Source organism: Pelecanus crispus, chromosome 18 (genome assembly GCF_030463565.1).
Source record: "Pelecanus crispus isolate bPelCri1 chromosome 18, bPelCri1.pri, whole genome shotgun sequence".
In the NCBI taxonomy this organism is placed as follows: domain Eukaryota; kingdom Metazoa; phylum Chordata; class Aves; order Pelecaniformes; family Pelecanidae; genus Pelecanus; species Pelecanus crispus.
Window position 1 is genome coordinate 1,214,282 of NC_134660.1, and position 279,372 is coordinate 1,493,653.

At 52.1% G+C, this 279,372-nt stretch overlaps 7 protein-coding genes across 14 annotated transcripts; 5 read left to right on the forward strand and 2 right to left on the reverse strand.

The window, feature by feature from the left end:
- The first annotated feature begins 1,108 nt into the window (after positions 1-1,108).
- Positions 1,109-3,406, forward strand: HOXB3 (homeobox B3). Of its 2 annotated transcripts, none has more exons than XM_075722838.1 (2): positions 1,109-1,544; positions 2,640-3,406. In XM_075722838.1, exons 1-2 carry the CDS (start codon positions 1,109-1,111, stop codon positions 3,404-3,406), a joined length of 1,203 nt encoding a protein of 400 aa, XP_075578953.1. The 2 variants fall into 2 exon arrangements, with proteins under 2 accessions (XP_075578953.1, XP_009484368.2); XM_009486093.2 differs by having other exon boundaries at positions 2,643-3,406.
- Positions 3,407-9,162: 5,756 nt separating this feature from the next.
- On the forward strand, positions 9,163-11,335 carry HOXB2 (homeobox B2). The gene is given in 3 exon segments (XM_075722884.1): positions 9,163-9,556; positions 10,724-11,048; positions 11,050-11,335. Coding segments are annotated over 3 exon segments (1,005 nt in total).
- Positions 11,336-22,645: 11,310 nt separating this feature from the next.
- HOXB1 (homeobox B1) lies at positions 22,646-24,323 on the forward strand. The gene is made up of 2 exons (XM_075722977.1): positions 22,646-23,258; positions 23,998-24,323. The coding sequence occupies exons 1-2, from the start codon at positions 22,646-22,648 to the stop codon at positions 24,321-24,323; spliced, it is 939 nt and encodes a 312-aa protein (XP_075579092.1).
- Positions 24,324-79,278: 54,955 nt separating this feature from the next.
- SKAP1 (src kinase associated phosphoprotein 1) lies at positions 79,279-238,863 on the forward strand. Its single transcript, XM_075722878.1, has 12 exons — positions 79,279-79,312; positions 85,435-85,540; positions 95,871-95,896; positions 109,878-109,994; positions 206,903-206,983; positions 207,894-207,977; positions 209,480-209,604; positions 210,344-210,407; positions 211,200-211,364; positions 216,975-217,037; positions 222,918-223,030; positions 238,762-238,863. The coding sequence occupies exons 1-12, from the start codon at positions 79,279-79,281 to the stop codon at positions 238,861-238,863; spliced, it is 1,080 nt and encodes a 359-aa protein (XP_075578993.1).
- A 3,517-nt stretch (positions 238,864-242,380) lies between these two features.
- On the reverse strand, positions 242,381-250,546 carry SNX11 (sorting nexin 11). Of its 2 annotated transcripts, none has more exons than XM_075722725.1 (7): positions 250,509-250,546; positions 246,458-246,506; positions 246,050-246,136; positions 245,567-245,667; positions 245,209-245,307; positions 244,812-245,024; positions 242,381-243,379 (listed from the first exon to the last, which is right to left on the reverse strand). In XM_075722725.1, exons 2-7 carry the CDS (start codon positions 246,476-246,478, stop codon positions 243,238-243,240), a joined length of 663 nt encoding a protein of 220 aa, XP_075578840.1. In that variant the 5' UTR covers positions 246,479-246,506; positions 250,509-250,546; the 3' UTR covers positions 242,381-243,237. The 2 variants fall into 2 exon arrangements, with proteins under 2 accessions (XP_075578840.1, XP_075578839.1); XM_075722724.1 differs by lacking the exon at positions 250,509-250,546 and adding an exon at positions 249,761-250,002.
- A 489-nt stretch (positions 250,547-251,035) lies between these two features.
- Positions 251,036-263,908, forward strand: CBX1 (chromobox 1). 5 transcript variants are annotated; one of them, XR_012831728.1, is made up of 7 exons: positions 251,036-251,077; positions 259,579-259,754; positions 260,295-260,472; positions 261,212-261,306; positions 262,432-262,597; positions 263,108-263,334; positions 263,631-263,908. XR_012831728.1 is itself a non-coding variant. In XM_075722728.1 (5 exons), the coding sequence occupies exons 2-5, from the start codon at positions 259,615-259,617 to the stop codon at positions 262,496-262,498; spliced, it is 480 nt and encodes a 159-aa protein (XP_075578843.1). In that variant the 5' UTR covers positions 251,036-251,077; positions 259,579-259,614; the 3' UTR covers positions 262,499-262,636. The 5 variants fall into 5 exon arrangements, 2 of the variants coding, with proteins under 2 accessions (XP_075578843.1, XP_075578842.1); XR_012831730.1 differs by lacking the exon at positions 263,108-263,334 and adding an exon at positions 263,360-263,436; XR_012831729.1 differs by lacking the exons at positions 263,108-263,334; positions 263,631-263,908 and adding an exon at positions 263,360-263,584.
- Positions 263,909-268,766: 4,858 nt separating this feature from the next.
- On the reverse strand, positions 268,767-278,250 carry NFE2L1 (NFE2 like bZIP transcription factor 1). Of its 2 annotated transcripts, XM_075722699.1 has the most exons (6): positions 277,680-278,250; positions 276,747-277,258; positions 272,318-272,533; positions 271,626-271,715; positions 271,081-271,242; positions 268,767-270,773 (listed from the first exon to the last, which is right to left on the reverse strand). In XM_075722699.1, exons 2-6 carry the CDS (start codon positions 277,254-277,256, stop codon positions 269,442-269,444), a joined length of 2,310 nt encoding a protein of 769 aa, XP_075578814.1. In that variant the 5' UTR covers positions 277,257-277,258; positions 277,680-278,250; the 3' UTR covers positions 268,767-269,441. The 2 variants fall into 2 exon arrangements, with proteins under 2 accessions (XP_075578814.1, XP_075578815.1); XM_075722700.1 differs by lacking the exon at positions 272,318-272,533.
- Positions 278,251-279,372: the final 1,122 nt, after the last annotated feature.

The window sequence follows — 279,372 nt, forward strand, 5'->3', positions numbered from 1 at the left end:
ATGGCCTGGTGACGGGTTTGTTTTCCAAGGAAAAAAACCAACAGCAATTAAACTGGGTTTAGAATCACATCTTGCCAATGGTAGTTCCAGATTCAAGACCGATGAGTACAAAGCAGTGCAGGCAACGAAGGGGGACGTTTTCTAAACACAACCTGTGCTACCAGAGCGAGAGCCTAGCAAACAGGCCAAAGGAAGCACATTCTTGAATTCGTGCCCCTGTTTAAATCTGCTTAAAATATTTGCACTGAATTCCAAAGACATTGTGTAAACAGCAAATCAAGCCAACTGTGTCAGGACACCGTTACCTGCATAAAACATATTGACTATTTGCTGTTTCCAGTTTAAAAACAAATATACAGGACAGAGGCCCTACAATAAACTTAGCGGGCTTTTAATTTCGGGTGATAGAACGCCTTGCTGTTTTTCATGTGTGTGAACGGCTGATTTGAATAGGTCAGGGGTAAGAAAGCAAGACTTTCATTCCTTTCATGCTTGTAGCTAGCAATTATCCATTCTGTATTCCTACATTTACGTTAATGTGCGTGCTATCTGGACACGGGTGTGTATACGTGCACGCGACGCACACAGCTACATGCGTATACACGCACACATTTGTACGGGAGCATATGTGTATGCTTGGGGGTGTGTATATATGCATATAGATAAATATAGAAGTAAATAGACGTACACAGATGAAACCACGTGCACTTATAGAGCATGTGTGTAGTTACACATCTCGGGCGCTATCCTCTGAGGGAAAACCAGGGGCAACCAACCGACCAACCAGGAAAACTACCCCCCAAAATCAGCTCAACGCTCTCGCACTGTAACATTTGTTGAGCTTCCTTAGGCTGCACACAGGACAAAATCTGCTCAAAGCATCTGTTCGCCCTGTTCTGCGGGACCCTATTCATGTCATGGGCCTTTCAGGCCCCAAGATGGATTCATAGGCCGGGTACTATTATTGTGTGTTTTCTCCTAACCTTTCAGGTCAGCTTCCAATAGACAGCTGGAAACGGCCTGTCACGTGGCCTTGGGGTGCCAATGTTCTGCCATAGGGGTGTCAAGACCCTGGTAGCCGCAAAAATCGTTTTGGGGAGTCCCAGAGATGCAGAAGACAACGTACTACGACAGCTCCACGCTCTTTGGGGGTTACTCCTATGGGAGTGCCAATGGGTTCGGCTACGAGGGTCCCCAGCAGCCCTTCCAGCCAGCCTCTCACGTGGAGACCGACTACCAGAGGTCCGCCTGCTCCCTCCAGTCTCTTGGCAACACAACCCCGCACGCAAAAAGTAAAGACCTGAATGGGAGCTGCATGCGTCCAAGTTTGCCCCAGGAGCACCATCCGCCTCCCCCCGTCTCGCCGCCCCCAAACCCTGCCACCAACAGCACCAGTAGCAACAGCAATAACCAGTCGGGGAGCAGTAAAACTGCCCCCAGCAAAGCCAACCTCAGTGCGAACGCCAGTCTCACCAAGCAGATTTTCCCCTGGATGAAAGAATCGAGGCAAAACTCCAAACAGAAAAACAGCTCCCCTAGCACAGGTACACTGTTCTGCTTTTGTAACCCTCTGCTTTCCTAAACAGTGAGGTGACGAAGCCACTGGCTGGAGCGGTCTTGTTTGGAGGGAGGGGAGAGGGGGAGAGGGTGCAGTGAGGATGCAGTGAGGATGCAGTGAGGATCCAGTGAGGATCCTGGTGCTGGACATGATCCCAAGGCTGCCAGCAGCATGCCCCAGCCAGGCTGAGTGAGCCTTGGCCCATCCTGCAGCACTGACTGCGCACACTTGGTTTATTTTAAACATATCCAGAGCACCACAGGGAAATACAACCAGGCAGTTGTACACAGCCAATGTCTGACTGTGTAGGTACAGATACAGGAAAATGTACACCCACTGCTCAACCTAGCGATGCTAAAGCAGAGCGCTTGTTCTCTTCCCACCTCCCTGCCTCCAGACACAGCAGCAAACACGGTGGTCTCTGCGTGTACGTGCGCATGTATAAAGCATATGCATAAACACATGGATATTCTTGCATGCATACACGCCCACCTCTAACTCGATTGAGAAAAAAAATCAGTATGGAAATATCACTGTTGTGACAAATATATTCGTATAAACTTTGCAGTGCACACTTCACTGTACGTTAGTGTAATTTATCAGTTGCATACACTTTTATCTCACAACAAGGTAGGTACAAATGCAATTCGGTGTTTAACAATGTACACGCAAGTATTTGTGTTACACAAATACACAACACACACAAGATGTGTGCGTGTGTGTTCGTACCTCGGCAAACAGAGCATCTCCCAACGCTGACCCGTGTTAGTGTTAATTGGCTCTGCGGCGACTGCCCCCCTGCCAAATATTATTTTCTCAAAATTATCTGTTGGAAGTAATCGACTCCTAAACAAATGGCCCTGGAATCCTTTTCTACATGACATGATCAAATTTTCATAAACCAGGGGCAGCTTTGGAGAACAGAACTCTTAATAAATGACATGATTATGGAGTGCAGGCTAATGCAAAGGGGTGAGGGAAAGGGGGGTCGAACTCTCGTGCCTGTTCCAGGATTTATTAAGAAACGATGCATTCAATTTCTGCATGTAAGTAATTATCTTTTATTTCATTTCGCGGCCAGCAGAAACCTGCAGCGGCGAGAAAAGCCCCCCAGGCTCCTCGGCCTCCAAGAGAGCCCGCACAGCCTACACCAGCGCTCAGCTGGTGGAGCTGGAGAAGGAATTCCACTTCAACCGCTACCTGTGCAGGCCCCGCCGCGTGGAGATGGCCAACCTGCTGAACCTCAGCGAGAGGCAGATCAAGATCTGGTTCCAGAACAGGAGGATGAAGTATAAGAAAGACCAGAAGTCGAAAGGCATGGGGTCTTCCTCTGGAGGGCCTTCCCCCACCGGCAGCCCGCCCCAGCCCATGCAATCCTCCGCCGGATTTATGAACGCCTTGCACACCATGAGCAGTAACTATGATGCCCCCTCGCCGCCTTCCTTCAATAAACCCCACCAAAATGCCTATGCCATGTCAACTAACTACCAAAACCCCATCAAAGGCTGCCCCTCCCAACAGAAATACGCCAACACGGCCCCCGAGTACGACCCCCACGTCTTACAAGGGAACGGGGTGGCCTACGGGACTCCCAGCATGCAGGGAAGCCCCGTCTATGTTGGAGGTAACTATGTGGATTCTATGCCCGCCTCTGGCCCGTCCCTTTACGGCCTCAATCACCTGCCGCATCACCAGGCTGCCAACATGGACTACAGCGGGCCTCCGCAGATGCCCCCGAGCCAGCACCACGGACCATGCGAGACCCACCCCACCTACACAGACCTTTCCACGCACCACGCTTCTTCTCAGGGCAGAATCCAAGAGGCGCCCAAGCTGACCCACCTGTGATAGGGAGCGGGGACAGGCTCAGGCGAAGCGGATGGGACCTCGCCACGGGGCATGGGAGAGGGGAAGAGGGCAGGATCGGCTTCAGGAACATTTGTGTTGAGCTCTTTTCTTTCTTTCTTTCTTTCTTTGGCAGGGCAATTTCTACCAGGTTGTTGTGCTTGCTATTCTTATTTCTGAGTTTTATTAGGCACAATTTCCAACCCTTTCGGTATTTACTGCCAAGAGCAGCTCTCTCTCTGAAGAGATATACCTCCTGTGTTTCAACACAAATGCTTCTGAAATGGGTTTGGGGTAGTTTTGTGGGAATCTAGCAGATTTTTAGCAGCAGCAGCATCCTGCATTTCCAAAGCAGCTTCAGATTGTCACTGATAGTTCTCGGACACTGGAAAGGAGAATAGTCAGCCAGCCAAGCCTTTACAGTTGGTGTCTCTGCATCTACGGAAACATGCACACGTGTACACGTATGCAATCAGAAGAGATTCGCAAGAAAACTACCCTCCTCTCCGATTCCTCCTCAAGAGGAGCCTCGCGCTCTCCTTTCCAGCCATCAGAGGAAGGCCATCCATCTTTTTTCGCTGAGTAACTTCCCACCAGTCCCCACCTCAACTGCAAATATACACACCTGCCAACGCGTGGGATTCACGCTCTTCCCCTCCGGCCCCTGCCTCCCCTCTCAAAAATAATAATGATTAAAAAAAAAAAGAATTAGAATAAGAGAGGTCTAAGAATTGCAAAAGGTTTGGGAAACAAGTTTTTGAAAAGCCTAAAAGACCCCACCAACAATAACAGCAGTCCAAAGAGAGGAAGAAAGGGTTGACAGGTCTGAATATTTTCCCACCTTTGCCTCTGATGACGTGAAGGCTCCATTTGACGCCGCTGGGTTTTTTTGTTTTGGGGGTATTTTTCTTAGGGTTCGTTAACAGAAAAGCAATCTTAAGACTTAGAAGTCCTACGCTTCTTTCCTCCTCTTCTCTTGACCTTACGTGAAAACAGGGTATATTTGAACAAACGGAATGTCCTCCAATCGAAGCAGAAGTGAATGGATCTCTAGTATTTGCTAATGCTTTCTTGTCTGGACATCTTTGTTGCACTTAGAGTTTACATATAATGGGTATAAAAACAACTTTGAAGGGCGTTCGTCCGGCTCAGTCGAGACGTCCTTCAATAGGTGTGTGTTCTGGTGAACATTCATATATATTTATTGGTTATAGCCAGTTTAAAATATTTTCCTTTTTTTGTATTATTTATCCCCAATATTATGTATTTATATGAGGAAAAAAGAATCAAATTGTACTTTTTTAGTATTTACTTGTTATAAAGGACATTGTGTTTCCTTGTCATTGTACAACAAGCTTATTTTAGTTATTGTAATTTAGAAAGACCGGTAGTTTTATGTTACCTTCGTACTTATGAATAATGTAATTAGTTCTACTGGAGGCATGAGAGCAGAACCAGACTGTAATTGTATAGTCCTGAATTAGAAGAACTATAGCTAATCCCTCCCTCCCACCTCGCCCCTCCTCTTTGGAGATCTTTCTTTGTTCTTATCGTAGTTATTTTATTTCCTTGCTTAAGGGTTGTCTGTCGAGCAATTCTGGAATAAACTTTCTGTTATCAATTTTATCTTGTCCTATCGCTCGGATTTAAAGGCGAAAATAAATAACGTGCGAAGGAAAAAAACGGCAAAGGGTGCGCAGGTAAAGGGACCGCCCGGCAGGCTCTGGGCAGTGGGGGCCCTGCCCACCACCCCTTCTTGGGTGAAGGCCGGGGGGTTCGGGCCGAGAGCGGCCACCCCATGCGCGGCCACAAAGGGCGTCACGTGGCACCGGGGCCGCGCTGCCATTGGGCCGCGAATGAAAACAAAGGGAAAGGAATAATCAAAAAGGAAAAAAAAAAAGGAAAAAAAAAAAGGAAAAAAAAAAAGGGAAAGAAAAAAGGGAAAAAAAAGAAAAAAAAGGGGGAAAACAAAAAAAAAGAGAAGGGCCCAGAGTTTCCACGCGGGGACCTGAAAAGTGAAGAGACGTGAAACGACTTCTTGCAATTAATTATTATTAAAAGACACGCGCATGTGCACACACGCGTGCACACACATGCACAGCCCCCCCCCTAGACCAACACCCAGACCTAAAATCCTTATTAAGAGGGGAAAAAGCCACCGCCAAAGGTTACATTATCGGTGCAAGCAAAAGGGAGACTCGCCCTGCGCCAGCAGCAAAAGCAGATGGGGCAATACCGTGAATAATTTGCTTTTTATGCTCTAAAGCCCTAAGAAAACTTATATGAAAGCAGCGAGGGGCAATAAAAGTTTTATGGTGCTGGAAGGGGGGGAGCTGCTCGTCAGGCTCGAAATGCTCCGCTGCCGTGGCTGCTGAAGAGGGGAAGGGCCCCTGCAGGGGGAAGGAGAGGGGGAATTTGATTGCTGCCGGGAGAAAAGGGTGAAAAGGCTGGAAAAGGTACGGAAAAAAACAAAAAAAAAAAGGGCTGGGCTGTAGAAGCAGAGTGTGCGTGTGTGGCTGTGGGTCCCGCACACCTGCGTGCTCAGCCGGGCAGCGGAGCAGCCGGTAACCCCACGCGTACGAAAAGGTCGAGTGGAGAAAGCTTCACATGAGAAATGATCTGGTGCTTCTCTCTGCCTCTGATCTCTCTTAATAAATGAAGTTCCAGGTTAATAATTATAACCTTCGCGCAATAATAAATAACGGTATAACAGAGAGACAGGGCTTGTTTTTCTCCCCAGGTCCGGGGCTGGGTTATGCCCGTCCATGCAGAGAGCAATTTACCATTCGGGGATGCTGTAATTTAAAAGCACAAAAGCGTGCAGGCTCTGATTGGGATCGGCTCAAGGAACCAGAGCTTGGGTCGGGCTTGGGTCTCTCGTTGGCTTCCCCCCTCTCCTTGAATACAATTTTCTGTCTCGCATCCCGGTCGCCATGTTGCTGGTTTTGTCTCAGGGATTCCCAGGAACTAGCTAAAATCGGGAACAGGCAGCCAGTTCCGAGGCTCCGAGTGTGACACCTCTCAGCTTCTCGATGGGCTCCCCTCTCCCACAGCCCCTCACTCCCACGGTGTAATCTGCATTAAAGAAGCAGGCCCGGGGTTGTCTGGCAATTCCTGCATTTCTCCATCGTTCACTAACCCTGCGAATTTACTCGCACAAGGTGATGCCTTTCCCCTCGAGGAGGGAGATTTTTGTCCCCTTGTGCCTCCGCGTGGTGCATGGGAAAAATCCTGCTTTCCCCGAGAGGTTCATTTTTCTTTTCTTTTTCCTTTCTTTTTTTTTCCCCTCCACCTCCTCCCCCCCGCCCTTGCAAATTCAGTGTTAGCAAAGGCAGCGAGAACAGTTGGGAGCGGCTGGAAAGAGTTTCCTTGTGCATCCCAAACTCTTTCTCTGTATCCCAGCTCCCCAGCCAACCCCACCGTCCCTCAAAAAGGAAGAACTGGCGGCCTCACGACGAAGCCCGAGACCCCCAAAATGCCACTTCAAACAAGCAAGAAATGATCGGAAACCGAACTGTTCATTTTTCCATCAGCCCTGCTTTGCCGATTCAGTAGATTTGTGCCGATTTCAATAAGCGCATTCACAGATATGGAATATTTAGGGAAATTCTCCCTTCCATCGAGCTGCGTTTTGCAAACGCTTTTTTATTTTGCTCGCCCCTTTGCTAAACCGCGCTTCGGCCTGGGCTTTAGATTTATCCTGTGTTTCTCAGAAACCTTTGCCACCCACGCAGATGCTTGAACTGACAAAAGTTTCTAGGCTTCTCCCTGCGTGAATGCCGCCTGCCAGTCCCTCGCTGCTGCAAAATGGGAGAAATGGAGCTTGAACAAACAAACTACAAACCCGCCACATTTCCATCCTGCAGCAGGCAGCTTATTCCACCCCCCCCCGCCCCCGAAATTTTTACTTTCTAGACTTCCTGAATGCAGGCCCTTGGATTGAACTTTTAAAATCTTTCTTGGTTTGAGTAACTCTTCTGCAAAAGCCGAATTTCTTTGCTGAATGAGTTAGACCGAGATGTCAAAAGTCTTTCGAGAAAAAGATTGATCGTTTCTCTCTTCTTTTCGGTTTGTGTGGACCCGGGCACTTTAAAAGGGGGGGAAAAAAATCTTCCTGGGAAATGACTTTTCATTTTATTTATTTATTTTGTAAACTCTGGAAGTGGAGCTGTTTATTGCGAGGGGCGGGGGCAGAATAGGAAGGAAGAAATGTGATTTCGAAGATTTCCGTGACCGTAAAGCATGTTCGGCCTTTACAGAAAGCGTAAAGGGCCCGTTAAGGCTGCCTTTAGAGGCAGGAGTGTTATGCTGGTTCTTTAAGAGTAATTTAAGGAGGTGAATCAGGGCGGTCTGACTCTACCTGACTGGAGGGCTGCCTTGCTTTCCTACGGGCTCGTACCCAGCCTCAGACACAAAGCTCCGCACCAAACCCTCCCGCCGGCTCGGGCTTTCCCAGCTCGGCGATCTGCGCTGCGCGATGCAAACACACCGGGCACGCCGGCCGCGGCTGCCAGCGCCGAGCCCGCAGCTGCCTTTCGGGGGGGCACAGCCCCTTTCCCACGCCTGGGACCCCGGCCCCCCGGGGCTACGAGCCCTCGGGAGCTCAGCGAGCGCGGCTGGACCCGCCCGGCACGGCCAGCGCAGGCAGCTCCGGGCAGCGCAGGCAGCGCAGGCAGCGCAGGCAGCTCCGGGCAGCGCAGGCAGCGCAGGCAGCGCAGGCAGCTCCGGGCAGCACAGGCAGCGCAGGCAGCGCAGGCAGCTCCGGGCAGCGCCGGCAGCTCCGGGCAGCACAGGCAGCGCAGGCAGCGCAGGCAGCTCCGGGCAGCGCCGGCAGCTCCGGGCAGCTCCGGGCAGCACAGGCAGCGCAGGCAGCGCAGGCAGCTCCGGGCAGCGCAGGCAGCTCCGGGCAGCTCCGGGCAGCACAGGCAGCGCAGGCAGCGCAGGCAGCGCAGGCAGCTGCGGGCAGCGCAGGCAGCGCAGGCAGCTGCGGGCAGCACAGGCAGCTCCGGGCAGCACAGGCAGCGCAGGCAGCGCAGGCAGCTCCGGCCAGCGCAGGCAGCTCCGGGCAGCACAGGCAGCGCAGGCAGCGCAGGCAGCTCCGGGCAGCTCCGGGCAGCACAGGCAGCGCAGGCAGTGCAGGCAGCGCAGGCAGCTCCGGGCAGCTGCGGGCAGCTCCGGGCAGCGCAGGCAGCTCCGGGCAGCTGCGGGCAGCTCCGGGCAGCGCAGGCAGCGCAGGCAGCTCCGGGCAGCTCCGGGCAGCTCCGGGCAGCGCAGGCAGCTCGGGGCAGCGCAGGCAGCGCAGGCAGCTCCGGGCAGCTCCGGGCAGCTCCGGGCAGCGCAGGCAGCAGCAGGCAGCGGCTCCCTGCCCGCAGCCCGCGGCCGGCCGAGGAGGGATGGCGGCGGGGCGCGGGAGGGGTGGGGTGGGGGGGAAAGGCTTTTCTGGGGATCTTCTCTCGCCTTTTTTTTTTTTTAATCAATTAAAGAAAATAATGCTTTCTGTTTGCCACCAGGCCCCGCCTGCCATTGGCCAGGGCTGGCCACGTGACCAGGAATTGGCTGCAATTTCGCCCCAGTCTCGAGTTTAATAGAGCAAGGTCCCCATACGCCTGTATTATCAGCAATATAACAATTATAAAAAGCCCGAGAACCATCATCATCACTGCCATAAAAACTGAGGCCCTCAGATTTCTTTCCCTCTCCCCCTCCTCCTCCCTCTCCCCCCCCCTCCCGCTTTTTAAACCCTGGGCCCTGGAAAAGCCATGAATTTTGAATTTGAGAGGGAGATCGGGTTTATAAATAGCCAGCCTTCGCTCGCAGAGTGCCTGACGTCTCTTCCCGCTGTCCTGGAGACATTTCAAACTTCATCAATCAAGGACTCGACATTAATTCCTCCTCCTTTTGAGCAAACCGTCCTCAGCCTGAATCCTTGTTCCAGCAGCCAGGCAAGACCGAGGAGCCAAAAAAGAGCATCCCATGGCCTGCTCCAGCTCCAGCCCCAGCCTCCGGCACAGGCCGGCCCCTTGGCAGCGGAATTCCCCTGGATGAAGGAGAAGAAATCGTCCAAGAAAGCTACCCAGGCTCCAACCTCTGCTTCCTCCTCTTCCCCCCCATCATCTTCCTCGGTGCCGGTCCCTGCCGCGGGATCTCCTGCAGGTTCGTATAATGAGGGGGTGAGGGGGTGTTTGCTGAAATCGGAGAGGATCCGAATAATAAACAACCCCCGCCCGGCCGGAGCAGCCCTACCCCAGCCCCCCTCCCCGCCAGACTTTGCCCCGCACCTCCCCCGAAACTCTGTCACGCAATGGAATACCCCGCGGCGATGTGCACGGCCGGGGGGGGGGTCCTCCTGCCTCCCCCCCCCCGCAAATAAACCAGCAAATTCCTGTAACTTCTGCGCAAGCACCGAGGGAGCGGGGCCGGGGAGCCGGGCTCTTGAGCAGCTCCGGCGGGGGGACCCGGCAGCTGAGCCGCAGCCCCACTCGCTCGGCTTTCTTTGCCAGCCTGCATTTTTTTACAGCCTACGGGGAAGAAAAAAAGAAAAAAAAAAAAAAAAGAAAACAACCCAAACCAACAAAAACCCGAAAGAAGAGCGGAGGGGGGAAAGGAAGGCGGGCGGGTGGCGCGGGGGCTGCTGCCGGCAGGATGGGGAGGTGGGAAGGGGAGAGCAGGGCTCGGCGCCCAGCGCGGTGGGGAGAGCCAGCTCCCCAAGGAGAAATAACATAACTGCACCCCCAGATCCTCCGCCGGCCCCCCAATAAAGCCACAGCCTCTCTCCGAGGCGCCCCTTGGCCGGGGGGCTCAGCAGCCCTGGCCGGGGACCCTCCTTCCCCCGGGACAAAATGTTTGAGGCACAATTCGCTGGTTCAGGATTTCGGCAGCACCGTCCAGGTAAATGCTGGGGCAGGAGAAGGGCGGACACCGGAGCTCATTGGCCAGATAACACAGGAATCACGAAACCAAAGCCCCGCAGCGTCCGTCCCCAAACTACTGGCAAAAGGAAGGAAGAAAAAAAAAAAAAAAAAAAAAAAAGGAAGGAATGGGTCGCAATTCCCCTTATCCGCGAGGGTGGCAGAGAGGGAAGGTCCCTCCAGGGCGAGGCCAGGGAGCAAAATCCTTTCTCCTCCTTGGGGCACGGGGACCGGAGAGCGATTTCCAACCTTCTTCCACAGTGGGAAGACTTTAATCGAACATTTCTTTTGCCCCGTAGCGGCTCCCCCCGCCCCGTTCGTGCTCTGCCCTGCCCGCGCAGGGAGGGCGCGGATCCCGAGCTCCGTTGCCCCCGCTCCCTCTCCCTGCATCGCGGTTTTCTGTCTGTTTAAGACCCCCAGGGGCTGGCAGACACCAGCGGCTCCAGGAGGCTCCGGACCGCGTACACCAACACGCAGCTGCTGGAGCTGGAGAAGGAATTTCACTTCAACAAATACCTCTGCAGGCCCCGGCGGGTGGAGATCGCGGCTCTGCTCGACCTCACCGAGCGGCAAGTCAAGGTCTGGTTCCAGAACCGCCGGATGAAGCACAAGAGGCAGACCCAGTACAAGGAACCCCCCGACGGGGACCTCGCCTACCCCAACCCGGACGAGGGCAGCGACCCCGCGGAGGAGCCCGCCGAGAGCCCGGCTTTCGGGCTTGCGGAGCCCGGCGGCGGCGGGGGGCGGCAGCGAGGGCCCCCCCGGGAGCCCGCCGTTCGCCGCGGCCGCGGGGGAGCCCACCGCCGGCGGCCCCCCGGAGCCGGCCTTCCCCGGGAGCCGGGACTCGCCCTTGCTGCCGGAGCTGAGCATCTTCTCGGCGGAGCCCTGCCCGCAGCTCCCGCAGGGGCTCTCCCCCAGCCTCCGGGGCTCCCTGGAGAGCCCCGTCCCCTTCTCCGAGGAAGACCTGGACTTTTTTACGAGCGCACTTTGTGCTATAGATTTACAGCATTTAAATTTCCAATAGCGGCCCCCGCTCCCCCCCGCCCCGCCGTTTCTGCGCCAGCCCCAGCCGCCGCCAGCTCCCCCCGAGCTCCTGCAACGGGGGGGGGGGGGGCACCCCCCAAAATAAACCCAAGCCATTTCTCATCCAATCACCCCGCCCGCCAAACACTTTTTTTTAAAGCTCCTCACACTGTGGGACCCGAATCACCCTCCCAGTATTTATTCTAGAAGGCTCACATGAAAGAACAGCCCGAGTTTTGCTAAAGGCAGGTATTTAATTATAGTTTTATTTTCTTTCCTTATTTATTTTAAAGAAAGCACCCGATAGTTCTCATGCACATCAGATATGTCAGCCCCCAAGAGAAAACATTTGTAAATCCTTCAAGAGACCTTCTCAGGAATCAGAATGAGACTTTTAGATTTCTTAATAAAATAAAATTAAAAAAAAAAAAACCAGAGGAATTTTCGTTCCTCTTTTTAAGTTTTAGATGTAGACTATTTATTCAAATCCTTTAATAGTAAATGGAAAATTATTTATTGTATATTATTTTCATAGAGTAAATAAATGTCTTTATAAAACCAAGAAACGTGTGTTGCCACATATTTCCTTCGAAAATGTGCTGATTTATTTGCTAAATCATTCGCCTTCCCCTTTCCTGCTCTGCAGTAACGCCGTCCTAGTAATCTCCTCGTGTGCAGTGAGAGAGGAGACAAAAGAAATTGCTCCCAACTAAGGTTTCAAGAGGCTTCGGGACTCGGACACATTTGCTGCATTCAGTTCCGTCTGCATTTTCCCTGAGCTCGGTTTCTATTCGCTTTTTTTTTTTTTTTTTTCTTTTTGCTAAGCCAAAGCAGGACATTTGTTTCCAATTTTAACAGTGGCGGCTATATTTTTGTGAGTGGGAGCCCCTCCCGCGAGGGAACGGCCGGACAAAGGCGGCACAAAGGCAGCGGCGGGGCCGCGGCCGCTCCGCGCAGCCCCCGCACATTCCGCGGGGCGATCCCCCCCTCCCGCGGCCCGCAGCGCTGCTTCTTGCCTGCAGCCCACTCCTCCTTCTCTCATCTCTTGCAGCAGAAAATGCAGGCGTGCCGTATCGCAATTGTCGGCGTTTTGAACGACCCGGACCACAAAAAAAAAAAAAAAAAAAAAAAAAAAAAAAGCGGAACGGGAAGATTTTGAGTAAGCGCAAAAAATCCACGCTGGGAGGGTGGTGCGTGCCGGCATTTTAGTCAGCAAATAAATGCTGCAGGGGAAAGAGGGCCGAGAGATCAGCCCGAAAGAGGCCTTCCTTTTTTCCTCTCCTCTTTTTCAGCCGTACGAACCAGCGCCCGGCCTCGGCAATCTGTGACCTCCTTCCACGGCAGCCTGTGCTGCTCTGTCCCGGCTCGCGGAGCCCTTTACCAAAGCTTTCTCGCAACGTGTAATTTTAAATACAAAACTCATATATCAAGGAGGGAGGGTGAGGCAGAGGGGGTGGGGAGGCTTATGAATGAAAAGGGGTCAGCGCAGGAATCAATCGCGGCGACACCCAAAATAAATCATATTACGTCTTTGCTAAGTCATCGGTGCTTCCTCCGACACGGCAGAAATTTGGGAGGCGTTCAAGCGGGGTTTGCGCGAAAGTAGCGCGGAAAGGCGAGCTCGGGGGGGGGGTCCGCCGGGGCGGGAGGGGGGGACACCCGCGGAGGCGGCCTTAAAATGGCGCGGGGAGCGGCGGAGGGGAGCGGAGCAGCCGCGCCGGCGGCCTTGCCCCTCTCTTTGGGGGCAGGGAGGGAAGGCGCAGCCCGGGCCGCCCGCCCGGCTCCTCCGGCCCGCGGGGGCTGTGCCCGGGGGCTGTGCCCGGGGGCCGCCCCCGCACAGGGCTGGGCTCGTCTCGGTGCCCGGAGCTTGCCCGGGTGCCCCGGCCCCCCCCGAGTCCCCGGGGAAGGCGTGGAGTCCGGAAACTCCCGCGTGCTCGCCCGGTATTTTATTTTGGTTTAGGAGCATCAGAGCCGCGCTGGCTTTCTACTTCGGGCTGTAAAAAGAAATAAAACGAAATAAAGCAAGCCTTCGACAGATGTTTTCGAAATTGCCGTGCGCAGATCTGGATTATCTCTTCCCGCGGTAACAAAGGGGGGTTGATTTTACGGCTACCTTTTTATTCCTAATAATGTCGCCAGCCTCTTTCCCTACCAAACGAGCAGACGTTTCGAACCTGCTAGCATCTCGCTCCGGGAAGGAGGAGGTTTATATGGAAAATCGAAGTAGGTTGCAACTAAAATAGGCAAGTGAACGTTACTTAACGCCTTCCCATAAACACGAGGAAGCGCCTAGCGCCCGGCTCGCACCGCCTGCGGGCCAGCCGCCTTGGCAGCCCAGCCTGGGGGTCACCGCAGCCCTCCCCCGGCGCGCTGCCCTCGCCCATTCCCCCCGGCCCTGCGGTCCCAGCGCCGCGCGGGGGGAGAGCGATCCAGGCACGGCCCGAGCACCACAGAAGGCTATTCATTATCTTTAAGTTTATTTAATATCTCCAGCTTCTGGAACATACTCAGCGGCAGCGTTGGCACTGCCAGACGTTGTCTATCAAAGCGCCATTTGTTCCAGTGCTTTACATATTTCCCCTCTCGCCTCCTCCCCCTCGCAATCCTGAATACAGGCTTGTTGGGGGACGGCAGGAGTAGGGAATCAGATGGTCGGGGCTGGCCCGCGCCAAGAGCCCCGAGCGCCGCCGGGCAGCCCCGGGCCGGGGCGGCAGAGCCGGGGGCCGCTTCGCCGAGCAGGGTCCGCGGGGCCGCTCCGCCCTGCCCGGTCCCCGGGGCTTCTCAGTCCCGCCCGGTCCCCGGGGCCTCTCAGCCCTGCCCGGTCCCCGGGGCCTCTGAGCCCTGCCTGGTCCCCGGGGCCTCTCCACCCTGCCCGGTCCCGGAGCCTCTGAGCCCTGCCCGGTCCCCGGGGCCTCTGAGCCCTGCCCGGTCCCGGAGCCTCTGAGCCCTGCCCGGTCCCCGGGGCCGCTCCACCCTGCCCGGTCCCCGGGGCCTCTCCACCCTGCCCGGTCCCCGGGGCCGCTCCACCCTGCCCGGTCCCCGGGGCCTCTGAGCCCTGCCCGGTCCCGGAGCCTCTGAGCCCTGCCCGGTCCCCGGGGCCTCTGAGCCCTGCCCGGTCCCGGAGCCTCTGAGCCCTGCCCGGTCCCCGGGGCCTCTGAGCCCTGCCCGGTCCCCGGGGCCTCTCCACCCTGCCCGGTCCCCAGGGCCTCTGAGCCCTGCCCCGTCCCGGGGCCGCTCCACCCTGCCCGGTCCCCAGGGCTTCTCAGTCCTGCCCGGTCCCCGGGGCCTCTCAACCTTGCCGGGTCCCCGGGGCCGCTCAGCCCTGCCCGGTCCCGGGGCCTCTCCGCCCTGCCCGGTCCCGGGGCCTCTCAGCCCTGCCCGGTCCCGGGGCCTCTCAGCCCTGCCCAGCCCCGGGGCCGCCCCGCGCCGTTCGGGTTCCTCTTTGCCTCCCAAGAGAAGGGAGCTTCTTATTCAACTTAAAGATATGTGCACCTAGATAGAGCTCCCTGCAAGTCGCCCGTGCAGCGGATTTCCACAGACACACACGCCCTTCCCGTGGGGAAGGGAGGAGGGGAAGGGAGAGGCGGAGGGGAGGGGACAGGAGGGACCCCGGCCTCTGCGGGCCCCCCTGCACGGGGTGGGGCGGGGCGGGGAGGGGGTTTCCAGGAACCCCCCAACGCAAACCCTGACACCTTATCAATACAGATCTCTAACAAGGGCCCTTCTGCAGATCATAATGACTTCTCAAAGTTGCTGCGGGTCTGGAAAGCATGCCAGTCACAGCCACAGATCAATTCTACACCCACAGAAAGTGACTTAATAAATGGAACCTCGCCAGTTATTATCCTTGCTAACAGCAGGCCCCTTCTTATTTGTCCTAATTAGCAAGACTGAAATGTCGGAGGAAAGAAGGGGAATATTCAATAAAATCTAAATTATTGAATGACTGTAAGATTTCGCCATTAGTTCAGCCATTCTTTACCTTCTTCAAAATGTCAAACAAACGGGGAATGCATATTTGCAACCCTGCCCTTCTGTTCTGTGCAACTGGAGGGCATATATTAAGCATATTAAGCGTATTCAGCTCTTGATCGTTGTCAAAACACTGCAATTGCCTCACGATTATTAACCTAGAAATATGCAAACGAGACACGCTCGCACGTGTTGTGGGGATGCTAAAGTAATATTTATCTTGTGCTGATCTAGTCTGGGGATGTGTTTGCTAAAGAGCTACTCGAAGCCCTGAAGATGTTGAACCAACCCGTTCGAGCCAGGGAAAGGCTCCGGGAGGAAAACCTTCTGCGAAGGGAAGGCGGGCGGGACAGCGAGGCAGGAGCTGAGCCTTTGATGTGTGCGATGGGAAGAGCTAACTTCTCCCGGGAATCACCCCGACCTTCCTCCTGAGCCGCCGGTGCCAGGCTCCGGCCCTCCGGGAACACCTTGTCTCAGCTGAGCTGTAGCATCCTTTGCCAGCGCTTAACCGCACCCCAGTCCCGCACGCCCGGCGCTCGAGGAACGCTCCCGATGCTCCAGCACCACCAAAGGAAGGAGCTGGGAGAGGGGACCTCCTTCTGCTCGCCATCCCGGCACCTCCCGCATCTCTCCCAGCTTCGCCTCTTTTTTCTTTTTTTTTCCCTCTCTGTCTTCAGTAAAGGGGAAAATACAGAGCGTAGGGTTCGGAGAAACTTAAGAATCGCTCCGTTCGGCCAGGCGGATGTCGCCCTCAGCCCCAGCGGGATACTGTTTAACGCCGGTTGATACCAGTAGAGCCGACCTACTAATATTAGCAACCTTGATGAAGGTGTTAATAAGTGCGTGCACTTATTAAAGGGCGGGTTCAGGTGGAGCTGGCCGGCGCCGGGCCTGCCAGGTGCTGGATCTGGTGCTTTGGGACCCCTGGGGCTCAGTCCCGGCCCCGCACCCCCCCGGGGCTGCCCGGAGCCAGGCCCAGCCGGGCCCGGCAAGGCTCCCTCGGGCTCGCCGAGCTGTCCCGGGGGCCGGCAAGGGCCGCCCGGAGCGGGGCTCCGCCGGGCTGGGGAGCCCGTGGCTCTGCCCGCTGCGGAGGGGCTCGGCTGCCCCCGGGAGCGGCGGGCACCGCCGGCTCCTCGGCCCCCTCCCCGGGGAGCGGGGCTGCAGCGAACCTCGCCGGTGCGGCCCCGGCTTGGAGCCGCCGCAGCTCTGCCCTGGGCACCGCACGGAGACCGCCGCAGCGATGCACCAGGGAGCGGGACAGGTTCCCCAGGGCCGTCGCGGGAGGAATTTGATCTTTTGGCGCAGGAGGAGGCGGGATTTGAGAGGTTTGCGCCACCCCGAGAAGGAAAAAATACCGAAAGAGGCATTTCTCACCCAAATCTTCCACTCAAAAGTGTTGGTCAGGAGACCGAGAACACAAACCATGTCCCTCTCCCTGGCTAAGAAGGCTCCCGTCCCCTCCGGGGGATGCTGAGCACCTGCGGCCGTCCCCGCCCAGGGAGCCCCACGACGTCGCGCCGGAGCCGGTCCCGGAGCCGGTCCCGGAGCCGGTCCCCAGGCCGAGCCGGCCCCCGCGGGGAGGCCACGGACCGGCCGGCCCCGCCGCTGCGCCCGCCCCGCTCCCGGGGGCGGCAGACAAGAGTTATTATATCTTATCTTAATTGTCTCCTATTTATTCTGCGGCTCGGAGACAGCCCGGTGCTTGTAACTCATTAAAAGGATTCCTTCTGCGTTTCTTTGGACTCCCAAACCCTGAAGCATTTTTCCATATACTATTTTATGTTCCATCTTCAGTTTTCAGCCCCAAATATAGCTTTAGCAGGCTATGATCTAACCAAGACACATGCCGGGGCTATAAATTTCCCTGACGATTTCTAGGGACAAGTTCTTTTTGGTGATACCGAAGCCCGCAGCCAAACACGCACCCCCAGCGTCAGCAGCGCTTCTTATAAATCACCCCGCCAGGAGCCAGAGCTGACACTTCTTATGCGCGACACAAACTTTCTCCGCAGAGAGTTATATTTAACTCCAAAACGAAGCATCTGAAGACTCTGAGCTCTCCGGAGCCTTTGGAAATGCCTCATTCCTTCTGTGTCGCCTGGAAGGAAAACTCCCCGGTCTGTCTCGGGTAAAGGGCGAAATCTCCCCTCGATCCCCCCCCGCCCCGGCTGCTGTAGCCCCGAGTTTCGTGGAGCCGCTTCACCCCGCTAAAAGGGAGAAACTGCTCCCAAGAAAAGGTTTATTTTAGTAAGATGTCTTCATCGGTTTGAGACAAAAGGCGCGGTCTTCCCTGGGCGGGCAAAAGCCGCCCCCTGCCAATGTAATAGTGGGGGGTGTGGGTGTGCTTCCACGCGGGACAGCGAGCCCCGGGCTTTGCCACACCGAGACCCCCTGCCCCGGGGTGGATGGAGGGGCCCAGGGCACGGCACGCCTTCGGGGGGCATGGGAGGCCCCCCGATTCTGCTGATGGCCTCCTCATGCCTTATCTGCTCGTCCAGCAGAGCCCGGGGCTGGGCTCCCGAAGCGCTTGAGGCCGCAGCAGCTCTCGGGGAGCAGGGAGCAGCTCTTGGGGGTCGGGGCAGGACAGCGGCTCCCGGGGAGCGGGGAGCAGCTCTTGGGGGTCGGGGAGCAGCTCTTGGGGGTCGGGGCAGGACAGCAGCTCTCGGGGAGCAGGGCAGCAGCTCTTGGGGGTCGGGGCAGGACAGCGGCTCCCGGGGAGCGGGGAGCAGCTCTTGGGGGTCGGGGAGCAGCTCTTGGGGGTCGGGGCAGGACAGCAGCTCTCGGGGAGCAGGGAGCAGCTCTTGGGGGTCGGGGCAGGACAGCGGCTCCCGGGGAGCAGGGCAGCAGCTCTTGGGGGTCGGGGAGCAGCTCTTGGGGGTCGGGGCAGGACAGCAGCTCTCAGGGAGCAGGGCAGCAGCTCTTGGGGGTCGGGGAGCAGCTCTTGGGGGTCGGGGAGCAGCTCTTGGGGGTCGGGGCAGGACAGCAGCTCTCAGGGAGCAGGGCAGCAGCTCTTGGGGGTCGGGGCAGGACAGCAGCTCTCGGGGAGCAGGGCAGCAGCTCTTGGGGGTCGGGGAGCAGCTCTTGGGGGTCGGGGCAGGACAGCAGCTCTTGGGGGTCGGGGAGCAGCTCTTGGGGGTCGGGGCAGGACAGCAGCTCCCGGGGAGCGGGGAGCAGCTCTTGGGGGTCGGGGCAGGACAGCAGCTCTCAGGGAGCAGGGCAGCAGCTCTTGGGGGTCGGGGAGCAGCTCTTGGGGGTCGGGGCAGGACAGCAGCTCTCAGGGAGCAGGGCAGCAGCTCTTGGGGGTCGGGGAGCAGCTCTTGGGGGTCGGGGCAGGACAGCAGCTCTCAGGGAGCAGGGCAGCAGCTCTTGGGGGTCGGGGCAGGACAGCAGCTCTCGGGGAGCAGGGCAGCAGCTCTTGGGGGTCGGGGAGCAGCTCTTGGGGGTCGGGGAGCAGCTCTTGGGGGTCGGGGCAGGACAGCGGCTCCCGGGGAGCGGGGAGCAGCTCTTGGGGGTCGGGGCAGGACAGCAGCTCTCAGGGAGCAGGGCAGCAGCTCTTGGGGGTCGGGGAGCAGCTCTTGGGGGTCGGGGCAGGACAGCAGCTCTCAGGGAGCAGGGCAGCAGCTCTTGGGGGTCGGGGCAGGACAGCAGCTCTCGGGGAGCAGGGCAGCAGCTCTTGGGGGTCGGGGAGCAGCTCTTGGGGGTCGGGGAGCAGCTCTTGGGGGTCGGGGCAGGACAGCAGCTCCCGGGGAGCGGGGAGCAGCTCTTGGGGGTCGGGGCAGGACAGCAGCTCTCAGGGAGCAGGGCAGCAGCTCTTGGGGGTCGGGGAGCAGCTCTTGGGGGTCGGGGCAGGACAGCAGCTCTCGGGGAGCGGGGAGCAGCTCTTGGGGGTCGGGGCAGGACAGCAGCTCTCGGGGAGCAGGGCAGCAGCTCTTGGGGGTCGGGGAGCAGCCCTGCTGAGTCCCGCCCGGTGCCGTGCGAGAAACCTGGACCATCAGGCAAGGAGGAGATTCCCTTTGACTCCCCGGACCAGCGGGCTGGACAGCACAGTTCCTTTTTCCAGGAATCAAAGAGCTAAAAATCCCCCGCTCAGCCTCTCTCCTCATCCATCTCCAGATATTTTATTTTAATCCTGTTGAGTGAAAGACGGCAGCATCCCCAAAACGGTGCCTTCTGTGATTCAGGGGGTAGGAATAATTACTGCCTTCCTCAATACTTAAGTGAAAAACAAGTAATAAATATAATGAAAGGCTAAGTAACTATTCGGGGAGGGGGTAGGACAGAGCTCTGATAATTTGAGAATCTCCGCCTACACCTTTTCTTCGATCGCTCTCCCGCTCTCAAGCCCCCATAAGGGAGGTTTTGGAGCAGTAAATGTGTAAGTGGTAGAAGGAGGCTCACCCGGCGACTGGTTGCTAACAATAATCTGACATTTCTTTCTCCTGCAGGTTACGAAGGTCTGTATCGACACCGGGTCTCACACCTTCCCCAGAAGGGGAATTAAACGCAGTAACAGTAACTGCGGTAACTTGATATCGGATCCAGGGCGAGGGGCTAAGAAGGAAATTTGGAAAAGCCATTCCTAAGCGATTCCCAGTGTGCCGGCGTGCACGGTGACGCTGCGGCTTTCGAAAATCCCGCGCAGCCGCCACAAGCCATGCGTTTTGGGAAGACCGTGTCCCTTTGGGGAAGCAAGCGGGAGCCGGAGGGCAGCGGGGGCTGGCGCGGAGCTGCCCCGCTCCCCTGCCCCGGGCCGTCGGCCGGGCAGCGCCGGGAAGGGGTGCGGAGCGGAGCCCCGGGGGCGCCGGCCCCAGGCGGGGGGGAGCCCAGCACCCTCCGTGCCGCCGCCCCCCGAAATCTGCCCGGCGCTTTGCCGGCAGGTGAGGGTGGGGGCCTGGGCAGGCGGCGGGGAGGAGCAGATGGCGAGCGGCCCCCCGGTGCCCGGGGCGGGGAGGAGCGGGAGGGCAGCGGCCCCTTTTTGGGAGGAGATCGGCTCCGACACCCCATCCTTCGCCGTCTGACAGTTGCCTCAAGAGAGGGACAAAAAAAGCCTTTGCCAAAGTGACTCCGGCTCCGCACGCCGCCTCCCCGGCTCCATCTTCCCTCTCCCACACCAGCACCGTCCCTGGCCCCCGCAAGCCGGGGCTGGAGGGGCTCCCGGCAGCCCGAGGACCTCATCTCACCCCCTGCTCGGCTCGGGATGTTTGCTGCCTTTCGCGGCCAAAACTTTGATCCCGTCCTATCCGATTTTTTCCATCAACCAGAGCAACTCTGTGCCTTCACCGCAGAGCCGCCTCGGGTCCAGGCTTCGGTTTGGCCCTCGCTGCGCTGAGCTGCACAGCAAAGCTCCCCCCGCCGCCCCGCAGCAGGGAGCTCTCTCGGAGCTAATTCCCAAACTCCAGAAGACAGCTGCATTTTAATGACATAAAGCATCCCCTTAATGTAACAGTGGAGTTGAGATCACGGTGGAAAATTATCAGACAATACGAAACAATTGATTCAAGGACGAAATAAACATCTATCCTTTTCTTTTTTCATTTTACACCCATAAATCATCCATTGTAAGCATCGTTTAAATATAATGCATTCAATTTAAACGCGAGTGCAACATAATATAAAAAGCACTCCTGGAATCAAATTAGAAACCGGTTTCTCTTGCGAGGGGAATGACATGAGAGTTGCTTTGAATCTTTATAATCACTTTCGGTTGTTTTATGCAAAAAAAAAAAAAAAAAAAAAAAAAAAAAAAAAAAAGGAGGTAGCGAGTTTCAGAGAACATTGTAACCGAAAAGGTTTTCTTCTTGAATATCTCAGCATCAGCAAAGTCGGCAGAATAAATGAATAAATAGGCACGCGGCTCTGGAAGTAGTTTTCTCCTTATTCTTTTTATTGAAGGACGAGAGTTGGAACTGGCTAAGCCTCGCGTTTTCTCTCGGGGGGGTTTAAAGAAGGGAGGAAGGTTGATGCCACGGCTGCCGGCGTTGCAGCTTCTTACCCCAACGGGTTGCATCAGCCAAACCTACCAACTAAGGACGTGTTTCTGCCTTTCAAAGTGAACTTTTGGCCTGGGGGGGAAAAAAAAAAAAGAGCCCTCCTGGTTCTCCTTAGAGGCTGAATAACCAGTAAATATCCTGACAAGTAACAAATGACTGTGGGCGTCATATTGTTGGGTGCTCTTGTCTCCTTTCTGCTAACGAGTAAATAAACGTTGCCTACCTATGTTTCCATTCTGTGAGCAGTGGAGTGGCCGCCCTGATTCAGTGTCTTTCCACCTACTCATCAGCTGGACTCTGCCAGGGGAAAGCTCCAGCCTGACCACAGATTCGGGGAAAGACCAAACCAGCTTTGCCATGGAAAAGCAGAGCTTAAAGTCCCAGCAGCGGTTAAAGCCCTCAGAACATCTCCTGCTTTCAGTAGTAAACGTGCAGATGGGTAGGTGCACGGGTGGGTGGGTGGACAGAAAGATAGGCAGGCGGACACACGGATCATTTCTAGTTCCGTTCCTCCAACTGCTAAGCTGGGCATGGTATTTCTCCGACAAAAGACATTCTGTCTTCCTAACTTTATTTCATCGCCTCATTAGAATATTGATTTAATTACATTGCTTTTACCCACACTGGCCCTAGACACAAAGCCCGTGTGGCAGAATTAAAACGCACGGAGCCTGTTTTTCTTAGGCGCTTTTATTGGACTCCTCAGCCCAGAAAACGCCAAACGTGTTCAAGCCACTTTCGAGGGAAAAGTTTCGAAACGAAGCAAAGAGCATCCCTTTGTGCGTGGGGGAAGAGCAGGCACACCGCCCTACCTCTTCTCCCTCTGTCTTTTTCTCCCATGGAGCTGGGCTTGGGGAAAACCTTCTTTTTAAGTCGGGCCAAGGGGAAGTTCTGCCGAAATGGGCTAATCGCGTAACTCGGGGGCCTTTTTAGCACTTAAAACAGTGGTGGGTAATTCTAATTCTTCCCCCAGCCCCTCTGCCCCTCCACCTCCCCGCACCCCACCTCCCTCCTCTCTTTTAAAGTCTTTGAGGAAAGATTTTGACGTATTCGTGTTGTTATCAGATTGATGGGCAGGGTTTGATTGAAACCCCTTTGTCATGCAAATGTCAGGGCCCTGATGGATGAGCTCGGAGATGGGACAAACTTCAGGAGCCCCTCGCTCATTGGGCTGGGGCGGACCACGTGGCCGCCTCCCCCTGCCCCCACCCCGGCCCCGCCGAAGGCTGCGGGGTTCGAGGGCCAGCGAGGCATGGAAGGAAGTTTTACAGCTTTGACATACTATCTAAAGGTTGTAGGGCAGGCGGAATCCCCCCCAAAACAGGCTGACCCTCCTCCATCAGTGGCAGATGGACAATACTAGGATGAACTCCTTCTTAGAGTATGCAATTTGTAACCGTGGGACGGGCGCCTACCACCATTTAGAGCAAAGCTCCCCTTCCTTCCCCTCCTGCTCAGGTAGCCCCGCCAGTGACACTTTGAACGGGGACGGGCGCTTTGGCGCGGGAGGGAGCGCGGCCGCGGCCGCCCACCTCCCCCCGCAGAGCCCCGGCTACCACCCTCCCTCCTCCGGGCGCCCCAGCCCCTTCGCGGGGGCTGCCCCCGCCGCCGGGTACCCAGCCCAAACCTGCAGCCCCGGCTACGGGCACCACCAGCTCTACCTCGGCCAGCAGGACGCGGACGGTGTGTACTTCCAGGCGGCCGGCTACCCGGCCAGCGCGGCTTCCAGCCTCGGCTCCTTAGCCGAGGGCTACTGCGGGGCGGGGGCGGCGGCGGGGCAGTACCAGCAGCAACACCTTTACGGGCAGGAGCAGCCCAGCTACTTGCCCGGCGGTTACGGCAACCCCTCGCCTGCCTTAAACGAGGACAAAGACCCTGCGTGCCCCTCCGGGCCGTGCCCCAAGGCCGGCGCCACGCAGACCTTCGACTGGATGAAAGTGAAGAGGAACCCGCCCAAGACAGGTGAGTCGGGGGGCGCAGGGCCGGGCGAGGCTGCTCCCCGCCCGGGGAGGAGGGAGGCGGGGGGCAGCTGCCCACCCCGCAGGGGAAGGCTGCCTTCCCCGGGGCTGGTACCCGAGCTCACCGGGCTGGCCTTCCAGGGCAACGCGGGTTTGGTTTGCTCGGGGGCTTTGCTGGGTGTTTTTAACCACCAGCTCGGCGCTGAGGCAAAGCCAGCTAGAGGTTTTCCAGACGCATCTGACGGAGGGTCCCCGAGCTCCGTTTCCCGCAGGCCCGATGCGATCCGAGTCCAGCTCGGAATAGGAAACGCTGCGGGCTTCCTGCTTCTGCCACAGCCGTGGCTTCCATCTCCCCCATTGTTCAACTTCCTTCTCCACAATCTTCCTTAAATCACGATCTTCCCTCCTCCCCCCATCATCACCCTCGCCCTCCCCTTCCTCGCCTTCCCACGCACGTTCACGTTTCACGGCAGTCTGCAGGGACCCGGGGGCGATGGTTGCAGGGGAGGGGGGGCAGCGCTGCAGGGGTGGCCTGGCCCCCCAGCTTGCACCCCGGGGCTGGGCAGCCGGGGGTCGCCGAGGGTCCGGGCGGGAGCAGGAAGCCCCGGGCGGTGGCGGGACCGCTCGCCCGGAGAGCGGGGGAGCGGAGCGGGGGAGAGCCCGCACCCACAGCCCCCCCCCCACGCCCCAGCGAGGGGATTGCTCTGGCTGCTCCTGCCCTGTTGGTGTTTGCTCGTTAACAGCCAAAGTGTCGGAGTACGGGCTGCTGGGCCAGCCCAACGCCATCCGCACCAACTTCACCACCAAGCAGCTGACGGAGCTGGAGAAGGAGTTTCACTTTAACAAGTACCTCACCCGGGCCCGGAGGGTGGAGATCGCCGCTACCCTGGAGCTCAACGAAACCCAGGTCAAGATCTGGTTCCAGAACAGGCGGATGAAGCAGAAGAAGAGGGAAAAGGAAGGTCTCGCCCCGGCCGCTGCCTCCAGGTCTGCGAAGGAAGCGAGCGAAGCCTCGGACCAGTCCAACTGCACCTCACCTGAGGCCTCCCCCAGCTCCGTGTCTTCCTGAAACGCGTCCCCGCAGGGGCACAGGGACCAGCCCGGGGCTGCCCTCGGCGGGCAGCTGCTCCCTGCAGACCCCGACAGACACACAGGCACGAACACGCACCCCACGCACAGCCCCGTCCGCACACAGGCGCGGGAGCACAAGGCCACGCTTCCCTCCGAGCAGCCCCGCCGGCTCCGGCCGCCTCCACGCCTGTGGTACCGATCCTCCCGCTCGCGTTTCTCTCTCTTAATTTATAGACCCTCTGTAAAACACGGGACTGCAAAGGAGCGGCCGTGGCCTCGTACACCCCTCGCGATAGGCGTTTGTCTCAGGGACGTTTCTCCCTCTCCCGTCTCCCTCCCCTATAGGAACTGCACTTTCACCCACAGAAACTGTAAAACGAATTTAGTTCTCCCCCGCTTTAAAAATGTGCACAACGACTTTTGCCTGCAAGAATCCTACGTTTGATGTATTATTCCTCCCCGCGATATTGTAAAAAAAAAAGTTTGGGGTATTTTTTTTTTCTTTCCCTTTGATTTCCTGCGTGTATATCTCGGGCCGAGACCTGAGGTGCCCAGGATGCTGGAGGCCTCTGCAAAGACCCGAACTAACACCGAGCGAAACCGCAGCTCCTCCGCCACCATTTTGCACTATGAGCTCTTTACAGGGTTTTTTCTACACGCTCCGCGACTACGACCGCTGCTGGTCCTGGGGGAGGGCGGGTTGTGCTGTCGGGGACAAGGGGACGAGGCGAAGGCTGACCTCGGGGGACTTCGGGCAACGGTCAGTGTCGTAGGAGGTGTGAAGGTGGAGGGGAACAAGGCTGCGGGGGGGCCGCGGGGCTTGGCTCCCCCGGCGCTGCTGCACTGGCTGCTATTTATTGTACGGCTCCGTAGCCTGAAGTCTTGGAGCCACTGCACGGTTCCTTGTGCCCCCGCCCTCTTAGGCTTATCGGAGTCCGAGAAAAACACGATTTAACCATGGCTAAATTGTTTCCCTTCCCCACGAGAAACTTTAGGGTAGGCCGAACTGGAAACCACGGCAACTTTTGTTAAAAGATTGTTTTAAAGAGAAAAAAAAACGTTATCGAGAAAAAAACCTAGCGGTTTCTTAAATCGGAGTCTCCCATTTCCCCTCCACCCCCTTCCCCGTACTCTGTATGTCGAAATGAAACTACCTCAGCCTAATAAAGTTTACTTTTTTCCACACGCAAGTCCTCTCCACTCTAGGCGAAATGGAAATCTCTCCCGTCCAGGGAAAGGCGCGACACGGGGCGGCGGAGGGAGGAGGAGGAAGGAAAAGGTCTGCGGCTGCTGCCCAGGCTCCCGAACAGCCCGCCCGCCCCCGCCTCCTGCGGGTACCCTGCGCCCCCCCTCTGGGCACCGGCAGCGGCAGGAGCGGGCCCGGCGCTCGCCGCCGCCCCGGGGCCGTTCCAAGCAAATCTCCCGGACGGGAGCGGAGCTCCCCACGCGGGGGTATTTTACAGCTCAACGAGGCCTGATGAGAGCAGAAAATCATCCTCATCCTCCTCCCCCTCCGTGCGAGCGTCCCGGCACGGCAGCAGACCCGCGTTACCGAGGCAGAGACGTGGACTGGAACGGACCCGGGGTCCGGGCGGGGGGCAAAGCGAGTTTCTCGTTTATACGGAACATTCCGTGAGGCCGATCCACCTCAAAACCAATACGAAGCGTCGCTTTAGTTTCCTCCCTTCAGCTTCCCGAGGCGGCACCTGGAAGTGTCTTTTCCACAGTATAAGTGACACAGAGACCCGTTCGCAGGGGGATGGAGCCCGCGGCCCGGGGGGGCCGGGCGGGGAGGGGGGAGGCGGCGAGCCCGGGGATAGCTCTGACCTTTTTACCTCGAAACGCCTCTGGGATTTCTAAACAAGTAAACAGAGGGGCTGCCAGGAGAAACTATTGTTCTGGCTTCGGCAAATTTGCAAACCTTTTCGGTGGGGGCGTGAGCGGGGCGAGGAACGAGCGAAGTACCTGCTGCGGCGGCAGCCGGGCCCCGCACCCTGCCCGCAGCCCGGCTCCTCCGGGGTCCCCGGGCGGCAGAGCATCGCTCTTCCCCGGCGGTACAATCTTCCCCCCTCTCATACACCTCTCTGGCTCGAAAGAAAAGATTTCTGAGTGTCCAATTAGCTCAGAGATAAGGAAAAAAAAAAAAAAGAGGGGGAAAAGGTGAAAAGAGGCTTTTGTTACACTAGCAGTTTGCAAAACATGAGGAGGGGGCGGGGGGAAAGAAGCGCAGGCGGCCAGAGTGACTTTATAACCTGTTGGGTGTGAGCCAGCCTGGCCGGGCCTGGCGCTGGAGCGGCGCGACCGAAGGCTTGCTGGGAGCGGGCCGGGTCGCGCCGTCCCGACGGAGCAGGGCGTTGTGGGGTCCCGCCGAGCCCATTTTCGCCCCCGCTGTTGTCCCCGGGCCCCGCTCCGGCCCTGCTCAGCCCCTCGCTGCCAGGTGAGGCGGGCAGCGCCCGGCCGGCGGCCCCGTAGGAGCGGAAAGGCCGGCACAAAAAGGAGGGCACGGCCGTGTCAGGGTGTCGGGCACAACAAAGGCTCCCGGCTCCCATTTGAAACTCAAAGGCAGGCTCCGGAAGAGTCCGCAGGGCCGGTGCCGATGCGCCCTTACATATGGGACCCCCTCCGGGCTCCCCCGCAGCCCATTCCCTCTGCCCCCTCGCTGCCCAGCCGTGTTTCTCTAACAACGATCGCCGCAAGCAGCTAATCTCTTCCCCCCCCGGCTCTCCCTCCAAGTTTCTCACGCTCCCTTTTGTCTCAAGAGCCCGAAACCCACTGCTGTGAAGCAGGAGCCCGCTGGAAAGGCCACGCCAGGACACCGCGGCTGGGGGTCCCTCGGCCGGTGACAGATGCTCCTGCGAAGCGGTGAGGGACACCCGTGTCCGCCCCACACCCCGAGCAGCAGATAAAGAGCGGGCACCGGTACTTCAGTACCCACGCAGGTACCTACGTATCCATACGGGACACGAGCGCGTGCTCCTCGCCACAGTCTGTCGGCGCAGACTACGCGGGGAGAGGCACATGCGAGTCCCCGCAGGCCCGCGTGCAGAAGTCCCTATCGACACCTGGCCCTGGCGCCATAGTCGGACCTCGTCACAAATATGAGGTCTACACACGCTCCTTTGTTTTATATAAATGATACAGGACGATGTGGCTATTTCTAATCCGATACATTCCCATATCTCCGTGTGTGTCTCTCTGTGCGTCCCTGGTACTGCATTTTTCATGAGGAAGAAAATTAGCCAAGTCCCCCTGTACACTCACACACAAAGCCACGTCTTAATGGAGATTTATTCTTTTAATATCCCAAAGGAAGGGGAAATTCCCAGTTAAAGACACATAACCGTGTAAATTATTAATGGCAGTCGCCGTGTTGGAGCTGTTGTCCCCCTGTGGGAGGAGGGGACGGGGCAGGGACACCCGGAGCCCCTCTCCTCTGGCTCTGCTCCCAGCGCAGAGCCCCGAGGAGCGCGCCGGCGCTCTGGCCTGGCGTGGCGGCTACTCCAGGGCCATCTGTTCCTTACCCCTTGGTGTGAAATGTTTCTCCTCTCCCTAAAGCATTTGTTCGCACAATGTGAGGCCCTTTTGATCTCAGAAGAGGACATTCTATCAAAAAATAATAATAATAATAATACCCTGAAGACTTCCTTACTTTCAACTCCACTTTGCTGGCTGCTATTAACTCTGCTCCCGGAGCCTCTTTGCACTGAAGGTGTGAAGCCTTCCCGGGGGTCTCTGTCTGGGGACAAAACCTCCTCTCAGTGACTCTGCTGTGGCGGGGTTGGGCCATTGCCGGCCCCTAAAAGCCTTTGATGCCTTGAAGTGGAGGAGAAGAGGGGAGGAAGCCTTCTGGGTTTCTCCAAACTCATTTCACACAAAGAAATTAGTCGGGGCCACCTCTTGCCCAGCTCTCAGCAAAACCAGAGCAGGACAAGGGTGAGATATTTTCATCACCCAGCGAGCGAGTCAGAACTGAAACAGAGTTTGATCTGTCTTCCACGAGTGCCCCCAAGGCAGCAAGGTGCCCGTGCACCTGCTTACGCACTAATGCTGCCGAGGGAGTTGATACACCCTAAGTCGGGTAAACCAGGAGGGATTTTCATGCCTGCTAAGTTTTCTCAACGTTTTGACATGAATGCATTTTTAGGTGTCACTAAAATCCCTGGAGAACCAGGCAAAAGCCCTGCAGCCGTGGGAAGCGCTGGGTGAGTGCAGCGGCCCCCAGATCCCCACGGGGCAGGAGAGCTCGCACACCCGACGGCCCTTCCCCGGCTCCGGGGACTTCCCCGGCCCCACAGCCCCGGCAGCACGGTCGGGCTAGGTTCTGGGAGCCAGGCGTATGTGTGTTTATTTGGATTATATATATTTACAGACAATGTATTGCACTTGTATTTGTATCAAATATAGAGTATATTTATTTTTCAGGATTGATGCTGCATAGGCCACCTGGATTTAAGGTGGGGGACCTCCGATCTGCTGTCCCATGTGCGACCCCAGCTGTAAAATGCTCCCGGCTCGTTACGCTGAAAGGGCCACCCCACGGTGCTGTCCCCTTGCTCGCCCCTCTGCCCCCCAGCCATTCGCTTCCACCAACACAGATATTTCAGTGCCAGTCAGCTTCAGGGTTGCTTCAGCCTCTTAGGCAGGTGAAATGAGGTCTGGGGCAAAGGGCTTGGGTGGAAGGAACAATTGCAGAAGTGAGTGTACAAAATGTTTCCTTGCTCTTCAGAGGCCTCACCTATCCTTTCAGTTTACACTGGTCTGACAGCTCCATTTCAACCCCAGCCTTCACATGGACTTGTTCAATATTTACTCAGGCTGATGGGTTTGCTCAGAACTTGCCTCCGTCAGCCTTGCTCTGCCGGGTTCCCTTCCCCTCGGGCCCAGGTTCACACAAAGTTCAGCCTGAAATGAATTCACCCAAAGATGGGCCCAGCTTGGCCTGAGGACCAGAGATGGGGTCAAGCCTGGGTCTCTGCATCCCAGCCAGCCCTCACGAAGGCCAGCACTCAGCACTCCCGGCCAGGAGGCTGCTTTGAAAAATTATTTGGGGTTAAAAAAGAAAAAGCACTGGGCCAGGGAGGACACAGCAAGAAAGGCAGGAGCTGCTTTTCAGTGCAGAGAGCACAGGTCAGCCCTTCCGGGAGGGTGGATAGTTCATGGACGTTTACTCTGCCCGGGGGGCCGGTGTGACAAGGTACAATCCTGCAAACGCAGTACAACCATAACAACTGCAGCAGGGGGGAAAAAGGGAGATATATATATGTATATGTGTGTATATATATATAAAACCCCATGTATTTATATAAAGTATAAAACGCACACATATATATTGCATGTGATATACTTCAGGAATCAATATTTTTATACGTAAAAGTATATTCGACGGCAAGGGACTGAAACCTAAAATGAGTGAAATTAAGGCTGATTTGTTTCTGCCTGATGCCATGACAGGGTAGATGGCTTTAGGTAACAGCAAGCTGAAATCTGCCTCAGCAAGAATAACAAAACACTTTCCTGAAAGCCTCTCATCAGGAGAGCAAATCAAAATTTGATGCAAACCAGAAATATTGCACAGGGGCTTATTGCAAAACCCATACGTGTTCCCATTAAAAAGAAGAAAGACAGAACCACAAGGCAAATCTGAAGCGGCTCCAAAGGACGTAACAACTGGGTCGATAGCCAGGGCAGCTCCGTGGCCGACCCTGTGGGGTGACTGAGGGAACAGGGGTCAGCTGGGGATGCTCCCAGAGACCTGAGATGTCTCAGGGACACGGTGGGAGCCGAACCTGCCCCTGTCCGGGGCGCTGGGTCTCTGGTAGAGCCGGGGAGACTTTTGTCTTGGGCACCTGCTGCCTGTCTGGGGGCTTGGCAAAGAGCTTGTGCGAGTTTCCAGAGCGTTTGGGCTCAGACCCTGGGGCAGGAGCTCCCACCTGAGAGCTGAAGGGTCTCAGGGAGGGCAGGGTTTGTCCCCAGAGCCTGCGGCAAGAACTTCTGTTTGAGGACCTACAGCCTTGCAGGGTATTTGCACCCTTGTAATACGTTGGCAGAGCATCTGAGAACAAGGGGAATTTGAGGTCTATATTGCGAGTCCGCACCCCTTTCACACAGGACTGCCAAACAACCGTGTGTGAGGTACCTCTTAAACTCAGACATGAGGAAGGTGAGCTACCTTTTAGTGGCCATAAAGCTAATCCGATGAGATTTAATGGATTTGTTAATGGCTATAAAATTCTGGAGGTTATCACAGTCCCTGTTGATTAAACAACCTGGTGAGGTGGCAAAACACAAGCGCTTTGGTCGCAGGAAAAAAAAAAAACCAAAACCCAAATGGGGACGGTGGGGAATCTCACACGATGCTCCTGCTCCTCCCTCCGAGAGTTAGTTCAGTGGAAATATTACCTTGTGGAAATCTTACCTCGGTCTGCCTTTATTTAATTTCTGCCTTCATTCATAAACTCCGCCCGAATTACTTTCTTCGTATTTCCCTCTCCCAGCTCAGCAGCGGGTGCTTGGAGTCCCCAGCGGGTTTTTGTCCTCGTCTTCACAATCTTTTTGCTTGAGACAGCAAGGCACGGAGCTGCATGTGGGAAGACAGCAAGAAGACAGCGTTACCAGAAAGAAAACAACATGCCGCTTATTTCAAATAGGGAAGCTGGCACTGCAAAAAAGACGGTAAAACAACCTGTTTCTCGTCCAAAAACAGTGTCTCTCTAACTTTTGCTAAGAGTTCAGAGAGTCCCTTGTTTTTGCCAAGCTAAAAGATCAAAACCACCAGAAAAAAGCCTTTTCCAAAGAATTTCCATAATTTAGGTGAGAACATTTTCCCTCAAACAAAAAAGTGGCTCTTAAACTCGGTTATATCATTAATATGTCTCGGGGAAAGGAAGGAATTTTTAAATTGTTTTAGTTACTATACAGAACGTTTCTCTGTGTGAGTTACTCTGAACGTGACACACCTGAAGATATTGGCATTGCTGGCATGAAAAGGAGCTTGAAATCCAGTTCCCGATTTGAACCCCTTTTGCCCCAACGCGTGCGTCAAACGCCCGCGGGTTTACCGTGTGTCGGCACACCGCGCAGCCCGGAGACACCGAGCCTAGCGGGGTTACTATAGAAAATGATACGAGAAAAATGCTTCCTTAATGACACTTTAATTGTGTTTCCTACGGAAGGATTCGAGGTAGTTCACATTTAAATGCCGACTGACAGAGTGAGGAAAATACAGCTCCTTCTAGCAGCCGGGGATTTTTTCAGGCTCTCGCATTTCAAAGGCGACGCCGAAGCCTTCCTGATAAAGCACTCCGGCGCGGGCAAACAAAATCTTTTTTGGAGCAATGCTGCTAAACGCCGCGCTGCTCGGAAGGACGGCTTGGAGCTGCCGGCAGCTGGGCTGCAGTTGGCAGGAAACCGGGCAGCGGAGCCCGCCGGAGCCGGGCTTCCCCCGGCGCCGGGACACGGCCCCGCTCCGCCGGCCCCGCTCCGCCGCCCCCGCTGTCCCCGCCCCCGCCGGCCCCGCTGTCCCTGCTGTCCCCGCCGCCCCCGCTGCCCCCGCTGTCCCCGCCGTCCCCGCCGCCCGGTGCGGGGCACCTCTCCGGTGAGCCGCAACCGCCTACCGCGGCCCAGCCGAAGGGGTGAGGAACGGGGGGGGCGGGGGGAGCGGAAGCCCTTCCCGTTGCCTGGCCCGAACCCGTTTCTTCAGCAGTTTCCGAAGGATAAATCTTCTCCTCGCCAGACTTCCCCCAGCGAAGCGGGCGGGTTTGCTGCCTTCCAAAATGTTTTTCCCAGCCACCCTCCCCTTTAATGTATTACCCTCTCTGAGCTGAATGGCAAAAAAATTGTTATTTTCGTGCGTTAAAACTTGTCCTAAACTATTCTTCAATAAAAGATCAAAAGTCGTGGCAGCGCTTGTCTCCCATAATTATTTTTGGAGCGGATCTTGTAAAGAAAAATAAGTTTATGAGAATTATTCTCCGTTTTCTCTTTGTCCGTTTGCTCTGTGAAGGCTCTCTTCTCTTTATTATTAATGGATTTGGCGAAGCTTTTCCCGCAGTTTGGAGGAATATGCTAGCAAATGAAAGCATCTCGTTGATGGATGAGGAGCTGCGCTTTAAATCAGTCCCTACTGATACAAATTATTTTAATATGCCCCTTTTATGATTTATTTCAAATTTATGAAGTAGCGAGCTATGTTGTAAGACTTGATTATGGAGGCTGGTTGCCTACAAAGTTCTAAAGTCTTCTAGGGGAGCTTTTTTTGAATGGCTCATTACAAATTCAGTACATTCACAACTGTGTTGCCAAGGCTGTGCATATCAAGGAAAAGTAAATCTTTTTTTCCCTTGACCCATACCCTGCCTCTCCTCCACGCTGGAGAGGAAATTGATAGTGCCATGAAAATCAGCAGGCATTCTTTGTGCCTTTAATATTGTTTTTGCTGCTCCATCAAAAAAAAACCCCACAAATAGTACAATCCAAACACAAAATCTTTGTTTTCTCTCAAGATAATAAGGGGAAGAAGGCAGGGAGAGACTGAGATAACATTTTGTACTGTGCGCGCTGTTTCCCAGGAGGGCGAGGCCCTCGCTTTGCTGGGTGCTGTGAAGGGGACACACGTTCTGCTTCGTGCACCTTACAGTGGCAGGCACCAGAGCTACCATGGCTGGCTGGGCTGGCCCAATGGCTTCTGCCCTTTGCTGTAGCTCCTGCAGCTGGGAGGGAAGTGACATCCCTCAGGTATGCTGGACCAAGCCCGTCTGACTGTTCCTGAGGACACGACAGTCGAGTTGACCAATTCCCAGCTGCCGAGGAGCGTGCTGGTGCTGGAAGCCAGCGCACAGCAAGTGTTGCCTGCAGGAGGGGTGGTCTGAGCACCCCCTGAGGCCAGTTTGAGCGAGGTCTGTCTGAAGTCTGAACATCTGGTGAAGGTGGTCTGAGGTCGGCTGGCTGGTGCTGTACAGCATGGACCGAGCCCGAGGGCAGGAAGCTGCAGCTTGCGGGCAGTGCCAAGCTGGTGAGGGTGAAGCCCTCTGTAGCCTTCGAGTGAGAGGCAGAAGCGGGTATTTATTAAGGACCTGAATTTTTGCAATGTCTTTGACCTGCTGTGTTAAACTTTGTCCAGTCATACATGAAATACACCAAGAGCCCTCTTTTAACTAGCCTGCACTTTTCTGTCATCATCAGCACTGGACATAAATCAATTGCACGGTCTTGGCTACGAAAGGTATGACTGGAACCTCATCTGGCTTGCTTAACTGTCTCTGTGCCAAGGCCTCAGTACCCTGCTGTGCCAGACTGTATTCCAGATGAAGCACATTATATTAACTGTCTTTGGTGGTCATCATCTCTCAGTGAGGAGAAACATTCATGGAAGCACAAGAAGACGATACATGTTGCTAAACTAATGCATTTGATGCGTGTAAAGTATCTGCTCAGCATCTGAGTGTCTTTTGGGCTCTGTCTCTGCAAGATCAGAGTATTTCAGGTCAGTGTCAGCATCATTTCAACAGCTTAACAGTCTAAATTTTGTTCCTTCTGAAGACCTTTGTACAAGTTTAAAACTCAATTCATAAAATTGGCCTTGTACCAGCTACTTGAACATAAAAACTTAACACAGTGATCAGAGGTCAACAGCATCAAGCTGAAACTGCTGGTGTTTCTGCCAGTAAATTCAGAGCTGCGTATCCCCCCATAGTTTCCTTGTTCTTGTCCACTAAATGGAGAGCTTGTGAAAGGTGCCAGTGAGAGGGCCTGGGAGAATGAGCCCTTGTGTTTGTTCATAAGGTGGGGAATGGCAGGGGAAGTTTCACCCTGCCAAGGTTCCTTCCCTTCCTGATCTCGAGGAATGGGAATCCAGTGTCAGTAATTCACTTATCTCTGTGCCAGACAGTATCACTTGCAATGCGTTTTGCTTATTTATTTGTTTATTCTTTTTTACAGCAAAACCACGCTTCTGCTTGGCTTTAGACCTGCTGAACTAATTTTATATAACATCAGAGAAAGTTTATTCTCAATATCTACCAGCTGGGTGAAAGTCAAGCAGTAGCATCAGCTTGCTGCTTTCCTGTTCTCAGGTATGTCCAACATTGCTAAATTTCTACTTTTTGGCTAAAGCGTCTTCTATGGTGTGGTCACATTACTGCGTAAGAGGGGGGAAGCATTCCAAGGACATTTACTCACTAGCTTATTTAAAACATCAAAAACATGGAGGTTTTTTTTTTTGTCTGTTCAGTTCTTACAAGACAAAAGAGACAGAGATGGTTGCAAAACTTCTCCTGATATTACTGCAAAAGGTTTTTAATAAAAAAATAACAGCAGAGGCTCCCAGCAAGATAAAAAAATTCTCCTTGATCTGCTGATAGGAAGGAATCTACGAGAGTGGCAGATCAAAGGGAGAACAAAGGCCAAACCTTGGAATAAGAAAAGCAGTTATGTCTCCTCTTCTCCATCAGTCCTCAAAGTTATATCTCCTTCCTATGTTCTTTGGGGCAAAAGATTTCCTACAGTAAATAATTTCCAGAAATTCAGTGTTTCAAGTAGCACAATAACCCAAGGAACTTGGGGAAAAGGAGGAGGATTGTTTTTCATAATGCTTCTTGGAGGCTCCACATCTTTCAATTTCTTATCAGTTTTGAAATACAAGGCACAAAGTCTCTAGCACCATTGGGACCAAAAGGTTATCAGCATGTAAATACCTGAGCTGGAAAGACATGTTTGAGAAAGAACAGATAACATTTTAAACATACTTATAGCCCGCATCCTTTCCAGCTTTTATCCCAATTTCACCTGAACTTTCACAAGTAAAGGTGTGCTTCTAATAACCCAGCAGATAAAAAAGGGTTTATCTCAGATCAAGAGCAATAGAACCAGCATCGTGATCAGCTCTATTATTTACTTTCTGTTAGAAAGCGACAGCCAGCTCTTTCTTTTAATAAAGAGTTTTTAAACCTGCGCCTGAGAATGTGAAACTACTGGCCAATGGTAACGGGGCAACCTGTGTAACCGGGGTTTTACTGTTATCTGTGACAAACGAGGAAACTGAAGCAAAAGAAACGAATGTGGCTTTCTCTTTCCCACACAGGGGCAAAATCAGAAAGGAAAGCCAGGATTTCTGGTTCTCAGAAGTAACCACTAGACAATGTCAGTTCTTAGAAGAGCATAGTTCTTTCTACCTGGAAAGGAAACACATCAGCCCAGAGGCCAAGACTTTTTGTCAGAATAGGTAAATGAAAGCTGAAAGGGCCAAAGGATATTTTCAAATGAGGTAGAGAAAGAAACCAGCTCACATACTATTTTCTCCTTATGTGTGGTAAATGCCTTTATGTTAAAAACTGGAGGGGAGGGGCTTGGTTTGTAAGGGAACACGCACGAGAAAGCTGTACTTCCCATTTAAATGCTGGGTAGGCCTTGTAGGATTTTGGAGTACTTTAGGAGACTGGAGGCCTTGCTATTCAAACTGGTCTTAGAGCTGGCAGGGTGAAAGAGTCTCCAGGAACTGGGCCATAAGGGCCTCTTGAATTAAGAACTAATCAACTTACAAACCCAGTGGCAAATGTATCATTTGCACTGTTGTCTCTAGCAGCCTCGGACAGCAAGGGCAGGACTCACTTTATTAAATGTGGGTGTTTGTAACAACATCACCTCTGTCTGGGCCGGCTTCCCTTTCTAGTCACTGGAACTGCAGTGACTACGGAGAGCGGAGCCAGGGCACCATCCATCTCCTTCTAGAGAAGGTCATGTCCAGTCCCATGAATCACTCCCTAGATTTCACTGACTGTATTGACTAGCTCTCTGCTGACTGTAAAGAGCTTCTGGACAACCAGCTTAGATGAAGATGGCTACAACCTAGGCAGTGTTCCCTCCTTGGAAACTGCGGTGCCCTGATTCTTGCTGTAAGTTGGCATCATCCGGTCAGCTACAGACTCACACAAGGAGAGAGCACAGTCTGCAGTGGGCGACCCATAAACCATGACTGTATCGTAACTTTTTTAACCTACAGCGGAGTGATGAGAGTGTATAGAACCATCTCAGATACAGGGAAATGAGACTGACTTAAATTCACCTTTTCCCCCTCCCCTTCCATCCATGCAGAAATGGAGAAACCGATACCCAGACGAGGCTGATCAAAATCCTGGTACTAAATCGTGCGTCAACTGAGTGTGTCATGATTTGCACAAGTTTCTTACAAAGGGAAGATCTGGGAGATCACATGCTGCTGATGGCATCTAGACCAATGCAAAACTGGTCCCTATAGTAAATTCCCTACTTTTTTGCCCAGTCAGCTTCATAGTATGTCTCATAAATCTCTGTTTAAAAGAGATCACATGTTAGTGTTTTATCTCTGGTATGTGCTACCCCATGTTTTCCCCACTCACAGCCTATTAGCCGCACACAGGTGGGGAGAAAGCAAAATAAACATTATCAAACAAGGGCATCAAATATTTAGTGTAGAGGTTTCTGAGTGCTTCACGATGAGTGGGACTGTTTAGATATCAGATGTTCTGCTGCCAGGTCAGATGAACCACTGCTGAGTAATGGCTGAGTTCCCCCAGCCACCTTTGGCCATCAGTGCATTATCACCCCTGCCCTTTAACTTTCTGTCCAGGGCAAGAATCACTTTCTTAATCCGGCATCTCAGCCTGAAGCTGTTTCAGCTGAGACAGGGGATTGTTTACAGAAGGTGCTGGCTCCCTCCCCTCCACCTGGTTTCTGTCTGGGCCACACTGTTAGGGATGAGGGCAATACATCATTTATCTTGGCCTCATTTCACAGGCAGGTCCTGCTGTCATTGTGCTGTTGGTGTCTGGAGGTGCAGCATCCTGATAAGCACGCTCTGCTCTCCGGTGGGTGAGTAGCCGCCCAGCAGTCAGCAGATGATCTGTGCTTTGCTTGATACCCCCCGGTGTACAGAGTGCTGCAGGACATGGGATCCAGCTGGCAGGGGCTAACAGGAGTTTATGCAAAAGGGTCAAGTGGTTCTTGTGTTCAAGGGACCAATAGATACGAAATAGGGGGGATTTCTTCCTCCCCCCCCCCATCCTAGCAGAAAGGTTAGAGAGAATGATGGGAAATTGTTCATGTCTTGAAGCTGGTTTAAACTCTGGTGTAACCCCAATAGAAAGTGTCTTTTGCTTTTCCAGGGACTTAGGGTTTCAGAAGCAAATGGGTAAGCTTTTTAATAATGGGCCAACTTTTTAATATGGACATTTAAAGTGATTGCTCTTAGAAGCAGTCCAAGTAAGAAACACTGTCTGCATCTGATAATACAGAAAAGGAGAGAGAGAGAAAGGAAATGTTCAGACACAGAGTTTTGTAGTTTATAAACCTTCACACTGAAGGGTATAAACTACCCTCTAACTAATGGGTGCCAGGGAGAAAGTTTCCTTGTGGGCAGGTGATTTGATAATTGCATTTACAGAGGTTTCTTGCACCTTCCAGTACAGCAGCTGGTGCTGTGTCTCCTGGAGGGAGTCTCAAACCAGAAGATACAATGGTCTGATCCAGTTCCAGATTCATGACGCTGTAAATCCTGTGCATCACTTCAGACAAGATGTTTGCTCTTTTCTATGCTCTGTCATAAGAAAGCCAGTGAATGGATGGTGATCCAAAAGCTCAGTTTAAACTGAACGTTTGCTCAGTGGGATATTGTCCAGGGTATTGCATGATTTTGCAGCCACACAGTTGGTTGCTGGCCTCAGATACATCTGTATTAAATTACTGGGAGTTCACTGTTTGTTATGGGGCAGGGGCGGCGGCACTGTGTACAAGGGACGATTATCCAAAGCCAATACATGGGTTGGAATGGGGTGGAGAGGGTGTGATATCTCTTTAGCAATAAAATCCACTCACATACACTTTAGTAGTCAGCGCTCTGCTGTCTTTTCCTCTCTGACAGTGTTTTTACCTGTGCAACCCTCATTCACCACTGTGAAAACATAGAACATGCAGGTCACATAGAAAGGACAAGGCAGAAGAGAACCAGGCTCAATGACTTTAAAATGGTCTATTTTAAATCATGCATGCCTGCTTCTCTCATCATATTGATTTCCCTTTTCTCAACAAGTGCTCTTGGCTGCTGAGAAGCTGGCCGAGGCTTTGAAATCTCTGAGTAACTAATATATTGTGTCAGTTTGCAGCATTTCATAGAGAGAAAAATGGCAAAGCAGGAAAGCAAGCCCAGACTGTTTGCTTAGGTTGAAAAAAAGAAGCTGTGTCAGTAGGATGACAAACATGGTCATCTTTCTAGCCCAAAAATGCAGGCTCATCTTGTTCATAAAGATGAATGTTATGGTTTCGACCAGCTGTTGGGTCACTTCACAAAGCATTGAACAGCTGGGCACGGTCTACCAGGCTTCAGTTGTATGAAGGGGCAGAGCAGGATTTACTAGGGTTAAGAGAGCTGGAAAGAAGAAGGGCTGGATCAGAGAAGAGTTACTGGTGTGAGGAAGGACTGCTGATAGCTGGCAGACTTGGCTGTAGACATAGGTGGGGGGGGATAGCAGAGAGTTCTGCAGAACAGGTCATTGCCAGTGCCAGATCCAGGGTTGTGAGATGACTGGAGTGGTCAGGATTGCTCAGGTTCAATTGCAGCCACCCTGGCAGCTGCAGAGAAAACCTGAGAGCCACCGGAGCAGCAGTCACAACTGAAGGGCTGCATGGTGCTCTTGCATGTCTACAGGCAAAGGACAAAGTATTCTGACAGCTAGAGAGGTGGACTCTTGTGGAGGTTAAATCTTCTCATTTCTAATTTTAGTGTGAGCTCATTTCTCCAAGTCAAAAACACAATTTAAAAGATTTAAAAAAATCATTTAGCTATGGGGCTGTTTGGTCCACCTGCTAGTCTATCTTTAGTGCCTGCTTATTCTTTCCGTGGCATACCTAAAGAGGGAAAAGCAACAGGGCGATCATGTATTGGTTTAGGATTTTAAATTGCTGCCTATCATAGTAATAGCTGAATGCCTTTTACATAAGAACAAGCAGCAATAGCAAATTGACCAGCAGACTTCACCAGAGGGACTCATCTCTGCTAACTTTAGATGCTTACAGTGTGTATGTTTTCATCCAATCCAGCCATCCAGACTCCTTTTATAGCTGGTGGAGAGCAGCAGGCACTTTGCCTGCACAGTTCAGCTAAACTCTGGCTCTGGAGGAGACAAGCTGCACCTTAAAAGTGCCTGCTGCCCTGGAGTTGTTATAAAGCAAGCATAAACCACCAGCTCAGAGGCAGGCATCTGCCACATCCATGATGACTCACCTGTAGTATTATTCATATTGCTCCCTGTATGGATGTACCAGTCTGCCTAAGGCAATATTTTTAGAAGTTGCTATAAGGCTTTAAATATTTTCTGATTTGTCCTTGATGGAGTTCTGAGTGAAAAAGGAGATTTTCTTTCAGAGTTGGGATGGTTTCCTTTATACGACCAAAGCTTTTGCAAGGAGAGAGCAGCATCTCCCAGAAATGGCCAGCTTCAGAGTTTGGGTGAGTGCCTCTGAAAACCTACCCCTTTCCACACTAACACTACAGCATGCTGACAACATTGAGAATTTGTTTTCTGAACACCTGATTTTGCAGACAAGACACAGATAAACAGCAACAGCCTCTCTTAATGAACACAGCAACATCTCCAGATAAACTGTCACCACTTATGTTGTGCCCAGCTTCAGTTTCACCAGAGGAGGAAATGCCTCAAAGCTTGTAAAAACACATTCCCCTCTTACCGTCCTCTTCCCGAAGTTAGAAACCACAGAAGTAGTTCTCTATGATGTTTTTTTGAATGAAGTAGAGATGAAGAGGTTGCTTCCACCTAATCTACCCATTAGGATGCACAAGGTTTTAAATTATTCCAGTTTCTGAAGTGTAGGTTAGCTCTAAGATCAGCCAAGTAGTTTGCAGTTCCTGGTTTACCACTCCGTGGGACTCCTGGACATCAGACTGTATGTAAGGGTATTATGTTTGGAAGTTTACTAGTATAAGCATCTGAAGAAGAACTGTTATGCCTCAAGTGAGTTGGACATTTTTAAGTCAATCCACAGAACTCTGAGAGCAGTATATGTAAAACATGTTCTTGAATCGCTGCCTCCACATAAGAAAAGACAAGATGGGACCGAAAATACCGTGCATCCTACACCACCTCCTGCTTCATGAGTCTCGGAGCTTGAAGCTGCAACTGTCACAGCTGCTGTTTCACCATAGATCAAGGGGGAAGAAGAAAATCCCAAACCTGGTCTTTGGGTGACAAGGTTGTACTGCCCTGCAAAATAGGAAACATTCTGGACTAAACATCTTTTTGCTCTTCTGTGCTTGAACATAAGGTCCTGGCTCCAGAAAACAGCTTCTAGATGCTATCGCAGCACACATTAACAATCAGGATAATCAGGAATCTGGAGACAGAATCTGTGGCTGTCACAAGGGCTACTGGTGAAAAAACCTGACATTTATAACAGACTTATACAGATAAGTTAATATCAGGGGGTTTTGGACTACAATCAAGAAAGCTAAGCTAACTATATTTATAATCCTCGTCTGCCTGGGGAGACTGGCAGTCTGACTTTCATTCCTGCTAAGGTCCCTTTACATAAATTCCTTTCACACACACTTTAGAGGCACTTTTTTTTCCAAGCCAGAGAATTGTAAAGGCAGTTTCATGTAAATGAGAATCAGGCCATCAGTATGAACATTATCCATATCTGCAAATGTTTGCCAAGCTTCAGTCCCCCTATAACATCTGCTGAGGAGAAAAAATTCATGGGCCTCAGCAGTTAAGGGTTTAGGCTTTTTTAAAAGCCACATCAAGGTCCTGTTAAGCTTTGTGGTAACTGTTAAGCTTATTGCCAATGAGTGCATTTCTTTGGACAACATCACAAGGAAATGTGAAATGGAGCAGAGATTAAAGCACGGGTGGATTTTGAAAAATGTAGAGACTGGTTTAATGCAACCAGGTGGAGACTGTCCAGTGCTTAGAGCTTTTCTAGGCCCCTTTGTTAAACTTCTTCTTTGAAAAGGAACTTTCCCCCATTATTCTCTGTGGTTTACAAGAGGTCAATGGAGCTGGGCCAATTTGCACGAGCTCAGAATCTAGTTAATTTAAGTGCAGTTTTCTCAGCAATGTTGTGACACGCACCTGATATTCACGCAGTTTTATAGCCTCTGAAGAGGCTCTGTCTAAAAGCTATATGTACCCTTGTTAGTCCTTTGTCTCCTCTTTACATGATTTCCTACTCATTCTGTTTCTTCCTTTTGTCCCTGCTGCATTCATGTTGGTCTGTAGCCAGAGCTCCTGGCTCCTCCATTCGTGGCTAAGTTTAGATGCCCAGCAAAACACGCTTGAAAGAGAAGAAACATGCCCCACAGCCGTAGTAGGCCTACCACCTATCTAGAAAGAAATCTAGGGCCTATTTTAGCTGGACCTTTCACAGGCAGAGTGCTCATTCCCTTTCCTTGCCTCCATCCAAATGTCCATCAGACTAATCTAGGCCCCTATCCACAGTTCTTTGACACTGCCCCCTCAGTGAGTGTTTGGAGCAGTGGGGCAGGGTTATACTGCTAACACTGCTGCCAAGAGAGTGTCATTCCCTGGTCATGCAGCATATTCCCATACGTGCTTTTCCACCCCAACTCCCCAGGCCATCCTGGAGACCCTGGTTTAACTGGACAGCTGGCAAGTCTTGACTGCTGCATCATTTTTGGTATTTACTTCCATGTGCCCATGTGCCATCACTGTGTGGAGACATGGTGACCATGGGAAGGGACTCTTGGAAGGAGGGATCTAAGGCAGGACTCCATTCAGGCTGTTTTCTTGTGGCTACTGTAGGCAAAATTGCCCTCTTCCCTGTTCCAACAGCTAGGGCCAGTGCCCCTCCTGTTGTCTGTGTACCTGTATCACCCACTGGGGTAGAATCCATGTTTCAGTTAATTGTGCTCACATGCCCATGTAAAGCAGGATTAGACTGACAATGTTGTCTTCCTTTGCTGTAAGAATAGTGTTTAGTCTGTAATTCAGTTCCAAAATGAAAGAACTCTCTTTCTTCAGATTGCACAGACCTATAATCTGGGATCCTAAAATTCAACCGCCACAGATTTTGTCAGTACTTTTCCAAGAATCCAAGGCCTCAGTCACGTTTGGCACTGTACTCCACCCTTGTACATAGACAAAATGTGAGGTTGGAGGCCAGTCCAGAGCTTTTCTAAGTGTGCATGGTGTTCGAGTTCAAATGTTGTTCACTTCTGCCCACAGAGACTGCATGGCTGTCAACAACCTCTCGGCAGGAATCTTGCCTCACTCTGGAGAAAGGGGATGCTGGGTCCTTGGCACAAACAATCCCATGAGCTGTGCAGGAATCAAAGCAACTCAGCTAATGAAAAAGAACACCAGTAAATCTCTGGATGTGTTGAGTGAGACAGCGAAAAGAGGCATTAAATGAAATCAGAAAAATGTCTGTCATGGCAGCTGAGGATGTGTCAGTCAGTCTGCTGGGTGTCTCTGCCCTTTGCAAATTCGCAGTGAAGATGCCTTCTAACGGCTCTAAATTCAGAAATTGCAATGAGGCAATGGGCTAGGATTTCGAACACGAGTCTTTCAAGGATGACGTCATTTTCCCTCCCCCTTCCCCAAATGCACATATTCCTCATCGCAGTTGTTTCTCTGGAAGATTTTTTTCCTTTTGGATATACCATCTTTCCAAAGTCGGGAGAAAAAAAAAAAAACAGGAAAGAAAAAAAGCAGGAGACATTTCAGAGGTGAAACTGGCCAGCTGGCAGTTGATTTATGAAGTGCTGAAAAGCATCTTTGGAGCTGTCATTTATCTTAAAGCTCTCAGCCTAAATAAACAAAGAGCCCCCCTTCCTAATTATAGTTACAGTAGAAACAACCCCAAAGCCTAATAGCTGGCATCTGAAAACAGCACCCTTCAGACATCCAGCCCACAGATGCACCCTAGTGGATCAGCGCTTCCAGCCCTTCCTGGATCCAGCTAACCTGGCCCTTCTCTCCCGCGCCTTCTGAAAGGGAAATCAGATCAAAAGCAACGGGGAAACCAAATCAAAAGCAACAGAGCCATCTCAGTCTTACTGAGGAATTGCAGATCCACAGCATACTGGCAAAGAAAACTTGCCCCGTCACTAGCACTAGATCCTACTCACACAGCAAAACTGCTCCCCATGACTTTGTTTTTAATATTGACTGATGCTGCATTTTTCCTCGGTTTTGCTGCATTCACCAGCCTAAGGGATCTTATCCTCCTGTTTCAGCTAAGAAAGGATAATAAGTCTTCTATAATTGCTGGTTGTCCTGTAGGGTTTGGGCTTTGTTTTAGTTTTCCATCACACCAAAGTCTTCACAGATGGAGTAAAAATCCACACTAGAAGGAGCTCTGCCTACCTTCTAGGAATAAATAGGATATGGAAGCATCTTGGCAGCTGACGACTCAGTGGCAGAAAAACTCCAGATGTATGGGCCTCAGCACCGATCTATGGAGACACATAGAGCAGAAATTCCTCTTTCAGAATTCCTTTTAGGACCTGATTTTCCTCTGGCTCTTGTTGTAGCAAGACTTCACTGTAGGAACAGGACTCTCTTCTCAGCTATTGCAAATAATCAGAATTCCACTGAAGGAAACGAAATTGCCCCAGCTGTACCAGCTGAAGACATGCCAGGATAGAAATATGCCATTATAAAAATAGTGTGATAAAAAAACTCTACCGTGTCCGTACTCTTCATCTCTCTACCTTCCCTACTGCCATTTTGCTTATATTCCCTGCCACACCGCTAGCATTGGAAAGCCCTGGTCATAAATAATGTTTACTTAACTACCTTTGGCAGCACATACCACATTATACAAAGATAAAATGCAATCAGAAGATAAGTGACAGACCAGTCCTAGTTTTCTCTGGTAGATTTCAGAAATGATATCAGCATTTTTATGATTTTATAATTGGGAATGTAGGGCTGGGCAAAGTGAGTTGCTCATAACCATCCAGCAAGCGGACCTGGGAGCAAAATTCAGATCTGCTGAGTCCCAGCCCAGTGCTCTATCCACTAGGCTGCAGTGTCAATGCAGCTTGCTGCTAAAGCATTAATACAGCAAATACTAAAGCACTTGAAAATACAAAATTAGGTAATTTTGTAAGAAACCACCTCTCCCTGAAAAGCTCCAGCAAACCCTTTCAATTTGGATAGCTAAGAACTTGAGCACCAGTTGAATGCAGCTGACTACGCTTAGAGAATCAGCATGAACGGAATGAGGCCAGAAACCATAGGTGATCAGAAAAATTCTGCATCACCAGAGCAAGTGCCCAGAAGAGCAAAAATGTATAGGCATATGAACCGGCTCACGAATTATTCTCATCAAGAGCAGTCTAATTCAACTCAGAGCCAGGCTGGTTCTAATTCCTAACTGTCTGAATCACCTCTGTGCCAATACCCCTAACCCCCTCCTGCCAGGAATGGTCCCCAAAGCACGCTGGCAAAAGCCAACATTGGAGATCTTCACAGCGGAGAGGCCAAGAATAGAAGGGGTCATAGATATTATATTTTCTTCCTGGATAAGGAGAAACTGTTTCAGGGGCTTAACCACAACCACAAGGATGCTTAGAGAGAGGTCCGACTGCCAGGAGCAAGTGCTGGAAGAAAGGCTTCCTCTCATCTCTTTTATTAGGGTCACTGTCAACCAGTAGCTCTTGCGGCACTACCAGGAGGGAGTCTAGACTGTCAGCTCTTCTTTCAAGGGAACTAAATGCACTACTAAATTAGATCTTTTTTGAGGCAGAAAGGTTGTTCTCACTGGTGGAGGGGATCAGCTGCAGTGCCACTTTCATAGCACTGGATGATGGATAAATACCCCAAATTGCTAGACTGTCATGGTTATAGTACTACTACTGTCTGTATAATACAAACAGACCTGGGATTCCCTCTGACACACTGGATAATTAGTTACCTTCCATCCTCCTCAAGGGCAGAAAACAATGCATTAGCAAACCTACGTTCTGAGTACAAATATTTGACAGCATCACTTTAACCTCTCAAAGCAGCTGCATATTTCTGTGTTCCTGCTCAGTTTGAACACATTCTTATCCATGTCTCTCAGATCTGCTTTCAGGGAGAGCAAGAGCAGTCCTTTCTCCCCCATATCTTTCTCTACACCCAACATCCCACCCTGTAATCTCAGTTTCTCCAAACTGCATGAGATTAAACACTTTGGTCTATCAGCATTGCTAAGACCCTCCATACCTTTGATCAATTTATAGCTCTTCTTTGTACCTTCTCCAGAATTTGTAAATCAGATAACTCCTCATATCTAACAGATAAGTGAGTGAGTCCAGATGCACCAGACTCACCAAGAAACCATAGGAGATAGCGTTAGGGATTCCACATGCATGAAATCTGGATCCTTGTCTAGTGGAAGATACCAGTGTTTTGGGACTTGTTAATTGTTGTTTTTTAAACACAGCATCCTGTATCAGATTATTTTTGACCAGAAGCCACAATTGCATATCTGATGGAAAAATAACGGGAAGGGGAGAAGAGACACAGACATGAGAATGAGGAATGGGAGGTATTTCATGGAGATAGGATAAATTGAAGTTGTCACTCTTCTGAGGGGGATTTATTGCACAACTTCCTTCAGAACACACGGAGCTCTGTAAGTACTGAATTGCACCTGCTCATTGTGGGTGCAAAAATGTGAAAGAAAGAGAGAAAAGGAAGGGAAGGGGAAAGAAAGGCAAAAGAGTTATTCTATTCTGCAAAGTCATTCTGGACTTTTTTGATTGCTTCAGTCTGTTACTGTTCTTGCACCAATTCAGCCTACCTATTACTGCTCACAGGAAGAGAAAGAACTGCATCTCTTCACCCAGAAGAAACAGAAGGAGGGAATTACCCTGGGCTCAATTGAAACTGCAGCCAGCAGAAATTTGTGCCTGATTTTCCCTCCAGCTGCGAGCCATCTGTAGTTATCCCTATTTTTTTTTTATCTGTAATAAATTGATAGCTCCAAGGGGTAAGCACACTGCAAGGCAGAGAAACAGATTTCCAGGTTGCCACCAAGAAGTAGTTCAAATGGATCAAATGAGAAAGGAGGAAGCTGGCTACTCCTGACAGCAATTGTAACAAGTCATATGGCAATGAGGCAGTGACATGTCATCTCCTGGTAGCAATATGAGCTATGGGGAGGGGGGCAGGAAAAATACATTTGAAAGCAGTTTCTGCAAGTCTGGAGCAAACAGACTCCAGTGAGTGTGTGTACACGCAGGGTGTGAAGACGAGGGTGCAGGAGAAACATCTGCCTACTGGAAGGTTTCACATACTCCTCTAGGCATCTACTTCTGGCTCCTGAAAGAAATGGGATTGAATTCAGCCTGGCCACCTTGGCATGCCAGTGTTCTCACGTGGCCCTGCTGGCCCATTTCTTGGCTGTTGACGCAAGCAAGCAGAGCTGGTGGAAATGAAGAATTTGTACCAGTGTAAACATAAGAATTAATAACCGAGCAACGGATTTGAAAGTGATCGGGTGAAATGGTATCTCAGCTTCTAACTACAGAGTAGATTCCGTGTTCCACTGTTGTACTGCCTGTTGTACTGCCTGTTGTACTGCCAGTCCAGCACAGCTCTGGGCATTTCTCAAAGCTGGCCATGTCTGCTAGCTGTAGTGTAAGTCCTCAAGGTCATACTGGGAGGCTGCCTGAAACTGGGCTCTGAAGCTCATGGGAAGGGGAAAGCCCCAGCTAAGCATCCTTCCAGGTTCTCATTTATGCAGCGCAAAGGGATTGGATACATCAGATGAAGCCAACTGTCCCACAGCCCAGTCCATCAGCAGATATTCTAAGGTCAGCTCTTTCTAAGCACACTGCAGATCTCTGAGTCTGAGTGAAAGCTGGCCTAACAGATGGCTGTGTGGACAGAAAGCATGCGAGTCACATCTGCTCTCGAGCTCATCCTTCATTCCCCAGAAGAGACGAAGCCACTTCTGCCTCACCTTATCACCAGATACCTTGTAAAGATGGAGAATGCTGAGGCTGCAAGTCCTCTTTGGCATCATACCTCACATTGCCACAGTCCTTTGTGCAGCATGCTGATCCGGCAGCATTCTGCATCTGCATCACGCAGGTGTAAACTGGGCTACTAGAAATCAGGTCCTGCAGCTTTGCTTTGGTACCTGGAAGCAATGACGCACAGAGGAATGCAACACTCCTCCAAGGTATGGCCACCCTTGAAAATGGGCACTTTTTTTCAAGGGAATGCCAAGCATTTCTGAACCTGAAACCCCAGCAGCTTCCCTTTAGATCAAATGATTGCTGAGCATTTCCAGGAGGCTGACTCAGTAACTTTGTGAAATCACTAATGCCAAGCGCTCCTGTGCTGACAGGCAGAGGAATAGCAGTTTATGGTCTTCCTTGTTCACCAAAAGAAACCTTATCTCTGATCCTATAGTCACCCTGAACAAATGCAAGGCCTTTCTGGGGGAGATGTGTGTGTTGTGTTAATTGCATATTTTGCTGAGATGAAAGGTCTCAGCATCTCTCAGTAACTTCCTCTGCTTCCTTTTGTTCTCTGGAAGCCTCATTTTTTCCCTCCTAATATTTATTCATGAGGATTTTTGCTTTCAGAAGCTTTAGAGCAGCTGCTCCTGGTCTGATGGAATTCACTCAGCAGCAGAGATGTCTTTTCATCTGTTCAGCACAGCCAGCTTCACCATCGACAAGCATCTGCTTCTCTGGACAGGACTCCAGCTTCAGCACCATTAATATGCATTTTATGGAGTGCAATGGAACACATGTGCAATCTGCAGGCTAAAGCCTCCGCGTAGTTTTGCACATATGCACACCTGCATGCAAAGGGCATCTTGTCAAGCCAAGATCTTGGTCTTCACAAGATGGACACGGTTTCATGAACTGCAGTGACGCACGAATACTGTATACATATGAATATATCCTAATATCCGTATTCAGACCCTTGACTTCTTTTTTTGGTAAACTGGCCAAGTTTAACTTTGGTGTAACTCCAAAGTTCAGATTTTTAAAGTCATTAGTCTGGTTGTGAGCTGAATTTCGATGACTCAATCCCAGAAAGTGGAAACAGGCTTCAGTTTTATTATGGCAAAGCAAGAAGTGCTTTACCTGTAATTTCCTGGCAGAAACTTTTCTCACAAGAAGGGACAGACTAGAAGTTCTATTGTCATTACAGTATTAGTAATGCGATAGGAGAAGATTTCACCCTCTATACTCTTGTGCTCATTTCAGCACACACCACCGAATTCATCTATACATTGTGGACGTGCAGCTGATTTTGAACACACAAAACATCTGGTCTGACGGGTACATCTGGCAGCTGGAGAGCCAACCACCTGCTGTGCAAAGTGGCAGCTGCATGTGGGGAACGGGGATGTACAACTCAAAGAGGAGTGAGTGCACATGTAAACCAGAGCATGGATTCAGGGTCAGTGCGTGCCATCTAATATCCCACCATTTTCTGGAGATTTTAAGCACATGCCCTTAGCTCAAGTACGCATTGCTGTGGTCATTTCCCGACACATTAGACCTCCTAATTGAAAGCAGCCCGAGTTAGGAAATTCAGAGTTAGCGCACAAAAACCTTTTCTGAATCCTCTCCACCCTCAGCCTGTTATCTTGGCTCACACAGGGAACGTAACAGTATTTCCCATAGAAAAGTGAATTTTGCAATTTCCAGGCACAAAAGAAGGCAGGTGATGAGGTTGGAGTTGCATTAGTACCAGTAGCCATGAATGCTTGATCCAGTGTAATACATGACCTATGTGAAACACATCTTTATTTTGGTATGTCTCCAAATATCCTGAGGCTTCTTTGACTTTATTTTAAGAGTCTCAGCTCTCAAAATGTAAAGGAAAGAGAAAAGAAAAAGAAAGAAGGAAAAAGAAAAAAAAGAGAAAGAAAAAGAGAAAGAAAAAGAGAAAGAAAAAGAGAAAGAAAAAGAGAAAGAAAAAGAGAAAGAAAAAGAGAAAGAAAAAGAGAAAGAAAAAGGAAAAGGAAAAGAGAAAAGGAAAAGAGAAAAGAAGGGTAAGACTGAAACATATGGAACAGGTTCTGCTCTGGGGCAGTGTTAATCTCACAGAGATGAGTGAAACTGGTGTAATTGTTCTGTTCTCCTCCCACTTCCCCCAATAACTTCAGGAGAGGGACCTCTAGGTAATAATTAGAGTGGGATGACTATATCAGTTGCACCTTTCAGAAACGGCAACCCCCTAACGCCTCTGTGATTCAGTTTCCTCACTGGTACTAAAAGGAAATAAAAGCTGTCTTCCCCCTCCCGGAAATATTGGAGATCCTCGGGTGAGTCACACTGTGGAAGTCTGAATCACTGCTATTTAATTACTTCATTACTTCATTTGAGAACTTCAGTGGAGTCCGGAGAACCAGGCTGGGGGGTGCCCAGATCCCTGCCAGCATGGAGATGTCCCCTAGGGGAATCTAGAGCTCTGCATCAACTACTTTCAGGAGGAAATCTGCGGAGCTGCAGGGCTTGCACTGGGGCAATGGCCAGAGTCTCTGTCTCGCCTGCCAGGCCTTCCATCTGGACGTGTCAGAGAGCACTGGGGAGCCACCGAGCCAGAGACAGATGCAGTGAAGAGGGAGCAATGTTTCACCGGTCTGTCAACATGTCATTAGGCTCTCATGAGGGAACATAGAGCAGAGGGGTGTGGGGAGGAGGGGGGAGATGGCGAGGGGAGAGAGGAAGAAAGAGAAAGAGGGGCAGAGAAAATGACAGAGTATTGGAGAGATGGAGAGGTTGGTGCCAATGCCGTGTAAATCACTGCCAAGGGGAGAGCTCCATCAAACACAAGGCCAGTACTATAAATCAGCCCATAATTAGGTGCAAAGAGAAAGCTTTAACATCCTCATCAAATTGATTAATACATCTCATGGCTCAGGACAGATGTAGATGGTGTTTATGAACAACTGCAAAGCAGCCAAGGCTGTGTCTGGGGCAGGAGGAAAAGGGGATGGAGGGAGGAGTGATGGATCTGAAAACAGAAGCTCCCCTTCTCTTCGTCACCACATTCTCCTGGGCAATGGCTGAGGGTCTCCCCTGCCTCTCAGCTCATCTGTCTGCAAGCTTTGTGGAAATGAAGTAGTTAATGTTAGCACAGCAAGAGGGAAATGGAAAGCCTTTATTTTAGGGGCTGATCCAAAACTATCAGTGCTAATGAGCATCTTCCCATTGATTTTGGTGCAATTTGGTTTAGATCGTTAATAAGCACGATTACAGGTAGTCTTGGGTGAAGACAATAAACAGCAAGCTGCTGGCTCTAAGAAAGCAGAGACATGAAAGAACATAAGATGAGAGGTCTGAATTCTGCTTGCATTCAATGGCGCAAATCTACCACTGATTTGAATGGGTCAAGGGTTCAGTCCAGACCGCATGTCCCAGAGGGGAGGTCAACAACAGAAAGTGCAGAAAAGGAAGGGAAGAGTGTTCCCAGCACGGAGATCCCAATGTCAGTGGTGGCTGTGAGGTAAAGCAAAGCTAGAAATGAAGAGCTCCAAGCCACCCTCATGGCTGCTCATCCAAGGCTTTCTAAAACCACCTCCAATTTTTCAGTTCCTAGGAGTAAGACCCCCCACTGAAGGAATATCATTTTGGTACTTGCCATGTGGTCAGCTTCAAAGTACTCAAAAGTTTGAGGCAATGAATGTTATAGGAATTCTGTGCCATTATTCTCACTGTTGATGTATTTCAAATCCAGTCTGTGGATTGTTAGGAGTTGCTATGCTCATGTTCATTCCTGATTACAAACAAACGCAGACAGTCCCTACCCCAAAGTGCTTACAATCAAAGGATAAGAAAGACAGCAGGTGGATACAGATAGATGGGAGAACCTAAGAAAATGATGAGACAATGTTGGTCAGCGGGGTAAGGCCACAGTGTCAGCGCACTTGCTGCCCAGACATTGTCAAATGGGCGTGCACGGTGCACAGGTGAGGTGGTCAAAAGTGCACGATACAAACAATTTATCACGCAGCTCTGCAACTTAGCTGTTATTCATCACTTCTAGGTGTGTGTGCAGCACACGTGCATAGCCAGGGCAACTGAACACGGGGTGGGAGGAATAGCTCTGTGGAGGGAAAGTTGCAGGAGAATCTCAAATCTGCAGCTTTTCTACCCATTTTGCTGCAATAAATACTGGAATGCCCAGCTCTTACAGACTGATTTTGGTCACTTTGGCCATAAAACCCTTCATAACAGAGGACAGCATCACTCCCACCTTTTCAACAAATGAAGAAACTGAGGCACAGGGAAAGAAAGCGACTTACTTGCCCACTATCATCCAGCAGGTCAGGGACAGAAGCTGGAGTAGACCCTGACTCTTTGGACCCCCTGCTCAGTGCTCTCCCACTCCCCTTTCCCTCTAGACCACACGGCCTGGCATTCAGAGACTATTCTGGGGTGCTGAGAGAGAGCCCTCAGCTTTCACTCTGGCTTGACAGCAGGGATCCCCTACTCCTGCTGGGGAAGGCTGGTAAAAAGTCTGGGAGTTGCAAGTGAGGTGTCTGTACTGGAGTGACAAGATACTTAACCCCTCAGCCCTTAGGAGTTACAGACGTGATGTGGCGTGCATGTGTCAGCAAATAATTCAGAGGTGAAGGGTTTACAAGAAACACAGCTCCTCTGGACCCCTCCTTTGAGAAGACACAGGTTGGCTTGATTCTTTTTCCAAAACGCTGCTTGCCTTAAGCCCCACATAGAGCTGCAGCGACTGTTTCATAGGGTATATTAAAAAATGAAAAAAACTCCCAAACTTCCATAGAAACAGCACAAGCCTTATTTACTGGCAAGAAGCACCCAAGAAAAGAACTCTTTATAGACAGGTTTTAAACACCACTGGTTCCGAGGACCTTTAACCTCTCTGTATTAATCCTGGCAGACAAAGACCTTGCCCATGCGTCATTATGGCAGGATAAGGCCCCAGTAGACATGACTTACAGGCTCCAAAAGCCACTCCCTGTGCTCACTAACAGACCACAGGCTCCAGAGATTCCAACAACAGACATCCAGTCCCAAGGGATGAGCCACCAAGGGGATTTTGTCACCCTCTGCCTGCCTTGGAGAAGAGTTTGAAAGGGAAATAAAGTCTTAGCAATTATTCCACCTCGTATCGCCACCCACAAAATATTATGAGCAAGCCTGTGAAGAGAAATACTGAAAACTCTTGGCTTTTAAACTTAAGAAGTCTTCAGATTAAGAGGATGGCGCTCCATTTGGAGCTCACTTGCTTGTTCTCTGCTTTTCTGCTGGGATTATATATTCTCAAAACACAGGAAACACTAAAAAAGCAGAATATCCTTTTCAGCTGCGAAATCTCTCCCATCCACTTAGGCTCCCTGCCCACACTAAAGGATAAACATCTAATCCTTAGCTAGAGCAGTCATCCTTGCTGCAGAAAAGAAATATAAAGGAAAAATAAATCAATGGAAATTAGCAAAGCTCAGGGTAAAAAATCCATGCCCTGCCAGTGCGATATTTGAGACAACATTTTTCTGCATGATTTAATGTCATATAATTACAAATATCAGTTCCCATTTTTTAATTGATTCTTTCCCTCCATTTATTAAAGTTTCTTAAGGCTGAACCTGCTCTTCTTGTAGGCAGTGGCAAAAGGCTTTTAATGGAACAAGGACAGAATCTGTCCACACTGTAAACTCCATGAACAGAGATGATTTTTCCTCCTGTATTTCCCAGTGCTTGTTGTAACAGCACTGTAACACTTTCTAAAGAGAGCTCTTAGGTACTACTGTGATACATTCAAATGGCTATACTTTTTTCTTTTAACATGTACATGTGCACTTAATGAAAAACAGCCTGTAAACATTATAGCCTGATTCCTCTCATGCTTGGAGAAATATTGAACAACTCTTTACAGTCTGTAGAGCTGCATTAGTAAAATAAGAGAATCAAACCTTAGGGTGTGAGGTACACTGTTGGCTGACTGCAGGATCCACTATTGATTGCCATGGGAGTTTTGCTTGGAATAAGGTCTGAATGTGAATTTTAGGATTTAACTCCATGTACATTCACACAGGAAGATATAAAATTTACTTTTCAGGAATGCCCGGTTTTCTCACCTTTATCCTGATTTTACTTGAGTTACTTTTGATTTCCAGTGTTTAAAGTTATAAAAGATCTGGGATTTAGAAACATTAACTACCTCCTCGAAGCGTAGCTTTGAAGTTGCTGCTGAATAAACTCTCCCACAGAGCAGATGCTGAAGTTTCCTTTCTGTCCCAGTCATTGTATCGAATTGGACGTTGAAGCTTATGACATTTCCCAAGTTAACTGACTTTTCCAGTAACAGTTTTCAAACTTCATAATAAACAACAAAATCATGTGTCTATTCCTCCCTCCCCCAACTCTGACTTCACTACAGAGTTTTTGGTCAAATTACTCCTCATTTCCACCACATGAAGTCGGGCAGGAGAAAAGAAGATTTGCTTGAAAGAAGAAAGGGAGTGTTTGGATGTGAACCGCAGGAGGGAATTTGCCATCTCCCATCTACCCATCCTACAGAGCACTGGATGCAACCGGTGGTCAGGATCCCTGGTGGCCAGCTCTTCAGCTGGTGTAAATCAGCATCGCTTCACTGACTTAAACAGAACTTCAGTCCATCATCTGAAGGCTGTACCTGCTCTGAGTCTGTAGCATAACTGAGCCTGACAATGTCCCCATGTTCCAGTGGTACCAATCATCCTAATAAAACCCAAAAGGTGACTGGCAATGTCCTGTTCCCCAAGACACAACCCCTGAGAAACACAGGAGTTTAAACATTCAGAAGGCGAGTGAAAAGATTTCTCTGGTGTTTTGGACAGCAAAGTCCAGTGAGCAAGGGCCCCACTGTGGACTGTGCCCCAGCTGGAGTGACAGCACAACAGACAAGCCACTTTGTGCATCCTTCAGCCCTGTCAGGGAGCAGTTATTGATGAGTAAGGGCTATTCTTAAGGTCTCTGCTCCAGCCCCTTCCTCTGGCTCAGGCCCCTTTGTGGGTCCAGCCCAGGGAACAGTTCACGAACTCTGATAAGCGAAAAAGAAAAAAAAAAAGCCTGTTTATAGTGCAGGGAGAAGCCATTCCCAGTGGCTTTGCTGGAGGAAGGTAAATGTGCATCATGCACAACAAGCCAGAGACGTGACCTCTGAGAGCAAAGTACATGTTCAGTGATGCAACAGCTCTGGTATCTGTAAATATTTATGCGATCAAAACAGAAGACTTGATCCTGCAAAGTGCTACTAGTCCTCAGTTTTCATCTGAACACCCCCTTCTGAATTCAGCTTTATTCAATATTTTTATTAATAACTCAGGCAAGGGAACAGAGCATAGGTGCAGATGATTTCAAGATGGGGAAGAGGGACAGAGCTGCAAGCCCTTCAGAGAGCAGGGTTTGAATTCATAAAGAGCAATAATCTGAAAGCGGGAAGATAATAAAGATGAGTGCTAAATTCCAAACTTGTGAAGGAATAATCATCCACAAAAATGCGAGCTGGGAAATAAGCGCCAAGAAAGCAGTTTTGTAGGAAAAGATCTGGGAGAATCATTGAGCCAAAACTGAAAAGGCATGAACAGAATTATGCTGGCTTGCATAAAAGAGATGTTAGATACAAAAATAAACCTCCTCACTCTCCTCAGCCCTAACAAGGGCCTCAGCTGGCCCAGTTTTGGACACCACAAGAGAATAGTCTAGAGGGAGAGTAACAAAACAATTTCAGATCTAGAAAATATGACCTACATGAAGAGACCAAAAGTAGTGGCTGAGTGTAGGGAGGAGACTGAGGGGAGATTTATCAATCTTCAAGCATGTTAAAAGCTGCCACAAAAAGGAAGGTAATAAACCATGCTCCATGTTCACTGAGGATTTGACAAGGGGTAATGAGTTTAAACTGCACCAAGGGAGGTTTAGATTAGGCATTAGGGAAAACTTTCTGACAGTAAGGATGGTTACTGCCTGAGGGAGCTGTGGGATCCCCGTCACCGGACATTTTTAAATCTAAGAAAAGTTAAATGTCTGACTGAAGGAACTGTTCCCACTTGTGAATGACAGACCAGCTGATACAGCTCTATCTTCTGTGTTTCTACAACTGTGGCTTCCAACTGCCCTTGAAATACATAAATGAAAATGTACACAAGCACAAACAACATAAACTCTACCTGTTGTAAAAGCAGACAATATCGAGGCACTGAATTTGCCGGTGAAACTTTCAACAGTCATTTGCTTAATGTTTCTCTCACACCCAGGTAATAAAAGCAGAGCAATACCTTCAGCAGCTCAGAACCAGGCACACTCACCCATGTGTTGCTCTCTTCAGTTTTTCCCCTACTACCAAATCTTGTTGACTTAAATAATAAATCAAAGGGAACGGCTGCAGCTCATACAACACAGGCAAAATCACAAGCCTCTAACCTTCACCTTCAAGATTTCCCTACAAGGGTTTCAACATCTGGAGCCCATTCAGCTTGAAGTGATGACAATTTCCAATAAGCGTTAATGGGGGATCCTGCCCAGTCTATACTCTATGACTATAATTCAGCCTGTCTGTCCATCTGTCAGGGTTTATGACAGCCAGAGCTCACACACACAGGAACAAACTACAGCTACAGATTTCTTAATGAGCACATAATGAAGTCAACCTGCTTCATTTTTTTCAGCTCGGCTGATCATTTCCACCGGGCAGACTTCTCTTCGCTCTACCAGCTCTCGGTGCCAGGAGCTTGTTGGGCTGTGGATGAGTTGATGGGGGCAAAAAGCCACAAACGGGAATCTTGGGAACACAAGGCGCTCGCACTTTTCCACAGGCAGCTCCCACGCCTGTGTAAACCACCAGGATGACTTTTGCTGCTTTTGGGTCAGTCCCATAAGAAAGGGAACCATGGTGTGGCCACATGCATTACCCTCGGGCTGATAAAACACCCCAGAAAGTGCAGGCAGAGCCGGCAATAGCACTTACCAAGCAGCGTTGCTCCCTGTTCCTCCACCTTGTGCTGTCTGAACCGCAAAGTCCCTCATCGCCTCCTCCATGCATACGTCCAGAGCAAAATCTCAGCATGGGGAGGGAGGTTCCTGCTGAGCTGGCTGCGGCTCCTCTCCCCTCAGGCTGCGGCCATGTCATCCCTGTGCTGCAGAGCCTAAGAGGCCTGGCCAGGGCAGGTGCCACAAGATGGTGGCCTAGGCCTCGCTCTCCAGAGCCAGCATCGTGCCACAGCCTGAGTCACCTCACAGACTGAGGCAGCCTCACAGTCAGAGTCACCACACTGCTGGTGTTGCCTCGCAGGCGGCGTTGTCTCACAGCCGGCGTCACCTCGCTGCTGGCATCGCCTCGGAGCCTTCATCGCCTCAGAGCCTCAGTCACCTCACAGCCTGAATCGCCTCACAGCCTGAATTGCCTCAGTCTGCGTCGCCTCAGTCTGCGTCGCCTCACAGCCCAAGTTGCCTCACGGCCTGCACCGCCTCACAGCCCAGGTTGCCTCAGAGCCCAGGTTGCCTCACAGCCTGAATCGCCTCAGAGTCTGTGTCACCTCAGTCTGCATCACCTCAGTCTGCGTTAACTCACAGCCCAAGTTGCCTCACGGCCTGCATCGCCTCACAGCCCAAGTTGTCTCAGAGCCCAAATCACCTGAGAGCCCCAGCCGCCTCACAGCCTGAATCGCCTCAGAGTCTGTGTCGCCTCAGTCTGCGTCGCCTCACAGCCCAAGTTGCCTCACGGCCTGCATCACCTCACAGCCCAAGTTGCCTCGCGGCCTGCATCACCTCACAGCCCAAGTTGCCTCAGAGCCCAAATCACCTCAGAGCCCCAGCCGCCTCACAGCTTGAATTGCCTCAGAGTCTGTGCCGCCTCAGTCTGCGTCGCCTCAGTCTGCGTCACCTCACAGCCCAGGTTGCCTCACAGCCTGCATCGCCTCACAGCCCAAGTTGTCTCAGAGCCCAGGTTGCCTCACGGCCTGCATCACCTCACAGCCCAAGTTGCCTGGCGGCCTGCATCGCCTCACAGCCCAAGTTGCCTGGCGGCCTGCGTTGCCTCACAGCCCAAGTTGCCTCGCGGCCTGTGTTGCCTCACAGCCCAAGTTGCCTCGCGGCCTGCATCGCCTCACAGCCCAAGTTGCCTCGTGGCCTGCATCGCCTCACAGCCCAAGTTGCCTCGCGGCCTGCATCGCCTCACAGCCCAAGTTGTCTCAGAGCCCAGGTTGCCTCAGAGCCTGCGTTGCCTCACAGCCTCGCTGCTTCACAGCCTCATCACCTCACAGCCCATGTCACCTCTCAGCCTCATCACCTCACGGCCCATGTCACCTCCCAGACTGCGCCTTCCAGCTTGCCCTCAGCTCCAGCCCAGCCCCGCTGCCCTCCGCCGCAGCACTCCTCCCTGCGCTCCGTCTCCTACTGCGGACCTGAGCACCGCAGCACCAGGGACACGACAGCTTGCTTTCTTCCTAGTAATTACACTTGGAAATAGCCCCACAGATCGTTTTAATAAACAGCCTCCCCACAGGTGATGGTGTTTTCAGTCAGCTTGTAGGAATAACCTTGCTCAGTCCTCCAGCGGCCGCCATTTGGGGCCCTGAGGCCTCAGGGCGGGAAGGCCCCTCTCGCAGCACCAGGCCTCCCGCTGTCCTGAGGCTCAGGAAAGCTTGGCAGTGGAGGTCAGAGTTTCCACCACGCGAGGAGCCTTCACCCTTCTTCTTTTCGGAAGTTTTCACCCAGGTTTTGCTTGGAGTTTGAATTTGATCCCGTTTATTCAACATGTCACCTGCTCAGACGGCCTGACCCACGCCTGTCCGAGTCAATGGAAAAGTTCACTCTGATCTTGGTGGTCTAGGACTAAAATGGTGGGCGCTAAATCTGTTCTGATTGGGCTTAAAACTATTTAAAAGTGCCTTGGCAGATTGAGAAGCTGTCAAATTATTTGCTTCAAGCAAAAAAAAAAAAAACCACCAAAAAACATATGTTCAAACTGCAACTTTATACTTCATTTTGGTGTGGATAATTTTTACCCTTTTATTATGGAAAATTGAAATAAACATGAAAATGAGAAGAAATAACTCCCCCTGGATGAGAGTCCTGGGAAGCTGAGCTGTCTTCTGCCGCTGCCCTGAGAGCAGGAGTGGTAAACGCTGCCGGCGGCTGCCCCCGCACCCTCAGCAGCCACAGTGGCAGAAGGGGCTGTAACCTGGTGGGCAAAACCCAGAGAGATCCCCTATTCTTGCAGCACACGTAGCCAGTACTTGTCTTCTCCACCATAGGCAAAGCAGTCGGCAAGGGCGTGGGCATCCCTTACTGGGCCCATTTTCCTGCTGCTCAAAGTCCCTGCCTGTTTTGTGTGGGTCCCACTGCCAGACTTTGCTCCTACAACTTCTGACACCAGCAACAGGCAGAACAGGTATCTGACCAAGTCTGACTGCTCCTGTGCTCCTGGAAGGTGCTGCTTTCCAACTCAGAGCCTTCTGCAGTGGCGAGGACTCGTGCCCATTTCAGATATCTCTTGATGTCACATCTATAGCACAGGCAGGGCTGAGATACCAAGGTACCTTCAGACTACCCCAAGCTCAGAAACCCACAGGCCACCTTGCTCTGCTCTTTGGTCCCACTGCTGTGCACCTGGCTGCTATAGGCATTTGCAAACCCATTGTACAAAGCTCCAGATTTGGTCTGTGGAAGGGCCATTTAAAAGACTAGTTCTGCCTTGGGAAAGATGGGGTCCCAATTCTACTCACATAACAATGAACACCCATTGAAGATCTCCACTTACGTGAACACTAAACTAAACGAGATGTGAATTAGACCCTGTCTCCCTATGTTTTTTCTCTATCTCCCTTTGAAAACGCTGTTGCTGTTCCTAAGTTTTCACTTGGTCTGGGATCTCTATATAAGCCTTCTGTCATTCCTGTTGAATAATCTCTTTTTATTCTGATTGCAGAGAGAAAAGGTCCAGAGCATCCTACTGGAATCCCTCTACCCACCTAAACAGATATCAAAGGCTGTTCGTCAGCCCTGAGCCTGTCTGGCAGATGTAACAGAGCAAGGCTTTCTGCTTCTGAATTTAACTTACAGCACCTGAGCTAAGGAGTTCAACGGGAGTTTCTTTCCTGCCCAGTTAAAATGACAAATTGGTACATGAGTGTTTAATGAAAGATGCTGGAAACGTCCGTGAAGATCAGAAAAATCACCTCTTGGAATTGACAGGCAGGCCATCTGCATTCCTGCGTTCCTATTAATTCCCTAACAATAAACGACAGGAGAGCCTAGAGGGTTAAAAGCTTAATTCAATCTCCTAGATTCCTTCCAGGGGCCTGTCTGCATATAGAATGAGAAAGGCATTTATAAAACTGTTATTTGCACACTAGATTTTTCATACGGCTCCATGCACCAAATATCAATCACGCCCCTCTCAGCCATGGTGTCACCATGCATCACACAGCCCTGCAAAGACTAATGATGCGCCTGCCTGTGACATCTGCCACACAGATTGATGACATCACACCACTGCACACCATGTGACTGCTGCCACAGCTCACATGGCTACATTTGACCTGATTCAAGGTTTAATAATATTCCTCCCAAATTCTGATACTGAATTTGGGCCGTTTTGTTTACTAAATTACAAATGAACTCACGCTCACATTTTGGGGAAGTTCAAAGCCAGGTTAGGATTTTATTTCACTACTGTCTTCACACTGATCATTGTTTCAGGGTAATTTCCATCAGTAAAATAGCAGTCCTCTTAGTCACGTGTTCTATAATCTCTGTATGGATCAGGCCTTGATGGGAGCTTAATTAAAACAACAGTCAAGTTCATTCTGTTACACACTAAGCTTTGAGGAAGCCTCAGACACAGATTTTCTTCGCGCTTCAGTGAAGGATGACAGTCTCTCTGTTCTCTTTGCTGTGTGTTTATCTGTTCTACTGAAATTGTAAATTCGCAGGAAGCTGAAATGCCCAAAATGCCTTGTTTTACTCTCCGTTCAGCTCTCCTTTCCCTTGCTGTATTACACACAGACACATGCACACATCCTTACCTGTGGGAACATTTAGACCTGGTACTATTTACAGTCTAAAGTTCACAACATGGTTCGAGCTCTAATTTTAATATGAGAAATGACTTTTCTACTTTCTTCTGTCCTTGCTTATCAATTCTACTTTCCCATAGCTTGGACCAATGGCTATTAAAGTCAGTGTAATCCTTCTGTAGACTCCAGCGGGCCGTAGAACACGGTCAGAAAATACCCGTGAGCTTTTAAAGTTTAGGTAATTGTTCCCCTAATGACATGATGATCTTATGAAAGGAGCTTTTGTCTATATGTGAAACTTATTCTGCAATAAAGTAAGGTGCAAATGTAAAGCAGAATGCCTCACTGGGATAACTCATATGTAGACAAGCCCTTACACAGTGGCATTAATTTCTGTGAAGGAGTGTTGCAAGCATTGATCCTGCAGGCTCTTCTTGGATAGAAGAGAGAAGATTCATATTAAAGCACCTTGCCTCCCAGGGCTGGCCTTTAAAAAAGCACTCTCTGGTAGCATTAGGGATAAATACTTAAACCATGGAAAAACCTTTTATCCGTTGCTGTATTAGTCAAACTGTCCCTCATGAGCAGGGAGCTTCAGCAGAAACCCAAGGACTTGGTTACTTGAGCAAAGATGGATGGAAGGAGTCTGCATATTTTAAATATTCAGCCAGCTGCAATGTGGTAGAGCTGCTGCTCAGAAGGCTGGTTTGTGCTCTGACTCAGTTTATTGACTGCAGTTTTATTACTGCTGCAATACAAGAAACAGGGATGTGGCTATTCCTCCGAATGGAGGGCCCCATATGCTTCTGCCCTTCTGAAACTATCAATTATATTTTGCTCTGTGTGTGCATGCACGTGTGTGTGTGTGTGTGTGTTCAGACTCCTTTCACTGTAGGAATCAGAAAAAGTACTGAAAAGCTGGAGGAGCAAGCTCTTATCTCTAATGAAGGCTGCATGAGGGCAAGGATGGCCAGTCTGTAGCTCTTAAGCTACGCACAGTTTTTCAGCACTTTAAGTGCTGCTCCTGAGTAAGATGACTTGCGGTGTGACCTGGGAATTGATGCATAATGTTCCCACAGTTCACAGGGAACTGTTAAGGCTGACACTACTGCATTGTCTGCTTTCCAGTGGGCGCTGGAACAGCTTTTATATCAACCCTTCCACCTTGGCCCTGTATAATGGACAGGTTTACATGTATTGTCAGATTCTGCAACAAAGGAAAAGCTTTTGACGAAGTCAGAGTGCTGTGTAATAGGTTTTTGTCAAGTCTTAGATTCTGAGTACTGGTGGAAAGTTCTCTGTCTCTGCTGGTATAAACAAATCTCTGACTCCTGTTGGAAGGAAGGATTTCTGACAGAAGTTTTTCCTTTCTAATAACACGAGACTTGCACAACTAGATATCGCTGCCAGGTGGTCACCATCGTCAGTTCTGTCCAAGCCCAGTCACACAGTCTAAAGTGGACCAGCTTCTGCAGCCAACATTCCCCTGAGGGAGCATCATGACTACCTTCCTAATCAGCAAACTTCAACCCCCCGGCCCAAATGATCAGCTACATGTGCTCAGCTGCCATAGCTTTAAGTCTCCTGCAAAGCTCAGACTCACTGCAGCGAGTTTTCTCAGCTGCTCTGCCACTGCAGCTCATTCACTGAAGATTTAGAGAATATTGTGCTGCTATTTCTCAAGCTAGTTGAGGTAATGCGCAGCTGTGCATCTTAAAGAAAGCCTGGGAGGTAGCCATTAGCCTGAGGGCTGCCTCCCCAGATTCACAGTCCCTTTTCCTGAAGTGCAAACTCAGACAGTTTCTAAGCTGTGATTGGCATAAGGGAATATAGAAATCAGCTTCATAAAGGCCCATGCTAGCTAACACTTCCCACTGGTGAGGAAGATGGATGATATCCTGTAGTGTTAACATGTGGAAGGTGCTAATATTTCATTTGATTGTTCAGTCTGTAGGAAGGTGAGACACAGGCCCAGAGCTTCCCACTCATGGACATCTTGAATAAAGCTTTTCTTAAATTATTTCCATTGGAACTAATTCTCCTGCCCCTTTTGTCAGTGGCCCATCCATCTCTCGTTGCAACTCTGCACACTTACCAAAATGCCTGGGACACAGAATGCGAAGTATTCAGAGGAAAAATAGTGAGTGTTTCTAGGGCTGGAACCAGGCTGAGAACAGCTTAGGAAGTCTTTGATGAAATGCTGTGTTAGGGTTGTTTGTGCAGGCAGGAACATGGCAGTGGATGATGCTTGACAAAACAGATTTTTCTCCGGATACCAACAGAATTACAGCAGACATTAATTTAATCAAAGTGTGTTGTACCTGACCACCAGCTGGGCTACTTAGTGTGGAGTGATCCTGATTCACATGAGCAAAAGACCTACACTATGGAATGCTATGTGTGCCCACCTCTCATGAAAACACAAAGGAGGAGAGTAATTCTTGTCCCCCAAAATCTTGCCCTGAAAGGGCTGATTCCTCAGGGCTTCCTCCATCCTAAACCAAGTTTCAGCTGTGTACTAACTATTATGAACCTCAGGACTTTGCCCTGTGTTAATAATAAGACATGACTGGATAGCGGCAAAAATACACAGACACACAATTGATGAGGACCAACCTTTGAGGTCAAATAGGAAAAATAGACTTCAAGAGGGAGGCTGACAACAGAGGCAATGTTGGCTCACAGGCTCTGTACAGCAAAAACATTGGCTTGGAAGCAGATGCATAATTATAGAATCATAGAATCATAGAATTGTTTAGGTTGGAAAAGACCTTTAAGATCATCCAGTCCAACCATTAACCTAACACTACCAAGTCCACCCCCCAAGCAATTAAGGGTAGAGTAATAATTTCATGTTTCCTGGCTTGGTGGCTGCATTATTTTTTAATGAAAGGAAAAACTAGGAATCATTAAGGTTAGAAAGGATCTCTAAGATCATCAGTCCAACCATCAACCCAACACCACCATGCCCACTAAACCATGTCCCAAAGTGCCACGTCTGCCCGTTTTTTGAACACAATATGAATATTGTTGAACACAACAATAGAGGGAAGAAGGAGAAAGATCTGAAAGGAAAGAAGTGATATCAGAAAATAAGGATGATGTGAAAGCAAAGGAAGGGCAGGTTTATGTAAATTCTGGGTGAGAAGAAAGGCCAAGCAACTAAGGCTGATTCCTGGGGGAATGAAGAGACAGAAAATGCAACGCCAGAGACAGGAACTGGTATCCGCGGGACTAGAATGAACATCCCAGGCTGGCAAGAGGCTGAGGATACTCTTTGGATCAAACAGGTGGGACACACGCACCTTTCTCTGCATAGCTCTGGGAAAGTGGTCTTGGCTCACAGTATCTTTGGTATTTTAGCACTGTTGGTCTCATGCAGCTCCGCGAAGGATCTGTTTCTGACCCTGAACATCCGCTGCCTTTCCATCACCAGCCTTCTCCCACAGCCATTCCAATTCATCTCAATCCTGATTTCTAGCACAGCTGTCATTGCAGGACTTGGGTTCCCCCCGACTCCTCGGAGGCTGCCAAGCACACTGAATTGTGCTGAACTGTGCAGCAAGGTCTGCTTTGTTTTTTATGATGTGGACAAATGTCTGCTAGAGATTGGCGACCGGAACAGCTGTCTGTTGGAGCCAGCACAGTTTAGGAACCGCACCTCTGTTAAGCTTTCTCTAGGCCACATGGATCTCATCTGATGCTTTGTGAGATTTATTCACTGACCTTTCCAGGTACAAAACTAGGAAGGTGGCAGCAGGAGAGGAAGAAAAGGGGAAATCAGCTCTGAAGCAGTTAATTTTACTGGCTCCAAAATTGATAAGCAATGGTACGTCAGCCTGAAATGAACTTGCCTTGTTCAGTGGGGTTCTAAGACAGCGGAACTCAATCAGCAACGGGCCACATGGTTCAAAGCTGCAATTCATCCCACCGCGCCTCTGAAAAATGGGAGGTGACAGTTCATTTTGCCAGTGACAGTCTGTCGGTCTCGCTCACTGCTTCTCCCGTCGATTGCACTGCTGAGGTGAAGTGTGAGCTCTGAGACACCCTTGCTTTGTATTCCACTCAGCTGAACAGGACAATCCGAGGATCAAAGGTGGAAAAAATCTCCCCTAGCCCAACCCTATCCACTTCTATTTCTCCCTTCTTACTTTCAAAAGGCTTTTGCAAGCCAGACACCAATAGCCCAGGAAAGCCCTATTCCTCCCTTTGGTTTCACCCCACTCTTTTGGGTTAACGTTTGTCCCAAGCATGTATGCCTTTTACCATCAATGCCTAGGTGTGCGCAGAGCAATCCACATGACAGACTGGCAACTCAGGCCTGCTGCTCTGAAATGCTAAATCTGCTGCACACAACTAGACAGGATAATATTTCAGGTGACAGGGTTCTCTGAGATGCACAGGATCCTGGCAGAGTTTCCATTCTCTGTCCATGCACAGTGTGGAGGCAGACGAAGCAAAAAAGATAATAGAGATGACAGGCAGAGAGATTTCTGCTCCTGAGCTTTGTCTTTAGCAATCGATTAGTTCCTCTCAAAGAGCACTTGCGTGAATGTACTCAGCAAATTCCCTCCTGAGCACAGTGATGGCACTTTGAAAAGACTGGCACAGCACGGTGTAGTGAAAGCAAAGGACCAAAGAATCTGCTGGTACCTGCTGCCAGAGTGAGGGAAGCATGAACCAGTGGTTCGGACTCTTGCTCACATGCTGAAAATCTTGAATGCTTTCGAAGCATTCTCTCAGCCAAAGATTCAAGGCATAGTTTCAAGGAATCTATGCACGCCACATTAGCTGCCCAGTCAAACACAGGCTTGACTACATGCGAAAGTTAAGCTGAAATTAAAGGCTATAAAGCTACAGAAGAATGGCAATTTTGGATGAACTCTGAATGAACAAATCCTTTAACTCCTTTTTCCCAGTATCTGTCAGACTTGCTACTGTTGTGCTGCTGCGCAGATCTGATGGCAGTCAGGGACTGCCCCTGAATGCATGTGGCTCCTACTAGAGAGAAGCTTTTAACTTCTCCTCACTGCAAATGCACAAATACACAGGAGAGAAAGCAGTAATTGCTATTTGACTTCCAAAGTCATCTGTGCAAACTGTTGACTCAGAAAATGGAGATCTCCAATACTATTACAAGCTAGGCTTAAAATATTCTTGGCTTAACTTAATAAGAGAGGAGAAGCCGGTAATTAAAGCTTATTAAACACTGTGCATCACTAAAACAGTTTGGCACATGCTGCTGCTTTTATCTTCAAAGATGGGAACTATTCAGTTCTTATGCACCTTAGAAGCAGATAAACTGAGGCTTTCAATGCAAGACAGATATATAGCCAGAAAAAGAAAGGTAAGGAAAAGCATAAAGCTGGGAACTATTGGAAATACTCAACATATGGTACAGTCGGTAAATATTCAGCTTCTGTATACGTCACAAATAGCCAGAAATTCTGTGTCTTGTAGAGTATAACCTCAGCCCAGACCCTATAAACACTCAATGTATGCCCTTCTTGTAAATCTTCAGTGTACTCAGTAAAAGCCCCTGGGTACAGTCCCACCAAGCTCCTCTGCAGCACGTCTCATAAGAAACGCTCCTGCCCTACTGAAGAGCTGTCTGACTCTCAGACAGCGTCGAGGTACACTGTTCTGCTGTATTGCACTTGGCATGTAGGCACTGTGGAGACAGGCACATTACAATGCAATACCTGTGTATCCAGAAGGAGGAGGAGTGAGAGACCTGATAGATGTGGAGTGGAGAGGACGAAGCTATGCCTCCAACCTTCCACCTGCACAGGCAGCCAGCATGGGATAGCGAGCAGAAACGAGAAAAGGCAGTGGGCAGCTGAAATGATATGAACAGGCTTTTGCAAAGCCCAGAGCAGCGAAGGTTGGGCCATGCTGGATCCCAGGTGGAATTGCTCTGTCAGTGCTTAAAAATTAAGGTGAGATGCCAGGTGCACGAGAGGACTGGCAATAGGCAGCGCCGTCCCGAAGATAACAGGTTGTCTGTCAATGTGAGGAGCTTATGTACATGTTGGACCACAGAGCTCCCACTAACGGAGAAATTAAACCTGTCTCCACACAGCAGTCCCAGTGCTCTGATTACATTTACAGAGGTTGTGACCTGCATCCTGTCGCCATGGAAACCTCTCCTGCTGCCGATGTACAGTCAGGTTGTTTCTGTGGGTGGCTGATATTTAAAGGTAGAGGCTATGGTGCTGTAATATCGAAAGCCAGGGCACCAAGTTTACGAGCAGCCGAGTGGTAAAATTCATTTCACTCCCTTTGACACCTTGTAATCTTGACCGGCAATTCCAGGAGATGCTGAGAAGGTGGTTGGAAAAGAAGAGGGGAAAAGAAGAGGAGAAAAGAAGAAGAGAAGAAGAAGAAAAGAAGAAGAAAAGAGGAAAGGCAGGGGGAGAGAATTCACTCATCTTTATCAAGCAATTCTCCAGCATAGGGAAGGGAATTTGTGTATTAAACTCATTATGAAACACAGCATTTTTCTGGATCCATCAAAATAGCCTTCCCCTTCCACTCCCCCTTTCCAAAACAGGCTTTGCATCCAGCCCATGTCTCTCCCATGCCAAACATACTCTTACTCCTAGTCTGCCTTGATGCGAAATTATCTTTTAATTTTCTTCTATGTCTCTCTCCTGTATATTTGGAGCTGAACGTACCCTTGGTATAATTCCCTGACATCCTATGAAATCAGGGATGTTGCTCTGGAGCTGAGCGGGGTCCCTGGTCCCTGACAGTTTGAGAAACCAGGCTTCCTCCAGCGCTGGGCTCTGTATCCCAGCAGTTTCATCTTCTCGTTAGCTAACTTGCCGCGTGTGCAGTGCACATGGATGTAAGTGGAGACTGCAGCATGCTGCTGTACAAGGGGAGTCCCCAGTGGCACTGTTACAAACACCAGCACAGAGAAAGAGCACGAGCGGGGGGACTCTGGAGCCAGGACTGGTGCTCAGCACAGAGATGGCTGACAGTGTAGCTGACTACGATGTCAGCTTCTCACACAGCCGACAGACACTACCTGACAGGCAACTACTTAGCTTCCAATTTTCTCTGCTATAAAACTATTCTGTTAAGCAATGGAAGGCAGCGCAATGAAGGTAAATAAAACTGACACAGGACCCAGGCACTGCTCTCTCCCTGCTCCTCTCGCAGACGTGATTCTCTGATCGTTTGGTGGAAGACAGAGGAGAGCTGGGAGCTGGGGACCAGCTGATGGAGACTGGATGAAAGGAGATAAACTACAGGAGAAAAGCAGTTGTGGTGATAAGGGCAGGTGGCTGGGAACCAGAGCAGTGCCCCACAGAATGGGAAGTTTGTAGTTAAAGCTTTTGTTGGGATCGGAGATGAGCTTGCTTCCGTTCCAGATTCTTCCATGATTCTCTGTGTGATCTCAAGTGGGTCAGGTAAAATGAGCTTCCTCTCCCTGAACACTAGTTTCTGCAAGTTCAGTTTGCAGGTAGTTATCCAGGCTCCCTCCACAGACAGCGGGGAGCAAGAGCTGGAGATGTACATTTTAAAGTATGTGGTACAAAGAAAAGAACCATGATGATTACGATTGAACCAGCACGAGGGAGCATCACAGATTTACCTAACCAGAAGGGTGTGACAAAATGTGAACTGTGGCAAGGAGAGTTGAAACAAGGGGGATGGACTCAAGAGCTAGAAGCAAGAAACAGAGTCATAAATAAAGCATACTTTGTGGTGTGAGGAGTCAGGGATGCTTCCAGGGAGCTGGACAGGCTGGGGACCAGTGCATCTAGCTGAATTTTCCACTAGACTCTCATCCCTGCACCCCTTAATGTCCTACCTCTTTGTTTCCCTCTCTTGTCTCCTGCCTTATGCATCAACTGTAAGCTCTCTGGGGCATCTCTCAGCCCCGCTTGCCTATCCCAGCAGAAATCTGCACTATGAAAGGATTCAACAAAGCTATCGTGGTACAAAGAATAAGAGTTTGCATACCAGCTCAGGAGCCCCTGGAGCCCAGCTCAGTGTAAGAGATCCATTGTTTAGGCACCACAAGAGTGATTACTGTGAGTGCTGTAGACAGAGGATGCAGAGCCATGACTAAGAGATCAGTTGGTTCAGGAGGAGGTGAGAAAGAAAAGGCATCAGCTGGAATCCCAGATCAGCTTGCTCTGGGTTGGATATCTGACCTTTGTAAGGCTTTGATTTGAAATCGTAAACCCTTGTAATCCTGGTGGATTACATCTCCATACCCTTTAATATGTGCATCCCCCAAAGCCATGCAAATGCAGAGTGAGAGAGAATGGGGCAGCACAGCAGCACCACAGACATCCCTACCGATGAAGGGTACTTCTCCACTGCCCTCTCTTTCACCTTGAATAATCTCCATTTGCTCTGGGGTAGAAGCGGAGAAACAGGGAGCGGAGGTTAAAAGTAGGGGGTTGCAGAAGTTTAGAGAAGTGCAATACAAAGTAGCAGATAATTACATCAGAGGAGATAAGAGAAAAGTAGAGAAGGAAAAGAGATTTTCAGACTTAGTGGGATAATCAGGCACTTAGCTGGCTAAAGATCTGCAGTGGGAATGACCACTCCCAAAGGCACACACCATCGTTTATACTAATCAGTGACTCAAAAGAAAGGCCAAACTTTTCACACAAGTTACCACCGTCCCTTTGCAAGCTGAAACAGAGGCAGCAGCGAGGCAGTGTTACTGCCTGCCTGGATCTGTTTGGAAGTGATAAGGGGATGAAAGAGAGGAAGCCCGGCTGTGAGAGTGATGAAGCCGTATTTAGGACCCCCAGGTTTGATTCCAAGCTACTCTACAGACTTCGACCAAATCACTGGTGTAGGCTGGATCCAGACAATGAGTTGTAACATTTACCGAGGTTGTCCCACTGCAGTAGAGGCTGATGCTTCTCTGGTCTGGTTGCTATACTCTGCCCTGGGGAACTTGGTTAACGTTCCTGAGATCTGCTGTGTAATTTCACCCATGAACATTCAGCAGGAAGCAGGTCAGGTCTGCAGGACTGCCAGGTGCTTCCTCATGGCTGGAACCATAGCTCGGCATGGGTGTTTATCAGAGTAGGGAATGGTAAGAGCCGTGGGGAGGAATGTCAGAAATGTGCTCCTTCCCTGGCAACGCAGGAGACCATCCACATTTGAGGTGGCAGCAAGCTCTGAGCAGTTTGCTGGTGATCCAGTTCAAGATCTGGGCTGTTGTCTGAGAAGCCCCGTTCAATGCTCACCCACAGAGTGCTTGTGCTGTGCTTGCAGAGCATCCAGGGAGCCTGTCCTTGCAGTTTCCATATGCAGTCAGGCATGGACGGCCTCTACAGCCAGTGGAAGAAATGAGCAGCTCCGGAGGATAGTTCAGAGTACAGGTGGAGTGAGGCTGTGGAAGTGCCACCCTCTGTTTCTCCATAGCCTACAGACGGGGCCCGGTGTGACACAGCTCCTAGTGCAGATGCCGTCTGCCTTTTCCTGAAGTGGGAAGCACTAATTAGGGAAACCGGGCTGTTTTCTTTTTAAAGTACCATTTCCGCTGTTTTCAATTAGACAATTCATAAGCTTGGAGTTAACCACGTAGTTAAGTGCTTCACTGGAAGAAGGCCAGAGCGCCCAGCACTTTGCAGAGTTGCACCCTTGGAGGATACGCGTTGCAGTAGGAGTTGCTAGAAGAGGACTCTGGTTGTAAACTTTAAAATGAATTGAGCTAGTGGGAAGGGCACTGGGTTGAAACTCAGAGGACATGGGCTCTGCTCCTCATTGTTTCACTGGCTTGAAGTGTCGTACAGGCAAGACACTTCCTTCAGCCTCAGTTTCCTCCTTCATGGGAATTGGGATAGGGATTGCATATTTGCCCTCAAAATGTTCTGAAATCTGCTCATGAAGAGTGTAAGAGCTAGGCATTAGTGCTGTTAGTTAAAACGTGTCTCTAGGGTTTCACCTTGAGGGCAGCTCTGCGATGTTTTAATTTGTCCCTTACATAAGAGTGTTTAAAGCATCTGGCAGAAGGGGGCAACATAACAACAGCTGCACAAATGTTTGGGGTATTTTTCAAGGCGAATTATTTTGCATCTGCAAGTTTTATCCTTTAGTTTCATAATGAATGAACTGTAGTAACACTTTGCATTTATAAACGGCAGCATCATTCATTGGAAGATCTCAAAGCAGTTTACAAACATTCATTGATTGCTTGACAAGCATGAAACGTAAGGGTAACTGTTTTACAAAATGACAGGAATGAAACAATAAGCTCTTGAATTTAGGGAATAGTTCTGCCTTCCAGTTCTTTTAGCAGATAAGATCGCCGACTAACGGTAGTCATTTTTGTGTTTAATTAATAATGTAATGCATCCAATATCCAAGCTCGCAGATAATGGGCTTGTAATACAGCCTAACATGCCTCCCATATCATTAAGTTTAACTGTCACACTAAATACCAGATTGTCATGCAGCCTTGTCAGTTTTTCTTTCTTTCTTTCTCATGAGTATGGAACAAGAGCAGCTGTGGGGAAGGAGAAGCTGAAGAGCTGAGATGATGCAGTGTGGCAGTAAAAAACCCTTGAGGGACAAAAATCATGGCTTATTCACCATCACAGCTTTGAAGGAACGGCGAGGCAGCGAACACTTGCAGCCAGCCCCTGGTGTTGCGTCCATCACATTGCAGGGCTGCTTCCAGGACTGCCTGGATTTCTTTTTGCTATTTTTTAAATGCAAAAAAAAATGAGGTTGTTTTGGGTTTTGTTTTTTTTTTTTTTCCCCCCCCAAGAAAAGTGTTTGTTTTCTAAAGACTTTTTTTTCTTCTTCAACAATGAAATACCCTCAATCACCTGGAATGGAATGTGTTTCAGCTTGCAAATATTATTACATAACGTATTACATTGGCCATAATCCCAGTACTCCATGCAATCATTCACATGGGCCCTGCGCTCCCCTTTCCACCCCTCGGCTGTTTCTCCCGGGACGTGCCGTGGCTCCTGAGGACATACTCTCTTTGCCAAGACAGGTTGAGCACCACAGGGAAGGCAGCCTGACTAAGGATCCTGTTCATAGAGCCTGAAACACCCAAATTCCTGCTTCCATGCAGCAGAGCAACCATAGTCCCCAGGCAAAATACCTCAGATGAATATTTTGGTCTTAAGTCAAACTAGTTTGATTTTTAAATTTCTATCAAAATAATCAGTTTCTTCAGGAAATTATTTTTTACCAAATCTATTGCTGTGCTGCTTGCAGTGCTGCGCTTCCATTCCCCAGGCCTCTGGCTCTCATTTTTCTTCATGAAGATTTATAGTAATTTCTCCCATATCACTGATTTCTTCATAAGAGAAAAGATCACTTCAGGGACCTACCTCTGTCTCCAGCTACCCTGTTTAACACCTCCAAATATTCCTATTTATGAACTAACATCTGGGTCAGTCTACATAGCATAGTTTGAAAGCCATTAAGACAGATGCCTGCATTTCATTAAGCAAGATTTGATAAGGTGGGTAGGGTTACAGGGCAAGATTACTATGGGAATTCAGTGAGTTTAAACCTTCACTCCAGTTAATAAAATCAAACAATACATCATAAAAGTGTCTGGAAATTGGCTCAATAATTGAAATAGAACTGTGTGATGGATGGAGATTTATGGATGTTAATGCAGAAGCAGGGCTACATTAGAACATCATATCTGAGTCTCTTCTGAATCCAGACCCTCGAGCCCAAATCTGTCTTTTGTGCTGTATTTAGATTCTTTTCCAGAATGAAGAAAACCTCACAGATTGGCTGGTCCAGTTTTCATCTGAAATGTCACTGAACTGTCCATGAAATCTCAGGACCATCAAGTGTAATGATGTGATTGATGTTTACACAGATCTCTCTGAACTGGCTTTAAACTCAGCTGTGGCAGCCTGGATCTCAGTGCAGGTGAGCCAGCCATGTAACGCTAGTTTGGCAGACTGTACCAAAGCCAAGACTATGTTGCTGTCTGTGTTCCTGTTCACAGGTGTCTGACACACGCTGCCATCACCACCTTCCACAACAGTGTAGACATACTGTGTTATAATTATACCAAATAATAAAATCAAGGTTAAATTTAGCCATTAGCCACCCAACGTTTTTTCATGTCTCACCTTCATCCTGAACTGAAATATTCAAGGAGCTCTTGTGTCACGTCCGTTGTGTCCACCAAGGCTCTTCTCCAGGACTGATCTCTCTTTTCCTCAATCCACTGCTTCTCAGATCACGCGGACTTTTGTCCTAAACCTTTGTTCTCTCTCAGGAGCAGAGAGGGATCTCTCCTTCCTCTAGAGAACTATGGATCCTCCCTCAACTCCGTCCTTCTCCCTCAGCCTTGATGGCAGCCCTTGGTCCGAGCTGTTTATAGGAAGTGTCCCCTCTGCAGCCTTAATGAAGTGTGTGGCAGTCCTCCTCATTAAGACTCAGTGTTGTCAATAAAAGAGTCATTAAAGTAGTTTGATGAGGATTGGGAGAAAGAGAAGAGGTGCTACAACACATCTACAGGGCAGAGGGCAGCTCCATCACACATTGTAACCAAACAGCAAGGGATCAATATCACCTTTGCATTAAACTGAAGCCCATCCGTCAGCCTGAGGAACAGCAGCCTCCACAGGAGCTCAGCTCACTGCTCGTTTCTGGCTCCCTATCTTTCTAATCCTTCCCTTTACAGAGTGTCCTTCCCTTCCTGATGCTGGCCAGCTTTTGCCAAAGGCCATAGAAATGCTGTCTCAGAGCTGTGTCCTGCTTAAAATTCCAGTGGTGTTATCCATTCCCCACACCTAGCTTCAGGATCACAAGTTTTCTGAGAACATGCTCTTGGGAGGTGCCTCCTCCATGCCATCACCTCGCAGCCCACCTCCACCCCCTGATCACTGTGGGTACTCCCAGAGACCCCCTTGCCACATGCCACCTCCGCAGGGAGATGTAGGAGTGGATGGACCAGTGGAGTCCATTCACCCTGACGGTGAGAGCATGTTTGCGCTGTATGAAAAAGAAACGAGTGCCCAGCCTTCACTGGTTCATGTCCATAGGATTACAGCGAGGGACCATGAGGTGAGCATAGATGAATCTGGACACTGCACTTGAACCTGAGCCTGACATATGGTCGTGTTGCACAGGAAGAAGGAAGCAGGGGAGGAAAGCTGAGCCTCTCCGCTCCTGGGTTAAGACTTGGAGCTTCCTTCCCCCCTCTCAGCTAACAACTGCTCCGGCTCTGCCCTTCCATTTCTGGGGTGCTGTGCACAAAGCGCTGCTGCTGACAGTGGCAGGGTGGACCTTGATAACCTGGACGCCAGCCCAGGCACCAATGCTCTTGTTTATTTTCCGAGGGTCTTCTCTTGAGATACTTCATCTATACTTCTATACTTCATCTTGACCGGTCAGACTATAAACGCTTTCAGGGGTTTATGTGTGCTAGTGGAACATTTCAGTGGGGTCCTGCTGTAACTAATGCGTTGGTGTGATGAAAAACAGTTACTATACATTCACAGATCCTCTAATAAATACATCTCAACGCACCTGCTTGCTTCCGAGAAGCCTTCACAGCAGAGAAAATGCAGCATGTCTAGAAGGTAAATGAATCCAGAGTCTGGCAGTCTGAGCCAGGAGCAAGGTCCAGTCATTTAGTTTTGCTTTGGGACCAGATCTGTTTACCATAACTCAGAGCTGCTGACATATTTTTGTTTCTCTTTGGCTTCAGAAACTGATGAACAGTAACCTTCAAGCCCTTGTGAAGCAGAGGTGCAGAATCGAATTATGAAGACAACCGAAGACCACTTAGCTTTAAAAAATGAAAGAGGCTTTATGAAGATTGTAACCAACCTTTAACTGACTGACTTAGTCACACGAAAAGATACACGAGCTGTTGGACAATGAAAATGACATAAGCATGTAAACTCTGGGATTACAGCAGAGCATTAGCATGGCATAGCTGATTAGTAAACCAGGAGACATTATTCAAGCAGTCAGGTGCATTACCAGATTGGAAAGTTGCCTTTTTTCTGAGTTGTTGGTCACTGTCAGAGGGAGCAAATGACACCCAGCGGCCCAACAATTTGCCCTGGAATGGCAGGAGCTGTGATACAGAAATGGATGGACTAGCATCTGCTCTGAAAAAGCGAGAATTAGAGTCTGCTCTGAATTGGCAGGAGCTACAGTACCGGGAAGAGAGGACAAAAGGGCAAGTCGGTGCACTATCCAGGGATATTGAGCAAGATGAATAAAAGGGCTGGAAATGCACTTTCAGTGCTGCAGCACCAGACTAGGTGAACAAATAACCTGATCCAGTTTAATGAAGCCTGTGATCCTCCACCTCCTTTGTGGAATGGGTGTCCCAGGGTCAGCGTGTGCCTGCACGAGCATGCACACATCCTTATCTTATCTAATTACTAGAAGTTTCAGATTAATTTCAGTGCAGCTGCTTGAAAGGGCTGTTATCAGCCAGGGCTTTGTGGTTTAACCTTGTTACCCTTTTGTTGTTAACCTTTCCGAATGGCAGCGAGGGGAAGGCTGAGATCCTGATGCGCTGGAGGAGCAGGGAGGGGGCAGACGGGAACCGGCGAGTCTGCACCCCCCCGGTTTTGTGCCTTCAGCTCCACTTCAGGCGGCGTGACAGGACAGCCGGCTGCTTACCTCCGCTGACAGGCACTGGTACCCAGCCACACAGAACAGCCCGTAACAGGGACACGTCTCCTGCCAACCTCTCTAGATCCTTTGATATTTCCGACAGCGCAGTAAAGGACCCTGGCTCTCACATTTTACCTTGCATCGCTCAGCTCCTCTAAGGCTGCCCTGCTTTGTTTCCATAGCTACACCCAATCGCATCTGGCTTCCTGTGAAATTGGATTTCAAAGCAAGACAAGCCTTCAAAGGAATTTGTCCATTTAACAGAATATCATTAGGAGAGAGCCTGTCTGCTGAACTTGGGACCTAAAATGATTAAGGTGGGGCTTTTATCATGTAGGGAGGCAGCTTTACATCTAGAGCCCATAAAGCTTGATGCTACATAACAACGATGCAGTGGAAGTTGCCAGTCACTGCCAGACTCCCCCATCTCCTTCCCAGCTGACCACTAAACGGAATTTGTAACCTATTCACACATTCAAAAATGAAAGTGGCAAGGAAAAAGGCAAGAAAAAAAAAGTCATTTGCCTGAGAATCAGTCTGCCTCATTCTATCTGCAGCTGCGTAAGGTTGAGTGGAAGGCTTGGCTTGGTGCTAAGGCTTTGGGTAATAGCACCTATATCTCCATGGCAGCTGAGGCTCTCTGCCTCAGTATTCCTCAGTAAAACGGATTTAATAATAACAACAGCTGCTGCACGGTCAACCTGGTCTTTACAAAATCTTCCTGCAGGGCCTGAGGGGAACATTCTGGGTGCTGGGTCCTGTCTCCAGCTGCCAGGACCGTGGGATGGATGTGTGGTCCAAGAGCAGCCAGGGTGCAACGGTGCCAGCCTCCACACATGATGTTATTTTCAGTCCTCTATGATAACCTTAAGATCTGCAGCAAAGACCAAAAGTCACAACGACAATACATCTCAGAGGTTGAGCAGAAAAGGTCTAGAGCTTGACTGGTGCTATAAACACTGCAACAGCAGGAAACCTGATGGGTGAAATCCCCATGTGCTCTTAAGCAGTGATCACACCCAAGGCAGCAAAGGAAGGGAAAACCACACAAAACACCTGCAAAACAAGTCACTGCTAGTTTGACACAAGGAAAAATATCTTCCAGACCCTAAATATGATAAATCGGTTTAACTCGTGGGCACGACTCACTGACCAGGTATCTTCTAGTTCACCCTTTACAACACTGTGCTTTCAGACTATTATGTGAGCTGCAGAAATGCAGAGAACGTGTGAGGTGACCCTTTTCTTTGCAGTTGCATGAACATTTCTTCCTCTGAGATTTGCATTGATCAGGTTTCATTGATCTTGCTGGCATATCTGAAGGCAGTTTCTTCCATCTAAGGAACCTTGTTCGTTCCTTTATAAACTCATTTTTAAAGTTAGTCAGTCTCAGCAAGCAGCTGCTTTTTATTTGTAGTCTGTAATGAACTGACTAGGATTTCTACACAGAAGTGTTTAAATATTTATCCCTAAACACCTCTAGGTGAGAACACATATACAGATCCATCTACCGTTCGCATCCACCTACACGCGCTCCCGTTTCTTGCATACAATCAAAACCACTCAAATGTGTCAGGAGCCGTAGGCAGCTAACAGAGATGCACGTTTTGCTCCCATAGGAGACTCTCAATTTTCTAAATCCTGACTCATGAAACCATACCTGACTAGGAGATGTAATGAGGAAGACTACTGTGATGTATATCCTTTCTAGCAAGGCAATCTCCTGTGTGAGGCCCTCTGAACTGCGGCGACATTTCCTGTGCTTTAAGACCTCTGCACCCGCTGAAGAGCAATTTCTTGTACATGTTGTGCTAAAATCAAGAATATGCTGCAGCAGTGTTGTCAGTGTGGGCGAGCCCGCGCAGCGGCGCACAAGGTAAAGGGGGAAAGACAGAAACTGAGTGAACTTGCTCGGAGTAGGAAACCTGTAAGGTCTGGATTGGTAATGCCAGACGTGAAGTCTGTCTCCAGGTTGTTCTGAAATTACGTGTACGTGCAGAGCACAGCCAAGTGACAAATCAGAGGTGGTGGTGTGTTTCTTTTCCCGGATCCGGAGAGCAATTGAACCTCCCTAAGCAGGAGAGAAAACACACTGTCTTCTCTTCTTTGTGACTAAACTCCAAATGGCAGCTGCCATTTCAGCATTACCACCCAGAGAGACTACACAGAAACCAGTGCAATGCTACTTCTCTGGTAAATCAGCTGCATACGCTGAACATGTTCATGGTCACGGTGTCTTCACTTCTCCTTTAAAGCCATCCCTTCTTGACAAGTGTTATTTATATGCGAGTTATTGAGGTGTTGTCCCCATGCATAAAAGTGCATGTTTCAACCAAAAAGTCCCAGAAGAACTTTGCAGCTGCTTGGGGAGGGTTTCCCCTTTCACTCCACTGTCTACAGCAGAGACGATGCACTAGAATTGCAGGCACACACCCAAAACCAAAAAACACAAAGCACTGTCCTTCATCTTATACCTGTTCTTTATCTGATTTGTACCAATCAGGTAAAACCATCACAGAGTCTTTTCCCTTGTTTCACCCACGCGTCTCAGAAAGTGGGTCACAAAGCATGTTAGCAGCTGATAGCACATGGAGGAGCACCTCTCATGTATTTCCACCATTCTCCCCTCTGAGCCTTTGCCAGTGTCGCTCTTATATCACATATGTGAGATAAGCCTGAAACACACAGATTGCCTTGACTGAACCAAGCAAGAAGCTTGGGGCAAATCTGGAATCTGCTCCAGGTTTCCTGTATCCAAGGCCCGCTGCCAAACAACTAAACCTTTATTCTGACCAGGTGATGCATCCAGAGAGCCGTAAGAATGTGAATCTGCAATTATTTGGAACTATGCTCAGCCTCACGACATGGCATTGTCCCACTGCAGCCAGTGGGACTGTAGTGAAGTGTTTGTGTATCTCAGCCTTTGCAGGCTGGGATCCCAATGCATACTTCTTTTTTTTCTTTTCCCCTACAGATTTTGTTTTGCCAGCTTGTGGTAGTTGCTGCGGCAGGCTGGCTGGCCCGGAGCAGGAGGACAGCCAAGCAGCAAGAGAAGCAGTTTTAGGGGGTCTCCTTGGAGAGTTGGGAGTGGCCCTGCCTCATCGCGTTATGGTACAGCTCAGCACGCAGCCCCGGCTCTCCCCTGTCAGGAGCTGTGTTGTGCCCCTGCTGAAAGCAGCAAGCACTAACTTTTGTGAAGCTCTGTTGTTTTGTATTTTGCGGCCAGCGCAGCTGGATTACATCCTTTTTTGCCATCTCCGACATTTGCTATGTTGGGAAAATATAATTAAAGATCACGTGCCAGGTCTAAAATACCAGAAAAGTTAAAGTGGCAAGCATGTTCAGAATAGCCTTTTCTATGTGCTGTAATAATAAATATTTGTTTGATACCAGGATATTGCAAAGTAAGGACTGGATCCTGTACACTTAACCTATGGGTAAATCTTAAACTGGTCTTTGGAATCATTGATGAGCTTAAGATAAAGAAGACTGTCTTTGGATTTGTCAATATTGAGCCTAAAATTTGGGAATGCAAGAATGAAAAATAATAGCGGTATCCTCATAGTCAGCTTGTGCTAATTCATTTATATAGGAGAGGAGCACATGCAGGGCTGTGGGTTAATCTAATGCAATGCCATTTTTGTTTTGTAGAGTGCAGTTTGCATTTATTGCCTGTCATAAAGCAAGTTAAAGTGCGCAACCCTGTTATTTCTCTGGGCAAGACATAGAAATATGAATGGCTATTACAACCTAGCCCCCTTCCTACGCAGGATGCAGGAAGAGGGGAAGTTTTATGGCAGAACAGCCGAGTACCATTCTCTTCCCCTGTGCATTAGAGCAGGGAGCCTGCCTTTGCCTGGCACAGCTCCAATCCCCAACTCCTGTTGTGCTAGCAGCAGGCTCGGGAGGTTTCAATTGATGGCCACACATCGCAGAGCTCATGGCTGGGCTCTCCCCAGAGGTGCACTGAGTTGGGGGGTAACAAAGGGGACGGCTCCTAACCCCACCCCATTAAAATGCCCATGCAGGAGCCCAGGTTCAGCTGTGCTCTTGCTGGGGTGGGGTCAGGTGCTTTTGCAGCTTGCTGGCTGGAGCTCTGGCTCTCGGGAGCGTGGAGGTGCTCAGCACCCCGGGGAGCCGGGTACCCCGGCTGCCTGCAAGGAGCTAGGCTGAGCTGGCGGGGGCTGTAAGAGGAGGAGGCATCTGAGTGGAGCCCAGCCGTTCCTCCTACCTTTTTTGGGGTGTCCCCGCCCTCCCTGTTTCCTTCGTTCCTGCCCCTGAGGGACAGGAGCAGTAGTAGCAGGTTTGACTCTTGTGGAAAGGAGGTGGCAGGTATCATGATCCCAGAGGAGATTCAGAGGCTTCTGGAAGGTAACCATGAATTCCTCCTTGCTGCTCTTCTGCTTTGTGGGGGAAATCTGCTGTGGTTGCAGAAAAAGAAGCTGAAAAGCTTTTTGTGCCTTGCTGTGCTGAGCCGGAGAGAGGAGTGGAAGGACTGCGGGAGCTACTTCTTCTCTAAGGCTGATGGTTTCAGGGTCCTCTGGTTACGTACGCCTTCCCTGGCTCTAAACCCAGCGAGAGCGTAGGGGATGTGGCTGCCTGCCCTGGTGGTTTTGGGGCTGTCCTCATGTTGCTTAGGAGCTGGCAGGTGGGTCCCTGCCTGTGTTAGGGGTGGGGAAGCTCTGGTGGCCCCAGACTCCGTGTAAGGGGGAGAGAGTGTATGCAAGATTAAGGGCTGTCCTGTGGCATGGCCAAAAGATGTCCCCGCTGGGTGCTTTTGGTTAAGGTACTGAGTGGCTCCACTGGTGAGCATCGCTAGGGTGAGACAGGGGAGCGGGTACAAAGGGTAAAAGAAGCTTGTGGGCTGCAGTGAGCCCTCTCAGCAGGCTTTTGTTGTGGCTGCCATAGCGGCATCTCTTGGCTTTAGATGTTGTGCAAGTGTTGTGTGGTGTGCTGGGGATGCAGCGAGCAAGCCCGCTCGGTGGGGGTGCATCCTCAGGAAAGCTTCAACCCTACTGAAAATGGGGATACAGCTGAGAGCAGTGCTGGCATCAAGCCCCACTTCAGCTGGATAATTTGAATGTGACCTCCCGAGGTCTCAGCATCTGTATGGATGAGCTGTGCTGAGAGCTGGCAGCGTTTACATCTGTGCATGTAAGATGGCAGGTGGGAGGCTTTTGAAGCTGTTTTTCCTGGATTTTGTCACAAACTTGAACTGCTACACCTCTACTCGTGGAGGTGGTGGGTCAGCCAAGCAGAAACCATGCTAAACTCTTCTTTCAAAATATGCTTCACGGACATAGGCAAGTTCTGTATGGACCTTTGCAACCATTGCTGACCCCACGGTGTGACAAGCAAAGGCTTGGTGGGAGAAGTGCTGTGTAGAGGTGACCATGTTACAACCGCCCCGTAAATAAAAGCTCGGCAGCAGCGTTGCGGGCTGGAGCCACGGTGTTAGCCCATTGCTGAACGCCACGTGCGTGTGCTACCGACACATCCTGCCATCGCTGCCGCGGGTGGGTGGTGGGGAAGGAGTCGTTAGCATCTTGCTGCTCGCAGCTCGGAGCGGTTGCGTTTGGGGCTGGCCCCGGCTGCTGCAAGGCTTTGACCTTTTGTTTCCTGTTGTGATGGCTCCTGGCAGCACGGAGCACTCGCCCCTTCCCCTCGGAGATGCGGGATAACTTCCAGTCCTGGGATCTGTCTGAGAGAGAGAGTGTGTGCAGCCTCCAAGCCCGTCAAAGCTCTCTTCCAAATGCTTTGTGTCTTCCCCCAGATGTAGGTGTAAATTTTCTTCTCTGTTTTTTAATCATGGGGGCCTCAGTGAAGTTCACCCTTTCACGTTTTTGATGTGCAGCACTTTATTGTTCAGTGCTGACACTTTTGTAAACAACTCATTTCTGCACCTGCCACCTTCCTTTAACTTAGATTATTTTCTTGTTAGCTGACTGTTTTTAATTGAAGGCTTCAGATCTCCTTCTAAAGCACAGCCTTTGTTTGCTGACAGGTATAGCAGGCTATGAATGGAGATTAATTGCATGTCACATACCTCTGTATCAAACTTGCTGTGTCTTAACAATCTATACGGTCTTGAGGCCTTCCAGTGGCTTAGGAGGTTTCCAGCTACGCAGGCTGGAAAGGAAGGTGCTTAAGCTATTACAGTGTTTGCAAAATGTGTTACCATAGGAATCCTTGGTTTTAAAATAAAAATTACGAATAGAGGAGGAAACATGTACTGATGTACAGGCAATAACATCTGCTTCCTTACATTAAAGTTTGGCCCATAGTGTGGAGTGTTTATGTGATGCACAAAAGCAGGTAGTCACGGCTTGCTGCTAACAGTTGTGTTCTTATCGTGTAAAACATCTCTGAGGTTGCAGTGGTTGAAAGCCAAGACAATATGGCTATTCTCTCTGCGCTGCAATCCTGCAATGCATGCGAATGCTTGTTATTTTCTGTTTATGAGTAGATGTGGTTGCAGCAATTGTATTAAGTTCCACCTTGCAAATAAGCAATCCAAGTTCTCATTAACACTGTTGTCAGTTAATTGCACAGGGCTTCACTTTTGGCTCAGTCAGGTCCCTTTTAAAACTACTTTTGCTTAAGGGTATTTCATGTTTGTTTAGCACAAATTTCTTCTGAAGGCTGAAACAGTGGTTCTAAAAAATGTGATACATCTCTGACAAAACCAGGGCTTCTGTTTGTTTGCAGAGGCAAAGACAGTCTGATTATCTTCCCTTTGCCTGCCTTGCTTGATCCTCTTCACTTCCGACGGTAGGGCTGGAAAGCCATTTTCTCGCTGGAGTTTGGGCAAGAGGAGAGGGGCAGAGCAGGTGCTGTGCTGGGAGGCTGCGACTGCACCTGCACAGCCTAACAAAGCTGGAGGCTGCTAATTGCAAGGCAAGCAGGCTCAACGCTGTTTTAAAAATAAACAGTAAAATGCTCTGTTTTGTGAGGGCTAATAAGCCACAGTCAGCATTGATGTAGCATCATGAGTAGCTCTGGAATTTAAATATCGGGGAATTTGGGGTTGAGACTTGGAAGCTGTTCTCAGTTCCCCTCTTGTCCCCTGCATAGGGGACAGTGTCCCATTCAGTCCACGCCAGGAGGACGGATGAAGATTGCTTCAGGTCTCAAGTTTGGTTTTTTTCTGACTCAGCCCCACAAGAGCAGGAAGGCTCCTCTGAAAAATGTGGTTTCACAATTAAACCATCCTTTCTTGAGCTTGCAGAAAAGTCAAGAAACACTGTGTGTGATAGTTCAGTTTTTATTTTGACAAGTGGGATGGGATGAAACCACTAGCCTTCCAAAGCCCTTGCTGTCTTGGGATGCATCTTGGAAATATTAATGCAGTCTCACGGAAGCTCAAGGTGTCTGCACTCTCTGTGCTCTCTGTGTTGATGGGTGTTCTAAGCTTTTTTAAACTAATTTTTCCCAGCCAGCTGGGGTGATAAACTGCAGGAGGGATTGTGTTGGAGCAGACTGGTTGGCTCAGCATTATCTCGCATGGCTAAAACATTGTGATTCTGTGGGACTAGTCCCTCTGTGCATGGAGTGCAGGATTTCTGTCAGCAGCCTTCTGATGGCAGAGGAGTAGAAAAGAGGAAAAAAAAAAAAGTAAATGCGTGTATGTGCATGGAGAGAATACACATGGCATCTTAATACCTTTCAGCTCTGGTCATTGAGTGCTGATTAACTCCTAGAATTTAGTGCTGCCATTAAAAGGTTATTTACTACCTGGACTTCAGTGGTTGTGACATAATTCTTATGATGCTGTGCATCTCCTGCAGGATTAAAGTGGATAACTGCAATTGCCTCCAGAAACTCCCCTGAAACACTTGATGAAATCTCAACTATTTTTTTTCCACTCTTACCTTTTTAGCTGCAGGAAATGAAAAGGAGAGTCCTGTAAACTTTCAGAGTGGATCACAGAGAGCAATCTATAAACATCAAGAATATAATGTTACCGACAAGCAGTAAAACTAACATTAGGGTGATTTACTCTAGAGCTGCTTACATATTGCTCTTCCTGATCCACTTTGAGAGTTTATGGTTAGGCTTTCTTTTTCATTTCCTGGTGCTATAAACATAGTGGCTGGCTCTGAAAGGGGCTCTGCCTGTTTTGCAGAAGTGACCCTAGTTCTACTATAACTTATCCAGCAGCTGATCTGTGCTGACATCCCAGTAAGTAAATACCGTATTAGAGCTAATCGCATACTCATGGAGCTAATCTGCGCTTAAAAATGACAGAGGGATGCAGCTGATATTTGCCCAAGTTCTGGGAGCAGTTTGTTTTTCTTGCTTGTTCTCCTTCGCTGTGGAAATGCAGCCTGTATGTAGTTTCTCTTGCTGACCCATTTCTACTGTGCTGGTTTTATGCTGGTTTGTGTATAATAAATTGTCCCTTTAGCCTCATCTGTTCTTAAGCAGTAAGCTCCTAAGAGCAAGATACGTCCTTCGTGCTTAGATATATGTACTTGGGTACTTTCTATGTAATTTGTAAGTGGTGTAAGCCTCAGCATTGTTAGGCTTGTCGTAAGCTGGTACTGTATTTTAGATGTACAGCTAAAACTGCATAGAGATATACTGAAAATGAAACTGAGCCTAAGGATTACAGGATTGGCCTGGGATTTAAAAAGCTTCACTCAGCTGCTCTGGCAAAGCCTTTGTGTTCCCAGGCAGGCCATCTCGGGCTAAATTACCAGCAGTGAACTTGATATCAATAGGCATTCTGGCCTGACACCTCTGTGTTCCTGGAGCCCCCAAAACCGCGGCTGAATGTAGGTGTGGGTTTGAGAGCGATGCGGTGAATTAGCATTGGTGCCCATCTGCTGAGACGTGGGAACGGAGCATCCCCGCATCCCAGGGGCTGGGCTAGGATGCTTTGATATCTCGGCGCTCTATTCAGGCTTTAAGCTCTGGTTCTCGGCTCTGAAGTGGTGGCTGCAGGTATGAGGCAGACCTGGTTCTGGTGGGCTGGGAGTCCTCCTGGTAGGAGGGAAGGCAGGGAGACAGGGGAGGGAGCTAGCGAGGACCTGGAGGAGCCTGCATTTGGCTGAAATGTGCTGATTAGCGAGTGCTCCCATGGAAACTGGTGCTTTCAGCTGAATAAATCCAGAAAGGAGACCTGGACTGTTATGGAGGCATGTTTTGGTCCGGATTCACTCCTCCCTTCGAGGCTGCGGTGGTCAGAGTTGGGTCTCCCTGGTCCTGCCCCTCTGTCACTCTGAAGAGGAGGTGGGAAGAGGGCCCTGTTCCTGGGGGATGCCCAAGCATCAGCCCTGTTCCCCTCCATGTCCTTACGCTGTTCGCTTTAAAGAGCTCCCCCCAAGCTCTAAGCCTTTCTTGAGTATGTCATGAGCAGGCAACAAAGAGATGAGGGCTCATGATTTTAACAGAAGAAGGTATTAATTTCTCTTGTGGCGTTTTGATCTTGAGATGTGCTTGCAGGTGGAGGAGCTGTTTTTAAGGAGCTGTGCAGCTGGGGTGTGCTAAACAGTGCTGGCTGTTGTACCAGCAGCTGAAGCATAAGGAGCTGAAAGTCTTGTGACCAGGATATTAAACTGACATTAGTGGCACAGTATGGGGCGTGAGTTGAAGGTTGGAGAGGCCTGTGGATGTACACCACCATCGCTTTGAAGCCAATCTTTTCTCTGCTAGGGGAAACTAGCAGTAATGCTGCTGAAGTACAAAATGATATTCTCCTATACAGGGCAGGTGTGATTGGAACTGTTTTGTTTTCCATGAGATTTTTTTGAGGTTTCTGGAAGGAACATAAATATTTATGCAAATAGAAGACACTTAATTCTTTTATCTTCCAGTTCAGGTTAAATTTCTGCATATAGATGTGATTTCCAGGTGAGAGAATACTGTATTTACTTTTGTCCAGCTGTTCTGTTGAGCAAGCACAGGGTGTAGGATTTTGGCGATAACCTTGCGGGAGAACCCGTGTTGTGACAAGTGCAGGTAGTGCACAACCAGCCTGTTGTTCGGTGCTTGTCCTTTACAGAGATCATCCTTGTGGAAACCACAGGGTAGGGTTTCCATGAACTGCCCATGGATATCTTGCACTGGTGCTTTAACAGCGCTCCTCTGAATGGGATAACCACTTCTGTGTCCTTGCATAATGCCAGAAGCCTTTCACAGCAGCAGATTTTTAGGGTTTGGGGCAGCAAAGAGGCAGGTGGAGTTGCACTTTAGTCCAATAGAATTATCCATGTTTCACCTTCATCTTCCTTTTTTCTGCATGGTGGCTTCTTTGCAGTTGCTTATTTGCCATTGCAACTAGAGAGCAGCTCTGTAATTGCATGCAATATTTAGATCCTCTTCTATCCGCAATCAGTTCAATGTCTTAATTCTCCAAATGAAGTCTTCAGACTGACTGTTTCTAGATCAGACTGCTTGGTACGGTGCTTCAAGGGCTTCCCAGTGCACAGCCAAGTCTGGGTTTCTTACAAGAACAGGTTGGTTTTAACCTGTAATTCTCTCTTTCCCAGATGCTGAAAGTTATCTGGCGGATGGACTGCAGAATGAAAACTTGAGTGCTAAAGCAAGGGAGCAGAGGGATGCAATTCTCTTTGGCTTCCAACAAGTCAAAACCAGGTTTGTTATCTGCATTGCTTTCTAATGAAAGTGCTTCAGAACAGCGTCACGCCATGGGGTACCACACGCTGAATTCAACGAGCTGGACCATGCTTTGAAAGTTAATGGACATTCAGGGCGTGGCATAATGTGAGGGTGCACTGCACACTTGTCTGTACACTCTCCTGTTTAATCAGTTATGTGGTTGTCTGCAGGGTTGTCATTATTTTCGTTTGGAATTTGTTTTGCATTTCAAAGTAAAAAAAAAATCATGCCTTGGGCTGTGTCTGTACAGCGCTTTGCATATGGGTTACTTGATGCTGTCCTGTTCTTCCTTCTCCCTTGTGCTGGAGAGTATTTTATGGAAAAAAAAAATCCATCACTTGATACTTAGGCTTGTGGGTAAATCAATACAGTGAGCAAAGATTTGTGCTGCTGGCTTGCTGCTGAAAGTACCTATTTCACAAGTGGCTCCTGAACTCAAATATGTATTGCCTGGACTTTGATACAGCAAAAAGGAATGAAGAGGACTTCTTGAATTCAAACTCAGGTCTGATCTGGGTTCCAAAAATCTCGTGTCCTCAGGACTGTTCATGTCCTGTGTGAGAACACGAGCTGCATCATTTGGAGTGAAGCAAACAAAGGTTGTTCTGTTGTGCTAGGGGAAAATCAAGAAACATAAACAGAAAACAGGTTGCTGGAGGCTTAAATAAAACTTTCAGCCTCAGCTGCATTATATTTTTGGCTAGAAATGTGATCCAGAGCTTGCTGTTAATGCTCTAGTTATAAGATATGAGTTGTGTCACTTGAAGTTAAGACCTGACAATAAAACTCAGGGTGGCTGACTGATCTAAGCATCCAGTTTAAATAAAACTGCTGTCGAGTCCCTGAGAAGCGGAGAATTTTATCCTTCGGAAGGGCACAGCCAGACTCTATTCCCTGCAGTCCCACTGAAGAACTTTGCAAGATGCCCTGCTGTATCTTAATCGATCTTTCCTGCTGGCTAATTAAGCATCAGTTTTACTCAGCAACACGGGACTGTGTAATTATCAGCCTGGGTTGCCCTGAATAATTGAAACAAGCTGAACGCAGAAGATGGAAGCCTTTGGAAAACGGGGCCGTAGCATATCTAACGGAGGAACAATGTGTGTGTGTAGCAGTGTCCTGTACTATTGCAGAAGAAAGGGCTTGATTGCATGTTTATAACAGATTGGTGTGGTTTCTCTGAAAAATACCCACTCATTGGCAGGTACTGCTCTTGGATGGAAAGAGTTAAGTAAGCAGAATTCTGAACCTGAAGTTTGGGTCAAGCTTTTTGTCCTGAGAGCATGCAACTTTAAAAGTGCCAACTGTTTATCTTCATATAATGCAACTCTAGGTCTGTTTTTAATGAATTAAAACCAAATAGCGTGGAACTTGATAAACGTGTGAGGCACCTGGCAAAAATACTGGGTTGTTCTTGCTTCCCAAAGCAGGCGGTCTGTCTTTGTGTGCTGTTAGATTTGTGAACAGTGCTTGAGCAGCGGGGAAAGGTGCTGCTATGGCCATCATCCCGTGGACCTCTGGCTTCCCAGCAGTTGTGTGTGGCTTTGGGGACTTGCTCGAGAACGAGTAGCCTTGGGGCAAACACCGATGCCGTAACACAGAACTCAACCTTGACTCTTAGCTCTTTCTCAGCCTAAGAATACAATTTGGGATAAAGCTTTTGGAACAAAGTCATCTTAAAAAAGCAGATTTGGTGAAGCGGCCTTTGCATGAGGAGGAGAGGCAATATGCAAATTCCTTCTGGATGGTTGGGTTCAGATGTGGGCCTCAGTCCTGTTGCTTACTGAAATAAATTGCAGGTACTTCTGGAGGGGAAAGTGAGACCCTTGAGCAAAGACTACAGGGCACCGCTGATTTCCTACTTGTGTTTTATTGCTCGGTGGCATTTGGAAAGGGTGAAAAGAACAGAGTATACAGATGTCCTTGCTCTGACCCGAGCCATTAGTGCAATGATTTGTGGTGGGAGATTACTGTAACGATGACTGTATCTTTTTATTTGAAAGGATCTAAGCAGGTCTTGCTCTTGGGGATGAGGCGCGGGTTTGTCTCTTTGGGGAGCTTCCTGTGGCTTTTGCGGCGGGTGTTCAGGAAATCTTCAGCCGTCGTCTTCAGGAAGCGCCTGCCTCCCCCGAGCAGCCCCGCTCTCCGCATTTCACCTCTGCAGGGCGAAACACAACACGGCGTGTAGGGTTTCATTATTTGGGTTCATAATGGACATAAGTAAACTGCTCAACTACTGGGGAGAGACACATGCGTCTCTGAAAGGGAAGAGCTTCATCTAGTATGATTATCCTGAGCCAGTCTCAATAACTGTTCCTGTAACTTGGCCGTCAGGTCTTTATATCGCTGCTCTCCCCATGGCCTCGTAACGTTCCCCCACCAGGAGGTTTGCTGATGACTGTAATGTGAACAAGTGGTTGGGCTTTACGTCTCCATGTGCTACCTGTGAGGATATATTGTTCCCGTCTCGCCGCAAGAAGTGCGGTAGGTAGGGAGTGGATTGTGTTTGCAGGTTATAATTTTTTCCAAGGCAGTCTGGGGTATTTTTGCTCGAGGAGCTGTGTCGGAGGCGTTGCAGGCAGTGGCTGTGGGGAGGCTGTCACCATAGGGCTGAGTTATGAGTCCCTGTACCGTTTTACTTTCAGAATTCATTTGGTTATTTAGAGTGCACTGTTGTGTTGAAACACTTCTCTCTTCTTTCTCTCTTTTTTTTTTTTTCCCCCCTCCCTACTAACTCAGATCCTATTCCACTTTCACATATATGTAAATCCTGTCCTGGCAATTTTTTTCCTAATCATCTCTTTGGCTTTGTTGATAATATCTTTTTGTAATTGCTTTCTGTGATTGCTTTGCATGGCATCCAGGCAAACAAGCCACAGAACACAACTGGAGGCTTGGTCCCCAGGAATTACCTGTGCGAGGGATGAGGATCTCGCAGCACAGTAGCACATACAGTTACCCGTGTCCTGCCCGCAGGCTGAGGACCCTGCTCTAGTCCTGAACAGAAAAACAAAGTGTTTGTAATGGATACAAACTGCTTAAAAAGCAGCTTTGGTTTGGGGGAGGGTAGGCAGAGGATGTGGTGCTGTGGCAGGGTTTTGCTTGTCTTCCAGAAGCCCCAAAGGTTGTCAGTTGCTTCTGTTTTAGGTCTGTTGGTGCTGAGGGTTTGTTTCAAGTTGTTCCTTGGGAACGTTGCTGCTGTTTCTTGTGTCTTAACAAAGCCGGCTGCAGAGCTAGCAGCAGATGTCCGACACCTGGGATGAATCGGATACATGACTCCGCTCAGGAACACAAGCCCATTCTTGTCCTTTGGCAAGAGCAGTAACAAAAAAACCCCGTCTTCTTGCTGTTAAATGACCTCACCTCAGCATTTTGACACTTCTAGAGCAGTTACAATGGCAGGGGGTGAGATGGGGAGAATGGGATTTATTTAAAAATATGGAGATAAATAGTTCCTCCATCTCCTTGGAGTCAGCTAGTCATTTAAACTCCCTGTAGGAAGGCAAGTTTGCATTGATGGAAACAAATTCTTAGTATTTTTTTTTCCCCCTGAGGCGAAATGTAATAGTGCTAAAAGGAGGGCAAGGTAGACCTGTTGCATATCAAAGCAGAAATGAAGAGAAAGGGACTTAATTGATGTTGAGTTTCTTGCATACACCCACTAGGAAATCCAAAATAGACACTGAAACTGAAAACTCTAATTTGCTCTGCTGTGACTAAAACACTGACATGAACCTGAGGCCCAATCCTGTTACTCATAACTAATACACAGGACTATTTTTTGACATTCCTACCAGCAGCAGGAGCTCCAGCGTAGACCAGGCTCTTCACCTCTGGATAGCAAGCCCCCAAAATCTTGTTTTACTGCCTCGTTGTCTAATCCTCCTTAAAGTTTATGGCAATATTCTCAACTCTGCTACTGTGCTACCAGTGAGGAAAAGGCTAGACGTGGTCCTTTAACTCTGCAATGAAACTTCTCACTCATCGGGCATCTCCAGGTGATGTCCTGGCCCGCAGAAGAGAGCGAGCCTGCAGAAGCCAAGGTCTTCCCTGGACCTCCACGGTTGCTGTAGTGCCACGCTGGCATCTGTGTGCAGGGTGACAAACGCAGGAGTGCTGTGGCTGGCAGCGTGTTTGGCTTCCCAGCCTGGACAGCAGACACGTGCTCCCTGCCTGGTCGAGTGATTTAGGTCTCTAATGTAAGTCTGGGATGAGGTTTAAATGTCTAATTGCGTAGTGAAAAGTCCATAGCTGTCCTGCATCTTCAGCCGGAGCCTGGGCTCTGCCACCATGAGCCTTGTTCGTAACACTGAGGTTCAGAAAAATAAACACAGGCTCTGAGCTTAGAAATTGCTCACCCTTGGTGCAGAGGCGCAGAATGCAGCGGGGGTCTGAGATGCTCCCAGTGCCCGGGCGTATGTTTCCATACTCCATTTCAGTCTGAGCTGCATAAATACTTGTTTTTGGACTTAGTACCATCACCTAGTTCCTGCTGGGTGCTTGGCCACATCTGGCCCTGACGGTGTTACTGTCAGTAAGAAATCCCGCGCTTGCTGCTGGAGCTGAAACACCGTGGTTTGACCCCAAATGGACGTACAAGGGTAAAGACGACACAGTGTGACTGCCTCTGGTTTGGTGTGCTCGGGGTTGCGCTATGAATCTCAGCAAGGTGTTGTAGCATGAGGTTCCTGCACGCTGTCACAAACCAAAAAGCTTCTGGTTTCACTGGTTTACAGGTGTAGCTGAACCGTAGATACTCCAGCACCAGGGGAACTTTGCCTAATTATCGGGCTGAACTTAGTACTTTCTGTGGCAAAGTATTACAGTAGAATTGTAAGAGATTCACTAATGGAAATACATCCAAAATTTTGTCTAAAGCAGTGTGTTTGGCCTGTTTTAATAAACTTCTAACCATATTAACTACATCTATTGCTTCAATTTTCAACCTTGTTTTAAAGTTTTAAGATTGAAATTAAAGAAAATGCAATTTCAGGGTAATTTTGCTTCATTAGTGTAAATGCACTGCCTGTAATTCCTACCAATATTAAACTCATTATGCTGAATAACGTGTGATACCAAGATAAAAAGGAATTTAAGAATGTGACCTGATGGGCAGATAATTGAGCTCAGCACATTAATGCTAGGGCTAGACTATAGCCCCACCACATTGTCCTTAATTAGGCAAAGTGCTGTTCTCCTCCTTCATGTTCTTCAGAGAGCTGAAATTTATTTGCTCAGCAAGGAAACGATCTTGCTGAGCAGGATTTCATTCACGCTTACTTTGGCCATTAAATACAGATTTGTTCTGCAAAAAATAAAAGCAAGTCCCTGTCACTTCAGAAGCACTTAGCAGGTTTTGGATTTGCATTTTTCCATTCTAAAAACGAGCTTCCTCGAGTTGTGGGGGTTTTTTTTTTCCTTTGTGCAGGGGAGACGTGGTTCTGCTCAGGGCGGGGAGAGCACTGGCCTGAGGATGTGTAAGTGCACGCTGCACCAGCTGCTGTTAATGGAGATCTAAAGCCTCTCGCCACCCTGCACCGGTACCTCTGCGCCTGGGGGTGTGGGAGCACAGGCATTCCTTTAGTTTTCAACAGTCAAGTTTAATGCTAGCCGGTGTGATTTCTTTTTAAAGTCTGGTAAAGTTTCTGTTAGGATGTTCCCAATTTATTCTGTAATCTTGGTAGGGGATTTTCTTTTTTCCCTCCTTTTGGAGAGTGCTGAGGAAGGAATTCTTCTGTGTTAATATATGGCATGGCAGGGGCACAAATTCAATTCAGCTGTTATCATATTCTACCTGCTTTTATACCTGGGGTGAATGTGGCCATTCACTCTGCCAGTAATGCAGTTTGGTGCCTTCTGGGTTAGACTCGTTTCAGTAATTTGCATCATTTTCCATTCCAGCTGATAAAATTACCCCTGTTTCCCCATCCATTTCCTTGTGAATGCATTGTTAATCTGAAACCTGAGGACTGTAAATGATTGAAATTGTGTAACCAGAGTCTTTGCATAGCTGCTGCTGCTTCTGTAACGTTTAACGGAGAAATGCATTTGAAGTGGTTTGTAACTGACTTTGCTAATGGTGAGCTCCCCAATCCCATTTTCATCTTTTTTTCCTGCTTGAAATCTTGTACAGCATTGATTTTTAAAAATTTTTTTTGCAAACATTAAAAACCAACAAATACTGTGCACCAAACAAATTAGGCTGTCTTGAAATATCTAATTTAATAACATCTGTGGTGATATTAGTGTTCTTAATTGGACAGGAAAATAGAGGAAATTTGATTGAAACCTGACTTTATTTTATGGTTCCTGCTGAAAATGAGTCTGAGAGGAAAGTGGGGTTTAGACTTTTATAGACTTTAGAGCTGCAAAGAGACCATTATAACCATCAAGTTTGACCCCCTGCGTAACACAGACCGTAAGATTTCAGACAGCAATTTTTGCTTCTAGCCCCAAATGGGTCTGGTTTGACTCCTCCAGCTCTGGGATTTGCTGCAAGCAGTGGATGCTGGTGAGCAAAGTCAAGCTGTGGATGGGAGGAGGGAGTGAGTTAATCGTGTATCTTACTGGATTTCTGTGTGTTGATGGGATGTGGACCCCAGAGGACTAGAGGCCTGGGGTAGATCTGCTGCTTGAGTTTTGTGTAAAGGTTGGAAATGGAAGCATAAAACCAGATTATCTTGGTGGTCCAAGAAAACACAAGTCTTGCGCTCATACCAAAGGGCAAATCTAGACCTAATGTGGCAGGAATAATACTGACCTGGGGGGAAATTTCATCCTTGCATATGCCAGAGCTTAATCTGTGGGTTCCTGTTGGAGATGAGGCTTTCTGGCAAACCTGCCTGCTCTGTGACTCAATTTACCTTTCTGATGTGACAACAGCATTTTCTTCTACTGTTTCTCATGACAATTCACCCTCTGAGGTCTGCTTACACAGTTGAGTTGCAATTTTGATTTGGTCCGGTTGGAGACACTGCTACTAGGAGGCTGATGAATTAGAACTGGGATCTATGAGTTTTTCAGGAGCAAAGAACATAAACATTTCCAGAAAAGCGAGCCCCTCTGATGTTTGCCTGTTGAGTTTGTAACCTCAAAGGCTGCATGATCATGAGAAACAGTTTGTGTTTTCAACAGAACAAATCTGTGACTTCTTCCTGTCTGGCGCCAAATATGCACCGATGAGGTGAGAGAGGTGGGTGGTTCGTTGCGAACCATGGTGGGGGAAATACCTATAGGATGTCTTTTGTTAAAGTATTGGCAGTGCAACACTCGCTCTTTGGCTTTGTAATGGAAATCGGATATTTTTGGGTTAGTTCCTTGCTTTACGTATCACATCAAAATTCTCCATAGATTCCTTTGTAAGCTCCTTTGGCTGAAGCCAGTTAATCATCCTACAAGAGTTTTTCCCCCATCTCCCTCCACTTTCTTAAGGTCTAATGTAAATTGGACCTTCCTATTTGGCTGAAAACTCTTTGCTATGCTTTGCTGTAACTGGTTTTCTTCTTGGGGGATTCCACCCACAGCTGGTGGCTAGGAGCTTTTTTAGTAAAGTGCTTAAAAGGAACAGTTAAGACATGACCAAATATATCGCCTATTCCCAGACTTTCTGGTTAAAAGCTTCTCATTCATTTTCTTAGTCTTGGTGTTTGTGAGATCTAAAAATTGCTGATTAAGGATGAAAATGGCAAACCTGATCCCAAGGCACATAATCTCCAAAATAAAGATGCTGCTGAGGAAGGATTAGGCTTCTGGTTTCTAACTTCTACTGTCTGGCTCAAGGGGGGAGGCATATAGAACAACTATAATTTTTTTTTTTAAATTATAGTCCCATAATTTCTCACAGCAAATAACTTTCAGGGTAAACCTCCTGCAGAGCTCAAGAACAAAACGTTGTGTAACTGCCTGTTACCCCCAGACAGGGCGTGTTAAAGGCGTAACACGCTTGTCAGTACTGTCTTAATCGGGAACAAAAATCAGAATTGGCCTCAAGCTCTGGGCTCTGCAGAATGGCCTAAGATGACTTAGCCTCCTCCTGCTAGCAGAGTGCCTCCTCCTCCTCCTCTGCACAGAAACGTGCTTTATCCTCAATCTATAAGCACGCACGTGACTTACGGCTATAGATGTATTTGAACTTAGCCCTATTTGCTACCTGGGCTGTTGCAGCAAAATGGGCACTTTGCCCAAATAATTGTACTTCTTGGGTAATGCAGGAACGAGAGAGAATATTCTGGTCACCTCGGAAAATTGGGGAAAATATAACTCGCTGAGTAGCTAAGGCTGAAGTTACCTGTGGGAAGGGGTGGGGGAAGCACAGATGCTGAAATCCATCCTTCTCACCGCCCTCTTAGGCATGTACAAAACATCGGGGGAAAGAAAGAAATCCTATAAGTGAACATACTGAAAACACTGGCATCGTATGCGGGTGCCTTCTAACCTCTCAAGATAGGTAATTTATTCAAGATTTTCATGCAGTCAGTGGCAGTTGAAAGAATTAGATCATTACTCTTTCATCTTCCATAAGAACAAGACCATCTTCCCCCCACTCCAGATTAAATTTTAAACTAACTTTCGTTCTCTGCTTAATCCTTTCCAGAGTGAAAATGATCAAAGCATGAGATTAAAGACACATCCTGGTCTGATGAGATTAGAATTTTTGACTGTTTCCTTATGCTAAAAAAAAAAAAGGAAAAAGCAAAGCATCTTTTTGGTATTCCCCCCCTGCCTTAAATTTGATCAGAGTGAAGCTAACATGGGCTTGCTGGTCCAGTAGGAAATGGAACTCAATTTTACATTTTTTTTAAACCATTTTACTGTATTAAAAATGACAGAGGTTAGAAACAAAGCTCTTATACTTTTATTGAACTGGAATTAGAAGTGACAGAAAATCATTTTGGTCCTAGTGCAGTAAATGTTATCACTAAAACATGTTCAGGGGAGATTAGGACAGTCTCTCAAGCACAAGAGACAAAAGTTCACAAAACAAGAAGTGATTTTGCTGTCCTTGTCTCGCAGTCGTTGTCTGTTCAGGAGACAAAAGTATTTTGGCTCGCGGGGATGCTGGACTTGGGGGGGTCAGGGGAATGCAGGTGCCTCCTCTTGCAGAGCAGGGGTTGAGCCCAGGGAGGCGAGGCTTCTCAAATCAGATGTTGAATAATGTTTGAATTATCAAAGCAAATATCGAGTAACAGTTAATGCTGATTGGAAACAAAAGGCTGGAGCTGCTCTGATGGTTCCCCTGCCCTTGGACAGGTGGTGCTGCTCCTCCAGCCCTCAGAGATAAGGTGTAGCTGCCATAGGGTGGATAGGAAAGAGCTGCCGGGGGGGGGACCGCTGCCAAGAGCATCCAGGGGCCCAGTGAAACTCGCAGCCCTCGTGCCTACAAGGCACGGTGGTGTGGCTCTTTCCAATACAATACAGCTGTTATTTATCACTAAGCCTGTTCTCCCAGGGAAGTTTCTTCTATCTGTGCACATTTTTTATTTTTTTGTCCAAAGCAAACAAGTCAAATAAATATTATGCCCTTAATCAGAATTCTGTTGTTGTTTTCTAATTAATCTGTGTCAGTAGCTTGAATGTTTGTATTAAATCATTTTCTTCATGAAAGCTTTTAATGAGGAAACAAATTGATTGGATTTTTACATACTGGATTCTTGCCACTAATGCCTATAGACCAACCCTTTGTTACACATCTTGCCTGTGAATGGGTCACGTTGTGGTTTATCCCCAATGCTTGATCTGTTTCCAAAACTCACCAGTGCTGTTCCCTTATTGAAATGACTCAGATGCCAACCCGAGGTGCGCTCAAAGTGTGAGAGATGAAGAAATCATGGAGGATTTTTTTTTTGGCATGGCCAGAAGTGGGCAGCATGCGTACTGCCCTTTGCGATGCTGCAGCTGTAAGGGAAGGTGTGAGATGAGGTGAGGAGGAGTCATAGAACAGAATCGTGGCACAGTTTGGGTTGGAAGGGTCCTTTAAGGCTGTAAAGCAAAAGGTCATATAAACCTTTGCTTTTGGGGAAAGAGCTGTTCTAATGGAAGGAAGCTGGGAGCCTTTGAAACTTGTCAAGAGGAGAAGTGAAGGAGGTTCCTGGGGTAGCAGAGGATGTCGCAGGGCCAGCTAGCATCTGCAGGGCTCGTGGTTCCTCTCGGAGCTTCTTGCAGAAAATGCGTGGTGGCCATTCGCTGGGTTCCTGGCAGCACATCTGGCATAATTTCCCCATCTGTTACTTATTCATCAGGCTGGAAAAAAATCATTAAGAAAATAATGTATGCTTATGTCTGTCTTTTTTTTTTTTGGGTCTTTTAGGTACCACTTGGAATTTCTGCCCCGAGGTGAGTACAAGCCAGGGGAAGGAGGGGTGAGTTCTCACTGTTCTGAGCTTGGGGAGCAGGGGAGGGCTGGACATGCGTGGTGTTTTCTATGCAAGGTCAACAAGGAGAAGGGCTTAAACTGAATCTGTAGCTGTGTGTGGCAGTTCCTAGGGGTGGAAAGGGGCAAAGCTGTAGTGAGGGCTATAGCAGGAGCTGGGGTTGGTATTCTTTCTGGGCAGCAGAAGTCCATTTCTCCTTACCCTTGAAAGCAAATAATACAAAGCTGTGCGGTGCTGACATAAATGTACTGTCTTGGACAAGCGCAGGAAACTTCTGCAAAACTTCTGTCTCCAGAGGAGGCTTAAAGTTCAGAAAGGGCGGTATATTCCCGTGGGCCACTGACTTGAGAGGAAAGGCTGTTGGGTAACCTTCAGCAAGTTTCCTCCAGTCTCACTGCTTCATGTTAACCTGAACTTGAAACTGAATCAACCTCCAGGTGTAGACAAATGGTCAGGCTGTAAATTTTTCAGGACTGTGACCATCTCTTGTTCTGTCTGTTAACAAGCTGGGAGACTCTGATTGTGACTTTGATCTTCATTTCCGCAATAATGCGGGTGATGATTTAAACTTTCCAGGGTGCCTGCAGGTCATAAGCTGTGTCAGTGGGTACTTCTGCATACTTGGGGCAATTGATGGATATGCATTTGCCCAGAGCTGACCTGGAGCTCCTTTGACTCTGTCAGATCGGTGGAGCTTAGCTCCCATTCCTGATTTGGAGCACTGGGTACAGCCGAGGCGTGTGGTTCAGTGGGTTTGTCCTTTTTCCTTAAATAACGGTTGTGATACGTGAGCGCAGACAGAAGGATTTGCCAGTGTTCAAACAAGATGGGAGCTGAGGCCATAATAAAAATCGTTGCGAGTGTTCCAATTCAGCTAATCCTTCATTTACTCCAGGAATAAATTCCAGTATGTTACCTCCTCGATCAGGGCCCACTTCTAGCACATCCTGTCTGTCTGGCAGCACAGAAATGTCAGAAATGCAGCAGCGCTGCAATTCCCACTAGAACAGTGTTATCACATTTTAATATGAGCCTCGGTGCAGCCTCGGTGCTTCTAATTGCTTTCAAACCATTGTTTTCATGCGTTTGGTTGATGAACCCAGCATCTGGCATCATTTGAGAAAGTACAACAGACAGCTGTGTTCAAAATTAAAAAAAAAAAAAGAGGGAGAGAGGATTAGAACACATAAAAGGGCTCAAAATTAGATTTTTCTTTTTAATTTTGAAAGTTCATACAATTGAAAGGGTGGAGGAGGGATGCTTTTGTTCTTTTGAAATATTCTTTACTCTTTTGTAGAGTTGGAAGCCTAAGTAATATTACAAAGATTGGTTTGTAGAACTGTGTATAGATTTGTAAATGAACTGCCTGGCTTGCTTAAATGCCTTGTAGGAATCACCGTACAAGTGTTTGGGTCTTCAGGTATGTAGACATCTCCAAATGTGTCCTTATGTCGTCTTGAACTATACTACTCTGAAAAAAATGTACTAAGGAGATGGGACAGCTTGGGAGTTAAAACATGGGCTCGGGCACCATCTTGAGAGCATCAACTCCAGTTTGTGGTACCTTGCTGGGGGAAGGAAAGGTGGTGATGGGAAGTTGGTGCATACTGAATGGAAAAGAGCCAGAGAGCTACAATGTGGGGCTTGGATTTAAAGACATAATAAATCCCATGTGCCTGGACATATTGGTAAGAGGATGCAAAAAACCAGGCATAAATTAGCTGCCTAGCTGCACTGCCAGTGCATTTAAATGACAGGCTGATGTGGCAAAGGAAAAGGCTTCTTCCAAGAATGTTTGGGATTTTCTTTGTAGTATCTAGTAAACAGCTTTTCTAAAGGGGTTTAAGCACAACTTGTGACCACATTTGGTAAAGGCTGTTGAGCTCCTTGAACTTGGAGCCATGCTGAAATCCCTCTGAAGACCAAAATCTCAGTGATTCCAGCTATCCCAGCCTGTTGGTTTCTAGTATTGGCTGAAATGAATACAATCAGTCTTGGTACCTCCCAGCAAGCGGAAATGTATATGAAACAGGAGCGCAGGTCTTGTCTTGGGGATGAGTTGGGTAGACCAGTGCAGTTTCAGAAAGATGTCACTGAACAGAGCATAAGACGCAGGATGAGTTGCCATGCCCAATTCATATACACCAAGTGATGTTGTTGATTGTAGTGTGTAGCTACAAATTATTTTTGCCTTGTTCCTTAGGTGCTCTTTGAACAGAGCCCTAGGGTGACTCATATTTCCTTTTCGAGCAGGGCTGACTGCCTATGTGAAGCATTTTATACACTTAATATATTTTATGTATGCATGCCCTTGCTGTCTTGCAGCAACCTCCCCTTTGTGGAAAGAGAGCTAAGGAAAGTTGGCAAAGAAAATCTGGAGAGGACCTGGGTCAGTTGTAGCCCTCCCCCCAGTTCCCTTCTGCTGTTTCCGTCTCTTCTCACAATTCAGTGCAGGGGAAGCGTTCTGCAACAGCTTCGGTTTAGAAGAAACGAATGGTCTGAGGGAGCAGCGACAGGCCGTTCTGGGGTACTGCAAGGGAATCCAGCATTAAATAGGAGGAGAGGGAAACTGGAGGAAAGAGATGAGTATTTGGGAAGAGAGCAGAGGGACAGGGAGGAATGCAAAAGGAGGGATTAAAGAAGGAAAAGGTGCACATGTGGCTGAATGAGAGCTGTGCGTCAGGCTGCAAATTGGGCTTTGCTGGAGTGGGACTTTGCAGTAATTTGTCACTGGGGTGTTTCAGCTTCTCCATTCCCAAACCCAAAAGACGTGCAAAGATGGGCAAGTGTAAAAAGACAATATGGCCACTGGTGGAAGTGAATTAGATTAAATCATTGATGCCTGTATGGTATTTTGAGATACTCGGGAGCACAAGTCGCTCTAACACTCTGCTTGGAGACACAGACCTTTGGAAATGGAGAAAATGTGGCTCTGCCCTCCCAGCCGAGGGCTCCAGCCTGGGGCTGACAAAGAATTGTGCCCCCAAATCCTCCCGTGGGGTGCCTGCGCCTTCCTGCTGGGTGGGTGTCCCCTTAGCACGGCAGTGCACAGGGAACTCAGCCTCCACGTACTCATTCACACTGAAAAACTCACAGCAGATGCGGTTGTAGGCAACAACTCTTTACTTTATTTTGAAGAAAACAGCCCCAATAGATGAATAAACCCAGATTTATTTTCACTGAGCTTATGATAACATTTTTGCTTTCCCATAAAAAATTCATCCCAAACGGTTTTGTCTGAAGTGCTGCATGAGTATTTTCTGAACAGTAGGGTTCCTCAAAATATTCATAAGTAGTCAAAACATGCAAGACAGCAAGGGTTGTTGTTCCCATTTATTAAATCTAGGAAAACCGAGGCTCAAGAAATGTGCTTAATGTACCAGAGCATCTACAGGTGTGTCCAGGAATTGGGTCCAGATTTACTGCTTCTCCCAGCTCTGTGCCTTAACCCCAGAAAACGTTGCCTCTCTGAAGCAGGGAGGAATGAATATGAATGTATGGCAGGGAGGTGGGGTAAGGGACAAGCCGGGATAAAACATGACTTAAAAATTGGGAGCCTTCATGTTCCATAAAAGGATTAAGTAACAGTGTGGAAAGTCTTAGTAGGCCACTTATCTCATAGTATATACTATTTAGATGAAGTGCGTATCATTTTACCTCCGTTGGCCCTACTTACTTTGGCTCGGATGCCGAGTACTTCATGGGTCGCCGGTTGTTCCCGGCGTTGGATGTCGTAGCAGTGCACAAGGTGTGTATACACCCAAGGCACGCGTGTAGTTTTCTTTCGCTAACTGGCATTATACAAAGGCCTCGTGTTAGATTTATGAAGTAGCTTTTCTATATAAAGCCCCAAATCTATTGAATTGAACTGAAGCGGAGCTGGATGGGAGACGGAACTGTGCATTTCCCTAAACCGCTGCTCCCTGGTATTGCATATTTGGTTCATGTAGTTATGACAAGTACAAGTAGCAAATCATTAAAGCAGCAAAAACACCATCTTTACAGTAAAGATCCCCTTTGAAGCTGAGGCAGAGTGTTCCTGAATTAATGGAGTGCATAGTGATTTTACTAAGTTTTATTTATAAAAACCCCTCTTTGCATTCATGCCAAGAGTCTCCAGCTCAGTGGTAAGCAGGGTTCATACACAGAAACCCAGTCTAGATTTATGATGTGTTTGAAAACGCAAGGGAAAAAATATCAAATTGACAATATTTGTAACATATTGTTAAAATATCTATTCTATCGCCATGCGTGGAATTCCCCTGCTTTATAAACATGAGTGCCAGCTACAACCCTTGAAATGTCATAACACGTAGAGACAAAAAGAAAACAAAAAAACTTTTGTTGGAATGCCTTCTAAAGTCCCAGAAGTGTTTGGGTGGTGTGTGGAATGGAGAGTTAATTAATGAAAAATAAAATATACACAAAGGCATATGTTCTTTAACTTAAAAATGAAAAGCTTTAATATCAACACTTTTGACAGCTCCCTTTATCATTGCTGAAGCTTTGCTTCCTGCAGATCTGAGCGCGCAGTTCTTTGCCTCTGTGCGTGTATTATATTCTGGGCAAAGTAATCTGTGTAGAGACAGTATTTTTTGCATTGAAATCCCTCCTGTTTCATAGTTTTGCAAACTATGAGCAGCTGCACAGCTTTGCTTTTACATGGACTTATAAATTATTCTGCTACCTAAGGTATCGTGCACAAATTTTGGAGGCAAGTAACGATTATAGGAGAAAACAGAACGCTCTGCTTGGAAAAATGTCGTAGGTAGGAGGCAAGCGTCTGTGCTCTGGCAAGGGCTGTATGGAGGTGTATTTGCATTTTTATTTGCAGATACACATAGAAAAATCAAGAGGTATGTGTAACTTTGAAACTGTTGCTATTGCATTTTGAGTTTTCAAACCAGAAACCAAACCCCTTCCCTCCCCATCATGAAGCTTTAAAATCTTTTTAAAACCTGGGAGTCCAGGCCAAGGGCTGCAACAGGCGGTGTGGCACTTTTCAGCTGGAGAGGGCAAGAAAACTTGGCAGAGCACCCGGGTGTGCTGACATCCAGCCTTGTCCCAAGACAGGGCTGGGACGAAGTCTCTCGACCAACACTGCTCCCGTGAGCACCCTTGAATGTGGTTCTGCAGCGGTCAGAAATAGGTTTAGCTGGTGGGGAGCACACAGTAATTACGGGGGAGATGTTCACCCTTGACTGAAATCCATATTGCTGCAGCACAAGGAAATCCGAAAGGCCTTTTCCGTGTTTCTTGAAAACGCTGGGCACTTCTTTCCTTTTGGGCGTGTCCATTGCATGAAATGAGGGGAGGAGAAGGGAAAAGCCCCCAAGAATAAACATGTCGTTCGATTTAAAAATTGCGTTTACTGTTATCAGTCTTTACTTGGAGCCAGCAAATGAAGAACTTGCAGAATTTATAATAGGATTGAAAGACCAGGTAACAGCAACTAGCAGGGTTGGGTTATTCTGCAGTTAATGTCAAAACTTTCATGACCCTTATTGAGAAGAATTAGGTTAATGAGGAGGGCTTTTTGAACTCTTTTTAAACCAGCCCATTGATTTAAAACTTCTTACGAACTTGAGGAAAGTTTCCTGGTTTGGATTACTAGGTGCTTCTTGGAGATCTCAACTTCATTAATCAAAGTGTTCGAGTTACTGAGTCGCCCGTAGTCCTTTGAAACCCATCCCAATTGTAACACCTTGGGGCAGAGCTCGCCCTCTTTGTTCACATTCGCAGTGTCCCGTGCTTCCCTCCCTGGGGAAGTTCAGAGCATACCAGACTCTTAAGAATAAAGCAATGCACCATAAAGAAGGTATAAAAATGTCAGTAAAGATGCTAAATATACAGCAGTTTGGGGAGCCTCAGTAAGTTAAATATTAACAAGTTCTATTGCTCTCACTTTGGTCAGTTAATAAAATACTCTAATTATTAGATTGTCTAAATTGCCTGATGTGCAGCTTTGGAGATAGAGAGCCTTCTCAAATGAACCCTCTGTGTTTTCCGAACTTGTTTGAGTAATAGGAATGTGCTGCAGCTTTCTTTTTATAAAGAAATCTCAGGGGTTATTGTAATGTGCTTAGATGAACACGCAGCCCAAGCGTTGCTCTGTGCTCGTGCAGAACAGAAGAACGTTCAAGAAATTGCCCCAGCGGGGATAGAGCACAAGAGCGTTCACACACAGTGTCACCTGAACTTTCTCACAGTGGGTAACAGACCCTCCTGCTCCACAAAAATGGGCAAAAGGGATGTAAATTCTCTGTTTTGGCCATTAAGGTGTTTTGGACCCCTTAGGAAAAGGAGTGCCCTGTTGTGCACTCCTGAGCCTCACTGGGGAGCGGGGAAATGGGTGCCCTCTGCATCCGGAGCCCTCGCTGCCGAGGTGGGGCCGGGGGTGCGGCACTGGGTCCCGACTCCTGGGTCTTCCAAGGCTTCAGCTGGCTCAAATCCGGAGTTTTGAGTCTCTCTTCCCCCTTCTCCCCACAATGACTTCTGTGTTGCTTTGGTTTGTAGAGCAGTAACCCCATCCAAATCATCTACAACGCAGTAATTCTGCCCTTCAGTCGGGCTCCATCCTGAAACACAACTGCCACATCATCCTTTGCGTTATCATAAATGCCTGAGGGGCATCATCTCCAGTCCCTGGAGCGCCTATCGCTCTGCTGTACGTGCCTGTCTTTGCATTCACCGTCCGCAGTTATCTTTTCTTAACAGTGAAAATTGCTGCAGATACGGGCAAGACAGCCTCCTTGTGTCTTGTCATTGGAATATGCTCGCTAAACTCCAGCTCCCTCGTGGGTTAGTTCTGTTTATTCCTTGTTCGCTTGGAAGGGTTTTGGCTAAGAAAATATGCTGAACCTTCTGACACTGCAACGGACATTACTCAAAACTATTTGGTCTGTAGTCTCCTCTTTGGTACCAATGATGTTGACGTCTTTTTTTAGATCCCAGACTGTATCTGCAGAACTGTTTGTAATTATTGCACTGCGCAAGCGTGGGCTCTGGCTTCACAGGCGCTGTTTTGCTGTGTTCCTAGCAGAGCTGGTACCTCTGAAGATGAACCTAAGCGCAGATTTGTGATCTTCCTCTGCCTCGGTATCCCCATCCTTTAAATGAAAACCTTCTCTCTTCAAAAAGGCTCACAAGGAATAATTTATTAGTGGACAGAAATACAAAGTGTTGGTAGCTTTAGGCTGGTTTTGCTCACATTGGATGGGCTTTGTATTTCACTGATGTGTTACCGAGTCAGAAAAGAAAGAATAAATCTTGTTTACTTGTTTACGTCCCGTGGGAATCTTCTGCTGCGCTGGGTTTCAGGCTTGTTCCTAGCAAGGCTGAAATGTGCTGTGCTTCCCCTGTCAGGCAGCTGTTCTGTGTAGCTGCTGCCCACTTGAGAGGCAGAATGTGCAGTGCCTTTACTGAAAGGGTGCCAAGGATTGCGAGAGAGGAGCCGGGGGGAGGGAGGGAGGGAGAGAGCAAGCACGCAGCGTGAAGAGGAAGAGAAAACCGGAGAGGAGAGCTCAGCCGGGAATGACACAAGGGGCTGGCAGGGGATTAGAAATACAGAGCAATGGGAGAGATGCAGCGTGAGCTCAGCCGTTTCTTCGTGTCTCCCTGGGTCTGGGGGGTATCTGGGCCCCCCCAGCCTCGTCAGCTCTCTGGATTCAGGAGAAGCTTTGCTGCCTTACGGAGCAGCCCTGCCAAAGCCTTTTGGGCAAGGCTTGCGAGCTGCAAGCTTCCTGACTGTCACTTGTGGGGTGGCCTTTTTGGTGTGCGAGTTGGACTTGGGTTTTCTGTTGTTGTTGCTTTTTTTTTTCCCTTTTTAGGAATAAACCCATAATCTGTTGTGGGAAGACTTTGGTTTGAATATCTGCATATCGGATCAAGGGCCTACAAATTAGTAACTTCCAGGTTATTTTCTGTTTTCTATAATTGTGAAGGGGTTGTTTTTGCCATGTGACAGGGAGAGAAAATACTTTAACCCCAGCTGGCTCTGAGCTTCTCGGCCTCCTTTGGGTTTACTCTTGCAAAGCCAAGAGTTGCAAAACTCGATATTCCTTTTGGTGTAATAAAATGCTTGGAGCCGTTGCAGGGCTTTGATTCCCCTCCCTGACAACAGGAGTAGGTTTTGCATCCCAGAAAGCTGCGATTTCCCCCTCTCCGTGCTTTAGGGGAGTCTGCTCTTGCCCTGCCCGGCTCCTGCCTGATGGGCTGCATTAAGCCGGGGGGGGCTCGGTCGCCTTTCTCCGCCCGTCGGGGGCCGGGGCTGGTGCGGGGCTGGGGGCGGCCGCGCATCCCCGGCTGCTGCCGCGCGCTGCAGCCCGACCTGCTGGGCACCGGCGCTCACTGCACCCGCGCCCCGGACACCTTTGAACACCAGTGGGGTTTTTTTTTTTTGGTTTTTTTAGCGGCCCGTTAACTCGCTGTGCTGCGTCTCGTTAGCAAAAACCAGACGGCGAGCGCAGAAAATTAGGCTTGGAGTGGCTTGGCTCGTCAGCCAGCCGAAGCCCTGCTTGGGTGGACGCTTCTAAAGCAATGATAAATCGGCCGCTCCTGCGTGCCAGCGGGTCCCTCGCGTGGCTTCTGACCCTGCTGCCGTGAGGTGGACCTGTCCCGCTGATAAAACATAGCATAAGCAGAGCCGGGGCCCGCGCTCGCCGTGGCCTTGCTTGCCTCCTGAGCCAGGGACAAAGTTATTTTCCTTCTGTGCATGATCTCCGCATCCAAGAAAATATTTATTTAGCGGGATAAACACTTAGAGATCTGCAGATAAGGACATTTTTCCTTGTAGTTTGTAAATAATACCACTGTTACTGGTACAGCCTGGGGAGGGGAGGACAGACACACATGCGTATCACAGTGGCGTGCAATAGAACACACGGGATTTTCAGGCACACACAACGTTACCCGCGCCCCGGCGCTGTGAGGAAGTCAGCAGCCTGTATGAAGAAGGTGCAGAAAATCTGCATCCACCAGACCTCAGCCATTCACATATTAATCACAGGAGCCAACCACACAGACCCAAATGGGCGCTTAGGAGCCGATGAAGCCTTTAAGGCATTCAAAAAAGAAACATCATACATTTTCTAGCACATAAATGTGTTTAAAAAGGTATGTAATTTATAATAGCGATGTTGACAGACCTTTAACTACATTCCAAAAGCTAAGCTATAATATATTTACATGTGAGCAGTACTTACTGTGTGGGTGCGTCTCTGTTGATGTGTTTCCATGTGATTCTCCATAATTTCAGCAAGTGATTGTAGTAAGGGATATTAAACCATAGTATTGATAATACTTTTACAGCTCTGCTTTGGGAAATGCATTACTGCTAAATTAGTCCCTGAAAATCTAGAGATATTAACACTGTCGAGCATGAAGGCAGATGGGATTTGGATCAGAGACCTTTATTTGTAGTACGATACTAAGGAGTCATTACTTTAAAGCAGGAACTTCGTTTCCTTGAATATTAACTGGAGTTGGGGATTTTACTTCCGCTTTGGCATGAACGAGCTTATCATAAAAGAGTAAATGGAACTCGCTTGGTATTGATTTTTCTTATGGTCTAAAAAGATGCTTAATGAAACTCTAGGTACCTAGATAAAGACCTTCCTGAATGCAAAGTAAGCTTAATTGCAGTTCCCTTAACAAGCTACTGGAGATGATTTTTTTTTTTCTAATACAAAGCCCTTTCACCTATTTAGATTGTTTCTCTTCCTGTGTGTGCCAGGATGCATTAATTCAGCTCTTTTTTTTTCCCCCCTATGAGAGGCAAACTGCAGCTTAAAGAAAGGATAACTTCTTTGCCAGTTCATGTGTGGAAAAAATTTCAGTCTTGGGGTACTTCATTTTTGAGGCCTCTGTAAGAGGTTTTAGTCTTAAAAGAGTCTGTCTGAAAAAAACTGTCCCTCCCTTCTGCAGAAGGGGAGATGGGCATGGAGGCACGTTCTGACACCGCACAACAGAACCGTAGCAAAACCAGAGCCTGAGCTGAGTTTTTTCTAGCATTTGTCCTAAGACCTGGCATCTGCCAGATCCTGCAACTACGCCAGAGCAGAGGTGGGGCTTTTATTTTTGCCGTCCAGCGTTGCAAGCCCCAAAGCAAATAGGAAGGGATGTTCAGAGCGCTCCGTTCCTCGCAGAGAGCGGTGTTTGAGCTCCAGGTTGCGGAGGAGGAAGCAACAGTGTGTTCCCTGATTGTGGCGACCCTTTCTCCTGTAGGTCCTGCTTGTGCTGCTTGCTGGTAGCGCTTAATTAGGTTCTTTTTATTCTCCTCGTGGTAATTTTTTTTTATTCCCCCCTCCAATGCAGGGGGTCTGCCAGAGGCTGCGTCTCTGCCTGATGCCAGCTCTGTGCGACGCCCGCGGGTCCTGCAGGGACCTGGTGCGACCTGCCTGGCGCTGCTGTCCAAAGTCGCCGGGCTCCGAATTGCCACCCCCTGCTCTGCTGGGGACACCCCCATCACCAGAGACACAATCTGTCCCCTCTGCCATTTGCTCAGAGTCGCTACATCTAAAGCACGATACCCGTGTTAATTGCACAGAATGCCTCCAAGCCCCTCTTTCTGCTGCTGTGCGAGAAACTGTTTCTGCAGAAAATGTCAGACGGCTAAAAGATGGCATAATTTTTTTTTTTTTTTTTTTTCTGTGCCACAACTATCACACAGCAAGAAAGCCAGGTATTTAGCACGCTTGGGGGTAGCCAAACAGTGCCAGGGGAGCCTCTGGATGAGGTGTAAGCCCAAGAAACCTCTTGCTCTTTCCCTTAGAGTCAATCTTGCTTTTGTTCGTGCTCCAAAGAGTGGTAAGTTGGGGAATTTTGCTGAGGATTTGAGTAGGAAGATAGAGCAGCTTTGCGTCAGGTGCAGAGTAATTATTTGCTGGGGTTCTGTGCTATTTGGTTTTTATTCCCTGTGTTTTCATTAAAAGCTAATGAGTTTTTTCTTCATTGAGAACAATAGCTTGGCCCCTGACAAGTTGTTGGTTATTTTTTCTGCTTGGACTCAACTAGCTGTTGCTGCTCCATAAACTTTATGGAGAAGTGGATTAAAGCACAAGAAGTTCTCATAATGCAAATCCAAATAGAAAGGCAATAGGATTTGTTTTAAGTAGCTAAGTGTGCGGAGTTTTTGTCGATCTTTTTTTTGTTACTGAAACTGCAAGCGATGTTTGAAAATACTCCTAATACTAAACCAAACAAAATGCCTTTGTTTGCGTTGATTTGTGTTGCAGCAGTTCACACAATTTGGAGTCCTGCTGTGCTTGGCGTGGTACATATATGTGCGTACTGCAGCCTGCGTGTGAGCGGGGTATGGTAGCTCGCATGAGCACGTGAAACCCCACTTTCCACTCCTGCATGGGGACAGCAAGAAAGAGCGCATTTGTGGCGACAGCCCCCCTATATGATATTTCATGCCTGGGAATTATTCTGCCAAAACAGAGACCCGTGGCTTGATTCTTCCCCGTGGTTGACGTGCGCGCCGGCTTCTCCTGCCGTTAAAGCCCGTGACTTATTCTTGCGAGTAACTTTCCTGATTGGGCCCTTGTTCTTGTTCCAAATGGTTTCCCGCAGCCGCGCGCCGATGCGTGCGCCGTGCCTCCCCAGCGCGGCGGCTGCGCCGTGCCTCGCTGCCTCCTGCTAGTCGGGAACCAGGAGCAGTTTGCTCGTTACCGCAATAATCCTGCACCTGTAGCTCGTTATAGGGGACCACCTGTTACCTTGGTGTTTGCTTGAAGAGCCGGCTTTAATACGGCGCAGTTTGGTTGAAAGAAAATGTGCTTTTGAAGGGGCTGAACGGGCTTATGGAAACTGTCTTCTAATGCTGGCATCTTCGCATCACTGCAGATAGTTGAGCCCGCAACGCTGCAGCACGGCACGGAGAAAGGCTCCTCATTAGAATGAGTGCTGTGTTCTCCTACGCCACTGAGCTGGTGCTGTTTGGTAGCAGCTTTTTATATAGGCTTTTTAGAGCCTTTTTATTTGAGGATCTCAAAGTGCTACGGTAAAACAGGGAAGAAACATCCCCTTGTCACGCACAACTGAGCAAAGCGCCGAAATGACTTCTCCAAGGTCAGGCGGTCAGTGGCGCGCTCATGGATGCGCTCCGCTTCCCCGAGCCTGGCCAGCGGAGCGGGGGGTTTCGGTCTCTGCTTTTTAACCCCTAATCGCTTATTTTTCTCATGAAGGTGCACGCATGAGTTTCACTTTGTTGTAGCATAAGCGTAAGCATTGCTTACTCTTCGTGACTTAGAAGTAGCCCGTGGATGGAGGAAGACTGCGGTACCACCTCTGCTGCTGTCTGATCCTGCAGGAGGGATCAGAGCCTGCCCTTCTGGGCCAGGGACCTGCAGCTTGCTTCTTGGCATGAGATTAGGAATGCAGATGCTGAATGATGCGCCTCCCCAAAGGAGAAAAGTTATTTTCTGAATTTCCTTTTTCTCCAGAATCTGATATTCTGCGCTGTGTGCTGGGATGGCTGCTGGCAGCCAGTGAGCGTAGAGCTGGGAAGAGATTTGATTGCTGCTTGGGCTCTTCCCCTGTTAGGAAAGTTGTAATGGCTTAAAGGGCTGACTGCCAGGGACCCCTCTGTTCTGTCACTGACCCCCATAGGCCCTTGCTAAATCTCAAAGTCAAATCTTCAATCAGTTTTTCAAGGCCTTTGAGCTTATAATATCAGCAAGACTATCATGGTGTCTGGCACCCAGTGTGATTTGCTTTTTTAAGGAACTGATCTGTGGGAAGACAATCTTGTGTATGTTATGTTCTTCACAGCCAGATTGTTCCTTTTGGTGAAGAATTGAAGTTTTCTTGAAAATGTGCCCTTGAATGCAGGAGCCTGGGGTCTCCGAGAGCTTCATGCTCGGAGCAAGCAAGGGAAGGTTGCAACCTGGGATGTTGGAAATAAAATATCAAAAATATTGTCATGTCTTTCTGCTCCTGGAGACTTAATGGTGTCTCCACTCTGTTTCTTGGTGGGAGGAAGAGCGTTGTAACCCTCCGTTCCAGCCCTTGGTACCCTTTCATCAGTGCTTGATTTAAATTGTGGGGCACGGTTCCTCTGTTTGCTGAGATAAAACTTGGTTTTAGTGTTTGAACACAATTAACATCAACTGAAAACTCACCTTTTGTGCTGTTTGTTGTGTGTTGAATGAGTAAGCAGCTGTCTTTACCTCTGTTATCAGCAGTCTGGGCTGTGTGTATTCAGGAAATGTAAGGCAAAAGCTTGAAAGACCACTTTTTCGCTTTGTTTAGGGTGAGTAGTATTTTCTTCTACAGGTAGGCTAGCTGCACTCCATTTATATTAAAATTTGATATTAACGTCTGTCACTGCAGTATCAAAGTGCCTTCTGCATAGTAGGAAATTCCCTAGCAAAATGTCTGCTTACAGAAAAATTCAATGCAACATCAAGTACGAGGAGGTAATAGCTCCTGCCTCCGCACAGACACATTGCTTTGTTAATTTGTATGTGGCTGCCTGTCATAGGGAGACAACCTTTTTTCCCCTACCACTCTTCACTTAAGGCTCTCAAAGCTTTTTCTTACAATATAGGAAGATTCTTCATTCTAGGGAAGCAGGTAGCGTAGTCCTCCATTTTACAGATGGATGATTTATGCGGAGGTCATGTACTGAGGGCAAGAACCAGGAATTGGACGTAGCTCTGGTAGTTTGGCCTCAAGACTGGTATTTCCAGCCTCCTCCTTGTGTGCCCTCCAGGTGTGAAGTCTGTACATATCCGGCATGAGTGTTCGTGCAGCAGGAATATGCTGCCTTGGCCCTAAACAATGAATCTGCCCTTAAACCCACAAAAGCGTTTTGGGGTTTTGTAGAGAACTTCAGTGGAAGGTGGGAACCAGGAGGAAGCATGTCTCATGGTATAGGCAATAAGATTTGGATTTAGAAATGAGTCCTTTCCACTAAAATCAGTCTCTCCTCTTTCTAGGAGAGGATCAGCGCGATGCTGGCTTTGGACAGGACAGTTCTGATGAAAATCAGAGCTGGAGTTTGGCTCCTTCCATGATATCTGATGCTTCACTTCCCTCAGACTTCCAGGATGATGGTAAGTCTCTGATGCTTTTTGAAGCTGTTGAGTGAAGAAGATGGAAAGGTAAGTGGAATCTAGTATGACTTCCTTGTTGTCATTCATCTATCTCATAACATTGAAGGTATTTTGGTTTGGGGTTTTTTTTTGTGGTTTTTTTGTTGTTGTTTGTTAACTGGTACCTGTTTTATCAATGACCATAAAATGTTACGGCGATCCTGAATTAGTATTGCTAAGTTAAATGTATTTCTTGATTATCTTGGTGCAAACTGGAGTTGGTTGTTCTATTTTGGAATGACAGCAGTGCTGGAAAAGAGCAGAATTTGACCTGGTGGCTAGCATTTCCCACAGTTAACGTGACTTTTGGGTGTGTTTCTTCTTGGGTGCTCAGCCTCACAGTTTAAAGGGTCTGTGTCTTCTCAAATCTTGTCTTCCTTGGCCCTTTGAAAATTAGGCCTCTTTAAAGTGCTTTGCTTTGGAGAGCCTTTTGTGGGACCTTCTAGTGCTTGGGAATTTGGGGCTCCTTTCTGCGAGCGTACAAGGGCTCCCAGCCGAGCGGTGGGTGGGAGCTGGCATCCGAGGCTGAGGGCGCTTTCCAAAGCATTGAATGCCAGACGGGGGTTTTCTGGGCAAAGAGTTGCTGCAATGCTCACGTCCGCTTGTGAGCAGCGGTTTAGGAGTGATGGATTTGAGACATGCTATTGAAATTGAAGCCTGCAGAGCTGAGACTGTTCTGATCTTCTCAGGGGCTATCTTTGGGCCCTAGTGAAGGCTTGACTGCTTTGGTCTCAGATTCTCAGTCTCCCACTTTCCACAGATCTTGTTTCCTCCTCCTCTTTCACTTCCCTTGCACTTTTCCCCCATGCTTTTTACCCCCACCACCTCCCTGCCTTGTCCTTACTCTTTCATTTTCTCTGCTTCGGACGCTCCTCTTCCCCACCTCTCTCCGCTCAATGCACTCTTTCATGTCTACTCCCACTCTTGTTAGGAATCAGTAGTCATCAGTCAAGAATACAAAGAAATGAGGATTTATTTGGGACGAGGCCATAAGAGCTGATGGGCACCAAAGTTAGCTCCTTTGCACAGTGCAAAACGCTAGGCATATCTGCGTTTTGATTTATACCACAAAATAAATGTCTTCATTTAGACTGATTAGAGACAAGGTTGGTCTGATAGTTAGCTAGTAATTGCAGCAAGAAAAGAGGTGTGGAGTTTGGGGCTGGTTGTTTTAAATAATCTGTGTGCTCAGATATGATGCACTTATGTAGAGTGCGGATGGAGGACGTGTGACAGGGATAATGGATGTTGGCCTAAATGGGACATGAAAGGGTGCTGAAGACCTCAAACTTGGCCTCGTCAGGCGAGCAATGTCTCTATGAAGTCTAGGGTTTCTCCTGGCATGTTTATTAAGCTTGTCTAAAGAGGTATTTGCTTTGCTAACTTTGAGTGGTGGTTTTTGGCAGCTCTAAGGGGCAGAGTTTGACATTACACTTGCAAGGTATGCAAACACTTGGCACCACTGGAAGTTTTCACACACAGATGAAATGCCAGGCTCGATGGAAGGATGCCCAAATGGGTGAATGGCGAGGAGATTGATAACACAGAAAAATTGCATACTACAAAAAGGAGGGGAAAAAGCTGGCATCAGGAGCAGTTACATTGAAATGAGGTGTTAGTTCTTGGAAACTGGTAAGAGTGCTGAATAACAGCAAATCATGGGCTGGACTTTGTGTGTGTTCGTTCTGGATGAAAGTTGAGCAATTCTGGCTGATTGGATGCAGGCTGTTGGTAGTCTGAAACAGTAATATTAAAGGGGAAAAAGGCTGAACACAGGATTTTGGAACCTTTTCTTTGCCCTGCCATGGTTCCACAAACCATGCCTACAGGGCATCATCAGAATGAATTTTTCTAGGTGGCTGCCAGTGGGATGGATATGGGTCAGGGTTGTGATTTCCTCTGGGTTTTTGAATTTGTGATGACTTGCTATCAGATTTTTTTGCTTAGTTGGGGGATTTGGGGGTTGGCTTGCTTGTTTTCTTTGCTTACTTTTTTCACTATAGAAGGTGAAGGCACAATGATTTTTTTTTTTTAAATGAATACGATGTCAGTCACCTGAGAGTTTAAATAGTTACTTCAGAGAAGTAAGTTAAGCTAAAGGGTGTGTCAAACAGTTCTGGTTTCTGAATTTGAACATCCTTGTGGGAAAAGTAGAAAGTTTTATTGCATGAACTGATTTTCATCATGATCGAAGTTTGTCTTGGCTTCTCCGAGTGTGCGAACCTTCACTTTTACCGTGCCCCTTTTTGCTTCCGCACTCTCTTCTCCGGTTAGCCGGCGAGGTCCCTGGAGCAGGCGCCCTGCTCCCGTGTGCTAGTACGGAGCCTGCGCCACGATGGAGCCTCGGGGTGCTGCTGTCGTACCCGTAAGTGACCGAGGGCTGCTCCTTTTGGGCAGCGCAGGTGCCTGATGCAGGGGGGTAATCCATCTAGCTGTGGCCAGAAGAATGAATTAGCCGGATGTAGGAACATACTTACCATTCCTGTGGCTTTTTTCCGTCCCTTCTTAGCCCTGTTTTGCAACAGCAAGAGGTTGTGTCCTTAGGTGCAAGCCCACAGCGCTGTTAAAGGCTGCTATCTCCCGCCCTCCTGAATTTCCCGACTTTATTAATTCAAGGTTTTAACGGAAGCAGGTCTCTGGCTGGGCTGATGCTCGCTTCTGCTCTCCTTGCTATAAAAAATGGGGGAGTTTGGAGACAAGGGAATGCCACCGCCGTTCATTTTGAACACTCTTTTTCCTTGCGTGCTCTGAACTTCTCGTGGGAATCGGGAAGAACCTTCGAAGTTGTCTCTGGAGGGAGCAGGAGGGACTGAGCGAGTTGGGGATGACTTTACTCAATGAGGCATGGCCCAGCTCTATAGGATCGTCCCTAATGAGTGATTAAGAAGCTAATGTTTGTACAGTGCTGGGAGGCTGGGAAGCACTCTGGAAGTACTGAGTACTGTTACAATGATAAGTATTTCTTAGGAGACACTTCCCATGTAATGTACTCTGCTCAGACCGCTTGAAGACTTTTCAGAAATGTTTTGTCTCTTCAACTGGTAGATCACTTAATTTGGCGGTGTCCGTTCATTTAGTTTTCCTGAAGCATTAGGTAGATACCCCAGCGTCCTGAGGGGCAGGAGTCGCGCATCTTAACAGTTAGCACTTCCAGGTATTGCTTTATCAGCTGGGGTTTCCCGGTGGCTCCTTAGCGGTGCTTCTGAGACCATTACAGAGCATCAGATCTCTTGCTGGAGGGATGCTGAGCCAGGAGCCGAGCGATTCACTCCGTGTCACGAGGAGATCACACGGAGCTGAGGGGGCGAGGGCCACTGCGGCTTCTGTCCCCGCGCCTGGCTATCGGCTGTACTGCCGTGTCACAACAACATAAGCAACAATATATTGCCTTTTATATTACGCAGGTATCCGTTAGCATGTGGAAGGGAGCATAACTCACAGTGACAGGAATGTACTTTACGGGTTCTGTTAGGCATGGTCTCCAGGGTAAGAAATCTTGCCTCTGACTTCCAAGATTTTTCCATCATGTCAGCAGAGAACTTGGGCCAAACATACTTACAGCTCATTCAGTTCTGTGTGGTGGGTTTTTTTTTAAATATGTAAGTTCCGAGTGTCTTAAAATAAAATCCTTCAGCAAACATTCCCTTTGATTTATAAAAATGTGCTAAAAATGGCTTTTCTCTTAAAAGGTGTGGAGGGTGGTAGATGAGATGGTACTTCACTGTGCCCCAGAGGCTTGGGGGGCAACGGGGGGCACAGATATAAATGCAGCGTGCTGCGAGAGGTTTTGAGGGGGTCAGAACCGTAAAGAGGTGGCACATCCTTAATCCGTCTCCAGGTAATTCTTGAATCCATTTGCATCCCAGAGAAGGCCCCATTTGCTCATGTTTGGCCTTCTAGAAATGGGTAGGGAAACAATAAAATACCGGTGAGTTTTGTACATAACTGTTCAGAAACAAGATGCCGGTGAGCCAGCTTGCAAATCCAGGGGGAAGTCTGTGAACTTCTTTTAGAAGTTTCTTGCCTGGTCCGTGGCAGCCTCCAGCGCAGCCCCTGCACGAGACTGAACGCGCTCCGCTCTGCCGGGGCGTGCGTACCGCGTTCCCTCTCAGCGGTGTTTTGGAGCACCCAGCCCTTTCTCCCCGCAGCGTGCGGTGTTCGCAACAACACGTGCTTCCCTGCTTCTAGGTAGTCCTCGCACCTACAACCACAGCCTCCGCTTTTGTTTTCCCGGGGCTTCCTGCAGGCTTCTGAACTCTGAGGAATCACTTCCTAAAGACGGAATTAATTGCTTTTAAAAATCCAGCCTGCAGGAATGTTTTCAGTGGCACCTGAAGGCGCTGGGGGTGTGGGTGGGCACGCAGCCTTGCTCAGGCAAGGGTGGGGGTGCAGTGTGGGGTGCAGGGTGCATTAGGGGGTGCATTGGTGGGTGTTCAGGGGGGTACATTGGGGGGTGCAGGGTGCATGGGGGGGCATGGGAGGCGGGCTGGTGTGCAGGGTGCATTGGGGGGTGCGGGGGGTGCATTGGGGGTGCAGGTTGGGGTGCAGGGTGCATGAGGGGCGGGCTGGTGTGCAGGGGGGTGCATTGGGGGGTGCAGATGGGGGTGCAGGGTGCATTGAGGGGTGCATGAGGGGCGGGCTGGTATGCAGGGTGCATTGGGGGGTGCATGGGGGGCGGGCTGGTGTACAGGGTGCGGGGGGGTGCATTGGGGGTGTGGGGGGTGCATTGGGGGTGCAGGTGGTGGTGCAGTGTGCATTGAGGGGTGCATGAGGGGTGGGCTGGTGTGCAGGTTGCATTGGGGGTGCAGGTTGGGGTGCAGGGTGCATTGAGGGGTGCATGAGGGGCGGGCTGGTTTGGGGGGTGCAGGTTGCATTGGGGGTGCATTGGGGGTGCAGGGTGCATTGAGGGGTGCATGGGGGGCGGGCTGGTGTGCAGGGTGCATTGGGGGGTGCATTGGGGTGCAGGTTGGGGTGCAGGGTGCATTGAGGGGTGCATGAGGGGCGGGCTGGTTTGGGGGTGCATTGGGGGTGCAGGGTGCATTGGGGGGTGCATCGGGGGTGCAGGTTGGGGTGCAGGGTGCATTGAGGGGTGCATGAGGGGCGGGCTGGTTTGGGGGTGCATTGGGGGTGCAGGGTGCATTGGGGGGTGCATTGGGGGTGCAGGTTGGGGTGCAGGGTGCATTGAGGGGTGCATGAGGGGCGGGCTGGTTTGGGGGTGCAGGTTGGGGGTGCAGGTTGCATTGGGGGTGCATTGGGGGTGCAGGGTGCATTGAGGGGTGCATGAGGGGCGGGCTGGTTTGGGGGTGCAGGTTGCTTTGGGGGTGCAGGGTGCATTGAGGGGTGCATGGGAGGCGGGCTGGTGTGGGGGTGCATTGGGGGCGGGCTGGTGTGGGGGGTGCATTGGGGGGTGCATTGGGGGGTGCATTGGGGGGTGCATGGGGGGTGCATGGGGGGGTGCGGGCGCGGTGGCAGCGGCGGAGTTCTGCAGCGCCCCCGTGTGGCGCAGGCCGGCGCCGCTGCGCAGCTGGGAACCCGCGTGGGCGCCTTTTGCTTTCTTGTTACTTTTAATAAAAGAGAAAAAACCCCAAAACAAACCAACACCACACCCCCCCCTCCCCCCGAAAAACCCACCTCCAACCCAGGTGTTTCTGCGGATTTCTTCTTCCCGCTGCGGGAGCTTGGGCGGCTCGGTGTGGGCTGAATCCAAGCCCTTGTGTGGATGGAGTAAGGGCAGATCTCTGCTTTTTCCAAACCAAAAGTGGAAATTGTGGTTTCCTTCCCCAGTGACAGCCTGATGTCCGCTGCGCCGGGATAAGCAGCGGTGGCGAGGCACTGGTGACCGATGCAGGGGAGGGTGGCGTGGCCTGGGGCGCTCAGCCGGCGCTGCGGCCCCAGGGAGCCGCTCACCCAAACGCAGCTGAATTTCAGGTGTAATAAGAAAGTGTGTGAAATAAAACGCAGACTCAGAACCCGTTTCAGAAATGCTGAGTATCTGCAAGTTCGATGGGCTGTATAGATCAAACCCTGACTGCCTGCAGATGAGTGGAAATGCCTCTTATGCTGGAGTTGAAAGCTTTACATTTTTCTTTTCAAATACCATTAGAAGCAATTATCTCTGCCTCCCTGATGTCCAGAAATGTCTTTTGTTGCTTTTGACCGGGTTATTATAAACTTGCTGTTGAGGTACTTTTAAGCCTTATGAAACAGCGTAAGAACCGTTCGGGGAAGGGGTTTGCGAGGAGCGCGGTTGCTGTTGAAGGCTTCTCCTGGCTTGTCTCCTTTCTGACCTCGGGCATCGTCCGGATGAGCCCAGGCAGCGAGAGGTTAAAACACGGAGCAGTTATGTCTCCTGATTCCTTACCATGACTGGGAGCAGGTTGGACCAGCTCAATATGAGTTTTGCCAAGGGGAGGAGAACAGGCACGAATCCACGTGTAAGAAAACAACGTGTTTTCTAAAAAATATCTACTAATAGCGCGTGAGAGTTTGTAAAGAAATCAGACTCCCTTTAAGCTACAGAGCTCATGTTCCTTGATTTATCGTTTTCTGAATGGAAATGCACCATAACATTAGTGCTTTCAAGCCCAGTGTGATAATGTCTCTGGCATTGTGCAAATAAGTTCCTGGAACGGTACTCTGGCTGGTCAAAAGGTTTGGCTATATTTTATACAGAGCAACTCGGTTCACCTCTATATTAAGGATTATTTGTTCGGGGTGGAGAGGAGGAGGGTGGGTTGCTTGCAGGCTGCCAGAAATAGATGCATAAATTATATAGGAAAGCTCAGACCTTTGTAGAGATCAAGCAGCGGTGAGAGTAATGCTACCAAGATTTTCAGCTTTCATTTAAAACAAACAAATGGGAAAAAAAAACCCAACCCCAAATCCCAACCCAACCCAAAGTGGCTTCATGTTCTCATCTGGGATTTTACAGCTGCAGCGAATTGTAGTGCAAGTAATTGCTCCAGAAATCCTGACTTGCGGCTGCAGCTCCCATCAGCCGGGCACGTCGAGCTGCAGGTGCTGGTCCTGAGGGCAGCCGGCGGAGCCCGCAGTTTTGCGGGTGCCCGTTTTGAGCCCAGAGTCGTTTTTCCTCAAGCGGAGGCATGTGGAAGTTGGTCCGAGCGGCTGTTCTTGTGCTAAGGGTGTCTGTGGAAGGCTGGGCAGTTGCAGGTGCCTTCTGTCTCGTCTAATCTCCCCCCTTGTCTTCCCCTGCACCCCATAAAAGCCGTTCTTCTGTATAAAGTGTTGAAACATAACACATCGGCACTGACTGATGGGAGGACCAGAGGGCGAGATCTCTTAGGATTGTCCTGTCGGCTGGTTCCTTAGGGCTTTTTTTGGGACATAATCCTGACACACACCGGATCAGGCCCCGAAATGTTTTGGTCCAGCCTGTCCCTTAAGCTCACACATCTAAATGGGATGCAATTTCATGGTGGTTATTTGCAAGTGAGGACTGTCAACCTCAGGATTCAAGCCCTGGCTTTAAAAGCATGAGTTGCTTTTACACAAAATAATGTGTTTGTGATTCGGTCTTTGGGTGTTGCATGCCTTAGTTTGTGGTTTGGAAGGAGGTTTCTGCCCAACCGCTGGGATGTTTGCTTGTTTTCTAAGCTGAGATTCTCAAGTAATTCCTTGACCTCACCAGCGCTTAAGAAAAATAAAAATGTTATGAAACATGTGGTGTAAAATCTCAGCAGTTTGGTGGGTCTGTGGGCCCCAGACAGGAGTTTTAATTCAAATTGCTTAGAAGTCAGTGAAATGCCAATAACTTATTAATGAGGCTTTTCTAAAGCAAAAATCCTGCCTTCTTCGCTGTTTGCCGACAGGGAAAAAGCATAATTGAAGTTTCTTTATATTGCTTTGTAAGTGCAGGATCAGATGAATAGATTTATTTTTCCGTACCTAGAGGGACAGTCTTTAATGACAAGGTGTTACTTGGATTTTTTTTTTTAGTAAGCGGCTTAGCAACAGTGAGCTTGCATGAAAATGGGGAGCGTTGGCTTATGATCGCAGCTTAAAATTAATTGTAGCAGAGGATGCCCTCAGCCCGTAGATTATTTCAGCGGGAGCAGGGGGCTGGGTGCACGGGCACCTTTGAGCCGACGCTGTCGGGCGCGTGGTCGCGGGTGGTGTGGCAGCTGTCAGGAGCCGGGATGGAGCTTCCTCTCGTGGCGAGCTGCGTGTTCCTCATGTCAAAGGCACGTGAATTATCAATGCGCAAGTTGCTGTTGCGTTGGGGGCTGGGATAACTTACGCGCCCGCCTCCTAAAGGCCTTTTTATTCATCAGTATGTAAATCCGAGGCATAAACGCTTTGTGTCTCTGTGTTCTCCCCAGCAGAGGGATCAATATGCAGGAAATGTAAGTTAACAAAGTGTCGGGGTGGAACTTCATTACAGCGTCTCTTCTGCCCTTTTTTAAAAAGAAGCGATTCTGGTTTCCTAAATCAACAGGCAACACAGTCTCTTGTTACCGACCTGCACGAGGTTTTCGCTGTGGGAGGGGGGCTCAGAGCGCGGGATGCTGAGGTGCGGTGGTCGGGCAGGTGCCGGTTTTGGATCAGCCGGTCGGTGGCCTGTGGCCGTGCAGAAGCAGCTGCGGGATGCCCAGAGCCCCCGGCTGGCACCAGGGACCTCGCCGTGACTCGGGAAATGGTATTTCGCCTTTGCAGAAGTGCCAGGGGTTGAGCGTGCTTGGTACCGGTATCCATGGAGTTACAGCAAATCTAGACTTGACATTCTTGCACCAAATATACGAATAGTAAGGTAAGATATTTGGTGGCTTCTGCGTGCATACGTCAACAGGAACGAGGGTAAGAGATGCTCTAGGTTATGCGCTTGAAACATACTGAGGTTATAGCAAAGATTTGGGTTTTGCTTTTTTCATAGTAGGGTTTTGAGCGTAATGAGGTCGTTAGCAGAGGAGGTGAAGCTCTTCCTCTGCTCGAATGACAAGATGACTTGTCTGAAACCAGGGTAAGCTTCTCTTCATTCCTCTGTGGGACGCATTTGCGTGACAACTCGAGGACAAAAAGGCAAACAAAACATGTGCTTGCCCCATGTTCCGGGTCCATGTGCACGCAGAGCCGCGGGGGCCCTTCTCTCTTGGGGGGAAAAGCAAGAGACGTTCCGAATAAAGACAGCCTCATCCCACAGACGCGCTCAGAGTATTGTCCGCTCACCTGGGTGGAACTGCTCTTGGGAATAATGATGACTGTACCCATATCTTGCAGGATCAATCTTGAAACACTAATAAGTCCCAAAATACAACATTCCCAGCTGAGAGAAATGGTCTGGACAGCAATAAAAGCCCCTGCTATATATACGTTAACACGTGCTAAACTACTACTGACTTCATTCCAACTTAAGCATGTGCTTAAATGTGTGGTGCGGTGTGAGCCACAGGGAATACATTAAATTATTACTCAGGTTATGTAGTGCTGAAAATCACTACATGCAAAAATAAAGCCACTGTCCTGAAGAATTTAATTTAAAGACCGGTTATAATAAATTCTAAAGTGAAACGCGTTAAAGGACAACTGGAGGGAAGAAAAGGCCGCCTCTTTTTTTTTTTTTCTTTTAATTTATTTCATTTCTCCTTTAAACGTAAGGACTCCAGGTAACTTTATTCAGCAAGCTTCTCCCTAGAGCTGTTGTACCTGCTGGTGGGGTTACTCAAGCAAAGAGGCAACGTTGGATGTTCTGTCATTCTCATTTTGCACGAAGGCATTTTGCGTGTGCGTGTGCACATGTGTATTTTAAAGAGTAGCTTTGTTTAAGGCTTACGGTGATGAACTACTTCTTAAAACAAGTTAAACTTTTATTGTTTAACCCTCGGAGAGATGTGGCAGTTGGAAGAGATTGGGTGTCCAGATTGATTTTTGGTCTGTGTTGAAGGGTGGCTGTGAGTGTGCGGACACGTACCTGTGCGCGGTGGGGGCAGAGCCGGTGGGGCGCTGAGCAAACACGGGGACTTCTTCTAATCCAGTGTCACGGGAAGAGCAGCCGAGACAATCGGCATCATCCTTCACCCTGATAATGCTTTCTCGCCAACTAATAGCTCCTTGTTCATCAAGGAAACGAATGTGTGTGGAGGTGACACGCTCTTCACCCGCTGCTCTTTGTTCTAGGGTCCTCCAGACTGATTGTATCAGCTCCAGCACTGACAAATAGCCCCCCCAAACTTTAACACTATGTAAAATTGAGTTATGGGGTTTTAAGGTTAGACTCCTCTGGCTGAAGGTTGATTGTCTCCGAGAGATAAAGGAATCAGTACTCAACAATAACAAAATCTTTGCCATAGGATAATGCCTGTTATTGAGCTCAAAGCTCTCTTTATTTGGTTACAAAGCTTCACCCCTATTTTTTTTCCCTGCACTCATAGGTTAAAGTGGGAGCTGCTGTTTGAAATTGGTGAATTGCTGCCGTTCCTCTATCCACCCTCACCCTGTGCTTGAACAAACGTTCTGGCAGATAGATCAATTCCTTGAAGCATCCCATCACCCAGGGCTGTGTCTCTGCAGCTGCAGTTTTTAACCAAGTTGCCCTCGCAATGACACCTTCCCAGCAGCAAAGCAATGCAAAGATGCTGCTGGCACTTGGGTAGCCTTTGGAGAAAGAAGCCTTGACTTCCTTGCCTGGACAAACCCAAGGAGCTTACTAGGCATGTCAAAGAGTAGTAGGAGAGCATTAGCCTGGTTTTAGAGTAAGATTCATCCACTGGACTGGAGGAGATAATTCTCATTGAGCTGGGGCCGATGTGGAGTGCAAGTGGCACCTTGTTCAGATTCTCTGGCCAAAGAACTATTTTGCATTTAGTAGTGAGACTGGCCATCTGCTGTAAATGAAAATGGTCTCGCATCACTCTGCTGAGGATCAAAGCATTAACAAAAATGATGGCATTTGAAGGAAGAAATCAGGAGTTTATTTTAACTTTAAACTGATGGTATCTGGGGCAAAGGCATTCAGTGCTGAGACAGTCTTATGTTGAGGGCAACAGGAGCCTGCCAAAAGAGATGCCTAGGAGGGGCTGTGCTAGCTGTGGGCGAAGAAGTCACAAAAACCAAGGGAGGACAAAATTTAGTGGAGCAAAGCTCCCTGAACTCTCTGAACTCCTTCCAAATCCTGGAAGCACTCTGCCTTTCCTGATAAACACCTGATGCATGAGGTGTGTGGAGAGGACATGCATGATAGAGATGAACTTTCCTTGAAGATTTGGAGCAGGCAGGCAGTTGGTGTCAATCTTTGAAAATATATATAGGGTGGTGCTGTCCACCCCCCATAACTTGTATCTCTGCTTTACCCAATTTTAGTTACCTAAAAAGACAGAACTCTGCTGTCCCCCAAAGGCCGTGGACGTCTGCAGGAGAGGTCTTTGGCTCAGTGGAGCTTTCAAGTCTACCCTGATTTCTGCTTCCTTAAACTTCATTCATATCCTCGTGCTTCAAAGCAGACCTGGTTATTCCAGGGAGCTGTGGGCTACAGGATGAGTTCAGAGATCCCCTGACCTTGGAGGCAAATGGTTTCCATCCTGTTCCTGTGCACGCCCTTCGTGTGGTCAGGGTATTAGGTGTGAGTTGCCAAGATTTCGGGCCAGATCCAGTGTTGGGGTTTAGCCTGTGTTGGTGTTGCATCATCGCTGGAAGAAGCCTACTGTTATCCTGGCTCCCCTGCTCTCAGTGGCAGAGGTCCCTCACCTCTGTGCACCAAGCAACCAGTTTATTTTTGAGATCCTCAATTATGTGGCATATTCTTTTCTCCCTTTTTACACCATAACGTTCCCTGGTGCTGGATGTGCTCTGGATTACTTTTTTTTGTTACCCTAGTTTATTCTTTAGCAGGATGAATCTCATTTTATTATTCTATCCATATTCCTAACCTCTCTGTGTCCCCTACTATTATTTCCTCTGCTTTCACTTGATATTTGCATTACCACCTAATTTAGTATCTTCCTGCTCATTGAATTAATGGACTGTTTACTTGCCTTAGATAAAACGGGGACTAATACCCTGCAGTACCCCAACACAGACGCTTCTTCCCCACGTGACAGAAAGCCATTTATCACCAGCTTTTGTCTGTGGCCCTTGGGCCAATTTTCAGTCTGTGACGATTGCTTCTATCCAAGCTGAGGTAAATTAATTTTTTCAGTGAGATTTGCTGTGGCACCACATCAAACGCTCAGTAAAGTCTCTAGATATATTACATCTTCCACATTACCCTTCGTCTGCTAATTTTGTAGCTTGATCAGAAAGGCTGACCGTATGTGCCTAAGGTCATTCGCTCTTTAAAAACCCAAAGGTTGCTTGTTGCTAAGAAGGCAATTATAGCCTAGGTGCTCATAAAGTAATTTAGTCCCTTTTTGATTTTTTTTTTAAATCTGTTCCATTATTTTATGAGAGTGACATTACATTTGCCAGAGCATTTTTCAGCTTCACCTTGGTATTGTGTTTTTAAACTTTGATGCTACCTTTGATTATTGCCTTCTCTGTGTCTTTAGCCCTCTGCTATGATTAGAAGGAAAGGCCAGTGGTTTCGTTAAGTTTGGGAGGTTTTGTTATCGCAATTCCTGTAAGATTGCATGCAAATGGAGATTGGTGGGAAGGAAAGCACAGCCTTAGAAGTATAAAACAATAAATAGGTTCAAGCGTGTACCCCTTCCCATGCTCACACTCCTGTCCTAGCTCTAGTCTAGGAAGCCCATGGCTACCTGAGTAATCTCTATAGCCATCAAGGAGCAGAACACGACTTTGGCTCCCTCGAGTTGTAATGGCATCTCCCAAGTAGGTGAGAAATCTTTGCTGCCAACTTTTAGCTATGTTTGTCATCTAGCGGATGTCAGGGTGGTGATGCTGCTCTTAAGATGGGTTTCCAGTTTGCTTTCTGCCAAGGCTGATTTGAAGCTGGTTTATTTTCATCTGTAGGTGGAAATTCCATGTCTGCTTTGAGTGTCTCCATGGATCTGCTAGCCCTGCTGGACCAGATCCATCAGCTTCAGTTATTTTGTTGGGGGAAAAAAACCCGCATCTTATTTTGAATCAAGGAAAAATTCTGTATGCCTCCTCTCCCCCGAGTCTAGCAGAAATCTCATTGGGAAAAAAAACCCCAAACATAAGCTTTTCTTTTCAAATGTGATTGGAATAAGTTGATCAGAAATACTTCAATTTTATATTTAAGGTCTTGCAAAGACACTCTTAATTTGTTCAAGAAAAAAAGCCCTAACCAACAGAAAAGCAAAGCAAGAAGATTGAAAACCACACAAACTTTTACGATGGAAAACTAACTAGCCCTACCAAGGGAAAGTAAGGCCAGACAATATCGGTATTTGAATATTCTCTTTTCCTTCTTTTCTTTGATATGCAAACTTGCTGCTGATCAAAGAACTCTGGGAGGAGGAGGACAATAGTGCGGATCGTGGTGACTTTGGGTTTTGGTTCCTTGGTTTGATCCCATGATGGCTGGGGTAGGCTTGGGGACGGGGACAAGCACCGCTTTCCTCCCCTCCCCCTTGGTCTTCCCGTTCAACCCCTGAATTCACGGATCAGCAGGGGAGCTGAGCTGTCTGAGCCAGGGGCACCGGCACAAGCCCTGAGGTTGCAGAAACTGCCATAAAATGGCTATAGCTCCGCCGTCTACAAAGCCTCCATCCCTCTTGGGTACCCCAGTATGCTAAATCTGTGGGTTCAGGCTTGGGGCAGGTGGTAGGATTTGCTCCTTTAATCTTCAGTGTCTATTTATTACAGTGGAGCTCCAGGGCATCTGAGCATGGCCTTTCTCGCCAAGAGACCATAACAAATGGATGCACTACCTCTTTGACACAGAACCGAGGTTTGCGCACCACCTATCTGCGCGATTCGGTGCTGGCTCTTTCTGTCTCCGCTTCTTCTTTTGTTGTGGTGCTTATAAAACTAAGGAGCAGGAAGGGATTTGAATGCAAAGAGCAGCTCCGGTTGCCCGTCCACACCTGCCCTCCCCTTTGCTTCCTGGCCAGTCCTCGGCTAATTTTTCATGGGGGTGATGCTCACCTTTTGGATGAGAAAAAGCTCTGCCCCAGGCCATGGGACCATGACTTAGAGTAACCCTTTTCCCTTTGTTTACTCTTAGGTATTGAACGCTTTCGCAATTGCTAATTATTTTTCAATTGCCCAAGACAAATGAGAAGGTTAGGGAGGTGCCATTTCTCAGTGACCTTGCCTGTCAATTGCTGTGACTCTTTATTAATGTTGGAGCTGGTTTTGTTAGATTTTTCTTGTTGGTTTTAAAGAATAAGAAGGAAATGTCTTGAATTGCAGAGGTAATTTAAGCCTTTCTCTGTCTCTGAATGCCATCAGAAATCAGAAGGCTAATGACGTTGGTGGGGAGTTCCATCTTCTCATTGCAACTTAATTTTATTTTTAAGGGAAAAAGCGTCCTCAGAGAAGGTGAGGACCCACAGTAAACTTCAACCTTATACAAGAAGGTGCAACAGCCTTGTCCTAGTCTTTTGGAAGATGATTTCATTCCTGTTGCAGTGATATTTTGTGGTACTACCCAGCATCAAAGCTGTTTTGCACCAAGTTACAGCTCTGAAGGGTCTGCAGTTTGAACAGGCTAACAGACAAGGTAAAGGATGACAAGGCGGGTGATGCTAGAGGAGTGTGAAGTGATTTGACTCCAACACACCAGCTGTTAGAGGTAGCATCAGACTAGGATCAACCCAGCACCCTCCAGCTTCCCATTGTAGTTTGGGAGCGTGAATTAGGGGATGAAAAACCAACAGTGCGATATGCACGCGAGTCCGAGTCCTGGGTTTGCCACACTGACTCTATTGAAGCTGAAAATATTTAGCTGAAAACGTTGATTCTGGGCAGTTGAATGACCTTGGCTCACAGGCGAGGCGTTTCTCGCTTGGATTTGGAGGAACGGGGGACTGCAGGGCCATCCAAACCCCAATTCTTTGTGCTTACGTTCTCAGTGTAATCAACTTGCTCTGGAGTTACCGGAAACATTGGCTTCAATCTCCATGTCGGAATTCCTGTTCCCTGGTAGCATAAAGCTTTTAATCCACATGTGCAAACAGCCCAGGCTTCCCTGGAGGGGGACTGTGATGTGGGGTGTCACTTTGGGGGGGTCCGAGGCTGCTCCCCGAGCCCATGTGCTCGTCGTGGGTGAAGGGGGCACGCTGTGCGCGCTTCCATGGGAGACGGTTCTTGGCAGCCTTTTGCTGGAGCTGAATCTCCTGGTTCCCTATTGAATGGGGGAGCTTGAAAAAAAACCTATGCTTTTCAACATGAGATGTATTTTGCAGGCTGTCTCCAGGCAGCTCGCAACCCAAAGGGCATCACCGAACGCGCCAGCAACAAAATAGCAACTGGGGGGAGGGAATAGGAGGACAGAGGAAGATGGAAAACCTCCTATACAATAATTAGAATAAAATTGGGGTATCAAGAATACAGGGGTCAGCTTCTGTTCACACCAATATGGCTTTCACCTTGTAGAGAAAGGCCTGCACCAGGTAATTAGGTCAAGTCAATGATTATATATCTTTAAGCGAAGTGGAAGGGACTGTAATTGTGATGAAATTTGTTTGAAGAGGGAAAGCATGGGGAATTTTGTTTAAAGGTAACGAGTTCAAAGGGTAAATGAAGTTCAAGGTTCAGTTCCTGTTCACTCCTAACAAAAAAAAAAAAAAAAAAGAGAAAACAACACCCACACACACCAAGCAGCCAATATTTCTATCAGACGAGTTGCTTTATCTTTTGGGGAAGGGAATGGGATCATATCCCTGTAGGAAAACTGGAATTAAAACAGTGACAGCTCTTTAATAGGGCTTTCTTTCTTTTGGAGCCAACAGAAGGGTAAACCTTGTGTAATGGGTTTTTTTCCTAGTTGGTTTATTCTTCCCTTCGGAGCGCGCTGCCACATGCAGCCACCTTGCATGCAAATCGGTGACATCCCGAGAAGGGCCTTGCCTGTGATATGCAAATACCCACTTTGTTCACGGGAACTTTTCAAGAGAGGGGAAGGCAGCTGGGCCATGAACGGTGCGGAAAACTGCCCATCTTGGGGGCTTTAATAGGATTTCAACTTCTCATAAATGTTTTTGGTGGAACAAAAATGCGTTCCTATTCACGCTTCTGAAATAGTCTGTTTTTCTCCCAGTAAATATGTGACTTCTGTCGATACTCATAGGTGTTCTGGTTTGGTGGAGGGCAGGAGTGGACTTCCCTGTAGCCTGGCTGGGAAGTGCCTGGGTGCTCTTGGACCTGGGAGAAAGGGCATAAGAAAAAATAGTCACGGCTGCCCTTGCAAGGTTGTTTTTAAATTGCACATGTAGGTGTAGAAAGGTGGGCTAATAGTTATGACACAAGTCAGGACCTCTGGCCTCTTCCTCGTAGCATCGTTATGTGATCTTGGAAACGGTTTTGGCTGTGGCACCAGGCGTGATCTGCAAACCAGCAGCGCGTCGGTGCTGGGGGGCTGGAGCCCCGTTCCTTGCTCTAGCCGTGCTGGGCTCTGAACGTGCAGTGCTGGTGTTCGGGCCCAAAGAGTTCGCAGCAGATGCTTGGAGGTGGCGATGAGGAGGATTTGGCTGTGCTCGCTGTCCCCTTTTCTCTGTGGAAGCAAGGAGGGGTTCGTGGTGGTGGTGATCGTGCTGGTTTTCTTGCACGAGTGTTGAGCCTCGCTGCTTTTTTTCCTAAATGGCTTAATTGTGGGACAGGAGGCTCATTCCGAGCACAAAATAATGTCGTTTGACCTCATCTTGAAAGTAAACCGCTGAAGTTTAGTGCTTCCCACACTTGAAGGGGAGAAGTACCAAAGCAGCTCCCCGGGAAACCTCTAAACTGGATAGAGATGGGGGCAGCCCCCGAAGCGTCTTGCGCGGTCGGCAGAGCTCCCTGTGAACTGGGGCTGGGATCCTGCTGGCCTTGGCACTCGCGCCAAGCCAGCGCCTGGCTCCGGAGGAGGACGCGGTGGCATGGGTGACGAGGGTCCTGAGCCGTCCCCGCTCGCTGCGGGCGGCACCGATGGGCTGGTGACTGCAGCGGGGGTTTGGGAGGGGTGGCGGGGGGCACGAGGAAGGTAGCGCCTCACCCCTGCTGAACCCGAGCTGCAAATATTTCCACCCTGGCAAAATTTAGTAGAAGTTCAAGGAACAGCATTGCGCCAATATTAATGACCTCAAAGGGCATGCAAAGTTCAGAGTTCGCCGTCTGTTTACACCACTGATCCTTTTCTCCCTTTTCCTATTGCGCCCGTCCTATCTGCTGTATAAATTTGATGTCACCGGTCGCAGTTAAGATCTGTTTTGTGACATTTCAATCTGGTTTAGGTTTCTGGGTTGGTTTTTTGTTTTTTTTTTTGTGCTCGGAAAAAATATACAGCGGTTTTGTGCGGATAATAGAGGGTGAAGGGTGGGAGCGCGAGGGTGTCGGGGTGGAGGGTGTGTGGGGGAGCAGGGTGCTCTCGCGATCAGTTCAAGGTTCACTCTTTGTTCGCATGTAATAAAAAGTCTTCAGTTATCAGGTATTTAAACCCAAATCAGCAGTTCCATATCCGTAACCTGAGCTAAGTGTTCCTCCATCTAATGGCCGTGCGGCTGTCGTTTGCAGCGAGTTGGGTGACACTCGATTTGTACTCGGTGACGGGAACAGATGGGTCTTCATTGTGAGAGCCCGCCTGTATGCAAATGTGAACGGAGTTTCACCCGCGCCCGCGCCTGACCTGACCACGCACAGGCATTTACCCAGCGCGCTCAGCCGGGGGGGCGGCCAAGGGCGATAAAAAATGGCACTCGGATAGTACCAGCGGCAGGTCAAGTTTACCATCCGTCTTTCAGCGGGACCGAGATGGCAACACAGTTATTTAGTTTCAGTGTTGATGTTGGTTGCAATAAACTCCATCATTTCACCTGTTTATGAACCCAACCTCGTACCGGTTTCGCTGCAAAAAAGCAAACTCGCGCGGGCGATCGGCTGCTTGTTTCTGCCGGGATGAGGAAGGGTCCTGCTCTCTGAAGGGGTTTCTTTCTCTCTTTATTTGATCCCGCGGCCCGCGTTGTTGCATTTTCCTTCCCCCCGCTTTGTATTTTGAGGTTTTGTTTATTTCTTCGGAAGAAACAGAAACCCGTCTGTGCCGAAATGGGCTTTTTTATTATTTAAAAATTGAGAAAAATGATAATTGATGCCAGAATAAACAAGCAGCATTTTAGGCGTCGGTTAACAGTTTTGCATGTGCATAGGCGGTATACAATATATAATAAATCTTACCATTTAAATGTGCAACCCTTCATTAGAGTGAAAATATGAACAGCTGTAATAGCACATTTACGCTGGCGACAGAGAAAAATCTGGTTACAGTTGTAATTTTTCATGCTGATGAAGAACTGGGAGCAGGTTCGAACACTGATTCTGTAACTGGGTGGAATTTTATTCCTCCATCCCCTCTTTCCCCCCCACCTCCCTCTTCCCCCCTGCCGCCTCTCCCCAGCCACATCCAGTAGTGTAGCAAATTAGCGTCTTTTGCTCACAGCAATGCTCCGTTTTTATATTATTCTCCGGCTCATCAGAAAAGTAGATTTCTCATGCCAATTGTAGAGCCCTCTTGGCTGCCGGCTCCTACAGGACTGACCCCCCAAACTGTGGTTAGGATGAATGGTTACACGTCCCCAGGACATCTGTTCTTCAAGGGATGCTGTGAGCTGGAGCCTGGAACTGATATAAAAGAAACACTCACTACAAATATAGTAAAAGCTTCTTGCTGCAGTAAATCTTATTTCTTGCAACTTGGCTTCCAGCAAGCAACCGGCACGTCTTGGGAGAGGAGGGGGGCTGAGAGGGCAAATGCTTTTTTTAATTTTTTTTTATATTTATTTTTTAATGGTGGCAATGTCTATTTTGCAGAACCGGAGCCTGAAATGCAGCAGCTGTAACCGTTGCAAAGCATCTTGAAATCTTCCTGTCTTGTTTTTATAGTTTATTGTTCCTTCCATGGGGGGAAAAAAAAAAACATCAAAAAACCCAAACCCAAAAACGGAACTGATAGATATTTTTAGGCAGTTGAGCCCCTGCTCAAATCATCATGAATAGAAATGAATGGCCAGAATTCAAGCTGGTATTTGTCCAGTCGGCACTTGTCATAACTGACAGGGATGATGAAAATAAGGCACTTTGTACATATCGAGAAATTGAGGGCTTCTGAAATGGTTTTATTCCCTCGTTTTTAGTCATTGAAAAGTGGGTAGATCATTAATTTCCTGTCCTGGAATAAGGAACTGCTTCGAACATGTGGAAGGTTTCGTACATACATTTGTAACGCAAACATACACTCGTGCTCTCGGACGGATGATTGCCATTTGACCTAATATTCTTACCTTAATACGCCAAGGTCTTTATTAAACCATTACTTAGGCATTACTTGTATGGACTGCGGGTCACGGGCAAAACTCTCAGGGAAGTCAGAATAATTACTAAATAAAACGGAATAAAGACTTGAGGATTTGGCCCATTCTTTGTGACCTTGAAATTGCTCTCCGAGGAAATTCTGGCAGGTAAAGAGAATTGGATTTATATTCTGATGTATGAAATTCTGGTTGTCTTACTTCAACAGAAAACTGACTGTAGGCTTGTTCAAATTTATGGGACTAACTAAAGAATTTGTAAATTATTTTTTTCATTATTTTCTGGAGGAAGAACAGCTAAGCTATTAGAAAATTATTGGCCACCTGAAAACATAATTTTTACCATTGAAAGCAGCTTAAGAGAGACTGGTTTAAAAGGGAAAAAAAAAGAAAAAAACCCTTTATTTCAAGCAAGTTGATTTTATTAATTGCTGCCTTACCAAAATGCGCTTAACAGTTTGCTGCTTATTTGCTAGGCTAAAGGAGCTTTTTATAAGTCAGGCTATTTTATTTAAAAAAATATAAAATCTTGGGAAGCTGGAAGATGCTGCTAGATGCAAGAGTGCATATGTACTTATTACAGACGAGTGCCCTTTGGAAAATCACTGCAGTGTTCGTCCGAAGTGCAGCAGCTTCTCATTACTGCGATGACTCAAGCACCCCTTAAAGTGTGACTGTTTCTCATTAAACGAGTTATAGAAACAATCTGGCTAATTTTCCCTAAAAGGCCGCAGTGTGTTTCCAGAACACTCAAATTTTATTATTTCAGCCTCATCCTGCCGGCCCTGGCTCGGGCGAGGCTCTGGCACCTCGCTGGAGATGCTCGGTGGGACCCAGCCCCGCGGGTGCCTGGGCGGGCACCAGCTTCCAGTGTTTGCCTGGCGGGGGTCTAACCCAGCCCCCCCGGGGGAAAGGGGGGCATCCTCCGGCGCTCTCCCACCTTTTTTCCCCCCACCCATCTCTCCTCTTTTCCCTGCCTGCCCGCCTCCCCCCAAAAAACCCACCCAGGTGAGCTAATAATCAGGGAAAACCAAATTATTTGACTTTTTTCTGTCGTGCAGCCACGGGAACCCTTTTCTCTCCCGCATTTCGGGTGCCCTGCTATTTTTTAATTCTTAAATAATATTCCATCCTTTCCTTTTTTCCCCCTCCTATTATTTCTTAAAAGCGGCAAAAGGCAGTTATTGGGGAGTTTTGTGTGTAGATTTGGGCAGCGCTGGCGCTCGGATGAAGCGGGGGCTCGCCCTCCTGTCCGGTCCCGTACCGCGGCTCACAGCAGCGCTGGCCCCTTGGGGTCCCGGTGCTTTTCGGGACCCTGTGCAGACCCCGGCGGTGGCCGGAGAAGGGGTCCAGGAGCCAGAGAAGGGGTCCAGGAGTTGGAGAAGGGGTCCAGGAGCCATCTCGTGGCCACGGCGCCGAGCCGCAGCCGCCCTGCTTCGCTCCGAAGGTGGGACCTCAAGGAGAGGCGAGAAAGGGGGGAACCGCGTTCAAATATAAATCAAACCCATCAGTCACCGGGAATCCGGAGAAAGTGGCACGGGATATAAATAGAGGCTATAACTGCAGTGACAAGCAGGGCTGCAGTTGTAAATACTCATTATCTTTCTTAATATGACACCGCGTGGATTGGGAGAGCTCGGGAAATTACAAAGAGGGGGAAAAAAATTAAAACCGGGAGAAGGGAATTCAGCGTTTTAAAACCTAAAATCTCCGTCCTGCTTTTCTGTAAAATAATAAAAGGACCCCCCCCAACATTTATATATATTATTAATATATATTAACTTAGCACCCTGTCTCCTCCCCAAAGCTGAGTGCAAGCCCCAAAGACATCTGTTTGCATACATTGTGTGTCAGGCAACATCAGATCTGAATAGAATTTATCTAAATTTTATATGCATGGCTTGATGTAAATTGAAATAAATTGTACAGCATACTCTGCGTGGACATATTGGTTTTTCCTTCGCTGCTTGAACTTTTAACCTCGGGGTTTGAGCCGGTCACACGCTGACCCGTCTGAACTCTGCTGGTAGAGCCAAGTCTGGAAGGATGACCTTGCAGCCATGGCAACCCCCAAAGATAGTCCAGGCCTCCTCCATCCTCCCCTTCCCCCAGCCCTTAAAAACCGCCAACAAATTGGTTATATTTCGGGCAGTTCATCTCGGGCGCCTTCTCGCCAAGATGCAAAAAGTTGGTTTTGTTCCCCCTCCTCTCAGCCCGCTGCCGAAAAGCTTTTCCGTGTCAGCGGCTTGTGCGAGGACCGCGAGAAGGAGGATGGGTGCTGGGTACCGTGGTGCGGGTGGGCAGGATGGGGCCCCGCTCTCGCCTCTGCCGCTGGCTTTGGCGAGGGCTGCTGCAGAGTCGCTTCCCTCCTCTCCATTGCGCCTCAGTTTCCCCACGAGTCTCATCGCGATAATCTTTTGGGGCATATCTGTTAGTTTTTAAAAGCTTTGAGCTTCCCAGGCAATGAATGTTGGGGACGTACTTGTTACGCATCTGCATATAAAGTGGTGGTGGTTATTAGCTGGCCCACGTGAAAGTACAAATTCCTTAAAAGTTCGATGGGGACGCAGCCGAGCCCTGATTTCTGGGCTCACCCTGGCTGCTGCCATCGGCGGGGCTGAAGGGCGGATGAGCTGCAGGTTTGATGGCTGGTAGCTCAGGATTGTTGTGGATTTTGGAGACCGGCATCCAACTGCAGTTTTTTGTGCTGAGGAAGGGATGCGTTTCCCTTCCCGTGCCTACGTACGGGAGGCTGAAGGAATGCCACGCTGCGCTGGGGAAGGCGTTGGTGCTTGCCGTTCCTGACGGTGGCTGCTTCTGCTTTCAGCCCAGCAAGCACAGCACAAAGTCCCTTCGGAAGGGGCAACTGCGGCAGCTCGCGCAACCCAGTAGAGCGTCTGTGTGCGTGCACGCGTGTTCTGCCTGCAGGAATAATTTCCACCCCAATCATATACTCAAGCTGGAGTTGTGCGCTTGCACCCTACGTAGTTTGTTATTGTAGATGTATTTATTGTATTACGTGCGCGCGTAATGGCCGCTATTTTGTTTTGTGGCTCATCCTCCCCAGGTGACCGTTTGGTCAATTCAGTTCTGCGCCATGTCTTTTCCTTGCACTCTGTAGGAAAGGAGAAAACTTTCTGTAATTCTGAGTGATGCCCGGTGCTACGAGGCCAAATTTGGGTGAAGAACACATGCCTCAGTAGCATCCCTAAGTCTCCAAACAGTAAAGAGGCCTTGTGCTGCAGGTAAGGATGGTTTGGGAAGGTCGGTTTGCTGGAGTCGGGCAGCAAAAATGGGCTTCCTGTCATCCCTGCTCCATAGCTGCCTCAGCTGGAGCTGCTGCTGGTTTTGGTATGAAAATCCAAGCAGCATCGCTGGTTTTCGTGTGGCTGACAAAATGAATGTTACCAGGAAGAAGAGGCTCTCCACATTCAGGCGTTTCCCTTTACATTTCTGGTGACCCCCCAGTCTCTGTGTGTCCCAGAAAAGGTCTCGATTCAGTTTTTTTTGAACTTGAGAAATGCTGGCATTTGCTGTTGAAGTTATTTTGAAAAATAATTATGCGGTCTCTCCCTCTCTAAGCTCCAGAACAGAAAATGATTTGTCATCAGTACCACACGTAAGCATATGCTTAATTGCTTTCCTGAGTTTAGGTGTCTAAAGGGCCTGACTGCAACTTCCAAAGACCTCGGAACAGCTGTGAAAATACTCACTTGCTCGGAACAATGCAAATACAAATGCTATCGGCACTATCTGCTCGGCCAAAGGCCTTGAGGGGAATGCTGATCCTCATCCCCGCAGCACAGTCGCCTCGGGAGAACTGGGCTCGCGAGAGCCGTGCTTTTGTGGTTGCGGCGACGCCTTCGACGACGTGGACCGATCCGGCACCCCGCCGCAATCCCAGGGAATGGGACCTGTGTCCCCGCACATCTCGTGGGGTGGAGGAAATCGGACCAAGAAGTTCTGGAGGTACCAGAATGGGAATTAACGAGCGGAATGTCTGTTTTTACCTTTTACATGATTCTGCTTGACCTGCAAGAGAACCTCTTTGCATCTTCCCTCCCATCTTGCTCCTCTGTGGACACGCTGCCGTAAAGTTTTAAAGCTTCGCAGTATCTGAAATACTCTGGGAACCTAGGCTGGAACGTGCCCATACTGGTGCAGGGCTTTATTTATTTCTGTTCCCCACCTGGGTCGTATTGTGAGGTTCCAGCCATGTGTGGTGTCTTCCAGACAACAGAACTTACCGATAGTTTATTTAATAGATGTGGTATTAAAAAAAAAAATTCCTGCTTCTAGCTAACTGAGAGTAAGTCGTATTTCATCATTACAAAGCAATAAGCAGGCTATAGATCCCTGTTTATGGCCTATTTTATCAGTATGACTTCATTGTCTTATTTTTAAAAATTGTTGTTATAACCCTATTATTATAAGTTAATAGATATAGGGCTGTAACTGTAATATAAAACAACTTTTGCAAATCACCTGCAATCTGTGTGACTGAGACCTTTTTTATGCGAGGAGGACAGTAAGGGACCGCTGGTCCTTTGCTGATGTCTGTCGCCACATGGGGCTGGTAGAGTCAGTGCTTGTATCTCTGCAAAAGTAGAATATATGAGAAACTTTGAATAAAATTAACCCAAAACCCTAACAGCTCCGCAATATTGTTTCCTCTTACATCTGCTATAAACCAAATCTTTCCCATTGGCTTGCAGGAAGGTGCAAACGCGCTCGGTAAGGCACAGGCTGTTTGTATTTGAAGGACTTGAAAGGTTCTGTACGAAAAGTGGGATGCAAAGAAAACCGGTAGCATCGTTTTCTGTGTGCGTGGTGCTCTCGGCTGCATGCGCGGTCGCCAGGAGGAAGCCAGAACCCCTGGCTGTTTGGTTTGTCCTCTACATTTATGGCTGGAGATGTGCTAGCGATAGCTGGGAGGAAAGCAGCAGCCGTAGAACCAGCCCAGCAATTAATGTTATAGCTCCACATTGGTAAAATTTGGTTTTTGAAGTTATTTGCTTTGCCCAATGTATTTTTAATGCACTGCAATGTCATAGTAAGGACGTATCTATGCCACGAAGCTATTGTAAAGCAGGCTGGGATGTGGATTGTAAAGTGCCAGGACTGCGTTTTGTGAAAACTTCCTTTGTAAATACTTCATACAAAGAAAAGCCTTTTCTGCTTTCATCTCGGCTGGATCCGGGTCTGAAATGTGCGCTTAGCAATGGAGCGGAGCTGCTGGGAATGGGCAGGACTTATGGGATGCTCTGCTGATAAGCATCAGACTACTTTGTACTCTTTCTCCTGTGCCGAAGTGTTGTATCTCTACCTCTGGTCTATTAAAAGAGAAACTGAGAGGGGAAAATAAGTTGCCTAAGATGAAAGAGATTTAACAGCAAAATTTAGAGGAACACCTGGAGTCCTGACTCCATCTCTCTGTTCAGCTCCTGGAGTTCATTCTCTGTAGTTTCCTCTATTCCCACAGCTATCATTCATTTCATTAAAGCCCTATGAAAACCTGATGTGATTTTGCCATCCTTTTAGTCTTTTTGTTCTTTAGTGGCTGTTTTTCTACATCTTAACCTTATTCTGAGTGGGAGGGTTAGTTGTTTTGATAATGCTGGAGCACGAGGCTTTTCTGAAGATGCTCCGGACACGGCCGAACACGTGGCACAAAATCTCCAACTTTCAGGCTTTTGTCAAGGTTCGTGGCAATGTAACGGTGCTGGGGCAGGCTCCGTACCCACACAGAGCGAGCAGCGCCTCGTGAGCCAGGCGGGCATTCATGTTGCTGACGTCTCCACTTGACAGCTGGTACAAGTAGGGAATTGCACATTTTTGCTCATGTAGACTAATTTTTGGAATTCTGTCATCTGTGCCCGAGATGGATGGGTTGTTTTGGCTATGACCATGCAGGAGCCAACACTATGTATGCCAAACGTCGCTGCTTTGATTCTTGTGGTGTTGCTGGTAGACTAGGTAGGAATTACCTCTACTCTGCAGAGTGTGTGGAGGTGGCGGACTGGGAATTGAATCAGAGAAACTTAAGTTATTGTTGTATTAAATACTTAAGCACCTTGTAGTCCCTAACACGTTGCATGCCCAGGCCAGCGAGCTATGTCACCTGCCCTTGAATTTGTGTGTGTATTTTTCCTGCGCGTACCAGGTAGGCCTAATTAGAGCATAGTCCTGCACATCATTTCTTGCATACTTGGTTTTCTGACATTTAATTTTCAACACTTGCTGAAAACATGTGCTGTTGTGCTGTGAATCTTTGCTTCCATCCCTTTGCTCTGTAGCTCCCATTTGAGCAAGTGAAAGGCAAGTAGCTTATGGCTAATGGTTTCTGCTTTTGTAAAACAGAGCATGAAACCGCAGGTGGTCACTAGGAATGTCAAAATCCGGGCAAGAGAGAAGTCTCACCCTGTGCCCTTATTTCATTACGCTCCTTCGTTGCATTGGTTAAAAAGCCCTTCTTTTCCAGTTGCTCCTAATGTCGAATTTTGACCTGATTAGTTTCCATAATTTTCCCCGGTTGTAGCCCAGTGAAATGCTGATACAGGCCTCTCTTGTTCAGTTGGCACTTAGCAGAGCACCTCTAAGTTTTTGCTCATTAGTACCAACATGCAACCAAGTGGGTTTTGTGGGTTACAGCTGAGCATCCTCCCAGGTCCTGCTTTCTCGTGGGACTTTCTAGGAAGGAAGAGTGCTTGCTCAGAATACCCACCTCAGCATCGTTTCCTCTATCAAATTCCTGACATTACTGCTTGTCTTTGGGCCAACTCCTTCCCTTCCCCCTTTCCTTTCAGATACCATTAAAACTCTGAATTGTTTATAAAACTTGCCAATTCCCAATCCTTGGGATTCAAAGCTATGGACTCCTGTATGTTCTTAGGTGGGATGGGGGGTAGGAAGGAAGAGAGAAACAAGAAGAAAAAGAAGGGACTATGATCTTTTTGACCTATTGAGATCCAGGTTCAAACGTGTTCTGGGTTTTTTAATCGAGTATGGTGGCTTTGCCTCTGATAGGGAGCTGGTGCTGTTAAAAACCCAGCCAAGTGGAGCTGGGTTGGGAGGGTCGGGTTTAGAAGGCCCCTCAAGGTGACTTGAGGAAAACCCAGTGATTCTTCTCGACTCCTTTTGAAGAGCGTGGTCCTTGTGAGCTGAAGACCGTGGTCACTGTGAGCTGCGCATGAGGATCATTTTGGGGCAGCCTGAGTGAGGTTGGGAGGAGGAGGCTGGAGGTGGGCTCCATCTCTAGAGCACGATAGTCTTTGATTCAGGCTCATGGCAGGCAGATCTCTCATGGCTCCCTGGGCATTTCTTTCAATACCTTGCCTATTTTCAGCCAGATACTCCATCGTCAAAGGACTGGAGGTTTGGGGTTTACTCAGCAAGCTCAAACACAGCAGTTGTACTCTGGAGTACAGCCCCAATGCTCGGTCAGCTCTTTCTTCCCAGCAGGGTCCGAGTAAAGCCCCTCGCTCTTTAACTGGATAGTTCAGAGGCCATAGAGTGAGAAATTTGGGTGGTGGGGCTTTTGAGTCTTGCAAAGAGAGGTTTGCAGGCCAGTGGTTGTGCAGGAGTCTCGGTCAAAACGTGCTCCTTCTGGCACGGGGCGGGTAGGACGTGAATTAGGTTTCTGTCCGCATTGTTGGTGTGGGAATGGGGGGAGCTGGGTGGGGGTAGGGAATCGGAGCTCTGCATCATTTTCTGTGCTGTTTGCAAACCCCTCTGAATAGTGAAAAACAATGCGATTAATTTTCTCTAGCGCAATCATGCATAGATTTAATAAGCATCCAAAGGTAGGATCCATCTGTAAAGTACGCGCTGCATGCTAAATTACTTCTCTTCTGCAATTTTTTTTCTTTCCAAACCTTAATTAATTGAAGAAAAAAAAAAATTGTTTATTAAAGTGGGAACAGGCTAGGCTCTGTCTCTGCATCTCTGGTTCAAAAGTTCATACAATTCCCTGAAGGCTCATCTGTGTGTGTGTGTGTGTGTTTGCAATTGGGTGTGTGTGCGCACATCTCTCTCTCACTCCCAGACTTGCTCTCTGCTAAGAGACAGATGCCCAGAAAGGTGCTGTACTTTAAACAAAGGTTACTTTTTTTTTCCCCTTGGAAGATTCCTAACTTGGTAGCGCCCTTCCTCCTCTCCCACCCCTGCTTGTCCTTTATCCCTTTTGGCTCGGAAAGGTAAAGACACTTCCAGGACGTAGCTCATAAGGGCGTAAGTGAATAAACAGCGGTAAGGGATGGAGGACGGGAAGTTGATTCCACAGGTGGATCCATGGTAGGAAGCGCCTGTGTATGCGTGAGAGCAAGAAGCAAACAAACAAGGTCCTGTGAGAGGAGAGGGGTTTGGGCATGCAAGGCACGCATGGGAAAAATATCCATCAGTACGTAGAGCCGTGCCAGGTAAGGACAGCGGGGAGAGCAACATGCATATTGCCAAAACCGCAATCCCCTCCTGCCTTCTTTCAATGTTGCCCTCTCCTTGAATCCCTGTCTCCATCAGGCTCCCTGTGTTCAGCTTTCACCCCTGGCACGCCGCATCCTCCATCGACACCGTCTCTGGTTGCAGTCTGGGGTTCTGCTGGCTCGGCTCACCTCGTCTTCCCCTCTTGGGCTGGCTGCGTCCCTTCCCACTGCCATCGCCCATCCTGCAGCCGCCATTCTGCAAGGTCGCTCTGTGCCGGCCGACGCGGCCGACCTGCTGCCATCTCGCTTCTCCCCACCGCCAGTTGCCATTTTTTAGTCCAGCGCATTTTTCATCTTGTCCCCTTGCAGTGCTGTAGCGTCATGGGCTGGGAGACTTGGTCTGAGCTGGTTGGCTTGAACCTGCTACGAGCAGGAGGGCGGTGGGCTGTCTGAGGTGAAGTGCCAGGTCCCATCACGAGATGAGCTCACCCGACTGCACCCATCCGAACGGCCACGTGTGCTGCCGTGCGGCTCTGGGCAGTTGGTGCTAGGAGGTGGATGCTTCCATGGTACCACCCATCCCCGTTTTCTCAGGACAAGGAGTCTGTCCCTCTCCGCTGACTGCACGCAGAGCTCGGTTAGGTTACCGGGCTCGAGGTGGGTGGAGCTGGGGAGGTGAGTCTCAGGGCTGGAGGAGGTGATGGCTGCAAAGACCTCAGAGAACAGGAGGGCTGGGAGGGGAAGAAGCCAAAAGATTACGCAGGGGGTCAGCAGCCGATATCAGAAGGAGGAGATGGGCCCTCAGCACCTCTGCGTCACGGTGGTGGGACTGGTGTGAGGGTGAGGTGGGACCTGTCACCTGCCTGTGGCAGAGCCCCGTGCATGCACCCTTCAGCTCCCGAGAGCAGAGGAGGAGGTCGGGCGGCCGTGGACCTCCTCCCAGCATGGCGATGGCTGCCTCGGCTTCTCCATCCGCAACAAGGGAATAAATGCCCTTCCCAGAAGAGCGGAGGCTTGATCAGCTTACCGTAAAGACCTGTGACAGTTTCAGATGAAGGCACTAAAGTGCACCGTATATTTAGATTGTAAACAGAAAGCAAATACACTTTTTTTTTTTTTTAAATAGCTATATCCACTGATGTGGGTGAAGTGGCACAAACACTTTATCCGATGCAGTTAAATTTATGCTCAGTCAGATGAGATTTTTCAGGTTTTGATTTCCATATCTGATCTGTTTCAAGTTCTCTTTATTGCAGGAGTCCTTTAATTTGAAATAATGGCATGATTTTGATTTTATTATTTTCATGTTGACAGTTGGCCAAGGACTCCAAACCACACGCCACAGATGGCAAGTGTAGCGTTGTCTTGGATTATGCAAGTCCTCCAAAATAAAAATTGCAGCTGGATTTTATAAGCCACCTGGATGAGTGATTTGAGAGCGGAGGAATGGACTATTTCACTTTTCCAATAAATTTAAAAGAATTTGTAAAATAATTGCCACTTGGGTAGCAGAATTCAGCTGTACATATGTCTGCGCTCAGTAGCATCTTTGTAACCGTTCACTGGAAATCCCATTCAAACTGGTGCTGAGTTCCTCTGAAAATCACACACTGACTGCAATCCCAAGCATTCAGAAAACCGTGAGATTTTTTTTTTTTTAATGGTCTTTCCTCCCTTGGATTCAAGTTTCCTGCTCTTTCCCACAAACAAGGGGATGAGGAATTTGGGAGGAGTGTGAACTGAAAGTTGAGAATCTCCTGCGATTGTATTACTCCAGTTGTTGGGATTCCTGGAATGTTCCAAATACAACATCTTCAAAAAATTAGCAAGAGCTGCTCGTCCTGTCTGCAAAGGTCACGCATCCAGCAGTGGAAGCAGCGCAGCGGTTTTCCCTTGGAAACCTCTAGCAAAAGCTTTAAGGGTCTGAAGAATGCGAAGTTGAGGAGTGGACTGGCATGGGGAAAAGAAGTAAATTTGGGGTTTTATTTTTAAATTAGAGGTAGGAATGATGACACAGCGTGGTTTGAATATGGCGGGCACCAGCCAGAAGGACGCGCAGTGCACCTCCAGAATGTACTCGGGACCGGAGCCGGCATCGCCGGCCGGCCGCCCGCTCTTGCCCTGCTCTGCCGCTCTCGCCCCGAATAACTTTTTTAAAAGAGGTCCCCGTTTGGCGCCTGCTGTCGCGTCCGCCTGGGAGGGAGGTGTCCAGAGCCCCCCACCCCGCTTATTGCCCCCTCCCCTCCCACGCCAGCTTGCGGGGACCAACCTCCCTCCGCTGCTGTGCAGCTTCAGAGCTGAGCCCGTGGTGCTGGGAATTGCTGGTGAGGAAAGGGGGTGGCGGGAGAAGGGGGGGAAAAAAAAAATGTTGAGGCCGGTGGCTGTAATCATCCTAGTTGCTGTCTATTTCCTCAGACTAATAGCAGAGCGATCAGAGTCGGGGAGTTCAACCAGAGGTTATCTTTCCCAGGTACCATCTCGCCCAACGAGAATTTGATTTTTTTCTATAGGACTTTACTCCATTAGATTAATGAAATTTCAATGAGAGCCTGGCGCCCCCTGAAGCTTTGTTAACAAAACAAATGGGGATTCTGTAGGTGTGACAGCTTGTGAGGAGAGTTACGAGAAGGTGAATACATCCTCGCAATCCACTCAGCCTGCAACACATTGATCTCTATTTAAAGCACCAATCGGATTTTTGTTAATTATAAATGATTGATCTGCAGTTTTCCCCACTCCCATCGCCACCCGCCCTTCTCGTCTTACATGTGCTTTCCCCCCTCCCCAAGCCCCCAACACACTTGTAACTTCTTTGCATGCTGCATGTGGAGCTTTTTTGTTTCAAAGACAGCCCTGGAAGGCAAATTGCAGCAACACCCAATGGCAGTGCTCTGTCTTTACTGTTGCTGTCAGCACTTTCATTGCAAACCCCATGTTTTTCATGGTTTATCAGCTGAACGGTAAAATTAACTCCACACCGGGCGTATTTTACAGGTTTAACAAAAAAAGAAAAAAAAAAAAAAATGAAAGCCCTTTGAAACAAACTAAGGTGCAGTAATTAAAGCGGGGAAAATACATTTGGCTGCTTCTAGGTTCTGAGTTTAAATCTGTAGGAGCTGGGAAATTGAACTGCCATTCTTAAATCACCATTTTAAACCTGGGGTTTTATAGGGGTCACAGTGGTGCGTGATCCTACATCCAGTGTGAGTGCGATCCAAAGCCGGGTTAGAGATGAGGGTCCCAGCCGCCTCCGATTTCACCTGGAGGCGATGGGCAAAGTCTCCTTTGGCTCCAGTTTTATTCCGGTAAAGTTGTTCTGGATTTGAGCAAAGCCCAGGAGAGCAGACCGAACTCCGACTATTCATCTGACTGCTAAGGCTTTTGAAAAGCTGTGGGGTTCTCGGTTTGCCTCGGGGCTGCCCAGTCCGACGCTCCCGAGTGCGGGAGGTGGTCACCAGTGGCCCAAGAGGACCAGGTGCTGCGTGGTCCTACGGAGCCGCTCGGGTGCCTCCCTGTAGACCATAAGAAACTTCTGTAGCTTCGTAAATCCAGCTTATCCTTTGGGGGGGTGGTTCCACTTCCAGGGCACTACAAGTGAAGGATATTTTTCATATCCAAATCATCCATGCTTATTATTTTTATTTTTGCTGTGGCTTTCTGAAGCTGGCTTGGTTTGATTGCTGGGAGTGAGGAGGAGGGTGGTTGTGGTTCATGTTCTCTTTTCTTTGATGGTTTCTTCGAAGGGTGAGGCTAGATGTGCACAAGAGCCCTTGGAGGTACCACCATGTGAGTCAGGACCTACTCTGTGCCCAAGTCCTTGTGCTCCCGACCCCCATCAGGGTCAACTGGGCGAGTTGTGGGGTTGGTTTGACTCTTCGCAACTGCTTTAAAGTCAAACCAAGGAAAAAAATGGGGACGTGGTTATTCTGTGGCCTTTATTTTGGAGAATCCATCCAAAATCCTGTTGTCTTTCCTCATACGCTCCCAAAACATCGCGATGCTCAGCGTGTGCGGAGCTCAACCAAACCTGCCACCCCAAACAGCGAGTGGCACAACCCTGCTTTACAGAACATGGACGAAAAATGAGTAACTTGAATTAATGCGGCAACATTTACCGTAATAGTGATATGAATGGTGGAAGGTGTTATTAAAGATGTCCCCCATGAGATACTTAGTGAGGGAGAGTCTAAATTAAATGTGCTGGTTTTATTACTTAATGCTCAGATAACAACTCGAAGCAAGTGTACTTAATTTTGCTTCCTCCCCTTCCTCCTCTCTGCCCCGTGCAGAGCCTGGTTGGGTTTCCAGCACAGGGGTCTTCTCCAGGAGGAGCAGGTATGGCCCACCCTCAGCTCAGGGCTGAGCTCCAGGATCTCGGATTTCCATGGCTGGATCACGTGTTCCGGCTTCAAGGAAAGACAGACAAAGTGTTTGACATTTATTTCTGTAATTAGGAACTAAATTCTGCCTCTACTGATGATGATAAAAAGGTGTTTAATAGCCTGCTCTACTTCGGAAGGCAGCAGAGGAGCTTTTCAAAGGACTCCAGAAATCGGAGGGGAAAAAAAAAAAAAATGTATATTCTGCAAAAATGTTATACAGCTGCCTCAGATGTTTCGGTATCGAGCTCTAATCAGCACTGATGTGGGAAAACAGATGATTGCACTGAATTATCAAATACATTGGGTTTCAAATATAAAAAAAGAGTTGATTTTAAAAGATATTTAATTCTTTTCCTGTTGTCTTTTTGAATAGCCTAACTAATGATTTTCATTAGTGGGGCTGTAATTTATGTGGTCCCAGTGGGCTCTACCAAGGTTAAATAATTTAAAGAAATAAACCCCTTATCTGATGTAATATAGCTAATGAAGTATATTAGATACTTTGCGCCAGTGCCGTGTGAAATAGATCTCCGAAGCAAAACAGCAGCCTCGTGTGAGGACACAAATCTCAACATAAATATCCAAATGCAGCAAGATGCTGCAAATTTTTAAAGATATGCCATAAAATGAGATTAACGCAGGGATGCAGCCCCCGTTCTCCTGCATTACAGAGGGATATCATGGGATTGCAAGCGACATTCACATAAATAAAAAATCAATTCTTAATGATGAGGCAGGCTTGTTTTAGCGCATTACCCAGGTTAAATGGGAGCACACAGAAACAGCAAGTCCTATAAGACTAGTGGAATCATTGTATATTAATATGATTTAGAGAGCTGCATACCTCGATGGAATAATTGTTATTATATCTATACAGCCAGATGGCACTTGGTGTAAACAGCCATCGAGCACCTCCGACACGAGTGCTGTCAGCGGATCTTTCAGGTGTTCTCTCTGCATCCCCTTACTCATCTCACCGCTGCAATCTGCATTTCTGTTCGGAAAAAATGCTTGAAGTCTGCTAAGTGGATGCATTTTTCAGATTTATCCTCAACTTAGTCCCTCTCTCTCTCTCTCTTTTTTTTTGTTTTTAATTGAAACAATTTTTTAAATTAAAAAAAAAAAATCTCTGCTACAAATGCTTCCTAGGAAAACTTACAGAGTATGAATTTTGCCTCTGCCGGGTAGCACAGTGAATAAAGACAGAGCATTCACTGCTGCCTGGTTTTGTTTTACACGTTTACGATGACAGATGTTTTAAAAGTCCTTTTCAGCTGAAGAGCTTTGGACTTTTTTCCTTCCTTCCTTCCTTTACAAAAATACAAGTGGTGAACATTCAAAAACTTAGATTAGCTTAAAAAATTGAATGCTAAGGAATGAAGACGTAAAATTGTCAGGAAATGCAGTAACGCTGAATTAAAGCTAGCCAGGTTAGATTTTGCATCGCATGGCTTTTATTTTAACGTATTTTAAAATTGCTGGGTTTCTTCTGGGCTTTTAAAACGTGCAGTGCTTTGCAGACAGGGAATGTGAAGGAGTTATTTTATTTCTCTTTCTCCTTTGCCTCCTATCACCTTCTTTCCGGCTTTTTCCTGTGCCCCAAAAGATTTTGTTCTGGTGTGTGAAAACACCAGCTCAGATCTCCTGCTCTTTCCCATCTTGGGTGGCTGAAATACTGCCCATCCATTACTCTCCAAGTATTCCATACCTTGCGCATAGTCTACTACAGGCGTAATTCATTTAAATTCAGTGCTGAGTTCTTCTGGTTTGTCTGAGTTGGTCTGAACACGCAGCTCTCTGCTCTTCCTTGTACAGCTGAAATCCTTGTATTTATTACAGCCGTCCTCGGGACACCTGTGGCAGGGAATGGGGTCTCCCATGTGGAAAGGACATATGTGCTCCATACACGGAGACGGTGTGTTTTATTTTTATAGGGGGTGGGCTGTAAGGAAGGAGGCACTTCCCTGAGAGTTTACCTATAGATCAGTACAGGATCGCGACCGTAACACGGCAAACTCGCGCTGCCCAGACCGTCGCCGGATGAAAGCGTTTACATCTGCGCTCTTTGTTGGGATCCCTTTTTGCCTGGATTTTGTAGATACTCTGTGAAATAGGCAGGGCTTGGAAAGAGGGCTCTGTCGAGAGAATCGCAGGAAGAGAATCGGAGCTAGAGACTGATGTTTTCTGTCGATACGGCGGCGTTGGGAAAGCGCCGGCGTGGTTGTGACCCTGGTCAGCCGCGCAGGGCTATTGTTCCAGTGATGGAAGGGACTGTCAGGAGTGAAATATGGGCAGCGTGGCTGGCTTTCCTGTTTGAGGGAAACAGGAAAAAAAACAACCCACAGCCCAGAAGAAAAGTGAAGCCCCCTTTTTAATACTATTTACATCTTTGCTTACTTGTAGATCATTTTTTCCCTGCGTGTCCGAGAAGCTTTTATTGAATCCCATCCTTCAGCTGAAGGGGAGAAGAAAAATCCCGTTGCTCAGGAAGGGACGTCGCTGTTCTTTCTTTAGATAAGGGAATGCTTCTTAGGGATCTCTTAAAGGTGGTTGCGTGTGCTCTGCAACGAGCTCTTAACTTAGAACTAATTCATTCCCTCCTCCCAGTATTTCTCTTCATTAGATGAACAGATCCTCAGCTGTTGTAAATTGTCATAACTTCATTACGGGGTTTGGGCAATTTACACCAGCTGAAAATCTGCCTGGGAGAGTTTAGCCCGGAGGGAGAAGGCAGAGCGCTGTGCATGGCACTTTGACCCTGGCATTACAAATGTGCTGGGTGCCTGGGATACGTTACCCTATTTGCCTCGTCTGTTACCGAACTTCAGCAGGAGGACATGACCAAAGGCTTTCGGTCTTCATTTTGAATTTCCGACTGTTTTTCCCTTTTGTTTCATTATCACTAGAGGATGTTTGTCTCTTATCCTCGTGCTTAGAGAAGAGGAGTTTGTAGCAAAGCGGTTTTTAGGGTGACGGTTAGAGGAAGACAACAGGGATGCGATCCCCACCGCCTTGGGGTGGGAGTAACCTGAGGCGTGGAGCAGCCAGCCCCCAGCCAGGCCAAGGACACAGAGCCAAAGCAAACTGCTCCCCGACTTAGTTGCCCTTAAAGTTCTGTATTTCATCCTCAGTAACTTTCCCCTTCTGAAAAAGATTGTCTGGGTTGCTTTTTTTAATTGCACGTTGTAATTGTCTAATAAGGCACCGCTCCTCCAGCACGGCGCCCGATCCGCGCTGCTCTTGCGCACGTGGTCCTTGCTAACGCGGCTGGTCCTCCTCGGCAGAGCAACTCCCCGTTCTGTGGCCTCAATTGCAGCAAAATATTTAAGCATATGCTTAAAACAGCCTTTACTTAACAAATTAAGTCAGCAGGGCTTAACCATGTGTGTAAGTACTTTTTGAATGGGGATTGTCTTTTTAAAGACGCGGAGCCTCCATCTATTAAAGGCACGTCTGCACGCTCCCGTACTGTTTTAACGATGCGTTAAGACATACGACCTGCTCACGTGGAGGCACTGGTACCAGAATACTTCCAGAGGAAGTAAACAAGTTGTACCAACATAAACCAGATCCGTTCTGGTCTAACTACGCTCACTTTAGAAGTATGTACTAATATAATTGTTGTAATCCAGTTCAGATAAATCACAGCAGGGGTTACAGCATGCAAAAATCCATTTCTGGACCAAAGTTTTTTCCGGGACAGGGTTCACTGATAGATTAGATGCATGTGAAATCCTGTGTCTGTCAGAAATACTGCAAAGACGCTGCTGTCTCCTTACTGAAGGGAAAACTGAGCGGCTCCATCAGCAGAAGGCAGCCCTACTGTCACATTTGGGCTCGACAGAGGAAAATGTAGTTAAAGAAGAAGCAGTGTTTCTTTTTAAAAGCTTCCAAAGGCGAGATAGAGCAATCATTTAAACAGCGCTCTCTTTTTTTTTTTTTTTTTTTTTTAACAACCCATCAGTCCAAAATCCTAAAATAGTTTTGTCTGGTTTTAAGTCTCTCCAAAGCATTTGTGCGATTCAGCCACTCCAACCGCTTGACTCTTTACACATGCCTCCCCCCTTTTCGCTCTGATTATACCTCTCCGTGTGCTCAAGGGGAGGAAACTACTGTTAATTTCAATGATATTAACTTACATTGTTGTTTTGCTGCTCAGTAATAATTTTTACGGGGTGCCCCAGGGGCACCTCTGTTCCCTGTTATAAGATGTCACAATCTCTGGGATACAGTATTGCTGTTCAGCTTGACTTCTCATTTCTGTTGCCTGGAGCTGTACTGCTCTCAGGAAACCGTATCATATAAATCGAGGCATCTCTGGGCATTGTGTACACATATATAATTTATCTATTTTTTTTTAAATATTTTATGTATACTTTTAAAAGCCGCGTGTTGCTATTGTGTTTTTCTCACCTCCAATTATTTTTGGAGGTGCCCGAGGGCCAAATTTAGCCTGGTTTTCCTCTGCAGCCAGACTGAAGTGAGCAGGGTTGCACCAGTACCGCCGAGCAGAGAATTTGCCCCAGAATAGCAGTTTAGCTACATAACAGCATGGGTTATTTTCCGGAGGAACTTGGCAACGTTACCCGACAGTATTGAGCGAGGGAGGAAAAGGATGCTTTGGTGGCTGTGGCAGTGGACCGGACCTATAAGAGGATCTGAGCGCAGCGTCTGGCTTAGCAACGGATTCTGTGTGTGCAAATTATCTTTATGTCTCTGTCCCCACCTGCAAAATGAGGTTCATTATCTTCTGTTTAAAATATAATCTCCTCTGAATATAGACAGCCTTTTTCAACGTGTACATAAAACATCCTGCGTGATAGGGCCCTGATCTCTGCAGGGACCTCTACTTCCATACTGATGTTATTTATATATGGGGAGTTTTTATAAGACATTTGAAGGACTCTAGAGATTAACCATCCTTTTGTGCGGTACCCGATATTGCATTTTCTGTCATGCAGCGCGTTGACAGTCCCTTAGTTCTCGGCAAGCAAGGGCCATGTCAGCAGCAAGGCACACCTACCAAAGTCTACTCTTTGGCTCCAAAGGGAGCAGTCCTGTAAGGGGAAATGGAATAAATTCTCCACGACAACTGCAGCCAAGAGGGTGCGCGTGAAAGGCTGCATTGCACAACCCTGAACTAGCACTTGCTAACTGAGCGAGCACCCAGCCGCAGAGCCAGGGTGTTTGAATCCAATTTCTAAACCCCTTCATCTCGGTGGGTGCTCTTAAGTGATGTGCTTTTGCATGCAAAAGGTACAGAAAGCCAAAACTCTGTGGGGGGGAGGCTTGGTTGGTTTTAAACCGGTTTGGTATCAGATGGCAGAGTTTCCATGCGAGGTTAACCGTCCCTGTTAACTACATCTGATATTGTGCCCACGCCTGGTTGGAGTCTGTGGTGCCTCATGTAATGCTCACGGTTAATAATTTGTATTTGAAAGCTTTTTGGTATTTGTATTGCACTTTACTGTGCCTCTCGGAAATCTTTTAGTCACGAAAAAAAACAACTTAGATGAATCTTTGGCAATGTTTTTGAAAAAGCAGTCATTGCCTTTCCTTCATCGATAAAATTATGCAGGGGGGATAATTACTGTGTTTTTAACGTGGTTCTAGGACTCTGTAGGTGACTGGCTTATAGCGAGGGCTGGGGAGCTAGTGCTTGTTCAGCTCGCTCTATAAAAGGTCATGCAGCTCGCTCTGTATAAACATATTGCAAATATTTAGTTAAAGTGGGAATGCTTGTAAAGAAGCAACTGGATGCTTTTCGTTTCTCCTGTCCCACAGCGTGCGTGCGTGCGTATCTGTTCTCTACATATGAGGCCGTAAAAATTTGACAGGGTTGTCTTCTTGTGGGAAACAGTTGATGTAATGGCTGAGAGTCAGTCACCTACCCCAACCAGGCTCAGAAATTGTTAATTCAGGAGCCAGACAGATGTGTCTGGTCCAGGGAGATGTGTTTATCGAGCGTATGTTTAGCTTCATGCACTTATTCTGCAAAGGATGCTGAAATACTTTTTTTTTTCCCTCTTCCAGTCAGAAAAAGTTACAGACTGCAGCTTTGCGCTGAAGTATTTTGTGCTTTGGCCTCGGTGCAGCATTGCCGGTTCTGGGTCCCAGGAGATAACTTGGTGCTTGACCTGTCTGAGGGTGGGTACTGTGGCATGCTTGTGAGACCCGGACTCTCAAAATCAACCCACAGCCCCAATTCCCCAAGCCAGCGCGATCCCCGCAGAGGAAATGTGTGCCGGGCTGTTTCAAAAGCTGCGGTGTTGAAGCGGTGACCGGACCTTGCTTTGCACGAGGGCTGGTACAGGCGCCCGGCTGAGAGCTAGGGCAGCTCTTTCCTTAAGCTGGGGCCCGGTCCATCCCTGGTTTTGCCAAAGATGTTTTGTGAGAGTGTGCCAGCTCCACACAATTAAAGAGATTTAACTGGTAGGTGATGGGATCGACAGGCGAGTCAACCAGAGTTGGGGCCCTCTTCCCCATCAACCCGCCATGCAACGTTCTTCCAGCTCTCCTCTTTTTCCCAATACACGGCACAGTTACAGGGACCTTACGAGCCCCTCTCTTTTTATTTTAATGTCTTCTTCATCGTAGTAGCCATACCCCGTGTGACGGTCGGGGAGCAGAGGCATGGTGGAGGCTCAGTGATGTGCCCAGGGCTGTTGGGGACTCGGTAGCAGAGCAGATGTTGGAGCCCAGTCACACCAGTTCCAGTCTGGTGCTGGCCCCAGCAGACCGTGCTTCCTATCCATCAGGTTCGAGCTGCTCATGCGAGGCCACGCTGAATTCCAGCTCCTGATGGATCGCTTTCTTCCCAGCAGCACAAAACGCACACTTAGGCAGAGCACGGGTGACTGGTTTTGTGGAAACTTTCTAGAGCTGGAGTAACTCTAAAGCAAGCTGTAAATATATTCTGTGTAATGTTTAAAGATGCCCGGGTGGCACTGTTAAATATTAATCCAGCTGTATTTCTTTGTTTCGGTAGTTTATGCCAACTGCGCGGGCTGCGAGCCGCAGGTGTGCTGCGCGGAGGCAGGTGAAAGCGGAGGCACTGAGCTGTGGTGACATCCCTGTCCCCGTCCGGGGGTGGCTCCACGGCCCGGGTCCTGGTTTGCTGGTGCTCGTTGCCCTGCAGGTGTTTAGACCTGGGGAGATCAACCCAGGAGAAATGCTTACCGCACCCTTTGCTTCCTGCCAGCAAGTTGCTGCTTTGATTTTTGCTTTTATCCAGGTGTCCTGAGGGAGGTGAAGTTTATACCCTCGCCCCACCTGCCTGGGCGTTCCTGCTTTCACTCCTACTTTTTTAACCTGCCGGCCAGTTTTAGCCAAATTTAACAGAAGTCGTTTTAAAGGATTTAATCTCTTTCCATGAAATGCTGTGTCTGGCAGAGCAGAGGGAATGAGTGAGTGCCCTGCCTTGGCACAGGGACCGTGGCCATCGGGCTCGGCTCTCGCAGGACCCCCGGGGACGCCCAGGGCGGCCAGACCCCGCGTGCCCCAGCCCTGGGGACAGCGTTGGGCTGCGGTCCCCCCGGCGAGCGTCCGGCCGCTCTCCACCCCGGGGCTGCTCAACCAACCTGCGTTTCCTTGCAAGCACTCGGGGCTTGCGCGCTGTGCGTGCTCAAGCTGCTGGGAAGGTCTCTGCAGGAAACGCCTCTCGCCGTAAAAATAGTCTCTCTAGGAAAAATGTTCAGGTTTTGTTTTCCAATGGAAGACAAAAAAAAAGTTTTGGTTGGGGAATTGGTAGGACGGAGAGAGATTATGTCAGGTTGTAGTCATTGATCCAGGCTTGCTTGTTGCATGAGTTTTGGGGTTTTCTTTTAAGCTCCAGCACTTTTTAATTAAAATAAAACTTTACAAACATGAAAAGCTGCCACTTCCCTTTGCAATAAAACTCGCTGCTACTTTTTTAAAAAAGAAAATGGATCTTTCTGGCAAATAGTTCCTAGCGTGGATTAATCTTTGTATTAAAAGCAGGAGAGGTAAATGGCCAGATGTTTCATTTCCAAACAGGTCACAGTGCAAGAGCAGTAAACTTCTTCATGTGAAATGTCCTGCGGTTTGCGAGCGCGCGGCCTCGCTGCCAGCCTGCGACAGCTGCATCGATCCAATTCGGAGCTGTTACTGTCTGCTGGATCAATGATCAGCAAAGTAAAAAGTCACTTAGTGCCCATGACACAGGCCGTATCGTTAGGACCTATCGTGTCAAGGAGCCTGGTTTTATTAACTCTGTAATTACCTGTTAAGCCAAATCGGCCAATTTTATTGCACATTTTCTCCTACCTGGGCGGGGACCTTTGCCTCCCTATTAGAGCCCTGGGCATCCCCTCATTTTTCTCCGCTTCCTCTGGGGTCCTGTGCGTTATTCACCATTGCTCAGGCTGGGAGCGTGATAAGTTGAGCGTTTACCTACTTGCCCAAGAGCTGAGCTCCCCGCCGTGCCCAGCCAAGCTCCGCGGCCCCTTCTGGAAGCAGGATTCCCAGCGAGCCTGGGATGCAGCCCAGCGTGGCGGATGCCTTTCCCTCGGACCGATGCCTGAGGATGGCGTTCGAGCAAAATTGGGTGATGGGAGAAGAGCGACTTCTGTAGGAGGCTGCTTACAGGGTCTTCTCCGTGCTTGTCACCTTGGGAGACCAGAGAATAGGACAGGAACATCTTCCTTGGAACAATATTGGCACATTTTGGTGTCTCTCTGGCTTCCGAGTCTGGTTATAATTATTAACTTATTTACAGATTCCTTTTAACATCTTCTTTTCCTCCATTCCTGAGGAAGCGGAGGCTGGGGGAGTCCGAGGGTGACGGGCTGCTCTGCCCGGCAGGCAGGTCTCTCCCTTGAATTTTTTCGCAGGTTCTTGGGAAATCAAGCCACGGCGCGGCTGTGCACAGGATGGGGATAACGGCCCCTCGCGCTCTGGGGGACGTTAATGACTGCAAAGTGCTCAGACGGCTCCGGCAGTGCTCTGGGCAGTAATGGAGACCAGGGAAATACACGGGAGAGAGTCATGATATTGGTTAGCTCACTAATCCTTGCTATTAACTGTCCCAGAGGAGCCGTACCTTGGGGTCTAGGGGGCACAGACGGGGGGGTTGCCCACTGGTGTAGCTTTGGAAACTACAGTTCTCGGGGAGGGCAGGTTGTTGAGTAAAAGGGACTGTTTAAGAAATCCGTCCAGGGGAATTCGCTAGCTTATTATCAAGTATAGCATCTAGAAAATCAGATATTTTTATCGCTAATCTGTGCTTTGGGCATTTGAGAGGACAGAGGAGCTGCAGGCCTGCTGTCATTTATGGATGAGCTAATTCTTGCTGTGCTGAAATTAGATGTTAAAGTAGTCCCGGCTTATACCCAGCATGCATGCAGAATTCCTGTTATGGAGCCAGCTGTGCAGATAGAAAATCTGGGAGCCCAGAATTAAATTTCTCGTTCAGACCCAAGAGATTGGAGCAAGATCCTGTAAACAGCTTTCTCCATGAAGGGCAGCCTGAATGCCAATATTAAGTGTTTGATCTTTCCCTGGGTGTTCTGGCCTGGCAAAAAAAAAAAAAAAAAAAGGGTCAGATCTGGCAATGCTGAGAAAACCTTGTTAGGGAGCTGGGGGTTCAGTCCAGTTGCTGAGCCAGGAGCTTCATGGTCTGGGACTGTGCTAGTGCAAGGGGGAGGAGGAGGATGGAGGCACCAGGAGATGGTGAATTGAAGGTCCTGGAGCCATGTGAACTCCTATGGGCACGCAGCCCCGGTCATTGTGGGAGCGGAGAAGGCTGGATGTGCCCCTCTGCTCCCCAGTCTCCTCTTTCAATAGCGTCATGGATACCTTTTTTCTTGTGCTGCCCATATCCTCTCATGATAGCTCTTCCTTTGACAATGGGAGGTTGGATGATGCTTGTGGAAATACCTGAGGCTGCTTGACTCGAGAGTATCCATGACATTACGTGGAAGTATTTATAGAATCATAGAATAGTTGGGGTTGGAAGGGACCTCTAAAGGTTACCCAGTCCAACTCCCCTGCCATGGGCAGGGACATCTCCAACCAGAGCAGGGTGCTCAGAGCCCCATCCACCCTGACCTGGAATGTGTCGAGGGATGGGGTTCCACCACCTCTCTGGGCAACCCCTTCCAGTGCCTCACTACCCTCACTGTAAAACGTTTCTTCCTTATATCCAGGCTTGATCCCAGCTTTGTTGCTGGTGTCACTGGCTGATTGTACAGGAACCGGGGGCTTTGGTAGAGACCGCTCTTAACTCGCAATGCGTGATCCATTTGCCTGGGTGCATAGCTGAGGTGTAAAAACAAGCAGGTGAGAAATCATGGGGACGAAGTTGTCCCTTGGAGAGCTGGGGAAGAACGGCGCGTGTAAACCTCCGCTGCTGGGGAGGTGGCTTCTCATCACCGATGCCAAGTCCACCAAGTAGAGCTCAATGCTCTTAAAACTCCAAAAAGTTACTCGGGGAGTCCCCTCGCTGACCATGGCCCGACTGAAGTGCCAGAGGGTCTGGGTCTCGGGGGCTGGCCCCGTTCGCCCGCAGACCCTGCCGAGCGAGGGGGAGGCTGCAGCCAGCGCTGAGCAAACGCGCTGTAGAATAACCCCCTCGCTGCCCACCCTTGAGTGTTTACTCTGTGCATGTTTTAGTGCTGCTGGGGTCATTGCCGCTGACCCAGGGACTAGTCTATCTAGCACTAATGTCAAGAGACTGACATCCATAAAAAATTAGCAAACTCCCGTGTACCTACAGACTATTCCTTGTCTCGGAGACAGGACGGGAAGAAGACAAGAGCAACAGAGGCAAAATGCCAGAATGATGTCCAGGGCCAAAACCAGGGCATGCACTCCCTAGGAAAGATGAAAACTTTCAAAGATTGTTTAAAGAGCTCCTGCCTTAACGATGGGATAGGTTTTTTTAGTTTTGTGGTTTGTTTTTTTTTTAATTGAACATGTCTGTGCTTTGCTGGAGAGCAATCTGGAAATTAGGGAGAAATGCAATAAAGACCTGAGCAAGGGCACCTTGGCGCGGTGAGGCCCCTGGCCTCGCGGTGCTGCCGTCTGCTCGGGCAGGGGGGCTCCGTCCCGTGCCGCACCGATTTGCAGGATCTGGCCCCGACGCTGCTTTCCCTGGGACTTCGTTCCTGCCTCCAAGAGTTTAGCCTTGGCAGGGAGCCCCGCCTCGGGGACAGCCCAGGCTCGCCCGTGTCCCTGCTCTGATTTTACGCTTTGGGGTGTCTCATCCCCTCTCTCCACCCGCCCAGCGCTGCTGCAAGTCACTGCCATTTTGCACGCCGGCTCTCCTTTAGGATTTATAACCCGATAAGCTCATCCGAGTGCTGAGCAACCCCGCTTCCCTGCCCCCAGGGGTGCACCCCACGCAACGCGGCTCCCCCGTAAGAGCCATGCTCCGTGCGCAGCCCCTCGGGCTGGGACCCTGGCCGCTGCCAGGCACAGCAGCATCTTCTGTGGGAGCAAGGAACAAGCCCTTAATTTCTAGCCTCCTGCTACGGTCTGCGGTGACCGTTACCCTGTGCCGAGCTCCCACGCTGTGTGTTCCCAGCCCTCCCTCCCCTTCCCTGCTTCCCCTGGTTTTAATGGGTCTCCTCCTGTACGCTGGAGGCTGGGGGGAGGAAGGTTGCAGCAGGGCTGGGTTTGTAGAGTGCTCTCAATGGTCTGTAACGTGCAAGCAAATCTCAGCTATAATGTAAAGCGTAATAAGCAGTTTGCAGGCTATGAATCTGCAATTAAAACAGTTATAGTTAATTTAAATAGTAGAAAATGAGGTTGATTTAATGCTTATTGATTTGGTAATGGGCACCGGCTGCATGTGACCAACTGACTCTGGGTCACAGCGGCTCTCATAAAACCGCGGCGCTCGTCTTTGCAGTTTATTTACCCCCTCCGCCCGCCTCGCCGGCCCCTTCTCGCCCGCGTATCCCCCCTCCCCAAAATGAAACACACCCAGCCGCCAGGCGCTGCGACCCTAGCGTCATTTAGAGGCGGCGGATAGCCATGAGGGGGTTCCCTGGACCCCCAGGGCTTTACATCCAGCCCCCCCATTAATAACAAGGGTTGTTCCTGGTGGAAAGTCCTTCCGTGCATATCAACGGTGGCCAGACCGCGCAGATCGTCTAGCCAACAGCAATGCTAAAAATGACCATGTTCAACATTAAAGCGGTGTGTTTTTAATTAAAATTGATTTTGGACTAAGTCCCTAACTAGTGTTTCTAATGGCTGCCATTTTTTTCCCTGATTGCAAAAACTTGAAGTTTGAAAATAAAGAACGAGGAGGGAGCGATGGGCTGTTGGGAAAGGGGGGAAGGATTGAGGTCGAGCTAAGCAGAGCAGCTGCCTTGGATTTCAAGTGTCAGAGCCTAATCGGGATAGAAAAGCTCTGCTTTTGTAACTCGGCCACACTGACTGCCCTTCCTAAAGTTTTTACATCCCTTAAGTGCCAGGTTTGGGGCGAGCGGAAGAGATTTGTTTAACTCTGCAAGCCGGAATATCAAACCCACAGATCTAATGTTACACTGTTATTTCTCTTTTTATTAATTAATTTTTGGCAGAGTCTTTATCGGGATTCTTTTAATTACCAGCCCTTGGTACAACGTTAATCCTGTGAATACATTGAAGTTAATTCCTGGGTTATTATGTGTTTTAGCCTGCGGGAACCAAAGCTCGGTTGTAATTTGTTAATGAAAGTTGGGATTTCTCTGAGGTGCCTGTGGGTGTCGGATCCTCACTCCCAGGTAATTTGGAGTTGGATTCTGCACCTTCATCGCGAAGTGCAATTCTAGTCCTGTTAAAATAAATAAATGGGGGGGTTTCTGACCCTCTCAGGTGTACTCAGCCTGCGGAGGAGCGAACGCCATCGCCCCGCGTTGCAAGGACAGCTTTGTGGGTACCGGCAATCGGTGCCGGCGTTTGTTTTTAAATGTTACTCATCTAAATGAAGCAGAAAACCAGGAATTTCACAAGTGTGGCCAAACGTATCTGAATGTCAATCCTTGTTCCTTGGGCTATCCAGGGTTTCCTGGGGAGGTGGAGGGAAATCCCCTCCAGGATGGGGTGGCAAAGAGCCGTTGAAGCAAACGCGGCTTCATTTTGCCGTTTTCCTCCTTTATTTTAAGCCAGTTTTAAGTGGCAGGCCGGTCATTGAATGCCACCGTTTTGTGCCCATTGACTCTCAACTTGAGGTGGAGGATTTCTCTGCAGTTCACTGCTGCTGCAAATATTTGGCTAATTGCTAGAACGTGTATAAACCCAAACAGAGCTGATGCTGAAAATCTGCACGCTCCCGGGCTTGAGCATCCCTCTGGTCGTGCTCTGGAGATCTTCAGCCACTAATTCACTGTTACGAAGATTCCCCAAAGAATCAAGGCACGCTGCTGTTTTCATCAAAGTGGAAATGCACTCTTCCACGGTACAGCCCCCACCCAGCTGATCATTTGCCTAAAATCCCTCACGGCTGTAGTTTACCAGTAATCGCTGCAGTCGGGCAACTCTCCGCTCTTCGCTTGTCCCTTAAGCAATACCAGCAGCATCTTATTGTCCCCACAGCAGTGCCGGCTCTGCCAACTGCTGAACAGGGACTGGGGACGAGATGAGATAGATAAACCCTTCTGGCGGAAGGGAGGAAATAAAGGGCCGGATTATTTTCTTAACCACTACAGAGTAAATACAGAGTATAATTTAGTTTAAGTCGCTGCGGATTTGTGCAGGTTCAAGTCAGTCTGAACTTGCTCCGAGTGCCCAGTTGGTTTTGCTCAGACTAAAATCCTCTGCCTGGGCAGAAGGAGTTAATTTTTGAGCTTGTACAGAGGGAGAAGGGGGAAATATGCCATACTGCAAACTCGGATAAAGCAGAAAAGATGCAGATGGGTCGGTCTTGCAGGAGGCATTCTGGAGACAGGCCAGCTGCATTTTCCACATGCCGTAGGAGTTAGTCTTCGGACAGATGGGACTCTGGGGTCACCCAAGAAAACTCCAGTGAAAAGGTTACCTTGTAGGAGCATTAGACACACTTCTCGCCGGAGCGCAGGGGTCAGGCACACTCTACTGTACAGCCACCGTGCTAGAGAAAACAAACAGCCAGCAGCCTGCAAAATGTCAGGGACTGTGGGAAGCAACTTTAAAAAAATAATTAAAGGCCCCTGTAAGGTTTTCCTGGACATAGAGCAGGCTGGAGACATCCGAAGTTTCTCTCTGCCTCCTGTTAAGAGGAGTTATAACGCTCCCTGTGTTCTGGGTCTTCCAGCACGAGGGCAGCCGCAGCGGGGAAAGTCGCGTGGGGAAATGGGGTCCAGCTTGCCCTGTGCAATTCGGTTTCTCCCCTAGCACGGGGAAAAGGGGCTGGGCGCTTGCGCTTCAGATGCAGCCTGCTTTCTGAGCTTAGATCTCGAGAAAGTCCGGAGGCTTCGGCCCCGAGCCGCTGCCTCTGCCCCGGCTGGGTTGCTTCCAGCCGGAGAGGCTGGGGTTTGTGAAAGTGGCATTCAGGATTCAGGCTTCGGCACCCAGTGCCAGCTTTCGGAAAGTCAAACAGATGTTTCCTCATTTAGCTCAGCATAGCTTGTCAGTCATCCCAAGAGGGAAATTAAAATGGGCTCGGGACAGGCAAGGCTCTGTCTGCTGCAGCCACTGAAAAGGGAGATGAAAAGCTTTTTTTTTTTTTTTTCTTCCCCCCCCCCACCCCCGTGTTGTGGGCTTGGCATCTGTATTTATTTACTCATTTTATTTTTAGATGGAATGAATCATCTCTTTGGGGCAGGAGGCAGAAGATCCCTCTCCCTCTCCACACTGGCTCTTCCACCTCAAAGCGCACTTTGTTGTTTTGTATTAATTTTGCCAGCAGAATTCAGCGTCTTTGTAAGCTACTGGTTCGGGCAAAGAAAATGTGTGTGTAATAGCAGTGTATTTGTAGTAATTTGTGGGTTTTAGGCTTTTCCATCTGGTAGTCTTGGAGCACTTAATAGATGTTCTTTGTGACAAACCTGATGGAGGAGGATTAATTATAATCCTCATTTTCAGTTGGGGAAACTGAGGCAGCTGCGGGCACTAGCAGTTTGCTCTCAGTCTTGCAGCAAGGTGACAGAAAAATGGAGATATTGCTGGAATTCTGGTTCTATTTTGGCAAAACACCTCCAGATATCTCTGGACACTTGATTGCACCTAAATCTCCTGGCCCAAATCTCATTAAAGTCAGTAGGAAAAGCTCTCGTCATCTGTAGGCTGTAGGCACAGGCCTCGGTTATGAGGTTAAAAAACAGCAAGAGTCTCGTTTCCCTAACCTTTGTGCTGCTTAATTTTGCTCTGGATTAATAGGTTGTTCTGGTCTATTAGCAGCAGGGCTCGTTCACTCTTGCCTCATTTTGCTTGGAATAATAAGACCAAAAAATTACGCCTCGGTAGAAGAGAGGGGGGCAAATAAAAGGAATCGGGATTTCACATCCTCTGATAAAAGAGCACGGAGCAGCACGGCCGTTCCCAAACGGTACCGTGAGGGATGTTTAGCGTTTATTTGGGTTAGGGGGAAAAAAAAAAAAAACCAAACAACCCAGCATTGGGAAACACAAAGAGAGGAGAGATTTGCCTCTTCCCTTTTGTTGCGGGGCGCGGGGCCGGGAACGCGGAGCTCCGCACCCTCCTTTCCCGGGGCTGCCGTGGCGCGTCATGGTTTTCTCAGGCTTGGGGAGAATGCTCGGGGTTTCGGGGGCTCTTTGTGAAAGGCGAGCTGTCGCCTTCCTTCCCCGAATGAATTCCCCCTCGCCTTAGGGCCCATAACCCAGCGGGCAGGGTCATGGCTGGTTTAGATGGTGCGCTCTCTCTCTCTGCGAACCAGCGGAGTGATGTCTGCGTTTCGGGAAAAGAATGTGTGTTAAAAGGACTAATGGTCCGACTGTCCATCAGGCCGGGCAGCCCTCGAGGTCATCTGGCGGTCAAAACCAAATCATTCCAGCCTGTTCCCGACGCTGATGGCTGGCCGCGTGGAGTTCACTGCCTCGCATCGCTGTGGTACCCTGCGAGAGCGCGCGGGGTTGGTTTTAATTAGTATTTTTAGGAGGACGTGGGGGGAGCGATGTTTTCTCCTTAGCAACTGTATTTGCATAGAGTCTTGCCTTTGAGGACTGGGCTGCGAGGGTCTGAAGCGCATGCAGTGTTCGTCTTTGCTTTAGAAAGAAAGAAAGAAAATGAAATCTCCCCGGACTCCGCACTGATGAATAGACAGTGGGACGGATTCTGACCTCAGGGCCAGCGCGGACGCAGGGGGAGTTTGGGAAGGCTTGCACTTGTGCGCGTGAAGGGAGCGTTTGCTGCAAAGAAAGTATTTATGTGGGAAGAGAGACTTTGGGAAGAGAGACTTTGCTCTGCCCTGTGTAAACACAAGCGAAAATGCCGTTGTCAGATGGGGAGGAAATCCGATCCTAGATTTGGGAAAGGAGATGGATTTGGGGGCTGCTCGCTTTGTAATTGGGATGGAAAAAATTCTGCTTTCTGTCTTCTGGGTGGTGCTGGCGTGGGGATTTCTGCATGGCCTTCATTGCCCTCTGCTGACAGCGGCGGAGGGGCCGGCTGGGTCGCAGCCTCCGACGGATGCAGGTGGTGGAGCTGGAGCCGGGTCCGCAGCCAGGATGCAGGGCTCATCCTGGGGGGTGGAGATGCTTTGAAATCGTCCCAGTGCCTGCGTCCAAATTTTGCAAATGGCAGCAATTTCTGCAGCAGTCCAAACTCCTGCAGCCAGACTGTTTAGGACATTTAAAATCCTGGCTCTGGTTAAAAATGTTTATATTTTAAAATCATCCCTAATAAAGTCCAGTCTAAATTAACAAAACTGCAGAGAGAGGCATCTCATCTTCTCCCAACTCCAATTTCAAGTTCTCAGGCTAAATTATTTTCCCCTGGACAGGGAAGAGAGTTGGACCTGAGGGGCTCGTTATGCTTCTTGTGCTACTTCATCAAAATCAGACAAAGCACATCGCTGTCCAGACCCTGCCGATACCTCCCACCACGGGCCGGCCTGGACAGTCCCAGCGCTTTACAGAGGCTGGCGGAAAGGACTGTTCCCACCGGCGTGTGAGGATCGGGTCCATCCAGACTCTGGCCAGTGGAAGAGGCGTTGACTGGAGGAACTGGAAGATGGCCAAAATGAAAGCTAAAGATAACGCTCAAGTTCCGACAGTGTCTCTTCCAAGCACCTCACAAGGTTTTCCTCTTAGGGGTAAAAACCTCCCTTTCCTGCTCAGTTCTAAATCAGATCATTCTTTTTCTCTGTTCTTAAATATTTCCTTAAAAAACGCCTCCCACCTCTCCATCTTATCTTTATGCCATTGCTGCTTTATTCCTTACATTGTTTCCCAGGTACGACCGCGTGCCAGAGGTTGGGAGCATTTCCATCCTTTAGCCAGGTCTTTTTAAGTCTCTTAATTGCACGGAGACACCCTTTGGCAGCAAAGGCATTGGGTAAACTGTGAGTTCATCACTGTATTCAATTGATTCTTTAAAATTTATGCTTAATTACAAAATGGATTAGAATATAGCACGACCTCTTCTTGTAAAAGGCATTGCATTAGTTATGATTAAAATTGAATGACTGACTACGCTGGAATTACATAGAGGAAAGTCCCAGAGTGGTAATAGTAATGCTTGGTCTCCTCTAGTGCCTTATGTGTGTTCCCGGGCTACCTTATGGACTCTTAAAACGTCCTTCCAAAGCACTATGTAAATATAAATTGTCCATAAAATTCTGTGAATTTGGTGATTCCCGTGTCCCCATTTTCCATGGCACATAGAGTCCAAAGCCAGAGGGAGGTTCCCAGGTCATGAAGAGCTTGAGCCTCAGATTCACGATGGCCACAGTTACCTGCTCTTCTTCTACCTGTGGAATTTTAGCCCTAAGACATTCCCTGCTTCCTATTCCACTTTGTAAGAGAGCTATAATGGTTGTGCCCCCCCTTGCATTTTTAATATCAGCCCTCTCTCATCTCCTGGTGCCACAAGACAGGCCACTGGAAGTGGAGGTGGACTAAAAAGGGCAGATTGTCTTAATACTCAGGCTTTTCGTCCTCTGTGGAATTGAGAAGTGTTGGTTTCCAACTTTCTTTTCAACCGTGGCTGTCAGACCATTGCTTAAATGATGGCCAAGATCCTCAGGCAGCCTTGTAACTTCAGGAGTTGGGACTCCGAAGGTAGCGAGAGCCGAACGTGCTGAGCTGGCCACGCTGCTCGTGCTCTCCAGGTGCCTGGGGAACTTCTTGGCGATGGGGCGAGACACTGATCGGAAGAGCTTCTCTGAAGCTGTGCCTGTTGTGAAGGACAGGGAGGAACAGGCCAGCCCCAGGTCTTGCTCGCAGCCAGGTGGAAGAATTGCCATGTTTTGTGGGCAAGATTCTTCACCAGCACCAGAGGTTGAGATCTGGTGGTGAGGATGGAGCTTTCTTCAACAGCGCAGCCTTTTGGGCATCCCCTTCATCAGGGGATGCCCTGGCAGGTCACGAAGAGTGACGCGGTTGCAGGAAGATGGGGTGCCACCATTTTAACTTGATCCATAGCTAGTGAGGGAGACCTTTCCTGTTGGATTTAAGGATACTTTGCAGCTTGATTTCAGACTGCATTCTGCCATTTCTGTCACCTGCAAGCGCCAGGACGTCCTGTTATGCCGTCAGCAGTTTTCTGATCTTCTAGTCTTGGTATTTAAAATGATGCTGACTGTCAAATTGGCTAACCACTGCTGTCCATTCAAGGTTGCCCTTTGTCTTCAAGAGTCTCCAACATTTTATTGGGACCATGCTATTTTGGGAAGGGCACAGGAATGTTGGGCGACTGAAAGACGCTTAATCAGCTGTTTGCCAAAACATTGTTGAAAACATTAGTTTGGACCCTACCGTTAATGACACAGTGAAAGATACCAAGCTTATGGGCTCCATCACAGTGAGCTGTGTAGTACTGCAAGCAGATATATTTTCCTGTGGCTTAAAATGAGATTAATAGTTAAGATTACTGGTTTCTGTTTGAACTCTGCTGGTGAGTTCGAGACAAGAGCGGAACATGTTTTGCCTTGTTTTCCTCATTGATTAAACTGGATGACAACGTTCAACGTTCCTCTTCCTACTCTCCCTTTTCCCAGGAGTAACTTGTTAACATTTCTACTGTGTTTTGATGTGCTGTGGCAGGAGCTGCTAAATGTAAGGAAAAATTCCCGACTAAAGAGCGTCTGCTGTGGAAAACCAGCTTGTCTCCAGGCAGGCTGCCTGTCCAGCCTGGCACCTGGGAAGGTCCTTCTCCCTCCCACTGCCAGCCTGGTGCGCTGGGACGTGGTTGCAGACCTGTTCATCGGAGGCCCGGAGTGCCTTTGCTCCTTGCCTTTCTCCCACGTCCCTCCTGCTGCTCCCCTAGAGCAGAATTTGCAGTCGTGCTGGCTTGGGAACATTTGCGGAAGACTCACCTGGCTTCTCCTAGCCCCTCTTCTAAGAAGACGGGTATATTTGTTATATTTCTGCACTGCTGCATTAGTATAATAGGATGCTTAGTTCTGTGGTTCCTAGTTTTCCCTCATCTCCTCGATCCCTATACCAGTGCTGGGCTATTACTTCTTCCGAGTTCTAGCAGAGCAATTTTGGTATCGTTGGATCAGGCTTGCGAAGAGACCCAACTTGGAGCTCTCCCACAAATAGCCCTTCTTGCTCGTCAGTCCGCTTCTCGCCATACTTCGTCTGCTTGCTGCTCCTCTCTGCTCATCCCTTCGGTTCAGGCTCAGGAACAGTCGTCAGAGCAATTGGTTCTTGGTCTCAACTGAGTAATTTTGAGCAAATGACTTTGCCTCGCTTTCTCTATCTGTGAAACGGGATTAATGCCATTAAGCCTTCTCATATAAAGAACCTTGAAACCTATACATAAAAGCCCCATACAAGAGCAAACACTGTGTAATCCCTGGGTTGCTGCTTTGGCTGCTCTAACAGATCTGCACTGGGAATCCATTTTTCTCAAAAACATCAACCTGTCATTCTTTGCCCATTTGGCAAATCCTGGAAGTTGTCCTGCTCCAGAGAAACACAACTGGGTTTGCTTAAAAACATTGCCTCTTGCCACCCATTTCAGGATGAGAATATGTAATGAGCTTCCAGCGAGTCTTCAATCTTGCCCTCCCTTGTCAGCCGCAGGTTCCACTAATTAAAAAAATGAGGGAAGTTGCTTTCCAGATAATGGAGGTGGCTCTGTTATTCTTCCTTTAACGCTTGTTCTTCTCATCACATGGTGGTTTTTATACGTGTGGTATATCTTTCCCCTCTGTCAGTCCATTTACCTGTCTCTTCTTGTCTTCGGTGACAGATATATGTTGTCAAGTATGTCCTCATGCTCCCTCCAGTTTCCAGTCTGACGTCCACTAGTCTATTCAATTAGGCTGAATCGGGAGTATAATTTACTGACCCCTCTCTCTCCTTAGCAGGTAAACTAGAAAATCATATACATGCATCTCCCGCACTCGCTGACCTTGGACGGCAAATTTAAGAGGATTTATTGTTGTCAGCTGCAGGCAAATATTGAAAACGTTACATTTTGTCTGAAGGGGGATGCCATGATGTTTGCGCGTCTGCATTGTTTAATAACATTTCACTTAACTCACTATGATTAATTCAATTGATATTAATTACGTTGCAATATAGAGGCAGAGACCGTAATACTTTTTCATATGGGTTTCCACCGATGAATCATTTTACATGTGGCATTTGCTAATGGGCCCTTTTTGAAAACATTAACCAATAGTTATAACAGGAGGAAATCTGATCCGCGGCAGAGCCGTGTCCCGGCTCTCTGTGCCTCAGCGACCTGCTGGCATGTGCAGGCTCCACTTTTAATTTTTTAGGAAACGATTGTCCAAATCTTCAGATCCATCACTTTATTCGAATGGTATAAAAACCCAGCAGATCTAATTTCCTTTCTTTGACTCTCTTTATTAGGGTATTGGTTATATCTCGTGTCCCTGCAGACTGATATTTTATTAGCTGTTAACAATGATCTGATAGAGGGAAAGAAGTTAACGTTTCGAGATGTTATTTATTTTTGTGTGTTTGTTCCTGGGCGAGGGTTATTCTCCCCCCTCCTCTCCCCGCTTTGGACATTTCCAGCTGAGAAGCCTCGTCGGGAAATGTCGCCACTGCCACCTGCTTGCGGAGCCGGGACTGACACGCACCCGCCGGGGCTCTGCGGGGTGCGGGATGCAGGGTGCAGGGTGCGGGATGTGGGGCGCGGGGTGGGGGTGCGGGATGTGGGGTAGGGGTGCGGGGTGGGGGTGCGGGATGTGGGATGTGGGGTGCGGGATAGGGGTGCAGGGTGCGGGATGCGGGATGCGGGGTGGGGGTGCGGGATGCGGGGTAGGGGTGCAGGATGCAGGGTAGGAGCGTGGGATGTGGGGTGCAGGATGCAGGGTAGGAGCGTGGGATGTGGGGTGCAGGATGCAGGGTGCGGGATGTGGGGTGCAGGGTAGGAGCGTGGGATGCAGAGTGTGGGATGCAGGGTGCAGGATGCGGGGTGCAAGATGTGGGGTAGGGGTGTGGAATGCAGGGTGCAGGATGCGGGATGCGGGGTGTGGTATGGGATGCAGGGCGCAGGATGCGGGGTGCGAGATGCAGGTAGGAGTGTGGGATGCGGGGCGCGGGATGCGGGATGCGGGGTGTGGGGTGTGGGATGCGGGGTGCAGGATGCAGTATGTGGGATGTGGGGTGCAGGGTGTGGGATGCGGGGTGCAGGGTGCAGGATGCAGTATGTGGGATGTGGGGTGCAGGGTGTGGGATGCGGGGTGCAGGGTGCAGGATGCAGTATGTGGGATGTGGGGTGCAGGGTGTGGGATGCGGGGTGCGGGGTGCAGGATGCAGTATGTGGGATGTGGGGCGCAGGGTGCGGGAGCACCCACGGGGCCGGGGTGAGCACCCCACAGAAACCCGCAGCCGCTCTCTTAGCTGCGGGGGTCGATATTTTTTCTGTTTAACGGACATTTAAAAACTCCTCCAGGATGCAGATTTATAAATACCTGCCCAATTATAATGTTAATTTTATTCCTCGCTTCCCCAAGCCCACCTACTATTCCCCTACTATCACAGCCGACTATAATTTTTTATTATTAGTTAGATACTCAACATCGGGCCCTGGTTTGATATATATGCCCACATTCATATATCATCTTGCTCCCAGATAGCTCATTTCTTGTTCATATTGACGTCAATGGGAATTTTGCCATTGACTTAAATGGGAGCAGGATCAAGCCCGAAATGATTCAGTGACGGGATGACAAAACAGTGAGGTGTGGGGAAGGAGAGACCGTAAACACAGCCGTGAGATGACACGGTTACTTGGCAATGGCCCATGCACAGCGCGCTTGAACTTTTTTAAAATTTATGGTACCATTGTATAAAATAAATGACTCATCATATAAAAGAAAATAGTCCCGAGGGATTCGCTTCTTGTGGGCATCGCAGCAAAAGTAGGTTTTAAGAATAATGATGAATGAACGGGTTTTAGTCTTAGAAAAAAAAAAAAGGAAGGAAGGAAGGAACGTGCAAATACACATTTTTGCAGGGCTGGAGATGGAAGCCCTCCCCAGAAATGCCTCTCACTTCTGTTATTTATAATGCGACAGTTTTCCCAGTTAACAGTTTAAATGAAGGGGCCGTTTCTTAAATGCTTTATTCATATTATACAGCGATTACCAGCTATAGCCATATTCCTTAATAACCTGTTATAAAGCATGTTATAAAATCCATTAGTGATGATGCTAGGAAAAGCTGTTAGAAAGCATAATGCACGGTAATCAGGGCTGTGCAAAAGTGACAAAAATGTTTGTCGTTTCATGCCGGGGTTTATATAAGAGCTAAATAATTTATTTTGTGATCAAGGCATTTTGGGTTGATTTTTTTTGTTTCATGGAGTGTTTTCAAAATGTCCCTTTTTAACATGAAAAATAAACCCATTTCAGCTGCTTAAATATTCTGGGTTTGATTAAAATAAACACTTTTTTTTTTTTCCTCTCTCTCTCACATACGATCGTTTGAGAATAAATACATAAATAAAAGGAACTTTTTTCCCCACTTTAAAATTTTTGCATAAGGGAGTTTTTGAGTAAGATCTTCCTGTGCAAAATTGAGCCATTTTTCACCAAGCTGAAATGTACCTGTGCTTCAGGTTCCCAGTGTACTTGGAGGTATTAGCAGTAGCTGGATTTAAATGGTCTGCTTATATATTTAATACCTGGCTTTGTGGCACGGACACCCCCTTTGCTTTTTCATTTAAATGCCTCCCTAATGTGTCCCCAGCAGCATTTACTGCTTTACCGGGAATCGGTGAAATCGGTGGAGGTGGCGGGAGGAAGCAGCACCCGCTCCTCCGCGCTAGCAAAATCCTCCTGCTCCGGCTTCGTTATTTGTTAGGAATTAAGTGCTAAAAAGGATATGGGGAATCCGCCTGGAGCGAGGAGAGTTGGGGGGCCTGGACCCCGTTTCCGTGCCCCGGTGGGATGGGGGGTCGGATCCCGAGCCGCGGCCGTGAACGGGCTCAGGCTTGGGGCTGGGGGTGTTGGTGGGAATTGGACGGAAGCCTGGATCCCCTCCTTGCAGGGTTTCTTTGTGGTTATGCGGGAGCTGTGCCGTGCCGAAATAGGGCTGGGGAAATACTCTGAAATGAAGCGAATATTACGCGGGAGAGAGAATTGGCGGTCTCGGGGTTGGTGTACAGAAAACGCAGGCACGGGGTGCAGGATTAAAAACAGCGCTTGCAGAGAAGTCTGCCTAACGCAGCGCGCTTTAGGGTTGCTTTAAGATCCCTTCTCTGACGTTTTCTTCTCTTCCGTTCAGCCTGATCGCTGCTGTCGAAGCAGCTCTCTCAGCCTGCCTTGGCCTCTGTTTTTCGGGATGCTTGTGGGAAGAAGGGGACGGGCGTTATCCGTCGGAAACGGGGCGCGGATTTGCTCTCTGAAAGACGGGGGATTGCATGAAGCGAACACCCCAGCGTCCCCGCACCACTCCACAGCCTGCAGATGCAGATTAGGTTTTATTGTGTGTGCAAATTCGAGGGTCACTCGGAAGCGCCGTTTAAAATAATATCCATGGCAAATGAGCGTATTAGTAGGGTTCGTGAGGGCAAGCGAGAGTTTGGAGCGCGGACCAGGGAGCGCAGGAGCCACAGGCACGCCGTGTGTGTGTGTGTGTGTGTGTGTGTGTGTGTATGTGTTGTCACATTCTCATCTCGCCTGTTTGTTTTTAAGCCTCCTTTGCACAGTTTAGACTCAGCTCTGCGGTCGCTGTTACACAAATGTAAATCTGAAGCAATGCGGGTGAAGTAAATAGCAATACTCGGGATCCGGTCCCATTTTTAAATGAAAGAAAAAAGGGCTTCAACCCTCTAAACAACAGTTTTAAAAATTTAAAAAATTTTTGGGTATTTATGTGGAATACTGACTGGAAGAAAACAGCCCTTTGGAAGGGGCTGGGATGCTGCACGGGAGGGACGGGAGCGTTAGGTACCAGGTACTCTGGGGCTAATGATGCGCTTAAGGTGGAGGGCAGCCGTAAGGTCCTTCTACATGAAAGCATAAAGGTGCTTTACTGTACTCGGAAATCAAGTCTGGTATTTTAAGGAGCTGTTTGTGGAGATCCGAACAGCTAAGCTAATTACTTCGAAGTAATGTCACGCAAAGAAAGTAGCAGCGGCTTTAATTTTCTTCCCCCCATCCCAACGAACCTAAATCCTGTGTAGTTCGTCCTCCTGTTACCCAATGCCCGAAAAGCAAAGCTGCTCAGCCGTCCCTCGCGCTCCCTTCAGTGGGGTATATAACATCCCGCTGCAAAATAAGCCCTGTCCCCACCCCGTGCTTTCGGGAGCAAAGGTGAGGGGAGTTTTGCGTTTTAACTATTTGTCTTGCGTATGGCAAGTGGGAACTTTGCTTCCTACAGTACCAGGAAACGCCAGTAAATGTTAGCTCTAGGGAACGCGCTCTCTTCTGGCGCCCGGTGTTACAGTCAAACGCTCCGTCTTCAGGTTTTCCCGAAGCAGCATATGGTTGGGGGGTGTCGGAAATTAAGCCGCGCATTCTGCTTCATTGGCTTACAGCTGTGGTTGGGCGCGCCGCGCCGTCGGTATCAAAAGGACCCGCCGCAGAGGACCGCTCTGCTGGGCCATGGCAACAAGGACAGAATTAAATCTCAGCCTAAATTTTTCCAGGTGGAGATGGTGTTGCCTTGCTGGGGGGGAGCGCTCGCCTCTGTTATCCCACCCTCCCCTCCCAGCCCTTCTCCCACAGCTGCCCGGTCACTCGTCCCCGCGCGCCCGTCCCCATCCCAACGCGTCCTCCTCGCTTTGGGAGCGCTTGCGCATCCCGGAGGTGTGGGGATGGTCCCAGCGCCTCGGCTTGTCTGCTGCCGGAGAAACAAAGAAACTGCAGCTAGCACAGTTATTTAAAAGGAGCTGTAATATGTTACTGTTATGGGTCATTGCGGGGTTTTTTTATACTGATATTACCATTATTATCCTCTCCAGCCGTAAAAATTGATTGGTGAGATGAGCAGTCTGTGATACTCTCTGATTCTGGCTGCGGGACTGAATCTCTCCATCCAGGTGGAGCGGAGGAGGGATGGAGACCCCCGCCCTCCACGAGGATCCCCTCCACACACGTGTACATTGCGCGCATCCACACAAGACGTGGCAGCTGCCGGGTCGGCTGCCTCGTGCGGGACCTAACGCCGAGGTTTCGCACGGGTGAAGCTCTTGCGAAGGGCACCGGGAGCTTGATCTGGGTCCTGTGAAGAGGCGGTTTGGGAATTCGAGTCAGGAGTGGGGTTTTCTGGTGCGTACCCCTGGTTTTGGTGGGTCAGGGCAGTATGAGCACGGGTGCAAGGAGCTGAGGCTGAGGTGGATTTTGGAGGCAAAAGGGAGGGTGCCTGTGAGCAGAACTGGCCACACATCGACGTCTTGAAGTAAGGAATAAATAGTGGTATGCAGTGATGCTCAGAGTTGGTTTTTTGGTTTTTAACCACGCAATTCCAGCTGCTTTTTCAAGATGACGGTAGTGTTATTTTGCAAAAAAAAAAAAAAAAGGGAGACCAAAGGTAAAAGAGAAGTGAACTGAATTAAGCAAGCTCAAAAGACACACGCGGAGCTGGCAAAAGAGTGCAGGCGTCCTGGCTCGCAATCCGTTGGAGCAGAGCTGATCCCAAAGTGGTGATAAAACCCCGGACTCCTGCCTGCAGCCCTCGCGTGCTGCCTGCTCAACCCCAGTGGCATCGTACCATGTCTGGAAACGGTATTCTGGCCTGTTCTCCAATTACTTCGGTGGAGTTAAGCCAGTTTACGCCAGCTGATGAGCTGCCCTCCTGTGTGTATAATTATTCATAGAATGAGATCCAGGAAAGTTTAGATTAAGGCCATGGGTACACGAATGGGTCAACATGAGGCATTTCAGCCTGTCCTGCTTTTTAAAAGCTGTATCCACATAATGCAACCCCTTGAAAGCAATTTAACCCCAATAGTGACAAATTTAAACCCTTGAGGAATTAGGGCTAGATTTGTCACGTTTTTCCAGCGCTTGCTCTTCAATGCACAGCCTGCTCATTTCTCACGCTGCCGAGCGCTCAGCCTGCTGCTGGGCGCGCAGCTGCCACGCTGCGATTTTCCTCCAGGTTTATGCCTTGAGCTTCACGTGGCTGTAGCCCGAGTAACGGTGATGATGGGCATGGGCCAGTCCTCCAGCATGGAGGAGAGACCTCGTGGCGAGTGTTGAGGCAGCCTGGATGTTCCCTTTTCTGGGGGTTCCCTAGACGAGGAGGAGGAAGGCAGATCAGCGCTGCCGCGCTCCAGCCCGGGGGATGCTCCTGCCCAAATTCCTGCCCGGGGGAGACCAAGAGGTGGCAGAGCAGCGCAGGGGCTTGTGCCACCAAAGCCCAGCGCAGAGCCTGTTCAGGTGACCTCGACCTCGCTGGGCTTTTGTTTGCTTCTCTGCAAAATGAAGGAGAAGGACGCATCCCTCCTCCTGCCGCGTGCTTTGACCAACAGCTTGCTCCTGTAGCAGCCCGGGGCTGCAGGCGGGTCCCGGCTCAGCAAACGTGCGCCGGAGTCGTCTTGACTTCAACGTGCTGATGAACATGTGCTAAATGAAGGTCTCGGTTCCCGCCATGGTAGATTAAATCTGGGTTTTATCGTTTCTCCAACTCAAGCGCTCTGCTGGTGTCTGGTCCCAGGGCTTGGCTGGTTTTAATCCCCGTTGGTGATGTTGATCTGTACAGATTTTCTTTCTGCGTCTTTGCCATGCACGCTTTTTTTCCTTTCTTAAGCTAGTTTTTTGCAATGCATATAACAGAGATTGTCACCCATGCAAAAATCTTTCCTGGTCTTCCTTGCGGTGACCAGAACTCAATATCAGGCTTAAAAATAAAAGGCAATTTTACTCATCCGAACCTGGGCTTGAATCTTACAATTTCAAATTCCACAGACCTCTAAAGGTGTTGAGGGCAACACATTAGTTATTTTCAGGACTGGGTTTTAATTTTTTTTAACCTGTCATATTCATCAAAATGGTATCAGAATATATAGCAATCATGCCTCAAACAGGAGGCATGTGTCAGGGTGAAACATGCAAAACCTGCTTATTATGTAATGAGGTTTGCATTGATTTGAAAAATATACCGTGCCAAAACCTTCGCACGTTCCCCTGCTTTACAAAAATAAATAAAATAAACGGGGAAAACCTCAGGGAAAAATTTCTGACAGTCCCTGAGTGCTGCAGGGAGACGCCGGCTAGTTAGGAAATATTGTGGTGTCAGTCTGATTTCATTTATACAATTTATTTTATTGAGAAATATTGGCTAAAATAAATTTCCAAAACAAATGTTATGACTTTCCATCCTCGGTGAGCGAGGTGCCTGGATTTCTCATCAGCTGAGTGTGTAGATCCCGCCGAAAGTGAAATGTTTTTGCAGGCAGCGCAGCAGCTGTACAGCTAACAGGGAGCAAGGAGAAGGGGATTTGAGAGCGTTAAAATAACATTGGGTCAGTTCTTTAAGGATCGTGCGGCGTCTGATCGTAGGATTATTATTAATATTACCACCAAGGGCCATAATGTCGAGTGCTGAGATGGAAAGTGCTGCCGTGCTGACACGGGGGGATGCTTGAGATAAATTTCTATTTAGAGGAATCGCTTTGTTTTTATACGCTTCCCGCCGCCCGGGTCTGCGCGCAGGGCCAGCGCTCGAGCGGCCGGTGCCACCCCGGGACGAGGGGACACGGTGGCTCCTGCTGCCCCCGGAGCTGCCCCGACACGCAGCCACCGGCTTCCGTCCTTTGCCGTCCCCTGGGCTTTTGCAGGAGCCGTTGGGGCTTCCCAGGCTCCGGCGCGGGGCAGCCGAGCCTTTTGGGCTGTGTTCTGCTGAAAACTGCTCCTCGCCCGGCTTTGCTGGGTCTTTTCTAATCCCGGGAAGTACGCAGCTCCTCCAGGAGTTAGGACCTTCAGAGGGTCCCACTGTGAGGGGGTTGGGAGCATGCTCAATTTTTTTGGAAAATTTGAGCCTTGCTTGTTTTGAATCACGCACAAAAAAAAATCTGGTCTTGGAAACCGCTTGGGATGCTTTCTTGTTTTTTTTTCCTGTCTTCCTGAAGTTCTCTGTGCCTTTGCTTTGTTTTTCTTAGTTAGTTGCTGTATCGGAAATCAGGTTTACTGATTTTAACCTGTCATATTCATCAAAATGGTATCAGAATATATAGCAATCATGCCTCAAACAGGAGGCATGTGTCAGGGTGAAACATGCAAAACCTGCTTATTATGTAATGAGGTTTGCATTGATTTGAAAAATATACCGCGCCAAAACCTTCGCATGATACACATCAAAACCTTCGATGATACACATCAGAAGCGCAAAGCATTTTCATCGCGTTGTAGATATCGAGGTCTTTGGGAAAAGGCAGCGGCCACGTCCTCTGCTGAACACCTGTGATCGGGACGGGGTATGATAATCCCTGCGAAGATTCGGCATTTAAAGCTTGTTCCGTAGTTCAGCCTTAAAAAACCCCACAGCACATCACTCTCACGGCTTTCCTTTTTACGGGCAGAACCGTACGGGCTCTAAAGGAAATAATTACATGCTTAACTCTGCGCATGAAATTAGGCGGGAATTCGTCAGCACTTTAAATTTCTCGGTGCATCAGGGCTTAAAAGTAGGTGCAGGCGGTGCTGCCTCTATCCAGAGCGTTATTTTACTGCTCCGAACACCCCAAACACCCAGAAACTGGTGGCCGTCGGTGCGGCGGCGGTCCTGGGGGACAGCGGGTGCTCGGGAGCAAGGGGTGCTGGCGTAGATCAGAATATGGTCCAAAGAATTCCGACCAGCGTTCGGGGCAGGTGTGTGCGTGATGGTCCCGCGGGGGCTGATCCACGGCGGTGAATTTATCCCGTGCAAAATGAGCGATGGCAGGATAAAACCCGCTCTTCCCTGGAGTAAATCACGGTGCGGTGGAGAGCGGAGCCCCTGTTGCATAAGTCAAACCTAGAGAAATGTGAAGACATAAAATAATTAAAAAAAAAAAAAAAAAGATTTAAAGTATGCAAACCATACTGAAAACTTGATTAATTAATTACAACCAGTGGACTAAATTCTGCTCTCAATTAACACGTGCAGCCCCATTGAAATTAATGGGGTTGCACATGTGCGCGGGCAGAAATTGGTGCGATAGGTTTATTACCAGTAAATGGCAATTAATAATGGTTCTCCTTTTATATTTTCTATTATAGCCTATTAATATTTCCAGTCCTTGGAATCGCACCGCTACCACGACAGCAGTTATGAATTAGGAGCTGGGGGAACCCCCTTATTTTTTTTTTCCCTGAAAGAAGTTTCTGTTACCAAAAGTTTGCCTAGTGTTATTTTTATAGCCGAGTGAGAGAGAATTTACAGGGAGCTGAAATCATTGAAGCTAATTAGCTGAATGGCCCTATTATTTATCCAGGGACACGTAGTACAATAATTGCTATTGCAGGTTTGAAGCATCTCAGGGATATTAATTCCAGAGCTTTCATGTCATCTCAGTACAGTAAAACTTCCTAATGGCACCCTGAAGGTGCATAATCTCATTTTAAAACTACTTTTTCTTCTTTTTTTCTGAGGGAACTGGCAGAATCTCCTTCCATAAAAGCTGAAAAAGGGGAAGAACTCATAATATTTTCCTCATAAGAAAGCAGTTATATTTTCTTATTATTTTTTCCACTCTCTGACCTTTCTTGCTTCCCGATGATGGGCCTGCCAGAGCACTTCATCAAAAGTTTCCCTGAACTTTGATCTTCAGCCGCTCGCGGCGGAGCGGTGGCGGCCGATTCGGCAGCGCCCTGGGGACCAGGGCGGCGGGGGGCTCGTGTCCCTCCCAGGGCTCCTTCAGAAAGCAGGGAAGGGATGAACGGAGGCCTGATGTCCTCATGGAAATGACCCGCCAGGGCCAGGTTAGCCCCGCGGTAGGGAAGATGTCGGGCTTTGTCTTCTCCCACGGGGCAGCCCAGGAGCTCCCGGGGGCCGCCCAGCCCGAGGACGGCGTGAGGAGCTCGGGGCAGAGCCTCCGCCGCCTTCTCCCGTCCCCGCGCACCGCCGACAGCGCGTGCTCATTGACGATGCCGAAGGACAAAGTTTTCGGGAGCTGGGAGCCGGACGAGCTCTGCACCGTTTTGTGTTTTGTGCGGTTGAAGGTGTCGTGCGCTGCTGCCGGGAGCGTGGCTCGCGGCGTGGCTCCTTTGCGGCAGGTCCTGCCCAGCTGCGTGAGCCGTGTTGCAGCCGCCGCCCCAGTGCGGGCACCAAGCTCAAGGCAGCCCCGGCCCAGAAACGCTCCCAGTCTGGGCACGCGAGGCCAGTCTGGACTGGGGAGAGCGGTGAAGCCCCCGCAGTGTCACCGTCAGCCGTGTGACACGCACAAAGCCGCCTCTCCCGAGCTCCTACCCCAAACCGCGTCCTCCCAGCCAAGCTCCATCCCGCCGGAGTTTGCACCGTTGTATCTGGCAAGCGCTTTTCACCCGCTGGGACTGAAATAGAGCATCCGCCAGAGAGGGGAGTCGGGATGAAGCCCAAGCTTCTCCGTTCCTGTAGTCAATAGATGGCTCAGATTCACCCTCCCTCACGTCGGGCCGTCAGACAGGAGCCTGGGTGAAGACCCCGAGACCCCGGGGCAGAGCGAGGTGTCCCCAGGGCTTGGTTTGCATCCGGCAAGAGGAGGCGGCATTTTTGCTAACGGAGGCATCTCACGTGGGTATCAAAAGCTAAATGGGGCGAGCCCAGGCTTTAGGCAGCGCAGGACTGGCCCTCGCCAGCAGCTGCGTGATGAGCAGTGAGGACAGGTCCTGCGCCAAAGTCCTTCCCGGAGCCTGACCGGACTCTTCCAAGGATGCTTATCCGCAAAGAGGAGGGGTTGTGGTACCCATTTTGGGGTGAGGTACCTCAGAGCATCCTCGCAGCCCTTGCAAGGATGGGGTACAGGTGCGCGGGAGATGCTTGGGTCGCTGTGCCTGCGGCTGGGGGCCGGACGCTGGTGTGGAAATAAGTGTTTTTAACCAGCCAGGGTTTGCACTAAAAATGTTGATGGGCCTTTAATTAGAACCATGTGAATGGCGCTGCTTTCGCTTTAATTTAGCTTGATTTAAATGACACTCGTGGGCCAGATGAACCAAAGTCACTGGAGCTACACCAATTTACACCAGCTGAGGATTTGGCAGTAACAGGGGGGGATGAAGGTGATTCCCTGTACTTTGTTTTAACCCAACAATCTTTACAGCCATCCATTAAGGCGTTCCACCAGGCATTTCTCCTTCTGCAGAAGAGGTTTCAGCGGAAGAAATAAAGCTGTGAAGATTCAGTTTTCACTTTGTTTCTCGTAAAGACAGTCAGACTCCAACATAAACAACAATTTACACCCAGCATTTATTCTGGAAATTACAGTATCGTGCAGCTAACGCACACAGATAAATAATGTTTTATGGGATTCTGTGGAGTCCTTTCAGGGTAGCGGATGTTTAGTAGAATTAGAAGACTTAGAAAACGGAGAGCTCCGGTTCTAGCTGTTAATCCTGGAAAACACAAACGCAGAACAAGCTCCCACAATTAAAAAGATAAAAATAAATTCCTCCGTGTTTACACTCTTTTCTTTAAAAAACATGTTTATTAAACATTCAAGGGGACGAGTCCTCAAACCTTTGAAGGTGGAGAGAGCTTTGCATTTGTCATGTTTCCAGCTCGTGGTGGGAAAGACTGGTCAGAGCTCCCTGGTCCTCTGAAAAAGGTATTTATTTAATGATCCCCATCTTGTTTGAGCTGTCCTGGCGCAGGCTGACCCCACACGTGATGATAACCTTTCCAGGCACCACTGCGGCCGAAGCGTGCCCTGGCTTTATTGCTTTGCGTAAAATATCGGAAAAAAATGGCTGGGTGTAAAAAATCTGTCAATTTTGCAGTGGACGCGATGCCAAAGGGAATCGGTATGGGAAACTTGAGCGTAAAACCCCTTGACGTGTCAATGGATGGAGGGAGAAGCGTGGGCTTTCCGGCAGGAGCTGTCTGGAGGAACTCCTGGAGCAGCTCCTGCAACTCCCCAAGCCCGAGGGGAGCTGAGGCACATCTGATGCCAGATATAAAGGGCCTTAAAATGCCGTATCCTCCTGTGAGAGACAGCTGGTCCTTAATATTCATTTTATCCTTGCAGAAGTGGCTGAGGTGGCAGCTCTGCTCTCGCCAGGACTCGTAGAGGCTTGGCGTGCCCGTGCAGCCGTTCGGGCAGGAGCCGAGGTGCAGGGCTGAGCTGGAGCATCCTGCGTTAAGGCTTCGGCGGAGGAGTGTTGTCAGCTCGTTTCCTCCTACAAAACTTTCACCCTTTTAGCCAGGATACTTCCAAAACACACTGTTCGTAAAATCAAAGGTCGGGGTCCAGTGTAATAAACCAGTCCAGAGCATCCTTTCCCGGGGCAGGACGAAGCAACTTTTAGTAAACTGTTTGAGCAAGAGTCCACTTGCCCTAATTAATGTCAGCCTGTCACTATTATTATTAGTTAGGGGGTTTTAACCGCTTCATCCAGAATTTCTTTTTGAAGCACGGTGTCTCCCATCCGGTTGCAGCTTTGTTGTAGAGGATCGCCTCCTCGCTACAAATATCGCAGGGGTCAAAAGCGCCGTCATCTTGTCAGGCTTCTCCTGTTCGCGGGATGGTGGAGGCTGAACGTATCCGTATGCTGCCGAGGCTTCCTTTCCTGTTTAGTTTGTTGCTGGCTGCGGAAATGCGGTGTTTAGGGCAGGGGTTCCTGCCCCCGGTTCCGACTCAGCTGCAGTTTGATGTATGACCCCAGACGAGTCCCTGCCTGCTCTGACCTGGTTGCTCCACGAGTGCGTGGAGGGATGGCTGTATGGGGTTTTGGTTTTATGGTGTGTCTGTCATAAGAAGGTGGATACGGCAGCAGGCTAGGATGGAAAATTAATGCTTGGCATTTAAGAAGTAGGGAATTAGGCTGCAGAATTCAGACTCAAGGTTTTGTGGCGCGAGCTCTTGATAAGAGTGGGAAAGCATCAGCCCCAGGAATGGCTGTGTGTGCAGCCAAGGATGGGCGAGCTCCAGCGGTTTCTGAATAAGCTGCTGCTCCTGCAGCAATCCCCACATCCTTTCTGGTCCGGAGTTGAACGTTGCGAGCCAGAAAGTACCTGGTGTGATACGAGTTGCCTGCCCAAATCTTCAAACAAGTAGAAAAACTAGGTCAAAAAGGTAACGGTTTTCCCCGTTCTGCTCAAGAGAACATTAATTACAGAGCCTAAATGTGCCTTTTCCAGTATAAAGCAGTGGAGTATCAGGTCTTCAAAACAGAGGCAGCTCTCTCTCTCTATGCCCAACAATGCAGCAAACCCAGCTCTTACAGGAGGTCCTCGTGTGCCGTTGCAAGGTAAAATGAAGACCGTGGAAATGTGGGATGTGCCAGCCCACATCAGACGCGTGCCCCACCTCGTCCAGTAGCCGATGGCTACAAGTGAGCAGCACCAGCTGCTTTGGAGAGTAACAAGAAAACCCCGCAACGGACAGTGATGGAATAACTTGCCTATATTTAGAAATTCCCTTCTGACCCTTACTGCTTTACGACTTGAGGCATAAAGGTTTATAGTCCTTAACTTTTATCTTGCCTAATGAAGCTGCAGATGTTCATGCTATTCGTGTAAATATCTAACCCGTATCGGTGCAGGTAAACAAGAGGGTACATTAATCCTTGCCACGCCGCCTGTGATTTAGATACGCGAATGGGGGGGTACCCGGATCTGTGGGTGGTTTTGATTTTGGCCCCATCATGCTGGCGGGTCCTCCTGGTCCTGCTTTCATCCCATGGGCATCTTATGGGGACTTCATAAACCCAGGTATGAGACAGGCGTGGGTTGCTCTCCTTTTTGCTTGCAGAGCCCGTTGTCGTTTCCCCCTTACCCTCTCCTTTCCCCTCTGTTGCTGGTTAAAATGAACCTCAAGAGGAAGCGAACTGGCCTGGTGCGTCCCAGCTGCAAGAGACGGAGCGAGAGGCATTTACAACCCGACAGCAAGATAAAGATAAAGATGAATCTGAAGCCTTGGTGGCTGTTAGCAAGGGGAGGAGGAAACGTTTATGGCCCCATCTGCCGGCATTTCAATAGGATGGGACCAGCTTTATGGCAGGAGCCTCCAGTGCCACTTCCTTCCATTTGGGGACGAGGATCTGATTTCAAGCCGGTCCCGCTGTTTGCCCCGCTGTCTGCCCTGGGGCCGGGGCAGGAAGGAAGGAAGGGAGGGGACGAGCATGCCACAGGGAGCCGGTGGGGTCCGTGGGCACGGGTCGCACCCACGGCCTCAAATTCAGGATGTGCGGTGGTTGAGATTACGGAGCCAGCCGGGAAAAGTGGGCTCCGGGGGTATTCGTGTGGGAGCCGGGGAGCAGCACGGCTGCCTGCCCCGCGAGCCTCTCCACCCCTCTCTCTTTCCCAATCACCTGGTTTTATCGATGATTAATGATATCCTCAGTGATCAGTGATAGCCCCCACGCAAACAGCGTTGCACCTTGCACGGAGCTGCTGCTTTTTTAGACCTGGAGGAGTCGAAGCTGCTCCTGCTCCTGGGGCGGCTCATGCAAGAGAGTCTAAATCAGGCTGGATGAGGATCAGCCCCTTCTTAGTTTCTCTAATAATAGGGAAAAATTACAGTCGTTTTCCTGTTAGGACAGAGTACCTTGCATCGGAGATTATCAAGCACTTTACAGTAGAGGTTAACTGGTGTTATCCCTGTTTTGCAGCTGGAGAAAATTGATAGTTAGAGAGGTAAAATGGTGTTTTCAGGGTCAGTGGAGAGCCGGGAGCCGCGTCCGGGCAGGTTTGCTGCACGTCGCTGGGAGCCGGCAGCAGGCGCCGAGCCCTCATGCAGGGGCGTTTACCGCTTGGGTGCTGAATTGGGTCTGATTTTGAACGGCCCCCCAAATATGTGGGGTTCGCCTCTATGTTCTGCAAAATCTTGCCGACAAGAAGTCGTTCGAGCTTCCCCGAGCAGGTGGCCTCTCCCCTCTCCTCCGCGCTGGCTCTGTGCTCAGCTCCGGGACTCCACAACAGCTTCCACAAATATTTGCTCCATAGTATGACAAGGTGCCAAAAGAGACCCAGAGCAGCAAGAAAATCTCCAGGAAAAACAATTATAACACACCTGCGATTTTTTTTTTTTCCCCTCCAGTTACCATAGCAATAATCTTTTGGTATCTCGGGTTTACTAGGCGGCTTTCAAAAGCCTTGGAAATTGCAAGCGGCTGAATCCTGCCGGGTGCTGAGCAGGTCTGGGGAGGGGAGGGCGGTTGAGCATCTTGCAGGAGCAGAGCCCTGAATGGTTTTAAACCACGTAACCTCCCACCTTGCGGCCTTGGCAAACTCTTTATGCTTGTGAGCGTGCGTGCGAGCGCAGCCCTCCCTTGAAGTGGTTAACTCAGCTGTGAAGCCTTCTATCAGCCGTAATAGCTTCAAGGTGGGGAATAAAAAATGGAGAGTGTTTAAATTGTTAATGGGTTTCATGTTCTTGTCACTGTTGAGGGTTTGTTCCCTTTTATAAACTCATAGTTTTTGGTTGACATTGCTTTTATGTGAGCCATCAGCCAGTTGGTGATGGTGTTCCTGTGTTAGACCATTACTGCCGGATTGTATTTGCAGTAAAGAAAGAGAATGGAGGCCGTAAATCTACAGCCAGAGATTTAGGGCTCTGTTTCTCTGCAGTTTAGGTCCATGTGCTCGGGAAGTCCATTCTCCTCCGGCAGAATTACACCCCTCCGAACGCTCCTGCTCCGGCGCTGATGGACGGCGCTCATTGCCTCGCTGCAGCCGATTCGGTTGAGCCTGGAGGGCGGCAGGGGATGGGGAAGGCGGCCGCTGGGCAGGGGAGCGGTTTTATTCTGCTCCGCCTCAGCCTCTAACTTTCATAAGAGATGGGGAAAGTGGAGAAGAGAATAATTGCTCCGGGCAGGGCAGATCCTGCTCTTGCTTAGGATGGGATCCGGCGTGCATTAACCCCTTTGGCTCTGCGCGAGGGCTCCGCAAGCGCTTTGGGCTCGTTGGCACGCTCGGCAAAGGGGCGGAGGTGTTCGCTGCACGTAAGGATGGCCCAGGCACCAGCGCAGTCCCCTGGGATGTCCCTGTGTGCCACGGAGGGACGCTGACAGCAGCGGGGCAGGTAAACCTGCCGCCACCACAGTGAGTCGCGTCCCCATGGCCATTGTGCCTTTTTTCCTCACCGGGCCTCCGGCGATGGACATTTTGCACCAGGAATTGTCTTGATGGTAAATTGTGCCTTTGCTGAGACTTCCCAGAAAACCTGGAACAGGGACCCAAGCGCTTCCGAGTTGTGGTCTTGGCTTTGCCCACTGATTTATTGTAAACTGCATAAAGTACAAAGCGAAGGTGATGAATGGGGGGTGCGTTGTTAGAACTAATTGCCTGCACGGGGCCAGATTCTCATGGCCATTGGCACATTAGCCCGGGGTTTACCCCAGCAGAAACGAAATCTGAGCCAGCTGAGAGCTGGGCACTGAGTACTTGCAGGCATGGAGGGGTGCGGGAGGTGATGGAGTGAGTGTGTGCGATGCCTTTGCCCCATTTTCCTGCGGAGCAGAGCCGGCGGCTGGATGCAGAGTGGTCCCTAAAATCCCCTCCAGCACATCTGGGCTTGCCCCCCTTCCCCGTGTCAGCCACAACACCAGCGTGCATGATTGAATTGCGCACAGCCGCTGAACCCGTGTTTGTCCATTAAGGGCATCAGATGATCTCTTCATGAGCTGTCAGTCCAAATTGAGCCTAAAGTCTGGTGCTTAAAAGATCTAATTTTCATAATTACCCAGGACCGCTCCTGCTTGCCTCCGTCCCTCTTCCCCTCTTGCCACCCATCCGCACGCAAAAGCTGCGCCGAAGGGCACGCTCCCGGGGGACTCATCGCTGCCTCTGCTCCGAGAGGCCGGGGAGTTCATCCCGGGGTCAGGCACGGATCCTGCGCGGGGAGCCTGGGGTGCTCTTCGGCCTCTTGGGCTGGTGCAGGTGTGTTTTGGGGAGGCTGGGGCCAGCAGCATCGCCTGGTCCTCCTTTTGGAGAGGCGTGGGAACGCAGAAATGCAGCCTGGATGGGGCTGTTCCGTCCCTGTGCTGGGAGCCTCATGCAAAACTGTCAGCTCTAAGCGTTGCAAAAGCCCAAGCCAGCCTTCCCTGCTCTTCCCCTTCCTCTTCCGCCTCCTCTTCCTCCCCGAAGCTGAAAAACCATGACTTTTTGCCTTTCAGAGCACGTGTTGCCTGGGAGGTGGCTTCAGGCAGATGGAGTCATGTGTGCACCCTGCTACTCCGCACCAGCGCTCCTCTCGCTGCCCTCCAGGTCGAGACAGCGCTGCCCCTAACTCTGAAATGTCGTAAATGCGGCGTTTGGCTTTGTCTTCTGTCTTTTGCCTTGTGTTTTAAAGCTTTTCTTTCTTCTTCTACAAGGAAAATGAAGCAGTGTGTTGTGTATTCACGGGACTCCAGGAGCCCAGGGCTTTAAAGGCAACACTTGCAGTACTCATGGCGAAATCGCACAACTGGCAAGCGATCGTTCATGCAGCGGGGGTCTGTGAACTCCCCCTCCAGCCCACCGCCTGCTCGTTGCTGCTAAGGCTGGTCAAAGGGGGAGCTTTTGGAGCCTGGCCCTCTCCCCAGGAAGAGATTTTACCCTCGCAGGTTGGGGTCTGGGGGTGCTGCACCCCTCGCAGGTCCACCGGGCTCGCATGGGCTGAAGCGTTCGACTCCAGCGCACACGCTGACCCGCTCCGTGGGTCCAGCTCCCCGGGTGCGTTACACCCGCCTAGCGCCGCGCGGGCTCTGGGCCGGCTCCTCCCCGCCCGAGGTGCTGGTTTCCGTACCTCGTACCAGCCCCGACGAGGCGTCTCCCGTCCTGGGTGCCAGTTGCGTTGCTCTCGACGGGCGCGGGCAGCGGGGGGTCCTGCAGGCAGAGCAGGGTGATAATTTCCTGCGCTTGCTGCCCTATGCGTGTATATAAGTGTGTATGCGCATATATATCCGCATATGCATATATGCACATATATATTACCATAAGTGAAGGTTGAGCACATTACTCAAACCTCAGCTTTTCCCTGAAGTCCGTTGTTTACAGAGACAATGCCTGTCCCTAGGGCTCACTCCCATAAAACCTTATTATCATATATTCCAGGGCATAAACTTCAGATGTCAGCCCCGGCACGCTGCTCCTGAGTGAAGGCAGCCTTGTTTTGTCTTCCATTTTCCTCTGGTTTTATTCTTGCTGCTGCAGTTTTTATTTTTGTTAGGATATTTGTTCTGCAGGCTGACACACTTCTTACTCTTCTAATAAGATGGGAAATCCTGGGAGATCGTTAATGGACCCTGAATACCTTTATCTGGAGCCCATTAAAGGTTTTAATACCGCACAGGCAGCACAATCACCAAACCTGCCTTCCCAAGCCGTACACTTTGCTCCTGGCTGCGCCAATGCGAATCGGGGATGGGGACGATGCCGGGACCTCGGCGGAGCCGCTCCGGGCGCCGCCTGCCATCGGGCCGGGCTTTGCCGCCGTGTAACGCCGCCGATTGCCAGAAATCAGGAACGCTGCCCCGTTCCCCAACCTCCATGTTAATGTTATTGATGTCGGTTATTTAGTGATGCCATTTCCATCCTCCCTCTCGCATCCCTGTCACCAGCGCGGGGCCGGCTCGCCGCTGCTTTATTGTTGCTGATGACCAGATTTCATTGATGCCCCTGCATTTTCTGAGGATTTTTTTTTTTTTTGCATTACTTGACTCTCTCTCTCCCTTTCTGTAGTGATACCTCAAGCCATGCAGAAATCTCTCTGCATGATCTGCCTGCCTCTTGCCTTTCTCTAGAAGGCTAATCCAGCGTTATAATATAGTAACAGCAAAAAGGCACCTCCTTTTGCTCCCCCCACCCTGTTTCATTCTTTTTTTTTTTTCCTTTTTCTTTTCTTAATTCACTGTCTAGTGAGTTTCTGATTGACTCAAAGACCAATTAAAGTAAAATTTAATGGGAGAATAGATTAACTCCCTGAGGTTCCCCTGCCATCCATCACATTTTTATAGCAGGAGCTGTGAAGAAGCTCATAACTTCATGCTGTGAATGTGATAATAAAGAGGGCACGGAGAGGATTCCGATTTACTGCCGGGCTGATGTGCACCGGGATGGGATTTACTGCCCCAATCCCATCCTCCTTTTATTCGGAGGGAGGTCACCAGATCTGCACCCGGCACCGGCTCACGGAGGCTGGAAGGTGGGACGGCAGGTTGGGTCCTGCACCGCCGCGGCTGGGGAGCCCTCTCTGCTGTCGCATGCTCAGTCTCCGTCCTGGCTGCCAGTAATGACAGCGAGGTCGGAAACACGGTGGGGTCTGGGGGCATCGCAGCTCCCGCCCCGTACCGCTGCTCCGAGGGTCCCAGGGAGCCCCCGGAGACGCGTGTGCGGGGCTGTCCCTTGCCGTCGAGTGGGGCACGAGCGGTGGCGGGGAGGTGGTGGCAGGCAGAAGTGACGTGCCCAAGGCCAGGCAGGACATCGGGAGCGCTCCCGACGCGGGAACCTGGTGGGACTCCGCTCCTCGTCCGCGGCGTCGGGGGCTTGGGAGGGGATGTGTTTGTCTTAGCTGAGGGTCAGAAGAAATGTGAGGGTTACGAAGAAGTGCGTTTCCTCTCGGATGGGTTATAAAGGGGTTGTGGGAGGAGGAGGAGGGGGAAGAGACAGGAAAAGATGCATCTCCCCTGGTGGGTTTCAGTGAAAAGGTTTGTGTGTGCAACAGCAATGAACTGAAGAAGAGAGAGAATTTATCTGGAAATAATAGAAACTATTTGTTGGATTTTCTAGGCTGAAGATCTGGAGTTAATCATTATTCCGCAAAACCCTGAATGATGTTTCTTGCAGCTTTCCTACATAGATAGTGTTCCGGTGGGAGTGCTCCTAACGGTATTTTGTCAGGCGCTATCAGCAGTATTGAGCCAACCTGAGCACCCGATTATTAATCCTTTTCTCCCAGTGACATGACGGCAATCGATGTCTGAACAAGCTATTGAAACTGCAGCAATCAACTGGACTCCAGTTAATCCAATGGGATCCTGACTCGGGGCCTGGCAGAACGAGGGGATTTTAGGAAAGCCTGAGCTTGGTCTGAGCTGCGCCTGCTTGGCCGCGGTGCTGAGCGTTCCTATAGGCGCCGAGGCATATAGGAGCAGGAACCGCGTCCTGCCTGGTGGCAGGAGGTTTTAAGATCTTGTAACACCACGTATTTCACCTGCATTAATGTTATTAATTAATTACAGGCATTAGCGCATCTTGTGGCTCCAGACGAGGAAAAATAAGGGATTTTTGCATGATTTTTACATGCAGAGGATCCCACTATGTGCACACTTGTGAAAACACGTGTGTGTGCATGCACACGCCGGGGGCTGTTTCTGGTGTGAGATTTACACGCAGGAAGATGCTTTTCGCCCTCCGGCGTGCTGAGGTGCGGCAGGGGCATGGGTGGCCGTGGGGGGGGGCAGTGCCATCTGCTGGTAAATCCGCTGTGTTTTCACACGGGGAATTCCGCCTCGGCCAGTGGAGCCAGTGTTTTTCTGTGGGCTGGTGAGTGGCGTCGGGGTCTGCTCCTGTCCCCCATGCGCCCCCAGCATCCCGGCTGGAGCCTCGGAGGGTTTGCTGACCCTGTGGGTAGCACTCGAGGGACAGAAGCTCCTGGGAAAAATAGAAATAGAGGAAGAAATGAAGCAAAAGCTTGTCCTGTCCCTTCCACTCTTGCTGGCTGCCAGGGAGGCGAATGCGTCCCAGCTGGGCGCTGCCCGTCGGTCCCTGGGGCTGTCGGGTCCCCACATTGAGGTGACCTCCACAGCGCTGCCGAGAGCACAGCGAAGGATTTGCAGCAGGGATGTGGGGTCTTGGGCAGGTGAATGTCACTGCTTAGCCTTGTGCATGGGCTCAGTCCTCAAGTGGGCCCGCGGGAGGGCGGAGATTGGGGGGAGCCCCATTTCTTGATGCAGTGGCCGAGCTGTAGCTGTTGCCTCTCACCTATGGCATGAAAAAATGAGCTGAGACGTGTGAGCCCAGCTCAGGTGAACGATGTGGTAGAGTCAGGGAGGCAAAGGCTGAGGAAAAGCCCTTGGTTTCGGAATTGTCTGGGAGCCTCCGCACCAGCTCAGCCCTACAGAATCCCCGTGATGTTAAAAACTGGCTCTCTGCGGGCCGGTGCCCTGTCCTGCGACGTCAGGGTGGGAGAGCGGGGCTGGGAGAGCGGCTGGGTCTTGCCCCACGTTGCTGATAGATATCCTGCGTGCAGAGGGATGGGGGGTGCCTCCAAGATCCACGGCCCTTGCCTCCAGAGCTGCTGCAGCGCTGTCCTGCACCGCTGACGGGGCTTCACGGATGCGCCCGAGGCTCTTGGCCGTGCTGGAGCCACCCCAGTGGTCGGCGACCACCCGCCGTTCCCCACCGGTGCCCACCCTCGCGCGGGGCTGAGCCCACCGAGCCTGGCCCGGTGCGCGTCCCATCCCCAGCATCTCTCCCGCCAGGTGGGACAGCCCGTTTTGGGGAGGGCAAGGGCGGCTGCCGTGGGCTGTCAGCCCCGGCGAATGCTTACTAATAAGGTTGGCCATTAAGGTGGGTCAGTGATGGATGGGCTGTGTTCCCGTGCCCCAGCCCGGCGTGTGCTGAGACACTCCCTGGCCAGCAGCTGTTGTACTGGCTGCCTTGTTAAGGGTCTCTCTCGGTGACATCAGCTATACATCAACCTGGCTGATGCCTTTGATTATTTGGACAGCTCTTGGCATGATGAATCGTTGGGATTGATCTGTCTTTTCTTCACGTCCGCTCCTTGCCCTGTCGCTCCCAACTCTCTCTGCTCTTCAACCACAAATCCTTGAAAGGTTAGCACCTTCCAGGGTGTCCCGCTTAAACAACTCCGGCATCTAAATTGTGGCGCTGAGGAATCTATACGCCCTGATATGATTTCTTGGCGAGAGAGAGACTGAGGTGGGATGGCAGGGAAGGGCAGGGAGCTCTGAGCTGGCCCTGGGGAGAGGTGACAGCCGGGGGACAGCTCCGTCACGGCATTGCTGCCTTGGTGATCCACGTCGCACAAGTGCTTCAAAAAGGGGCAAGAAGCAGGCGTGTCTCAACTAACCCTGGTTCTTATTGCAGCCTGGGGAGGCTAAAGCACAAAATGCTTTCTGGGAACCTTTCCCCTCCTCCCTGCTTAGCAGTAATTATCCCTCGCAGCTTTCGGTAATCGCTAGGTGCCTGTTCGTGGCTTGTCAGGTGGCTGCGGCGGTGGGCCTGGTGGTGGTGTGCCTGTGGTTGCTGTCCTGCATCTCCCCGTGACACCCTCGCACGGGCTGTGCTGAGGAGCTGTGCCGCCAGCATCCCCTGGCAGCGCGGGAACCCTCCCTCCCGGGGACCCGCCAGGATTTGCCTCCTAATGCAGCTCGCCGTGGTGTCACGAAGACACTACCCCTGCCATCCTGTCGGCAGCGTGAACAGAGCCGGGCAGGGTCTCTTAAATGTCCCTCTGATGGATGAGTCCTGCAGCTCGTTTTGGACCGTCCTCTAAAAGAGGAACTGCCTGTACCAGAGGAGTCAGAGATGCTGATGGGCATTTTCGACTCCATTCTACCAGCTTTTGGCCTTGTTTTATGTTGAACTCTGTTATACGTCCATGGGACTGGTTCCAGCTATGTTCTCCAGGGCCATCCTGTAGCAGACAGCTTCCAATGCCTGTTTTGCTCATTCACTGAGTTTTTCCCTGGTGCCAGTGCTCTGGCGAGCTCTCTTACCCTGCCTCGGTTGCTAAAGCCTGACCAAAACGTGGTACCCAAATGCATCACGCAGTCTCCAGCAACCAAGGCTGGAGGAATCTATGTCCCTCCACCACAGACCCCCCCACAGACAGTGTTGCTCCCGGGGCCACATCCCTGCTGTTCTGGCAGTCCTGTGGCCAACTTTGCATGTTTTATAAGCTGCAGCGTCCCTTGGCTGGGAGCACCTTTGGCTGCAGGCTCTATCCGGGAGGTGCCGGGTACCGGCATCTCTGCAGGACGCGTGATGGGGCTTGGAGGGGCTGTGGAGCAGAGCCCGGGGCCCTCCTCACCGACGCATCTCTCCTCTTCGCAGCGCGGGGGCCTGGGGCTGCACGCAGGATGGTTATTTACCTGCTCTGCTTGCTCGGTGCTGGGAACCGGCTCCCTGGGCGCGCCGTGGCCTGAGAGGCAGCCTGCGCGGGCTGTCTCTTTGCATCGCTTTGAACTCTTATCTGTGGCGTCTCCTGATTTTCGCTGGAGCAGACAGTTGAGCCCCATGCGGGTCCTGATAACCTTTCTCTCGTTCATTAAGGGCCCACTTAGTGCTCTGTGGGACTGAAGCGAGACAGTCTGCAAGAGAGAAGCAGCACAGGGCTTTTAGCCTGGGTAATGCAAAACTTCATCAATAATCTTCCAAACGTAAACCCAGAACTTAAAGACAACCCTAGCGCTCCCCAAACCACCCCCAAAGAGAGAAAAACGTGCAAGGTTAAGGCAGAGCGTCTCCTTGTGAGCTGCTGTGCTCAGGGAGGATGAGTTTGCCCAGCTGCGTCCTTAACAGCACCGTGTATGTATGGGCAGGTTAACTCTCTGGGGCAAGGACCATGTGCTGGGGGTGATGGATGAGATGGGCTTTCCTCGCTCCCGACTGCTGCTGCTGTTTTGGGTGTGCTGGTGGCGACGGCACACTACCGAAAGCCCGCAGAGAGCCGCCTGAGGTGGCAACTGGGACAGGCTGCCGGGCTCGCACCGGGGCGTTGGCGAAGCAAGTGCCAAATTATTTGGTTCAGCGTTTTCAGCAGCAGGACACAGATCTACCGCGCCTGGCTCGAGCATGCGTGCTCGGGCGTGGGCTCCCTCTGCCCTCTCTGGTGGTGGCTGAGATTTGTGGGGCTCCCAGCGTACCCACCGCCGGGCTGGGGGGAGCCAGGACCTGCCGACCCCCCTCTCCAGTGACTTGTTCTGATTTTCCGCCCGCAGGGAGTTGAGGCAGAGGCGGAGGGGAGGGAAACACCCCTTAAAAATTGTTGAGGTAATGGAAACAACCTTAAACTATCATATTTCAAGCATAACGCCATAATAAAAGTAACAGGATAATGATTTTTTTCAGTCCAGATATTAGAGGCCCAGATATTGATTGGTTGTTTCCCTTGTCGTTCTCGCCTCTGATGGAACTGCATTTTTTGACAGAGAGTGCAATAAAATGTACAGTTTCCAATTTGAGAGCCCTATAAATGTCATCTCTACATGCACGGTTACAAATTCTTCATGATGTTCCTCTCCGTCCCCTCAACGCCGAGAGGGTCCTCGGGGACGGAGGAACACACACCGTCTCCCTTCCTGGAGGAGAAAGTTTGCAGTGAACCTGTCCCAGCTCAGTTACGTGCCGTAAAGATGAAAAGATGCTTCACTCCCGTGGGAGAGCTCTCTTGGGGTTAAAAGGACTGAGGTTAGAGAGTTAATATATCTTGTAGTTTTCAGATTTATAGATTCTGGGGCAAATTATCAAGCTTGCGGCAGCCCCTGGTTGTTCGGAGTTGAGCTGTCAGGAGCTTCCAGTTCGACTCCGCTGGGCAGAATTTCATTTTTAGTGTTTTCCCTACGAGGACTTGGTACCTTTTGGGCAAAGGTCTGAAGAAAAGCTGAGAATTTACAGGGACGTCAAGGGAGAAATGCAGGGTGGTGGCGTATGAAGTTATGCGAGCCCTTTTTGCTCCGTGCTCATATTTTTGGAGGTTCAATTTGTTTTAGTGCCTCCACCGTCTGCCCTGTCTGGGTTTCCTCCTTCATTTAGAAAGTCGGGGTTTTCAAAGGAGGCTAAAAAAAGTGAGCACTCACATCGTAAGAGATAAGGTATCTCCTGTGGAGATAAGCCCTTTGCGTCTTACCTCGGATAGGTTTCAGGAGGATACAGCCTAAGCCCTCTTGAATTTTAGGGTCAGCAGAAATGCCTGTGCTAAAGCTCCACGTGACCCTGGAGGTGGGGAGAGGAGGGAGGGATGCTGCCCAGCCGCGCCAGGCAGCGTAAGGGGTGGTTGCAGGCAGGTCCTGGTGGGGAAGGACTGGCCAGTGGCTGCGTTCCCCCCAAAGGCTGTTATTTGCCTTTTTTTAATTTTATTTTTAAATCCCCGAGCAAATTCAGGGCTGGAAAAGGGGGTCGGTTGCAGGTGCCTCGAGTGAAGTAGCCGAAAGTGGGGGAAGGCAGAGCGGCCTGATGAATGCGCTGTTCCTCCGCTGCAAAAATAACAATAATCAGTTTTATATAAATCTCTTTTCCACAAAGAGACTTGAAATCACCAGCACCGTCCCCAAGGTGCAGGGGGGTACCCCGGTATGGGTAATGAGGGCAGTCACCTTCCATGAGATACGCTCGCGCTGTGACCTTCCGTTAGGTTTAATGCAACCTTTTTATTTATTTCCAATAACTCTCCAATCAGTCAGCACTCTGCCAGGTTTCCTCTAACCTCAGATCACAGTCTCATAACCGGTTTTGGGGCTTTTATTGGTCTCCGAGGTAGCCAGAGCCATTAAGCTCAGTGTTTTGATTTGATGAGAGACGTTTCAAGGGTCTCAGTGTCTCTCGCACCTTTGCCTAAACATTTCAGCCCTGTCTCTATGCCGGGAATTGGGATTGCAGAGCCCAGCCCTGCTGTTCCTCAGCTCCCCCTCTGCCAGGCAGGAATTTTAAGGCTTAGTATTAAAGGGGCGCAGAACTGGCACTGTAAATTTGCCTTTTTCTCCCCATTTTCATAGAGCGGGTTACACCTGGTAAATGCCAAATCCCCAGCTGGAGCCTTTGCCCGGTGGGGTGCTGGAGGTTGGGTTAAGGTCCGAATGTCACCCCTGGGTCCTGAGCCCCTGAGGCAGCCTGGATTTGTAGCCAAGGACACATCTGATTAACCACATTTGGTGCTTTTTATAATGAACTCCTGATCTATAGCGCCCTGGATTTATCACTTGGTGGGTATCTGAGATGTAATAAGAAGCAGCTTCTTTTTTGGACCTGGCATTCTTTATACAGCCCTGTCACTTTCTTGTATTTCCAGAGGTGGGATACAGCCAACACGATCAATACTTTATTTTATCTCCTTTTACCAATAATTTTTTTAATCATAGTGTGTTTCTCTCATCCCCCACCTTTGGATAAATAATTACAGTGAAGCAATGCCTCATTCAGCACTTTTTAGAAAAGTCTGCAGAGGAAAAGCGATGAAGTCAGGCGAGGGGAAGGGCAGGAGCGTGCTGGGCCGTCCGCTTGCCTTGGCATCCCCACCACGAGCAGGAACGGGGGCACGAAGGCGCGGTGACTCGGAACGCTCGGCACAGGGTGCCGGTACCGACCTGCCGGGGGGGTTCGGAGCTCCCTGAGCCCCAGTGGGACGGTGCTGGGGGCCAGCTGCCACCCCTGCCAGCCATCCCGCGTCCCCCGGGCTGGGCTGAGGGTGGGTCGAAGGGACGCGGGACCAGGAGAGGCTGGGAGAGGATGGCCTTGGCCAGTCTGACCTGAAATGGGCTTCAGCTGCGCCAGGGGGGGTTTAGGTTGGAAATTAGGAAAAATTTCTTTACGGAAAGGGTGGTCAAGAATTGGAACAGGCTGCCCAGAGAGGTGGTGGAGTCCCCATCCCTGGAAGTGTTCAAAAAACGGGCAGAGGTGGCACTTCGGGACATGGTTTAGTCTAGTCTACCCTTGATTGGCTTAGAGTGGACTTGGTAGTGTGGGTTAATGGTTGGACTGGGTGATCTTAAAGGGCTTTTCCAACCTAAACGATTCTATGATTCTGTAGGGCACCAGACTGGGAGAGCCCCGTTTTACCCGCCCAGGTCTTGGTTTAGCACCCCTTTGACAATGCCCAAATGTATTTCCTCGCTGGTCCCCTCCTCTCCCGGCTTTTTAGGATACAAAGCTCCAGGGTTGGGACCAAGGTCTGTGAAAATTCTTTTTCCGGGCGATAGACCAGCCCCCCATCTTCCAGCCTGCTTTGCGCTCCCGCGCATCGCCCGCAGCCGAGGGGGCACCCCCAGGCCTGGGGCTCCCCGGGGGGCAGGGGGCTGGGGTGCCTGTTTAGGGGGGGATGAGCGCAGCCCCTCTTTGGGGAGGGCAGACCAGGGGTGAGGGGGGTCCCCCCCTCGCCCCCCGCGGGGCCCGGCCCTGCCGCTGCCCCCGGGCCGGGGCTGGACCGCGATGCGCTCGGCTCCTGCCTTCAATCCTGGGCTTCTGCTGCTGCCTTGTGGCCAAGCCCCGCAACGACAGGGCCCTCCCCGCCGCCCCGGGCCCCCCAGCCCTGCCCGGGCACCCCGGGACCCCCCAGCACCCCCTGGGCACCCTGGTGCGGGTGGGGCTGCACCCCCGCCCCGGGCTCCCCCTGCCCTGCGGTCGCAGGAGAGAAGCGCTTCACCCCTGGGCATCCCCGCGCTGACCTTCGCTGGCTGCTTTATAACTCCAAGCGGGAATTCTGTCCGGGAGCCCTTCCCCGGGACCGTAAATATGCCAGAGAAGCTGATGGAAGCGCTTGATTTTCATCGTATGTGGTTTTAAAGACCCAAAATGTAACCCGGACTTCGAGGCGGGAATTTGCGGGATATTTATGGTGTAAAGCTTTTTTTTTTTTTTCTCCCTTCCTTTTCTCCCTAATTTTCGTGCCGTTGCCGCTCAGGATTAAACTTGGGCTTCCCCCTCTGTCTGACGCCCGCAGTGGTAGCCCCCTCTCTGCTCCCCACACTCGGGGTATTGCCCTGGACACAGCAGCAGCGCTCCGGCAGCAGCCCGGGGCTGGCGTGCGTCCGCACTCCCTGCAGAGAGCCCGGTACCGGGCAGGAAGAAAGGGTGGCCGGGCAGGAGGAGCCCCGCTGGGGTCTGGGGTCCGGGACCGGGGTCCTGCCTGGAGCGGAGCAGAGGGGAAGGATGATACCTTTCACAATAAATACGCGCGTTTAGGTGTTTTTCACTTCATGGTAAAACATGCGTCCATCTATTAAAAGTGACTTTTTCTGAATTGTCTTTGGCATATGAAGGCATATGATTCCTAGCTTTTACTTTCATTAAAAATAACCCAGCCACCAAGCCAGGAAACACGAAATTGCTGCTCTCCCCTTAATTGGTTTAGCGGTGGACTTGGTAACGTTGGGTTAATGGTTGGGCTGGATGATCTTAAAGGTCTTTTCCAACCTAAATGATTCTATGTTTCTATGATTTCTGGGGTCCAGGGTGCTGGGTCCTGCCTGGAGCTGAGCGGAGGGGAAGGGTTTCTTCACAGCAACGCTAATCCTGTTTATACAGCGCCGGGTGATGCTTCGTCCCCCCGGTGTGACACCGTTGATTCACGTTCGGCTCGTGAACCCTCACCCTCAGATCCGTTCCTCCACTCGTGTCTGGAGGGAGAAGAGGATGGGGCTGGCGAGGGCTGTGGCCGGCCGGGTCGCCGGCGGGGCTCGGCATCCCCTGGGCGATGGCGATGTGGGGCAGAGCGGTGCTGGCGGCTCCGGGCTGGGCGTCCCAGGTGCCTCGTGCCCACGGTGGGCTCTTTTCCACGGGGAGATTAGGAAGCACGGCGCAGCCGGGAGGGATGGGGAGCGGGTGACCCCCCGCCGCCCTCCTCCGCTTGCTCGCTCCGGGGCTGCAGGGTGAAAGCTGAAAGTTGAAGAGTACAAAACCATCAACCCCTGGCTCTCAGCTTGTGATGGGAAATGAAAATATTTGGATAAGCCGCGATACGGAGCTGCTGCTATTTACAAACCTTGATCCTGTGGTCTGCACATCAAAAGGCCTTCTTTTATAAAGCGCTCTCTGCTCTCCCGGCTCCGTTTTCAGGCTGTCAAGGGCATTATTTGATGTTCCTCTTTTGTTTGTTTACATTAATTAAGATGGGCAAATCCATCACTGTGACTTTCTCCCTCCGCGGCGGCGGGGCGAGAGCGGCCGGGGCACACGCCTGCTGCAGGTGTTCGGCGGGTTTTGTTGGGCGGGTGATAAAACACACATTTGTTCTCCAGGTCGTGTGGACAGACTGACACTTTCCCGATAAAAGCCCACCCGCCCCACCGCCCCGACACCCACCCTGCCCCACGGTGACAAATGATTTTCTTATCTGGAACAAGAAGAAGCAGTGGCCAAGTTTCATCTCCGCTTCCCGCCCGGATGCTCGGGGCAGCAGGGTGATGCCACCGCGCTCGGCTCTGCCCGACGTGCCGGGATGGCTGGAGATTTAAGGAGAGCGCGTAACCGGCTCGGCGCCGAGCCCTCGGTCCGTTCCCCGGCTCTGTGCGCCATCGCTGATGTAAAGCACAAGAAACCCTAAATTTCCTCCCTGTTTTGCCCCACTGCAGAGAATTACCGCAGGCTTGCTGCCCACAGCATCCCCGTCGCCCGGCGGTGTGGCCGGCAGCCCCGCTTTGCCGAGCAGGGCTTGCCGCGTCCCTGCTGCGGGGTCGCGCCTCGGGGGACCGCTTCACAATTGCAAGTGCCCAAAATGGGAAAATAAGTGAAGCCCAAGGGCCGGCCCCAGCTCCTGGTCTTGGCACGGGCTTGTAAGGGGAAGGCTGCGCCGCGCTGACGTTCCCGCTGCTCCCTGCGTGCTCCCAGCCCTGGTGCCTCTGCCTGGGTGCGGTTTCGGGGAGTTCCGCGCCTCCCCCATGGGTCCCTCGGCTGTGCGGGGCTGGCGGGACCGGGGCTGCCCCCAGTGCGGGCTGGAGGGGGACGGGGCTCCGGGGGGGGAGCAGGGCTCACCGCAGCGGCAGAATGACTTAACGCCATCGCCGAGCGGGGCTGGTACGAGCACAGTGGCATATAAATTTCGGTCAGATTAGTTGACAGATGAGAGGCGGCGTGGTCTAATGAATTTTGCATGGGACAAGTATCTCTTTCCAGTGATTTCGCTCGTGTCCTGCAGAAATTGTCTGAACTCGCGGGCTGGAGGCTGCTGCATCCCCCGGTCCCCGGCACAGTGACACCCAGGTCCCGCAGCAGCAAACACCCCTGCCCTTCCCGTGCCCCATGCATTACCATTGCGACTCAGTGCTTCCTAAAAATTTGGCCCGCCTTTATCATTTCCCAGCTGTCTCCCTTTAATACGCAGCCTTAATTTTTTTATTACACACGCCAGTTTTCTAGAAATGGGATCGCAGGCATGGACCACGCTGATTTTAGGCAGGGGACTCGGGAGCCCAGAGCTTTTCCAAGAGGAAGCAGCTTGCTCTTTTTTCCTGGTTTCTTTTTTTTTTTTTTTTTTTGAAGGAGGTAACTGGCACTTCATTTATCTGTGGGTTTGTTATGACTCTGGGCTAACAGATAGCACACTTAGCAAACTCTCACTCTTCACTAATGGAAGATACTTTAATCTAATTGCCCCGTATCACCCAACACCGGAGCCTCGAGCATCCTCCTCCCACGGCGCAGGCAGAGCCCTCTTCCTCCGCCGGAGCAAGCCGCGGCTTGCGGGGACGCTTCCCCATTTCCCAATTCCCGCATGGCTCCATGCCCAGCCAAGCCAGGACCGCCGGAGGTGGGAGCCTGGGAGGACTCACAGACACCAGATTTACTCGTGTCAGCCTCGCCTCGGGGTGCCAGACCCCGGAAAGAGTTGGGGGGCGGGAAGTGCAAAGGGGGGGTTAAAACAGAGCGGTCGGGAGGTGGAAGTTGCTGGAATAATGGTGCCGGGTTGGGAAAAATGAGGTGTGAAATCCCGGGTTACGCTGGCTGCGGTGAGCCCCGGCTCTTCGCTGGTCCAACGCTTGCGGCTCGGAGGGTGCGGAGGAAGGCGATGCTCCATCTTGGCACCCCGTTGCAGGCTTTGGGGGTCTCGGGCTCCACCGGCGGCTGTGCCGGGGGCTGGATGCGGTGCGAGCGGTGCTGAGGGGCCCCGGCTGCGGGGTGCTCCCCCCGGGACGCCAGCGCTGCCCAGCCCGGGGTGCTGAGCCACCCCGAGCCCCGCCGGGCGCTGCCGGCTTTGTCGCAAGGGCCGTTGAGGAGGGAGTGGATGGGTGTGTTTTAAACATCCAAATATATTTCCCTTTAAAATGAGGCTTTAAAAGAATTAAGACTTAAAAAATAAAAGTTGCAGACCCCTGAAACTTGTTGCTTGCCAAAGTCTTAAGCAAGGCACTGGAGAGTCCCGTTAGTCCCGGGATTCCCAAAAGGTGCTAAACCAGACTTAACAACACAGAGGCTCAGGGAGAATATTTCCTTTCTTTTGACATACTGCAGCAGCTCCGTTCACATTCTTGCACAGAGCCAAAAACTGGAGGGCTGAGAAAGGCAGCCTCTGGTTTCGTTCAAAATTTAGAAGAGGGAGGCAAGGTTTGAGAGGACGAGACCTGCCAGCTGGGAGGATGTGATAACCAGGAACTTTAAACCCCATCCCATCACTACTGATAACACTTCCTTTGTTAAATAAATCAGCTTTAAATTTAATAGGATTAAAATTTTTTTCCCCTCATATATCCATCAAGTTAAAAGTAAATTTATTCTACCAATAAAATTTGAAACATCGCTTTTGTATATTTTTATTTGAATTTCAGTCTCAGACCGTATAGTGTTTAACATCAGCTGTGAATAAAAGTTAATAATCACTTCCTAAAAACCGCGTCTTTCGCCATTTTGTAGCATAATACAAAATTTAAGTACCCAAATAAATGTTTGTTAAGCTACGTAATGACGGAAATATTTTTGCATAGAAATAATGTGTTCTGCTGGTTAGCTAAGAGAAATGGTAAATTTACCATAAAAGCGAACTTTACCAACGTGTTTTAATGGCTACCAGCTTTCCTTAAGAAAGTGAATAAAAAGTACAAATGCAAAACAACATTCAAGTGGATGATTTCAATCAAGACGTCTTGCTCGATGATTTAAATCATCATGCAAATTGACAATTTAAATCACTTTGAGTTAAATCGACCCACCCAGGGCTCCGGTTCCTGCATCTCTGCTGGGACCACCGCCACCCAGAACGCTTCTTTCATCACTTGGGCTCCTGCCCGCGGGAGCCCGAGGCTTTAAAAGGAAACATCTTTGTCCCAGACCAGCGCAAAGCAGGATCCTCTAATGAGCTCCAGACGCTCCCCGTGCCCTTGCTCCATCTCCTCCCGGAGTTGCACTGGGAACGATGAAGTTGAGTTAAGTCTTGGGGATGGCAGGGGGAATTGGGGGCAGGAATTATTCCCGTCACCTGCCTCCGGCTACGCACCGCGGGCACTATTTGTGCTCAATGGGGAGAAGGCGCCTGTTTCTCCCCGCCGATTGCAGGAGAGAGCCGAGGGAATTGCCCGGGAGCTCTGCAGATGGGTCCCAGGCTGGGCTGCTAACGTAGGTGGCTGGCTTCGGGGTGGGAATACCCCCTGGCTCCCAGAGCCCCGGCTCTCTGACAGAGACAAGGAGGTGCTCAGAAATTTCCCAAGCTCTTTCAGTTTTGCAGAATTTGCACCTTGTAAAAAAAACCTCAGACAAAAAGGCAGAGCATCTGGTCAAAAGCTCTCTCTCAGGGAGGGGTTCCTCAGTCCCGGCGGTCCCAGCCCCAGGTCCTGCTGCGGAGGGAATGTGGTCACATCGGGCTCCCGCTCCACCCATTTTGTCCTGCATCAGGCCCCTGTTCCTGGTCCCACTCCTCATCTACACGTGTGTTTAATTGTGGCTGTGGACAGACAAGATACTAAAAACCAGTGTAAGGCGCTTAGGACCAAAGGAGAGCATGTGGTACAAAGCCTTCTGTCAGCACAGATTGCCGGGGCTGAGTCAAATTCGTGTAGAAATAATCCCGGGGTTAAGTATGGTCTGAAACTCATCTGGCAGCTCTGGAGATCATCTCTCCTGCCTGGGGGTGGCTCCTGAAGGCGTCCCTGTCCCCATCTCCTCTCCGTTGCGCTCCCGTCGTGCGAAGCACTCGGTGCCTCCTCGCAAGGGGGGTCCTGACCTGCTCAGGCATGGGGGGGGCGCATCAGAGAAGATGCTTCTTTTGGGGAAGAAAACTCCAAACCTGCAGCCTTCTGCAGCTCCCCACCGGCTCTGAAGGGAAGGGAGCCGGAGCGGGACAGCACCGTGTCCCGAGGGACCGGGCAGACCCCGCGGTGCTGGCTCCAGAAGGAGCCGTCAGTGCCGGCTCGCGTCTCAGCCAGGGTTCGCCTGTGGTTTTGTTTTTTCTAAACAATATATCTGTATCCAGATTGGCAGTTGCTCTAGCACATTCATTTTGTGGAAAGGCATCCCTAAATGGGAAGAGAATAATTTATACTGACATAAAGCACCTTTATTTGGATATAACTATCTACATTAAGGAGGTTGGATTGCTCTCACCGTATCAGTACGGTGTAGTTGAAGCTCTATTACTCGTATATAAGCTATTCCTGGCTCTGCTCCTGATTTATTGGACTAGCAGAGCTAGGCTGGGTGTGTCTAGATTCATGTTGTGTTGATATCAGAAAATCAACGTTTCTTTCGTAATCCAAGGTATGTGATGTAAATCAAGAGGGCTCCAGGGAAGGCAGGGGCATTTTATCAGTGTAAAACGAGAGGAGAAGTGAGCCCAAGGGGAGGATTTACCAGAGAACGTGCTTTTATCATTTTACGACCTGTTGATTTTACTTTTCTAACAATTACTCAGAAGTAGGAAGCAAGGAAAAAATAGACCTGAGCCTAGATGAAAGGGAAGTGGGAGAACCAGGCTGCTCATTTGAAATGTAAGAGTTTAATAAATACGGGAAGGGCGGCTTCCTCCCACTCGCTGCCTCGAGCCCTGGCAAGGACCTTCCTTATCATTGCAGGAGCCGCACGGATGAGACGGCAATTTCCAGCATCAAACCTGGACCTTTAAACCACGCCAGGGAGCTCGGGAATTTGGTTTGCCTTTGGTTTAATTGGGTGCACTCTTGACCCACAGCCATTGCACCCATTAGCAAATGGCGTTTGCAGGAGGGGGTCTGTGCCCGCGGGGCCGCCGCGGTGCTTCCTGTCACCGAGGGATGTCACCGGCACGGTCTGGCAGCGCGGCGCGGAGGTGCAAGGGCAGCGGTGCCAGGGAGCTTTTGCCGAGGAACCGCGGTGCCTCGACTCGCTTTTGAGACGATCCAAACCGGTGGCTAAATTGCAAATAGCAGTTAGGACTAATTACCTGCAAAATTTGTTTTTAAAGAGTGATGCTGGCTTTGAATGATGGAATAATGATCCCACTCAGCGCTTCGGTGGGGTTTTAGGCTTGGGAAAGCTGTGCAAATAGCAGCTAATGATGCTGTCGGCATCAGCGGCCAGGTAAAGGTGGGCTGCCTGCTTTCTAGGGATACGCTGCCAAGAGCTTGGTTGAATATGCCTAAAATAAGCTGAGTTGATTCCCCAAGACTTCTTCTTAGCTTCTTAGCTTTCTGTGGACACGGAAGCAAGACTAAAACCAGCCAGCGTGGCTCACCTTACCAAGGTAGCCCTCGCTGGCGCAGCTGGCTGCCCCCCGGCCCCCCGCCCGTCCCAGCTGGGCGGGATCGGGCAGGAACGCCCGTCACGGGCAGGCTCCGGAGGGGCTTTAAGCTGTTCTGCGGCCGCTCTGGGTGTGCAGACCCAAACCTGTTTTCCAGCACGGTGACTCAGAACTTGATTGCCGTCAGTCGTCTGCCAGTCCCCGCCGGCTGCCTGCTCCTGCCTCCAGCGCCCGTTGCCTGCCCCGCTCTTACCCCGGGTCTCTCTCAAAATCCCCTCTGCCATGTCCAGTGCTGAGTATTCGGCTGCGGAAGGGGCTTCTTACAGGGATGGTACCAGGCTGGCGAGCGTCTGGGAGGAATAAATCCATTTGTAATTAGGGAGCAACTCCTGCCAGCTTTCTTGGGATGACCAGGTCGGGCGCGGAATACTCTGAATTCAGGAGGAGGCAGCAGAATGGCTCTGCCTGAGCTGGTATTCAGTGACTAGGGAGGCTGTGGCGGCGTTAGTGTCAGGGTTAGAGAAACAGAAAAATACCCGTAGGGGAAGGTCCGGGGTGGAGCAGCTCGCTCGTGCACTCACCATGCCCGCGCGTCGGCTGTGCTTCTCTGCTCTGCAGATGCATCCCCAGCGTGGCTGCAGCCTCCAGTACCCTCCGCGAGGTCTGTGGTCCCTCTTTATCCCACGAGCTGGGCGTCTTCCCGCGGTGGTAACAGGCTGAGGCACACCGAGAACGCTCGGCTGGTTTTATTCTTTGGGTTTTGCTCGCTCACCTTGTCCCCAGCGTGGCTCCTGTCTTTCTTACCCCTTACACGAGCAGGCTCGCTGACCTCTTCTTTATCTCTCTTTACTGGACTTGCCCCCTTTTTGGTTTGCACGAGGCCAGGAAGGATGAGCACAGCAAGTTTGGGCTGCGGATTTCGTCGCGCCCCTCCTGCTCCCGTCCCAGGTGGACGCTGGCTGCCAGCATCCCTCTTCCCCACCCCCTCCCGTTCATTTTGTACACAAATTGAGGTCTCAAGGGAAAGTTGTTCTTCATGTGAAACACAGCTCTACAGTTACAGGAGAGAAACCAAGTAACAATGAAACCCCTCAGGGAAATCATTTAATATTTCCAGCCTTCTCACATGGGTTCTTGACACTCGGGTCTGCGGAGGGGAAAAACTGATTTATGCCGTCAGTCGTTAGACAATGTGGAGGTGAGGTCAGGCGCGGGCATTCCTCATCTCTTCCCCGGCGCTCAGAGATCCCTTGGGCAAGGTGGAATCAAAGCATTTCAAATGGTAGAGGTCATGAGAGTGACACTGTACGAGGTAAAAGAGCACAGCCTCCTGCCTCCTACAGAATGGCTGACACCTATATATCTTCATATTGCCATTGTTTCCGCTTGAAAAATTGCATGTCGTTTGTTTTACTTTTTCCTAACCCTCCTCTCTCCTTAAATCCTCTCGATTTTCCGCAGTGATCTATAGGAATCGTTTGTGTCAAGGCTGACGATTATGTGGTACAGAATTTTTATAGGAATAAAAGGCCTAAGCTGTAAGATGGGCTTTAGCCAACAGGTGTCTGGTCTTCCCGCAGCCTGGCCGAGACCCTGTAAATTAAAATCACATCCGCCCTTTGGGAATTTTCTCGCACTGATTTGTGGCTGCAGCGAGGGGCTCGGGTCGAGCAGCTCTCGGGCACGGTGTCACGGTGCTGGATGGCAGAGCATGGCGGGGAGGTGCAGTGGGAAGCCGAAACGTGATGTGCTTGGCCCCTCAACGCCAATGTCCCCCTCGGAGCCCACGCAGACGTCCCGGCGGCCTGAGATGCTGCTGTGGGCACCAAGAGTTTGCGTTTGCTGCTTGGGTCCCTTCTTCCTGGCATTCCCCTCTCTGGCTGTTTCTCTGGTTCCCTTCGTCCTCATCGTTTGTTCCTGGCAGGGAAGTTCATGGATGAAAGATGTGGAGAGACCCTGGTCTCGGAGGACACGGGAGGGCCCAGGCGTGCTGTACTTGGTGTCTTCTGGGGCTGCCACAACTTTGTGACACCTCCGCAGAGCGGCTGCGCCCTTCCAGGTGCCCATCTGGGGAGAAAGGCCAAGAGGGATTTCTGGGGATGGACCCAAACCACCGTGCTCACGTCTGGACTGATGCCCTACCACAGTGCAGGGTGGACATGACGACGGTCCAACACTCCAGAGAAAATTTGAGATGGTGAAATATTTCCAGTGGGAAACGCCTTGCTAGGAAATTCGCTTCTGTTGGGAATTAAGAGAAATGGATGCTGCAAATCCCTTGGATCTCTGTGTTCGGTCCTGTTAGCCCCACAAGTGGATGTTTAATGAAGCTGGAGGATGGCTGAGCAACCTTCCTTCTGGCAGAAGGAGCAAACGTCGCTTAGCTGCACCCCGCGTCGATAACCACCGCTGCCTTCGCTCGGGGAGCGGCGGGGAGGAGAAGGGTTCCAGCTTGAGCACGCAGCGGCAGGGCTGCATCTCCTGCCAGCCCCGAGGTCCTCCCAAAACCACGTCCCGTCCCCACTCTTCCACCGCTTTGCTTTCAGCTCACCCCGCAGGAGAGGAGAAGCGTCTCTAAAGCCCCCCCGAACGTGCAGCGAGGGGCCACGTGCGGCACCGGTCGTCGCGGGGACCATCTCATTGCTCGTGCGGCTGCGGTGGGGTCCTGGCTCGAGCTCCCGGGCGCTGCCCCACTGCAAGTGCTGGGACGGGGGGAGCGGGTCTCCTTGTGCGCTGAGAGAAAAGCACATTTTCATTCAAGTCCTCGTTGGCAGCCCTGCAATAACACCACCACCCGCGCGGTTAACGGTCAGATCTGCAGCTCCTGCTGGAGCCAGTGGTACTTTCATGCAAAGATCTCAGGATTGAGGCAGTGGTTAATAACTGGATGGTGGTGCCTGTTATTGCATCCCCACGGCTCCCATCCCCGAAACCCCCCGGGACCCCTCCTGAAACCCGCTGCAGGGCAAAGGGGGAACGGGGAGAGACGGTCACACGCAGCGACCAGCCAGCCCCGCCGTGCTCCCCCACGCTGGCGGCGGATTTTGATAAGGCTTCAGATGTCAGGCTTAGGTTTCCAAGGTGGTGGTGTAACATCAGTGAGAAGCAAATATTTGGCCAAGTGCACCCTGAGGTAAGCTGGTGTCCGGTGTAACCGCACAGCGTGCCCATATGTTACTACTTATCCATCAGCCTCTTTGAGTAACGATGTACAGGGCCAGGGCGAGGGTTGGCTTTTGTCAAAGCATATATTTCAGCGGCGTTTAAATAAACTCATCGAGCTGCACGTCTCGTGAACTTTCCTATTCCATCTGTCTGCGCCGAGCCACCCGTGGAAGGAAATGGATGAGGCCTTCAAACCTTCGCCAGTCCCCGGAAAATGAGCCAGTCCAGTTAACAATAAATGGTGGCCGGTTGGCGCACACATGAGCGGTCTAGTGAAGAAGAAAAGAAAGTTGAGCTTAATGAAGTCCCCGCGCCTGTGTCCCTGCGCGTGGACAGGAAAGGACGGGTGGTTTATAACTGTTTATTGGAGTTAATGGTAATAAATTCCTCACTTGTGATGCATTAACTTTAATGTTTTCATTACGTGATGATTTAGGTTTTCCCTTTTCACATTGTAAATCATGTTGTCCCGGTAGCACAGCAGGTCGAATGTCTGACATAATGTTATGTTTGGGGGAGAGAAATAACAGGGGAATGAGTTACACAGATTATATATTTATATATTTCATACATTACGCTTTTTTTTTTTTAGAGGACTTTAAAAAATTGCGTCCTCGGGAAGCCTGTGGAAGGGTGGACGGGCGGACAGACAGACCCATCTGAGCAGGGATTTGCGAGACGTGGCTGCGAAGGGCCGGTTTCCATAGCAACTCCCCAAATCCACTCGGTGCTGAAGGGGTTTTTTTCCCTCCCTCTTTGCTGAGTGTGAGCCCTTGGCTAATGAGCTGTGCAAATAGATATTGAGATTTAGTGGTTTTTATTTTGCAATTATAGACTTAGTGATTTGGAAGGAAACTTTTGGGCCAAAGGCTCTGCCTCCTCTTTGAATTTTCTTTTCTTTTTTCTTTTTTTTCCTTTGGCAAAGTTGGTTTGACTTCAAACTTGCTGTTAAATTTTCCAGACAGAATAAAAAAAAAAAACCACCAATAAAAGTTGGAGGCTTTTTTCCACCCTCTCAGGCTAAATCCCGGCCCAATCTCCAGTCAACTGTTTGCCATTGACTGTCTCTTCTCTTGTTTGCTTATCAATCATAAAAACCACAGGCATGGACTCCTCTGAAAAAACAACAATGAATCCAACACTAACTCGGCGCCTCACAAAGGTCCATCTGTACGTCCCCTATTTGTTTGTGTTCGGTCATTAATTGCAGTCCAACGAGGACATTAGGGGCAACGCAGTTAATTAGGCACCGTTCAACCCCAGGTGAGAATTGCGGTTTTCTTGAGCGACTTCCATGGATTTTGTGTTCGCTCCTGACTGTCAGCACTTGTCAAAAGCCTCCACCGTTGCCTGGGACCAGTTAATCTTGGTTCCTGCCCTCAATACTGGTCTGTGCTGGCTGCCACAAGAGAGCATTTAGCAATTCCCGCCCGTCCCAAAGGTTGCTCTGGGTTTAGCTGCAGTTTTTGGATGGGCTTTTTGGGTTGGGATGCCTTGTAGCATCCGAGGGCTCCTGTGCCTGAGGACAACTGATCCCAAAGCTGAACACAGGGATATTTCAGTTGATAATTTCCTCTCGATGATTTGTTGCCATTGATTTTTAACTGCCTCCTGCTTGCTGACTAGCTTTCAATCTAGGTAGTTATCCTGGGGTGGATGCCTACACTCTGAATTTTGCTTACTAGCCTCTTCTGAAAAGTCAAGCTGAAGCCCAAATAAATCTTCTCTGCTGTGCCTTGCCTTTTCTTCATCTACTTTCTTATTTTCCTGCTCAAAAACATGCAATAAAATTAGTCTGGCACAAGATCTATTTCCTGTGATCCATGTTGACAATTGTTTAGTTCCCCATTTTCTTTGAAATAGTTGCTCATTTTGTTCCCATCATTATAAATGATCCCCATCCGTTTCCAAGGCGCCGAAAGGTTCGGCAGCATTCCCGAGGCGCAGAGGGAAGCGTGTCCGAGGGGCACCGAGGGCCTGGGAGCCACCGAGGAGATGCGCTGCAGCCTGGAGCAGGGGGACGAGGAGGTGGGGACCAGGGGGACCACGCTGCTGGGCGGTGGCTCGCTTCCCACGATGGCCTTTCCCCTCCTGCTCCCTTTGGACGGGACATCGGTCCGTGCCCGTTGCGGGCTGCTTCGCCAGGCTGCAGCATCTGCACGGCCCTGGAGGGGTCCTGCCCAGCTGTGCCCGGTGCATCCAGCCTCCATCAGCCGGAGCCTGCAGCCACAGGGCCAAGCTCGCTCCCGTCCTCCCGCCGGGGCCTGGACCGTGGGGTAGATCTGCCCGGTAGCTTTGATTAAGGGTACGCGGGAAGAGGCTGGGGGGGGGAATCTGCCCCCGCATGGTTCGTGATGTGAGAAAGCGGAGATGCTTTCAAGCTCCTCTTGATCTTGGAAAAAGGTAACGGTTTGAATACGGGAAGCATTATCCTCCCATCAGAGACCGGAAGGAGCACGGCTCACAAACAGCTCCGTGTTTTTGCGTGTGTGAAACTTGTGTTTGAATAAACCCACAAATGCTGCTCGGCAGCGGCCATCAGGGCCATCAGGGCCATCAGCCACGTCCTGGACCCGTTTGCCATGGCAGACCTTGGTAGCGGGTGAGATTTCTAAAAGCTTTCAGCATTTCCTGAGTCCCTCTTGCTTTGAAGCCAGTGGGAGAGGTTGTTTGTCTCTTTCTGATTGTTTTTTTTCTCATTAGCTTCAATGGAAAAAGAGCGCAGCCACCACGGAGGGCTTTGGGAAATCACAGCCGATTGTGCTCTGGTTTGAAATGTATTTGGGTGTTCCCTGTGAAGTCCCCGGGAGCAGAATCTGCTCTTGGCACATTTGAACCTGGTGAATAAGCTGGAGGGTGGGGAATTAGCTGTAAGCGTCGTGCCTCTGTGCTCCATCCCTTTGAACAGTCGGTTGATGTGACAGCGTGGGCACCGACGCGGCCCCCGGGCATGTTTGGCTGCAGCTACTGTGACATTTTGTGCAGCTGGTGTGCGTGACTCAGAGACCAAAGGGGCGAGAGCTGAAATCCAGAGGTCCTTGAGGACATGGCGAGGACGGGGTGGAACAGTCGCAGCGCTCAGCAGCCAAACTCCTAGAAACTTTGTCCAAAAGATGCCGTTTGGTCAGCAAAGCCAGAGGCTCGGTGGGTGACCTGGGTCCACCCCTGTGCCAGCCTGATGTAGGAGTGAAGACTTGGAGGCTGAGCATCCTTCGGCAGCACCTGGGGGATGCAAATCACGGTAAAGGTTGAGGTGCAGTAAAGGGGAAAGGAAAGAGCTGCTGTCTGCTCCTGCATCGCTGGGGGTGTGGGTCTCTGGCTCCAGTTTTCTCCCCCTCCCGAAATGCTACGGCTTTGTACCCTCTGCAGAAAAGTGGTCTCCAGGATTACGGCACAGGGCTATTCCCGGTGCTGCCAATGTGCGGCCCTTCTGCAGGAGGCTCCAGGTGGAGCGACGTGGATCGTGGACTGGGAAATCCATCTGCGGGAAAATCCTTGGGGGTGAGCAGCTCCCTTGGGAGCCAGGCTCGAGAGGCTGCGGGGGGCGGAGGAGAGGCCACGAGGGGCTGGCGGTGCCGGTGGCACCGGGAGGTGTCTGGGGAAGGTGGGGGGCCCGTGGGGCTCAGCCACGGAGCACGTGGAGGGGGACAGCACTGCCGGTACCGGCGTCTGCTGGGCAAAGGGTGGGCTGGGGAGAGGCCAGGGTGGAAGGGACCACTGAGACCATCCAAACACAGCCGCGGCCCTGCCACGCCGTGCCGGCACTGACCGGAGAGGGGCCGTGTGTCTGGGAGAGCACAGATGTGTCTCTCAGATGAATTTAAGGCCTTTTCTTTCTCTGTTTTTATAAACGGTGAACGGCCATTAGTGGTTGGAACAGATGACCAGGCGACAGGCTGGCTTTTCCATCACTCGGAGCCCTCGGCGGTGTGGCGAGCTGTGGTTTACCTGCCAGCTGTGTGGTCCGGGGGCAGAGGCATCTGGCAGAGGCTGCCTGGGCAAATAAACCCTCTGCCCTTCGAGCCCAGGGAGCTCCTGGGGCTGGGCTCCCACCTAGCCTCTCTGGATCTCCTGCCTGTCCATTAGGATGGCTTAAAGAAATAAAAAAACCCAGGGACTGTCTTTGCAGGTTAATTTAGCTATTTGCTGCTAGCAAAAGCCGTCTGGATTGTTGTTAGGGGCAGGCTGGGGACGCGGGGAGGGACGGGGACACCCCGTGTAGCCCCAGCCCCGTCGGCAGCCAGGCAGAGCCCCCAGCACCGCGGCCCCCGCGCTCACCCGCCTTGCGCAGATTTAATCTTCCTGGCTCTGCGTTAGCAGGGCTGCATTAGAGAGGCTGCGTGCAACGCACAGGTTACAGCTGCCATCTTCATGTCATATTCTGTAAAACTTAAAATTTCCAGAGCCCTGTGCAATCGAATCAGCCCTCGCAACCCCTCCTTAATTGTATTAGTTTGTCTGAGCAGCCACTGAGTATTTAAGGAGAAGGGAGTCTCCTTTCATTCTGATTTTCTTGCTGGGAAACTGAGGCACGGTGTCTCTTGCAGGGCAGGAGAGATTTGAGCTCCTGACGGTGTTTTGGAGGCGATACCACAGAGGTGCGCCAGCCCCAGGGAACCGCCACCCTGGCAGATCCTGGGACCCAGGGCTACAAATAACCTGAAACATGGGGTCTGCTTACGTGGAAAATCGATCTCAAATAGGGCAAGGCACACCTGCGAAGGCAGTAGCTGTCCCAGGGGTCCTGCCTGCTTACAGGCAAGCACCAAGAAATGATGGGCGAAGAGAGGAGATGCGGGGCTGGAAGAGGTTGTTGCTGGCTCCCGTCGCATCCGTGCGGCTTCCCCGCTTCGGTTGCCCTTTGTGGCGTTCGGAAGGTCCTTGCACTCCCCCAGATCTCTCTTGGCAACTGAGGAAAGAGCAGAAAGCGCATCCCAAGGAGGACCAGGATGGCCGGACACGTCCCTGCCTTGGCTCAAGCGACAGCAGCATCCTGCACGCCGGCGATTTTCGCAGCCAGTTTTCTTGGGGGAACAGGGGCAGAGGGAAGCCCCATGCTGATAATGTACTGAAAGTAAATGAAATTAAATAAGCGAAGCAGCACTTGCAGCTCCTGCCTTCCCCCCTGGGTAATTCAATTCGAGCGCTCGTGCTGATGGGATCTCGCCGGGGCTGCCTCTGTCACCCCGCTGGGGCCTGGATTCTTAACGTCTAAATAAAAGTTTCACTCAAGCATTTTTTATGCTCCTGCCAGCAGGATCAGCGAGCTGGCATTGGGCACATTAATGTAATATTCATACTCGCAGGGTCTCCCTGTGCATCCGGCAGCACCGTCCCATTTTCATAATTATAAATGTCCCATAAAATGACATTTAGATTTGCATTAGCAAAAGGGGTCGGGGCTTGGATTTGAGAAGACAGTGTGCCTTTTTACAAGTCAGATACTTGGCGTTGCTAGACAAAAACCCGAGCACGTTTGTGCCGGGCAGGTTGCTGGAGAGAAATGAGATTTCTCTGTGCGGGAAGGGGCTGGTCCGTGTCCTCCAGGCATTGCAGAGGGGCAATCCCGCAGCATCCCGGGCTTCCCCTAATCTGAGTCACCTCGGACAGCTTTGTGCAAGCCGAGGATTTGGTCTTTGAAGGATGCAGTTTCCAGCCAACAGAGACAGACACAGGGGAGCCTTTCCACCAGCCCAAACTTTGTGTCTCTTTGTGTCTGCTGTTTGCCCCGAGACCCATTTGCGGAGAATTTAGAGTTTGCAAACTATAAAACACAAAAATGAAAACAGCCCGTGAATGAGGGAGGTGACAGGGGGACGGATTGGGCCGAGAGCTGGGTGTTAGTGAGACACACTGAGAAAACAAGAGAAGCTCTTGTGACCTGGGATTCTGGGAAGTTATTCATACCGAAAAGGCTGCCAAGGCTGGGCACCGCGGAGGTGATTAGGAGCATTTAGTTAGTCATTTTTTTGTTGTGTTTTAGTACAAGTTATGATGGTAGGAGATGAGCAGGAGAGGAGGAGGAGACGTTCTCAGCAGCAAGCCATGGCTTGGGGGCATCCTGGCCCTGCTGGTTTGGGGGATGAGGTGTGGACATCACCTCGTGCAGTGAGTGCCAGAGCCCCTCCGCGGCCGCAGGGTCCGGCCGCCAGCCTGGGGCGAGGTGCTGTGGTCTGAGTTAGACCAGACATCGGACAAGGGGATCGTGTTTTCCAAGTCTGTAAACCTGACGGGATCCTGCTGCCAGAGGATCCCAGGGACCCAGAGAGTCATGGCTGGGGGGCACAGGGCTGAGCATCAGCCCCCAGGACAGCACCAGCCTCAGCCCGCTGCGGGCAGGTCTCTGCAGCCATGCAAATCGTGGTCCTGGTTTCCTTGAGGACTTCTTCTGGGAGCCTGCAACCAGGGTTGGGAATAGCTGGGGAGATCATGATAGACCATGATTTTCACCTCCAGACACTGGTCTGCCTTCCCAAGCCTCTTCTGCAGAGAAAGGGGCTGAAAATGTTGCGCTGAGGCGTTGTGCGAATGGGAAATCCCAAAGCTTTGCTTTGCTTTGCTCCCTGTAGGATTGGAAGAATTCATACCGAAGCCTGTTCACGACACAGGGAACATTTTGAAGCAGGGATATCTGGAGAAGAGGTCCCGAGGTAAGGCCTGACAAGGTCAACATAAGATAAGGTTTGGGGATGTTGCCTCAGCATTACCAAGAATTCAAACTTTCAGATGAAGAACAAACAGGAAAATACATCTTTTCTGCAGATTTATCTGTAGGCACACGCAGAATCTTTCAGGCTTTTCTTAGGCATCATACACACAGGGAGGGCACAGCCTTTATTTATTCTCTTTTGCAGATCATCAAACTGCACAAAGATTAAAACCCAGAAATTGGATTAAGCAGCATCCCAGTCCTCTAAGGCAGATGTGCCCTTCTAACGAGCAATACCTAATGAGGATAAAATCCTGGTGAAGACAAGGTAGTTCGTAGCATCACACACATTAGCAAGTTGAGATAAGGACTGTGAGTCAGCCTCAGGTTTATCTTGATTTTACTGACTCTTGTGAAAGCTACAAATTATTTCCTCATCACTCAGATTTTATCTTGATTTATTTACTGTATGACAGGTGGTATGAGGCAAGAACAGCTCTTTTTTCCTCACAGCCATCAGCTGAGCTGTATAACTGGCCCTGTGCATGTTTTACCTTGCTCCAATTACAGAGTAAAGGATATTTGCTTAAACCTCAATTAGGGAGGTTTAACCCAAAGCTGCGTTCCCTCCCAGTTAGCAGGATTAAGGGTCACAGCAGCTCAGCTCAGCTCAGCTCTGCCTGGAGGGCTGGGGAAGGCTTGCAGGGGCTCCAGCCTGGTAGGACAGGCTGGCTCTCCCTTACTTGGTTGAGGTTTTGTGTCTAAATTTGCTTGCCTGAATTTTGTGCCAGAAATCTGCAGGATTTTGTTGAGAAAAAATTCTTCTTTCCCCTAAATATTCATCTGAAGCATACAATGAAAGAACAGAAATGAATGTTTTTTTTACTCTTTTGCTGTCCTTTTCTTTCTAGAGCACAGCTTTTTTGGGTCAGAGTGGCAGAAGCGGTGGTGTGTCCTCAACAAAAGGACCTTTTACTACTACGCCAATGAGAAAAGTAAGTGGTGAGATACCTGCCTCCAGTCCCCAAACTGTGGGTGGTGGCTGAGGGCATGGACGGGGCTGGAAAAGAGAATGGGAGAGCCCTTGCTGAAGGACAGGCTGGCATCTGACGAGAGAACAGCATGTACCTGGGGAAGGCTGTAATTCCCTATCGAGGCGTAACACGCAGGTCCTCCTAGAAAGGGAGATCTTGGCTTGCTTTTTCTTCCCCCCGCCCCCAGCACCTTTATGGATATGGAACAAGAGGAGAGAGACACAGGAACAGAGCTGCGACTAAATAAAATGATGTACCAAGTTTTCCATTAGCCATCAGCTGGGCTTCAACCCCCTAAGTGACTGTATATAATCCATGTGTCAGTGTATATAAATATTTTGCAGTCATGCTCCATCAGGTACATATAAACAGACAGCTAATATCTCCAACAGAGTTTGGCATGATTAGATATATGGCCCTCCTCTCTTCCACCCATCCAGAAACACGGCATGAAAACGGCTTGCAAAACACACCCGTAGATCCTTGGTTTACAGTGACCAGTCCGCAGCTAGGACAGGATTCGGCTCCAGCGGGACGCGGGGATGAAGCTGGGTCTCTGTCCTTTTTCCATGCCCTTTGTCTGAGGACCTCGAGCACTTTTTGTTTCCGAACAAGCTTCCCAACTCCTCTCACCCTGGCAGGGTATGTGCAGGGGTAGGAGCTGCTCAGGCTTTCCCAGCCAGCTGCCAGCAGAGGTAGGCGTTGAAGCCAGGGGTTGATATTTGGTTGTTTTTGCGAGGGACAAGCAGTTGTCAGCTTCCAAACGGTCTCCGGAAGACAACAGAGTAAAGCAAACCTGTTATCGATGGGCTGAAATCCTTACGCAGGGCTTAACCTCACCCCTGGAAGTTTTTTAAGGATCTGCAAATCAAAAAAATGTTCAGAGCAACCGCCTGAATTGTATTCCCGCACTTCCTCAAGAAGATTCATAAGGAAATAATGAGCTGGGGTAAATAAAGACGCCTCGGATGACCGCAGTGAAGTTCCTCCTCTCCACCCTGGCTGACACCGGCCGTGCATGTGCATCGGCAAGATCTGTAGGCCAATTCTCAAAGGCCCCACTAAGTATTTCTTCCTGTACGCCAGCCCGTTAATGCCTTACCAGCAGAATAATCATTGGTATCATATTTCCCCAAGTACACAGTGGTCTCTGCTTCATTACAACCGGCTCATCTCATGCAACCTTCTGACCCCGGCAACCTTTCGCTGGCTGTTTGCAATCTCCTGAGGTTTCAAAAGGGCATCCTCTTTACTGTGTCTTTATGAAGATTTTATAATATTCCCTTTGGATTTCCTGGGAGTGAACATGCTTAGACGGAAGGGTTTTTTCTGGCTATTTTTCGTTGGCATGTGGTGTACCTCGGTTTCCCTATGCGGGCAGCAGACGTCTGCACCACCCAGCAGTACTGCGAGCTTGATAAAAAGATGCAAGCTGCAGATTTAGCATATTTTTCTTCTTGCAGGCAAGCAACCTAAAGGCACCTTCTCCATTGAGCACTATAGTGCCCGGCTGGCTTTCCATCTCCGCAAAGACTCTCGAAAAAGATGCTGTTTCGAGTTAATCTGCCCTGGCAAACGCACCTACGAGGTAGGAACTGGGGGAAGAAACGGACCTTCTGTGCTGGTTTGAGCACTAGGCACAAAAGCACGCGCTGCCAGGGCTGGGGCGCAGGCTGGACCTGCAGGGTCAGGGAGGCTGTGAATCTCCAAGCCCCATGGTAAAACAAACCAAGCAGCAGTGCAGAAGGTGCTGATGCTTCTCCTTCTGGGCAGGTCATCTCAACGTGGACCTTCCCTTGGCGCAAGGGTGACCCTGGGCTCTCTTAGCACTTGTGGGGCACAAGGATTAAGTGAGATCATGGGTTGGAGGCATTAGAGGTTTGGGTTTGGAAAGCCCATTTTTTAATAAGCAGTTCAGAGCCAGGTTAAATTTAAACCTTCCATTTGTTGAGCATCTGGGGGGAGCCTAAAAACTGGTGTAATGAAAAACCTGGCCCAATCCACAAAGTGTGCATGAGAGCTTTCCTGAGCTTCAGGGAGATTCTGGATGTAGAGAGTTCAGAGTCAGTATAGTATATTCAGTGGGGATTGTGGTTTTCATCTGAATTATTTTAATGAATTAGGCTTGACAGCCTTCCTCTGGGATAGTCTAGCTTTGTTCCGCTTCTGTTTCCCCCTTTGGAATAGGGAGATAAAGAAGTGAAATGGCTTTTTCCAAAGTCACAGGGTAGGGAATGGCAGATCCAGGATCTCCATCCCCTATTCCAGCTGCAAATCATTTTCCTACATACAAGAAGCAGCACGGTAACAGGTGAACCTCTCTCCAGTTCACAGCCCCAAGCCCAGCAGAGGCTGAAGCCTGGGTGGATCAGATCCAGTTCCTCCTGAAGGGTGAGTCCGGCAGCTTGGTCCAAGCCCGCATGCCCTGTTCGAGCAGATCCTGGCAGCATCCTCCCACCCAGCTTGGGCTGCTCCCTCCAGCAATGGGTGGGCTTGTGCTCATTGCCAAGACCTTGCTGAGGTCCCAGCATCCCCTCTTAGCAAAAACAGAGGTTCTGGGGCTTTGCTCTTTGGAGCAGGTGGGTAAAAAGAAGTGGTGGTTTGGAGCCCACAGGCATTTGGGTTCAGCTTGAGAGCCTTTGGCTGCTTTTAGAGGATAGAGTTGTGTGATCTCTCAAAGGCTGCAAATGTCACCAAGTGGGACAAGAAAAGGGTGGCAATCGCTCCTCACCACTGGGGTTGCAGGTCTGCTGTTCTGTCCTTGGCTGAGGAAGGATGGGGTTTGGCTCCACTGGAGTTTCTCCAGTTTGAGACCAGCAATACTGAGACAAGACTCTGGCCCTGCCTGTGGATACCCTCTGGAAACCACAGGCAGCTGCCCAGGAATGGGGTCAGGTTCAGTTCCTTGAGGCACTTGTTGAATTTGACTTTGTTCTCTGACGTTTGCCATCCTTTCTTGGGCTTTTCCTTTGTTTTAGCCTAGTCTCAGCCTTCATCCCATATTCTTTGCACCAGGAGCTCATGGGCCAAGCAAGGGGACAGTTCACTCCCTGCAGGTCCATAGCGAGCACAAAGTACGGTGGCGCAGGCTTTGTTACTTGATTTCAACTCACTGAAAGTGCCAGCATCCAGCTGGTACTTTGATTTGCTCTTTTTCACCATGCTTTTGCTCCCTCCTGCCAGACCTGGGCTCCCTCACTATCCCATGTGATGAGGAGGACCAAGAAGAGCCCTACAATGATGTGGACAGTTCCGACTCTGCGAACACAGCATCCCACAATACTACCCTGAATCAGGATGAGCCAAACGTTGAGATGGAAGATGATGACATCTACGAGGTTTTGCCAGGTAAGCAACCAAATAAGTAGGTTAAAACCTGAGCCATCCTCCAGCCTTAGCCCTGCAAACGTGACAGGAGACCTTGGCCACATCACTCATTGATGGGAACGAACATCTAGGGCTTTGCTGAGTTTAACGGACCCATAACGCAAAGGTTTGACCTTTGTTCAGACTGTTTGATGGACCACAAGAGTAAACCCTTTCTGTTCTGGTGAGGAGGAGGGTTTGTAAATTCAGGTAAGGTGGCTTTTAGAGGTTGTGCTCCTTTCAGCTCAAGTAATATTAAGTTTGGTGAGAGTGGAATCTCTGGGCTGTGTTACCTGGAAAATCAGACTTTAGATGATGAAAATGCTCCCTTCTGGGCATGCAGTCATGGCTGTAACACAATTACTGGCCTTCCAAGAGATGATAAAATAAGTGCATTAAAGACTAGCGCTTGTTCACTAACAGTGCACGAGGTCTGGAGGTAGCAGGGCAGCGGCTGCTGGTGCTGGTTAAAGGAGCCAGGAGCAATCTTCCTGGCACAGAACCAAACAGCCTGTGAGGGTGACACGGTCTGCAACGTTTCTTACCGTCATAGCAGAAATCACAGTGTGACATGCCCCAGGGCTTGGTCAACAGGTCACCTGAGCCTTGTTCAAACACATGCGCTGTTCTGGCTCTGCGCTGAGGTTGGGAACACCCAGCTCTCTGCATCCCCGAGAGCAGGGTACCTTGGTGTCTGCGTTCAGAGATGCAAAATAGGTCTTTGTTTCTTCTTATTTATTTCAGAACTTTATATTTGTAGTGATTAAAAAAAAAATATTGAATGCACCAGAAAGTTTTATGGTGCCTGAGATCTTTGTCTTGTTATTGCTGCCAAAGGAAATCTCTGCTCAGTGGTTTGCAAGTGGCATCCAGACAGCTGCTGGGAGCGGAGCCGGGGCTCCGGAGCTGCCTCTGCAACCCTGAGCAAAGCCTCAGCCTCTGCCCATCTCTCATTTTTCCTTCCTGACCTTCCCTTCCTCTGTTTACGTCCTCAGCGATTTGGGCAGCAGCTTTCCGCTCCTGCGGGCGTACCTGCAGCGATCCCTGCGCGCAGCAGGAGCCCCCGCGCCGCGGTCCCCAGGCTGGTGCGTGCGAAGTGCTGACGGTCCGTCAGGCCGAGGGCTCTCGGCAACCCTGGCTGCTTTGGCAGCTGTGCCCGACTCCTCGCTGCCTTGCGGCTGCCGACACTGACTGCAGAGTAGACGTTAGATGTGAGGTTTGTTCCACATGTGGCTAATGGTGACCCTGCTGGGAGCTTGCGCAGGGTTGATTTAGGGACAGACCCCTCCGTTGCCCCCGCTCCGGGATGCAGTGCCTCAAAAGAGCTGGAGCTGACCCTGCCAGCCAGGTTTACCCTTGGCTCCCACGGATGTTGCACTCCTGCTCCTGCGGACGGATCGGTGCCCTGACGCTGGGGCTGCAGAGCATTGCAGTGGAGGAGGGAACATCCCAGCCAAACCCTCCCTTTAACTGTGGGGTTTTACTGTGCCATCTGTCCTGCCCATCCCAGCTTCTTAAGAGCTTGCTAAGAGGTTCCGAAGGTGGCCCGAAGGGTTGCGTCTCAGGCTGCTCACCAGCCCAAACCCCACAAGCAGCAGGGTTGAAGCCCCTTGCTTTAGCAGGGCTTTTGCACTATCCCTCTGCCCCGGTGCACAGGCATCCCGGGGGCTTTGCTGCTGTGCAGGGGCTGCGGTCCCTGGGGTTCGGCCAAGCGTCCTGCTCCCGGCGTCGCGGCTGCACCGAGCCAAGGTGCAGGCAGGAGCTGCGGGACAGCTGCCCCTGCCCGCGTCGCATCTGCTCTCCGGCCAGCGAGCATCCTGCCTCCAGCCCGCGGCTGGAATCGCACCGACACGCAGGGACGCGGCTCGGACACCCCGCAGGATGCTGCCAGCGGGAAGCAAAGCCACAGCTCTCCCATCTGGGCAAGTTTGGCACCCCCCGCACACCCCAGCTCCCCGCCTGGTTGAAGGTCGGTGGTGGTGGCACGTTGCTGTAGAGGCAGATGCCCAGCGCGCGAGTGGTGAGAAACCAGCTGCAGGGCTTGGGCAGGGAGGAGAGGTTTGCTCTGCTCTGAGCTCGTCCCCCCCGGCCGTTTGCACCCCTCGGACCCCCCAGCAAGCGCAGGGAAAGTCCCCGTCCAAGCTGGGGTCTCCTCTGGGCCCGGCTGCCTCCCTCGTGTCCTGAGTGAAAATAGAGAGAGAAAGAGGGAGAGGGGAAAAAAAGAAAGGGGGGGTGATGAAGAGATAATTTCCTCAGCAAGTCATCGTTGTTAATGAAGTTTTACAAAAACAGATACAACCAAGGAAAAATAAAATTTCACAGGTGATAAATTTTTCCAATTTCCCTGGCAGAATTCGATAGGATTGTTAAATTAAGAGTGAAGGTGTCTGTTAGGAAGCAACGAGCAGTGATGGGTAATTTTATAGAGTGGAAAATTGAATCAAATTGCTACATTAAAACACAGCTCCTCTGAGAATCTGCCCAACGCCCAGGCTGCGCCGGTGCAGCGGTGGGGTGCACAGCCCGCCGGCTCCCCGGCCATGCCCGGGGCTGGGGGCTGCTGGGAGGCTCCAGACCCCACGTGTGGGTGCCCGCGGCTGCCCATGGGGATGCAAGGGCATTTTTTCCCCGAGAGTGATATGGCCGAGGCTGTGATGCTCCGTACAGGGAGGCGGCATAGGGGGAAGCAGCACAGCCCCCAGGAGCTGCATTTTTCAGCGTTTGCCTCTGATTCGTCACTATAAAAAGCCAGATATTGGCTGGCATCAAACACCCAGGCCCTGGGAAGGCAGAGCATCGCTTCCAGACTTGACTCGGAAAAGCAGGTGGCTGCAACAGGCTGCAGGGCTGCGGCGTGGCGGGGAGTTGCTGCGTCCCCACAGCCCCGTTCACAAACTGCAGAGCTCAGAATCTGCAGGGACGGTGCCTGGGGCCGGCGTGCCGCAGCGCCCAGCATTAGCCCCTTCCCCACGGCCATCGCAGGGTGTCTGCGCCCACGCTGCGGGCAGGGAGAGGCTGCGGCTGGCCCTGCTGCGGGAGAAGTTGGGGTGCAGGAGGGCAAGTGGAGCTGGCTGCTGCCAGCCGAGGGGAAGCCACACCAGCCAGCTGCCTCCCCACCATGTTTTCCTGAGAAAAATCCCATGCAAGTTTCCTCCCTTCCTTCTGCAAAGGCTCCGTCCATCACAGCCCATCAGTCTCGAAGAGCTCGCTGCGGGGCGGCCAGCCCTGAGCGTGCCAGGCAGAGCAGGGACTGGGCATCGCCTGGGATCTCTCCAAGCACCCTTTGGGAAAGGCACAGAGCGTGGTCAGCAGGGCAGGGGCTTTCTAAAAAAAGGGAAACTGAGGCGCAGCGTGCTGAGACACAGGGAGCGCCTTGTCCAAGCCGTGGAGCAGTCCGCTGCCTAGCTGATGTCTCAGCTGGGCGATGCGAGCAGGGAGGCGGTCCGTGGCTTTGACTTCTGGTTAGAACATGCTCCGTTCCATCAAATATGGAATAAAGCGGCCCAAGGTGGGACAAGGAGAGGGGGCTGCTCTGGAAAGCCTCGCGTGGCTCCCGGAGAGCGAGGATGCGGGGGAGCAGCAGCTCTCTATGGGGCGAGGGGTCGGGACCCGTGGAGCTGCCTGAGCTCGTTCGGGGCTGTAAATGTGACTCCCCGTTAGCTGTGCCAGCAAGGGGGAGCAGCGCTGCAATCTGGGGGGGCTCCCAGGAAAGTGAGGAGAAAGCAGGATGGATAGGTCTCCCCGGGATCATGGGGGCACCCACCACTGCCCAGCACCACGTCCAGGCAGGGAGCCGGCAGTGCCAGCCCCCTCCGTACGCAGGATTCCCGCAGCTTTGCTCATCTTGGAAGCCCAGCGGCAGCTTTTCCTCCGTGGCACGTATTTTCCTGCGCCAGCGCCAGCTGACGCTTCCCAAGGAGCATGTGTGCGTGCCGGGAGGTGCGAGAAGGGCTCTGGGAAGAGGTTTCCTGAGGACAGCCTGGCTCCGGGATGGAAGCGGTGCCTGCAGGATGCAGGCACGGATGCAAGCCGGAGGGGTGTGCACGGCACGGGTCAGAGGCGGGGGCAGCCGTGGGGAGCCCCTGCGCACAGGTGTCACCCGCAGCGGTGGGGGAACGATGTTGCCCCGCTTTTGAGGATGGCGCTGGGGTTTTCATGGCGCACAGGCACGGGAGATGGTTTGACTGCCCTCCATCTCGTGCCGAGATGGGATTAGGGGATATGGTGCCATTGGTTAAAGTATAAGGGACTCCAGATGTGAGGGTTTGGGGTGCGTGCATGGGAATGATGGGGAGAGAGTGCTGTTACAAATACATTTATGTTCTCTTTTACAAATGCAAAGAGCAGGCAAAAGCCACTTTCAATAATTTATTTTAAAATCAATGCTAATGAGGTTCTGTCTCGTCAGTGGCCGAGTTTTACAATAAAGTCTGATTTATTTAGAAAAGATCTTTGGTGCTGCTTCCCGTCTAATGGGGGAGCAGTTGCAGTGACCCTCCAACTTGGGATGCAATTTGTAATTGGCAGCGGAGGTCTGACCTGGTTTGCATTGATCAGCGCCGAGTGGGAGAGACGGCTGGGGCTGGGGCCGTGTCCTCGGGAAGTGCCGAGCAGCAGCAGCAGCACTTCACTGCCCTGCGATGGGGTGCCGTGGGATCGGCAGAAGACCCGGGCTTGGTTTCTGTTGGCTCTGCCTAAAGGTGACAGCAAAGCCATGTCCCCTGAGGTGCAACGGGGACACCTCCTCTGCACCGGGCTCAGCCGTGCCCGGGCTGCCCCGTGCTCCCCAGCAGCAGTGCAAGAGGTGCAGATGAACGATGAGCGCTGGCTTTCTGACGTGTTTCAGAATTGAGTTTTATTTGTATTATTTTATTGGGTTGCTTCTAGTCTTTATGGTTGCAGAAGGAAGGCTGGGCTGTGACGGCAGCTCCTGTGGGTGCTGTGCACCCAACTTACTCCAGCACCCAGAGCAGCTCAGGCCAGATGGGTTGTACCTGGCTTGGTGTTAAATAATCTTATTTAAACTTATTTGTGTATAGATCCTCTCTCCCATCAGTCACTAGGCATTTCCGCAGGGCTTCCCCGTGACTTCCAGCCCCTCTGTCCTTAACCTTTTCCACAGTACCATTTCTTATTATTTTCTTGCATCCTCTTTCCCCATCCTCCGTAGCCGCGCCAGCCTGCCCTCCACCGCCTGGGGTCTTCTTTCTCCTCCTTAATTTCTGCTTTTGTCCCCCATCCTTCCTCGCGTTTCTGTCCTGGCATTTCTCCTCGGCGTCTCGTTTTCTCTGGGCTGCGAGTCCTGCACAGGAAGCATCTCTTCCTATAGGGCACTTGGCAAAGTGCTGCCTAAATTTATGAGCCTATAATAAGTGATTTGTTTTTACCAGTGTTAACAACAATTCATATTTTTATGCAACACGTTTTAAAATATTGTCTGTGACTTCCTCCCTTCCACTCTTCACAATTAAGCCGGGAATTTATTATTTTGACAGTCGGATGCTCTCGCAGCCCTCTGCCTGCCTGGGGGTTTGGTGCAGCAGTAACGCTCACAGCCCTTCCCCTGACTCCTCTGCTCTGTTTCCCCCCCAGAAGAGGAGCTGGAGCCCCCCTTCCCAGAGGACAGCGACGATGACTGGAGCAGACAGGGAAGCGGTAAGAGCCCACCCTACTTTGGCCATCCCAAAGGACCTCCAGGTCATGGTTGGGGGGGTCTGAGTCCGGCCGCCTTCGCGCATCCCGGGGTGCGGGTGGTGATGGAGGGGTGCGCTGGAGGATGGGAGGGTCCCCAAGAGCAGGCTGATGGGTGACAGAGGAGTCTCTGCAACTGGTGAAGTTCAGACAACTCAAGCTTGGGGAGCTCTCCCCGTCTTCTCCATGCTACGGGCCTGGGGAATGCCTCTCCTTTTTGGCCAGGCACCCCATGGGGGGTGGCCTTAGTGAGTCTCCATGGAGGAGCCCCAGCGTCCATCCCCTCCCCTGCCTGATGGGATCTGTGTGCTGATGCGTCTCCCATGGAGGCACAGCCGTCCCTGTCCCTCATCCCATCCTGGACCACGGAGTGGGAGCCAGCCCTGCCGGCGCATCCCGAGGAGCTGGGGCAGGAACAGCCTGGAGGGAGCGCAGGAAGCGAGTCATGGCCCAGAGGAAGCGGCCGCAGGGAGGGATCTCGCCGCGGGAAGCCGGAAGGACGCACACCACCACCCCAGGAACCAGCACCGCCTGCCCGGAACCATCAGCCCGAGAGCCTGCCATGGTCACCAGGGTCCCCGCCCCTGCTTTTTCCTTAAGGACCTGCACCATGGGATGGGAGCGGAAGATCTGTTTCCTCCCCGGTCCCACCTGCTTTGCTTTCCATCGCCGCTTCCTCCCCGGCGCAGGAAAGCAGTGCTTGTGTCTGAGCAGCTGGGGCTGGACTGGCCCAGGGCTTCCTGCCGCCCTGCTTGCTCTTCACCGCATGGTGAAACACATCCTCCTGGCAAAGCCCGGCTCGGGAGAGCTTCCCGCACCATCCTCCCACTCCGGAGCTTGGAGGGGACGGTCTCGCCCCAGTGATGCCTGGCTCGCAGGGTGCCTGCCCGGCCAGGCACCCACAGCAGGCATCCCGCTTGTTGGGTGATGGAGACCGGAGGGGTTCGGTGTCGGATGCTGTGGATGGTGGGTGGCTAAACCAGCTTCACGCATGCTTGTGCTCTCCTGAAAGCACGAGCACCCCAAGCATTGCTCAGCTGGTTTACCCCTTCCAGTGGTCCGAGAGCCCCCATGCCCAACTTCCTGGCATTTCTGGAAAGCCTGATCCAACGTCCAACGAGCCCTTTGGCCAACATCAACCCCCGCTGGATGGTTCCCGGGCGGTTGTCCCCAGCTCAGGAGGGCGCTCAGGCCTGTTTTTACTGAAATCTTGGTAGCACAGACGGGGCTGAGTCCCAGCTGCTCGCTAGGACCGGAGCAAGTCAGCGTTTCTCCACTCCTCATGGTTTTGCGGAGCTTGTTTCCCACCCGCCGGCATGATGACTTATTTGGCCGCTGGAGCATGTGGCAGCTGCAGCCGGTACCAGCACCCGAGCTCGGGAAAAACGACGTCCCAATCTTTATAAACTGTACTGCGGTCATAAAGCGGGACTGCGTGCTCTTCCTGCAGACTCCTCGGCACGGGGTAAGGCAAGCAGAAGGTGATGGGACACGCGTGCACACACGCATGTTTTTCTTTGCCTTTCACAACTGCCCCAGCGTTTAAACGTCCAAAGGACCAGGCGGTAGAAAAACAGCTCCCCCGCGGGTTTTGCAGCTCGGGGTGGGGGTCCGTGGGGTGCAGCGCACGGCTCCGTGGCAGGCTGGTGCCAGAGGTGGTGATGAACCTGCACCCCAAGGCCACCCCGAGGATTTTGGCTCTTGCCTGTCACAGCCCTGCCAGCCGTTTAAACACCCTGCTCGTACTCATTAGCATCTGCCTGGCGGTTGTAATTGTTGTTAATCGTTGTAACTGGTTTAGTTATTAGCATTGTCATGATTGCTTTAAGTCCTGTGTCTGTTTTTACACTAAATAATATATTAGACTCTCGCTTCTGAAATGCTGGGCTACGTTTCAAGAGGGAAAGGTTATCGCAGCACCAGCAACCCCGGCCCTCGTGCCTTTTGCTTTGGTAATTTGTGCTGCTGTCCAACCGGACCAAGGGCGAGAAAGAGATGACGGGAGTCCTTGAGCAGAGGGCCGGGCTGCAGGGAGGGAGGGAAGGGGCTATTTCTTAATTATATCACACGGCCAAAGTGCCAGATGAGCATTTGGCTAATGGCAAACTATTGTTTCTAATTTCTAAGAACCACAAGGATGCCACAATGCTGGAGCAGCCCAGCAAATCCAGCTGAGAGCTTCAGGCTGCTCCTGCCAAGACACCCATTTGCTTCGCTCAAGGCTGCTGAATCCCTGCCTTCTGTGCTGGACGGGCTTCGGGGCTGCTGCTGCAGTGCGAGCTTACCAATTGAATACAAACAGAGCAAAATTCCTCTACTTAGAAAATAAAAAAGCCTCGCAGCCTGCCTCCTGCCACAGTCTCCTGCGCTTAGCGTGGCAGGAGGTTTCACCTAGCATGAGCACAGCAGTGAAAACCCCTGAGCTGCCGACGGTTGTCATTAGGTTTCAGCATCAACAGGCTTCTGAGGCAACATGCCCGAAGCAAAGGGGTCGGGGTGGATCGTGCCTCTCCCACAGCCCCTGCTTGGGGCTGCTCAGGCTGCAGAAGAAAATGATGCGGTTGTCACATTTGGCTGGTTTTCTTAATGACCCCAAGGCCCATAAACATGGGAGCAGGCTCTCGTCCCATTTACATCAGTGTAAATCAGTCACACTGAAATCACGGCTCTGCCCTGAACGCAGATTTAAGTATCTAGACGGGGCATTGGGGCTTTTTAAACAAAACCTCTTTTCTGTAAAAGTGAGCAGAATTAATGCGGGGTAATGCAGGAGTCCCGGGATGGCTCGTCTGGATGCGAGCCACATCCCACCCAGCCTGGAGCTGGCAGGTCGGGGGGATCACGGACACCCACCGTCCCCTGTGGAGGCTGCAGAGTGAAGTTCTCCCTTGCCTGGCCTTAACTTTAAGTGCTAAAATGGGAGCCCGGATCCCTTTTCTGCAAACGGCCCTAATTTTAACAAGATATTCTTGGTAGCTGGCACGAACAGCTTTGTTGCTTTTGAAGCTGTGGCTGGGAAAGAAGCGCAGAGCCTGACCGTGCTTTCATCGTGAGGCATCTTCCTCGTCTGATGCAATTAATTCTGACCTCTAGAAGGCAGGGTCGGAGGGAGGGCTGAGACCTTCCATCCAACCAGCCGACTTGGGAAAAATGCACAAACTTTTGGGAGCATGAACCTTCCTGTGGGCTGGAAAATTTTTCTCCCTTTGTACTCGCAGAATATCATGTCGACGCTCACGCGCGCGGCTTCTGCAAAGTCTCGTTTTCTCCTTTCTCCGCTCCTTGACAGCATGGCCAGATGCTCCAAGGTCCTCTTGTTCCTTTGCTAAGCGGGGAAGAGCAGATGGGGGATAGGGAGGCACCTCCCAAGCGTTCCCGGTAAACAAGGGACAATTCCAACGAGGCTGATTCCAGCTTCCCGGCAGCATCCTCCCTGCGGGCGAGCAGGCGTCTGGGATTCCTGTCCCGGGGGAGCTCTGGGTGGGGAATGGGCACTTTTGGCTCTGGAAACGTCTTGTAGGAAGATGTATTTCCTATCTCAACCCAAACCCCCTTCGCCTTGCAGTGCGTTAGTGACAGGAGCAGAGCTCTGAAGGGGAGCAGAGGCTGCCGGGGGGATCGCTGCGTTTAAATCTCTTTGCCAGCACGTTAGTGGTGGTGCTCCGCGGAATAACTGGTGCTTCAGACACCCCCGGAGCAGCCTTTCCCCAGCCTCGTCTCACAGGGGACAGCAGCAGGTTGGTGCCAAGCGCCGTCCCCCCGCCGCGGGTTATTCTCTGCATCGTGGTGTTGTCCTCACACCCTCCCGTAACGACCTTTTGTGTTAATTACACGACTTGCCGGCTCCTACCAAAGCTGCCGCTTGCCTCGTCCTCCTGCTCAGCGCCCGCACGCCCTGATATTTCCTCTGCCTCCAGTTCATAACCTCTGGTTCCTGCACTTAGCACAAGCTTAAATAACTCAGTAGCTCCTACTCCTTCTATTCCCTTCACAATCTTTTCCTTGCCACTGCGTGCTCCCCCTTTAATACTTTCCAAAGGATGCAGACCTACTTTTTTTTTTTTTCCCAGCCTTTCTATTTAAGTTCCCCAAGTCCCTGAGTCATTCCAGTTGCTCCCTGCCGTGCCATTATCCATCTCTGTAATGTCCTTTTTCATATTTAGGTGATCAAATCTGGGCACAGTACTCCAGATGCACCCTTATCACTCGGTCCCTTATACCATATTAGAAACATTTCCTCCAACATGTGCTCAATATTTTCTATTTATGCTTTCTGGGCTTGGTTCAGCCGCGTGGCAGAGCAGCACAGATCGCTGGTACAGCCCCGGTGCTCGAATCCGCCCCCAGCAGAATGTGGTTTTACTGAGTTTAATTATCCATGGGGGTCACATCCCGGAGCTGCCCGTGTCGTGACATCTGGATTCTCCCCCACTTTGGTGCTGTGCCATCAGAGCAGTCTCCTGCCTGAAGCCTTTGGTCCAGGAGCACGTTTTAACAGTTGTCTTGTCTGCTTGAAAACCGTGAATCTGGTTTCTTTGGGTGCTTTTCCTGATGCTGCGAAGGGTCTGTTGGATGTGCTGGCACAAGTCACTTCCCCAGCCCGCGAACTGGGCAGAGCAGCGTCTCCTCCAGTCGCGGGGCTCTGCGAGACCTTGGCATCAGGCTCATCCAGTCCCTTTGCACGGCGGGATGCTTCTGTCCCCGCGGCGGGGACCCACCTGTCGTGGTGGCTCTGGTCTCTGGGCCACGTTCTGGGGTGGGCAATGCCGTTCTGAGATGGCAAAGGTGGAAATGTTTCATTCTGGACACGCTGCAGTGACATTTCCCACAAAACCCACGTGCACGTTTAGCCCAGGGCGGTCCCCAGCCTTGGCACCATTTGCCAACGGTCTCACCAGCCCAAACCTATGGCTTTCAGCAAACAGATCATTTGTGTGTGTGTCCCCAAAAAAAAGGGGGAAAAAAAGGGAAAAAAAGAGTTTGCTGGCTCACGTTCCCTTCCCTTTCCGCAGCAGACTGTGATCACACACAAGCAAAGGCTCTGCTTTCCCAAACTCACAGCTCGATGGGAAGATTGAGACCTGAGCTATCAGCTTGTATCATGCCATGGAAGGTTTGGGAGCTTCTCTGACCTCCCAGGAATGGGGGGTGAAGGCAGATGTTTGCTCCCTGCTCTCCTCCTGCCCCTGTTCCGGCTCCGGGCGCTCCGGGCCGAGCAGTCGGTGCTGTTTGCTTGCTGAGCAGGTCCTGCTCCATCGGCTGCAATCCCCTGCTTGGCTTCTTTAATTAATAAACAAACTTGGCCATCACCTTCCCCAGCAGCATGCTGCCGGAGGCCCGGTGCAAATACCCGTGTTAATTACTGGTATTCCTCTTCCGTGGCCTCTGGCATGGCTCTCGCCGTGGTGGGGACGCTGCTCAGCGGAGCTGGCGCTGGTGCCACGGGTCCCCTCTTGACCAGGTTACGGATGTCGCCTCGGGGACAGCGAGGTTTGAGCCCAAGGAGGAGACGAAGGACTTGGGAGAGAGGGAAGGCATCTTTGGCTCCCTTTGTGGTTTGTAGTAAACAGCTTTAATTCAGGGTCTCCTGAAGCTGAAACGTTTATCAGTGTGTTTATGTGTATTTACTGATAGATATTGCATTTATTTATTGAGCAGCCCCTTTTTCTTGCAGTGCCTCTTTGGGCCCTGCCTTTTAATTGAAATGCAAAATTAATAACAGCAACATTTCCTTCCTTTCCCCGACAAATACCAGCCCCTCTCCCCCAACACCCCACCCCACAACCCCAATATTTCCCCGGATAATTCCCTGTCACCCTGACTTTTATTTTCTTTTTTCCTCAGGAGGACCCTGGCAAGATTATGCCAATTACTACCAAGGGATGTGGGACTGCAGCAGCGAGCATCCCGACGAGCTCTCCTTCCACCGCGGAGACCTCATCTACGTCCTAAGCAAGGTAAGAGTAGCGCCGGCGGCCCCGTGTTCCTTGTCGTGGGGCTGGGGCTCAACGGCAAGATCAAGAACTGATGAAATTGGTGAAAATCAAGGTCCAAAGCAGAGTTAAATTAGAAATTTAGCGGAGGCATCCCGCTCCCCCCCTCTGCGACCGCCCCATCGATGCCACTCCTGCCCGTACCCCCTGCCTTCACACGTGGCATTTCAAATGCCCCAAAGCAAGCTTATTTTATTTTTCTTTTTTTTTTTTTTTTTCCACGGTAATGGAGTCTGTACGTGCTGTTGCTCAGGTATTACAGGGGTAATTGAGTTGCTCAGCCGGGTGTGACCAGGGCTCCCTTCGGCAAGCGCACACAGGTGAATAAATTAAGTGTTTGCATTAACGGGTCTGCGGGGGCAAGAGCAGAGCCAGGGGTGGCTGTGACCCTCTCCCAGCCCTGCAGGTCTCTGCCCTGGCTCCCAGCCGGTCCCCGCCGGACCACGGTGGCCCCAGCTGGCAGCGATGAACTTGGGGGGGTTGCGTTTTGTCAGTGATGTTTTGCAATGCGCGTGGCACCCCAATCTGGCACGGGAAGGGCAATGAACTTGGGGGGGGTTGCGTTTTGTCGGTGATGTTTTGCAATGTGCTTTGCACCCTGATCTGGCACAGGAACAGCAATGAACTTGGGGGGGGGTTGCGTTTTGTTGGTGGTGTTTTGCAATGCACTTCGCACCCCAACACGGTGCAGGAGCAGTGATCAACTTGGGGGGGCCTGCGCTTTGTTTTGCAGTGTACTTTGTGCTCCAAGGACAGCAATGAGCTTGGGGGGCTGCATTTTGGGGGTGGTGCTTTGCAATTCGCTTCGCGCCCCGACACGGTGCGGGAACAGCGATGAACTTGGGCGGGGGGGGCTGCGCTTTGGTTCTGCGATGCACTTTGCACCCGAAGGACAGCGATGAACCCGGGGGGTTGCGTGGTGTGGATGGCGTTTTGCAGTGCGCTTTGCACCCCGCTCTGGCCTGGGAACAGCGATGAGCTCGGTGGTTGCGCCCCGTCTGCCCTTGGGGGGTGCCCACCCTGGGAAGGGCAAGCGGACCCGGTGTGGGGAAGGGCGGCACGTGCAGCGGTGGCTCAGCTGTGGCAGGTACGGACCTTTGGAGATGAGGAGCACCTCCAAGTCGCAGGCTTGTTAAGACCAAGGCCACTTTTTATAGCTGAGAAAAAGAATCAGGTTTACTTTTGCATCCTGGCGGTAGCCACTGGATGTCCCCAGGGTGGCCACGGGCCATCGGGTGCCGCAGCGATGGGCGGGAGAGCGGCGGCGGCGGCGGCAGGGCCTCCCTTGGGGGTTTTGTCCATCCGTCGGAGCCCTCGAGGCCGGAGCCGCAGCACGGGGCGCTGGCTGCTCATCCACCTCCCCGAAGCTTTGCAGCCAGCGTGGCACGGACGTTTTTAGCCGGCGTATTTGAGGCCAGCTCCCGCGCGTCCCCGCGGAGGCAGCTGCATCCCTGGCAGCAGCAGAGAGCAGCTTTGAGTCTGGGCTTCACCGTCCCTTTCTGGAAGGCTGAGAATTCCCCATCTGCGGATCTCAAAGCACTTTGCGGTGGTGTTTAGCGACCCGCTGCCCCCCCCCGGACGGGGCTGACGTGCTCCAGGCACTGAACCCACAGCCCCGGCTCGTAACCTCGTTTATCCAGGGGGGTGACACCAGGAGCAACCCACAGCCGTCCCTAAGGGCGATGCCCGCCGCCCGGGCTGCCCACGCCGCTGCCAGCGCCTGGCTCCATCCCGCCGATGGCCAAGCGGCTTGAGTCCCCCCCACGCCAGCTCCGGGGACACAGCTTGGAGTCGCGGCAGGGTTTTCGCTCTCTTCAGTGGCTCCAGATTGCGACTCTTGTGCTGGCTTCCTCACACGTAACCGATCGGTCCTGAGAGCTTTTCCCCCGTAAATTACTTTGCGCGACGGATGCTCGCGGCCGCCGCAGAACGGAGGCGGCGCGGGGCTGGCGGGGGGGGGAAAGGAGGGAGGTGGCGAAGGGAGGGGGGGGAAAGGTGTTTGAAAAGCCTGTTCACTCAGCTGCATTTTAATTTCCTTTTCAATCTTGTCCCAATTAATTTCGCAAAATTAATCTCAGAAGCAAACTCGGCAGCATCGAGGCTGCCGTTTTAGCGGTGCGGTCGCTCTGTCTGAACATGAAATAGTAGCTAATATAAAAATCCATCTGGTGTCTTTGAAACACACGCCGGCTGCTGCTCGGGTCCTGTCTGACATTTCGAGCATCGACAGCGGGGAAAAGTGATTTGGGGGTTAGTGGACATCAGTAGCTGGGGGGGGGCACTCGGCAGCCCCGGGGCTGCGGGCGCAGGGAGGGTGGGGGATGCTGCGGCGGGGGGCACGCACGGTCCTGCCCGGGCAAGGGCAGCCCAGGGGATGCCGCTGTCGAGGGCTTTTCTCATCGTCCCCCCAGACCCGGGCAGGAGGCTCCTTCTTGCACCTCCAGTGCCACCAGCGCTTCCTTGGGCCCCAGTGCCGCAGGGATAATGGGGCCAGGGGGGTCACGGCTGGTGCTGGCCGAGCTGCAGAGCCCGTACCCCACCGCATCGCCCTGCTTTGCAGGGACCCCGAAACACCACTACCCCACTCGAGTGCAGCCCACCCAGGCTGATACCACAGGGGAATGAATTTGGGGAGGGGGAAGCAGTAATCCCAGCAAAAACCCCGGCGTGGCGTCCCTTTCCCCAGCACTGGTCCCTCGTCCCCTGGCTGAGTGATTTGTACGTTATGATAATTATTTGAATGCAGCGAGACTTCCTATTTTAAGTGGGCTTAGTTGGATGTGACAAGCAGGCCATAAAACCGGATAAGTTAATTCTCTCAATTGCTTTCAATGAAAGCAGGGGGGGAAGGGGGGGACATATTCCCATTCCCCCGGCCCCCGAGCGAAAGGCGTGTGGTGACATCTAGTGGCATTTTGGGCTGGATTTGGGGCCGTCTCGCTCGTGGGGAGAGGCCACGGGGGGTGGCCACGGGCCCCCCCGAATGCGCCGAAGCTCTTGGGTGCGGGAGCCAACGTGTAACGAGCCCGGTCGGGGCTCAGCGCGCAGCTGCATCCCGGGGCGGTGGGCACAGCCCCCCGGGGTCCCTGGTGGGGTGGGCTGCGGAGATGGGCTCCTGGGGCTCGGCGGCGTTCGGCTTCCATTAATAACCCTTCTGGGAGGCTCCCGAGTTGGGAGGGATGGGGATGGGACGGCGGGGTCAGCTGGAAGGCAACGGTCACCCACCGGTCAAATTCAAGCAAGGGCCATCCTTCCCCCGCCGGCCCCCTCGCCCCCCCGGCGGGAACCAATCGTCCAGAACAAGCCCCTGGCAGCCTCATTCCTCCCAGGTAATTTTTATAAATGAGGGGACACCCATCGCAGGCGAGGACAAAAGGGTGGCCGAGTGCCGGCGAGGCAGCGCCGAGGATGCCCGGCGCCCGCGCGTCCCCGATGCCGCGTCCCAGATGTTGCCCCATCCGCAGGGACTCACCCCGCGCCCCCGTTGCCACATCCCCAATTCTGCCCCCAACCCCGCTGCTTTCACCCCACGCGCCCCCATTGCCGCATCCCCAATTCTGCCCCCAACCCCACTGCTTTCGCCCCGCACCCCCGTTGCCACATCCCCAATTCTGCCCCCAACCCCGCTGCTTTCGCCCTGCGCCCCCGTTGCCACATCCCCAATTTCGCCCCAACCCCGCTGCTTTTGCCCCGCGCCCCTGTTGCCACATCCCCAATTTCGCCCCCAACCCCGCTGCTTTCGCCCCACACCCCCATTGCCACATCCCCAATTTTGCCCCAACCCCGCTGCTTTCCCCCTGCGCGCCCCCGTTGCCACATCCCCAATTTCGCCCCAACCCCGCTGCTTTCGCCCCACGCCCCCGTTGCCACATCCCCAATTTCACCCCCAACCCCGCTGCTTTCACCCCACGCGTCCCCGTTGCCGCATCCCCAATTTCACCCCCAACCCCGCTGCTTTCACCCCACGCGTCCCCGTTGCCGCATCCCCAATTTCGCCCCCAACCCCGCTGCTTTCGCCCCACGCCGACACCGCGCCAGCTCCGAGCACGCCGTCCTGCCCTCCGCGGTGGGTGACCCCGGCCCCACGGGGCAGCGGTGGCCATGGCAGGGGCCCGTGGTGGCCCCTTCCCCGTGGCCGCAGTACCCCAGTGCCAGCCGTGGTGGTCTCGGGGGGCTGCTGAGACGTTGCCCCCCAGCCCGTGAACTTCTCCTGGGCTGGCACGTGGTTCCACTGGGGGGGGGTAAGGTTTAAGGCATACTTTGACCATTTATTTTGCACTGAAATTTATAATAAATGCTGTTAAAGACTTTGGCTTTGACAGAGGTAATAATAAATTCACTGTTAAAGACAGTAGTTTAATTCCTTATACCCTCCAATACTGCACAGAATAAACTATATTCATCACCGAGTAATTTTTTACCACATAAATCTTTAAAACTAACCGTTGTAGGCTGTTGAGGCTGAAATATTGTGAATTTATTAGATATGCCCATGTAGTATTGGATTCAGAGGTTTCCATTCGAATATATTACAGGGGAAATTTGTGTCTTTAAGTGTGACAATCCTTCCATTTTCCAAAGCCAGCGTTATAACCAGCAGCTCCTCCAGAGTCAACTCTGCCTTTATTAGACAGAGATTTAGTAACGAGCCCCTCGCTAATCTGCCGGGGAGGGGGGGGTGGTGACATTTGCTGCGATGCCCTGTTTCAAATGGGTGGCAAAAAAAAAAAAAAGAAAAAAAAAAAAGAAAAAAAAAAAGCTTTTTGTTTCCGGCATAACAAATGTCCGACGATTTCCCAGCTTATTTCGTAAATGGAAGTGGAAATTTCACTTGGGGTTGTGACAACGGGAAATATTAAAGCGGAGCCTCGTCGTTAAACCCATCCCTCCCCGGCCATAACTTTCACGGGCTGCCGTCGTTTTATGGATCTACATATTATATACAAATATATGTGTGCGCGTGCGGGTAGATGGATGCGAGTCGTTTTTATTTGGGGGGTGGTTAATCGGCAATTGAGAGAACGCGAGGAGAGCGGAGGGTGAGACCCCAATTGCACGTAGGCAAAATAGATCAGGAAGGTTTTAAATCTGGCATCGATTTGCCGAGAGGTGACAGGCAACACCTCCGCCACCCTCACAACTTGTGATTTTTATTTGTCTGAGCCTGTTGAGCACCCGTGCTTCGAGCAGGCATCCTTGTTTCCTTTGCTAATGTAAAATACCAGCAGACAGTAGAAATCTTTGTTCGTTAGAGAGAGACGGAGATAATTATAAAACCATCTCCCGGTTCATGAGGCGCGGGTAACATTTAAACCAATTGATGTGGTAACATTTAAAGCAGTTATATTGCAAAATGTCACGTACGGTCTAGTTTCATTAGAGACGAGTTAATAGATGGATGGAATTGAAACTCCCAGGCCTGGGCATAAAATAAAAAGTTTCCCTTTGCCATAACTCAGTCTCTCCGGCCGCCGCCGTGCCCTTCCCACGGACCGGATCCCCAAAGGTCTAAAACTTCCAGCGCTTCGTCCTCTCTGCAGCAGTCACAAACCAAGAGTTAAAAATGAGAATCGCGGACAACACAGAAATCCCGCGGCCGGGGCAAGGGGTGTTCGGAGCAGCCCGGTTCGGAGGAGAACGGTACCGCACACCATTAATATTCAGCATCCCCCCGTCGTGCTCTCCTCCGCCCGAGGATGCTCGCAAGCCACCGGTGTTTTGCGCTCGCTTCTGCACTGTCTCGCCTTTTCTCCTTTCCCCCCCCCTTTTCCAAGCTGCTCCATCTGTAAATGAACAAACATCTTGATTTTATAGCCTTTTGCTTTGTAACACGGAGGGGTGGAGGGGAGGGGGGGGAAGTAGTGGAATGCCTAAGTAAGACTTTAATTCCAAATTCATTTACGCTATAGCGATGAAGTTGTCACAAACCATAATGCAGTATTTAATTAAAATAACAGAAGTGTATCTAGATATGTCCTGGGGTAGCTATCACCAAATTATAGCCTGCGCTACCCGGATTGTATTTATGAAACGGTGGTGTCTAAGGTGCAGCTGCGCGGCTGCAAAAGAGGAAACGCTTAAAGCATCGTTCTCGCAGAGGCTGCGTCTCCCTCCTTCCTCTCCTGCCCATCCCTGCTGTGGTTCCCCACTGATTGGGGGCCCTCGGAGCAATTTTGGCTGCCTGGGGGGTCGCAGGGTGACCCCCTGTCCCGGTTCGGGTGGCTCTGCCAGCCCAGCAGCAGCGGGTGCACCCAGCCCCGGGGGTCCCTCGCCCCCTCCCCGTGGCCCTCGCAGCAATCCCGGGGCGGGGAAGGTGGGTGGTTTGGGGTCATCAATTAATTAGGAGCATCAATCCCAGCGGAGGAACGAAGCCGCCACTTTCGGGCGGGCCGGGCTCGGGCTTTGCGCTTTGGGGGTGCGAAGCCAGCGGGCGTTTTGGGGAGCTCCTGGCGAAGTCCCGGAGCCGTTGCCTTCGCCGCTTTCCCTCCTCCTGGCGCGGTGGCCAGGGCCAGCCCCTCGGCTGCGCCCCCTCGCCCCCCGGGCTCGTCGGCCCAGGCGACGAGTTATGAACGAAGGCGAAATAATTGCGGTGACCTTTGCAGGGAAGCGGCCCTGGGGGTCACCGTATAAAGATATTTTGATAATACCCGTCACGTAATCGGCGCTGGCTGCTCCCATCCGCGCACCCTCTCGCAGCTTGGGGAGTTGGGGACGGATGGCTCCTCGCACACGCGCGTGCACACACGCATGCACGCAATTATTCCGAGCCCTCTTCACAGGTCACAGGCAGAGTTTAACTCAGATGGCTGCTAATTTTCATCAGGCGTGAGCGTTCAGGACTTTAAAGGCGAAAATAATTGGCTGCAGAACAAATTTAGGAAATGGAGTGTGCGATAAAGCAAATAAAAATCTCTCCCGGTTTTTTTTTTTTTTTTTTTTTCTTCCCACCCCCCTTCCCGCTGGCGGGGAGGAAGGGGGAGAGGGCAGGGATAGGTGGGAAGGGAACAGGCCTGATCTTATTTTACCTCCCTTGCAACTTTGCCATTAAAGTTGCACCTACAGCTAGGAAGTTTGTCCGTGAAAAATGGTCATTTTGTTTCCCCTGCTCAAAGCACGTTATTAAAATGCTAATTTAAAAGAAAAAGGAGTTAAATATCTAGCAATGGTGCAGTCTAATTGCAGCCATAATGAGCTCTCTAAATGTGAGTGCCCCTGACACACAGAGAGCATAAACAGCCAGCAAACACATCATTAGTGCTCGCGTTCATTTATTCTGCCGACCTGGCGATGACCCCGCGGAGGGCCGGGGAGGAGCAGGTGGATCCGGCTGCGCCGGCCCCCGGGGATGCGGGAGCGAAGCCGGCAGCGTTGCCGTGGCAACGCCGGGGGGGGGAGCGCCGGTCCGCCCGCCAGCGCCGCACCCCGAGAGCCCCCCGGTACCCAGCGCATCCCCCCTGAATCCTGACAGCCCCCCCCGAACTCCTGCACACCCCCGCACCCCGCCAGCCCCACACCCCGAGAGCCTCCGGTACCCAGCGCATCCCCCCTGAATCCTGAGAGCCCCCCCCGAGCCCCTGCACACCCCCGCACCCCGCCAGCCCCACACCCCGAGAGCCCCCGGTACCCAGCGCATCCCCCCTGAATCCTGACAGCCCCCCCCGAACCCCTGCACACCCCCGCACCCCGCCAGCCCCACACCCCGAGAGCCCCCGGTACCCAGCGCATCCCCCCGAATCCTGAGAGCCCCCCCTGAATCCCTGCACACCCCCGCACCCCGCCAGCCCCGCACCCCGAGAGCCCCCCGGCACCCTGCACATCCCCCCTGAATCCCTGCACACCCCCGCACCCCGCCAGCCCCGCACCCCGAGAGCCCCCGGCACCCAGCGCATCCCCCCTGAATCCTGAGAGCCCCCCCTGTACCCCTGCACACCCCCGCAGCCCGCCAGCCCCGCACCCCGAGAGCCCCCCGGCACCCTGCACATCCCCCCTGAATCCTGAGAGCCCCCCCTGAATCCCTGCACACCCCCGCACCCCGCCAGCCCCGCACCCCGAGAGCCCCCGGTACCCAGCGCATCCCCCCGAATCCTGAGAGCCCCCCCCGAACCCCTGCACACCCCCGCACCCCGCCAGCCCCGCACCCCAAGAGCCCCCCGGTACCCAGCGCATCCCCCCTGAATCCTGAGAGCCCCCCCTGAACCCCTGCACACCCCCGCAGCCCGCCAGCCCCACACCCCGAGAGCCCCCCGGCACCCTGCACATCCCCCCTGAATCCTGAGAGCCCCCCCTGAATCCCTGCACACCCCCGCACCCTGCCAGCCCCACACCCCGAGAGCCCCCGGTACCCAGCGCATCCCCCCGAATCCTGAGAGCCCCCCCTGAACCCCTGCACACCCCCGCACCCCGCCAGCCCCGCACCCCGAGAGCCCCCGGTACCCAGCGCATCCCCCCGAATCCTGAGAGCCCCCCCTGAACCCCTGCACACCCCCGCAGCCCGCCAGCCCCGCACCCCGAGAGCCCCCCGGCACCCTGCACATCCCCCCTGAACCCCTGCACACCCCCGCACCCCGCCAGCCCCGCACCCCGAGAGCCCCCCGGCACCCTGCACATCCCCCCTGAACCCCTGCACACCCCCGCACCCCGCCAGCCCCGCACCCCGAGAGCCCCCGGCACCCAGCGCATCCCCCCTGAATCCTGAGAGCCCCCCCCGAACCCCTGCACAGCCCCCCGGTACCCAGCGCATCCCCCCTGAATCCTGAGAGCCCCCCCGAACCCCTGCACAGCCCCCCGGCACCCTGCACATCCCCCCTGAATCCTGACAGCCCCCCCCGAACCCCTGCACAGCCCTGCACCCCACCAGCACCGCACCCCGAGAGCCCCCCGGCACCCAGCACATCCCCCCTGAATCCTGAGAGCCCCCCCCGAACCCCTGCACAGCCCCCCGGCACCCTGCACATCCCCCCTGAATCCCTGCACACCCCCACACCCCGCCAGCCTCGCACCCCCGAGAGCCCCCGGCACCCTGCGCATCCCCCCTGAATCCTGACAGCCCCCCCCTGAACCCCTGCACACCCCCCCGGCACCCAGCGCATCCCCCCTGAATCCTGAGAGCCCCCCCGGAACCCCTGCACACCCCCACACCCTGCCAGCCCCGCACCCCTGAGAGCCCCTGGCACCCTGCGCACCCCCCCCCGAACCCCTGCACACCCCTGCACCCTGCCAGCCCCACACCCCCGAGAGCCCCCGGCACCCAGCGCATCCCCCCTGAATCCTGAGAGCCCCCCCTGAATCCCTGCACACCCCCCGAACCCCTGCAACCGCGCACCCTGCCAGCTCCTGCACCCCGAGAGCCCCCCCTGCACGCCCCCGAACCCCGAGAGCCTCCCTGAACCCCGAGACCACCCCTGCACCCCCTCCCTGAACCCCTGCACCCCACCACCTCCTGCACCCCGAGAGTCCCCCACACCCCGAGAGCCCCCCTGCATCCCACCCCCCCCAAACCCCACGCAATCCTGCACCCCGAGAGCCCCCCCTGCACCTGCCCTGAATCCCACACACCCCAAGAGCCCCCCAGACCCTGCACACACCCCCTGGGCCCCACACACCCCCCTGGCACCCCATGCACCCTCCCAGCACCCCATGCACCCTCCTGGACCTTGCACACCCCCCCTGTACCCGGCACCCTCCTGGACCCTGCACACCCCCCCTGTACCCGGCACACCCCTGGACCCTGCACAGCCCCCTGCACCCCCCCAGCACCCCATGCACCCTCCTGGAGCCTGCACACCCCTGAGAGCCCCCCCTGCACCCCAAGAGCCCCCCAGACCCTGCATACACCCCCTAGGCCCCACGCACCCCTGTACCCCACACACCCCGGCACCCCGAGAGCCCCCCGGACCCTGCACACCCCCCCTGTACCCCACACACCCCCGGACCCTGCACAGCCCCCTGCACCCCATGCACCCCCCCAGCACCCCATGCACCCTCCTGTACCCTGCACACCCCTCCTGCACCCCCCGCAGCCCGGCACCCCGAGAGCCCCCCTGGACCCCGCACACCCCCAGACCCTGCACAGCCCCCTGCACCCCACGCACCCCCCCCTGCACCCCACGCACCCCCCTGGACCCCATGCACGGCAGTGGGGTGCTTTGGGGGTGGCAGCACCCAGCAGCCCGGGGAGGGAGGCGGGGAGTCCCGGTGGAGATGGAATCACAGAGTGGTTTGGGTGGCAAGGGACCTCTAAAGGTCACCGAGCCCAAGCCCCCGCCATGGGCAGGGACATCTCCGACCCGAGCAGGCTGCTCCGAGCCCCGTCACCCTGACCTGGAACGTGTCCAGGGACGGGGATCCCCCACCTCTCCGGGCAACCCGTGCCAGCGGTTCAGCACCCTCAGCGGAAAACATTCCTTATACCCAGTCTGAAGCTCCCCGCTTTTAGCTTAAAACCGTGACCCCTTGTCCTATCGCTGCAGGCCCTGCTAAAAAGTCCGTCCCCACCTCCCTTATAACCCCCTTCACGTATTGAAAGGCCGCGAGGCGGGGATCCGCCTTGGTGCGATGGGGAAACTGAGGCAGGGAGCAGGGATGCGTCTGAGCTGGAGCATCTGGGCTCCAGGGCACAGTTGTGCCGGGGCGGGGGACACGGGGGTGCTGTGCCCGGCCACCCCCACCCCGGGCTGCCGCTGTTTCGGGGTCCCCCCCCTCACCCGAGCATCCGCGCCCGTTTTGCACGTGAAGCGCGGAGCAGGATGGGGCTCTGCAAAGAGAGGAGTAGCGGCAGCCGCACGTGAAAGCGAGCGGCCGAGGAAGGAGATTAATAAAAGCGATTCTTTGGAAATGATTTTTGCTCCATTCCAGCCTGTTTGCTTCTAAACAGCCTCGCTAATCGCCTCCCAGCAACAGCACAATAACTTCCCTCTCATTTCCGACACCCCCCCCCTGCCTTTTTTTCTTTTTTTCCTCCTCTCTCTCGCCTGTCCGAGGGGCACAGGAACACCATCCCTGGGAAATATTTTAAAATAAAAAATATCCCAGCCGACACCCCCCGTCCCTCACCCTCCCCTCCCTGCACCCCCCTTCTCCCGTGCACTCTCGATGAACCTGTGATATTGTAGCAATGGCCCTTGAAGTGCAGTGGGGAGGTGATTTAGGAGAATATTAAAGGCAATGTGGAGATTCGAAGGCGCCTCTCTCAGGGAGATCTGGAGAAATACGCAGCACAGATGGGCTGAGCAGATTAAACATTTCCGTCACATTGTTTTCAAATTGTGTTTGCGGTGCCTGAGGGTTGGTACTGCGGTCAGAGCGCGGCGGAGCCGCGCAAAGCTGGGAGCCGCGCGCGTTGTGGAATAAATATTAATACGGCAGTTTCACATGGGCTCCCAATCCCATCAGCGCCGCGGATCGGATGCTGCCGCCGCTATTGTCTCCCGGCCCGGCCTCGGCGGCTGGCGAGGCTCCAGCTGCACCTTCTGCCGTCCGTCTGTCCCGGCCGTGCGTCCCCCACGCCGTCGCCGCTGGCTGCGGTGTGCTGGCGGGGAGCCGGCCGGCCGCGGGGTGCCCCAAGGGGCGCGCGTCCCTCCCGCCCCGGCCGCGCCGGCACCCCCAGCCAGCCCGTGCCGCTGCGGCGGTGGGCTCGGGCTTGGCTCGGCGGCGGGTGCCCGGCTCCGCGGCGCTGCCTTGCGCAGCCGGTTGGTGGGTGCCTTGTTTTTAACGGGGAATGACGGACGGGCTCAATCCTGACCGCCTTCGATCAGGCCGGTCCCTCTAGGGAAAGCTCGAGAACGCATCCCAAGGAGGAGCTGCGCCGTGGTCCTTGCCAAAACTGCCCACGTGCCTCCCCCAGGCCCAGGCGGTCGTTTCTGCCTGGCCTTCCCCAGCTGGGGACCATCACCTTCCTCTCCCTCCCTCTCCCCTACTACTGCTTGCTCGCGGCCCCTTATGTCTGCGAGCTCCTTCCCCCTGCGATGGGACACACAGACCCCAGTGGGGTGGGACGCACGGACTCCAGTGGGGTGGGACACGCGGACCATGGTGAGGTGGGACACACCGACGCCGGTGGGGTGGGACACACAGACCCCGGTGGGATGGGACACACGGACTCCAGTGGGATGGGACACACGGACCCCGGTGGGATGGGACACACGGACTCCAGTGGGATGGGACACACGGACCCCGGTGGGGTGGGACACACGGACTCCAGTGGGATGGGACACACGGACCCCGGTGGGATGGGACACACGGACTCTAGTGGGATGGGACACATGGACTCCAGTGGGATGGGACACACAGACTCTAGTGGGATGGGACACACAGACCCTGGTGGGGTGGGACACACGGACCCCGGTGGGATGGGACACACAGACCCTGGTGGGGTGGGACACACAGACCCGGGTGGGGTGGGACACACGGACTCCAGTGGGATGGGACACACGGACCCCGGTGGGGTGGGACACAGCGGCCACCCTGGGCGATGCCAAGCAGGCACTGCGGACAGGACAGGAGCAAGGAGCGATGCCCCAGCCCCAGCTGCGAGTCCTCAGCTCCTCGCAGCAGCTGTGGATTGAATCATTGGAAACAAGTGGGAATCATTTATTTTGATAGGGATTTACCCTACAAAAGAGCAGCGTGGTGGGGGGGGCAAGTAAGTGTAGGCCACAATCTGAAGCAAAGGGTGAGCATCACCCAAATTACTCCTCTGCACGCCAGGCTGGGTGACGTGCCAAGGAAATGGCATTCCCAGCCGCATCCCTCTGCTGCCGCCGGCTCCGAATCCCCACGGACAGGTAGCCCCTCGACTTCAGAGCTTGCTGCAGCTTCGAGCCGGTTTTCGAGGTAAATAGATGTATAGCTGACCTGGTATAAAACTCCCCGGTGTCAGCCGACCCCTCGCGCGCCCGCCATACCTCATCTATGAATTAGATTCCTCCATTTTCCTAACAATAATGTATGACACACAAGCACTAATAATGGGGCCGAGCAATCATAAACCGATAAGTCCCTGACTGATTGGCTTTTCCTTCGGCATCCATCAAAGCGTCATTGATCTTCTGTGCGAAGGGGGGTGATTAATGGCCTTCCCGAAGCCCGGCGGGGTTGTTTACGAGGGCTGGCGAAGGAGCGCGGTGGCAAGGAGGGCTTGGGAGCGCCGGTGGGGAGTAAATATCATCCGCTCGGCGGAGGAAGAGAGCCCGTGCTTCTCGGGGAGGGATGCCGGACGGGATAACGTGAGCTTGGTGGAGCAGGGGAGCTGCGGCTGGAGAGAGGGGGCTGCACATTTAGGGTCCCACCAGGCGGTCGCCCATCTGCGGCCGTGCAGGGCGCAGCCGGCCACGTTCCCGTCACCACCTTTGTGACTTTGGGCTGTGGGATGTCCCCCCCCAATGGGGATGGGGGGAATCTGTAGCTGGGTCGTTCAGGGACTCCGCTTTCCCGCTCCTCGGAAGAGCATCGTCTCTCCTGGGTGACGCTGGAGGAGCCGTGGTGCGAGGCAGGGAGAGAAGCGGGGTTGCGGTTGTCGTCTTGTTGTTTCTTTTTCCCCCTTTTCCTTCTCCCCTGTCGATGGAGATTAGCAGCATAAAGCTTTTTACGGCCCCGTGCACCAGCCTGCCATAAAAGCCCTGATTGCGGGCGATTATCTGAACGAGCGTCTGCTTCGGGTTCACTTGGCACCGGGGATCTTGGGAATGAAACGTGGAGAAGTGCTTTGAGGGGTTTTCTTCCTTCTGGGAGAAAAATCACAGCACTTCAGGAGCGGAGCGAGGCCATCGCGGCCACGCAGAGGATGGCTGGGCAGGGGGCTGGCTGTTGGGGCGACCCCTAAATCCAGTTCCCTGTTACACGCCAGCCTGGAAAGGGCGTTGCGTTCCCGGTTTGCTCGGCCCTGCCGCGTTTCGGGGGACGCAGCAGAGCGATGGCTTTGCTCTGTCTCCGGGCTGATGCCCGCTGCTGCGTGCCAGGGCTGCAGGGGCTCCTGGCGTGGCATCAGCACCCATGGGTGCTGCCTCCAGCACCCTGCCAAGCTTCTGCCGTGCAGCGTCTGATGGAGGTTAAGCGGGCGGAGGGGGCAGAGCATCCCGCTCCCCTCTCCCGATGCCACCGTACCAGCACACTCGGGGCCCACCGACCTCGCCGGAGCAATTATCTTCCCGATTAGTGGGTTTTCGGTCCCTTCTGTAAAGTCTCAGCTAAATTACTTCCCCCCCCCCGCCATGCAGTCCAGGCAGGTACTGAGCACAGAGGCCCCATTAGCATGTAATTAGGTAGATTCCAGCAAAACCATCCTCGAGCTCCCTCCTTCTCCTCGCCCCCCTCCAAAAGCCGGTATCAGGCAGCAGCACGTTAGCAAGATGTAAATTAGCACCTCCAGACGAGAGCAGAGTTCACTCTGCACTGGGCTCTGCCTTGCTGTGCCAGTGCACTCCTCGTTTTAATAGTTTAATAAAAATTAGCATAATTAACGAACATCTGTATGATCCAGAGTGGTGCAATTTGGCACTTGGAAACGAGGACTTAAACATTATTGCTGGGAGTTTAATGTTGTTTTAATTCTTTTTGGCACTGCGCAGTGAAATAAACGCTCGGTGCCGCGAGTTCTCGGCTGGCTCTCATTTGCATTTTCCTCCCTTTGATTATGAGCAATCGCGGACTACCCGGCAATTCATCAAAGCAGAAATTATTTTAAAATACCTCATCGCGTTCAGGCTAGGGCAGAGCTGGCGGGGGGCGAGCGGAGGCCGGGGGCTCCCCGTCACGCCCGGGGTGCACCTCGGCCCCTCTGCCCACGGGTCTCCAGGCTACAGCAAATAGACCCAAATTTTTCCTTCTGGTTTTACAGCAGGAATTTTTTTTTTTCTCCTCCCTGGCTGGTGAGAACAACAGGGCAGGGGGTGTAGCTCCCATCCTTCCTCGCTCCTTCCTTCCCAGCAGCGTGGCGGGGGCCTGCCCGGTGCTGTTTGCTGGGTGTGGGTCCCTGGGGAGCACCGGGATCCCAGCCCGGGGAGCGGTGGGATTCCTGGGACCCTTCCCTGGCTCCAGCTGGCAGCATCGGGAGCAATGTCTGTCTCAGGTGACCCTCTCCTGAGCAAAGCCCTTTCCCTGTCGGGAAGCAGGGATGAGCTCGGGGACCCATTAAATGCCCCAACCGGGACACGGGACGGGACGTGCTGCTGTGCACATCACTTTTAACATCTCCTTTTAAAAAAAAAAATCTCCTATTTTGATGGCAAACTTCTTAAGCCTGTGTGTCCTAACTCCTCCTCTCGCACACGTGGGGGGAAGTTTTCTCTGTTATTATTTGCCTCCAATATCTGCTGTCAGGGGAAAAATCATACGTAAATCTGGGGAGGGGACGGGTTACCCAGGCACGATCCAGCTGGAGCACAGAGCTCCAGGCTGGGGCCTGGGCCATCCCGAGAGTTGCCTAAAAATACCCCAAAATATCAGGGTGTGAATTAAATGCTGAGTTTCTGAGCAAGCCCCAAGCCATGCCTGACAGGAGCTAGGGCGAAGGGGCAGAGCGGGGCAGAAGGAAGGAGGGGGGTAGGAAGGACAGCGAAGGATTTATGAGGGGGACGGGGGTATTTGCTGGTGGGAGTTTGGGGACTGCTCTCTGCAGACCCAGGTGCCGAAGGAAGGGATGTGAGCCATGTCTCCTGCCCCAGCACTAAACCCGCGTCCCTCCGGCTGTGTCTCCCCAGGAGTACGATGTGTACGGCTGGTGGGTCGGAGAGCTCAACAACGTGGTCGGGATCATCCCGAAGGATTACCTGGTGGCTGCATACGACCTGGAGGAGCGATGAGGACCGCGGCACCCCAGGTGAGAGGGGGCACCCCGGGGTCCACCCGCTGGGGATGGGGCGTGGAAGCGGGCGCTGGCGACGCGGCTCCGTTCCTGGGGTGCCCCAGCATGTCCGGGGTGCCGAGCCTTGAGGATTCTCTTTGGCTCCATCTCCTGGTCTCTGTTTTACGTGGGAGCAGGCGAGACCGGGAACCGCAGTTGCAGTTCAGGGACAATGCCACCCTGCCCAGTGTCACTCCCTGGATTTCAAGTCCTTCAAGCTCTGAGGGAGAAATGCGCTAAAACCACGGCAGCCACCTCCGTTGGACTCGGAGCTGTGTGTCACCGGCTGTAATGCTGACGCCAAGCCCTGCATGTGCAGTGTTTTTCTCGGAACAAAACCCGTTATGGAGGCATTTGGCAGATGGGGAAACTGAGGCACAGGTCAGGGCTGGGAAGGTGGAGGGGCCCTGCAGCCAGGCTAGAGGCAGGGTCCTGACAGCTGCCTGGGGCAGCGAGACCTCCGCGTTTGCCCAGAGATCTTCCGCCCTCCTCATCCCCTCTGCGCCCACGAGTCACCGACGTGCGAGGCCGCGTCAGTCCCAGCCTGCGTCTCGGTGTCCCCTTCCCCACCGCCACCCGTGTCTCTCCCTCTCCCCGAATCCAGGTGCTTTTCTCCCTGGCCATGCTGAGAAACCGGCTCCGCTGTCCCGCCAGCAGCCCCAGCCTCCTGTGGAACCCGTTGCATGAAGACACCCACATCCCATCACCCAGCCCACGCCCGGTGCCCGGTGGTACCCGCCGTGACGCCACTGGGGCATGGCAGGGGCGCGGGGGGCTGGCAGCCCCCAATAAAGCCATTTTCCTCTCCACGTTTGGCTGCTCCAGACTTCATTGCGGGTCTGGAGCCGGAGCTGGGTGCGAGCAGTGGCCCCTCGCCTCCAGCCCCAGCTCTGAGCATCCCCAGAGCCCTCTGGTCCAGGCCCATCCCAGCCCATGACTGGGGATTAATCCTCCTCCTCCTCTTCCTCCTCCTCCCGCACTTGGCTGAAGGGCCACTAGATGGTGGTAAGTACCTGCAGACCGCAGCCTGCCCGGGGAGGGTGCCCAAACCCCCTGGGCTGCGCCCAAGCAGCCCCCTGGCACCCACCAGCCCTCGGCCGGCAGCGGCCGGGGTGCTCGGTGCCGAAGCAGGAGCATCGGCCGCGGCGTGAGCCCAGGCATCGGCCGAACGGCTGCTCCGGAGCACAGCTGTGCAGGTGTTCGGAAGCCAGGCATAACTGGGGGACCCCATGGGACCCCGGAGGCATGCAGGGGGCTGCGGGGTCGCAGCCGAACCCGTCCTGGTGCCTGCTGCAGGGCACAAGCTCATCTCAAATCCCTCCGGTGTTCCCAATCCAGCTCTCCGCAGCGTGGGTGACCCTGAGCAGCCATGGGAGCCCGTGCTGGGGTGGCAGGGCTCTGTGCACCCAGGGAAAGAAACGCTCCCCCTGCTCTGCCCCTCTGCTCGATGCTCAGCCCTCCCCTGTCTCCATTTCCCCATCCGTGAGCATCTCGCCCAGGACCGGTTCATTTTTTAAGGCAGCTGCAGGGCCCAGTATCAATCTCCCCGTCGTCATTCCTTTGGGATGCTGGCAGGGAGGAACCGATGCTCTTGCCCGGGCGGATGCTCCGGTGCAAAAAGGACCAGGGCTTGGGACAGACTGGACGCATCGGCCCCAGCCCTGCGTGCGGGAAATGGCCTGGCTCTCCGCACCCTGTGAGCACTGCCGATGCTCAAGCATCAGGAGGCCTGATCCTGCCCCGGCTCCGCTGACCTGTGCAGGGCTCCGGAGCCGAGACCTTCACGCTGTGTGTGAGGAGGGGCTGGGGAGATGGGGTAGGAGAGGGAGAGGGGAGCAGGATGCTTCGGCCAAGCACGGGCTGCTCCAGCCTTGGGTCAGAGCAGGACCCCTGCCGTCGCAGCACGCTGCATGGGGGAAGCACCACAGTTTATTTGCACAGACTTGAGAGACAGCCGTTCCGGGGAGCGGGGGGGGGGGGGGGGGTGAGGATGCGCTGTCTAGAGAGCCTGGCCCGCTTCCAAGCGGCGAGGCTGTTTTTCTGGCAGGCGGCGAGGAGAGACGTGCCAGGCTGCGAGGGCGCGGGGAGCCGGGCGGGGGGGACCCGAGCCGTCCTCGCCTGCTCTGGGTGGGGAAGGTTACCTTGAGCGGCTCTGCGTGCCCACCGTGTCCCTGACCCCACACAGGTGACGGGGCTGCGGTTCCGTGCCCAGAGCTCAATCACCGGCTGCCAGCCCCACATGTGGTAGAGGGGACCGTCACCCCCCCAGGGCCATTGCCCCCCCGGCCTCTGAGGCAAAGCAGCCCTGCCCGGTGCCCCCCCAGGCGGGACCCCCATGCTGGGGGCACCAGTGCTGGGCTCCCTGTGAGCCAGAGCAGGGCTGCTTCCCCCCCTTCCCCGCGTTCCACGGCCAGGTCTGCCTCTGAGTCACTGTTTTCCCCAACAGCTTTGCAAAGCTGATCAACACCACTAAAAATAATTTCCGCCTGGCTCTGAAATGCAGCCAGCAGCGGGGGCTGCAGCCCTGAGCGGGGGGAAGGATGGGCACCACAGGGCCCCGTGAGGAGGTAAGAGAGGGGCTGGAGCCCTCGCTCCAGCAGCCCCACGGGCACGGCTGAGCCCCACGGGCCACCCTTTCCGAAGCCCCGGGACCAGTTGGCTCCTGGCAAGGCCTCAAGCGAAGGACGCGGCGGTGCCAGGCCAAGTTCACGGTGCAGACCATGCCGGGGGACCGCAGGGAGTGGGCTACGGCCCCGGCCGAGGGCGCATTGCCTGCGTGAGGCCACGTGCGGGTGAGGGCACGCGTGGGCGCAGGAGCGGGTCCGTGGGCACAGCTGGCCTCACAGCTGCGCCATTTGGAGCCACACGCTCATGAATATGTATGAATATGCATGAGGGGGGGCAGCCAATGGCAGCGGCGCTCCGGCGCACCAGCAGCTGCCAGCCTTCGCAATGAACTTCTCCTGACATTTCGGCTGCGCCTCGACGGGTTTCCAACCCTCCCTCCCCCTCCCCAATGTGTCCTGGGCCCCTGCGTGGGGCTGAGACCCCACCACGACCAGGCCCAGCACTCCAAAACTGGCCTTGGGGTCACGGTGGGACCCCCCAGCCCCGCCTGTCCCCTGCCAGCACCCACGCTGGCCCCAGGGACCTCGCTGCTGCCCGGGGCAGGGTCAGCCCCCATGGTTTCGGCAGCTGCAGCCCCGCGGCGAGAGGTGCAGTAACTCCCTCTTTTCCCTAAAGCCATCCATCTGCAATTAGCTCGGCCTCGGCTCAGCTCCCTCCGCCCACGCAGCGAGGACAGACATTGCCAGCAACCAGTAAGTCTCTTCTACTTCGTTTTTATTTCAAGTCAGAGCACGTCGGCTCTGCCTTCACCAGTGCCGAGGGTGGGAGGAAAAGGTGCAGGAGAGCACAGGGAGAGGCATCAGGAGTAGCCAGAGCCCGAGTGCTGCTGGACACCGACTCCCGAGGCAGCCACATGCTCCTTCTTTCTGAGCAAACAAGATCCTGGCTGTGAGGCCCCCTCCATTCCCCACTGTGCAAGGAAGGAGCCCATCTGGAAGGGGCATCCTCTCAAAAAAAGCAGGGGAGACAACCTGCCCCCCGCCTCTACCTCCCCACCAGCTTCTTCCCCTGCGCCAGGCTCCCGGAGGGAAGCTCATCTCCGTTGGCCCCAGCTGCAGGCAGCCTGCGGGGCGAGCTGTGCCAGGAGGCCCCAGGTGTGGATACGGTTATCTGCACCCCATGGGTGGGCTGCAGCTCCGCGCAGCTGAGACCACCCCCTCCCCAGGAGCTGCACAGCGCGGCGATTACCAGGGAAACGCAGCCTCCCCTGGCCCGCAGCACCGAGGGGAACACGGGGGACTAAACTGAAGAGACGCGCTGGGCAGTGGCCAGCCGCTGCTCCACCAAGGAAAGCCTTCCTCCATCATGCTGGGTGTGAGGCAGCGTATCCCAACCCACCCCGGGCCAGGGACACGCCAAGAAGACAGAGCCTCACTGGCACTGCCACTGCCACCTAACTAAGCCCTGCTACTGCTCCAGTCAGAGAGCAAAGGCCATGGGAACAACAAACACGGGTTTCACTAACCACTAGCTCTCTTCTCGAAAGAGAAGAGCGATACAAACACACTGCCTGGGACATCAAGGACAGTCGAGAGTCAGTGGGGAGAGAGCACGTGAGCCCCAGACACCGCAGAGCCAAGGACAAGGCCGTGTTCCCAGTGCAGCCCCAGTCCCACCAGCCTGGACATCCCTCTGGCTCAGCAGCGGTCCCTCTTCCAGCGAGGGCTGCAGGTCCCGGGAAGGCAGGTGAGGTCACTAGAGCCGATTACTGCATCTCACGCCGTCCGCCCAAGGGCTCAGCTGGCTCATCCGGACTGTCCGAGTGGGTGTCGTCCATGCCGAAGTCGCTCCAGTGCGGGAAGGTCTCTAGGCAGCTCGGACCCTGCGGGCTTCCCAGGCCGGCACAGCTGGAAAGAGAGAACAGGTCAGAGCGGAGAAGGGATCTGGGGAAGATGCAAGGCCCAAGGTGCCCGCGTGCCTCCACGTCGACCACAGCCTCCTTGGCACAACCCCTTCTGCGCAGCAGAGGCTGCTTCCCCTCTGCACAGCCCCAGTGCAGCCCTCGGCTTCCAGCCGGCTCAGCCACAGAAGCAGCCGCTCACCTTGCGCTCAAGCCCGGAGCAGGAAAGGCGAGGAGAGGTGCTGGCAGCTGAGAGGGACGCACGAAGCCACGCTGCCTGGGTACCTACCCATTAGCCTGGGCTGCTGCGCTCCCTTCCTTAAACCAGAAGAGCTATATTTAAAAACAGGTCTCTCGCTGGAGTCCAGACACCTCTCTCTTCCTGCTGTTTGAAAACCGAGATGAAGAAACGCGGGCAGCAGCTGGTGCAGAAGGCCAGGCATGGCCTCCTGCTTAGCAGGTAAATACTTAATTTGAGGGGCAGGGGGGCCCAGAGCATCTCTGCCGGGCACAGCAGGCTGCCAGCGAGTGCAGCCAGGGCCCCTGCGCCTGCCGCAGGACTCAAAACACGCAGGTGATGTCTGTGCTTGTTCAGCTTCTTGCAGGGAGCTGCAGCAGTGGCGAGTGGTGGATGCCCTCCTCTCCCACCATGTCAGCTGCCTCCCCGGGTGCAGAAAACCCTTGACTGGCTGCAGGCGGGGGCAGCCGCCCCATGGGGAGATGCCCGATTAATTCCCCGGCATACAGCAAGCACTCTGAAGCTCTGATGGGCACGAAGAATTGCAGAACCCACTCATGCTGCAAGGACGAAAGCAAGACGCACAGAAAGCCTGAGCTTTGAAAGCCTCCAAAGGCTCCTCACTCCCCAGAGATTAAGGGAGGAAAGCAGCCAAAGACCTTTGTAAATCTCAGCTTAAGTTCTTCTGAGAGACTCGAGCTCTTTTCTGCTAAGCCTTGCCGGCGGCCAGGACAGGTCACCCTCCTGGGCAGTAGAGGAGAGTGCTGGGGACAGCCCAAAATGTCCAGCTCCCATCGCCTGACCCCCAGGAATCCTGCCCGTTTGGCGTGCAGGGCTGGGGAACGCACGCTCAACTTTATTCCTTCAAACAACTGTAGCAAGGATGGGGCAAGGAAATTCGGAAGCGTTCAGAGGCCTCTAGAAAGCCTGGCAGCTCCTCTTATTTCCCAGCAGAGGCTGTTTGCCGCTGGTGAAAGTCCCTTGCACAGCCACCAGCCATTTCAAATCAGGCTGTGGCCAGACCCCCAGGTGCATGCAGCGACAAAGGGAGGCGCAGACAGCCAAGTCACCAGCCGCCTGAAAGCACGGCCGGTGGCCAGGCCTGCTCCAGCCAGCACGGAGCAGCTCCAAGCACAGCAAGGGAGCTGGGGGCTGCCCCACCGGCGGCACCCCCAGGCCAGTCCTTCCCCGCCTGCGTTACCTGCCGTGCAGGTCCCCTCCCGGCAGCAGCGCGGGGCGGCTCTCTTCCTCCTGCACCCAGCCGCAGTTGGACATGGCGTAGTGCAGGATGGCTTCTGTCACCGTCTGCGAGCCCTGGCCTTGCACGCACGCCTCTATCTCGGGGACCGAGAGCTGGCTCTGCAGGAAGAGGTGCAGCCGGCTGTCGGAGAGGAGGACGACGTTCTGCACAACCCTGTGCGCAGAGAGAGGAGAGCGAGTGAGGCAGGCGGCCAGGAGCACCGAGCACGCTGAGCCCTGCCCTGCCAACGGCTCACGTGCCCCATGCCCTGCTGCCACCTCAGAGCCAGCATCTTCTAAGCAAGACTGGAGTGGTGTGTCCCCTGCCTCTAGCCAGCCCTCACAAAAGCTCCACTCACTTCTCCAGGAACTGCTGCAGTCCCTGTCTCCGCTTCTCGATGAATTCATCCGTGCTGCCCACGAAGAAGGTGGATTTCCCGGGCAGCTCTGGGACAGGCCTGCAGGCACAGGGCAGAGGCAGCAGTTTAGGGTCAGATCACCCCAGCGCCGGAGCAAGGAGACACAGGAGCACCGTGACAGCAGCAGCAGCCAGGACCCTGCTTTGTGCAGAGCTGGATCCCAGGAGCTCAGGTATCCCGTGTTTGTGTCTGGGGTTTCTATCTACATCTGTTCTGAGTTCACGTGGGTCTCCCAGTGCAATGGGAAATGGTGTCTGGCTGCAGGAGGGGGAAAGGAGGGAGAACAAGGCATGCTTACACCAAGCCAGCATTCTTCTGGAGCTGCCGCCTCAGCCACACGAATTCACGGTACCGGCGCCGCACGCATGAGGTCTTGGCAGTAAAGGCCTTGCTGTTGGTCTGCAAAAAAAAAAAAAAAAACCCAACCCACCATGGAAATAATCCACGTGATTGAGCGGCAGCAAGGCAGAGGAGGGGAGGATCTTGCCTGCACAGACCCCTGGGCGCAGTCACTAAGGGATCCCCTTGAAGCACGGGGTTTTGGGGAGCATTGGGAGAGCTGAAAGCGCCTAGCCTGAGCAGGCTCCAGGGGAGAAGCTGGGTCTCAGACCCGCACGGAGACAGCAGAGAAGGAGGGATGGGCTGCTGAGGGTTCCCCCTTCATCGCTCCTTCCATCCCTGCTCAGCACAGCCAGACATGGCCAGACAACTCTGCTCGTGAGCCTCGCACGTGGCACAACCGAGCTCTGCAGCTCACCCCTCTCCCTCAGCCGCAACTCACGTGGAGGAAGATTTTATAATCCACATAAGAGTTCCAGGAGCCTTCGTTCTGCACCCGGGGGTCCTGAACACGCACTGTGGTCAGCTCCTACGGCACAAACACTGCCTGAGCGTGGGGAGGCAGGGCTCACCGCCCCGTGCCAGCATCACCTTCTTCGCGGGGCTCTCAGGGACAGGTACCCACGATCGCTCCGGCTTGTCCGGCCGTCCTGCCCCAGGGGCAACGCAAACGCCTCCAGCCTTTCCCATCCCTGTCACCAGCTGCCCCTCAGCTCTGCCCCACGGACCCTGCCCAGTGTTCAGCACCTCTCGCCCCTCGACACAGCGCTCAGCCAAGACCACCCGCTCCAGCGCTGCCAAACCCCAGCCAGGAACAGAAAAAAAAACCCCACGTCAGAAAGGGTCTTACTTCCTCTCGGTTCTCCAACATCCTAGAGCCAGAGCCCAGCGGCAAACATCTGTACGGAGGAAAAAAGGGATTTAGCAAGACAAGATCAACACATCAGCGTCTCCCATGTACTCTGCATCCCCCCAGGCACCTCACGCCTCTGTGCTGTCCAGCCCCCGTGTCTGCACCCAGCTGCCCTCCCTGATCCTCGCCCCTCAGTCACCGCGAAATAAAGAGGATGCGCTCAAATCCAGCAGCCTGCAGGGGAGAGAGCATCCAGCATTAATCTCCCACGTGCTCCTGAGGCAACGTGGCCTGTCGGGCTCTCGCTGGGGTGTGCTGGAGAGTGCATTGTGACCAGAGCCGGAGCCTGCAGCATGTTTTTCCTCCACGGCTCATCTTCAGGTCACCCCTGCCCACAGAGAGGCACTGGGATCCTGCAGCTGCCTGGAACAGCACTCAAAAATCCCCAGATCACAGAGGTGAGCAGGGCTCCCAGCTCAGGTGGGCTGTTACCACCCGAGGACGGGACGGGGCAGCCGGCCGCTCCTGCTGAGCTGCCTGCCCTCCTCTCCCACAGCATGTCCCTACTCTGGGCAGGTAACGGGGTCTCTGGGAGAGCCGGACACAGCTCCTGGAGAGCTTTCTGGAGAGCTTTTCCCCCAGTATAACTCCCGTTAGCCAGGAACGGCCTCCTCGTTGCACAGCACCGAGATCCCAGGTCCCCAGTTTGCTCCTGCGGAGCCAGAACAGGCAAGATAGGAGGGAGACAGGGTGGAAGAGCCCGGCCCACTCCCTGCATGGGCAGGTTTGCACTGAAATGCCAGCAGAGCTGGTTAGGCTAGGGAGGAGAAAACCCTGCTTTTATCACAGTTCCCTTCTCCTACAGGCCTCCCTCTCCCCTCGCTGCCTGCCCAGCATGAACTCGGCTGGGCTGTCCAAGCAGGGGAAGCAGCCCACATCAGGACCCACTGCCCCTCGCCAGAGGAAACCTGCTTTTCTCCTGCGTAGATCAGACCCGTTCCCCAGCTGCCACCTCAGTAAATCTCCCCTTAGCACCAGACGCAGATACGCTGTTTCTCGCTGGCTCTTTCGCAAGTCACCTGAATAAGCAGCAAACGCGGTACCAGATTTCCCCACCCGGCTAGGTTTCGTGTCTGCATTGCGCCCGCTCTCCCTTGTGCCCCTGCCTAACCCCCCCCTTCCCCTTCTCCCAGCAGGAGCTGGGGGGGCTGACGAGCGTCGGCGAAGCCCTTGGGGAGCCACAGAGGTGCCTGGTGCCCCCCGTGCTGCCCAGCTTTCCCAGCTCAGCTGCACCGCGAGCTGCTCGCACGCTCCCATCACACCAGCCTCTTCCTCTGCCACATCCCTCCGGCACTCCCAGGTCCTGCTGGACCGTGTCAGCTAATTTGCTGCACCATTACGTGCTTCTGCAGTAATTCCTGTTCTGCAACACCACCATGAATACAGTGCCAGGCCTTGGAGGAAGGTGGGGAGGGGGACGACAGCGAGATAACCTCCCCATACCCAATAAACACACAGTCCAGCCAGTGAAAACCCTCCCAGCCAGAGCAATCCCCCTGGCAGACACACTGTGCGGACACAGACCAGGAATACTCATCAGGGGGAGCTGGAAGACCAAGCCTGTCCCGTGTCCTGGCTTCACCTCCTCTGTGGGACTATTTGCAAGAGGTTTTGGAGCCCCTGGGATGAGCCGGCAGCTCAGGACTTCGCCTGTCACAGCCCAGGCTCCCAAGGGACACGGCTGCCTGCCTGCAGAGGCAAAGCAACCCTTCACCTGTTCCCCATTCCTGGAGTCTTGCCTTTTAGGCCATGAGAGTTGCCAAGTGCCAGGCAGCTCTGGAAACCCGGGCTTTATTTATATGCTCAGATGTGAAGCAAAGCTTTTCTGAAGACAGAGCTAATTTTAGCTGGGACAAGGGGAGGGGTTGAGCCACAAACCACGCTTTAAAAATCTGGCTCCACCGGTTTGCAGGTACTTTCTGTAAGACTTCAGCCACCCGATTCCACCCAGAGAGCACAGAAAGCATTAATAACAGTGGAGAAGAGTTTCAGGATAGACAGCAAGAGACCCAGGCCTGCTCAGAGATGTCTCTCAGTAACTGAACTCTTGCTGGAGTTGGGTCAGGCTGCTGCTGTTTCCAATTTGAGCTGTAAGGGGGAGGGAGAGGGGAACCTACCAAAGGAAAAAAAAACCAAACCACACACCCCATGCTTCAGCGCACATGATTCTTCCCTTGGGGAAGGAGGGGAGCAAAGGAGCCAAATGTGACATGAGTCACTTTGCTCAGCACGGTAATGGGAGAGCTCCGATCCCCCCCCGTGCTGGGGGCTCCCAGCCAGAACCAGTTCAGCAGCAGAACTTGACCATTATGTTCCCTGGCCTCCCCAGGGGATGCTGCCGCCGTCCCGTTGCTTTTAAAGCTCCTTGCTCTGCATAATAGCCCTGCCTAGAAGATTAAAAATGCAGGAGGGAGAAGAGAGAGACTCAGAAATTGCCTAATGGAATAGCGGAGGGTTGCCAGGAAGAAGAATTTAATTTCCCAGCTACTGAAAGGGTGCTGCGAAGAGCAGAGACCCAGGGGGGCGGGGGGAGACAGCTCTCTGCAGTCAGCGAGGATGCGGACGGGCTGTGGGGAAAACCGAGATCAGGGAGTCCGAGCGCTCAGGTCTTCTACCTGTACTTTCACCCAGAGTTGGACCAGGAAACGCATAATCTTATTTACGCTTCATTTGGAGTTAATTGATCTTAACTTGATAAATCAACTTAAACCCAATGGAGAAGGCGGCTCTGAGTGAGCTTTAAACAGTTACACCAAATCCTCTTTCAGGGCTTTTGCTTAAAGCCTCAGTTTAAGGGGCCCTGGGATACGTGGTTTGGGTTTGGTTTAATCTTCCTCCAATTTGCATTTCAGTGTTTCCAGGGCTCGCACTTTCAATGTCTTCTAGCTAGCAGGACGCGAGAGGTGGAAGCTGCGCAGAAACGCCCTACATCCATGCTCCCGGAGCCTCACGACTTTCCTGGGCAGGACAGGGCTGGCTGGGTGTTTAACGAGCCACAGGCACGGCCAGACTCGGGGTGGATTGCCTCCCCCAGCCCTGTACTCACACTGCTGACAGAGGAAATGAGCTTTTCTCTTTTCCTTGCTATTTTTTATCTTCCTTGCCGATTCAGGCTCATCCTCAGCAGCAGTCTCTACCCCTCTACCAGCAGGACCTGTATCAAACACTCTTTCCTAAGCAGCACACAACAGTGATAGTTTAGCCCAGCTCGGAGCTCCCTCCCCCAGCTCCATTCCCTACCCAGCTCCGGGCTGGCCAAGGCTTCGCATCCAGCACGGCTCCGGGCAACCTTCAGCTACGCGAGAGTCTCCCAGTTTTGAGAAAAACCTCACAGAGGAGCTTCCACAGCAGCAAAAAAAAAGAGAACGAGTCCCACTTTCTGCTTTTGCTTGTCACGCTTGGACAGCGCTGTCCACCACGGGTACCGGAGAGGATTTTCTGAGGTGGTTTTCCTGTCCGGGAAGCAAAGGGCTCCCCGTGCAGACAGGTGCCCCAAATCGCGACCCCCTCGGCCCACCGCTGCCCGCTGGAAGGGGACGTCCCCAGGCAGCCCAAGGCCGCAGCACATCAGCACAGCGCCGGACCCTTGACCGCACAATCGTCCGCTGGCTCCGGCGGCAGCGGCCCCAGCTCGGCAGCACCGTGAGCAGGGGCTGGGCCCCGGCACCGCCCTGCCCGCTCCCCGGGCCGGCCCCCGCCGCAGCCGGCAGCGCTCTCCGGGGCTGGGTGCCGCTGGAAGGCGGCTGCCCCGGCCACCGCGGCCCAGCCCCACCGGGAGCAGCCGCGGCAGGGGCCGAGGCCCAGCCCAGCCCAGCCCAGCCCAGCCCCACCGGGAGCAGCCGCCGCCAGCCCGGGGCCCTGCCCCGCCGCCACCCCCAGGATCCCCCTTCAGGGGCTGGGCGCTGCCTCTGCGGGGCCCAGGGGACCCCCGGCCCGCCGCCAGCGGGGGTCGCACCTGGCGGACCCCCCCCCCCAAGTGCCCCCTCACCTCTCCACGCAGGCCGCGGCCCCTTTAAGCAGCGCAGCGGCGCGGAGGCCTTATAGCGAGGGCGGCGCTTCCCCCGCTTCCGGCGCGGGGCATGCTGGGAGTTGTGGTCCGCCCCTCAGGCGGCGGGGCGCGGCCGGGGCCCGGCAGCTGCGGGCGGCCTCCCCGAGAGCCGCGGCCACGCCACGCCGCGGTGCGATCCCCACCGGGGCGGCGGGCCTAGACCTAAGCGGTAAGGCCGCGCCGGGGCGGGCGGGCGGCGGCAGCGGAGCGGGGAGGGAGGGGGGAAACTACAACTCCCAGCGTGCCTCGCGGCGAGCGGACTACAACTCCCAGCGTGCCCCGCGCTGCCGGACTACGGCTCCCAGCGTGCCCCGCGGCGCGCAGGCGGGCGCGGGTCGCGGCGCAGGCGCAGTGGTGCGCGGCGGGCACTGGGGCTGGCCGGGCTCTTTTGTTCGAGGGAGGCGGACGGAGAGCGGCCAGGCCCGCGGCGCCACCGACCCGCCCCGCCCGCCCGCCCCCGCGCCCCGCAGGCCCCTTCCCCTCGGCGACCGTTGGCGGGGCTGTGCAAGGTGAGCGGGGGGGCGGGAGGGGGGGGGCTGAGGGGGTTGGGGGGGGCGTTGGGGTGTGTGGGGGGGGCGATGCTGAGGGGGAACTGGGCGTTACTGGGCGGGGTGGGGGGGGTTGATGCGCGAGATGGTGTTCAGGGCGGTAAGGCGGCGGGTGGGGGATGCTGGGGGGGCGGGGGGGGTACGGGGGGGCAGGTGTTAGTGGAGGGGTATTTGGGGGGCGGGGGTAGGGCGTGTTAGTGGAGGGGAGGGGGTGTTTGGGGAGCTGCGACGGGGGGGTAGCGGAGGGAGGTGTTTGGGGGGGGCTGAGAGGGGGGGGTTAGTGGAGAGAGGTGTTTTGGGTTGGTGGGAGAGGGGGGTTGGTGGACGTGGGGTGTTTGGGGGTGCTGGGAGAGGGGGGTTAGTGGAGGGGGGGTGTTTGGGGCGCTGGAAGAAGTATTATTGGGTATTTGGGGAGCTGGGAGAGGGGGGTTAGTATAGAGAGGTGTTTTGGGGTGCTGGGAGAGGGGGGTTAGTGGACATAGGGTGTTTTGGGGGTGCTGGGAGAGGGGGGTTAGTGGATGTGGGGTGTTTTCGGGGTGCTGGGAGAGGGGGGTTAGTGAAGGGGGAGTGTTTGGGGCGCTGGAAGAAGCGTTATTGGGGGTTTGGGGGTGCTGGCAGGGCTGTACCCCTCAAAGGGGCTGCAGGGCAGCGAGGGGAAGCTGGGTCTGCGAGCGAGGAGGGGCTGGGCTGGGGACAAAGCTGGGCCCGGACGGTGCTTTGGGGAGAGGGGGAGCGGAGGGAGGCCCTGAGGGCCGGCGGGGAGAGGTGCGGGGGAGCCTTTGGACAGGGGAGGAAGATGTGCCTTGGGGTGCTGGGAGAGGCTGGTGCCTGAGGAGAAAACAAGGGGCTGCTGCAGAGGGTCTAGGGAAATGGGGGGGGTCTGGGCTGGGGCGAAAGCGTCCTTTGGGAGAGGAGAGGCTGGAGCAGGGTCCCCGCTCTGGGGGCGAGGTGGCGTTTGGGTGGGATGGTGGTTAGGGACCAGCGGTGGAGGCCCTGGGGTGAGGAGAAGGGGCGGGAGGTGTTCCCTGGGGGGAGAGCTTCAGGGAAAGGGGGTGGCTGGGGGAGGGGGGGGGGGTTCAGGCTCCAGCCGCTCCGAGAGCGGGGAGGGGATGAGTGTCAACTTTTGGCGGGGAGAATGAGCGGGAAGCCGCTCAACAGGCTGCGGGAGGGCAGGGAGCGGGACGGCAGCCGATTCCGGGGGGCCAGGGAGAGGAGAGCTGTTGGGGAACGAACTGGGGCGGGGGGGGGGGGGCGGGGGGTCTTGGAGCTGGGGGAGAGCTCCCCTGCGGAGACCTCGGCGTGGGGCTGGCAGGAGGTGGAAAAGCGAGGTTGTGGCCAGCAGGCTGGAAGCAGGGATGTGCTGGGGAAGGGGAGGGAGGAGATGCAGCAGGAGCTGGGTTTGGGTCGAGTCCCTGCTCACCCACGGCGTGGGGTGGGTGTCGGGGCAGCTCCCTGGCAGCGCTGCCTTTCTCCGGCTCCTTTGCTGGGGGAGGAGGTTTGGGAGCTGGGGGAGCTGAGCCATGTGTGGAAGGGGAGTTGCAAAGCGTTTAGGGGAAGAGTAGGACTTCTGGCAAGGGAAGGTGTTGGAGCTGAAGTGGGATTTATATCTCCAGACAAGGAAGCAGTGAAGTTTTCCCGAGGAAGTGGCAGATGTGGAGGTGCCCCGGCAGTGCAGGGGCTGGCCGAGAGGGCGGCAGCGGGGTTTGGCTCAGGGTTGTGCTGGGAAGCTGCCGGGGCTTGGCTCAGGGTTGTGCTGGGAAGCTGACCTGCTCCCGTGCAGCACGGAGGAGGAGGTGGCAGGGGCTGGAAATGGCCTGAGTTTGGGTGAGGAGCGTCGGGGACGGGGCGCTGAATGTGAGGATCCCCGAGATGGGGCAGTGTTCTTGGCGTTGGGGCTGATTGGTTTGGAAGCAGCAAGCACGTATGTTGTCCCAGTAAAACTGACAGATCAAAGCATAAAAGGGCTTTCTGGCTGAATCTGTGAAACATTTTATTAACTTAAAAAAAAAAAAAAATCCCTTGTGCATTTGAGAAGAGGAAGGTGTTTGCGATGGGCATGTTTGGAGTCAACAGTCCTCATTAGGTTTGCGACCCAGGCACAGTTTCCTATTAGTACTTGAGATCCTGGTAGTGAAAACGGTGAGAAACAGATGTGGCTGCTCTAACCCCGCTGCCCAGCGCCAGTGAAATGCAAAAATAACCAGGTGAAGGGCCTGTGAGTGCCGGTAGCTAGCTCCTGGGCACGGGGCTGCTGGGGAAATGCCTCCGGGTGCAGTCGCCCTGTCCCTAGGGATGGAGGCTGGCAGGGGAAGGTGCTGTAGGATCCGGGCTTGCTCGTGGAGAGGGAGGTGGAGCACTGGAAAGCTGGGAATCCTGCGGCACTCGGGGCTATGTTTTCTCCTCTTTATACAAAAGGGAGAAGAACGATGCAAATCCCCACTCTGATTCTATGAGTGTTTATCTGATCTAGAGGAGTTCAGAAGTTGTGTCTGCCGTCACATGACAAAATTCCTGTCTGCATGACGGGATTTCTTACCTCAGGTTCTCTTTTTTTTCAGCAGGGAGGTAACGTTCCTCCTGTTGCATGTGTGTCTCTCTTAAATCCAGAGGTGCATTCTCTCATGGTTTGTGAATTTAACTGGAAATGATGTGGCTGAGATTGAAGGTTGTGGCTTTTCTTTAGTTTGGTCTCTGCTCAAAGGCTTGAGCTTTCACTCAAACTTTCCAGAAATGTTTTCTGCTGTTTTCAGGTTCTGGAGAGTGGAAGACTTAACATGCTTGTTCCCACTTCAAAAGAAAGATGCCTGCTGCCTTTCCCTGGCGCGTGTGGAATAAACTTGGCGTGCTCATAAGTCTTTAAAGAGATGAGTGATCCCAGCCAAGTTTGAGAAAGGCAGGAGGAGGAAATGTTTTAAGTTTAAAACTCATTAAAGCTGAGCTGAACTGTTAATCCTTTAAGATGCAGCTAATAGAACTAGTCTGTACTCAAATTAAACCTCTGGGTCTCCACATTTTTCTTCTTAGGCTGGTCTTCCTTTCCTTTGTTAAACTACTGAAAAGATTAGTGCCAGGCATCACAGAAGGGTATTAGGTAGAGCTTCACAATCTTCCAAAGAGTCCCAGCCAGCGGAGCTGAGTGTATTTCTGCTTGTCTGGTAGTGGCTTCACTACCTGGATGCTCTTCTCCAGGAGATCTCATGATACCAGCTGCGTGCTTCGCTCTGATCTGCTGCGATGACGTGCTGGCAAGGCTAGCTCTTGCTCCTCCGTCTGCTCCTCCTGCCCCAGTAACACAGGCTTTCGTACGCACCTTTGCGCTGGGCCTCTTTCTTCATGGCCTTTTACTGGAGTTTGAATTCTTTTCAAGTGGCTTAGGTGTGTCCCGGATCCTTTTCCTCTTAGCTGCAGACCAAGAAGTTATTCTTTCTGTCCCTGTTCTGCTTTCCTCTTCACAAAGGATTTCAGCTTTGCCTTGAGTGTTAGGTAAGAAGCAGCAAATGAAAATGGAAAGACTTGGCATAGGCCCATCCTGAATTTTGTCTCGAAATCATATTGTTCAGTTTAAGCCAACTTTTTTCACACATTAAGTACAGAAAATCAAAGCTGAACTTTAGGAAACACGAGCTACTAATGTGATCTCTCTTGAGCAGGAGTCTTCTAGCCGCAAATTCTATAGACGTGAACAGTCTCCCCAGAAACATAATAGGGGTTGTCTGCCCTCCCCAAAAACGCCCAGACAAAACGAAATGGCTTCGTTCTGCATCTCTGCACGTAGGAACTTGGTGCAAGTGAAGTGTGTTTATTTGAAAGCTCTGGAGATGAGGGAGCAGAGCGTGGGGTAAGTCTTCCCTGCACTGCCTTTCCAAGTATCTGGGGATGGTTCAACCTCTCCCCCTTCCTCCAGAGACCAGAAACCAGCCAGTGCTTTGGGTGGCTGTGGTTTGTTTTTAATAACTAGAATTGGAGGGTTTGGATGTTCCCAGTCGCAGAAGGCTGAAATCTTTGTCAAGCACTCTGTTCCACAGAGGCATTCCTGACGAGGAGGAAGAGGGTGTGGGGAGCAGCTCAGATGCTTCGCAGATAAAGCCACGGGCTGAGTTTGTACCCCCCGGGGGGGCTGGCGTCCCTTTCTCACACTCGAGCTGCGTTTCTGACTGCAGTGCAGCGAGAGGCCTGTGCAGCAGCTTGTCTCTGTGCTGCTGGCTCAAATGCTGAAATCTGTACCGTGTCTAGCAGCAGACACTGTGAACTACGGCTCGGCCTCATCCGCCCGGAGCACCTTTCTGGCTTGCAGGCTCTCGAGGCAAAAGCAGCCGTTGTCCCTGGGATGAATGCCGAGGGGATGGCCTGTCAGCAGGCAGCTGGGTGCCAGCCCCATGCCTGCGTGGGAGCAGACATCTTGGGAACCCACAGAGGCAGAGCAGGCCTGTGCAAGGGGGTGACACTGGTACTCTGGTGTAAATGCCTGTAGCAGAAACCGGGAAACGTCTGCTGAAAAAAGGCCCGGGCCCCGCGTGACTGGGGACTGTGGAGAGGTTGCTGCCTGCCATATGCTTTAGGTATGGTTGCTGCAGCCCTTTGCTCTGGTGTATTTGTCCCTCCCCTTGGCAAGCTCTTTCTCAAAGTGCTCCTGGCCTTGGATTTGCATCTTCTCTGCCCGGTGCTTTACCACAATCAAGTGATGGATCCGCAGTGTTGCATTGCTTGCATTGCTCTACTGCCTCTCTCTTTTTTCCCTTTCCACACCTACCTGTCCTACGCACCACCTCTAGTTTTAGCAACTCCCCTCTGAGCTCATCTTGGCCAGACTCTACCGTTAGACTCTTTGATCCAGTTGCCTTCTTAGGAAGCTGCTCAAGTGGCCCAGCCATCCAGCTGAGCATCCTTAGGTGCCTTAAAAACAAGTCCATCTCCAAGCAATAACCACAGCGCTTTTGCATAAAACCCTTTCAGCTGCAGCTGAACAGAATTTCCTGCTGAGAGAGGGGAAGCCCCAGATCTTGCCCCTCCAGGCTGTCTTGGACTTGATTTGCTGGTTGTAGTCGGAGCTGCGACAGCACCTTCTTGGGAATCTCCTCTGCCGTGGCGTGCTCGGCCCTGGCCCCCTTCTCCGGTGGCCACGCGGTGCCAGAGGAGGAGGATGGAGGGGAGGAAGGCTGTCCTGCGCGGGAAGAAGGAACTGCCTGAAGAATTCCAGAGTGAAACGCGATCTCTCGGCTTCCTGCTGCAGTGCTGGCTCCTGCTCGGGGATTAGATGCTGGCGGTGGGTCGGAGGCTTTACATTGTTGTATTGCACACCAGCTGAGGCAGTGCCAGGCAGCCTGGCCTCCTCCTCGCCGAGTCCACAGGCCACCGGGAGCCTTGCTGCTTCGGGTTTGCCTCTGTCTGGCTTCTGATTAAAGATGCTGTCAGTGTATTTCAGCTCGAGACTTGAGGAGGGAAAAGCCTCTCTGATGTGTGTTCTTGTACGGCTCTGTTTTAGTGGGCTGTTTCCAGGTGGTTGGGTTCCCCCCCTCGGCAATTAAATAGGGCAATAAAACTTCATCCTTGGGGGGCTGGGTGTCCTCTGGCATTGCATAAAGCACCCACAGGGGAAGCACTGCCTGTCTGTGGGAATATCCCTACCACCACCTCAGCTGCTGGTCTGTACAGGGCAGGGAACTTCTCACTTCATTTAACACTTAAGAGGGGGTTTAGTTCTCACCTGTGGCGGACACTGGAGCCCTGCAAGCACGGGCAGTAGCAGAACAAGCTCTTCCCTCGTCCCTGTCTGCTCTGCAGCCTGTTCAGGTGCCGACCCCTCTTCTGAGGCTGCCAGTTAAAAGAAAGGCAGGGGAGATGTCTAGTGCTAAACAGGAGCAGAAGGCTTGTGATGCAGAGCCTGGGCTCTGGGACCCCCCCAACTTGCTCAGTGACCACCAAACACCCCAGGATGGTAGCAGTCGCTTTGGCCTGGCTTTTCTTGCCGGTCCTCTGCCTGGTTCGTGAGCAGCCCCAACTCTGGGTGCTGTGGTAGGAGCAAGGTGTTCGTTCCTCCTTCTACCTCGACGTTGCCATCAAGTGAGGAGGCTGTGGTCGCCTCGCGGCTGGTGCGTGCGGGGATGGGGTGTAAAGGGAAGATGCTTGTCCGCCAGCGAGCACGGCCGGAGGGTGAGCGCTTTGCAGAGCGAGAGCCCCCGGGCGCTGGCACAGCCTGCATACCAAGGTCAGGCTGAAAGCACCAGTGCAATAGTGGGGTCCAAAGTATAAACACCTTGGTTCAGCCCCTGCCAAGCAGAGAAGTGCTGCTTTCTCCCTCCCTGCTCTTCCGTGCTCCTCAGCTGCCCTCGAGCCCTGTCTGGGAGATAGCACCAGAGACAGGGTGGTCTGGAGTGTGCCAGCTCGGCCGTGCTCCCTCCCGTCCTCTCTGCTGTGGCTTCTGCTGGTCTGAACTGGTGGTTACGTATTCTGAGCTTTGCGGGGCCTGTTTTTAAGCCTTCTCCTTTGAAGGACACTCTGACGGCAGCGGCTCGGCTCAGCAGCATCTTGTGCGCAGGGAGCTCGTCCAGCTGTACCCCGAGAGCTGAGGCTGTTGCTGAACTCTGAGACATCTCCTTCAGCCAGCATAAATCTGCAGGATTTTTGTTTTGCCGGTATAAACCAGATGCAGTTTGTATAGATTTTTGCCAGCTGGAATTTATTCTACGTAATTCAAGATAACCTGAGTGGCAAAACTAAAGTTTCCAGGCAGGTAATGTTTGACCTGCTTGCCAGTCATTTTGCTTGGCAGAAAATACATATTTTACTGGAAAAAAAAAAAAAGTTGTGTTCCTCAGCGCTTAGGCTGTGAAAGCTCCCTGGGCAGCTGTTCAGCAGGGTGGGGTTTTGGGAGGCTGAGGTGTACAGAGTTGGTTTCGGGCGGTCTGTGTGCCGTTGCCAGCTTTGCCAGTGGCTCTCCGTGATGGCGTAGCTGCTTATCGGAGATAACAGATGGGGAGGCTTGGAACCTCCTGACCCTTTGGTCGGTCTAAATCAGTGCAAGTTGTTCAGCGTGCTCAGCTGGCTGTGCAAACTTCTTTGCAGCAGAGGCTGACGATGAGGTCAGGGTACTAGAGGGCTCTATATTTTTCTTGAATCTAAGGAAAAAAAACCCTTCCCGCCTCCCCTTCCTGCATGAGCAGATGCTCCATTGGTGTCTCCCCTCCTGGGGCTGTGCAGTGGCTCAGAATCTTGTCCGTGGGGCTGGGACCTGTCGGTGTAACTGGTACCAGCCAAGAAGTGGCTGGAGAGCATTTGCAAGGACCGGGAGTGTTTTTAGCAGAACCACCTACCCCACAGCAGGGACGCAGGGCAGGGATGAGGTGGATGGCCATCCCGGGCAGCGGCGGGGAAAGACTCTGACCCTGGATCAGCACCGGCTGCGGTGCTCTTACTGGTCCGAGCTGGGTTTCAGCAGGGAAGCGGGGCCTCTCTGTGGTTTTTGGCTCTCTGAGGTGTTTCGTTTCAGCCTGGGGGAAGCGCCCGGTGCGTTGGCAGGGCTGCTCCTCCTCTGCAGTCCCCCCGCGTGAGTGGAAAGCGGAGAGCTGTGCCGAGGGCCACCCCATCCCTCCTTACTGCGGCCGCGTTTACGGCAGGTAGCCTTAGGCTGTGTCAGGCCAGAGGATTCTCCTAGCTCTGCATCACTTGTGCTGCTTCCCAGCAAGCGCTGGATATATATGCAGAAATTTTTGACTGTCTTAAACAGCTCTGGAGATAAAGAGGGGAAAAAAAAAAAATTCTGGGTTGGTGAGTTAGATAAATATCCCAGAGTGCACATCCGTGAACCAGCAGAGAAATGAACATGGGGAGCTTGGTATCAGGGACTGCGACTTGTATTTAACTTGGATTAACTATTTATTAACTTGTAGTTAATATCAGCAGTGCGCCGTCTCCCTCCCGCTGCTCTACAGCTCTGCAAATGCTTTCTGCAGCTCAAGGCAGGGTTTGAACTAAGCTGAAGGGCAGGTCAGCGAGGTGAGGAAAGGGGAGGGAACAGGTTGAGGGGGAACGCACGGGACTCGGCAGAGGAAGGACGAGGCATAGAGCAGCTGACGCAGGATGCTCCTTCGTTTCTGGAGGTCGGTGGGCAACACATGGGAGCAGCGAGGTCGAGACATGGTGGGGACAAAGCATGGGTGGAACCAGGCAGAGTCTCGATGGAATTGGTGCAATAAGGTGCTAGGGAGACAAAAAAGCCAAAGCTGTGTGTCAGAAAGGCATCGTGTAAATGCAGCAGCTCCTGCTGGAGGTTCCCATTTTCCTTTTCAGCTGGCAGGACCATCCTGGCCCATCTCTTCGTGTGTAACCTACTTTGTATGTGCCTGTTTTCTCCAAAGCAGCATTCCTGCACCGTGCTGTGTGCCTCTGCGTATCCAGTATGTTTGCTGCCTGGCAAAGGCAAACCTGACCTTGATGCAAACATGTGGTTCTCTCTCCTCTTTTAGCAGCGTCGCCCGTAAGCTGAAAAACTGGCCAGCACAATGGGAAAAAAACAGAACAAGAAGAAAGTGGAAGAGGTCTTAGAGGAAGAGGAGGAGGAGTATGTGGTGGAGAAGGTCCTGGATCGGCGAGTGGTAAAGGGCAAAGTGGAATACCTGCTGAAGTGGAAAGGCTTCTCGGAGTAAGTGCCTTCCTGCCTGCTGCTGCGGGGTGGGTGCTGGGCTGCTCCGGCGCGAGCATCTCTCTTGCCTTTGGCTCCCAAAGCCTCTCTGGGCAGGTGGCTCAGTCTCCCTGTGCCTCTCCTTGTCTGTAAAATGGAGCTAACAGGCCAAGGGCAGCCGTAATGATAAAAACAGCAGTGCTGAATGCCTCAAGCTCTAATCAGGGCGATGAGAGCACAGCCTAGGTGAGAAAGCCCCATTTCGGTCTTGCAAACAGGCTGTGCAGTGCCTTGGTGGGGCTTCCCCCCCCTTTAACCTAGTGTGAAACAAGCAGCTGGATAAAATGAATTGCATTTCTCTCCTGAGAAGGGAAATAACTGCCCTGCCCTCTGGCATCCCTGCCTGGATCAGGGCAGGGTCCTGTTTTGTGGCGCGAGGACACCCACGTCCAGGCTGCTGCTTCTCAGCATCTTCGCAATGTGTGTCCAGCACTTTTCTTGGCAGGGAAAGCTGCAGCGAGCTGCCCGTATGTAAAACTCAGCTGTTGTCTTTGATTGCAGTGAAGATAACACATGGGAGCCAGAGGAGAACCTCGACTGCCCAGACCTCATTGCAGAGTTCCTTCAGTCCCAGAAAACTGCACATGAGAGCGAGAAGTCTGAGGGAAGCAAGCGCAAAGCGGAGTCTGACACGGAGGATAAAGGGGAGGAGAGCAAACCAAAGAAGAAGAAGGAGGAGGTGAGGCAGAGTGGGGTGTCTCTGCCCACCTCCCTACCCCTGCGTTTGGCACGGTGTCTAGCAGCTAGAGCAGCCATGCTCCAAAACCTCGGTCAAACTGTTCTCCTGCATGGAGTGGAGAATATTGCACTTCAACGAGACCCAGCTGAAGTGCTTTTGAAAAGCTGTAGCTTTCAGGGGGAGGCATAAGCTGTTGTCTAAGCCAGGCCTCTTTGTCAATCCAGAGCTGGTTCTGGCACTAAATGGAAAGGCCAGTGCTTGAACCAAGAGGGTATGGTCTGCCGGTTCTCCTGAAGAACCGCACAAGGGGTGAAAGAGGAGGCAGGAGTTGCCTGTTGCCCCTTGAAGAGGGGGAACAAGGTGGAGCAGAGAGCCTCCTGCTCAAGCTGCTCCTAGCTGCTTGGGAAAAGAGACAATAAAAAAGCTCTGCAGTCTGGTTTTCATCCCAGGAGCTGCTGAATCTTGGCCAGCACAAAAGTTTGACCAGCAGGGCCTCGGAAATCAGGTCCTCTGCTTGCAGCATGAGCAGGGCGCTCCGCTGTGCCCTCCTGGGTCACGTCAGTGCAATGGGCTTTCACCAGAGTGGTCTTCTCAGTTCCCCCCTGGCCTCAGTCCTTCTGGTCCGAGCATCTGATACGCAGAGCCTTTCTGAACAGCCACCAGTGCATCCTGCTGACCAGAAACAGGGCTGCGGCTGTCACCCTGGTGATGCTACAAGAGGAAACTTCTCTCTTTTCAGTCGGAGAAACCGCGAGGCTTTGCCCGAGGATTTGAGCCAGAGCGAATCATCGGTGCCACAGATTCCAGCGGGGAGCTCATGTTCCTGATGAAGTGGTGAGTGTGTCTTTGTGTCTGTCATTTCTTCACTTATTCTGTGCCAGAGAGGGAAGGACCTGCGCCTGGGGAGTCCCTGCTACCTGGCATGAAATCTCTCGCGATGGCGCTGCTGCCTGAGGTGACCCTCTGCGCTGAGGCTAACGTGGATGTGAAACGAGCAGGTAGGGCCCTTGGGATTGTGTGGCTCTTAAGATGTCCCCCCACAGCAGGCGCGAGCTTGGGGAGAGAGAGGGGCATGGTGTCGTAGCGCGGGCTGCAGTTTCGGAAGGCTGCACCCAGAGGAGAGCCGTGACGATGACCGCGTCCCCTTCGGCTGTAGTGACACAGGGCTTGTCGCTGGCGCAGGTGGGAGCCAAACCAGTCAGGCGTAGGTGTGGGAGCTGTTTGCTTTTGCACCGTCTCAGAATCACAGAGTGGCTGGGGGCAGGGCCGCAGCTTTGATTCGGCTTCTCTCCCCATCCCCAACAACCCAGAGCTGAACTCACGCCTGATTCTTTTTCCTGGGCTCACGTGCTGCTGCTCCCTGCTCCAGAGCCACTTGGGAAGGGGTCGCTTGGATCTCCCCAGCAGCTCGGGGTCTCCGTTTACCTGCCACTTCTTGATTTTTCTCCGGCCTCCACTTCTTCCACCTCCCCTCCGCAGCCCCCTAACTTGCACCTCTGCTCTGGCCTGTAGGAAGAACTCTGACGAGGCCGACCTGGTCCCTGCCAAGGAAGCCAACATCAAGTGCCCCCAGGTGGTCATCTCGTTCTATGAGGAGAGGTTGACATGGCATTCCTACCCCTCAGAGGACGATGACAAGAAAGAGGACAAGAACTAACCCCTGGCACCCGCTCTGGCCAGCCTTTGTATAAAGATCTGAACTGTGGGTTTGAGCAAGAGGGAGAGAACGCAGCTCTGCTCGGTTGGGAGCGTAGAGATGGCTGGAGAAGATGCCCTTTGAAGAGACCAGTATGGTTTCTGTGCCCTGCAGCTGCTCAACTGCTTTATGCAGCTTCATGCTGTGTACAGATTCAAACCAGCCCGGCTCAATTTGGGGGGGGGTGGGGGGAAGGGCAGGGGGATCGTGGGGGTGCTGGAGAGAGAATTGGGGTGTTTGTTTCAAGGCTGTCCATTTTGCAGCTTGTGGGAGCGGAAGCAAAGCCCCTTCCATGAAGGACTATCACTGGTGATGGGTGGGCTGGGATAAGGGAGTGCAGATGGATACTGCTTATTCTTCAAAGACCATCTCAGCAACCCACAGCCTTCTTCCCAATAGTGTTAACTCTGCATTTTTACGGCGTAGCATGTGTGTAGATTTTTTTTTTTTCTTTTGCTATTTACTGGTGTATTGGTTTGGGGGGCTGGGGGGAGGGATGTGGGGAAATTGGTCTCTTGTTTAATTGGGGAGGGAGGGAGATGAGGTCTGGTGACAATGTTCCTGATCATTTCCAGATCTTTTTTAGAACCTGAATTCAGAAAAGGGAAAAAAAAAAGGGGGGGGGGCAGTGGGGAAAGAGCCCAGTATTGATGACAGAACTACGGAGACAGGGACACTGACATGAGACTGAAACTGTGAATGTCCAAATCTCTGGAGCCAAGATCCTCAAAACCCTGCGAGCAATTTTTAAGGGGAGTAGGGGTGGGGGGGGGGTGGGGGGAGAGGGGAGACTTGTGAAAATGCAAACTTGTGATTCGTATTGTCCTGAAGCAGAACTGCCAGTTACTGACACATGCATTGTATGTGGGAGGGTGGGGTGCGGGGTGGGAATGGATTTTAACCCTCTAAAAGCCTTTCTACCCTTCTTTCCGTTACAAGGTGCTATTTCTCAAAATTGGGGGGGAAGAGAGACTTCTGACTACTTGTTCCTTTTCTCACCTGAATTTGACTGTCCAGCCAGCAGCATTGGGAACCCTGTAGTTGTGGGAGGGAGAGGAAATCAACAGCAGCACAAGAAAAAAAATCAACTCCCATAACAAGCGATTGTTTGTAGGAGGCCAGACGTTGGTGCTGGAGCAGGATGTGTTACCCTGAATCTTCTGAGGGTTGTTTTTTTTTTTTTTTAATCAGATTTATTACAAATACTGAACTATTTAATGTCTGGAGTCATGAGCCCCACCAGACTCCTGGCACCTCCTTGTAGGGTGGTATGTATCTAGACTTGCATTGTACAAACCTTTTTTTAAAAGCATGTGTTTAGGTTTCTGTGAAAACGTTGTTTAAATGTAAAGTACGTGTTTGGATTTTAACTTCATACCAAGCTCTGTCAGTTTTTTGTCTCAATAAAATTTTAGATTTATAATCCTGATTTTTTTCTTCTCTTCCTTGCTCCTTCCTCCAGCTCTTTGTGCATGAGATGAGTGACGAGGTGTAGAGCAGGTCACGGAGGGAATTTAGCCTGCGGTTGCGGTTCTCTCTGAGCAAGGTTAGCTCTGAGGCAGCCCGGGTTAGCCGGTGACTCCGATCTGGGTGTCAACAGCAGCAGCAGCAGCCTTGGAGCAGCTGACAGCAGGTTCTGATTTATGTTGACTTCCACCTGGAGAAGAGAAGTGTCGTAGAGGTTAGTGTCTAGAGGCCTGAGTCAAGTCTCGCCCCTGGAGACAAGAGGACTAGCTGTGATTCGGGACCTCGTCTGATGCCGCTTCAGCCGGGAGCGTGCGCTGCCTGCGTTCCTAGCCAGGATCCGGCGCCAGAGGTGGGGTAAGTGACCTTTACTTCAATTCTCTTCTGAACTCTTTGTCACTTCGCATTGACGGACGGGTTTTTGAAGCTCTGGCAATGGTTCTGGTGACTGTTTGGCTGAAGATGGAGGTGGCATCACTTGGGTCTTGGTATGGACTTGCTGAAGGCCACAAGCTCTGTGCGTGGAGGAGAGGAGACGCGTCCCCCTCTGCTCAGCCCAGCTGACGCTCCACGCAGTAGTATGGATGGCAGAGTGGGCTGAAGCGTTCCGGGAGGAGGATTGTGGTCCTGGCTCAGAGGTTTCCAGCATTTGCAGGGTGCAGGATAGAGCAGGGAGAGGCAGGGAGGTTTTGGGAGGTGTTCAGGGCTGAACAGGGTCTCCACCAGCCCCTCGCTGGTACTCAGGGCTGCAAAACTACGCAGCCAGTTGAAATCCAGGTTATTCGCAACAGCGCAGCCTATACCCAGCGGGACGGTGAAATGTCTGCCCTGCCCCAGCAGCCAGCAGAAGCAGCAATTAAAGCTGTATTAATCACTAGAGATGGAAGGGGTAACGTCCACTTAATTGAACGTAAAGAAGGCTGCGGTTCCCCGGGGAGGCTCTGGGGCGATCGATCGCAGCAGGTAGCTGGAAGATGCGTGTTGCTCCATTCCGGGGGTGGGACTGCGGCCGCGCCGGGTACGTGGGGCTCCTGCCTGAGCTGCGGGCAGGGCGGGCAGGCACCAGGTCCCTGGGTACCGGCTGTCTCTGCCCGTGGCACTCTGTAAGCGGGGTGGGTCACCTCTCGAGAAACTGAGGCGCAGGAAAACAGTTGCACGACCCTCGTAATGTGCTCAGAGATCTGTGGGCGATGGTGGGGTGGTTTTCCCCGGGCTCACTGCTGCCCTGGGCTGCCAGAAGCAGGGCAGGGAAGGGCAGAGGCAGCTCCTCCGTCCCCCCGCGTCGCAGCAGAGGCCGGCAGAAACCAGGGTCTGTCCCGGGCAGCGAGCGCATCGGTGTGAGGCTGCCTGACTGCTGCGCTGAGGGCTCGGGCGGCAGCCGGACACTGGTGAAAAGGGCCGGCGAGCTGCGGCTCTCGCCGAGAGCAGAGGCACGAGAGGTGGCTAAGCGCTTCCTGCTTCGGAAAATGAAAGGTCTGTGCTTCACCTGGTTAGGGGCTGGGAAGCAGCCTGCGCCTCCGGCAGCGCAGCGTGGGGGTGAGGAGCTGGTTAAGCTCCCGTCTCACCTGCCCGTCCTCGCTACCCGCGAGAGGCCGGTGCCCAGCTGCCCTGCACGGGATCTGTCGGGCAGGGAGCCAGAGGGGAATGGATTTCATCTGGCTTGGGCTCAGCTTGGGCTTGCTGCTCTGAAGCCGTACCGGAGGCTGGGGAACGGCGCTTTGCTCGCCTCTAGCCTCCCGACCCAGAGACGGGGGTTTGCTCGTGTGTTTGTGCACGAGCGAGGGCACATGTGAGCGTCGAGTGGAGACATGGAAGTAAAAGGTCCTGTTCTGCGGGGGAGAGGCAGCAAAGGGAGACGGGAAAATGGGGTAGAGCGGAGCATCCTTCCCTCCTGCGTCCATGCGCTTGCTGACCTCTTCTCCAGTCGGGGAGGGGGCTGTGACCCCACGGGGAGGGCTGTAACCTTCTCCGGGGCGGGGGAAATCCTTGCAGGTTGTTTTTGCAAGCCTGTGTTACGTTGTAAAACAGCCCCTGAAGGAATATCTGAAATAAATACCCTAGAGCCCAGGAAGAGAGATGGGATGCACCTCAGAGCGTGTATTTTAATGCTTCGTGTTCCCCTTGGCTGAGCTGTTGCCGTACGTAGAGCTGGCCTGGGCTCAAGTCCGGCAGCAGGAGGAGATGAACTCTTCCAGGCCCATAAGGAGAGGTTTAATCCCCAGGAAAATTATATTTGCCCCATGGGAACCCCGGTGGAAGAGTGTCGGGGAGCAGAGCGGGGCCGGCAGCACGCTTTCGCCTTGCTTTTCTGGCTGTGTCTGGCCAAGGGAGGTGTCCGAGGCTGCTGGGCACAAGGGTTCGGTGCTCCCAAAGCGGTGTCTCAGGCAGGCGTCCCGGCTTTTAGGGATGGGCTCTGTTGAGTTAATACTTGATGTAGGGGTGCGGGAGCTGCTATGTAATAATGATGCCAGATGAGAAAAGACAGCGCCTACAAGCAGCAATGCCAATAAGGCGGTGGGCATTAAAGCCTTAGGGAGAGGCATCTGAAACTAAAAAAAACTCAGAGATGCGAGGGTGCTGAGCCACAGGGCAGGCATCTCAAAATACTTCCTTTACGTGCAGCGGTTCAGCACCAGCCCAGTCTCTTGCTGGTGCAGCAGGAGTTCCCGGGGCGGCTTTCCATCCCCTGCACATGGCATCTTCTGCAGGGCCTGGGCTCCTGCCTGGCCCAAGGAGGAGGGTTTTTTTTTGGCAGCAGCCTGGCTTCGGAGCAGCCTGTCCCCCTCCCCATGCTGCTGTCTGCCCAGCCGGGCTGCCTGCGCCAGCAGCTCTGCCTGCACTCCGGCAGCACGCAATCCCTCGCACAAAAGAGCAGCAAAGTCAGGGCCTGCCCTTGAGCCCAGCTGGATGCGACCCGAGCTCTGCCGAGCCCTGCCTGGGCAACGGGGCTGCAAACGGGGCCGGAGCCAGCACCGGCAGCTGCCCACAGCCAAACCTTCCCACCGCCACCAGCCCAAGCAGGCAGCGCAGTGGGGACAGCCACGGTGCAGGGAAAAGCTGAGCCCAGGGCGGGGGTCAGCAATGCGTCTCGAAACGCTTATCCCTCCAGTTATCCCTGCAGGCACGCAGGCGAAGGGCTTGCTCTCGCCGGGCCTGCCCGGGCCTCGTCCCGCAGGGAGGGGGACGGGGCAGGAGCCAGCCTGCAGATCCTGATATAAATACACTCGTGATCGAATAAACTTTGGCTCCGTAACCAACGCTACAGCCGAAACCTGTGGGGAAGGTGGAGCTTGTGTAACAGCAACAGCAGCGCTGGCTGGAGCCGCGAGAGGGAAGGGAGGTTTCGAGCCGCGCCGATGCCATTTGCTCGCCCAGCAGGAAAGCAGGACACCGCGCTCCAGGAGCGGGATGAGGCTGGGCCAAGGCCGCTGGGCCACGTGCTGCGCCCAGCCCCAGCCCTTGAACTGCAGCAGCAGCTTTGGTGGCTTTGGCCGAGGGACCCATGACTTGCTCCACACAGCTGCAAATTTAACCAGAAACACATTTTTCCTCAGCTTGCTTTAAGAAGATATTGCTGTGGAGTAAGGGGAAGGGAGAAAAAAAAAAAAAAAAAGGCAAGCAGCTGAGCTGGAGCTGATGCTTTCCCACAAAGGCTGAGCCTTTCATTTTCCTCCCCTCCGAGGCTGTTACCTGCAGGCCTGGATGGCAGCGACTCCCGCCCCAGCCCAGCGCTAGAGGCAAACCCGACCCGCTCCAAGCACAGCACAAAAACCAGCCAGGAGCCACTGTGGGTGAGAAAGACATGCAAGAGGAGGCCCTTTCGTTACCCTGACAGGCTTCATATTTTACAAAAACAATAATAATTAAAAAAAAAAAAAGCATGAAACAAATGCTCATACAGTGAATAAGCCGTTTTATTTTTGTCCTGTGCTCACACAATCTCTCTTCTTTCCCTGACAGGTCACAGATCATTTAAAATAAAGTTTCTAAGAGGAAAATAATTTAAAACATACGTGCAGGGCTCCCTTCCAACCTCCCCACACCCATCTCCACCACTTGTGCTTCGTCTCACGCGTAAGTAAAGCCGTTGAATCTCAGGAGTCCGGGATGGGAGAGCCCGCCGGGGTCTCAGCGAGCCCGTCTCGCGCCAGTCGGGGCCACAGCAACCGCGCCGAACGCCCCGCGACGCGCTCCGAGATCCAACTACTTTCCCCATAGCCTGGAAAAGGTGCCCGTGGGCAGACATCTTCCCTCGCAGCAGTGCCGTGGGCCGCTCCAGGCCTCCCTCCTGCACAACCGGGTTTCCTTCCCTTGAGTTACCACCCCGAGTCTTCCCGCTGACACGCCGTCCTCACCCCGTATCACATGCACAGGACTGGCTAGGAAAAGCCTTTTTTTTTGTGTGGTTTTTTTTTTTGTTTTTTTAAGCTTTTTCAGTTGCTGGTAAAGTCAGTACACTCCCAGCTGTGCTATATTGTAAATACAGCTTCTAGGATCGTCTCCGTGGTGGAGACCGACAGTGATCAAGGCACTACCCCCACCCCCCTCCTGAAAAACAAAGGAAGTCAGACCAACACCTAGGGACAGAAGAGAATCCTATAATGTGATCACACGGTTACACTGAATCTTTATGGCAAAGAGAACATTTAGCAGCTTTGAACGTTTGGGCTTCTCCCTTTTACTCAACACAAGCACTCTAGACCCTATAGGGGAAAAAACACGGCTGAAGCCCTAAAAAAAAAAAAAAAAAAAATCAAAGCGTGGTTAAGAAACAGGAATCCTAACAGCTGTCTAATTTCTATAAGTGACAAGCCCACGTCCTGGGGTGGGAACCCTCCGCTCCCCTTGTGCTGTACGCCGGCCGGGGACCAGCCACCCTCCCCGCGCAGTTCCCCAGCCAGGCAGTGGGCGAAGACAGCGTTTGCATGCAGGCTGCTGCGTGTGCCGTCCCGGCTACCTCCCAGCACAGCGCTGGCTCGGTGGCAGTGACGTGCTCCAAGGGTGGCGGCGGGGGGGAAACGCGTATCGTGCTGGTTCTGTTAACCCTCCTCCAGATCCGCACCCGCCCCCCCCACCCGCTCCCAAAACCCCCAAATCCTAAAGCTCTACGTGCCCCCCCACCCCGAGGCGTCACAGCTCCTCCACACGCACGGTAACGGTTCTCCCAGAGCCCCCCCGCTCTGCGCTTCCTCAGACTGGAAAGGGTTAATGGAAGTCACACCACTTGTGTTTCCATGTGTGCACTGGTCTGATTTAGGAAGGGATGTTGGTTAATCTGGAATTAAGTCAGATTGAATCACACACACCGATGTCAAAACTGGTTCAGGAAAAGGGGAAAAAAAAAAAAAACAAAAAAGAAAAGGAAAAAAAAGAAACCAGCTACCTGAAATCACAGAACTTTGGAAGTTCAGAAAAATGTCTCTCCTATAACTCGTTTTAAGTTCATTTGCTTAAATCTCTTTTCTTATTTAAAGCCAGTTCCTAACAGTAGTTTTTCCGCCTCTGCCAATCTCACCACCAGTGATGCCAGCTCGTTTCCTGCACTCAAAGGATTCCAGGTGTGGAAGGCGCCAGGCTCGCCAGTGCCGGGTCCGCTCCTCCCCGTCCCTCCCCGCAGGGAGCCCTCAAAACTCAGCCTGCAGGTCCCGCAGTCTCTCCCGTACACTGACCGGCAGCAGTCACGTTTTTTTTTTTTTGAGAAGATATATTGGATAAGAAGGCATGAAAGTTCCTCTAAGTACTTCCAGACTCAGCCCTTCTCCAGTTCTCACTTGAGCGAGTGTCCCACTCCTCCCGCATCGCCGTCCCTTCACTTCCTCCGGTCCTTCTGTTTCCGCTCCTGCCGCCGGGCCTGCTGGTCAGCCACGGCGCGAGGTATCAAAATGACGCTGCCGTCGCTGGCGTACTGCAGGGCGTACTGGCTGGGGGAGTAGGGCTGGCCGTTCTCGTCCCGCAGCCGGCCGAACACTTCCTGGTAGAGGTTCTGCACCTTTTGTTTCATCTGGCGGATGGATTTGAGGAATTCCACCTTCTCCCTGAGCAGTTTGGACTTGTCTCGTTGCAAGTCCTCGACGTCCCGTTCCAAGTTGAGGATGGTGTCCAGTTTCCTCTTGCGGCAGTTCTGGGCAGCCATCTTGTTCTTGCCTCGCCTCCTGATGTCCCGGATCAGGCTCAGCTGCGCCTCGCTGAGCTGGTACTTGGAGAGGAGCTCGTTGAACTCCTCCACGGGCAGGTTGATGATCTTGTCATTGGTGAAGGGGATCTTCATGGCTCTGGCTCGATGCTCGTCCCTGCTCATCTGCTTATCCAGGAACTCGGACGGCTTCTCCTTGCTGCTCTTCTTCCCGGCGCTGGGCAGTTTGGGCTCCTCAGGATCCAGGGCCCCCGGCGCCATGTTATAGGTGTGGTTGTGGCCAACGTGCTCCAGGTAAGGCAAGTAGTGGAGCTGCGACGGGTCCTGGTAGCTCATGCGGCAGAACTTGCTGTACTCTGGCTGGTATCCAACCGCCCCTTCCGCTTCTTCAAAGTCCACGTTTTCAGAGTCTGAGCTGTAGCCAACAGCTCCTTCCTCAGAAAACGAGGAGGAGGAAGAGGATGAGGAGGAAGAGGACGACGAGGAGGAGGAGGAGGCTTCTGAGCTGCTCAGAGAAGCAGGACTGTGGCCGGAATCCAGAGAAAGACCCGAATCGGAGTCAAACTCCTCTTCCAGCTGCGAGGCCTGCACCGGGTTGAAACCTTCTTCAATCGCCAAGTCCATCAAGCTGATCTCGTCAAGCATGGCTTCGTCTAGAAGACCGCCCAGCGGGTCCGGCAGCTCGGGGCCAGCCGTCTCGTTGACTGTGCTGTTCAGCTGCGGAGGGAAGAAGATGCCGCTCAAGTTGGTGGAGCCGAAGGTGGTGTTGAGGCCGGTGGAGTTGTCCGGCGCCAGCTGGAGCAGGGCCGAGCTGCCAGCCATGGAGGGGCTTTCGATTTCTGAGCTGAAGAGGGGGAAGTCCTGTGAGCAGCTACCCAGAGAGGCCTGATGCAGGCTGACATTCTGATTGATGGGAGTGTTCGGAGCGAGGCTGTAGTTAGAAGTCAGCAGGTCTCCGCTCGTGCCGTTGTACAGGGTTTCTGCGGTTGTGTTGTTCACTTCCATAGCCTGGAAGAGATGCGGAACAGCTTGGTAAATGAGCCGCGCTCCAGCCCTGCCTTTCCTCAGTGCCCTTCCCTCCCGGCCAAAAAGAGACAGGACAATGTTTCTGGATCCCGCGGAAGGAGCTCTCCGCCAGCTGCAGGAGGGTCTTAACGGGCGGCACAGCGGCACCGCGCAGGCGAAAACCAAAGCAGCTGCGACCGACCCCAAACCACGATCGTCTGGGGCGCTCGGGTCCGCCATCGAACTTCAATTCAACGGGAGAGCAACACGCGGGGGCAAACGCTTTCCCACAGCCCCGCCTCGAGCTCACCTGCATTTCCATGATAGACATGAGGTCCTGCCACTGCTGCTCCAGATCGAAAGGCGACTCGGTCTCTGTGAGGAGAGGAGACAGCAGGCTGGTCTGGATGCCCGCGGACCTGCTCTCGCCGGGCACGGCTTCGCTCAGGGTGGAGACATCCGCAGCTGGAAACTAACCACGTGAGGCAGAGTCAGTCCCCGGCTGATCAGCCGCGGCCAGGGAGCCAGCCATCCCGAATGCCCTTCCACCTCCAGGCGGGCAATCGCTTCTCCTTTGTTCAAAGCAAACTGGTTGCAGTTATTCCTCCACAGTTCGCTATGAACCAATTAGAAGCAAAGCCAGAAGTCTTTAATTAATTGTGACCACCGCCCCCCTGCTAGTTTCGCAGGCACGATGCCTGGAGCCTCCTTAAGCAGGCTAACCCAATTTACTGCCGGTTCCGCGGTCTGGGCTAGGGGTACAAGAGGCACCGAAACCCCGGCGAGCGAGCGAAGGAGAACCGCCGCCGCCTCCGGATCTGCCGAGGGGCAGAAGCCGTCGCCCCATCCGCTCACCTCCGAATTCTCCCCGAAAGGGAAGGTGGCCTCCAGCAGCCTAAGGCACTCCTCCAGGGACAGGGCTGTCTGATCCTCCGCACCAGGCACCTGATGTAAAACACAAGGAATCATAGCCCCAGGATTAGGGAGGTGGTGATGAGAAACGAGCTCCTTACAGCAGGGCTTTATTACAGCGCATCCAAAAAGAGCCAGAGGCCCCACCCAGTGCTTCACAGACTCCATCCTCCTGCTCCGGAGAGCGTCAGAGCGGCCCCCGAGCGTAGCGGGGAAAGGGAATGTGCTGCCTCCGCGCCCGGCGAGCCTCACCTACTGCCAGCGCAAGGACTCGGGCTAAGGCTGGAGGGGACTCTGCGCCTACCCGCGCCTCCGCCAGACAACCGAAAAGCACAGCGAGAACCAGCCGCCCTCGTCCTAGCGTCCTGCCGACGGTGACACGGCCATTACCCTGCCCGCCTCGCTGCGGCTCCCCAGCCCGGCAGGCAGCCTGCGCTTCCCCAGCATCAAATCCTTTCATCCAGCCGGGCAAACCCCCGTCCTGTGGCTCAGCGGATCCCCGGTGAAAGTCACGCGCAGCACCGCTCGCCCCGGCAGACCCCTCGCCTCCCCTCCGCCTCGGCAGGTGCGCGGACCCCCGGCACGCTGCATCGCCACGGGCGCAGACCCCAGCCCGGCCGGCCCAGGGCTGTTACCTGCGCAGGGAAACTCTCCCCGGTTTCTCCATCAACTAGTAGGTTTCTATCCAAGATCTCACTCCCTCCGCTCCTCCAGCTGTCCCCGCGCTCCCTCCCATCGCTCAGCTCTTTGTCCACTTCGCTCTCTTTCTGACGGTGGCTGTAGTCAAAAATCTCTCGCCCAGCGCCGAGATCAATATCCTGTCTCCACAGGATGTCAATCAAATCGATGTCCTGAAAGACAGACCAGATTTCCTTCAGCCCTGGGCAGGGTCCCCACCCACCGGCCCCTCCCGAGGGACCCCCACCCCACCCCGGCCTGACCCGCAGCCCACCCGCCGGGCACCCCGCTCCTCCGCCCGCCTTCCCTCGCCGGCCCGGGGCGGTTCTGCCTCCCGGGATCCCCGAGAGCGGCTCTGCGGGCTCTGCATGGCGGGTGAGGCCGGCCCTGCCCTCCCCGCCGCCCATGGCCGCCCGCCCGCCACCGGGAGAGGCGGCTGGGGCCGCCCGGGCCCTCGTCGCGGCGGTGGCTGCGCCGTGGCCGCCTTGCATCAGCCCGTGGTGCCATCCCGGCCATTTGCATAAGGGGTGGGGTGCGCCGGCAGGAAAATCCCCGCATTTCCACCCACCTGATGCAACTTGAGCCGCCGCCGCCGCCACCGGGCTGCCCGCAGCCCCCCCCCCCGCCCTCCCCAGGCACCCCCGCCGCCCTCCCCCGGCCGCCGAGCCTGCCCTGCGCCCCGGCCCCGCCCCGCAGCCCCCGCCTTGCCTCCCCCGGGTTCCCCCGCACCCTGCCCCGCCGCTGGGCCGGCAGCATCCCCGCAGCACAGGGGAGCGCCCGCCCTCCCGTCCCCGCAGCGGCCCCGGTACCTTTCTCATGTCCCCAGCTGCCGCCCGGGCCGCGGCGCACGCCGATCATGGTCCCCGGGGGAGGGGGAGGCGGCGGGGCGGGCTGGCCGGGGCGCGGCGCCGCGCACGCATCGCCGGCCGGGGCGGCTGGGGGAGCCGCGCTCCGCTCCGCCCCACCGGCCACAGGTGCCCGCGGCCCCGCTGCTGCGGCGGCAGGAGCCGCGCCACCTCCCCCCCCTCCTCCTCCTGCTCCTCCCCGCTCGGCTGGGCCGGGCTCGCCTGGGCTCGGCTCCCGCCCGCCCTGCCCGGGCCGGGCTGCGGCGCGCCCCGCCCGCCCCGCCCGCCCCGGTACCGTGGCTGCGGCGGCCGCCAAGCCCCGCCCCCGCCCCGCCGGGCTGCGGCGCCGCCGGGCCACGCCCCCCGTCCGCCAATGGCTCCTCAAGCCCCGCCCGGCGGCCGCCTCCTCCGCCAATCCGCGCCACCGGGGGCAGCCGCTTCGACCAATCACCGCCGACGGGGGCCGTCGCCTCAACCAATGGGAGGCGGCGGAGCGGCCGCGCGGCGCCCACCGGGCCGCTCCCCCGCCCTGGCGCAGCGCGGCCGCCACCGCCCCCCCGCCCCCCCCCCCCCGGGCCCGGCCTCGCCCTGCACCGCGGCCCGGGCTCCCGGAGCCCCGCTGCGCTCCCCCGGGCAGCGAGCGAGGAAGAAAAGCGCAGGCGGCGGTGACCTTGGCTCCCTTCCCTCGGGGGAGACCCGGGCCCGGAGGGGGCGATCCCCCCCGCCCCAACCCCGGTGGGGGCAAAGCCCCCGCTTGCTCCTCGCCCCTCCCAACGGGCGCGGCCCGCCCCGGGAGCGGGCGGTCAGCAGGGCCCTGGAGAGGCAGGGCCGAGGGGCAGGAGATTCCGCCCGCCCAGCCCCGTGCGCCCCGGGGGGGGTTTGGCAGCCGGGGCTGAGCACCCGCAGCTCATCACATGGCTGGCGGCCGCGTATTTTTATCCTCCTGTTGTGGAAACGGCACAGGGCAGCGGTGCCTCCCGCCTTCCCCACCCCCAATGCTGCAGAGGAAAGCGCTCGGGATTAAACCTAGCTCTGCCTTCAAGCTAACGAGGTGCAGGCACCCCCCCCCCCCCCGCCCCGAGATTAAAAAAACCCAAGAATAATAAGAAAAAAAATTGAATTCCCCATTTTGGATGATCCCCGAGCTGTCCGCTGCAGCCCCCGCCCGAGCTGCAAAGCCCGAGAGCCCCGCACCGCTCCCAAGGGTGAGCTCCAGCTCCTAAAATTATTAATAACCGGCCGTATTCCCCGAGCAAGGTCGCACCCGGCCCACGCCGACCCGCGGGGAGTCGCGGTCTTTTAAGCGGTAGGGAAAGCGATGGAAAAATTTAAACCCCTAAAGCCCTCTGCGTAGCATCATCGTCCGCCTAAGGAGCGCGGGGTGGTGGCGGGGGGAAGGATGGGGCCCTGCAGGTGCCTTCCAGAGGCAGCATCTGCTGGGAGCTGCAGAGCTCACGCGATATTCCCGTCGGAAAGGCTGGGCGGCTGCTCAGCATTTACCAGGGAGTCAAGGTTTCAGACAAAGACACCAAAAAAAAAAATTAAAAAAAAAAAACAAAAAAAAACATGCCAAAAAAAAAAACCAAAACCAGCACCCCACTGGGGTAATGCTTTGAAATAAGACTCGGCGCTCCGAAGCGTCACACCGGCAGCAAGCACGGTCTTGCTGGCCCCGGGGGAAGAGAGGGCGGCGTGACGGCGTGACAGCGTGACGTGGGTGTGCGAGGCGGGCTCGGCGGACGGGATTTCCTGGCGCTGGGTGCCCGGGCGCTGTGCCCCCGGCAGCGCAGCACACCTTGCAGGTGCAGTAACGCCCTCCCCTCCTGCGCGAGCCAGGGGAAAAATAATAAATAAAAAAAAAAAGATGGAAAAATAGAGACCCGAGGAGGAGCGGGGATGCCTGAACAACCTGGGATCGGGGAAGGTGCAGGCGCAGATCTCCCCACCCTTCCCCTAAAGGAGCGACGGGAGCGGAACTGCAGCGCAAGGAGCGTGCTTCCCACCCGGCATCGCCCAGACCGGCCGGGAATTTCACTCCCGGCAAGTCCAGCCCGAGCTGGCCGGCTTTGCGGCTGCACCCTGCACACGGGTGGCTCGCAGCAACGGCATCTAACGCGGGACTGTGTTTTAAGACAGAAATAAACAGGCCTCTGGAAAACAGCAGCGTTATCAGCCTCTTGCCGCTCAAAGCTGCAGCATTTCTCCCTAAAATCTGATCCTGGTTTCCCTGTACTGCACTCGAAAGGCTGCCCAGACCCAACGCCCTCAGCCAAGAACACGAGACTTGGGGAAAGGCAGCGAAGTATTCCACAGGCTGCGCGTGACCTTGTACGAGGCGTTTCATTAAATTCTTCCCTGTTCCCAAGCCAGGGAATTACCTCTCGCAATTATCAGGGAAGAAGCCGAACATGTGAACGTTCACCTTGGGTTCTGCGACCCTCCGACCGAAGCTCCTCCCGTCGACGCCTCTCCAAGGCTGCCGGTCGCAAACCCGGAGCGGGGTTTTCACCCTCAGTCCCGCAGCCCAAACGCCTCCGGAGCCAGGAGATCCCCGCGGACAGGCGCGAGCTGCCCGCAGGTACAGCCGAGGCACCATCCATGCTTCCTACGGCAGCATCCCACCGCTCATCCGTCAATACCAGACCCGAAACAATCGTCACCTTTGTTTCTCCGGCGTGCACGCGTTCACACCGCTTTCCTCACTCGATTCCCTGCCTGCTGCTGCGCCGAAGCCACATGACAAAAGCCCCAGGCATCCGCGACAGCTGCCTGCAAAGCTGCCCACCCCTCGCTGCAGGGGACAGGGGTGGCAGCAGTTGAATTCAGCTCTCCCCATGCCCAGGCGCCTCGGCAGCTCGTCCGAGACACGATTTACGAGACGCGAGAACGACGCTGGAAGGACCCAGCGCCGCAAATCAGCGCTAACATCCCCCACGCCACGGCCAGGGAGACGCTGAACATGCCGTGACAAAGAGAGCGGTGCCAAAAAGGAAAAAGAGCAGCAGCTCCCAGGGACCAGCATTGCATCACAGCCTCCGAAAGGTTGTGCTCAGACAGAAAAAAAAAAATAAACCGCTTTCCAGTTCACCTCTCCCCACCCGTCTGTGATGAAAACCAAGCAATAAACATCGCCACTGGATGAACTCCAGAGCCAAGTAACCCAACCACCCGCTTGACACCCGGGATGAGGCTGTTACCCAATGCCCCTGTTTATTTCCCAGCCTCATTTTTCTCGGTTTCACAACACAAAGCTACGCGCACAGATTGAAATGCTGACCCCAACCCTTTCCCTCGCCTTTCACTATTACTTTCAGACCAAGAATAAAACAAACAAAAAGGAAAAACCACCTCACGCATACACCTGGAGCCCTCTAACCGAACCGTAATTTAGCATTACGCCATTCCAAGTGGGGACCCACTTTCACCAAGCGCTAAACACACACAACGTACAGAGTACCGCTCACTCGGATGGACACCAGAGGCCAAGAGCCCCCCAGGGCTCCCTTTCCCCCCGCCACAGGCAAAAGAAGGTCCTGCCTACCTCTTTGGTCAGGTCTCCGTTCACCGGGGCAGCCACCGCTCCCAAATCTTCCAGTTCTTCCCCAAAGCCCTGCTCCGCTCCGCTCTCCCTCACCCCGTTGTCAGGGCTGCTGCCATCCTGCAGGCCGCTGCCGTTCTCTAGGGCGATGCCGGCGCTGGGCTGGCTACCGGAGACGGAGCCTTCGGGGTCTCTGTGCACCAGCCAGGCGTTGACTTCGGTGGTGGGCACCTGAAACCTGTCCAGGGCCCTCACCTGGTTGAGCAGCCTGCGAGCGGTGAAGTAATAGTCCAGGTCTACACTTTTTGGGTGGATGCCATATCCATCCAAGGTGTTACGCAGGTTGTGAAACTGGGTCTGGGTGTAAGCGGAGCTCTGGCCAAGAATGATCTCCCGGAGAGGGGGGAGCTGCGAGTTCAGGTAGGTGTCCACGTCCACGCGAACGCCGATCAAGCTGAGCAGAATGGTGAACTGGATGAGGCCTTCGGTGAAGTATTTCTTCAGAGAAAGCATTTCTGGCAGAGGAGAAAAGAAAACAGGTGGAGGGTTTGGGAATTGGGAGAAAAAAAAAAAAAAAAACACAAAACACCAGCGTCAGATGAATTCTCCACACAACAGGTTGGTTGGGTTTGTCTTTCCTCTGCCCCACTTTCAAACAAACAAAATAAAGCAATGACTTTGGAGTTCAGGTTCTCGCTAAACAACAGGATAAAAGTTTAAAGAACATTCAAGACTTTAGGTTCAGGACGACTTTGTTTTTCTTCTCAGATTCTGGAACTCGCTGGTCGGCCAGCGGAGTGTAATTAAAGATTTAAATCTTGAGAAGCAACAAACCCTCCCCAGAAGACAGCCTCCACCCTCTCCTGTCCTCTGCTCTTCTGAAGAACCGTTTCAGAACACGGACCGTGCAGCTACATAAAAATCCATGCGACTTACTGTCCAAAAACTCCACATACAGCGACTTCCTCTCGCCCCCCCGGTTCCCCGCGCTCCAGGACGGGGTCTGCTCCCTCCGACAGCCGGCTGCTCTTTCCTCCCCTCTTCTGGCCTGCGAAGCTTCCTGAAGAAGCCTTTTATGAGTCAAAGGTCCCGATCATGGGAAGGTCCAAATCCTCCTCCGCTTCTGGCTGCAATTTCATCAGCAGCTGAAACATAACCAGAGAGCGAACGCGATAACGCGCCGCCGAGGCACCACCCTAAACATTGCACATGGACCCACTACACCGGGCAACGGCGGCTTCCCCGCGCGCGGGCCCCCGAAAAGCCGAGCGAATGTCACTCGAGAAGCTGATTTTCCTGACACAAGACGGGCACAGAGACACACGCCGCGGAGGTTACCTTTGGTGACAATATTGTCCATACTTCCCCTCCCTGAGCTATTCTTAGGCTGGTGCGTCAACTTCCCCTCTCTCTGAAGGAATCCAGCTCCGACTCCCTTTCTCTCCTTAGCCCAGTTTCCAGCGGCTCTACAAAAACCCGGCAGGGGCTTTCCACGGGCAGCAAAACATCCCTGGCCAGCGCCCGCCCGAGGACTCCCGGGCTCGCCCCTCCCGCCGCGGCCCCGGCCCCGGCCCGACCTTCCCGGGCCCCCCGCCCGGCGGGGCGGCTCCCAGTGCCCAGGAGGAGCCGCCAGGCCCCGGCTCTGCCCGCGCTCCCCTCCCGGGGGGTCCCGGCACTGCCGAGCGAGGGGCGCCGGGGCCATGTGCCGCCCCCCCCACTCCCCTTTACCCCGCCGCGGGCCCTTTAAGACTCCCCCCGCGCCTCGTGACCCGCCCCCCCGCGCGGCCTCGCCGTCCCCTCAGCGCCGCCCGCCCCGCGCCCCTCGGCCCGGCCCGCTCCCCCCGCACCGCCAACGCGGCCGCGGCCCCGGCCCCTCCGCGCCGCCGCCCGCCGCTACCCGCTCGCCGCCGCCGCCGCTCGCTCCCGGCCCCGCCGCCGCCGGCCCCGCTCCCGCTCCCCGCCCTGGCCAACCACCTCCCCCTCCCGCCTCGCGCGGCGCCGCCGCCAATCGGCGCCCGGGAAGGGGAGGCGGGATGAAGCGGCGGCCCAATGGAAGGCGGCGGTGAGGTGTTGCCCCCACCCCCGCCGCCGCCTGGATAGGCAGGCTGAACGGCCAATCGCCGCGCGGACAGTGCCGCTGGCCCCCGTGTTTGGCCCGGCGGCCGCGCGCTGGGCCAATCGGAGAGGAGGAGCGAGCCAACGCGACCCGCCCCCTGCAGCGCCTGAGTGACAAGGCCTCCGCCCAACGGAACGCGAGGCCTCCGCCGAGCGACAGCGGCAGCTGCCAATGAGACGACGCGCAGGAGCCTGCCGCCAGTCTGGGCGCTTGACTGGCAGCGGAGCGCACCAATCCCTGAGACGCAGGGACACCGCCCCTTCGCCCCTCTGCTGTTGCCATGGCACCGGGCGCCCCAGGCCCGCAGCGCAGGGCGAGGCCTGGGGCCGCCATGGCGGAGCCTCCATGGTGGTCTCCATCGCCCCGACACCGCCCCAGGGGTCCCCCATGTCCCCAGGGACCCCCAATCCCGACACCTCCTGGCACTGGGGGTAGAGGGGGCTGTCAGCCTCCTCCAGGCCCACACCGCAGCGGGGCCTGCAGCGGGGAGACGGCTCCTCGGCCTCGCTCGCC

Bases quoted from the DNA above. Each gene is read 5' to 3' on its own strand.
- HOXB3 (XM_075722838.1), top strand. From the start codon at position 1,109: ATGCAGAAGACAACGTACTACGACAGCTCCACGCTCTTTGGGGGTTAC. The intron at 1,545-2,639 runs GTACACTGTTCT...TTTCGCGGCCAG, and splicing joins AAACAGCTCCCCTAGCACAG to CAGAAACCTGCAGCGGCGAG.
- HOXB1 (XM_075722977.1), top strand. From the start codon at position 22,646: ATGGACAATACTAGGATGAACTCCTTCTTAGAGTATGCAATTTGTAAC. The intron at 23,259-23,997 runs GTGAGTCGGGGG...GCTCGTTAACAG, and splicing joins GAGGAACCCGCCCAAGACAG to CCAAAGTGTCGGAGTACGGG.
- SKAP1 (XM_075722878.1), top strand. From the start codon at position 79,279: ATGATCCCAGAGGAGATTCAGAGGCTTCTGGAAG. The intron at 109,995-206,902 runs GTAAGTCTCTGA...TGCTCCCTGTAG, and splicing joins CTCAGACTTCCAGGATGATG to GATTGGAAGAATTCATACCG. The intron at 210,408-211,199 runs GTGAGTCCGGCA...CCCTCCTGCCAG, and splicing joins GATCCAGTTCCTCCTGAAGG to ACCTGGGCTCCCTCACTATC.
- SNX11 (XM_075722724.1), bottom strand. From the start codon at position 249,789: ATGCGAAGCCTTGGCCAGCCCGGAGCTGG. The intron at 245,308-245,566 runs GTAAGCATGCCT...CTGTGCCTGCAG, and splicing joins CAGAAGAATGCTGGCTTGGT to GCCTGTCCCAGAGCTGCCCG. The intron at 245,025-245,208 runs GTGAGTGGAGCT...CTCTGCGCACAG, and splicing joins CTGCAGCAGTTCCTGGAGAA to GGTTGTGCAGAACGTCGTCC.
- CBX1 (XM_075722727.1), top strand. From the start codon at position 259,615: ATGGGAAAAAAACAGAACAAGAAGAAAGTGGAAGAGGTCTTAGAGGAA. The intron at 259,755-260,294 runs GTAAGTGCCTTC...CTTTGATTGCAG, and splicing joins AAGTGGAAAGGCTTCTCGGA to TGAAGATAACACATGGGAGC. The intron at 260,473-261,211 runs GTGAGGCAGAGT...CTCTCTTTTCAG, and splicing joins CAAAGAAGAAGAAGGAGGAG to TCGGAGAAACCGCGAGGCTT.
- NFE2L1 (XM_075722699.1), bottom strand. From the start codon at position 277,256: ATGCTTTCTCTGAAGAAATACTTCACCGAAGGCCTCATCCAGTTCACC. The intron at 272,534-276,746 runs GTAGGCAGGACC...TCTGTCTTTCAG, and splicing joins ACGGAGACCTGACCAAAGAG to GACATCGATTTGATTGACAT. The intron at 271,716-272,317 runs GTAACAGCCCTG...GTTTTACATCAG, and splicing joins GGGAGAGTTTCCCTGCGCAG to GTGCCTGGTGCGGAGGATCA.